The sequence below is a fragment of the Schistocerca americana genome, chromosome X (assembly GCF_021461395.2).
Source record: "Schistocerca americana isolate TAMUIC-IGC-003095 chromosome X, iqSchAmer2.1, whole genome shotgun sequence".
In the NCBI taxonomy this organism is placed as follows: domain Eukaryota; kingdom Metazoa; phylum Arthropoda; class Insecta; order Orthoptera; family Acrididae; genus Schistocerca; species Schistocerca americana.
In genome coordinates this window covers 258,276,017-258,485,274 of record NC_060130.1, presented here as the reverse complement: position 1 = coordinate 258,485,274, position 209,258 = coordinate 258,276,017, and the positions used below count along the sequence as shown (strand labels likewise).

The 209,258-nt window shown below is 41.4% G+C and overlaps 1 protein-coding gene across 1 annotated transcript; it reads right to left on the bottom strand.

Moving 5' to 3' along the window:
* Positions 1-58,591: 58,591 nt before the first annotated feature.
* On the bottom strand, positions 58,592-189,755 carry LOC124555949 (cell division cycle protein 20 homolog). The gene is made up of 8 exons (XM_047129998.1): positions 189,536-189,755; positions 150,402-150,598; positions 149,027-149,181; positions 116,014-116,066; positions 115,696-115,859; positions 112,692-112,902; positions 96,452-96,583; positions 58,592-58,755 (listed from the first exon to the last, which is right to left on the bottom strand). Exons 1-8 carry the CDS (start codon positions 189,753-189,755, stop codon positions 58,592-58,594), a joined length of 1,296 nt encoding a protein of 431 aa, XP_046985954.1.
* Positions 189,756-209,258: the final 19,503 nt, after the last annotated feature.

Here is a 209,258-nt window from a genome sequence, read left to right as displayed (position 1 = left end):
AATTATTTCTTACATGTATGTGCTTAACTTGAAGATGTTCTTGTTTGAGAAAGAAGTCTCCTAAAATAACTAGCTTGTAAATTTTCTTTTATGCTTTATAGGTGGCTGACAGTGAGACTAAGTCACATTTCAATTCTTTCTCACGTATGTCAGTCTTGTTTATGTTTTTTGTTCTGACAATGTGTGGTAGTTTATATTTACCACATAATCAATGTGTTTTTAATATTCACCCTCACTTCTGTGTTTCATGCTTAATTTCTAAATGATTGATAATTACAAGTCACAGACAGTGGCGGCTTTACATATAGTCCCAATAGGCATGGGGCTAGGGGCAGCACCTTATGGGGACGGCACTTTTTGCTCTATACTCATTTTAATCTTTTACGTTTGAAAATAACTGCGCTTACAAACGACAACAATTTTTAATATTGTTAAACAACTAGCCAGTTTATATAAGCCTTGAGAACGAAATTCGACAATACAAGCTTGGAAATATACATAGTTTACTTGGTGACTGAATGGAAATCTGGTACCATCTTCATGATTGTTCAAAATATTTTGAAGTAAGCTGTCAGGACGGCAATCTACAATACAATGTTTGAAACGTTATTATTCAGATAATGTTGTCGGTTTCTACTTAACCCTACCATATTTTCCCCGTGAAAATACCGGGACCCCTGAAAAGCTGTGATAAACTAATCAGCAGAGTCTTAAATACTGTAACATGTGTGGGCTCAGTATGTAAAAGCTGACTGTACTTAAATTTCTTTTAGAAACTGCGGGGCAGTATCAAGTCATCCCTCCGTTACTGTAATTAATGGGAAAGCTCTGTGGTCTTCAATATCTGAGCTTTGATTTAATGACACCCATTTAACAAAACATGTTGATACTAGGAATGTTTTACATTTTTAAACACATTTACACGCAAAGAACATAAGCAGGATATCTAATAATGTATGAAATACACTTCACGACAGTTTAAAAATTTTATTTATTTGTTTACTTTACTAGGCAAAAAAAGAAGAAGAAACCAACTTTCGTTTGTCTCATTTAGTGTGCTGCAGCCTGCACGATACCGAAGTTCCCATTCTGTTTAATCGAATAGTACATGGCATTGCAAATTTTATATTAAACTTCTTATTAAGATTTTTTTCTTTGAGGAAAGGATATTTATATTTTATGTTGGAGCAAAAGGTGCATTTGCGTGTAGACATAACAGCAGTGTTCACACTGCATCAACTGCAACACAACTTCAACTGCCAAGAAGACTACTTAAACTTTGTAGTCTTTCTTCTCTGTCCACAGAAACCGCCAAAATGTTATAAGAATTAATGGAATAAGAGTCGATCCAACACACCTCAATGCAAGAAATTGCAAAAATTATTTGCTTTTTAAATTAGAAAGACAGTGTCAAGAATATTCAGAAAATATTTGCGTCCCAGTTAAATTCCGGCGACGTGAGAAACAGAAGCCAAAAAAGGGACTGCCCCAATTTCTTTACGAGATGAATTCATAGCACAGTTACGTCGAGTGATTCGAGTTGGTCAGTTCATAACTCTGTGTTTAAAGGAAAAATCTTTGAGCTAGTGTGCCATGTTTAAAATAAAAAGCTTTGTGCCCATGTGTGGTGTAGTATGATTGGAACTGGACACGGCCTTTCTTTCTTTCCTTTTACAATTTTTTTTCTTTTGTTTTGGCTGTTGGTTGACAATTTTGTAAGTGCCTTAACATGAATAACGGTGAAAAAAGCAAACGTGCAAAATTAAGCTGGGTGGCATTTCGGAAATTATCGAGAACGAGAAGCCAATGCTCTAAAAAGGCTTGGCAGAGTATGTCAATTTTTTGCAAAAAATGTTGCTGGTTCGACTTCGAGTTCAGGTAGTACGGATGATATTTCTGGCACTACAGCCGTTGTAAAAGAAATAAATCCAGACGAAAACAAGTTAAAAATGAAGAAAAGCAAATTGTTCCTGATTTCGAGTTTCACGAAAAACTAAGTGTCGATTCAGACATTACAAAAAGAAATAACCTCGTTAGTGATGATCCTGCAGAATGGTGTGTCAATGAATCAACAATCGACATTCTCCTACTACGTGGCATTAATCAAAATTACACCGGTGATTTTTCTAATTCAAGAAGATCAATAGGCGATAAAACCAGATATTTGAACAAAAAATGTATTTTAGCGTAAACTTTTAAATGGGGAATCAACTTTGCATTTTTTGTGCACCATGTAAATTGTTCAGAGGTAAGGCCGCGACTGCTCCTAATTGTATTGCAGACCCCGAAAAATATTTCTAATATTTTATCTCATCATGAGAATTCACTTGAACACAAAAATTCTGAGTTGTCACTCGTAACATTTTGAGTCATATGTTGAGGCAGAAAAATTGTACTGGCGCACTGTGTTGAAAAGGGTGTTTGCAGTAGTGAAGAAGCTAACAAGTCGTGGACTTCCCCTACGTGGACACGTTGAAAGATTCCATTCACTACATAATGGTCAATTTATAGGTCTCTTGAACTTATAGCCGAGTTTGATCCTTTTCTCGCAGAGTACATTGAACATCTACATCGACATCTACATCTACATTGATACTCCGCAAGCCACCCAACGGTGTGTGGCGGAGGGCACTTTACGTGCCACTGTCATTACCTCCCTTTCCTGTTCCAGTCGCGTATGGTTCGCGGGAAGAACGACTGTCTGAAAGCCTCCGTGCGCGCTCTAATCTCTCTAATTTTACATTCGTGATCTCCTCGGGAAGTATAAGTAGGGGGAAGCAATATATTCGATACCTCATCCAGAAACGCACCCTCTCGAAACCTGGCGAGCAAGCTACACCGCGATGCAGAGCGCCTCTCTTGCAGAGTCTGCCACTTGAGTTTATTAAACATCTCCGTAACGCTATCACGGTTACCAAATAACCCTGTGACGAAACGCGCCGCTCTTCTTTGGATCTTCTCTATCTCCTCCGTCAACCCGACCTGGTACGGATCCCACACTGATGAGCAATACTCAAGTATAGGTCGAACGAGTGTTTTGTAAGCCACCTCCTTTGTTGATGGACTACATTTTCTAAGCACTCTCCCAATGAATCTCAACCTGGTACCCGCCTTACCAACAATTAGTTTTATATGATCATTCCACTTCAAATCGTTCCGTACGCATACTCCCAGATATTTTACAGAAGTAACTGCTACCAGTGTTTGTTCCGCTATCATATAATCATACAATAAAGGATCCTTCTTTCTATGTATTCGCAATACATTACATTTGTCTATGTTAAGGGTCAGTTGCCACTCCCTGCACCAAGTGCCTATCCGCTGCAGATCTTCCTGTATTTCGCTACAATTTTCTAATGCAGCAACTTCTCTGTATACTACAGCATCATCCGCGAAAAGCCGCATGGAACTTCCGACACTATCTACTAAGTCATTTATATATATTGTGAAAAGCAATGGTCCCATAACACTCCCCTGTGGCACGCCAGAGGTTACTTTAACGTCTGTAGACGTCTCTCCATTGATAACAACATGCTGTGTTCTGTTTGCTAAAAACTCTTCAATCCAGCCACACAGCTGGTCTGATATTCCGTAGGCTCTTACTTTGTCTATCAGGCGACAGTGCGGAACTGTATCGAACGCCTTCCGGAAGTCAAGAAAAATAGCATCTACCTGGGAGCCTGTATCTAATATTTTCTGGGTCTCATGAACAAATAAGGCGAGTTGGGTCTCACACGATCGCTGTTTCCGGAATCCATGTTGATTCCTACATAGTAGATTCTGGGTTTCCAGAAATGACATGATACGCGAGCAAAAAACATGTTCTAAAATTCTACAAGAGATCGACGTAAGAGATATAGGTCTATAGTTTTGTGCATCTGCTCGACGACCCTTCTTGAAGACTGGGACTATCTGTGCTCTTTTCCAATCATTTGGAACCCTCCGTTCCTCTAGAGACTTGCGGTACACGGCTGTTAGAAGGGGGGCAAGTTCTTTCGCGTACTCTGTGTAGAATCGAATTGGTATCCCGTCAGGTCCAGTGGACTTTCTTCTATTGAGTGATTCCAGTTGCTTTTCTATTCCTTGGACACTTATTTCGATGTCAGCCATTTTTTCGTTTGTGCGAGGATTTAGAGAAGGAACTGCAGTGCGGTCTTCCTCTGTGAAACAGCTTTGGAAAAAGGTGTTTAGTATTTCAGCTTTACGCGTGTCATCCTCTGTTTCAATGCCATCATCATCCCGTAGTGTCTGGATATGCTGTTTCGAGCCACTTACTGATTTAACGTAAGACCAGAACTTCCTAGGATTTTCTGTCAAGTCGGTACATAGAATTTTACTTTCGAATTCAATGAACGCTTCACGCATAGCCCTCCTTACGCTAACTTTGACCACGGTGGGTTTTTCCCGTCCCTCACAGTTTTACTCGGCACGTACCTGTCTAAAACGCATTTTACGATTGCCTTGAACTTTTTCCATAAACACTCAACATTGTCAGTGTCGGAACAGAAATTTTCGTTTTGATCTGTTAGGTAGTCTGAAATCTGCCTTCTATTACTCTTGCTAAACAGATAAACCTTCCTCCCTTTTTTTATATTCCTATTAACTTCCATATTCAGGGATGCTGCAACGGCCTTATGATCACTGATTCCCTGTTCTGTACATACAGATTCGAAAAGTTCGGGTCTGTTTGTTATCAGTAGGTCCAAGATGTTATCTCCACGAGTCGGTTCTCTGTTTAATTGCTCGAGGTAATTTTCGGATAGTGCACTCAGTATAATGTCACTCGATGCTCTGTCCCTACCACCCGTCCTAAACATCTGAGTGTCCCAGTCTATATCTGGTAAATTGAAATCTCCACCTAAGACTATAACATGCTGAGAAAATTTATGTGAAATGTATTCCAAATTTTCTCTCAGTTGTTCTGCCACTAATGCTGCTGAGTCGGGAGGTCGGTAAAAGGAGCCAATTATGAACCTAGTTCGGTTGTTTAGTGTAACCTCCACCCATAATAATTCACAGGAACTATCCACTTCTACTTCACTACAGGATAAACTACTACTAACAGCGATGAACACTCCACCACCGGTTGCATGCAATCTATCCTTTCTAAACACCGTGTGTACCTTTGTAAAAATTTCGGCAGAATTTATCTCTGGCTTAAGCCAGCTTTCTGTACCTATAACGATTTCAGCTTCGGTGCTTTCTATCAGCGCTTGAAGTTCCGGTACTTTACCAACGCAGCTTCGACAGTTGACAATTACAATACCGATTGCTGCTTGGTCCCCGCATGTCCTGACTTTGCCCCGCACCCGTTGAGGCTGTTGCCCTTTCTGTACTTGCCCAAGGCCATCTAACCTAAAAAACCGCCCAGCCCACGCCACACAACCCCTGCTACCCGTGTAGCCGCTTGTTGCGTGTAGTGGACTCCTGACCTATCCAGCGGAACCCGAAACCCCACCACCCTATGGCGCAAGTCGAGGAATCTGCAGCCCACACGGTCGCAGAACCGTCTCAGCCTCTGATTCAGACCCTCCACTCGGCTCTGTACCAAAGGTCCGCAGTCAGTCCTGTCGACGATGCTGCAGATGGTGAGCTCTGCTTTCATCCCGCTAGCGAGACTGGCAGTCTTCACCAAATCAGATAGCCGCCGGAAGCCAGAGAGGATTTCCTCCGATCCATAGCGACACACATCATTGGTGCCGACATGAGCGACCACCTGCAGATGGGTGCACCCTGTACCCTTCATGGCATCCGGAAGGACCCTTTCCACATCTGGAATGACTCCCCCCGGTATGCACACGGAGTGCACATTGGTTTTCTTCCCCTCTCTTGCTGCCATTTCCCTAAGGGGCCCCATTACGCGCCTGACGATGGAGCTCCCAACTACCAGTAAGCCCACCCTCTGCGACTGCCCGGATCTTGCAGACTGAGGGGCAACCTCTGGAACAGGACAAGCAGCCATGTCAGGCCGAAGATCAGTATCAGCCTGAGACAGAGCCTGAAACCGGTTCGTCAGACAAACTGGAGAGGCTTTCCGTTCAGCCCTCCGGAATGTCTTTCGCCCCCTGCCACACCTTGAAACGACCTCCCACTCTACCGCAGGTGAGGGATCAGCCTCAATGCGGGCAGTATCCCGGGCAACCACAGTCGTAGTCCGATCAGGGGATGCGTGGGACGAGCTGGCCGTCCCCGACAAACCCCCATCCCGACCCCCACAGTGATGCCCATTGGCAACAGCCTCAAGCTGTGTGACCGAAGCCAACACTGCCTGAAGCTGGGAGCGAAGGGATGCCAACTCAGCCTGCATCCGAACACAGCAGTTGCAGTCCCTATCCATGCTAAAAACGATATGGAAATCCAGGGCGGGGACATAAAAGTTATCTTTCTTCAACAATCTGTGATGAAATAATAGAGCTTCTTTCTGAAGGAATACAGAGGCCAAATATTTCTCTATAATAGTAGATTTTACGGCGGATACTTCACATATTGATCAATTATCTTTCATATTATGATATGTGAACGAGAATGGTGAGCCTGTTGAACGTTTCCTTCTGTTTTTACCAAACCCGGAAACTTAGTTGAGGTCTTGCTAAAAGTCCTGTCTACAAATTCCATTGATATTACTGACAGTAGAGGCCAGTCATATGACAATGCAAGCAATATGTCAGGAACCTACACAGGTTTGCAGGCATACATTAAACAATGAAATCCGAAAGGGCATTATGTGCCTTGTGCAGCACATTCTTTGAATTTAGTCGGGACTAGTGCTGCAAGCTATTGTCAGGAAGCATATTCATATTTCAATGTAGTGCAAAACCTTTACAATTTTTTCTCTGCTTCCACACAGCATTGGAATAAACTTCTTCTTTTATGAAGCCAGGAAGAAAAATGGTAAAATGTTTATCAAAAACATGTTGACCAGCACGAGAGGAAGCGTGTGTAAGTCTATATGAAAACTGGAAGGGCGTTATCAATGCCCTCACACATATTGCCAATAATACGTTTGAAAAACCACTTGTGCGAAATGAGGCTTCAGCTTTTTTGAATCAACTCAGCAGACTATAAACAGTATTCATGATGACAGTTTGGAAGGACATACTCCAGGAATTCAACAGTGTAAATCTGAAATTGCAAAGTGTAAATATTGAAACTAAAATAGCGTATGAATTATATGAATCCCTTGATGAATTTATTGCATCTATTCGCGGCATGTTCGTCTATTATGAAAATAAATCCATGGAGATTGTGACTTATATAGACTCTGAATGTACCTATAAAAGATCACGAAAACGCAATCTTCATGATGACGAAGAAGCGGACTCTGAAGAAGTTTTTCTGACTGGAAGGGAAAAATTTAGATTCGAAACATTTTTTCCAGTATTCGACAACTTGTACGTCGAATTAGTTAGGAGGAAGGAAAGCTGTAGGACACTGCTGGACTCCTTCACAGTTCTCAGTAACCTTAAGAACCGTTCACCTGACGATATTGGTGAACGTGCAGCAAAACTCCTAGCGTCATATGACAGATTTAGAGCCTTCTTTCCCTAATGAAAGTGTACATCTCGCGGAACTTTGGAAATCTTTTGAGACTAGTGTGATACCAGTCGAAATGAGTAAATTTTAACGAAAAGAGTGATTACAGTCCGTGTTTCCGAATGTTGACATTGCTCTTAGAATACGAGTACTTCTATGTATGGCACTTACAACTTGTTCAACAGAACGCTCGTGCCGGCCCTTAAAAGACTGTAATCGTACCTACGTCATACGATGTCTGAGGAGAGATTGAACGCATTGCCCATTCTTCACATCGAAGCCGACCTCCTAACTGATAACCGTCTGAGCTATGAAGATATGATCAACCAGTTTTCTGCCATTCAAAGCCAGACGCAAACTTTGCTGACTGATGAGTTTGTTTATTTATTCATATTAGTTTTAAAAATTTAATCTTATAATGTGATTTTTATTATAACTTACGGAACATTCATTGGATTTACAAGCTATGTATTACCTGTTTGTTTTACAATTGTCGATGGCAGAACGCGGAACTACACCTCGTTTACGTGCAGACGTGGCCGAAGGCGCCCGACAATACTGAACAATACCCAAATGACCCAAGCCGCTCGGCGCTGTACAGTCAACTCATACTGATACTGTAGTGTATTGCAAGTGATGCGTATTGTTGATGTTTGCTGAATGTATAGTTATTGCGGACATATACGTTATCGGAGAGTACGCTCAGACGAAAAATTGTTAGTAAATAACGTCGTTCAGTTCAGTCGATAAATACGCAAAAGCTTTGGTAATACCGTAGGAAAGAGCTATGGTGAGAACAGTAGCTGCAGAGTACAAAAATGTTCAGCCCTTACATGGATTAAAGGTATTGTGTACACTTATTATGCAGCATCTAACTAGACAGACCAAAATGCTTTATACATTAACTATTAGATTATAAAACAAATTTGACTTTTCCACACTAGTCTGCAAAATTATGTAATAGCAAATCCAGTTCTGTGTTTGTTTGTTTGTCTGTGTTTAGTTATTAGTTCGTGCATCGAAATCCCTATTTCATTTTCATTTCTTATGCCTTCCTATAGATTCACTTTTTTTTATCTGCTACACATTCAAGTTATTATATCGTAAAACGATAGTTTTATTTGAATTTTGAACGCATCTCTTTAAAAGTACGCATTAATTTCCAATGTATGAGACGTTCGCTTCAATTTTTAGATCGTAACACAACTTTTTTATTTTCATTTTCAACGGTTTCGTGTAAAACACATATTAGTAGTGAATGTATAACAAAAATCCGCTGTCTCCTAATCGCTCTACTGAATTTTTAGGCCATAAAAGAAAAGTTATTTTTCTTGTGTTCGTTTCTATTGTCTTTCGACAGAAGAATGTGTTAACACAATGCAATTCTAAGTTTGTTTTATTCACTGTCGTACACCAAGTACTGTTCAGGAACCATATTACATTTTGATTAAGAGCGTGACTAGACCGCTGACGCGTCCTTCGGAACAACGAATAGCGGAGTACGGAAACAGCTCACAGCGCTCCCACCCAAAACGGCAATCGTCAAGTGATCATGTAATAGTTATTATTTAAAATATGTTTTTTTTTTGGGGGGGGGGAGGGGCGCATATAATATGGTGTGCCTAGGGGCGCAAAATTTTTAAATCCACCACTGGTCACAGAAGCTGTCAGAAACGTGAAGCTGAATATCAAAATTTTTGCGGATGGCAGGACGTGAACCAAAATTTCCGCACAAGCATCGTAACTGTGTCTACTCACCCGCTACACAACAGTGGTTACTAACAATCAGTGGCTTTGTTTTGTATCATGTGATTACTGAAACTTTCGAATGCTGCTTATGCATTCAGTATCAAAAAATTGCACCTTTTTGAGAGGTCCTCAGTGTGCTAGTATTTTGTAACAGCATTTATTTACTGGAAATAAATTATAAATTGATTGTAATATAAAACACACCAAATATGATTTTTATGAAATCCAATATGGCCTCATCCAGGTGCTACAGCCAAAGTATATCTTTGAAAGGAGCGCAGTCACAGTTCCTCTCGTGATGAATATACAAATAAACGCACGTGTCGACAGCCATTCTAGCAGGTGAAGAGAATCAGCAGCTTCAAAGCAAATTCACACTGTCATCAGCGAGACACTAGATGCACCTCGGTAACCCTTCTCTGTGTCATCATTATGGCATGTGACATGGCAAACGCCAAATACAGGCCTAAATGCACGTCAGTGCGTGGCCCATATTACACAGTAGGTCCTTGACAATAAACTTTGTCAAGCATTTCGTCAAACTTCTTTGACCAAATTACTTCACTGCAGCTATTAACTGGGCCTGCACACGTTCAATATGTATTGACTATACGAGTTTGTCAAATCATCAATATATCGAAGCGGTCTTACTCCACCAATAATACTGACAAAATGTGTCAGCTGGAAACGCGATTTCACGAGGGTTAGATGTCGAATGCTCGTAAGAAAGCGTGTGCTGCAATCATATTATCTATAGTTTACAAGCAACAGAAAGCATCGATAAAGAGAAAATGGGTCAGGGAATGGTTGAAAAAAGGGAGCAACTGGTCACATGTGAATTTACTAAGTGAATTCAGAACCACAGACCTGATAGACATCATGAACTGTTTTCGGATGTGTCCTTTCCCGAGATAAGATAGAGAAGAGAAATACGTTAATGAGGGAGGCAGTTTCAGTCGAAGAGAGACCAGGAGTGACTTTGAGATTCCTAGTGACAGGGAGATCATTTGAGTATTTGAAATTTATTGCTGTAATGTCAGCAAACACAATCAGCAAATTTTTTATGGAACCCTGTGAAGCACTTATATCTGCCCTACAAGAATATATTCAGATAATAAATACTATTTTCTGTTTACATTCTGCGATAATGTGGTGTGAGTGACATGCATTTTACATACCTAGGATGTAGCACACTGGATAAAAGCTGTATAGGCTTGCATATTTCGCACACCTACATACTTAATATACATCAAAATACTCAGTATTTTATGACAATACTAGTTTGTCAAACTTTCAGTGTACTGAAAGCGACCGCATACTTTCAATAACATTGACAAAAATTGTCAGTTGACAAAGAGTTTTTACAAGGTTTAGATGTCGGACACCCAAAGAAAGCGCATGCTGCAATTATATTAGCTGTAGCTAGCAAGCAAAAGAAAACAACGAAAAAGAGAAAAATGGGTCCGAGACTGGTTGAAAAAAGGAGCGACTGGTCACACGTTAATTTAGCGAATTAAATCGGACTCACGAACCTGAAGGATTTCATAAATTATGTTCTGATGAGTTCTGCATCGTATGACAAGCTATTAGTGTTAATACGAGACAAAACAGAGAAGCAAAATATGTTAGTGAGAGAGGTAGTCGCACTCGAAAAGAGATCAGAAGTAACTTCGAGATGAAAGACAGATTATTGTAATGCTTGAAGTTTAGTTTTGTAATATCAGCAAGTACAATTATTAAAATTCTATGGAAACCTGTGAAGCGAAAGACCTTTTATCGTAATTGTTTGGGAGTGGAAGCCGAACAGTAAGTTAGTCACCTGTACAACAGCATATTTTGGTGTGGAGCGCATTGCTTGAAAAGAAAGAAAAAATGTGTGTGAAACCATGGATAGCGAGAACAGAAGCTTGAAGTGTTCATCAGAATTTTCTTCGTGAGCTGCAGTGTAAGGACATTAACGACTACGTAAATTATTTGAGAAAGGAGGGGGGGGGGGAACAAACATTTCAAACTGCCCTATTTATTGCATACACGTTACTTATTTAAGAACTGCCTTTTCTTTATTTCATTCATCATAATCGAAGTTTTGAAAAGCCTGCTACAGTCATTCATGTCTTAAGTAATGGACGCTGCACTAATTACGTATTTTCACATGCTTAAACTGACGCGTTTCGAGAATTTATTCTCCTTATTGAGAGAAAATATTCACATTGGGTACCGCATTTTTGTGGTGTTTGTGTGTTATCCTGCTTCTCTTTCCCTGCAGGTGCTTTTTATGGTTTAATGCACCGGACAATTTCTTTTGCATAATTTTCTGAAACATCGTACACAATACCTGTGTAAATATTTGTAATTGATAATGAGAATAAATTATTGCAAAAAACGAGAAAACCTTGAAAAAATACGTAAGTGGTTCAGTGTTCCATTGTTTTCATCATGAATTCTATTTTTTCTAAGAATCGTATCGTAGTTAAGTCAAGATTTTTAGTAACAGGCGAAAGCTGTTCCAGCTTATAATATAGTACTCGAATCCTGTAGTGTACCATTTTACATATTATTCCAGAACATTTGAACCAATACATAAATCACCTAAGGAGGAAACACAGAGTATATGATATGCCAACCAGTATTGACAGGTATCCACACGCGCTCGCGCCGTGGCTGTCGAAGCGCGCGGACGCTTTGTGCTGACGCTGCCGAGAGTAGCACTTTGCCTGTGATTTCGTTGCGCACACTCGGGTTCACACAGTTGGCTACTCGGCTTGTGTGCCCTCGCTCACCAGCGTTCTCGGTATTGACATCAGCGTGCCAGGGCCGTTAGAGACTCGAGTGGCAAAATCCACGTGGCATGACCCACCTATCAAAGGAAGCAAAATTGTCGTCGCTTTCCAAAAAAGCAAAGTTGTCGTGTTGGGGGCCACATCGTGGAGGAGGAGCCGAAACGAGAAGATCGCTTTGGCGAGACGCAGAGTGTGGCAGATGACCGTCCAAGGGAGGTTTCCTGGACGGTGGCAGCATTTGACCCCCCCACCACCGACGAGAGTGTTGTGCGCTGCCGCCGAATGGACTTGGAAATTTCCGCGAATGTTCGGCGCCACGCTCGCACACCCTCTGGACGGAGACGACGCACAGGGCCGCCAGTGCCCTGACAAAAGGAGGAATTTGCCATCGCCACGGCGAGGCTGACCCCTCAGGAGAGGTGCAACTACATGCAACGTTTGGCCATTGGGTACAGAAGAGGACAGGGAGGAGGTACTCTCGAGACTCTGGTCTTTGGTACCTGTGGCTCGCGACAGCCAAGCGCACGTCGCAGCTGCCACGCTAGCAGTCGCACCTACACCAGTCACGCTGGCAACAGAAGCCGCCACGCCCTCACCAGCGTCCAGTCTGGCAACACCAGATAAGCCTGCAGAGGCCGACCAAAACACGCGGAAGCGGCCAGCTGCGACCGTAGAGGACACTCCCCCCCCCCCCCCCCCCCCCCCCACAGGCGGAAGAAGAGGAAGTTCCGCCGCAGGACGACCGCATCGCCGAGGAAACCCGATGAAGAAGGCTTCATCGCGACCTCCCGGCGTCACACAGCGAGAGCCAGGGCGTTCGAACTGGTGACGCCGGAACAGGTCCAGATCTGCCTGAAGCAGCCGAGACTGACGAGGATGGGACCACACCGACCATGGCGACGAAACCGTCCCACCGCCCTCCGCAAATCAGTATCCATTGGCGCGAGGGCTATGGTGAGCTGTGAGAGAAGCTCTACTCGGCCGTAAAACCATGAAAGATGATCGCGGGAACCGACAACTACAAGGTTAGAGCAGATAGCATTGAGGACCATGCGAAACTCATGCAGCTCAGCGTGTAACGCCGGAAATGCATATCCTCCTATTTCCATCTATTGTACTATAAATTTTTTTCCTTATTTTGTTACCTGAAGATATGTCATTTCTGTGTCTTTATATATTGTAATTGTTTTACTATTTGTATGTATATATATTCATTTATGTCGATGGATTGGGTTGTTTTGTAAATATTATTTGTATTTTTACGCTGGGTCTGGCCTAGAGAAAACTATGCTATCGAACGAATACATCGATAGGTCGTGTGGAGAACCAGAGTGTTTAGGATCTTTGGTATTGTTAACTCTGCCGCGTGGAGCGCGGGCAGAGCAGAGGAAGTCTGGCTGGAGGAGGGTGGTGGAGCAGGTGTGTTGTGTGACGCTCCCGCGAGTTGCCGCGCTTTCGGGGTTTGGCAGCATGTAATTGCGCTCGACTTGCTATGATAGTTTCTGACACGGTGTCGCAGACGGGAAGCGTTAGCTGGCACACATCAAGAGCCCGTTTCGGCTGGAGACCGTGTCGAGAAGAAGGCGCGCCAACGTCCAGCTTCTGCAACAGCGACGGCCGACAATGAGTGACTGTCGCCACCTCCTCGATCGACGACTTCAAACCTTCAATCAACCAACAAGGAAGCACGTAAAGTTTTAGAACTGTATGGCAGACCTCAGCTTTTAAAACTGTTAAAATCACAAAATTACAGCAACGTATCATGAACCTTTGTTGCTCATTGTCCCAATTGCATTACCAAGCAGGGTCCCTTCCTTTTCCAGAATGAACCCGAGTGTCGTTGAAATTCAAACGCCAGCATTAAAGCAATATTATTCTATTTCACTGCTTTAATTTCAAAGTTCAGTTAAAGTATTCATAGCTGGCTACAATAGTTAGATTACACAAGCACAAATTATGAGTGCGAGTTTTGTTACCATATTTTAGCTTACCCGTGACTACAGCTCAGCTTGGTACGTACTAAATTTTACTATTGTTAATTGTTCAGAATCATTTAATTCAAGTTCAAAGTTAAATCTCTTATTTCTAAATTGCGTAGATTCAAGTAACTTTTGAAATGATTGTTGAGATAGTCCAAGACTAACCGTATTTTACTGAATTTCGATGTGCTTCAGAAAGAAAGCTCACTATTAACTTCAGTCACTAAATTAACTTTCGATTTTCCGGTTTTATTAATTCTTTTGCTAAATTAAGTCAGCGTGTAGCGAAATTTATTACTTCTGACAAAATTTCAGTTTTCACACTACACGTGTCAACCTTAAGTTGCCACGCTTCTAGTGCTAATTTATGTGTTATAACCTTTCTTTTTCAGTTACTATAGTAATTGTCCTTAGGACTGGCGACCGTAATTTCCCCCAAATCTCAAACGTCTAATTACCGCTAGTTAATTGTTAATGTAACGGCCGCACATTTACTTTCTTTATTAACTTTACCCCTTTTCAAAATTAATTTCCACCAGTTTCATTTGCATTTTTCGTTTCATTTAGATGTAACCCTTTCTTCCCTCTTTACCGACAAATTAACTTCGGTGACGATTGCTTTTCCCAAATTTCCATTAGGTACACGTGGTTTAATTTTTCACTGTCATTAAGGTCGATAAGTGTTACACGTGGCGACCTGGTGACAGGACAATCTTCGGATTTGAGGTTGCTCTGGACACGAATTTTGCATTGTCCAAATGTTGTAACAAAGTACTGGTTACGAACAGGTCGTTACATCAGCGAGATTAAGTAGTGGGAGGAATCCTAATTAGATTTGAGATTTGTCATTTATATTGAAAATTATTAAAATGATTGAAGGCAACAATTACCAAAATTTGGTAGACTTGAATACGGAACAATCGGTCGAACAGTGGGAAACACGCACCGCAGTACCCATTGTTCAGGGGCAGCCGGCTAGCATGAAAGACGCGACCGCCGAAACGCAACAAAGAGCAGAAATGAATTCCGAACTTTAGAAAATGTTTCGGAATCGGAAGTGAAAATCATATGTGAATTCCTTGATGACGAATACAGGGGGACAATTAAAGAGGAAGCCGCTACGGAAGTAAAACCGGTAGTTTCCGGGAATTTAATTGATTTATTGAATGTTTTGATTAACGAAATCACGAGTCATTCTGAAAATATTGAACGGAAGCTAGACAATCAGAACAAAGCTATTAATGTTGTTAACAACAATGTTGGAGTTGTTAATACAAAAGTTGATAAAATCAAAGAAGATATTGTTGTGATTAATACCGAAATCGGTAATCTTAAACAGGAAATGATAGGCGTTCAGGCGGAAGTTGCGAGCATAAATACTCGTTTTTATTCCGAAATTAGCAGAATCGAGAAAAGTGTAGGAGAAGCAGTTGCTCCGATCATCGAGAATAAGGTGACGGAACAAATTCAATTAGTGAAAAAAGAGGATCAAAAGAAGGTGGAAACTTTAAAGGCTTTAGTATCCGAAGTAGATACCAAAGTGACGAAGCAGGCTAATACCTGCGAAGAAAAAAAAGGAAAGTAGAAACGCTTGCGACAACCACTTGCCAAGTAATTACGAGAGTGTCGGAATTAGAAAAGAAACTTGACGAAAAACAGAGCTATGTGCCAATCTGTGCACATAGTTCGGAATTGTTGACGAAAGAGGAGCGGTTAGACCCCTTGAAAAAAGGCGGTATACACCCGACGGATTTCATTAAAAATTGTGAAAGAGTTTTATCCAGATCATGGACTAAGGAGAGAAAAATTAATGCTGTTACTGATGTGTTGGCTGGTGATGCCAAGTGTTGGGGCTTAAACCTCAACATTACCAACCTGACTTTTGACGAGTTTAAAAATTTGTTTCTGGCTGAATACTGTTCAGAGCAAAAACAGCAAAGTGTCTGGCGCGAATTTGTCGTATCGAGGCCTTTCGATGCGAATTCGCGCGGCTCGATGAAGGAATTTTGCGAGGGCTGGATCTGCAAGTTGGAATATTTGCGTGATCGCCGCATGGAATCCGAAATAGTCTGGGAACTCTACAGGAAGCTTCCAGATGACACAAAACGCTACGTAGGAAGCAATTACAGGGCAATCAATGATTTCCTGGAAAGAGTTGAGGACGAGGACAATTGGCGCAATAATCGCGATAGCGGTAAAGGCCGTGGCAACAACAACGGGTACCACAACAACCACAACAACGATAACCATGGGAATAATGTATACCGCAACCATGGCAGCAATAACAATAATGGTTTTGGACCGTAATAACAATCGGTACAATGCAAATAATAACAGGAATGACGGAAACCAGTATCATACTAACGTGATACGGGCTTCACAGGATAGTAATAACGCCAGAGGGTGCGATAAGCCGCCTCAGCAGCATCTGGGGAGCGTATCTGCTGGGACGAGACAGGGATACCATTAGCTGCGCCGGTGAGGGGTCCACCGGGCGTGGAGAAATTTTGGAGGCCCAATAACAGGAGAAAACCCAGGTGTCGTCGTTATGAAAATTCCGTATAGAATATTCAACGGCGGGAGAGTGTGCCAGTGTTAGGAGAAAGGAGTGCGCCCACAAGTAGTAGATCAGCTGTAGACACGGCGGTAGAAAATACATTCACTGTCAGTGAGAACAATGTAAGTAGTGTTCCGGAAATCGATTATAAAGTGGCAGCTGTAACACCCACAGCGGAACTGAAGATTGAGTTTAAGAATGATTCGCAATTGTTGAGAGAAGATCAGATGTCGGATAACACGTTCGTCATTGAGCGAGGGGATGCAGAGAGGGATGAGGTCTGGTTAAGGCAGTTCGGTCGCTTATACGACGTACTAAGAGATTATAGGGGCCTGTATGGGAGAAGTGTTTATGGGGAGCGCAGGCAGGATTTGCCGCGTCTCGTCCCACAGGAAGATAGTATTTGTGAAGTGATAGAAAGTTCTGGCCCTAACCGGCAGACTTTACTAGAAATAGCAGATGTTAATGGGGAGCACGAGCAAGATTCGTCGTGTTTCGTCCCGCAGGAGTTGGATGTTGAAGTAGTAACGGAAAGTTCTGGCTCTAACCGGCAGACTTTACCGAAAGTTGTAGTGGTAGAAGTAGCCGACCCATCCGACGCAAATTTCCAGTTTAAACTTTGCGAGAGTATTAAGGAGAAAGATTACGAAAATCGTAGTGATAGCCAGACACGACTGGTAGAAAAGCACATAGATTACAGCGTGTATGAGGTTAGAGCTGACATTATACGGTCAGACGATAGCAGTGTGGTTTGCACAGATCTAGAGGAAGTAATTGCAGATACTACTGGGCACATTCCTCCAAGTAGATTGGCAGATGAGATCAATCTGACCAAAGAGGAATCAATGAAGGTGACAATTAATGAATTGATAGCAAAGCAACACTCACTAGTTGACGAGTTACAGGAAAAGTTTTGGTATTGGAGGCGAAGCTACAGACTAAGCCTCAGGACAAACGTGTTGAAATTAAAACTGTATGTGAATAGAGGCTGAAAAGGCCGCCAGATAAGCCGGATTTAGGATCAAAGCCGGATGGTTTTTTTTGGAATGACCTGGATATAGACGAGGATTTACTGTGGGAAAATAAAGAAACAGTCGAGGACAAGTGTAGAGAGATAGTAGTGTCTGTTAATATGCACGACCTACAACTAAACGTGTTGATTGACACCGGTGCAGAATTGAGTGCTGTATCTGGGAAAATATTTGAGTTGCTGAAAGACAGACCTGGCATCGCAGTTATGCCAGTAACAGGAGTGAAAATTATCGGTGCTACTGGGAAGGCCCTAAACCAGTCACAAAACAGATTTTTGTCAACTTCGAGATATGTGGGGCACGATTTGAACAAGAGTTTGTCGTCGTGCCAGACTTAACTACGGAGGTAATTATCGGGTTAGATTGGCTATTAAAGTACATTGCAGTGATTAATTGCGAAACCAAAACTTTGACATGTATGTCACAAGATAAAACAATAGTAGTTAGTTTTTACGAGGCAGGAGACGGTGTGCATAGGCAATACCAGCCTATACACATTGTTAACTGGCAGGATGGTATTGACGTAGGTATGAATTTGAACTACTGTAATGTGAGGAATCTCGGCATTGACAATAGTGTAGAAAGTGAATTGGAAAGTATTGTAGATGGTGTCTCAAACGTAACACACGAACAAAGACGAGGCCTGCATGAAGTAATAATGAGGAATAAGAGTGTGTTTCCAGACAAATCGAGTATTGGTGTGAAAAAAGATCGTTTGCCAGAAATAATGAAGCTAAAAACCGATGGTCGCATACGTCGCCATGACGCTAAAGTGCGTTTTGCTAAGTTTGCAATCGGAGACTTAGTACTTGTAAAAGCTCATGAGAAATCGAGCGAGATAGACAATGAAATCTCTAAATTTAAGTTTGTTTATAATGGACCATATAAAGTCATTGGTATACCTCACACAAATGCTTATTGCTTAGAGTATCCAAGCTCTGGAAAACTATTAGGTATACAGAACATTGTAGACTTGAAATTGTACCAACCTAGGATTGATTAATACCACAGAATGGGTAATTTGTACAGTATGTAAATATAGAGTGTAAGATTTAAGGATTTGATAGATCGCCATGCTTTTGCCTGACCAAGAGGACATTAAAGAATTTGTAATTAATAAGTAATTAATTTTACTAAATGATTTAAGAGAGAGTGATTATTTGTCAGTTGAAAAACCCAAGCTGCTAGTTTAAGTTTTCAGCTGAGTTACAGTAGATGAAGCAATGTAAATACGATTTTGTAACTAGCTGTAAGATTTCATGAATGTGTGTTTCACCAGTCATTGCCGATGTACTTAGACGCTGTTGTAAGTTTCAGGCTAGTACATGCGTGTGATGATGGACAGTGTTGAGTTATCCACTGTGATAGTGTTAATGGACTCCTTGAGATTACTCAGGAGTGAGCTTGTCCGAAAGAATTCAGTGAAACGGACGTTCTGGAAATGCCGTTACACAGGCGAGTGAGATCAAGCGTGCCGCACAGGCAGGCACAACAATACTGGCGAGGCGGAGCCGCTGTCGGCTCTTGTGCCGCTGTCGGCATTCTTTGTACTTGCAGAGTTGTTTTTCTTCCTGGACAGCTGATGTGAAAGAATTCTGCTGTCAATATATGTGTTTTTGTCGATCTGCTGCATATTATTTTCTTGTTTAGCGTTAAGCGGAATCTCAAGACGAGAATATTAATTATGAAAAGGTTATATAAAAAGTGTATTCTATGCAATTAATTATTAATTTGCGTATTTTGATGTACCTGTTTTTTATGACCATGTACTCTGATTAATTTTGTAAATAGTATTCCATTTCTTGATACTGTTAGGAATTTTGATATTTTTGGATAGCTAAACCATTTTCTATGTTTTCTATGAATTTTAATATGTTGTCAACCTGTTTTCTTTTGTGTAAGATGACAGAGTGGAATAAGATTAGGAGTGTCGCCACTCAATTATTATGGTCTAAAAATTGGTTCATGGATAATTAGCGTAATGCTAAATTTTCTTGATGTTTTGAACATATGCATTTCGGCTGTTTTTTTTCCTTTTTAGGACATTTTCTGAGTCTGTTTAGGTTACACGAACATCTTCAGACAATGTGGGGGCACGTGTAGCGCCGGAAATGCATATCCTCCTATGTCCATCTACTGTACTATAAATTTTTTTCCTTATTTTGTTACCTGAAGATATGTCATTTCTGTGTCTTTATATATTGTAATTGTTTTACTATTTGTATGTATATATATGCATTTATGTCGATGGATTGGGTTGTTTTGCAAATATTATTTGTATTTATACGCTGGGTCTGGCCTAGGGAAAACTATGCTATCGAACGAATACATCGATAGGTCGTGTAGAGAACCAGAGTGTTTAGGATCTTTGATAGTGTTAACTCCATGGAGGTTATTCTACCTCCATGGTTAACTCTGTCGTGTGGAGCGCGGGTAGAGCAGAGGAAGTCTGGCTAGAGGAGGGTGGTGGAGCAGGTGTGTTGTGTGACGCTGCCGCGAGTTGCCGCGCTTTCGGGGTTTGGCAGCATGTAATTGCGCTCGACTTGCTATGATAGTTTCTGACACGGTGTCGCGGACGGGAAGCGTTAGCTGGCGCACATCAAGAGCCCGTTTCAGCTGGAGACCGTGTCGAGAAGAAGGCGCGCCAATGTCCAGCTTCTGCAACAGCGACGGCTGACAATGAGTGACAGTCGCCACCTCCTCGATCGACGACTTCAAACCTTCAATCAACCAACAAGGAAGCACGTAAAGTTTTAGAACTGTATGGCAGACCTCAGCTTTTAAAACTGTTAAAATCACAAAATTACAGCAACGTATCATGAACCTTTGTTGCTCATTGTCCCAATTGCATTACCAAGCAGGGTCCCTTTCTTTTCCAGAATGAACCCGAGTGTCGTTGAAATTCAAACGCCAGCATTGAAGCAATATTATTCTATTTCACTGCTTTAATTTCAAAGTTCAGTTAAAGTATTCATAGCTGGCTACAATAGTTAGATTACACAAGCACAAATTATGAGTGCGAGTTTTGTTACCATATTTTAGCTTAACTGTGACTACAGCTCAGCTTGGTACGTACTAAATTTTACTATTGTTAATTGTTCAGAATCATTTAATTCAAGTTCAAAGATAAATCTCTTATTTCTAAACTGCGTAGATTCAAGTAACTTTTGAAATGATTACAGTATATTAATAATTATTAATATACCGTAATATTACACGCAACTGAGGAAGACAGGACTATAAAAATTTGAAATGATTGTTGAGGTAGTCCAAGACTAACTGTATTTTACTGAATTTCGATGTGCTTCAGAAAGAAAACTCACTATTAACTTCAGTCACTAAAGTAACTTTCGATTTTCCGGTTTTATTAATTCTTTTGCTAAATTAAGTCAGCGTGTAGCGAAATTTATTACTTCTGACAAACTTTAAATTTTCACACTACACGTGTCAACCTTCAGTTGCCATGCTTCTAGTGCTAATTATATGTGTAATAACCTTTCTTTTTCAGTTACTATAGTAATTGTCCTTAGGACTGGCGACCGTAATTTCCCCCAAATCTCAAACGTCTAATTACCGCTAGTTAATTGTTAACGTAACGGCCGCACATTTACTTTCTTTATTAACTTTACCCCTTTTCAAAATTAATTTCCACCAGTTTCATTTGCATTTTTCCTTTCATTTAGATGTAACCCTTTCCTCCCTCTTTACCGACAAATTAACTTCGGTGACGATTGCTTTTCCCAAATTACCATTAGGTACACGTGGTTTAATTTTTCACTGTCATTAAGGTCGATAAGTGAGGGGGAGGTTACAAGCGAAACTGAGAAGTGGCATTGCTTCACGCAGAGTACCGAACAGCTGATGCAGCTGAAAGTCGTTTTTCGCCACCTGCCACTGAAGATGGAACCGGCGTTCCTACAGCGACAAGGAGGAGATCGGCTTCCAGACCCACCACATCGGCCTGATGAGGTCACCCATGACCCACAGGGACATGCCCTTGTTCCTAGTGGTATTGGTTGACAACATTGAGAACCGGAAAATTTTTGAGGTTGACAACATTGCCGACTTAGACGTAAAAGTCGAAGCACTCCGAGCGAGAGGCAGTGAACCCAGTGCTTCAACTGCCAGTGCATGGATCATGTGGCTAAATATTGCAGGATTCCTGAGCACTGCTGCAAGTGCGCTGAGGAGCATCAGTCGTGGGACTGCCCGAAGAAGTAGGAAGACCGGCCGAAGTGTAGCAGCTGAAACGGGGACCACGTCGCCTGCTACTGATGATGCGCTGCATTCGTGTGCGGGAAGCGTGTCAGCCTCGTAAACCTGAGTTGCAGCTTTGCGGACGTCGCTATAAGGGGAAGCCGGCTGCCCCATCCTAGAGGCCAGAACCGCTTGCAGGGGAGGCCGCAGCGGCACCACGGCCGTCGCAGTTGCCTTCGCCGGCGGCACTGCCTGCAGTTGAGAGGGCTTGCCGGCGTCCACAACTGCGAGGAGGGTTGTCGCTCACGCAGGGCGTTCCCAGTACACCACTCCGTTGCTGACTATGGGAAACATTGCGATGGAGTCAGACCTTCCCGAAAGAGCGAAGGAAGACACCACAGAGCTGGCTGTGCTTCTGCGGTCGCTCAACCAGCTGATGACTCAGCTACCGGTGCTCGTGGGAGCAGTGAGGGCGGCCCTCCAGGCCACCACTGGGAGTAGCCAGCCTTAAAATGGATAACGACCACATTTATGGGTTAACCATTTGCACGTTCAACGCTGGGGGCCTCCACTCCCAGCAGGGCGAATTTCGCCAGTTCCTACAGAATGAGGCAGTCGACATCTGCCTTGCGTAGGAGACCTTCCTCGAACCCGTGGTCGACGTGCGAGTAGCAAATTTTTGCTGCTACCGAGACGACAGAGCCACCCACAGGGGTGGCACTGCCATCTATGTGAAGAAGTGGGGTCCAACTGCAAGCGCATAATGCGCTGGATGCCACAGGAGTGGCCATCAATACCACTGCCAGAAAAATTATTTTCGTGCCGGTGTACTGGCAGCCCGGTTGACCGCTAGATGAAGTGGACTTCGATGCCGTGCTGTCGTTGGAGGGGCGAGCTTTCATTGCCGGGGATTTCAATACGAAACACACCGAGTGAAACTTGCGAAATGTCAACCGCAGCGGGTGCTGCCTCTCCTGCGCTGTTCACCGTAACGGCGCGATCACTGTGGGGCCGTTTGACCCCACGATCTTTCCTGTACAGAGACAACTGGACATACTCGATATCGCTCTTCTCAAGGGCATCGGGCAATTCGCGACCGCCGAGACGCGAGATGTCCTGTCCTCTGACCACGTTCTGATCATCTTTGGCCTTGACGTGGTCAGAGCTTCTCTCCCAGAGGGCCTTCCGAGCTATTGCAGGCTGGATGCCGAGCACTTTCGGACGAAAGTCCTCGAACTCCTTGAGGACGCGTCAAACCCCACAGAGGCAGGGGCAGACGCCACTCTAGCATTCTTCACCCACAGAATACTCCGAGCAGCAGATGAAATCATGCCGAGACACTGACAAGGGCCACGAGACTTCTCGCGTCAGCAACTGCACCCTATTCTGGACACAATCACCGAGAAGGGCCGACTGTTTCGTGAATGGCAGCTCACTCGTCAACCAGACACAAAGCACCGCTTAAGCCGCATGAGACGGGAAATTAAGGCAGCATCACCGGAACCAGGAATGGGCAGATCTAGTGTCTACGCTTAATCCTGAGGATGATAGTGCGTGTAGGGTGGTAAAGTTTTTCCTACACTGGCGACAGCGAATACCATCCTAACAGGTCAGGAACGACTTCTCCAGCAACCCGGACGCGAAACCTAGTGCTCAGCCTGACACGTTCGCAGTGAACTTCACACTGATGTCTGACATCATCAACGTGGAGCACATACGACATGTCCACGAGCAACTACCAACCTTCTGCACTGCAAGGGAGGAAGGTGACATTATCGAGCCGATAACGGAGGAAGAAGTTGCTGTACAGCTTCACTCGCTGCACCCCAAGAAGGCTGGAGGCAGCGATAGCGTCACAAACCTCCTGCTGAAGAACCTTCCACCGGTGTTACACCGGCAACTTGCTGATGTTTTCAACGAGATCCTCTGATCAGGTGTCTACTCCTCTGCGTGGAAACATGTGGAGGTTGTGACTATCCTGAAATCTGGTAAGGACCCACTCCAGGCGTCCAGCTACCGACCCATCAGCCTGCTCCCGTCCGTCTTGAGGGTTTTCGAGAGGCTGTACACAAGAAGACTGACGTTGCACGTCACCCAGGAGGGCATAATCCCGGACGAGCAGTTCGGGTTTCGAGAAGAACATGCCATTTCCCACCAGCTCCTGCGGGTGGTAGAACCGGCAATGAGAGCACTAGAAACAAGGGGCAGAGTTCCTCGACGTCTCCCGAGCGTTTGACTCGGTGTGGTACGACGGTCTCGAGTTAAAACTCTTTGAACAAGGGATACTAACGTCCCGCATGACCCTACTGCGGTCGTACCTGTCTGAGCAAACCTCCCACGTGAGAGCCGACGATGGTACATCCACAGACTGGCAGATACGTGCAGGGGTGCCGCAGGGGTCGGTACTCGGCCCCTTGCTGTACACTGCCGGCGACCCGAAAGTGGCAGGAGTTGAACTGGCGCTGTACGCGGATGATACAGCCGTGTTCACTTGCAGCATGAACGTTCAAGTGCTGAGAAACCACCTCCAACGCGGGTACGATGCCTTGGGCTCATGGGCAACAAAATGGCGGCTGAAATTCAACGCCACGAAGAGCCAGGCAGTTGTCTTCACCCAAAGACTCCTACCACCAGGGCTTACACCAGTCAAAATCTGGGGAGAACCTATCCCATGGAGTGGGACGGCGAAATACCTAGGGGTCACCCTAGACCGCAGGTTCACCTGGAAGCATCACATTTGTGATGTCAAAGGGAGAGCAATAGGACACGTTCGCATCCTGTATCCACTGCTAAATCCGCAGTAGTCATTGTCACCTCAACACGGCATCACGCTATATGTAAGATTGGTCCGTCCACTGTTAGAGTAAGCAGCCGCAGATGCTCACATTGTAATTCTGCAGTGGATAAAGAATCGGCCCTGAAGACTGCCATGCATCTTCCGAGGTGTTACTCGACGCGCCAACTCCACGAGGACACCAGGATCCTGCTCCTTCGGCATAGGACCCAAGCTGTCGCCAGGAAGTTCTACGAGAAAGTGGGTCACTCCCGCAACCGGCTCATATGAGGACTCGGCCAACAACAGCACCACAGGCCAACCACGCATTGTCCTGACCTCTTGAAGGATTAAGTCTTATTAATTCCCCAGCAGAGTGTGTTTACTTCTTTTTTCAGGTAATCACCAGCAAGGCCGAATCAAGAAGAAAGGTAATATCCATTCTCTACCTCTTAGAAACCGCGGGAATGACAATTTGTGTCTAAACTGCACCACCTTGAGCTAAGGATAGGCTCTTGTTTTTCAGCATCAGTGTCTGACAGGTACCTACATGCCTCCTCTCATCACCACCCTACACAGAAGAAATCCGGCCTGCACACTCACAGGATCAGCGATAAGGAACATCTAAAGGGTGAACTACAAAGCCTGAAGTCCAATTTTGGTGCTGATGGTTATTGGATGAAACTAACAGATAAAACTTTGGCGACAAAGAATGAAGGCAACAGAGGTGAGCAGAAGGCAGCAACCAGCTTCATTCGAAGTGGTTGCACATATAGAAAGAAAGGATATGGAAGGATTTGGAGATGTGTAAAGCCAAGTCTGTTCAGAGTGTACATAAGTGAAATAAATGTATTTATTTGGACTGTAAGTAACCTAACTTAACCTTTTAAAAGAAATTCCTCCTCAAATAAGTTTAAATTCATGGAATACATATCTCCTTGATTTTGAATTTAGCACCGCATTAGAGAATAGTGTCTACTACCTGAAGAGCAAGTTGATTGCACCACTGTGAGGCCTCCCCCCCTCCCTCTCCCAGCCTTACCAATATGGCGGGAGGGGGGGGGCGATTAAAGAACAATAAATAAAAAAGCAATGGTAACTCTCTGGTCTGGGTAATGTTACTCTCACGCCCACATCCTCTCAGGTGGCATCAAAATGATGTATATAAGTCAGTTACGTGCTCGTTTCAACTGCTATCGAGTTTCATGGTCATCTTGAGTAAGTCGTGCGTGCCACAGAACATTTTGAAATGAGTGTGAGCTTAGTGAGAAGTAAGTGTGGCTAGTTGTCTGATGTACTGTTACATTCACACCATAGCGAAGAAATGGGATTGTGTTTATAGGTTACGAACCAGTGAATGAGTCTAATGGTGCCTCATGCTGTTGGATTTTGCCTGTTTCTTGGCACTGTTTTGATTAATCTGTTTATTCCTTCAAGAACCATTCATGTAGCATAATGTGTACTTTACATATACAAAATTAGACGCACTTTGAACGCCTAAATAATAAATGCAGTATTACCTTACCAAATTCCAGAAACCATTACATAGTACCGTAAAAATGAGTGTAAATATTGTCACTGGAAATGAGAAATGGCAATCTGGAGTACAGCACATAGCTCATCTTGGGAAAGAAATACAATTACCTTTTAAGAAGAGAGTCATTGTAAGGCAATTCTTTTTTCTCGTTGGTGAACATATGATTTCAGAGTGGTCGTAATTAAATAACATTGGTTTTCTAAGAGCTAATTGGCTTTCTAAGAGCTGCTACTTGTTTCAGCATTAAGATATGTTTTATATAGTCTGATTAAAAATCAGTTGATAGTTGACAGTTCATGCATTGGAGCTGGTTTCCTCCAATCAGAGCACTCAAGGTCACGCTTGAACCATTCGACATTGCCACACTGCCACAACAATTGGCCAGTTGGGTTCCAGTTTCTTGTCTAATACTCTTCCTTGATGTCTTTGGACACACACACAATGATTATAATGAAATACACCCATTTCATACTGCACTAACAAAACACTACTGGATACTTCTGCACAAGATGTGATTCAACGTCACATATACAGTCATCACAATTACAGAGATTCAAACGACATTATGTGAAGAAGAATTTTTGAACGTTGCAATTCATCGTTGCGACTGACTTACTAGAGTCATAAAAATAGGTGTTGCTCCTTTTGTTGTATTATAGTGTAATGGTTAGTGTATAAACTTTACATATCAAAGATTGTATGTTCAAATTTCATCAAATTAAGCAATTTTTTTAAAAAAATTCTTCATCTAATCAAAAATTGGTTGTTTGTTTTTACTCAGTTAATTGGTTTCATTGTAATTTTTTATTTCTAATTCCTTGACATGTTACTTTCATCATCAGTTGACTTTTTCATTTTGTCTTATTTTTCTTCCTATCAGTCTCTCTTCATCTGGAATCTTCCTGTGTCACCTATAATCTGCAACCAAGTTCCAATAAGAACTGCTCATCAGTTGCTAACGCGGCAGTTCATGAGGCCAATAAGAGCATAGTTTCAAGTAACGAAGGATAGCTAGAAATTACAGTTTGCTTTTAGCGCTCAAACTGAATTTTTTCTGTCTTGAGTTTGCCCCTAGAGGTTAGCTTTAATCGCTGTGAACAAAGCAATTGTGATTTTAGTTCTGCCACAGATTGCTGACCGCTGTTTTCTCGTATAAATTGCACATCACAAGATTGTGGTTAGCTGTGGACATGACTTTAAATTCAGGGCAACAAAACGCGTCTTTTGCCACAGTTCCGTCGTTGATCATTTTTCCGACATACCTCGTGGTGACCATTTCCAACACTGTTCCGTGTTACACATTAACAGCATTTGTGAAGTGACCTGTCATGTTTGTGCACCACCTATAACGGAGCGAGGCTCACGAGAAAGGCAGGCCATGGCAGGTACATCACAGAACATGACACTGCAGGTCTTACAAGTGCCAGCAGCCATCTCTGGCAGGGAGCGAGTAACTATTTCAGACAAGTTTAATAATTATTAAGTGTGCATTTAAATGCATATAAGCTCTAGATGGCACACGACAAAGTTAAAACCTTTTAGCCAACTACAGCGTATCTCCATCTGCTAAAAAAATACAACCCAGTAGTCAGTCAATGACTGAGCTCGAACACCAATCAACTGAAAAATCTAAGTCAATACAAAGAATACTAATAAAAATCAAAGAGTAAAGCAGATTGCCCATACACTCATTGCCACAGAAAAATGCTGTGTTTCACTGTAGATTCACCATCCTTCTAGCGACTCCCACACAGCCCCCCCTCCCCCTTCCGCTCCCCCAGTATAGCGGATCTCCGGGATTGTAGGGGTATTTATATTTCACCCGACGTCCAGCTCTCGTGTGTACTGAAAGTGTTGCTTGAACATCTTCAACCTCCTGTGCCGGCAGTGACAGTACTACTTCCTGTTGTGTGCTGAGAAAGTGTCATCTGTGTCCAGTAGGATGGAAAGTGACACTTGGTGTTCAGCATGTACATCCTTTTCGGTCGGTAACATACGTGCAGGTTTGACCCGTTCCAACGAAATCACTTGGGTCTTCCCATTTTGATCTATACACATGGTTTGTTCATCCTGGGAGAGAACTCTGTAGGGCCCAGAATATGGGGGCTCCATTGGTGACTTGACAGTGTCTGTCTGTAGCATCACATGTGTACATGACCATACATCTTTGGGCACAAATGTAGTTACCGTCCCATGTCTCGAGACAATGGATGGACGAAGTGTGGCCATCTGCTCGCACACTGTTTGTAGTACATAAGGCAATTTGGTCTGTCGTGCCCTGGTTTGATTAGTCAAGAATTCTGCAGGCAGCCTTAAGGGTTCACCATAAACCAGTTCTGCAGTGGATGCTTCTAAATCTGCTTTTAATGCTATACAAAGGCCCAACACAACCAGTGGCAAAGCTGATGACCAAGTTTGATGTGACACATTAACACAGCTTTTAACGTTCTATACAAGCATTCCACCAGCCCATTGCTTGTTGGGTGGTAAGTTGTGGTATGATGATGGTGGAAACCACATAGGTTGGACAGTTGTGAGAACAGCATATATGGTGATGTGGAAAGGGCAGCCGAAACGTGTGATCCATGTTAAAAGAAATACCCGTGCCACCGTTTCCGCAGAAATGTCCAATAATGGAATCACCTCCGCCCATCTGGTGAAGCTGTCCACTGCAGTGAGGAAGTAGAGCTATCCTTCTGAGGCAATAGAGGTTGCACGATATCCAGGTGCACATGTGTGAAACGCTGCATCGTAAGCGGGAAGTCTCCGACTGCTTTGTGCACATGTCATCCAGCCTTGTCCCTCTGACAATCTAAGCACCTTTTTGCCAAACTACGGCAGTCCTCCTTTACAATGGGCCCCACGAATCTGTCCATCATCAGTTTGACGCCGGCATTTATTCCTAGATGAGCCAGCCCACGTATGTATGCTGTCAAATAATTACATCGCAATTTCTCCGGTACAAAAGGTCTCAGTTTCCACTGTGATATGTTGAACCAAACTAGGAAACGTTCACCAGTAGGTTGTATTTGTTGCAGATATAACCCGGATGTACTGTCGCAACGAAATTTGGCGAGTTGTTGGTCTGTCTCTTGCACAGCAGCTAATTCCTTGTAGTCAGTAGCCTGAGAGATTGATTGCAACCGAGACAGGATATCCACCATGGAATTCTCAGCTCCTTTTATATGCTGTTGGTCTGTCATGAATTGGGCAATGAATGCAAGATGTCTAAATTGTCACAGTGAGCAGCCATCATTGTTCGTAGTGCAGGTGAAAGTAATTGGCTTGTGGTCTGTGAAAACTGTGAATAGCTTGACTTCCACTTATGACTGGAAATGTCTGACAGCTTCATAAATTGTCAGCAATTCACTATCATAAGTGCTCCATTTAATGTGTGACAACATAAGCTTACAGGGGAAGAAGCCCAGGGGCTGCCAGTGGCCTTCGACATGCTGGTGTAGAGCTGCGCCAATGGCTTGCTGGCTAGCATGCACAACAATTCCCAGTCGCATCTAAGCAACCGGGTGTGCCAACATGAAGACCTTGGTCTTATCGAATGTCATCAACATCTCTGGTGTCCACTGCAAAGGTCGTTTGCCCATTGCATCATTGCCAGCCAGTGCTGACATCAAAGGTGGCTGGATGGCCGCTGCATTAGACATATGTCTGTAAAAATTAACTGCTCCAAGGAACCGGTGCAGTTTATGATAATCGACAGGGTTGGCCTTCTCTTTGATAATGGGAAGTTTGTTTTGCAGTGGGCTGATACTGGTTGCTGTCACTGGGTATCTGAAGAATGGCATGTGATGTCGTAGAAGTAAACACTTTGGTTCATTGGCCAAAATGCCATATGCATCAATGCATTGGTAAACAGTCTTCAGATGCGGTTTGTGCAATTTCTCAGATGCCAAAAATACCAGGATACCATCAAGGTATACGAAGCAGTACGTTGAACCTCTTAGTACTTCGTCAAGAAACCGTTGCCAAGTTTGTGCCACATTTTTCTAACCAAATGAGATACGGAGGTATTTGAATAAGCCAAATGGCATCGTGACAGCCGTCTTCAGTATATCAGCAGGCACTTCCGGTATCTGGTGATACGCTTTCTGGAAAACAATGACACTAAAACTGCTCACACCTGCCAGTGCGTGTGTAAAATCGCTAATACGTGGCATTGGATAACGATTGGGACTAGTGTGGGTATTGAGTGCCTGGTAGTCTCCACATGGTCTCCAGGTCCCATTTTTCTTCTTTACTAGATGAAGTGGTGGTGGTCATGGGCTGTCGGATCTACAGACGACTCCCGAGCACAATAGTTCTTCGAATTCTACCTTTGCTATGGCAAAACAGTCAGGAGCTAACTGGTGAAGTTGCTGAGATGCTGGTTGACCTGGTGTAGTCCTGATGTGTTGAACCATGTTGTACTTAACTTTCTGCGCATGTGGCATGGATTCACAGTTTTCTTATCTGTCATCGAATGTAGGCAGAGAACCTCACCCTAGGGCGCCTTTAATGCACTGCTTGCCCCTGCAGATGCTCGATGAGCCAATATCTACTTCAACTGCATAACCAAAGAAGAAATCCAATATTGCATGTGATACCGGAAATAACTAAAGTCTATGGTAAACGCTCTTGGAAACTGAGGTCTATGTCTATCTGGCATTCTCTATAAGTCATTACTGAAGTTTGGTTTGCTGCTGTGGGATTTGATTGAGATGGAGGAAGCTTCACATCGCAACTTCTAACAAACAATGCACTGACGTCCGATCCTGAGTCAATTAGGGCGTGGCCGGATTTAATGTCTGTGACAAAAAGTTGGTGGGACAGTGAGGGTGAAGAAGAAAGATTACTCACCAGCAGTTGCCCGTCAATGACCTTACCTCACAGTGGTAGGCGCTCGTGCTCGAACTCGCGACTGGCGGTGCCTATCGCCGGCTGCTGTCACCAGTTGGGTAAGAGAAGGGTGATGTGCATAACGTTGACTTGTTTCCGAAGCAATGGTGGTACCAGCAGATACGTTTCTGAGACATGTTGCCATCATCCTTGTTCTTCTTGTATGTGGCTGCTTTGCCTCCGAGCAATGTCGATATCTGTCGCCACAAGTCGTCAATGTGATTTCCTAGCTCGTCCAGTAGTAGAGTAACATCTGTTGACATTGTTGTATCTATGCAGCATCCTGAAGGTCTGCACTGCTGCATTCGAACGTCACCAATCTAACTGCCTCTGGAAATTGTACGCACCACCCATATTGCAGTGTCATACCTGGAAACTCGGTGTCGTTGACTAAGCTTCGCAGGTGCTGCCAAAATTCCGAAGGCGACTTATCTCCTCTCTTTTCACCATGTAGTGCTTTTTGGATACATTATTCCACTGGCTGACATAGCTGCTCAAGGAGTAACTGTTTTAAATTCATATATTTCTGAGTGGCGGGCGGACGGAGTATTATATCTGCGCTGATCGTTGCTGTTTTATTGTCCAGTGCACTAACAGCTATCATAAATTTGGTACCTTTGTTTACAATGATGTGGTGCTGGTAAGTCAGATCAAGCATTGCAAGCCATAATTCAGGCTTATCAGTAATGAACTGTGTTGGGCGTATCTTCGTCTTGCTACTGTTATCCACTGAACAGCAGTTTCTTCAAGCAATAGGTAAGTTCAACGCAGTATTTTCCCAGTTTTCAATGTCGCGTCACAAATCTTTGAGGTGCTTCAACAAAGCATCATGCAGATCTGTAGTACTCTGTGTGTTGTGTGGACACACCGACTCTGTGGTAGATAATGAACAGTGCTGCATTTACTCGTCTACAACGGAATTCAGTATTCGGGGTCACGAAAAGCCACAATCACTTCAATATAGTTTACTAGATGACCGGTTTCAGCACTCTGAAGGTACCATCATTGGATCTGTTAAGGTATAACATAACTGGTTTGAGGGAGGGCTTGCATGAGTTAACTATATACATTACAATTATTACAGAACCACATACCTGAAATGTGGATTAACATTTATAAAACCATATGGACATCATGGCACATGAGGCAGAGCATCTGATAAAAATCATTGTCACAACCAATAAAAAATAATAAAAAACTGCTCATTGTTGTTCTTTCCATATAATATAAAACTGAAGTCACCAGATGAAACTACCACTGCTCGCCTAACACCGGTCGGCATCATTACTGCCCCCTTCCACACAGGCTTACCTGCTGTGATTCTAGGGGTACACAACCGGCCACCAGATAGTGCTGTCCAAGCAGAGCACACACAGTCCCACGGTACAACCACTCATTACTACCAAAATACAACATTACTATAACTGCTTGTCACATACCCATGCAAAACCCACATTTGTGCATACATTTCCTGAGCATACTATAATCACTATAAAGTACGTCAATTACAAAGTAAAAGCATCTGAGGCACAGACATTATCCATTAGTGCTTTACAAAACTACATATTATAATTTACCTTTATTCATGTAAGGGAGTCAGGAATATGCACACAGAAAGCTGCTCATAACATGACATAGGTACAATGTGACTAGCGATTAAACCTGTATGCTGGGCTTTACCTATCTAGGCACTATGTTCTTAGGTATTGTAAACACTAAAAAAGAATGTATTAACTTGCTATAAAGTCTCTCACCATCTATACATTCGTTATGAGCAAGGTACCAATCAACCACGAAAACTACGCAGGTCAGTGCATTTTAATGAAGTGTGATCAAATATTGAATGCAAATGAAAAGACTTCCATTTACTACATGCATAATGATCAATATGAAGCCAGCAAATGCTTCAAACTATGCTGATTCAGCATGCTTTGATGCCACCTAGTTTTAGACCTCAATTGGTGACATCACAGTCTCCTCAGACTTACAATGTGAAGCCTTGTCCATAAATGGCATTGCGACAACCCACTATCTTTAGTATTAAATTTTTTGGCTTCACCAACTCACAATCAAACTGTTATCTTCCAATCTGACCTATACTTTCTTTTCTTTCATGTTTGTTATCATTGCCAACTAACAAAAAAAACGGTGAAAATTTTTACTGATAGGTGACGTGATTGCAACAGAAAAGCTGCTGACGCCATAAGTGTACATTTAGTCTAGGATTAAGCTGTACAGGTACACTGGAGGCTGGGTTGATGGCTTTTGCAGTTGTGGAGGAGGGGAAGGGTTATTGGTATCCTGGTATCTTTGGCCTAGCTATGCAGGTTAACTGAAGATTGGTATACTGTAACCTTATGGTGTGGTTTTTATGGTTTTGTTGTTTTTTTAGGCAGTTTTAGTGTTTGTAGAGTGTTGTGTCTTGAATGGTGACTTTTTTTTATTCTAGAAGTTTTAGTTTATTGTTGCCCAGAACCCCCTTTTTCCCATAATTGTCCCACTAACTTCTTTGTGTTTAGTCAGTGTATTGGTTCTCATGGTATTTGTATTTTTGCAGGTTTTATTATCGATGTTTTGGTTGCCACATTGGATACACTCAAAAGAGGGGTTTTCAGCATGGTGGTGATGGCATTAGTCAAAGCACATGGGTCGTATCCCATTCTCCAATAATCCCACCTACACTATTTTACAAGCCCAAGTCCATGCTTAACATTGTTACCAAAAATCTCAAAAAGTTCTTGACCAGTTTTCACACAATAATCTAATAAACATTTCGATGTACATAGGCTACATATTTGCTTAATACACACAATGTTCAGGAATTTCTGTCACAAACTTTTAGGACTTGTAGAATGGAGTGAGTAGATAATATTTTGAAATGGAACCTGTGCCCAGAAATGTACCATATCTGCGCTGCAATTGTTTGCAAAGATGTTGGTAATGTAACCACTTTTACAAGTAGTTGATTAGGTGTGACCCACTACATCACTTTTTTTACAATTCCACTCATTACCTGCCAAAGATTTGCTCATGTACTCATTGACGGTTTCTCTTCAACATGATGCAAAACAGCCTTTTCCAATTTCGATGTGCGGCATCTCCTTGGAGCACCAAATTTATGTTTGCCAATGGTGAAGGCACACTTTCTTGAAGCCATTGCATAACTGTTGTGAAAAGGGTGTGAAATGACAACCTAATAAAGATTTTGATGGGCATAGGCTACATATTTTTAATGTATGTGATATATAATATATAATGTAATATATAAAGGGAAAACGTTGTTGCCAAAAATCTTCGTAAGTTCGTAGATTTATTTCAGATATTTCTACACAATATGCTAATGAACATTAAGACATACATAGGTGATGTATTTTTAAATGTATACAGTATATTTTTTATGTATATATAATACATAAACGGGAAATATTGTTACAAAAAGAAGTTCTTGGCCAATTTAATTCAGATTTTGACGATACACCTATAAACATTTAAATGACCATAGGCTACATATTTAGTCAAATGAAACTGTTCAGGTTATCTGATAAACTGACAGACATGGAAAATGCTGTGTGCACTATGAAAATGTAGGGCTTCATTTTCTTCCTTGCAGTCAATTTCAACTATGTTTGGAAGGCATGTAAACCATTAGACAAATTGTTTCTCACATGTATATTCTTTCTAATTACATATAATTTCAAACAAAAATTGTGTTTACAACAATTTATTGCATTGTTTTCTTCCTCACCATCAGTTTTGCAGAAAAAAAAAGAAATGTGTATTTATGGCTTATGATAAGAATACTACAATGGAATTTGAAGTATTCAAAACTTTGTAGCCCTACCAATTCAAATATTAAAACAATGCAAAATACTGTGATTGAAGCTTCACAGATCTAGCAGTTGAAGGTATCTCTTGTACCCATATACCAATGACTGCAGTCAACTTGCCCGTTCATTTTAAGTGACTTGCATTCCCAACCAAGGTTTTATTCACAATAACAGTGAACAAGGCTTAAGGTCATAGTGGGAAGAGGTGATGATGGACAGAGAGGATATGAGGAAATGGACAGAGAGAAGGGGATGAGTTGATGTACAGAGTGAGGAAGGAAGAGGAGGAGGAGATGGCCAAAGATAAGAGGGGTGGAGGAGATTAGGAGGCATATCCAAAATAGTGTCAAGTAATGCTGAATAGTGTAACACCTCTTGTATAATATATAGGTGTCTGTTTTAGCTTTCAGCCACTACAAAAGTTTATAATATTATTTTAGTCCATTAACTAGTATTCTGACTCACACTATAGCTTTCTTTTCCCTGTTGATTTGTAAAAGTTTAAAACTGGTCTCAAGTTCATGTGTATACCTGTTGGTCAGTTACTATCCTCTGATTTTCTTCATATAAAGTACCACATTTACCATCCCTTTAGTAAACACCCACATCTAAGCCTATGCATGTCCTCCACAGTGGAAACAGAAACACATATATTTGTACGTAGTAGTTTATTTGTGTAAGCTGCCTTCTATCACACTACTTTGGACAACTGCTGAAATACTCTTATGAATGGAAAATTTCTTACGACCATGTTAGGGTATCTTTGTGGCTGAATTGGGTTCATCTTTACTTTTAGATATACAGTGTTAGTTCACTACAGCCACATGTCTATAAATGTCAAGAGTGGCTCTGAGCACTAAGGGACTTAACAGCTGTGGTCATCAGTCCCCTAGAACTTAGAACTACTTAAACCTAACTAACCTAAGGACATCACACACATCCATGCCCGAGGCAGGATTCGAACCTGCGACCGTAGCAGTCGCGTGGTTCCGGACTGCGCGCCTAGAACCGCGAGACCACCGCGGCCGGCTGATGTCAAGAGTCATTTTACTTGTATCTTAAAGTGGGGTCAACTGAATGTTGATTCCACCCATCTGCTTTGGCTCATTACTTAACTATGTTGTGTGACGCCATAGTGGCACAGTGTTTTCGAGTTGGGTCATGTTCATAGATGATGTGTAACAGTGTTTAATAGTTTTGATATGCACAAACATCTACTAGCAATGTTGCACAATTTCATAAGTTTTGGGGGTTTGCATGTAGGTGTGGGTCCGTGGTTGGCGAGTATCATGGATACTGGTTTAGCATTGTTGGTTTTGTTAAGTTTTCAATATTAGTTATGTGAGTGAGTTCTGGTTTGTTGTACTGTGGACTTCATTTTAGATAGGGTAAGTGAAGATTTGCAGAATTGATGATGTGTGTGTTGGTTTTTGGTACTAAAGGCTTCATTTTAGTTGAGATGGAGGTTAAGTGAAATTTGCGGTATCGATTTTTGAACTTGTGTGTGGGTACACAGTACAGAGAACTACCTTTGAGCCATACATGCTTGTAATATGTGGGTCTGCCATCACAGTGATGTCACATGTCAAAGGTGGTGAGTGGAATTGCAACTTTTGGTGATTGCTTAGTATTACCCAAAGTGTTATGTGCCCTACCCATTATTGGCTTTGTGGAAGCAAATGTGTTGCAAGCTAGACTACCTGAGCATGGAAAAATTGTTTAGATGGCCTTCTGTGATTAGCGGTGATGCATTTGAGTACGTTTTAGTGACTTTTTGTAGCTCTGTGTTACTGTTTCCATTAATTTTATCAAGAGGTAAGTGTTTGTTCATCTTAAATTGTTCTACCTGGCACATTTACATATGCTGACTTAAAACTCTTTTTTTGCCTAATTTGTATTCACATAATTGGTGAGATCAGGAATTTTTAAATGCTGAGATAGATTTACAGGTTTTTTCTTTCCTTTCTTTTCTTTTTTGCAATGTGGTAATAGTTATACCATCACTGTGAGGAAGCAGGAACATTTAAACTCCATTGAAATGAATCAGCAACATGTATCTTTTATTTTAAGGCAGCTCATGTGACCTCTAAAAAGAAGAGGTTGTATATTATGGACACAAGAAAGGATGGTTGCCCAGCCATATTTTCTGTGGAAAGCGCTTCTGTCAGAGAGAGATCATCTTGAGATTAAAAAGGAGGCGAGTTTATGCTTTCTTAAAAGTAACTGAAGACCATTTTCATTCATCAGTTGCCTGCATTCAATTTATTGAGTGAATTGAAAAACTCTAAATGGATATACTAATTTTTTCTGGCACTGTACATAATTTTAAGTACTCTCCTGACATCATCTTACATGTTCATATGTATACTGTGGACCAAGGTCAAGAAGTAGTTTGGAGAGACTGCTGAGAATCATGGGAACGTGTTCTTTATGCAGTACTGTCTAGTGTAAATAAAATTACCCAAGGATGTGTTGTGGGTTGTTAAGCAATAGTTTTTGTCTTATTTTATTTTTTGCTAAACATGTTTCTTCTACCTTTGTCAGTCTACCTCAGGGAAACCATTTTATTTTCACAGGTAACACAGTTTGACAATTCTAATGCAAAATACAGCCATCTGGTTTGTAGTGCCAGTTTCTTTGGAACACTTCAGAAACTGATAATCCCCTCTCAGGACCAGTCACAAGAAAAGGAAATTTCTGTTGCCCATAATATGGGTATATAAAAACCAAAATTTGTTGTAAGGTACATTTAATCTCCACCAAATTGATTTGTTGCACTGCAGAATGTTTATGTGATTTATAGTGTGTTTTTTTTTAGACTAGCTATGTCAACACAGTGAGTGTGCTCTTGAAAGTTGCCTGTCACTAATTGAAGAAAGCATTTCATTAATGCCTCCAGTTTGTGAATAATAGTGAGTAAATTTTAAACATAGTGAGTATAAAGTTTCTGAATCACTCTTGGAGAACTTTTGACATTGTATTATTTACATGTTACTTAAGTAACTGTTTTTGACTAGCTTAATTGAAACCTTTGTATTTTATTACAGGTACTTTTGGCCTAAAGCAAGATATGGGGTCAGTGAAGAATTCACTTAAAAACTATAGAAGGTGCTAAATCAACTGAAAACATACATAAATCGTTGTGTCCATTATCAAAAATGAACTACAGCCATCAAACTTTTGTAACTTCTTGAGAAACAGATGAAATCAAATCCCCCCTTCCCCACATTTTCCAGCTCAGTGCCACGTTAAATTCTCTTGCAAAATTACATATATATGATGAAGAGGCATCACTACTTGAATGTTTGTTTCTATCCTTTAGAATTTGATGCCACTGCTAATGGAAGGCCACTGTCTTTAGGGTTTGGTAACAAATTCTTCACAAAATTTGTCTTCCACCAATTCACTTCATTATACATACTTCATGAAGTCAAGTATCCTTCTATGCAGGACTGTCCTTGTCATAAGATTTAATGGAAGAATTTAACTTAAGTTGTCTTAGTAGTTTATTAGAAAGGGTTATTGAATATGACCTTCACATGCACTCTTGAGATTTTCAGTCTTACTAGGAAGGAATACAAGTGCCACTCAGTTTCATATACCCTGAGATATCAAGGAGATCAGTAGTCACATCATAATGCAAAGTTAACTTCTCAGTTAGTTTCTTTGCATGAAGAGTTCAGCATTTTGCAGAAAATAAGTGACCAAAGGGCTATTGTTTCTTAGATAATGGTGACTGTACTGAGCTGACAATATTTAGTATCAATAAAATGAAAGTTTTGTTGTAATTTCCAACCCAAAAGTTGCTTTTCACACATTTTAAAATTTGCACAGTATTTTAATTGTAGTAGACAAATGATATTGAGTGCTATATGGAACAGTTCTATACATGTTGACTATCAAGTGAAATGGTACAAAGATATTAAACTAATTGGAAAGATAATATCTACATCATGCTATGCCCTTAAACTTCTAAGAGCAGTAGTGTAATATAAAGTATATGCAATGATTTTACTTTCATTATAGCCAGTAAGATATACACACTTTGCTATTATGAATTCCATGAATCGATAAACCAGTTCCTGTTTAAAGTACATTATGTTTCATATGCCAGGACAGATTACTTTTCTTATGTCCATAGTGAATAGTCATGGCTCAAAATTTTAGGATTGTCATGAATAACCTATCTATCTTTATAAGGCAGAAATGTAATACAGATATTAAAAAGCCAGCAGCAGTGCTCACTGCATTGCTGTGCTTAAAAAGAAAATTTCGACTTCCTTTTGAGTGTAATTTAAAGAAAAATATTCATAACTACATCAAAAATAACACATTGTGTATGTGAGAACAAACTTTACATTTTTTCTGTGAAAGAACCTGGATATTATATTGTTTTACTGCTGTGCTTCATTTTGTACATAGATACCCACTGATATTGGAAAAGTAAGTGGCTGTGAGATAAGACAACATTAGTTAATGTGATTATATACTGTATATATACTATAAATTAACATCAGTTTACATACATAAAAACTGCAAGCAGTTTAAACTGTGTTCAAATCTCACAAAGTACATGCATGGATAAGTATTCTTATACTCTTCTTCAGAATTTGTAATAGTTATTCTAGTTAAAAGTGCGAACTGATGTTTATCATTGTTAGAGCATTATGTTCACTGTAGTTCACAGTTTCTTCTTTTATATGAGCGAAATAAATTTACCCTGCATCATAACACACTTCTTATGAATTTACAATAATAATATAGTTAACAATCAAAAGGAAGTACACCATTTTTGCAGCATTTTCATGGTATAAAAGCAACTATGTTCATTAGCTGTTATACAATTTATCATTTATATAATCATCAACACTAGTAAAGTTTATTTAAAAGAAACATTTTTAGAGCCCATTCGTTTTTTGTGTTTTAATATAATGTTTTAACTTGCAAAGTTTTTCCCCTTTCTAGTAGAGGCCAAGCTTGTCTCAGTTTGGTTTCTGGACATTCACGATGAAGCTTCATTTTCTATTGCATGTTATATTTACAAACTGTTGCATTCCTATACACTAGTTGGTCTTCACAGTCCATTTTTAATGTAATAAAACTAGTAACTTCCACAGTAAGTAAACAAAGTTATTGGTAGAGCTTGCAAGTTCTTCAGTCATGGCTTGTATGAACTAGTAGCAGTTAAATTTCCTGTGGTCCGTAAAATTCGTTTTTGGACAATAAAGCAAGTTCCGCTACCAGTGAGTGGCCCCAGAAATGATACTTTACCTCAACAGCGATTTCACCTGCGCATAGTATACAATTTTTTGTTTGTTGGGACATGCAGGCAGTAAGAATTTTCATACAGTAGCAGATCATACTTCATTTTTTATTGATGATGATCACATGGCTGTCCTTAGGGTCTCTTGAATTCATATTCTGAGAAATTTAATGCTGTTTACAGTTTCTCATCATTATGGCAGGGATTAAATGATTTATCCTTAGTGCAATACGTGAATGTGTAGTTAGTCTTTTCTGCATTAATGATAAGACTGTTTCTGGAGAACTGATCAGTGATGTGTGATACATTCTTTGATTTCATTCTCCAGTTCACCTACAGTCTTCCCTCTTAACAGAACGTTGCTGTAGTTTGCAAATTTTATACATATTTGGTATGGGCATGCTGACTGTAGGTAGTTTATAAGGAGCAGGAACAAGAATGTGTCCCCAAGGGGCCCCATAATATGTCTAACATTGGAGCTCTAAAGTACCAATAATCTCACCCTCTGTGATTGCCTTGATTTTGCAGGCTGAGAGGTTTCCTCTGAAACGTGACAAGTGACTGCATCTGGCTGAGGGACAGTGTCAGTTACAGACAGCATCAGGAAACTATTTGTCAGACTAGCCATGGAGGCCGTATGTTCAGCCCCTTGGGAAGTCTTTCACAGTCTGCCACTCCCTGAGGTGATCTGCCACTCAACGACAGATGAGGGATCAACCTCAGTGTGCCTGGCCACCAGATTGGACCAATTATCAGACTCTTGAGTCACATTGGACATCAGTTTGAGCACTATGGCTGGCCCACAACAGTGATGGCCATCCACTGCAGCCTCAAGCTGTGTAACTGAAGCCAACACAGGGTGGAGCTGAGAGTGAAGTGTCAACAACTCAGCTTGCATCACAGTCCCTATCCACACCAAATACAGTGGGAAACTACACTACACAGACAAACAAAGGACTATTGACATGCGCTATGGAACTCTACTGTAGGACTGACAAAAACACAAGAACTGTCTCTATTAAATATTAAATTAACATGCAGAAATTCAAGAAACTAAACTACCAAAGCACACAGATGAAGCTAAGTAATTTGCTGCTGGTTAGGCACTTGTAAAATGTCACAAAATTGGTTAGTTCCCAGTAGCTGTTTGTGTCTCAGCCAGCTGCTGCTGCCTGACTCAGTGGAATGTGTGGTGTTGTATATGCTTGACTGTGCAGACAATGTACATGAGTAGAATAATGATGATACATGTTTCACAAGTGAAAGTGATACTGAAGCAGGTGTTGAGCCAACAGGGAGTCACAAATCCCATCTCCATACAAAATGACAATCATTGTCCAAGGAGGTAGTACTAAACATAGTTATGTACATGGAAGATCACCCACAGCATAGTAAAAACAATTATTAACAGATTTTGATTATCCACAGCAATATGACCATGTAGTACATAATGTGTTTGAGATAGCAATGGTGCCCACGGTGACATCATCTGCTATGGTCAGGCCTGAAATCGGGGAATGGACCTCTGTCCCAGAGAGCTGCTGCAGGTTGGCCCACACGATGGAAGAGAGACTGGAACAGTTGAAAGAACTAGTAAATGGAATCCAGCTGACTTTTTTGCTATCCCAAAAAATGCAATCACACTGCAAAAAATGCAGTTCACCATTATAGGATGATGGTTAAAAATGTGGAGAGCATCTCTCTGCACATGAATTGTGTCATGGCATGCCTCAGTCCACTAAGAGACTAGGACATGGCACAGTAAAGATGAAGTGTGAGGAATGGAACATTCTGCAGTGGTAACAACAATGTTTGTAAGGTATTGTATCTGGCCATCACTACTGGAGAAATAATGTTTTGTGAATGTCACCAGGGACGAGTAAAGCCTCCAGTCGGCCATAGAAAGCTGCCAGTTGGGTTTACTCGTAGGTGAGGTAGGAGTTGACAAATGGATTGCACATGGGAAATGGGTGCTTGAGAATGTGTCAGAAAGAATGGGACCACTCTAGATGATAGGCAAGCTGGGCAGTGCAAAACGAGAGGTCAGAATGGGTGGTACTCCAGTGTTAAGGCAGATGAGTTCATGCTGGTTGAGGTGGTCAGCCAAAAGGACACTTCTCAGACAAGTTCTGGGAGAGCTCCAGAGGGGATGGCATGAATTAAAGCCACTCAGCAGCAGAAAGGGGTGAGTGAGTTGTCTAATAAGGTGGAGAAAGTCTCCCTGGTGACACTGAATGACACAGGGATGTAGACGTTACAAAGAGAAAAGGTGAAGTGATTAAGGAAAATATGGACAACAGCAGTTTGTAGCCAGGTGTTCAGTGAGACGATTCCCCACAAGGTGGAATGCCATCTTTTGGGGGAAGGTCAAAGCAGACTGGAAAGATATGAAAGAGGGCAAAGGTGTCACAAAGATAAAACTTTGTTTTCTTGAGATAGAAAACATTTGGATGCTGTGATTCCAAGAGCAGCCATAATTCCTCCTTGTTGGGTCTAAGGCTGTGAACATTCCATTGGAGGACAGTCATGATGGGGAAAGGAGGAAGAGGGAAAAAATGAAGGGTTTCACCTTGACAGCTGCCAAGTTCCAGCCTTCGAAGATTCACTGCTAGGAGACACAGAGACTGGAGGATCCTGTTCCATGAGATTGACAGGTCATTGGCATTCTCTCTGGGTTGGTCTGAGGATTCCACAGCAGGAAAATGGTTGGTGGTATTCACCAGTGAAGTGGAAGTTGGCTGGCTGAGGGTATCACATGGTGACACCATTGGAGAAGATCTCCAAGTCGGTGAAGAAGAAGAAGAAGAAGAAGAAGAAGAAGAAGAAGACCATTTGTCTTTGTTTGATTTTTTAGAGTATTTGCGATTGGTAGATGAAGAATCAGGTGTTTGTTGGCTGGAGGAGTATAAGAAGTCTTCTTGGGAGTGTTCCTTTCACTTTTTCTGGCCTGCCAGTAATGAAGCATGGGATTTACCCTCTGGGGGTAAAGATTTGGTGGCTTAGTGTGCAGCTGGAAGAGAAGGAGGGGGGGATGCTACCATGATACTGGGTGATCTGATAACTGCAGTGCTGAATTTGAGATTGCCAGTGTGTGGGGCCATGGCCTTCATGGAACGAGATGTAGCAAGATCGCTTCTGTAAGTGCCAGATGGAAAAATGCAAGGCTATAAACTTGCCAACAACTTGCGAGCAACAGGGTAAGGTTCTTTTTCCTTCAGCCAAATCTCCTGAACAGCCCACTCATCAAGATAAATGGACATTCTCTGGATGAGGCAGTATGGTCTCCATAGCAGCTAATACTGTGGGGAGAAAAAGGATGCAATCAGTCAGTCAGTTACCCTCTTGAGCATCCCTACAGTAACTAACACATATGGCCGTGTTACTGCATGAAATTTGAATGTGGTTGTAACATTGACAATAGTAGCAATGCATCACGTTTGGAATGTATGGTCAGATTGTGATGACTTCATAGCCTACTTTGACCTCTGATGGGAGCACTATCCTATCAAATGTGAGAAAAAGTGTGTTTCTTGACACCGAGGTTGCATCAAACATTTTCATTACACAATGGACCACAGTGACGCCCTGATCAGAGAGGTAAGTTTGGATTTCGTCCTTGGTCAGACCATGAAGCAGCTGAGTCTAAATAACATCATGTGAAGAATTCAGCATTCAATGGTTCTCAACACAAACAGGATAGCCATGGAGGTGAGAAGCTATAAGCAGTTATTGGGCTTGAAAGTCACTATTGATTTCCAAAATCAAAGTCCCATTATGTAGACAAGGGCAAGATTTCATATGGTCAGCAATTTCATCTTCACCTTTCTGAATAATAAACAGATTAACCATACAAAGGACTGACTGACCTACAGTACACGATATCATGAGGAACTAAGGTGTGACTAGGAGAGTCTTTGAATCTTTATCCTCATTTCATTTACAATTAGTAGACAGACTGAGATAAAGATAAGAGGCTCATTGCAAAAATATCCCCATGATTGCAGACATCTCTGATGGTGCACTCCTCCTAATTGAGGGCCCCCTCGGAGGGGGGTTCACCTGCCTTAGGTGATTGTCCACACCTCAAGTCACACCTCTCAAACTTCTGACAAATGGCCAACTGGCTATTTGGGAAGGTCACAGATCAGACAATCACCCCTCCCTGGGCCTGGCCTGTACCAGGGAGTATGTGCAAACCCTACCTGTCAACCCTATGGCTGGCTTTCATGTGTCATCCAGTCACCTGTTACATATTAAATGCATGGGCCAGCCACCAGCAGCACATGAGGAGGAAGTAGAAACAGAGGAACCTCAAACACCAAAGTAGAATAAGGGTATTGAAATGGAAAATGAAGAAAGAAAGAAGAAAACATGAGGGACGGTTCTGATGCTGGGCTGTCGAAATGTCAGAATACTTTCCAAAAATATCCCAGACTTGTTCACTAAGGGAGGGGAAGAAGTATAGCAGAAGAGCAGAGGAAGAGGTGCCGCAAAGGCTGGAGCTCCATGGTAGCCTTGCATGAACTGAGCAAAGAGTGGTGAGCCCTCTGGTGCTGGTGGTGGTGGTGGTGGTGGTGGTGGTGGTGGTGGTGGTGTGGGGGGGGCACTTGATATACAAGCAATGCACAATAAATGAACATTTGTATAGCACATTTCAACAGTAAATGGAAAAGTCAATTAGCTCAAATAATGCAATGAAGAATGACTGAAATAAAACCTACCTTAATTGGTTTTACTGTTGGCTCAGGTCTCGCTGCTGCTATTGTGGTTGTCTACATGGATCAGCAACTGTTCTATTGAAGGGTGACTGGATGTCCCATTTTTAATGGAACTGTCCTTTTTTCTACGTTCTGAATCCGTGTTCTGCAAAATATTTAATGGGATACCAATGTCCCATTTTTTGTAATCAGCAGTAGCATTACCTTTTTTGCTTCAATTTATGTTTTCATTTATTTTTAAATCAATTTAATGTCATAGACATAGTTTAACATTTTCTTGAGTCTTGCTTTGTTTTGAAAGAAAAGAGGGAGTAGAGGAGGATTATTTCTGGTCATGGGATAAGGAGAGGTGTGAACAGAAGATTTTCCATCATTGTGTTTAGTACCAGTGGCTTATGCATGAGCTTCATGATCCACATTGATTATTTGCTACTACAGAAATGATGGATGGATGTAACAAGATTTTGTTAATGAATGTTATAAGGCTATCAACATTCAATCACATTTATAGTTAAGCATTATCTATTCAGTGTTAGATGGCATAAATTTGTAGTAGATGCAACCACCATGATGTCTTCAGACTGTTAGAGACAACAATGAGAAGTAGACAGCAGTTTCACCACTGGGTTCGTCAATCTCGCTTTTATGCACTCCATTGTCTGTTGTTTGCTGCTTGTGAAACTAACCCATGCCCATTGATATGGGGAAAAGAAACAGTTCTTTCTTGAAAACCATGAAAGGAGAGTTACTTTTCTTGAAGGAAACCATGAGGACAAAGGTAGAATGTACATTGTGTCATTCATTTTTTTCCATCGAAGATGAGGCACATGCTGATATGACACAGCACTTTAAGAGAAAGAAGCACCTGTTGGCAGTTTCTCCAGAAGAAGGGCTGTTTGAGTTCCTTACCACAAAACAGTCATTCCTTCTGTTCAGTGGATTGCAGGGCTCTTCTCATCAGCAAAATATTTGAGAAGGGTACAAAAGGGCAGTAACAAACAATGTTTATTAAAAAGTAAACAGTGTTCTCAAAATAAACATTCAAGGAATTGGTTGTGCAGCCTGTGTGCTACACACTGTTAGAGTTCAAACAAGTGCAGACGTTCTTCCCATTGACATAGAAACAACAGTGAATAAAATCTTTCAATATTTTCACACTTACACTGTGCATGTGGGGGAACTGAAATCATTCTGTGTTTTCATTGATACTGAATACAAGCAAGTTCTAGGTAGTATTAAAAACTGGATGGTTGGAGAATACAAGAGTTATTGATATGTAAGAACCTTTGAAATCTTATTTTTTTCTCAGGATAGGTGTCATATCACAGAAAAAGATTTTTGAGAACCAACAGTCACTTATTTGGCTTCATTTCCCACAAAGCCAATTGGAAATGTTTTCAAATTCAGTCCAGAAGTTGGAAAGAACCATGATTTTAGCTACAGAATCAGCTGAGGAGTTAGAGCTGCCTAAACAAAAAAGCCAGTAATAGGAAATTTCGTAAATTTCAAACTTCAGTTATTTCTTCAGTTTTAATTAACTTGGAAAAGGAACATATTTTCACTCAGTCAAAATACAAGATGACTACCTATTTATTTTATGACACTGTTGCGACTTACTTAGAAAAATGGGTTTCTCCATTTAAACCTCTGATGAATGGGAAAAGAGCTACTTTGGAAACAAATAATAGATAATGTGATGTATTCCATACTCTTATATAAGTACAGACATTTCACGTAAAAATTGACAGACACTTGTGTGTTTTGCTCTTGCTGTACATGTACCAGGCACAAATGCTGTTCTGGAAAGGGTATTTTCAATTGTGAATTCCCTTTGTATTGATGAGAAAAACCATTTTACCACAGAAACTGTTGAAGTAAAAGACTCATTATCAAGATATTACCTGGATGAAGTTCTACAGTCTCCTACTAACCTGTTCAAGGCTTTTGAAAGTTATTAGATCTTCTGATAAGTTCAAAATTAATAGCAGTGTTCTTCATACAGTTGTGTAATTGTCTACAGATTTTTGATGTATACATTAGCATTCATCTGTTAGAAATCATTATATCAATTTTTCAATATTTTGAATTATAATTAGTGTAAGGAAGACAATTAATTATCGTATGACATAGCGTCATTAAAAGCATGTTTTAAAGTGTCTTGGAAAATATATGCTTTTTGTGTATATAAACTTTAATTTTAGTAAAGCAATGCAATCATATTTGCAGAATATTTTCTTTTTGCTTAGTATGCACTTGAATATAACTATACAAATGGGAGAGAAACAAAACGTAACAATTTGCAAATCATGTTGTCAAAAATACTAAATATCAGGGTTGTACGTTTGAATGAACATTGGCTTACAAAGGATAGTATCAAAATCTTAAATAACCTTGATAACTTTTATGTTGCCAGCAGCTTTTGTTGGGGTAATTTAATAAGAGGAGTATCGTGCATACTTGTGGAAAGATCAGTGGAATATAGAGCAAGGCACAATTTCAATTCCCTTAATGAAGAATGTATATTTGAAAGCTGCAATGTAGATTTAGGGAAAAATATCGTAATTTTATCTGTGTATAAAATTCCAGGTGCAGAAATATCGAAACATTTTTTATTGAAATTCCAGTGTTTATAGCAAAAACTTCAAAAATACACAAAGAAGAGAGTGGTAATAACTGCTGATTTCAACATAGATCTAGCCAGTGAAGCCAATAACTCAACAAAATTCATTGATACGATTCAGTTATTGGGTTTCAGTGCAAATTTCACTGATTTTACTTGAGCAAACAAAATATCTGCAACATGTATAAACAATATTTTAACGAATTATATATATAATGAGCAAATTAATTTTGTCAGAACTTTTTGGTCATTGTGCTCTGTTTGTGGAGTTACCAGAAACAATAGAACCTTGCTTGGAAAAAACCTACACCAAATGCCAGTTCAGCAAATAAAAAGTGAACTTATTCCATCATAGATTAAATAAGATGGAATGGGCTATAGATCATATTATTTAACACTCTGGAAAGTTTGCTACTTTCTTAGAAGACTTCCTACACCTTTTTAATGAAACTTTCCCCGTTATTTTACATTATTAAAAAAAAAAGGAAATAAAGTGGATTACTGAAGGAATAAAAATCTCTAGTGCAAGAAAAAGATGGCTACACAGGGCAATAAAACATAACAAAAGTCTTGATTTTGTTACCTATGTAAAAATTTAAAAATACTTTTAAAAAATTGTAAAGACAGCCAAAGAACTGGAAAATAATAGATTTATATTAGATAGTGAAAACGAACCAAAGGCATTATCGTCAGTGATCAAAACTGAAACAGGTGCCACAGGTAGAGGCCATGATGTTTCTGAAATCGAGATAGAGGACAATAATTATTGTAAATCCTGCTCAAATTGATGAATTATTTAATGAATTCTATATAAATGTAAACAAATCCTAAATCAATGTAGACGACTGCCCAGAAAAGGTGAATTTCTTCAACAGTGAGCAATTTAAAGGTGAATTTTTCAGTACATTTACCAAAACTACTGTAAAAGATATAGAAAATATGATTCTATCACTAAAAAGTAAAACATCAGCAGGATGGGATGGGATACCAAAAAAAGCATTAAAAACAGTCTCTAACTTAACTGTACAGCCACTGACTACAATAGTTAGCTAGTCCCTTCAAGAAGGTTATTTTCAAGACACACTGAAGTACACAGTAGCCACTATTCAAAAAAGGCACAAAAGAACATGTGAGCAACTATTGCCCAATCTCTCTTCTTCCATTACTATCAAAAATATTTGGAAAGGTAGTCACCATACAAATTCAAAATTTCATAGAAAAATTTAAAATAATCTCAAGAAATCAGTATTGATTTCAAAATCTGCTATAAATAATTTTGTTGATAAAATTAGCTTCTCTCTAGACAACTCACTGCATGTCACAGGAATTTTTTGTGACCTACCAAAGGCCTTTGATAGTGTGAATCTCTCCTTGCTAATCTGTAAACTGGAAAATTACAGCATTAGGGGCATGGTATTAGAATGGTTTAAGTGCTATCTAACCAACTGAAGACAAAAAGTGGTTATATCATCGGAGAGAGGAACTTATACTTCAAGGTGGAAAACCATTTCACATGGTGTACCCCAAAGGTTCTGTCTTAGGTCCCATTCTGTGTTTGTTTTACGTAAGTGATCTGCCACTTAGTATTGAGTGTCATTCACTTTTATTTGCAGATGAGACATCTGTAATCATTGAAAGTAAGAATACTGATTGAATTCCATAAACTGTATTAAATACTTTAGAAAAAGTAGATACCTGGTTTGATTTAAATGGGTTAAAATTAAACATGGAAAATACTCAGTTTAAGCAGTTTAAAACAGAATGAGCAAAATTAAATGATATTCAGGTCAGTTACAGAGACCAGGATTTTCAGGAAGCTAGCTGTGTGAAATTCCCAGGAATGCAACTAGATAAAAATCCATCATAGGGATCACATATATAGTACCTTGCAGATAAATTAAATAGCTTAGCATTTGCAATGAGGATATTGTACAATGCTACTAGTATGGTCATAAGAAAAGTAGTCTATCACAGATACTTTGAGTCAGTAATAAGATATGGAATTGTATTTTGGGGTAACTCAAACCATGTGTGTTGAATACTAAACCTTCAGAAAACCATTGTCAGAAATATGCACAATGTAGAATGAAGAAAACCATGGTGGCCACTCCTAAAAAAATCTAAGTATATTAAGTGTTCCCATACTGTACATATATGAGCTGATTATCTTTCTACACAGTAACCCTGATTTATTTGTAGCAAATCATTTTCAATGTGATTACAACACCAGAAATCAAAATAATTTAATGCTGCCCACCCATCGTTTAAAACTTTATGCTCAAACTCCACATTATATAGGTATGAGAATTTATAACACAGTGAAAGGAAGAGAATTGTTCAGCATAAGTTTAGAAACACTGAAAAAATCCTTACATGAGAAATGAGTGCAGAAATGTTACTATTTGGTAGAAGAATTCATAAGTGACAACCTGAAAATTTGAGCAGGAGAGAACAAGTCTTAAGGACTCTTAATTTTTAAAAGTAGGTCACTTTTGGAGAAAAATTATTAATTGCTTAATTAAGTAATTATTCAGTACTGTATATTATATTACTGATATTATAAGGAAAATTGTAAATCAGTTTTTGAGTTTTGATGAGTCTCCTGTACAACAGCTTGAAATTTTATATTACAAGACAAACTTCTATTCTATATTCTATGTCTCATTCCTTTTATCCCAATTTTTTGCAAATGTTTCGTTTTCTCATGTGGAAAATGATGATGATGACGATGATGGTCATGATGATTGGTTTGTGGGGTACTCAACTGCGTGGTTATCAGTGCCCATACAAATTCCCAATCTTTTCTCAGTCCAACCTTGCCACTTTCATGAATGATGATGAAATTATGAGGACAACACAAACACCCACTCATCTTGAGGCAGGTGAAAATCATCCCTGACCCCAATGGGAACCAAACCTGGGATCCTGTGCTCAGGAAGTGAGAAAGCAACCATGAGACCATGAGCTGCGGACATGGAAAATATGGTTCTATTGCTATGTTAACACAGTGGACACTCTGCGCATAATTGTTTTCAAGTTTGTGCACATGACTCACTTAATTCATCCATACACTTTGGGAAACACTTTCCAGGTTTGAGGGACCCAACTGTAAGGTATCATTTACTTTGAAATTGTTGTTATCCTTTGTTACCTTGTCTACACAAATGCCCAAATAAGTTCAATGGTGTTCAATTCACAGTGCCCTACAGACAACCACAGAAGTTTAATTTCCTTGGCCATTGACTGCAATATACTTTCCAGAAAGTACTCCTGGACCCTGAAGTGTGGTTGCACGTATTCCAGTAGGCCACCTTTAGTAAATTCCTCATATGAAGTTGCATTAGGTGGAAGCTCTACATTATTGCTTTCCACTGGTTCAATAATAGAATCCTTTATCCATTTTGTAGATGGTTTTCATGATATGGAGCCTGATCTAAAGCAGTTGCAGATCTGTTTGGCAATTTTTTGAGACTGCTCCTAAACAAATCTTCACATTCATTTCAGAATTATGACCTGCACCTCCTTTTTGCTCAATAAAACATAAGCCACCATTTTGCACGATCCCACCTTCATTCCCAATGTGGCACATTATAATAATTTTTTCAGAACCAGATAGTATTTAAATCCCTCCTTCCCAGCCATTACACTCTAACACTTCCTGTGTGATAATTGTATACATTTTCTGATGCATAAGGCATTTTTTCTTTTTGCCAACCAAACTTTCTGGAATGATTTGCACCACACCAACTCTCATCAGCGTAATAAATAGTCCATACAGTGTTCCATAAAATTTGGTGTGTGCAGTTGCATAAATTCTTCTACTCATCTCCATCTCCATCTCCATCTCCATCTCCATCTCCATCTCCATCCCCATCTTCTTCTTCTTCAACTGAATACCATCCAGCCATCTTCAGAGTGAGCCAAGATGACTGATGCTCCAGCACTTGCTCTGTCCTTTTAAACCCACGGACTGAACCACTGTGCATGTGGCCACAGATACACAATGTGCCAGAGAAGTTGACTGGCAGTAAAAAAGTATGCCATATGCATGGAATTAGATCTATGGGTGTGCAGGGTTGGGTGTAATGCAGTGCTCTGTGCATGTCTCTTGGACTGTACATTTGTCTCTTCAGTGTATGAACAGCCGCACTCACAGGGGATCCTGTAAATCCCATGCTTCTGAAGCACCAAATCATCTTTAATGGAACATAGTAGTGCTGCTGTCTTTGGTGGTGGGCAAAAAATCAGTTTCAGTTTGGCAAGAAAGCCATGGATTTAAAATTTTCTGTGTCTTCTTCTGCTTTTCTTATACCCACTGTTGGTTTCATTTGTGGTGTCTTATGTATTTGCTGTAGATTGGCTTCAAAAACTCTTCTCAGATGTAGAATTTTGTCCTCCAGACTGCTCTCATAAGCAATAATGTGTGCTCTGTGTACCAAAGTTCTGAGTACAATCATCATCTGCGAAAAAGGGTGGCAGCTATTTGTACATAAATATATGTCCATGTGGGTTGGTTTTTGATACGCTGCATGTCTCAAAGTGCCATCATCTTTGTGCCATAGGAACACATCCCAAAATGGAAGGCATCCAACTTTTACAATTTCCATCATGAACTGAATTTGTCTGTTGATAGAATTCAGATGATTTAAAAATTGTTTTAACTTGTCTTCACCATGGAGCCACACTACAAATGCATCATCAACATACCTCCAAAACACCGTGGGCTTCAAGCTAATAGAGTCCAGCAACTTCTCCTTGAAGTCCTCAATAGAAAGGTTGGCCACCAAGGGTGACAAAGGACTACCCATGGCGACACCATGAGTGTTCATAAAATTCACTATTGAGTAAAAAATATGTTGAGGTTAAAACATGTTCAAATAAATCTGAAATCTTTTTATTGAAATCTTTCCAATGTGAGACAATTACTCCAAAAGAGGAACCTTTGTGAACAATGACACTGCATTGGAATTTACTAACATATCAGAATTGTTCAGTTTGAGTGATTTCAGTTTATCAATGAAGTCCACAGAGTTACATATGTGGTGAGTGCATTTCCCCACCAGAGGCCTTAATAAAGACACTAAGCATTTGGCACACACAGTATCAGACACAAAGGAACACCATTCTCATGGATCTCTGGAAGTTCACCAAGCCTTGGAGGAACCGCACCACTTGGTTTCAATTTTTTCACAAGTTCTGGTTGAATTGGGGAGGTGTTCAGAAGCAAAGCAGCCTTCCTTACCACCTGGTTTGTGTGGTATTTACTGATCTTCTGGTATGTTCTGTCCCTCAGTAAACTGTTCATTTTATCATGACAGTCATCACAAGACATTAAAACTGTGGCATTACCTTTAACAGCTCTAAGAACCACCATCTCAGTATTCTGGCAAAGCTTACATAGTGCAGTCCTCTCTGCCACAGATATCTTCATAACTGCTCAACAAGTTTTGCACCTTATTTCTTCTGCTGATTCCATAGAATGAGGACAAACAGCAGCTTCAATGGCACTCATGAAAGCCAGTATTGGTAAAACCTTTGGCACGGTTGCAAAGTTCAGTCAGTAAGGAAGACTGCTTCACTTCTGAATGCCTCCCCCTTTCCACCAGAAGGTGTGCGAAGGTTGAAACCAAGTGGTGCAGATCCTCCAAGGCTTTATGGACTTACAGAGATCCACAGGAATGGTGTTCTGTGTTCGATGCTGAGTAACATCAGCTATCTAACCTATGATCATGCCAAACACTTAGCATTGTTATTAAGGCCTCTGGTGCAAAAATTGACTCATCATCATATACGTACCTCTGTGGTCTTCATTGCCAAACTGAACAATTCTGATATCCAGAATGAGATTCTCTCTCTGCAGCAGAGTGTGTGCTGAGATGAAACTTCCAGGAGGGCTTCTGTGAGGTTTGGAAGGTAGGAGATGAGGTACTGGTGGAATTGAGACTGTGAGGATGGGTCGTGAGTCGTGCTTGGGTAGCTCAGTTGGTAGAGCACTTGGCTGTGAAAGGCAAAGGTCCCGAGTTCGAGTCTCAGTCCGGCACACAGTTTTCATCCACCAGGAAGTTTCAATTCTGATATGTTAGTTAGCTTTGATGTAGTGTCATTGGAATAATTGTCTCTCATTGGAAAGACTTTCAATAAAGAGATTTCAGATTTATTTGAACATGTTTTGACCTTGACATATTTTTTATAGAATAACGAATTTTATGAACAGACTAATGGTGTTGCCATGGGTAGTCCCTTATTGCCCTTCATGGCCAACTTTTTTATGGAGGATTTTGAGGAGTTTGTAGTGTGGCCCCATTGTGAAAACAGGCTAAAACAATTTTTAAATCATCTGAATTCTATCCACTGACAAATTCAGTTCACAATGGAAACAGAGAGAGTTGGATGCCTTCCATTTTTGGATGTGTTGGTATGGTGCAAAGATGATGGCAATTTGGGATAAACTAGGTTTTGAAAACTGACCCATATGGATTTATATTTATGTGCAAATACACTCCTGGAAATGGAAAAAAGAACACATTGACACCGGTGTATCAGACCCACCATACTTGCTCCGGACACTGCGAGAGGGCTGTACAAGCAATGATCACATGCACGGCACAGCGGACACACCAGGAACCGCGGTGTTGGCCGTCGAATGGCGCTAGCTGCGCAGCATTTGTGCACCGCCGCCATCAGTGTCAGCCAGTTTGCCGTGGCATACGGAGCTCCATCGCAGTCTTTAACACTGGTAGCATGCCACGACAGCGTGGACGTGAACCGTATGTGCAGTTGACGGACTTTGAGCGAGGGCATATAGTGGGCATGCGGGAGGCCGGGTGGACGTACCGCCGAATTGCTCAACACGTGGGGCGTGAGGTCTCCACAGTACATCGATGTTGTCGCCAGTGGTCGGCGGAAGGTGCACGTGCCCGTCGACCTGGGACCGGACCGCAGCGACGCACGGATGCACGCCAAGACCGTAGGATCCTACGCAGTGCCGTAGGGGACCGCACCGCCACTTCCCAGCAAATTAGGGACACTGTTGCTCCTGGGGTATCGGCGAGGACCATTTGCAACCGTCTCCATGAAGCTGGGCTACGGTCCCGCACACCGTTAGGCCGTCTTCCGCTCACGCCCCAACATCGTGCAGCCCGCCTCCAGTGGTGTCGTGACAGGCATGAATGGAGGGACGAATGGAGACGTGTCATCTTCAGCGATGAGAGTCGCTTCTGCCTTGGTGCCAATGATGGTCGTATGCGTGTTTGGCGCCGTGCAGGTGAGCGCCACAATCAGGACTGCATACGACCGAGGCACACAGGGCCAACACCCGGCATCATGGTGTGGGGAGCGATCTCCTACACTGGCCGTACACCACTGGTGATCGTCGAGGGGACACTGAATAGTGCACGGTACATCCAAACCGTCATCGAACCCATCGTTCTACCATTCCTAGACCGGCAAGGGAACTTGCTGTTCCAACAGGACAATGCACGTCCGCATGTATCCCGTGCCACCCAACGTGCTCTAGAAGGTGTAAGTCAACCACCCTGGCCAGCAAGATCTCCGGATCTGTCCCCCATTGAGCATGTTTGGGACTGGATGAAGCGTCGTCTCACGCGGTCTGCACGTCCAGCATGAACGCTGGTCCAACTGAGGCGCCAGGTGGAAATGGCATGGCAAGTCGTTCCACAGGACTACATCCAGCATCTCTACGATCGTCTCCATGGGAGACTAGCAGCCTGCATTGCTGCGAAAGGTGGATATACACTGTACTAGTGCCGACATTGTGCATGCTCTGTTGCCTGTGTCTATGTGCCTGTGGTTCTGTCAGTGTGATCATGTGATGTATCTGACCCCAGGAATGTGTCAATAAAGTTTCCCCTTCCTGGGACAATGAATTCACGGTGTTCTTATTTCAATTTCCAGGAGTGTAGCTGCTACCATCTTTGGCAGACGATGAGTGTACTCAGAACTCTGGTACACAGAGCACACATCATTGCTCATGAAAGCAGTCTGGAGGATAAACTACTACACCTGAGAAGAGTTTTTGAAGCCAATCCATAGCAGATACGTAAGACACTACAAATGAAACCAGCAGTGGGTATAAGAAAAACAGAAGAAGACATGGGAAGTTTTAAATCCATGGCTTTCATGCCACCCCTGGGAAGGCTATCATCAAAAATAGGACAGATCCTCAGTAAACACAAAGTGAAAATGATTTTTCGCCCACCACCAAAGACAGCAGAACTCCTGTGTTTCGTTAAAGATGGTTTGGTGCTTCAGAAGTCTGGGGTTTACAAGATCCCCCGTGAGTGCAGCCATTCATACATCAGACAGACAACATGTACAGTCCAGGAGACACGCACAGAGCACTGCAGGTACACCCAGCTCTTACAACCTAATAAATCTGTGGTGGTGGAGCACTGTATCAACACTGGGCACTCAATGGTTTACGATAAAGTTGAAATTTTAGCCTCTACTTCATCTTTCTGGGACTCAGTAGTGAAGGAAGCAATTGAAATTCAGTTGGCAATGAATTTAATTAATAGAAATAGTGGCTTCAGCTTGGACAAATCATGGAATCTGGCAGTTTCTATAATTAAATCACAAAGACATCGTGATGATGCAGCTCACAGTGATACATCGATATCACTCAATCGAATGCGCATCCATAGGTTTAATTCCATTCACATGTCATATCTCTTTGCCACCACTCAATGTCTCTGGCACATTGTGTATCTGTGGTCACATGCGCAGTGGTTCGGTCCGTGGGTTTAAAAGGAGGGAGCAAGTGCTGGAGCATCTGTCACCTTTGCTCACTCTGAAGATGGCTGGACAGTATTCAGCTGAAAGAAGAAGTCAAATTTATGCAGCTTTCACAAAGTTTTATGGAACAGTTCTTGCACCATGAAAATATGAAGATACAGTCCATAAAGTGTTGTGCAAGGGTCTTTTTCCCCCCACAAGAACTTGTCTCTTTTCCTGCTATTTAGTTATTTCACATCAGCACAGGTTTTTTCTTGAATTTTTTATATCTGAAACCCAATTTTTCGAATAGCACACCAAGGGGTTGTTTCACTTATACCAGGAAAATCTTTCACTTCAGTCTTCAACTTTCCCAACATGGCTGCCACTGTTGGAAAGCACTATTCCACAGAAAACTAGTGGATTTTTCTTCTTATAACTCCCTGTGTAAACTTATCCAATACAAACTTCTGTTGCCTGCCAAAACTCTTTTATGGTGATACAATCATGAAGTTCCTCTACATTCTCTCAAAATTTGCCTCACTGTACTTTCACTAATACCAAGATATTCAGAAGTTCTCTTCACTGGCTGCGATACAGAGCTGCTTGTGCCCTGTTCTTTTTCAGCCTCAAAGTAAGCATGTGCCCTGACCAGTATAGACTTTTCACAACTTCGTAAATACCCTGATCAGCATAGACTTTTCACAACTCCATAAATGCATGATTTCACACAAGTACAAGGCAACTAATTATGTTATGAACACTGTCTCTCTTGACTGCACAACACTGAGAGCATTATTGTTTCCTGTCTGATGGGAGGTGCAGTGTAAATGCTGCAACTATGAACAAAGAAGTGGAAATACTGTTCAGAGGTCCAGCAACATAGAACACACAAGCATGCGGTATACAGAAAGGCAAAAGTAAATAAATTGAAGATGTGATATTAGCTCTTTATGTGGATTTATGTGCACAAAACATAACACCTGTGAAAGGCAACAACAGAGCTTGCATTTACACTTTTTATCTTGTTAGTATGTATCACCATTAGGCAAACTGCAGCTATCTATGCCCGTCATTATTAGGACAAAATGACTTATTAGAAACCAACTACTATTTGTCTGGAAGCTGAGTATGGTTGTAACTTTAAACCGTGCAAAGTAAATTTTCCTTCTAATTGTGGTCTGACTTATATGGCTCCTCAAGTATGACAATCACCAAAAATGGCCAAAAAAAAAAGCATGCTTTCTCTTAAATTTTGCTATGTACACCACCCCCTTTTAAAGGAAAATGTAATATTCATACACCAAATAAAAGTAGACATTTCCACAATTCTGGCAAGATGTAACAAATTGATGATCCTCATATGATGTGACTAGAGCATGAGCTCAAAGTCGGGGGTCAATCATTATGAAATGGTCAATAAGTATTGGTTAAAACAGGGAAGGGACAAGGCTTTTAGGAGTATCCATGGAAGCCTACAGATAGAGGCAGGTGTTTCAAATACTACTCACATTTATAAATCCTGTTTAATAATTCTCAACTGCAGAAAATGTAAAGCAAAGTTTTATTTATAAAATAGGGAAGAAAAAATTTCACCTTCAGACATTTAACCTTAATTTTATTTAAGGAGTACAAAGCATTTTCAGCTATGGTGGCTCATCTGTATGTTCTTAACAACAGGACCACTGACAACTGCTATACACAAAAAATGTTAATTATAATAAGCAGCGAATTACAATTGTCTGGAGCTCAAAACACTCTATGATCCTCAAATAAAAAGTATTATTGGTGACCCACCTGTGTCTTTTCCTCCCATATTTTATGAAAACAGCACTAACAACGCATAAAATGTCAACTGATATTCTGATTTCCTCTCATTTACAAGCCAGGCAAAAATACATTTCAAATACTAAATGAATTATTCAGTTGGCAAACAACATGTGCTGTTTAGTCACTTATTTAAATCTAATGTGTGTTAATGGCTGTATTTGAACTTTGTTTCTTCCATCATATAGCAAAATTTACATTTCACTTCTAAGAGATCTCATTGTGTTTTGACGTATATGAAACTCCAAGTTGTCTGGAATTACTGGCATATTGTGTACAGACTAACTTAAATAAAACCACTCATAGTTTTAAATACATTACACTATAATTTATGTTTGTGGTTTTGTTCATGTTTGGTACTTGGTACCGTATCTTATTTCCATTTTTTTTTTAAAAAATAATATCAAATATCTCTTAAGAATGTTCATATACAACATAAATAATCTCGCAGCCTGGAAACCAGCGGGCAAAAAAATAAGCTTACTAATACGAAATTAAATTCCATAAATTTCAAGATTAAGTAAAAGCAAATAATCAAGTGATTAGAATTGAAACTTACATTTCATTAAATTGATCAGCGAATAATACAGCTAATATAATTAAAAGGTGTAAGACAATAGCTTCTGATATTTAATCTAGGCTTTTTAAATAGTTTCTTATGAGCTGGGAATGGGCATCTCCTTTTTTCCACACCAAGAAAATTCCAGATTCGCAGTGTCTCATCAGAGCTGGCAGTGGCTGTAAAGGAAATTACGTGTAAAGTGTAGGCTATACAGATTGATGTGTAAATGTGGTGCATATCATACTAAAGTGTGATAGAAAATAAAACCAAATTAACAGAAAAACAGCTATAATTTCAACATTAATATCACTAAAGTGGAGTCAAATAAAAAGACTTGCACTAGGTGGCCAAACAACCCAAGATGGGGTCACCTGGTTAGTAATGCTGTGTGATCACTTCATGTGTTTTAATATTTAATGTGACAGGCACCACTAATTTCATCAGACTTCATAGTGTAAGCACACCTGGCTTTCAAAAAGGATAATGTAGAGACTGGTTCCTGCAACAAAATGTTATTTGACTGCTTTTGATAATGTTGCTTGCATTACATAGTTTGAAATCATGAAATTATCAAGAGTGAAAGCAACAGGAAGCACATTTGCTCATCCCTTCAGCTAACCATGCCAAATGTATTCATAACCATGCTGACCCTGTGCTGATGTGGCAGAAAAAAAGGGTTAGTAATCATCTGTCAAAATATGTGAATCAACATAGGTATCTTAGTAATTTAGGTATTTCAATATTTTTTGTAATTACAAGAAGTGTTACATTGCAGGCCCAATTTGGAGAACTGAAAAGTGTGGCAAATCTCCCAGACTAAAGCTAGAAAGACAAAATTCTCAAAGCTGTAGCATGAACACAATAATAGTGAAGATGGGAAAGATAACTACAGCAAAAATTCTAGGCCTTGACTAAAGAGTATAAGTGTATCACTTAAAAAAAAAAGACATGAATCTACAAGCAAAGGATAACTATGATGATTCCAGTTTGCATGATTATTTTAATCTGAATAAGGTTGTCTTAAAAAAACTCTAAAGCAAAACAGCCAGCAAAGTAAAACTACACAAATGATTCAAATAACAAACATAAAGCCATTTGTGATACTTCCAGACAAACTTCACAAAACTGATGTCAAATAGGAAACACCAGAATCTCCCTAATGTAATGGTCAACAAATAAAAGACATTTATTATAAATATAGTAAATATTTTGAAAGTGTAGCTACCAGTCATTTAGTTGGTCACTCACCACCAATAAAGTCTTTCCCTCCAAAATATATAAGATCAGTGAAATCACTTTTTTTTAATGCCTGCATCTTTGCAGGGGGTTATCCTAATTATCAACGATATGAAGAATTTCACCTAATCTGGCCTAAATTGTTTACCTAGCTATGCAATAAAACAGGCTAATAATGAAATACTAAAACCACTGTGAAATAAAAAAAAAACTGTTCCATGAGCACTGGCTTCTTCCCTTAGGCACTCAGACACACTAAGACTGTTCCATTACACAAGGAAGGGGATATGCACGAGATGAACAACTGGCAACCAATCTCCAACCTCCCAACTATACATTAAAAAAAAGAGAGTTGTGTATATTCCAGTAATGTCTTTTCTTAAAAAAGACATTCCCTGCTAATAATGCAGTAAGGCTCACTCCTAGTTGTTCTGTTTATTGAATATCTCCCAGGAAACCTACCATCAACATTACCTGTATTCCATCATTTTTAAGATGGGAATCCAGGATATTGTTAATTCACATTGCAACCTTTCTGTCAATCTCAGCTTGAATCACTTTTAAGTTTTTAAATCACTATGTACTCTGGAGTAAATGCGATGTTTCATACATAACACTGTTGGTAACAAGAGTGTCAGTCATAGATTAAGTTTGATTCACCTAAAAGTAAAACAAAGCAAGGGGCTCAGTGAATCCACAGTTCTTCCAAAGTGTGTTGTTAACAATAATGGGTGGCATAAAGATTTAGAATATTTCCTTTCAGTGCGCAGATGTGAAATGAGGGGCTTTCCATGATTTGTTGAGCTGGTAACTGTCATCTCAGTTGAACAGGTTGCCTGCTAATAACATTTCCACAGCTTCCTTTACTACTCAATACAAGTAGGATGAAGTTATGGCCTGTATCTTACCTTTCCCATAATCCATGGAATGGCCAGTCGAAATACAGTGTACAGCCACAGCTGATTTATGAGGCTGTAGATGGTTGGTGTATCACAGGTGTTTGATGCAATGCTCTTTTACAGTGTTTATTGTTTGTACTATGTACTCTTTACCACACTCTCATGGAATTTCATACATACCCATCATCTATAAACGCATTTCAACCTCCACAGATCTCAGAAGAGCTTCCATCTTGGCCAGAGGAAGGAAGATCTTGTCTACTTTATGCTGCTTCGCTATTATTGCAATGTTTGAAGAAATATTTCCCACATACAGTAGAATCTGATAGAGACACAGTAGAAAGAGGTTTAAAAACTTGCAAGTGACTCACCCTGAGAATGTCTGAAAGGTTGCCATCCAAAATACTGGAACACAAATTAAAAATATCCTGTATGCACGCCCAAACAAAAAGGATAGAATATGTGATCTGCCATGAAAACTTCAAGAAACACATTACCTCTATTATTTGCTGATGATGCAAATCACAATTCTTGTGACTTTTTCCATGTTAGATTATGGCTGACTTAGATGACAGCAGTGAAAGGCTTCTGTACTGGCTCCATGTGGACCATTGCACTTGGAATCTGTGGAACTTACATTAGTATATTTGTTTTTCTTTGTAAATATTTATTGTATATTCTTGTTTTCTGACATGTTCTACATCCTGGAGTATCTCTGCACTATGGATCTATTGGTACAAGAAGTTAATCTAGTGTAATCTAATGTAACCTCTTAATATAAATAAAACTGCTCAAATGATGACTGCCTATCGGAGATCATACAACAGCCCGGGAAGTTCTTACACTGAAGTTATTCTTGGTACCGAGAACTGGCTGAAACCTGAGGTGGAGAGCTCTGAGATATTTAGCGAGTCATAGAAAGTATATGGGAAAGACGGATTAGAGGCCACAGGAATGGGAGTGTACATCGTAGTTAACAAAAGTATTGTTTCTATTGAGGACGAAGTTGAGTTATCTGGTCACTTATAACAGGTGTAGGTGAAACCAAATTAAGTGTTGGATGTTTTTAATGGTCACCTGATTCTGTAGTGACAGTTCTAGAGTCATTCAAAGAAAGTATACAGCCAGTGGCTTGTAAACACTCAGATCGTGCAATACTAGATGAGGCGACTTTAACCTACCAATTATAGACTGGGACGACTATGGATTCATTTCAACAGATAGCTGTGTGAAATACCTTTTCTGAAAACTGTCTTGAGCTGCTAGTTCAACAGCCCATACACAATGGAAATATCTTAGACCTTGTAGCTACAAATAGGTCAGATCTTATCAACAATCTCAGTACAGAAATGGGGATTAGCAATCATGATGTCATTATAGCAACTAAGGTTATGAAAGTTAATAAATCAGTCAAGAAGGCTAGGAGTGTGTTCCTGCTAGATAGAGCAGATAAGTAGTTGTTCACATCTCACTTCGACAATGAACTGACATCACTTAGTTCCAGTAAGATGGATGTAGAGGAATAATGGCAAAGTTTAAGCAGTTTGTAAATTGTGGTCTCAAGAATTATGTGCCTAGTAAGTGGATAAAGAATGGAAAAGTCACTATAGTTTAATAACAAAATTAGGAAGATATTGAGGAAACAGAGGCTGTTGCAATCTCAGTTCAAAAGAGAATGCAAAAATGACAAGCAAAGGTTAGTAGAGATTCACACATCTGTGGACAGATCTATGCATGAAGCAAACAACAACAAGAACAACAACAACAAGAACAACAACAACCACCATCATTGTTGCACCTTAGCAGAAGATCTGGCAGAGAACCCCGTAAAAATTTTGATCCTGCATAAAATCAATAAGTGGGTCTAAAGCTTCCATTCAGTCCCTTGTTTGACCAAGCTGGTGTGGCATCTGAAGATAGCAAAATGAAAGCCATAGTTTCAAATTTCATTTTCAAGAAATCATGCACACAAGATACTATCATTTAACCACTGGACAGCCTCGTGCATGGATGACATAATAACAAGTATCCCTGGCCTAGAGAAACAACTGAAAGGTTTCAAAGCAAATCACCAGGTCTGGATGGAATCCCAATTCAATCTACAAATAGTACTCTAAGGGCATTAGCCCCTTACATAGCCTGCATTTATAATGACTCTCTCGCTCAGCACTAAGTTCCAAGTTACTGGATAAAAGCACGGGTATTTCCAGTGTATAAGAAGGGTAATAGAATGGACCCACAAAATTACAGACCAATATCCCTAAATTCAGTTCACTGCAGAATCCTTGGACATATTCTCAGTATGAATATATTAAACTTTCGTGATGCAGAGAAGCTGATGTCCATGAATCAGCATGGTTTTTGAAAGCATCACTCGTGCAAAACTCAGATTGCCCTTTTTTCACATGATATACTGTAAACTATTGATGAAGGGCAGCAGGCAGATTCAATTTTTCTACATTTCTGGAAAGCATTTGATACTGTGCCCCATTGCAGGCTGTTAATGAAGGTATGAGCACATAGAATACATTCACAGATATGCGAGTGGCTGAAAGACTTCTTAAGTAATAGAACCCACTATCTTGTCCTTGATGCAGTGTGTTTATCAGCAACAAGGGTATCATCAGGAGTGCCCCAAGGAAGTGTGATAGGACCACTGTTGTTCTCTACACAGGGTGATGAAAAATTCATGCATGCTGAATTAACAGCATGGGCTTTGATGATTGGCAATCCATCAACACTAACTGCATGTGTTGTAACTACCCCTGTCAGTGTGTAGTGGGTAGCATTTTGGTTTTGCATGCACGAGCTTGATGGTTCAGTTTTTGATAGAGGCGTATTTGCTTTTATTTGCTAAATGTAGTCTGTTTGGTATGGTATCTGGTGTCTGAACTGTCAGAGTGATAACAGTGGGTCTTTTACAAATCATTTGCACACATGTAGAATGAGCCCAGAAATGTAAGTACAGTTGTTTTCATTGGTCAGCCTTTCAAGAAACCTTTGCACATCATGGAAGTGAATTGTTTCAGACCACTGCATTTACTAGATTCCAAACCTGTCTTTTGTGTATCCTCTCCCAATGGTGTCATTGCTTAGTGCCAACTATTATTCTTGTCACATTCAGGTACATTACATTTCTTTTTCACCTTATGTCACCAGTAGGGCTAGCAATGCGCTTTGCAAATAATTTGCAAAGTTTGTAACCAGTTGTAAGTATCATCATACTGGAACCACTAATTATGCATTTCAACATCGAGTCTGATAAGCGTAGCTGCTTATTAAGTACCTCCATGTATTATTATTATTATTATTATTATTATTATTATTATTATTATTATTATTATTATTATTTCTTTCTTTCTATTCTCAGATGTTATGTTTGGTCAAAAATGGAAAGTGACGCAGACCTTGATCAAGTGTGACTTCCTTTTAACTGTACAGTATATGTTATATTGCATTTAGGAACTTTCGGGTAATTGAACATGTATCAATAATTACAGATTTCTGTAGTTGTATATACAAGTTTGGATGTAGCTGTATTGCATTGACTGGTGGATATTGTGTGGTATGACTCCTGTAGTTGATAGTATAATTGATATAATGTCAACTTTATCCTGATGCCACATGTCCTTGACTTCCTCAGCCAGTTGGATGTATTTTTCAATTTTTTCTCCTGTTTTCTTTTGTATATTTGTTGTATTGGGTATGGATATTTCGATTAGTTGTGTTAATTTCTTCTTTTTATTGGTGAGTATGATGTCAGGTTTGTTATGTGGTGATGTTTTATCTGTTATAATCGTTCTGCTCCAGTATAATTTGTATTCATCATTCTCCAGTACATTTTGTGGTGCATACTTGTATGTGGGAATGTGTTGTTTTATTAGTTTATGTTGTATGGCAAGTTGTTGATGTATTATTTTTGTTACATTGTCATGTCTTCTGGGGTATTCTGTATTTGCTAGAATTGTACATCCGCTTGTGATGTGATCTACTGTTTCTATTTGTTGTTTGCAAAGTCTGCATTTATCTGTTGTGGTATTGGGATCTTTAATAATATGCTTGCTGTAATATCTGGTGTTTATTGTTTGATCCTGTATTGCAATCATGAATCCTTCCGTCTCACTGTATATATTGCCTTTTCTTAGCCATGTGTTGGATGCGTCTTGATCGATGTGTGGCTGTGTTCGATGATACGGGTGCTTGCCATGTAGTGTTTTCTTTTTCCAATTTACTTTCTTCGTATCTGTTGATGTTATGTGATCTAGAGGGTTGTAGAAGTGGTTATGAAATTGCAGTGGTGTAGCCGATGTATTTATACGAGTGATTGCTTTGTGTATTTTGCTAGTTTCTGCTCGTTCTAGAAAGAATTTTCTTAAATTGTCTACCAGTCCATAATGTAGGTTTTTTATGTTGATAAATCCCCTTCCTCCTTCCTTTCTGCTTAATGTGAATCTTTCTGTTGCTGAATGTGTGTGATATATTCTATATTTGTGGCATTGTGACCGTGTAAGTGTATTGAGTGCTTCTAGGTCTGTGTTACTCCATTTCACTACTCCAAATGAGTAGGTCAATATTGGTATAGCATAAGTAGTTATAGCTTTTGTCTTGTTTCTTGCTGTCAATTCTGTTTTCCGTATTTTTGTTAGTCTTTGTCTACATTTTTTTTAGTTCTTCTTTAATATTTGTATTATCTATTCCTATTTTTTGTCTGTATCCTAGATATTTATAGGCATCTGTTTTTTCCATCGCTTCTATGCAGTCGCTGTGGTTATCCAATATGTAATCTTCTTGTTTGGTGTGTTTTCCCTTGACTATGCTATTTTTCTTACATTTGTCTGTTCCAAAAGCCATATTTATATCATTGCTGAATGCTTCTGTTATATTTAGTAATTGGTTGAGTTGTTGATTTGTTGCTGCCAGTAGTTTTAGATAATCCATGTATAGCAAATGTGTGATTTTGTGTTGGTATGTTCCAGTAATATTGTATCCATAATTTAAATTATTTAGCATGTTAGATAGTGGGTTCAGAGCAAGGCAGAACCAGAAAGGACTTAATGAGTCTCCTTGGTATATTCCACACTTAATCTGTATTGGCTGTGTGTGATATTTGAATTTGTTTGGATATTAAGTGCGGTTTTCCAATTTTTCATTACTATGTTTAGGAACTGTATCAATTTAGGATCTACTTTGTATATTTCCATTATTTGTAGTAACCATGAGTGGGGTACACTATCAAAAGCTTTTCAGTAATCAATGTGTGCATAGTGTAGCGACCTTTGTTTAGCTTTAGCTTGATATGTCACTTCTGCATCTATTATCAGTTGCTCTTTACATCCTCATGCTCCTTTGCAACAGTCTTTTTGTTCTTCATTTATAATTTTGTTCTGTGTTGTATGTGTTATTAATTTCTGTGTAATGACTGACGTTAATATTTTGTATATTGTTGGTAGGCATGTTATGGTGCGATATTTAGCTGGGTTTGCTGTGTCTGCTTGATCTTTAGGTTTCAGATAAGTTATTCCATGTGCAAGTGTATCAGGGAATGTGCATGGGTCTGCAATGTAACTGTTAAATAATTTAGTTAGATGTGAATGTGTTGAGCTGAACTTCTTTAGCCAGAAATTTGCTATTTTATCTTTTCCAGGGGCTTTCCAATTGTGAGTAGAATTAATTGCTTTGGTGACTTCATGTTGCAAAATTATCACTTCAGGCATTTGTGGTATCATCTTGTATGTATCTGTTTCTGCTTGTATCCACCGTGCATGCCTGTTATGTTGTACCGGGTTTGACCATATGTTGCTCCACAAGTGTTCCATGTCTGTTATGTTTGGTGGATTGTCTATTTTAATGTGTGTGTTATCTATTGTCTGGTAAAATTTCTTTTGGTTTGTGTTGAATGTTTGGTTTTGTTTCCTTCTATTTTCACTTTTTTTGTATCTTCTAAGTCGTTTGGCCAATGCTTGTAATTTCTGCTTCTTTTCATCTAATTGCTCTATCACTTCTTGTTGTGAGATTTTACCTAACCTTTTTCGTTTTTTTTCTGACATTTCATCTCTTATAAATTGTGTTAGCTGTCCGACGTCTTTTCTCAGTTTTTCTATTCTGATCTGTAGCCTGTGTTGCCATGCTGGGTTTGTGGGTTTCTTCTGTGTGTTGGTTGGTTCTGATCTCTGCCTAGTGTGTATATTTAGTGTAGTGAGTGCTCCTATATAAATCAGTAGTTGTAACTCTTCCATAGTTGTTTTTTCATTTATTTTGTTGTGTATGATTGTGTTGATAGTTTTTATTGTTGTTTCGACTTGTGGGTTATTTGGCAGTCTATGCAAGAATGGTCTAATGTCTGTATTTGTGTCTTTGTATTCTATATGTGTCAGCTGAAATTTTTCTTCTATATCTAACATGTGTTGTTATTATTATTATTATTATTATTATTATTATTATTAACATTAATGGCAATGTGGGAACATTATGTCCATTATGATTAGCAAAACAGTGAAATTTGAAAATGAACATTTTACAATTAGTAGTGTTGGGATTAATCTACATCTACATGGATATTCTGAAAATCACATTTAAGTGCCTGGCAGAGGGTTCATTGAACCACCTTCACAGTTCTCTATTATTCCAATCTCGTATAGCGGGCAGAAAGAATGAACACTTATATCTTTCCGTACGAGCTCTGATTTCCCTTATTTTATCGCGGTGATCATTCTGCCCTATGTAGGTCAGTGCCAACAAAATATTTTTGCATTTGGAGGAGGAAGTTGGTGATTGGAATTTCATAAGTTTACATTGCACTCCAAAACGCCTTTCTTTTAATGATTTCCAGCCCAAATCCTGTATAATTTCTGTGACACTCTCCATATTTCGTGATAATACAAAACGTGCTGCCTTTCTTTGAACTTTTTTGATGTACTCCGTCAGTCGTACCTGGTAAGGATCCCACACCATGCAGCAGTATTCTAAAAGAGAATGGACAAGCATAGTGTAGGCAGTCCCCTTAGTAGGTCTGTCACATTTTCTAAGTGTCCTGCAAATACGAGGGCCGTTCAGAAAGTAACCTCCGGTTGATTTAAAAAAATACCCCAAGTTAAATAAAAATATTTTAATATATACATCTTACAACTACATCTTTGCACTATTTTTCTACATAGTCTCCATAGCGATTGAGGCACTTATCGTATCTCTTCACAAGTTTTGAAATTCCTTCTGCATAAAAATCACCCGCTTGTGCCTAGAGCCAGCCTGTGACCGCATCTTTGAGCTCTTCGTCGTCATCAAACCGCTGTGACCCGAGCCATTTCTTCAAATGCATGAAGAGGTGATAATCACTTGGCGCCAGGTCTGGGCTGTAAGGTGGATGGTTGATAACGTCCCACTTGAAGGACTCAAGAAGGGCCGTTGTTCTGCGAGCAGAGTGAGGACGGGCGTTATCGTGCAAAAAAAACAATACCGGAAGTCAGCATACCACGGCGTTTGTTCTGTATAGCCCGTCGTAACTTTTTTATTGTTTCACAGTACACGTCTTGATTAATGGTCGTACCACGTTCCATGAATTCAACCAACAACACCCCTTTGGCATCCCAAAACACCGTTGCCATCAGTTTTCTGGCAGAAAAATCTTGCGAGGCTTTTCTTGGTTTGGTAGGCGAATTTGAATGTGCCCACATCTTTGATTGTTCTTTTGTCTCAGGGTTCACGTACTTAATCCAGGTTTCGTCACCGGTCACGATTCTGTTTAACAATGGTTCTCCTTCGTCCTCATAACGTGACAAAGTCTAATGCAGAGGCCATTCTTTGAGTTTTGTGGTGGTCGGTAAGAATTTTGGGCACCCATCATGAACAGAACTTACGGTAACCCAATCTTGCTGTCACTATCTCGTACAAGAGAGTCTTAGAAATCTGTGGAAAACCAGTAGACAACTCCGACATTGAGGAACGTTGATTTTCACGAACTTTTGCATCAACTGTCTGAACGAGTTCGTCAGTCACCAATGATGGCCTACCACTCCTCTCTTCATCATGAACGTTTTCTCGTCCACTTTTAAATAAACGTACCCATTCACGGACAACTCCTTCACTCATAACTCTTGGTCCGTACACGGCACAAAGCTCACGATGAATAGCTGCTGCAGAATATCCTTTGGCTGTAAAAAACCTTATGACAGCACGCACTTCACATTTGGCGGGGTTTTCTATTGCAGCACACATTTCAAACTGCCACAAAAACTAAACTAGCACAGGTACGACGTTCACTCGACCACGGCTTGATGCCGACTGACCTGTTGAGTGCGTGAACGCACAGATGGCGTCACCACTCCCCCCACAACCCGCACTGTGACCAATCGGAGGTTACTTTCTGAACCGCCCTCGTAAAATGCTGCCTTTCGTTAACCTTCCCCGCAACATTTTCTGTGTGTTCTTTCCAATTTAAGTTTTTCGTAATTTTAATACCTAGGTATTTAGTTGAATTTACAGCTTTTAGATTAGACTGATTTATCATGTAACTGAAGTTTAACGAGTTCCTTTTAGTAGTCGTGTGGATGACCTCACACTTTTCGTTATTTAGGGTCAACTGCCACTTTTTGCATCATTCAGATATTTTTTCTAAATTGTTTTGATCTTCTGATGAATTTATTAGTTGATAAACGACAGCATCATCAGCAAACAACCGAAGACAGCTGCTCAGAATGTCTCCCAAATCATTTATATAGATGAACAGCAAAGGGCCTATAACACTACCTTGGGGAATGCCACAAATCACTTCTGTTTTACTCAATGATTTTCCATCAGTTACTACGAACTGTGATCCCTCTGGCAGGAAACAACAAATCTAGTCACAAACCTGAGACGATATTCCATAATCACGCAATTTCACTATGAGCCTCTTGTGTGGTACAGTGTCAAAAGCCTTCTGGAAATCCAGGAATACGGAATCGATCTGAAATCCCTTGTCAATAGCACTCAGCACTTCATGTGAACAAAGAGCTAGTTGTGTTTCACAGGAACAATGTTTTCTAAACCCATGCTGACTGTGTGTCAATAGGCCATTTCCTTTGAGGTACCGTAATTCATAATGTTCGAACACAATATATGTTCTAAAACCCTGATGCATATCGACATTAACGATATGGGCCTGTAATTTAGTGGATTACTCCTACTAGCTTTCTTGAATATTGGTGTGACCTGTGCAACTTTCCAGTCTTTGGGTACAGATCTTTCATCAAGAGAACGGTTGTATATGATTGTTAAGTATGGAGCTTATGCATCAGCATACTCCGAAAGGAACCGAATTGGTAAACAGTCTGGATCAGAAGACTTGCTTTTATTGAGTGATTTGAGTTGCTTCACTACTCCGAGGATATTTACTTCTCTGTTACTCATGTTGGCAGCTGTTCTTGACTCGAATTCTGGAATATTTACTTCATCTGATTTTGTGAAGGCATTTTGGAAGACTGTGCTTAGTAAATCTGTTTTGGCAGCACTGTCTTCAACAGTATCTCCATTATTATCATGCAGAGAAGGCATTGATTGTTTCTTGCTGCTAACATACTTCACATATGACCAGAATCTCTCTGGATTTTCTGTCAGGCTTCGAGATAAAGTTTTGTTGTGGAAACTGTTATAGGCATCTCGCATTTAACTCTGCGCTAAGTTTCGAGCTTCTGTAAAGGATCGCTAATCTTGGGGATTTTGCGTCTGTTTAAATTTGGCATGTTTGTTTCATTGTTTCTGCAACAATGTTCTAACCTGTTTTGTGTACCAAGGAGGATCAGCTCCATTGTTTGTTAGTTTATTTGGTATAAACCTCTCAATTGCTGCCGATACTGTTTCTTTGAATTTAAGCCACATCTGGTCTACACTTATATTATTAATTTGGAATGAGCAGAAATTCTCTCTCAGGAAGGTGTCAAGTGAATTTTTATCTGCTTTTTTGAATAGGTATGTTTTTCACTTATTTTTCAAGGATTTGGGATTACAATATTCAATGTAGCTATTACAACCCTGTGTTCACTAATCCCTATATTGGTTTTGATGCTGGTTATTAATTCAGGATTATTAATCATGCAGAACAAACTCTGCAAGAGACGATGCACATTAGGTGGAACAACTTGCTGTGACTAATTATGTGTTTTTACTGTATGTGCTGTTCAACAGATAGGGATTAGTTGCTGGTGAAGTAATGCATCCATGACAGACCCCAAGTTTATTTGTACACATATAATATTTTCTTCTTATGTTATTCTACAACAGTTAGGCAAACATATGCATACACAGAATGAGATTTTCACTCTGCAGCGGAGTGTGCGCTGATATGAAACTTCCTGGCAGATTAAAACTGTGTGCCCGACCGAGACTCGCAGGAGAGCTTCTGTAAAGTTTGGAAGGTAGGAGACGAGGTACTGGCAGAAGTAAAGCTGTGAGTACCGGGCGTGAGTCGTGCTTCAGTAGCTCAGATGGTAGAGCACTTGCCCGCGAAAGGCAAAGGTCCCGAGTTCGAGTCTCAGTCGGGCACACAGTTTTAATCTGCCAGAAAGTTTCATATGCATACACACACAATGAATATGTGGATATGCTTCCAGTCATTGGTGCACATGATAACTGGGCTAGTGTTACCACTCGCGAATATCCTGCTAGATATCCTAGTTGAGGTCATTCAGATGAAAATGTGTTTCGTTGTCTGGAGCTTTGCCTCTGGGAGACAGGTTTTCTCCTCCTGCCGTTGTGTGACAGATGTCACCCACAGACTCACTGCACTCCTGCTACTGAGAAAGCTATTGGCTCTGAGCACTATGGGACTCAACATCTTAGGTCATAAGTCCCCTAGAACTTAGAACTACTTAAACCTAACTAACCTAAGGACATCACACACATCCATGCCCGAGGCAGGATTCGAACCTGCGACCATAGCAGTCCCGCAGTTCCGGACTGCAGTGCCAGAACCGCTAGACCACCGCGGCCGGCACTGAGAAAGCTATTCTGATGGTCAACACCAAGAACCCCAGCAAAGTAGATGTAGTGCAGCAAGACAACTGCGTGTCTCACAATTCATAGTAGTTGACGTGTTGCACAAGCATGAGGTGCACCCATATCATTATTCTTTAACGCAACACCTGCATCCTGCAGAATGCAGTTATGTGAATGGTTTTAACAACAGGAAACCAACGATGACTTCACCAACACTGTAATATGGTTGAATGAAGAAGTGTTCACTCTTTAGTGTGTCTTCAATGTGCAAAATGCCCACCACTGGTGTGATGTTAGCCCGCATCACCCATGACCAAGGATATTAAGTTCATATTGGCACCAACTCCAGGGCAGAAATTCTGGGAGACAGGAGTTTGGGCCCTTACATTATTTCCTGACCAGTTGACTGAATTAAAGTATCATGCATTCCCCTATACTATGTGCCTGTTGCACTGGAAGACATTCCACTTTGTGTTTGGAAGATGTTATAGTGGTGTGCCTCCACATTTTGGAATTAATGTACGAAAGTATTTAGACACAACATTTCCTGGGAAACAGCTCAGATGGGGAGATCCAGTTGTATGGCCTCTGTGTTCACCTAACCGAAATCCTCTGGATTTCCTCCTGTAGTGACACTTGAAGGAGCATGTATATTCTACTCTGCCAACACATGTGAAAGGAGTTATAGCATATGTTCATGCTGCTCTTGTACCTGTGGATGCAGCCATGTTTTGAAGAGTTGTGAGCTGTATAATACAGCAGGTCACACAATATCTGGATGTGCATAGCCTGGGTAACTTTGAGCATCTGCTCTGAGGACAACGTATTCCTTTGTAAACATGTGGTCATTAATACGGAAATTATTATTGTCACTGGTTGCTAATGTGTTACATCTGAATGGACATACTGTATGTAGTATAAATGTTTTATGTTAGGTCATTTGTTTCAACTGTGTATTTATGACTTGTCTGACCCCATTTTTATGTTCACCATTACAAAATGCTGTACTATATAAATGTTAGATATGTCTGGCTTAAAAAATCTAAACCTATGTCTATGTCTACTTTGGTACTCCACAAGCCAGAGACAGAGACAGCAGTACACTACATACTAATGCTGTATTCAGACATCACTGGTTTATTTTTCCTATTCATCTGCATTAACTTACTTTTCCACATTTAGGGCTAACTGCCATTCATCACACCAACTGGAAATTTTGTATAGGTCATCTTGTATCTTCCTAAAAATCACTCAGTTTTGACACCTTACTGTACATGACAGCATCATCAGCAAACAACTACAGATTGCTGCCCACCCTGTCCACCAAATCATTTATGTATATAGAAAAAAAACAGCAATCCTATCACACTTCCCTGGGGCACTCCTGACACACTTGTCTATGATGTACACTTGCCACTGAGGACAACATTCTACGTTCTATAAATTAAGAAGGCTTTGAGCCACACTCATATCTGTGAACTTATTCCACATGCTCATATGTTTGTTAACACCATACAATGGGGCACAGTGTCAAATGCTTTCTGGAAATCTAGAACTATGGAGTCTGCCTGTTGCTCTTCATACATAGTTCATAGTTAATCCTGTGAGAAAATGGCAAGCTGAGTTTCACAAGAGCGATGCCTCCTACAACCATGTTGATTTATGGGCATAATCTTCAGTGTCTCGAGAAAGTTTATTATATGCGAACTGAGACTGTGTTCAACTATTCTGCAGCAAACAGAAGTTAGGAATATTGGCCTGTAATTTTGCAGGTCCATTATTTTGCCCTTCTTGTATACTGGGGTCCATGAGATCACTGAAGTTAAGCGCTGTTGTGCGTGACCGGCACTTGGATGGGTGACTATCCAGCCACCATGCGCTGTTGCCATTTTTCTGGGTGCACTCAGCCTTGTGATGCCAATTGAGGAGCTACTCAACTGAATAGTAGCGGTTTTGGTCAAGAATACCATCATAACGACCGGGAGAGTAGTACGCTGACCCCACGACCCATGGAATTATTGAACAGGTTAATGAGAGAATTTCTTGGGATGTGGATGGATAACACTACAGTGGAATATTCCCAGAGACATTGCTGTGCAAAATGAGTGATCTCTGTTATGCTAATAAAGTGCTCAGTCAAATGTTTGACATGACTGTCATTACAACTATGCACTTTGCTCTGGTTAACTGTATCGTTTGATATGGCATTTCTATCTGGTGAAGGGGTAGTGGGTTGTCAATAAATAAGAAAATATTTGCCAAACAAAAACCAGGTGTGAAGATCATGAAATGACTGCCTCTATGTAAACCTACCAAAAAAATCTTAAACAACTGGCAATCTTACATGACTCTTGCATGTACATATTAGAGTGTTTCATATTTAGGTAAGAATAGCCATCTATTTAAAACAAATAATGATGTGCATGAACACTAAACCCACAATAATGGCAACATCCATTTAAAAAGCCAAATACTGAGTAAACAGCAACACAGTGTGAGGCACTTAGCCAGCACACTTTATAATAAATTATTTTCTTACAAGGGTATGTTACCTATTTGACATCACCAACTTTGTCCAAATTTAAAATATATACAGATTATGGCCAGAAATAAAAGTGACAGAAGTGGGGGAAAAAATGCATGTTGGGCAAGACATGAGCCAATTATGACAGTATTGTTACCAGGCAGCAATTAGCACAGTGGAAATGTACAGAACAGTGGCCTGAGGTTTGAGAGATGAAGTCCCTGTAAGCAAACTTACATTACTTTTAACTGTTGTGCTAATTGCATTGCAATTAAACTGAAATAAGTTCAACATATTGTGTTGGTTGTGATGAAACCATATGTGTGAGAGAACATATGTCTTCTGTTAACTGACTCACAGGGAGGACAAAAATCCACAATTATATGATGAGATTTTTCTAGATTATGAGGGACTGCCATTGTGCATAACTAAAGAGCAATTCCCCCCCCTCCCAAATCCACTTTCTTGCAAGATTCAATTTCATCATCAGCTAAATAATTTGATCAAAAAGCTTCAAAAACAACTCTTACCAGGCGTAGAAATATGAAATTGGGATTTGGCAGCAATAATTACATGTGCATTGTTTGAAACTGATAAACAGTATTTTATTCAAAATAGTCACCATTGGTATTTATATATACCTCTCTGGCATGCTGTGAATGCCATGCCAAAAGAACAGTTCTTTAAAAGTGAACCAGTCAGTGAGGCATTTTTGTACATTTTCATATGAATTGGAGCATTGTTCAGCACGAGTGTGTCCCAGTGATGCAAATAGATGATAATCGGAGGGAGCCAAGTCTAGAGAATAAGCTGCACGCCCTAGTAATTCCCAACTGAATGCCTCAGTCGTTCCCCTGACCCATTTTGGTGTGTGTGATGTGGCATTAACATGGAGCAACATGACTGCGTTGCCTTTTTCCATATTTCGGTCATTTTTCACATAATGCTCAATTTAAATTGATCATTTGCTGTTGGTAGCAATCAGTGTTAATGGTTTCACCAGGTTTTAGCGGCTCATAATAGATGACACCCTTCTGATCGCACCAAAAACAGAGCATTGTCTTCTTTCCAAAGCAATTTGGTCTTGCAGTGTATGTCAACAGTTTGCCTTGATTCACCCATGATTTACAACACTTAGGATTCTCAAAATATATCCTTTTTTATCAGCTGTCACTATTTGATTGAGAAATGACTTTCTTTTGTGTCTGGTGAGCAGTATTTCACAAGTGGTCTTTCGATTTGCTTGCTTCATGTGAGTCCATTTTCCCACTTTCTGCACCTTTCCTCTAGATTTCAACAGAAGAGAAAAGGCTTTCTGTGTCACATTCAGTTGTTCTGTGAGTTCCTGTTGAGTTTGAGTATCACCTTCCTTCAATAAGGCCTACCATTTGTTGCCCTCTAACTTTTTCAGTTGTTTCCCATGCTCATCATTTCTCACATTAAAATCACCACTTTTGAATTTTTTGAACCACTTGAAACAGTGGTTTCACAAGAGCACATTTGCTGAAAGCTTTGACAAGCATTCAACGAATTTCTGCAGCAGTTTGCTTCAATGACAACAGAAAACAAATGCTGTACACAAAACTTGACACGTTTATGGGTTTGAAACATACCAATGTAGGGAACTTGTCAGCCATTACAGGAAGCAGATGGCACTGCAGATGCAGTCTCATGGCCTTACACTGACAGCTAGCACCATCTGTACGGCAATTCTGGTTTCTTACTTCAACACCTGGTATATTATTGAGAGAGAAAAAGAAAAATCACATCCAAGAAGAGACTGCATGAGAATACATTACTTTGTACATCATCAGCTGTCCTCAGGAATATTTGGCAAAATGATGCATAATGCGTGGTTTGCTGAAAACCTTTTTTGTATAGGAATTTTAAAACAACCATGTAATCATAAAAATGTGACTTTCGTAATTTGTGCAAGATGCTGAGGAAATTATTTTCTTCCCTATTTTCATGATGAATCTCACCACACCACATGTTAATGATTAACTTTAAAATGATAAAAAGTATCTCATTTTATATTCTGTACAAAGTTTTCATGTATGCCTCACAATCCCTTCCTGTGACTATTTCCAATCCCTAATTTTCCTTCGCATCTCCTCCTATGAAAATATTAATAAATACAATATACTGAACACTATTTCACCTTATGTACAGTGAATGTAAATTAATAAATCTTTCTGCATAGAGGCTTGAACCCATGACCCTTTGTTTACCTTTCTGTGCTCTTTCGCAGAACTAACTGCGAACTGGAAACTAAACAACATAAATCGCTCATCCTCCACCCAACTACACAAAAAAATTGTGTTTTTTCTAAATGCTTGGCCATCTGGAGTTTCCACTTCAGTTGCTTTCATTTCTTTCCAGTCCCTAGCTACACCATGTGTTTGGACAAAATCAACTACAAGAAGGCACAGTCCCCTTGTTAGTCAAAAATCTAAAAAGCCATTCAGGAAAAAGTCACTAGTGTAACACCTCAGTATTGTTTTTATTGTGTTGTTGAATTTTTGGAGACCAATTTATGCCACGTGTAACTCTAATTATGTGTACAACGCAATAATCTTGAATGTTATGGAGGATAACTTACAATTATTCTTATGTTGACAAATATACTCTATTTTCACTCTATACATACATTTCAAAAATTTTCACAAAAATGTGTATGCTTCTACAATTACTGTAACTTGCATATGAGTGAGATTACAAATTAGCATAAGTATTTACCATCCATAAGCACCCAAAGAAATGGGCATCATTTGATTCCTTTGAGTTAGAAATGTGGAAAATTCACTCAGTGCGGCAAGAAAAAGTAAAAAAAAACACGGTTATAGAAAGTACCCCTACACAAGTGAAACCAGTGTTCATCAAAAATATAGAATGGAATCACACATTTCTGTGTGGCATTTCTTGCACCATAACATACGTGAAATGATTTTGCTAAAATTTTAGTATGTTGCATGTAAGGATAATATGACAGTTAACAAATGAAGATATTAGCATTCTTATTAAAGTATATTGTGACCTCAAAGAGGCAAAACATGTTGTTTCTTCTTTTTTAATATCTGTGCCCTAGGCGTTTCACTTGAATTGATGTCTCTATCCAGCAGGGATAGTACTCAATAAATTGTCAATCTCACTGACAGCTACGTTGATGTCTCACAGTTCAACTCAGATTTTGGTGCAGGTCAGGTCACGCCAGTTTTCTTTCATATTTTGTTGACATAGGAAGAACTGACCATCGAAATAAAATAAGAAAAATCAGAAATCATACAGAAAGATTTAGGTGTTAATTTTTCCATGAGTATTTGAGGGTGAAACAGTTTAGAAATAGAGTGGTTCTATGAACCCTCTGTCAGACACTTAAATGTGAATTACAGAGTAATCTACATCTACATCCATACTCTGCAAGCCACCTGACGGTGTGTGGCAGAGGGTATCTTGAGTGCCTCTATCGGTTCTCCCTTGTATTCCAGTCTCGTATTGTTCGTGGAAAGGAAGATTGTCAGTATGCCTCTGTGTGGGCTCTAATCTCTCTGATTTTATCCACATGGTCTCTTCGTGAGATATATGTAGGAGGGAGCAATATACTGCTTGACTCCTTGGTGAAGGTATGTTCTCGAAATTTCAACAAAAGCCCATACCAAGCTACAGAGCATCTCTCTTGCAGAGTCTTCTACTGGAGTTTATCTATCATCACGAAGCGTGCTGCTCTCCGTTGGATCTTCTCTCTCTCTTCTATCAACCATATCTGGCACGGATCCCACATCAGTGAGCAGTATCCAAGCAGTGGGCAAACAAGTGTACTGTAAACTAGTTCCTTTGTTTTTGGACTGCATTTCCTTAGGATTCTTCCAATGAATCTCAGTCTGGCATCTGCTTTACCAATGATTAATTTTATGTGGTCATTCCAATTTAAATCACTCCTAATGCCTACTCCCAGATAATTTATGGAATTAACTGCTTCCAGTTGCTGACCTGCTATATTGTAGCTAAATGATATGGGATCTTTCTTTCTGTATATTCACAGCACATTACACTTGTCTACATTGAGATTGAATTGCCATTCCCTGCACTATGCGTCAATTCGTTGCAGATCCTCCTGCATTTCAGTACAATTTTCCATTGTTACAACCTCTAGGTATACCACAGCATGATCTGTAAAAAACCTCAGTGAACTTCCAATGTTATACACAAGGTCATTTATATATATTGTGAATAGCAATGGTTCTACAACACTCCCCTGTGGCACACCTGATATCACTCCTACTTTGGAAGACTCCTCTCCATTGAGAATGACATGCTGTGCTCTGTTATCTAGGAACTCTTCAATCCAATCACACAATTGGTCTGATAGTCCATATGCTCTTACTTTGTTCATTAAATGGCTGTGGGGAACTGTATCAAATGCCTTGTGGAAGTAATGAAACACGGCATCTACCTGGGAACACGTGTCTATGGCCCTCCGAGTCTCGTGGACGAATAGCGTGAGCTGGGTTTCACACAATCGTCTTTTCCAAAACCCATACTTGATTCCAACAGGGTAGATTTCTAGTCTCCAGAAAAGTCATTATGCTCGAACATAATACGTGTTCCAAAATTCTACAACTGATCGACATTAGAGACATAGGTCTATAGTTCTGCACATCTGTCCGACGTCTCTTCTTGAAAACGGGGATGGCCTGTGGCCTTTTCCAATCTTTTGGAACACTATGCTCTTCTAGAGGCCTATGGTACACTGTTGCAAGAAGGGGGGCAAGTTCCTTTGCATACTCTGTGTAAAATTGAACTGGTATCCCATCAGGTTCAGCGGCCTTTTCTCTTTTGAGCGATTTTAATTGTTTTTCTGTCCCTCTGTCATCTATTTTGATATTTACCATTTTGTCATCTGTGCGACAATCTAGAGAAGGAGTTACAGTGCAGTCTTCCTCTGTGAAATAGCTTTGGAAAAAGACATTTAGTATTTTGGTCTTTAGTCTGTCATCCTCTGTTTCAGTACCATTTTGGTCACAGAGTGTCTGGACATTTTGTTTTGATCCACCTACTGCTTTGACATAGGACCAAAATTTCTTAGGAATTTCTGCCAAGTCAGTACATAGAACTTTATTTTCAAATTCGTTGAATGCCTCTCACATAGCCGTCCTCACACTACATTTCGCTTCATGTAATTTTTGTTTGTCTGCAAGGCTTTGGATATGTTTATGTTAACTGTGAAGTTCCCTTTGTTTCTGTAGCAGTTTTCTAACTCAGTTGTTGTACCACGGTGGCTCTTTTCCATCTCTTACGATCTTCTTTGGCACGTACTCATCTAATGCATAGTGTACGATGGTTTTGAACTTTGTCCACTGATTCTCAACACTATCTCTACTTGAGATAAAACTTTTGTGTTGAGCTGTCAAGTACTCTGAAATCTTATTTTTGTCACTTTTGCTAAACCAAAAATTCTTCCTACCTTTTTTAATATTTCTATTTATGGCTGAAATCACTGATGCTGTAACCACTTTATGATCACTGATTCCCTGTTCTGCATTAACTGTTGCAAATAGTTCGGGTCTGTTTGTCACCAGGAGATGTAATATGTTATTTTCACGAGTCAGTTTTCTGTTTAACTGCTCAAGGTAGTTTTCAGACAATGCACTTAAAAAAATTTCACTGGATTCTTTGTCCCCTGCCACTCGTTATAGACCAGGAGACTCAAACGTTTATATCTGGTAAATTAAAATCTCCAACCGAAACTGTAACATGGTCAGGAAATCTACTCAAAATATTTTCCAAATTTTCCTTCAGGTGTTCTGCCACAACTGCTGAGCCAGGAGGCCTATGGACATCAAATTACCATGTTTGAGCCTGCTTTAACTGTGACCTTCACCCAAATTATTTCACATTTGGGATCTCCGTTGATTTTGTTCGCTATTACTGCACTTTTTATCACTATAAACACACCTCCCCCTTCACTGTCCAGCCTGTCTCTGCAGTATACATTCCAATCTGAGTTTAGAAATTCATTACTGTTTACATCTGGTTTCAGCCAACTTTCTGTCCCTAGTACTATGTGGGCATTGTGACCGTTTATTAATGAGAGCAGTTCTGGAACCTTTCTATAGCTGCTCCTGCAGTTTACTATTACCACATTAATATTGTCATTCCCTGTTGCATTTTTCCTACTGCTACCTTGTCGCATCTAAGGAGGCATCTTGTCGGGCCTAGGGAGGGAATTCTCTAACCTAAAAAACTCTTATGTGCACTAGCCTTTTAGCTGCTTCCTGCATGTAGTGCACACCTGACCTATTCAGGGGGACCCTCCATTTCTCCACCCAATAGGGGAGGTCAAGAAATTTGCACCCCAGATCTCTGCAGAATCATCTGAGCCTCTGGTTTAAGCCTTCCACTCGGTTCCAAACCAGAAGACTGCAATTGGTTCTGGGAACGACACTACAAATAGTTAGCTCAGATTCCACCCCACGAATGAGGCTTTCCGCCATGTAGATATAGATGATGTAGCTCTCTGTCCCACATTCTTTGACACAAAAAACCTGACAAACAGACCGACCAACCAGTGGCCCAGTGTGAGCAGGTTGCTGGCATAGTGACAAAGTTAACAACTAGTCATCATTGAATTCCAGTAATCCGTACTAGCTGCCAGCACTATAGATTATGGTAATTTAAGAGCAGCCTACTTCTGTAGGAGCTAGTGGCCTAGTGCTGAATAGGTCATGAAGTTTAGATGTAGAATTCAGTCGTTTGAGTTTACTACAGACTAATTTAGTTTGTGCACTATATTTCCTCTGTGTATTAAATTTTTGTGTCTTGCTGAAGTGCTGTTATAATTTATTTTACTTCTGAAAAGCGATTCATACCAGTTCTGTTCCAAAGGATTTTCACAAAAGTGCTCTTCATTGACTGTAGCGTACAATACCTTGTGCTCCTGAGCTCTCCCGAGATGTCCCTTCCAAGTAGTAGATGATGATGATGATGATGATGACCACTTCGATGTTTTCAGATTGCAGTAGCAACCATTATCAGCCCCATTACCAGGAACTGGACAGTGCTTTTGCAAATAGAAAGCACTTTATTGTATTCAAGTGATATTCCTTCAAGATTGACTGTGGTCAAACAAGTGCATATTCAGAGCTAATACAGATGATTGTTTCTCATGTACACTAATGAATTCATCAAGAACTTAAGCTGAGAAGTCATAATCAACTAGTTTTTATCAAAAATGGTGTATTTTTAATCTCCCTATTATGGAAGCGGTTGGTACTTTTTAATGCAAATGGCAGAAAATTTCACCATAGTGACGACCATTATTATGACCTTGTCTACAAGTTTATGTAAAAAATGAAACATCAACTGTGAACTTTCCTGGAATACCATGAATTTTCAAATTTAACCATGAAATAAATTGTGTCTGAGTGCAGTCCTATGTCAGTAGCATTTCAAGACTAAAGTGACAACACTGAAATATGGTGATGAGAGCAGATATATAAAAAGCCTTCTTAACGAATCATCAGATATTTTTGAGTGTTCAATCAAGTTTTATATTTAAGAAAATTAAGTTATATTGTATGATGTGGAAGAGAAAATGTGGACATGCAACTTTTGTAATTCTGGATTTTCAATATTTTTAATGCAAGCTCTATCACAGAGAAATTATACCAGACTGGCTCTTCTTTATTGTCTGACTTGCTCTTGTTTGGCTTTTAACTGACAAATAAAACATGAATGTGTCATTGACATACCTTTGAATCTTCTCAACCTATATAGCGAGATAATTTTGGTTTCCCTAAGTAGGTGCCTGTGACTATCTTGCACAGTTTTGAGTTCGGATTTCTAGTAGACTTGTGAAGCATATTCACAATTCTATGTCACATGAAGTTACTTATTTTGCTAATCCCTACTTTTTGGAGTACCACCTCCCTGCTGTTCATGTCTTATCACAGAGAACACATCCATTAAAAAATCAGTGTTGTTAGTTTCCATATCCACATTTATATTCTGCAAATCACTGAAGTCCATACCACATGGTAGTTCCCAGTGAATCTGTTATTAGGACTGCTTCCCCTTCCATTCATGTATGGAGTGTGAGGAGAGTGAGTGCTAAAAAATCTTTGTGCATGCTACAATTAGTCTAATTTCATCTTTTTGAAGTCCCTACTAGAGCACTGCAGAGGTGCTACAGTATATTTATTAGGTATTCACTTAATCTGGCTCTTTGAAATCTTTAACTAGGTATTTGCAGGATAATCTGCACCTACCTTCTTTCAACGCTTCTGTGACACTCTTCACGAGTCAAATCACCCTGTGACTACTCTTACTGACACTGAAAATGTTCAGCATGCCCTGTTAATCCTATTTGGTATGAGCTCAACACATTTGAGAAATATTCTAAGATGGGACTCTCAAGTGTTATGTAAGTAGTCTCCTTCCTAAGCAGACTGGTAGTATACTAGAAAAAGGCAATCAGCCAAAGTCTGCCACCTGAGCCTATGTGATCATTCCATTTCATATCCCTATAAACTGTTACACCCTGGTGTTTGGACAAGTTGGCCAATTCCAGTTGTGGCGCACTGATACTGAAGTCACAGAATACTATTTTTATTTCATTTGGTGAAGTGATCAGTCAAATTTCAGGACATTTAAGGCAAGTTACCAATCTTTGTGACACCTTGAAAGATTATAAAGAGTTGACTGAAAATCTGAGGACTTTTTTCCGATAGTGCTTCATTGTAAATAAGTGTGTCACCTATGAAGAGCCTGAGGTCACTATTAATACTGTCTGCCAGGTCATTTATATAAAATATTAATTGCAAGGGTCCCAGTACACTTCCCTGGGGCATGCATGTAGCTACTTCTACTTCTGGCAATGGTTATTCACCCAAAATAACATGCCAAATCATTCCTACCAAGAAATCCTGAATCCAGTCAAAAATTTTACTCGATACCTCATACGACTATTTTTGTAAATGAACATTGGTATTGTACCGAGTCAAATGCGTTTTAGAAGTTGGGAGGTTTTGCATTCACTCAGTTGTCTTTAACCATGGCTTTTAGAATGATATGTGAGAAAAGCACAAGTTGGGTTTCACATAACTCATGTTTTCAAAATCATCACTGCCTGACATGGAGAACTTCATTCTGTTAAAATACTTTAATGTGCAAGTTCTGAAAGTGTTCTAGGATGTTACATAGATGGATGTCAATAAGACTGAATTGTTTATCTTTTCTGCTACCTTCTTGTAGATGAGTGAGAGCTGCATTTTTTCCCAACTACTGGGCACAGTTTTTATTTTATTTTATTTTTTGTTGAAGATGATGACTGGTGAAATTCATGAGATAGTCAACATTCAGAGTAATTTGGAATTCATTGAGTATGTTGTTAGTAAAGGGACAAATTGAAATCAGTATCTCTTATTGAGTCTTATTCAACCACAAATGAAACACTACACCTTGATAATTCTCATATGAATGCTCTGATAGCCTAAAATATATTACTATTCAGCAACTGGGATGCAAATTAGGAAAAAATGTGCCAATTGTGCAAACCATGCATTTAGCTCAGCTTGGTGGGTGACAGCTAAAGATAGAATTGGTGACCACTGCATCTAAAAAATAATCCAAGCTAAACATTAATCCTTTGCCCTAATTAAAAAATGGAGAATAAAATACAACAGGATATCATTTTATTATTTTGTTTCCCCACCATCGCAGTAGTCTAGTTCGTGTCATTTGTGAAAGGTGGACACTGGGGTCTGTACACAGCAATCCAACAAGCTTGGCTACATTCAAACAGAGCAGCTTTGGAAATTTCTGGTTTCCAGTCAGTGTAGATGAGACTTAGTAACATTACAGTAAATATTTGGTAAACTCTGTAATTGTTCACCCACTTGCAGGTGTGATGCTGAATTATTTATTCACTTATTACTTATTTATTTACTTATTTATTTAATGGTGCATGCCAATATTAGTGTCTTCAGTGGGCTCCTTCTCATGTCTAACCAGACTTCTTTAGTGAGGATATGCCATTATCAAATGTGAGGGATGACCAACAAATGTCAGCAGTACAGAAGGAATGAAGTGTGCGGAAGTAGCTGACTGGTCAAAGGGAGAAGTAGAAATAACTGGGTAAGATCAGAAATTGTGATGGAAGGAAAGGAGCATAAATAGATATGGATGAAAAAGCAGGGATGGCTTACAATGTAAAGATGGAGTTACTAGCTCACTGTTGGACACTGGGAAAAATGCTGGAACATGCCAAGATGAGAGATATACCAATGATAAAAGATTAGCTTTTCTCTCTTATTGAGAACACGAAGGGCCTACGCCACAGAGTACACTCTATAAAACTGAATTAGCACTCCATATGGACGCATTATGGTATTTATGCATGTACGATCCTCCTATGTGAATGTTTTCTTAAACATGATATTTCAACTTTCATATTTCCTTTTCCTGTCTTCTGTTTCCTCCCCAGATTGGTCAAGATGTGACTTGATCGAAGCCTTAGACCCAATTAGGGATTTTTACATATGACCAGAATTTTCTCAGGTTATCAGCAAGATGTTTCACTATGGTATGTTGTTGGAAGCTGCTGTATGTTTCACACATTCTCATACGAGCAGTCCCCAGTTGGCTGTATGGTACTGTGATCATATGCTACAATGCTACAATGCAGAGTTAATTCACAGATCACTGGAGAAACAGTTTTTCAGCTTTTGCTACTGCATCTGCAGACACTGATTTGCTCTGTGAGTTTGACAGAACTTCTTATAGGAAATGATTTAATATAAATTTCCTCTGTGCACTTTAGCTTAAACACATCGATTTTGTGCACATTTATTTATCTAGCTGACACAGTTCATCTACATCTACATCCATACTCCACAAGGCACCTGACGATGTGTGGCGGAGGGTACTTTGAGTACCTCTATCGGTTCTCCGTCCTATTCCAGTCTCGTATTGTTCGTGGAAAGAAAGATTGTCGGTATGCCTCTCTGTGGGCTTTAATCTCTCTGATTTTATCCTCATGGTCTCTTTGTGAGATATACATAGGAGGGAGCAGATACTGCTTGACTCCTCGGTGAAGGTATGTTCTCAAAACTTCAACAAAAGCCCGTACTGAGCTACTGAGAGTCTCTTCTGCAGAGTCTTCCACTGGAGTTTGTCTATCACCTCAGTAACGCTTTCGTGATTACTAAATGATCCTGTAACGAAGCGCGCTGCTCTCGATTGGATCTTCTTTCTCTCTTCTATCAACCCTATCTGGCACGTATCCCACACCAGTGAGCAATATTCAAGCAGTGGGCGAACAAGTGTACTGTAAGCTACTTCCTTTGTTTACAGATTGCATTCTTGGATTGAAGTTCTGTGATCGTTAACTGTCTAGAGTTCATTTTTGCTAGATTTAGTATACACACAGGATCTGTGATTGCTGTGTTCAGATGTGAGCCAACTTGGTCACTCTTCATTCACAGCTTCAGGCAGTGTGAGCCAAGTTGGTGACCCTGCATTCACAGGTTCAGTCAGTGTTGACTTCAGCAACGCAGCTTGAGGCTGCTGGCAATGGGCATCACTGTGGTGGGTCAGATGTGGAGATGAGGGACACAGAACATCACATGTGTCCCCTGATAAGTTCATTACTGTGGCTGCCCTGCCTACTGCCTGCTCCAAGGCTGACCCCTCACCCATGGTTGAGTGAGAGGTTATTCCAAGGTGTGACAGGCAGTGAATGACTTTCCAATGTCAAGCGCATTTGAGGACCACTTATGGATATGGCTGTTAAGGAGAGGAAGGAATCAAGTGTGCACTCTACGTGCGTACCAAGAGGAATCATTCCAAATGTGGAAAGGGTGCTCCTGAAAGCCATAAAGAGCACAGGGTGCAGCGAACTGCAGGTGGCAGCTCAGGTCATTATCAGTGATACCAATGATGTGTGACATATTGGTTTTGGGCTGTTAGAAGAAGTGTTACTTGCAAGATGAAGGCTGAACTCACTATTTGCAGCATTGTCAACACAACAGAAAGTGCTCCTGTGGAGAGCCTTAATCAGAGGCTCATGTAGTTCTGCAAATGCGTAGGCTGCAGATTTCTTGACTTGCACCATTGGGTGGTAGAATTCTGGGTTCAGATTAATAGTTCAGGATCCACTACACAGAGAAAGTGGCTACACAGGTAGTGGGGGCTATGTGGGTAGGACTGGGCCATTTTTTAGGTTAAAAGGTCATGGAAAACTATAGAAAAGGTGTCAGTCTAAAAGGGTACAGGGCAAGAACACAAAGGTAGACCTAACAACAATTCATATTGTAGTTGTAAATTATTGTAGCTGTGTTGGAAAAGAACCAGAGCTCCAAGAGCTAATAAAAAGTTCTGAAGCTCAAATTGTTACACATAAGGAAAGCTGGTTAAAGCTGGAATTAAGTTCAGCTGAAATTTTTACAGAGGATATAACCATGGTCTGATAGGATAAATGAAATACAGTTGGTGGTGGAGTGTTTATTGCTGTCAGAAGTAGTTTACTTTGTAGTAAAATTGAAGTAGATAATTCCAGTGAGTTAGTATGGATAGAGGTTATACTAGACAACTGGAATAAATTAATAACTGGTTTCTTTTACTGAATCTGACTCAGACAATACAGTTTCTAAACAGTTTACAGAAAACCTCAGTATTGTTTAAAATAGGTACCCTGGTCATACAATTGAAGTTTCTGGTAACTTCAAGCTACCCTCAATACATTGGCAAAAATGCATGTTTAATGCTGGTAGGCATAAAATGAGATCCAAAATTGTGCTGAGTGTTTCTCAGAAAATTATTTTGAACAATTAGTTCAGGAGCTGACTCAAAGTGGAAATGGTTGTGTAAACATACTTGACCTCTTGGCAAGAAATAATCCTGAGCCAATAGGAAGCATCATGATGGATACATGGATTAGTGAGCACAAGGCTGTCCTAGTGAGAATGAATACTGTAACCTCCAAACCCACCAAAAATAAATTCGAAGTGCAGCTGCTTAAAAAACACATAAAATTTGCTTGATGCCCTTCTAAGAGTGTCTTCACTCCTGATCTGACTATGTAAGCATAGACAAGTTGTGGTTTGAATTAAAGAAATAGTATCAACATATGACACACACACACACACACACACACACACACACACACACACACACACACACACACACAAATTAATAAATGGTGGCACTGATCCCACATGGTATGCGAAACAGGTCACAACACTGTTGCAGAAGCAATGAAAAAAGCAAGCCAAATTTAAGTGAATGCAAAATCTCAAAGAATGGTAGAGTTTTACAGAAGCCCAAAATTCAGCATGAACTTCAATGTAAGATGTGCTTAATGGTTTCCCCAACGAAATTTTGTCTCAAAATCTGGAAGAAAACTCAAAGAGATTCTGACCATATGTAAAATATACCAGTTGCAAGATAAAATCAATATGCTATTCAATACCGCTTCAACCGCACACGAGCTATGTGCTGCACATCCATCATGTTGGAAGTACATCGCCATTCTGTCATGCAGTGAAACATCTTGTAGTAACATTGGTAGAACATTACGTAGGAAATCAGCATACGTTGCACCATTTAGATTGCCACAGATAAAATGGGGGCCAATTATCCTTCCTCCCATAATGCCGCACCATACATTAACCCACCAACGTCGCTGATGTTCCACTTGTCACAGCCATCGCGGATTTTCCGTTGCCCAATAGTGCATATTATGCCAGTTTATGTTACTGCTGTTGGTGAATGACGCTTCGTCGCTGAATAGACTGCATACAAAAAATCTCATCATACCGTAATTTCTCTTGTGCCAAGTGGAAGAACTGTACACGATGTTCAAAGTCGTCGCCATTGGTGCATAGAAATATGGTACGGGTGCAATCGATGTTGATGTAGCAGTCTCAACACTGACGTTTTTGAGATTCTCGATTCTCGCGCAATTTGGCTGCTACTGATGTGCGGATTTGCTGCGACACCAGCTAAAACACCTACTTGGGCATCATCATTTGCTACAGGTCATGGTAGACGTTTCACATGTGGCTGAACACTTCCTGTTTCCTTAAATAATGTAACACTTCGGCGAATGGTCCAGACACTTGAATTATGTCGTCCAGGATACCGAGCAGCATACATAGCACATGCTTGTTGGGCATTTTGATCACAATAGCCATACGTAATGTATCACAAAGCAAATACCATCTGCACTGGCAGAATGTTACGTGATATCACGTACTTATACGTTTGTGACTATTACAGCGCCATCTATCACAAAGCAAAAAAAGTGGTCCAACTAAAACATTCATATTTCTTTATGTACTACACGAATATGTAATAAAAAATGGGGGTTCCTATTTTAAAAAAATTCAGTTGATATCCATTTGACCTATGGCAGCGCCATCTAGTGGGCCAACCACAGCGCCATCTGGTTTCCCCCTTCAAGCTAGACAAGTTTTGTGCTTTGTAGTTTTTTTGCTTGATGTTTATTTCGCGAGATATTTGGCCCGGTCACTATCAATGGACCACCCTGTATATGATGTCCGTTCTTCCAGAAATATCAAATTCCTTACAGTGACAGCTAAAGAAGACTATATTCTAAGATATATAAGCACCTGTGCTGTGGGTCTCAAATAGGGAATATATCCAGCCAGTAGGAACATGTATTGTAAGAACAACTATCAATGACAGAACACAGGCCCTTGAATCTGTCAGTTGAATAGAATGTACTCAATGTTATTCTAGGGTGGAATTTCTTGCAGTCGCCACCGGCAGATCAGAGCTCCACATTAATGAAGCTATCCCAACAAGCACACAACAAGGATTGCTCTGGAAAGTTGGTCACAATTTAAAATGTTGACATCTCACTACCAATAATGAAATGAGTTCCAGTCATAGATCTCAATACTTAGTTAAGGTTTAAAGCTTTTGTCCATTCCAAAAAACTACAAGAAAAAGGAGTATATATTCCAGTGTTGACCATAAACATTGCAGGTGATGAAGGAAAACATTAGATTACTAACTGTCACAAGCAGCCACTGCTCATCCCTAGATGTAGAGGTATGTGTAGGAACAGCCAGATGAGTCCATAATAGGCACCTCAGTGCTCTACCACTGCTACAGACACTGCTGTGGGGGAAGCTACCATCAATCTGCCAACAGGATCCCACTTGATTGAGGAACAAAATTGGTGAACATTAGCAATTCTTTCAAATCCAGAATGGAGGAAAGAGACACCAAGGAACCCATGGTAAACCACCAATTAGCCAGCAGTCTAGTGTGGTGTTGCCACCTAAACAATGCACGTATTTGGAAGAAAGTGCTCCAAGATGACATCATTAAACTTTCAGAAAGTCTGGTCCTCTCCCGTGGTTCTTGTGAAGGAGCAGAACAGCACATGGCATTTCTGCATCAATGACCACTGACTGAAAAAAATCTCAAAAAAGATATCTATCCATTGCTGTTCATTGATGATACCCTTGACTGATTGAAAGAGCAAAGTATTTCTCAACTGTGGACACACTGTCAGATTACAGGCAAATCAAGCCTGATGAAGCTATATGGGAAAATACTGCCTTGATAACCTTAGACAGCTTCTATGAGTTCAGCATTATGCCATTTGGACTGTAATGCTCCAGCCAACTTCAAGCACATGATGGACAACCTGCCGCAACAGCTTAAATAGATGGCATACCTTTGCTGTTTAGATGACATTGTCATTTTCTGAAGACGTTTGAAGAACACCTAAGCCACCTGACAACTGAACCGAAGAGTGTTCGTACAGCAGGATGCCTTCTGAATCCAAAAAAGTGCTTATCCACTCACCCAAGGAATAAAAACCTTGCAGCATCTAGTTAATGGAGTTGGAGTCCATCCCAATCCATAGAAAAAAAGAGCAGCACAGATTCCACAGTACATCCATGATGTGAAGTTTCCCAGAATGTGCTCTTACTACTTGTGATTCAGAAAGGAGTTGCATAGCTAGGCACAACCTTTGCAAGAACTACTGCATAGACATGCCAATTTGATCTGGAATGATGTGCAATAAAGATCTTTCTCTGTTTTTAGGAATTTCCAAAACCAAATTTCATGCTGATGCTAGCAGCTATGTGATTAGCGTGGTTCTAGGGCAAATTCTGGAAGATGCTGGAAACATGACAGCTTATGCTTCCACTGCACTCACAAAGTCCAAGAATAAATAATCTGCAACAGTGTGCCTTGCATTTGTTTTGGGCCATCAATTCACAACTGTGATGGACCATCACTCGCTATGCTGGATAACTTGCCTCAAGGATCCATTGAGTCAGCTGGTGAGATGGCCACTGAGTCTTCAAGAGTACATTGTCATAGTTGTATACAAAACTGAATGCCAACACAAGTATGCAAGCTGCCTTTCAAGGAATCTTATTGTGCAACACAGCAGCATTCATGAAATTTCATCACTGCATTAAATGATATTGCTGCTGAACAGGGGGAAGATCCAGTACTGCTGAAAACCATAGAAACATCAAAGAAGGCGGGACCAACCAAAGAAGAATTCCATTTAATAAATGGAACACTGCAGAAGAAGAACTATGACCCAATGGGACAGAAATGGTTGATCATCCCAGCTCATCATCAGCCAGCCATCCTGAAGTATTTACAGGCACATTAAAAGAACAGACTCTGCTGACAATCCACAGTGCTACCAAATAATTTGAAACTCATTACTAGATTAGGACTCACACCAAGACTTCCCACTTATCACAAGTGGTCACTTTAACCACACCTACTATCCATACATGCTCCCTGGACAACCCAAGTCTGTCGCCAAGTCTGTTCTATCAGACATGCATGTAAGTATTACAAGCTCAGGCAGGCCCATGGCAATAGAATTGGTCTTTATACATCGTTTTACCATTCTCCCTGTTGCATGAGTCCAAGTAATGTTGCAAGCAATAGGAAATGAATTCAGTGGACTTCAAAATAAGAATGTAGATAGAGATACACACAAATGTTTGGTTTGGTCTGGGAAGCATGCATGGATAGCAGGAGTGATTAAGGCAACCAGTCATCATGAATGGGAAATCCAGGTCTGAGTTCCAGTCTTGCACAAATTTTCATGTCAGCACTTGGTAGATATCTATACCTAATAGAGTTGATGCCAAGGAATTCATATTTAGTGAATTAATTTCAAATTATCCTGAATTTTTTCTATGAGTCTCCAATAACAGGTCATCTGAGATTTGTGAAGACTCTGGACATAATCAGACACAGGTCTCACTGGCAGATCTCTACCAATCCACTAGACACTACGAGAGCCACTGTAAGGAGTGCCAGTGACACAAGCACATGAAATAATCACCTCTGGGGCATGTGATACTAATTCCACCTGCAGCAGCACCATTTCACTGGACTGGAATCATTATCTTGAGGGAGGTTTCAAAACTTGACAAACAGGAATCAATGGATAGTGGTCTGCAATGACAACCTCACCCACTACACTGTTATCAAACTGCTGAAACTCTGGAAATTGCAAGTTTTATTGTAGATAACCATTTTGAAACATGAGGCACTCCGAGTGATGATCTCCAATTGTGGGAATGTTTTCCAGTCAAATTAGTCTCAGAGGTAATTTCACTTTGCAACACCACCCCCAGGATGACAATTACCTATCACCAACAGAGGTATGATCTCTCAGAACACTTTAATAAAACACTGACAGATATGCTCTTGATATACTTTGATGTTGAACCAAGAGATTGGGATACAATACTGTCTGTTGTGACAGTCACATACAATACAATAAAGCAAGATACTACAGTCCTTTCTGCTCAATGGTCATGAGACCAAAATGACAATGTTCCTGTTTCAACTGGCTGATGCTCAGGATGGATATATGAAACTTCATTATCACGACAAAAGAAGCAAGACAGCTGTGTCCCTTAGACACACAGGGGGAGGTTGGCTGGTTGATTTATTTGGGGGAAGGGACCAACAAGCGAGGTCATTGGTCACATCAGATTAGGGAAGGAAGTCAGCCATGCCCTTTCAAAGGAACCAAACCAGTATTTGCTTGAAGCAATTTAGGGAAATCCTATCTTAGGATGGCTGGATGTGGGTTTGAACAATCATCCTCCCAGGAGGATGAAAGTGCATTGTAACTTGAAGCACTGGCCACTGAGATATAGCTTGGGACACTTGGTATGGGATTTTCAACATGTGCAGAAAGTAAGTATATCAGACTTGTTACTAAAATGCTACTCTGGGCTATATTTTATCCTTAATCACTTGTCAGAAGTCACAGATGAAGTCAACGATTATGACCTTTTTTGAAGAAGGCAAAAGTGCAGAGATGGTATTCGAGTCCTTTGCATGGAGCCCTCCTATGGTCCAAAGGCGCAGTTCAATGGTGGAAGCTTTGATGGGAGGGGCTGCCTTCAATAATAATCATAATGAAAAGGATGTGACAACATGATCAAAATGTGAGGAGCCTCTGGTGTTGTCATATAGAGCACCACAGACAAAATCTTGGATTGTGTAGTCAGTTCCAATGAGAACTTCTGAAACAGTAGGTTGCTGTTACTCAGGAGGGGAAGCACAGCTGATGCAGTATGGCTTAGTAGTTAGCATCACTGGAGGTCAACAGTTCAAATACAATTACCCAAAAATATTTGTTGTTTAGTATTTATTATTTCTAGAAGATTCTCAAAATTATTTATGTCTTATGTTTGCGTATGCTGAAATATTTGATGTTTGTACAAAAAGCAACACACTCCATCCAGGAGGCAGTTCTGTTCGAAATATTGGAACAATAAATGAGGTCAGCCATCTGCATTCCCAAAAACTGATGTGTATTGTAGTCTGTAAGAAAACCATGAATCATATGACAGCTTAATCTAGACATCAGCAGAATCCTAATGCTGTATGACTACGGTTTGTCTCACCTGTGGCACTTCAAGCATACTTTCAGTTCTGTCCTGTTTCTTAATCTTCTGGGGCACAGCAACTAAGCGGATAAGTGTATTTATTCTACAGTAGGGTACAATAAGGATATTGTATGAGGTTGATAATGAATGACTGATTGATTAAATGAGGGGGGTTATGGTACCAAACAGTGAGCTCATCAGTCCTGCGATTCCATAGTTTGTCACAGATGAAAGAGGGTCCACTAGAAGCAGACAGATCCAGTGAGGGGTGTCAAATTATAAAATAATAAACACTAAACACACACAGTAAAATGCATAAATGGTGAGACCAAATCTAAAAACTGGAAGAAAGGTGTGGTCATGGGATCACAGACCGACAAGACTAGGAAAGAGGTCCCAACCACAACCAACCTGGCAGGGAGGGTGGAGGGGACGGAGGAGGGCTACAGTGGGTAACGGGGGGCTACAGGGGGGAGAAGGAGGAAGGGGGGGAGAAGGAGGAAGGGGGGGAGAAGGAGGAAGGGGGGGAGAAGGAGGAAGGGGGGGAGGAGGAGGAAGGGGGGGAGGAGGAGGAAGGGGGGGAGGAGGAGGAAGGGGGGGAGGAGGAGGAAGGGGGGAGAGGTAGGAAGGGGGGAGAGGTAGGAAGGGGGGAGAGGTAGGAAGGGGGGAGAGGTAGGAAGGGGGGAGAGGTAGGAAGGGGGGAGAGGTAGGAAGGGGGGAGAGGTAGGAAGGGGGGAGAGGTAGGAAGGGGGGAGAGGTAGGAAGGGGGGAGAGGTAGGAAGGGGGGAGAGGTAGGAAGGGGGGAGAGGTAGGAAGGGGGGAGAGGTAGGAAGGGGGGAGAGGTAGGAAGGGGGGAGAGGTAGGAAGGGGGGAGAGGTAGGAAGGGGGGAGAGGTAGGAAGGGGGGAGAGGTAGGAAGGGGGGAGAGGTAGGAAGGGGGGAGAGGTAGGAAGGGGGGAGAAGAATCCACACTGTAGATACTAGGGAGAATATTCTTCCCAAAATGGCTCACACTATAAACAGAAAATTTTGAAGTGGAGGTCAAACCTCAAGCAGGGAACGAAACATAAAAAAAGGATGAAAAAATGGGCAAAAGGAACAAAATTACAACCAATACAAGAAACCAGGCAGGATAGATGGAGATCTGTGGCACCTCTGGTGAAAGAGCACAATGCCAGTGGATGCACTTGTGTTTTGTAGTACACCATTCAGTGCACATTGTTAAACAAGAGGCACCACAGCAAATGACCCCTTTGTGTTCACGTGTGGGGCCAAAAACACCATCAGTCTTAATTTTCGTGGGCTCAGGATCATCAAGATTGGACAGTGCATCACTGGAAAAATGTCAGTTCATTGGATGAATCATGTTTTTGGTGCACCAGGATGATGATCATCTCCACAGATGCCATCATCCAGGCAAATGGCTGCTCAAAACGTGCACCACACAACAGACATAGTCTGGTGAGAGCAGTATTACCCTATGATAGACATTTTCCTGTGCTTGCATGGGACCTGTGGTAGTAACTGAAGACACCAGGTCAGCTGCAGACCATCTGCACCCGTTCATGCTTTATGTCTTCCGTGACAGTGTTATCATCTTTCAGCAGTACAACTGTCTATATCTGAAAGCCAGAATGATGCTAGAGTGGTTCAAGGAGCATGATAGTGAAATCACATTTCCATCAAGCACAATCACGGTGTACACAAATTAGCGGCCAGTTATTTATGAGAATTTACATGACTTTGCAGCTTGATATGCTTCGTGCGCCAAGTATCCACCCTGCGACTACCCACTCTGACCTGGGGTTCTCCCCATGGGCACCAAACCAACCACAGCAAGGGCCGTATGGCATGGTGGTGCCACATAGCTCCACAAATCTACCAACAAACTGTAGAAATTACCATAATTTGGGCAGATATGTACCCGTCATAACTTGTTGCCAGTACACCTTGCAGAAGTAGTAAGTGGTTGCTCCTGCCTGTTAATATGTAACTTGACTCATTACATGTCCTGAAGTCTCTCTGATCAAAGGATTTACAGGATGAGTGAGAAGTTTCTCCCTAGTTTCATGATTGTTTATATGTATTATGAACATTGTTGTATCTCATAACATGATACCTAGGAATACCTTTACCATCCATAGCACCTTTTTATGATGAATGATGAAGTGCAGGAAGTTGACTTTACAGGCGTGCACCCAGGTTGCTTTGTGGTTTGAACTGTGGCATTCTGTAATCCTTATTCAGTGATGGTGGTAGGTTGTTCACGGCCCTCATGCCAGACTTGATGCTAAAGCCATTAAGAATTTTCCCACCTAGCTAATGGCAACTGGATCAATTGCAGATAAACCACAAGGTAGTGTGATCTCTAGAAAATGTAGCAGTAGTGAACAGCATCTTCACACAGAGTCCCAGAAAATCAACAAACCAGGCAGCTTTTGAGAGTGGACTCAGCAGGTGCACAGTGCATATTATGTTAAAGAAGGATCTGATCTGGAAACACTGGAGATCCCATTATGTTCAGGGGTTATCATTGTAGGATTGTGACAAGTGGATGGAGTACGAGGAAATTACACTGTCATGGATTAATGATTGGGAGGATTTGTACAAGAACATTTTTGGAGTGAAGAGGTGGTATATCACATTGGGGAATTCATCAATTGACACAATGGTCATCATTATGCAGAAACAAATCCAGAAATGCCAAGTGAAAGCTCACAAGTCAACCAAAATTGGCAGTATGTTGAAGTAGAGCACTACCTCATTTTGCCTGCATCGTTCATAACTGGCTGGATGAACACTTTCCAGGACGTTGGCTGGGATGGCACTCTGGATGAATTAGAGGAGAGGATCCAAGATGTCCTGAGAAATATACCTGTGACTTCCCAGCATAATGTCATTTGGTCAAAGCCACAGGAACATATGTAGGATTGTTGTGTTTTACACAAATTCTCATGGTGCTGAGAACTGACAACTTGGTATGCATGTAAATAGCCATTAGGAAGATTATGGGCATTTAAAACTAGGAGCGACTTCTCATCCATGAGTGACTTCTCCTCAATGAATGAATGAATGAATGAATGAATGAATGAATGAATGAATGAATGAATAAGTTGATATTACCATTTATTATTTGTGACTTAAGAGAGAAATATATTTAAGTATCAACCAATATGAATAGCTAATGTGATCAATATAATAAAATAGATCTCAATTATTGAACTATTTAGCTTCACTGCATGTATGATGTCTTGGTGTCAGGAATGCATGTTTATGGCACATCTTATTAAAATTTGGCAAACAATGTTCAAAACAAAACTTACCAATGTCATGTCCATCAGGACTCCACAAAAGGTATGGACTATGACAGTGAGTACCTTCCATGTCAAGTTTGTCGACAACCTTAGTAAGACTAGCAAGTACCAATATTTCAGTCTTCCAGACAACATCTGCATCTGGAAAGCAGAAATGCACATAAGACAACTGTGTATTATGTTTCACAAAAATTGAATTAAGAATGTGAACAGTTTTATATCAAAGTATGTTACTACACATGACTTCTTTTTACTTTATTTAATATGCCATCAAAATGAAAATTAGTGAGACGGTGGAAACCTGGTTGTCAATCCTAGTCTCTCATCAGCAGCCAATTTAACCAAATTATCAAAGTATGCCTACAGTACTGAGAAACCTTCAATGTTATGTTTTCATCAAGTAACTCCCATGCACTATTAATAAAAGTTCTCCCATTGGGTATGTGGGAATAGCAGCACATGGATAACATGTCTGGTAGAAGGTCTGTGGAATACCAAATACCAGAATCCCAATTTTGCACAAATTTTTACTGCCATGATGTATTCATTACACTGAAGCTTCAGCATCTCTGAATGGTTTTCACTTTTATAATTGCAGTGCATTTTATTCAGCTGATCTTTTCATTTTCTTCAGAAGCATAAAAACACATTTTGAGTACTTATTGCTATTAGAATAGCTAACAGGAGGAATAACATGTAATATTTATTATTCATATAAATATCTAAGCAAATGATTCTGAGATGTTTCAAGAGAAACAGACATGTAAATTCCATATACTACAGATGACAGCCACTTAAATACTTGGTTTGAATCCTAGATTCCTATTAATGTATTAGCTGACATAATTTGAAGTCTGTCACTTCCAGTAACAATAGCCTCAATCAATCACTTTTAAACAAGAGAACTGAGAATATATTGAGTTCAACAATAGGACTTACACAACACAGTTAAATTACTGATACTATTTAAGAAAAATTCTAAAAACTTTGATTAAAATATTAGATTCATTACATTATTACCACCAATAGACAACTGTGGGGTGGTTGATCTTTGCTTACCATCTACACTTGTGTATGATCCACAGTCATTAATGATGCTGACAGAAATGTGTGCACACATGCCTTATAAGCTATTGTACACTAATACAAAAACATAATTGACAGGGACGGGGCCAGCAGAAGGAGGTGCGGGGGATGGGGCCAGTGGGAGGATTGGTCAGTTGGTTGGTTGGTTCGGGTTGAAAGGATTAAACAGCAAGGTCATCAGTCCCTTGTTTCAAATGTGGTCCATTCTGATAGTGTGACATCTCAGGAAAGTCAGAATGATAAAAGTGAAAAGGCTAAAATATGTAAAAGGGCAGTCATGTTGTCAATGATAAAAACAAAATGAGGTAAGTCAGCAAGAGAGCAGACCCAACGCTATGCTAGAGCCAGGAAATATCCCACCTCTGAAGCAGCAGAGGCATGACCACCTGCAACTTAAAAGGTGCAACCACTAGAATGTAGAAGTGTATATGGGAAAAGGAGACTAACCAATCCTAAGAAAATGATAAAAACAGAGTAAAAGGGGAAGAAAAGAGGATCTCTGCCAGGGAGGGGAGTCAGGAATCTCCTAACACGGCTTACAGTGGGAGATACACCAACACTCACCACCCTGCCCCAACACCAGAGAGAGATTAAAACCCTTAAAACTGAGAATAAAAACCACTTTCCTGGAGGAAACCAAGAATCAGGTCAACCATCCGGGGTATCATCAGCCAGTATCAAAGATAAAGTGCGGGGGAGTCTGTACTTAGCAAGCAGAGCCAAAAGATTGGTTTAAAGATTAAAGGGACCAAACTGCAAAGGTCATCAGTTCCCAGAACCAAAAGAAGGGGGCATTCAACCAAAATGTGGGCTACTGACTGGAAGGCTCCACAACCACAAAGTGAGGGTGGCTCATCACACAAAAGAAAACCATGGGTCAGCCTGGTATGGCCAATGTGGAGATGACAATGTGGTCGAGTCCTTTCGGGAGAGGCGAAAGGAAGAACACCACGGGCCTGGTGTCACCTTAATCGCATGAAGTTTATTAGACAGGAAAGTAGCCTCCAAAGAGTTGGCCCATGATTGTGCGAAGTGGGATTTAATGTGAAGCCGTAAATCCGCTGCAGGAGGGGGTTACAGAAAATGGGGGGTAAGTGACTGCTCCCCCAGCCAAACGATCAGCGAGCTCATTACCCAGGATACCCACATGGACAGGGTCCCAAAGGAAGTCAACAGAACAAGCAGCATGGTGAATATCAGCGAGTTGGTCATGTATGGCAGAGACCATGTGATGGCGCGAAAAACACCGGTCAGTAGCCAGAAGGCCACTCATTGAGTCCGTACATAACAAAATGCAGTTGTGTTGGGACTGTTTAAAAAAGGTAAGGGCCTGGGAAATTGCTATCAATTCCACAGTAATCACCCCACATGTAGGTGGCAGCAGATGATTTTCCATTCCAACAGAGGACATGAAGGCATATCCCACATGATCAGCAGATTTAGAGAATCAGTGTAAAAAACAACAGCATCCTGAAACTCCCATAAAATTCAACGGAAAAAGGAATGGAACACCTTCGGAGGGATGCAATCTTTCCGACCTCGGCAGAGATCCATCCGAATTCAAGGCCAAGGAACTAACATAGGGGGTGGTGGAGGGGAGGGAGCGAGTAAGACAGGACAAAGAAGGATGCTGAAAATCATGGCAGAGAGACGCAAGGCGGAGTCCAACCGGTAAACCCGCCCGAGGGCGGGAATCAGGTGGGCGACGTCCATGGTCTTGGAACAGGATAGAATAGGAAGGACGAGTGGGAGAGGAACGGACAGTGAGTACATAAGACACCAGAAGCTGGGATCGCCGAACAGAAGGGGGGGATCCCAGCTTCAACCAGGAGACTATCAACAGGGCTAGTAGGGAAGGCACCGGTGGCCAAACAAATACCACGATGGTGGACTGGATCCAGCACGTGCAGTGTGGAAGGAGCAGCTGAACCATTGGAACCATTGACAACCATAGTCCAAGCGAGACAGAACTAAAGCACGATAAAGACGGAGAAGGAGGGAGTGGTCCACACCCCAAGAGGAATGGGCAAGGAAGCAAAGGACATTGAGTTTACGGAAACATCCTACCTTCAGGAGTCTAATACGGGGCAGCCAAGTGAGCTTGTTGTCGAAAAGAAGACCCAAGAAAAGAAACTGTGGGACCACAGGCAATCGTTGTGCATTGAGATAGAGCTCTGGATGAGGGTGGATTGTAGTATGGCGACTGAAGTGGACCACCCACAATTTTAAAGGAGATAATTGAAAACCGTGTGAGGGGGGTCCATGCAGAGGCACACTGTATAGCTCCTTGGAGCTGCTGCTCTGCAGAGGCCATCGAAGAGGAACTAACCCAAATGCAGAAATCATCCACAACAGGGCAGGGGCGACCAAAGGACCAACAGAGGCCATAAATCCATCGATAGCAATGAGGAAAAGAAGTACACTCAAGACAGAACCCTGTGGGATGCCCATCTCCTGGGTCTGTGGAGAACTAAAAACATTACCAACCCAAACCCTGAATGACCGATGGAACAGGAACTGGCAGATAAAAATCAGGAGTGGGCCCCGAAGACCCCACTGATGAAGTGTAAGTAAGATGTGATGGCACCAGGCTGTGTCATAGGCCTTGCGAAGGTCAAAAAATACTGCAACCAAATGGCAGCGCTAGGAAAAAGCCTGCCGAACTGCGGATTCCAAGCAAAGTAAATGATCGATTGGAGACCTTCCCTCTCAGAAGCCACACTGGTAAGGGGACAATATATCCCGAGATTCGAGGACCCAATTGAGCCGACGGGCTACCATCTGTTCAAGTAACTTGCAAACAACATTGGTCAGACTAATTGGCCGATAGCTGTCAACAAATAGGGGGTTCTTACCAGGCTTAAGGACAGGAACCACGATGCTATCCCTCCACTGCGAAGGGAAGTCACCCTGGAGCCAGATACGGTTATACACCCAGAGAAGATGTTACTGTTGTGGAGCACTGAGATGTTTAAGCAGTTGGTTATGAATGGAGTCCGGGCCAGGGGCTGAGAAGAAGAAAGTGCGGAAAGAAATTCCCATTCAGTGAAAGGTTCGTTGTACAATTCTGACTGAAAAGAGATAAAACATAAGGTGGAATCTTTGGCCCGCTGTTTCTGGTAAAGGAAAGCAGCCGAATAGGAGGCTGATGCTGATGCCATTGCAAAATGTGTCGCAAGATGTTCCGCAAGAATCAATGGGTCCGTACAAAGGCTATCTGGGAGGTGAAGGCCTGGGAGGGTGGACTGCTGATGGCAACCTTGGAGAGAGCGAAGTGTAGCCCATACCCATGACATAGGGACAGTAGAACCAAGGGGAGAAACAAATCGTTCCCAACATATCCGTTTGTTCTGTTTGATTAAATAACGGGCTTTAGCGCGAAGACGTTTAAAGGTAATAAGGCTAGCAATGGATGGGTGCCTCTTAAGGTGTTGCAAAGCTCGACGAGGATCACGGATGGCAATGGCAATGGCTGTACTCCATCACAGGACTTGCAGGCGACGAAATAGTCCAGATGAGCATGGTACAGCAAGGCTAGCAGCACAAACAATCGTGTCAGACACGTCACGTATGATGTCATCAATACAACCCGACAAAGAGGGAGGAAACATGACCTGTGCAGTATATAGAGGCCAATCGGCACATTGGAAAGACCAACGAGGTAACCTGTCCATCGGAGAGTGGGAAGGGAGAGAGAGAATCAACAGGAAATTGTCACTATCACAAAGGTCATCGTGTGGTGACCAGTGTAATGAAGGGAGGAGAGAGGGAGAAGAAAGAGAAAGATCAATGGCAGAAAAGGTACCATGACCAGCACTGAAATGAGTAGGGGAGCCATCATTAAGAAGGCACAAGTCGTGGTCTGTAATAAACTGATCTAAGAGAAGACCTCGTCTAGATGGAAATGCACTGCCCCACAAGGGATGATGAGCATTAAAATCGCCGAGAAGGAGGAAGGGAGGAGGAAGTTGCTGAAGAAGGGCAGTTAAGGCAGCAGGTGTAAGAGTCCTGTCAGGAGGGAGATAAAGATTGCAAACCATGACCTCAGAGTCCAGGTGGACCCTAACAGCAACCGCTTCCAATGTAGTTTGAAGAGGAATCCACGGGCTAGCAATGTCTGTATGGACCAATGTACAAACACCACCAGAAGCCCGCAGGGGTCCAACCCGATTTCGACAGAAACCAGAGAACTCACAGAGAGTCGGTGTGTGATCATCAGTAAAATGAGATTCCTGTAGAACCACACAAGCTGCAGAGTAAGACGAAATAAGGTATTTCAATTCCGGAAGGTGACTGTAGTATCCATTACAATTCCATTGGATAACCACAGAACAATGATTTAAATGGGGGTTAAACAGGCTAAAGCCAGTCATACCGCCAGGTCACCACCTGTCTCTGGCAAGGAGGGGGCAATATCCATGAACGACAGGTCGGAATCTGGTTGTGAAGCCGGGGATGGGACCTCTGGTGACAACAGAGGTTCTTTGTCCCAGGACTTATGTTTTTTCTTCTTTTCTGTTGGAGATCAAGGAGGGCTGTGTGGCATAAAGGAGCCAGCTCCAGTAAGATCGGGAACAGAAAGAGATCGGGCGACCTGGTGGCCGACAGACCGCGATTCTCGCGGTTGTCGCTTGGCAACAGACCTTTGGCCTGGAAGGTGCTGGGAAGTGGGAAGGGTCATCCCGGGAGGGGCGCCCTTGACCGGCAGATGCCGAAGGAGTGGGACACTTCTCCAGCTGGGGAGTGGGAGCAGCACCCAGAGGAGAAGGTGTGGGAGCCACAGGGGAGGGGGGGGAGGAGAGTGGTCCGGGACTGGGGTAAGGAAGAGGGAGGAAGCGGTGAAGATGTAACTAAAGCATAACTAGACGCCATGGACACAGGGTGAAGACGTGTATACTTCTTACGAGCCTCTGTGTAGGTTAAACGATCAAGGGACTTATACTCTTGTATCTTCTTTTCCTTCTTATATACTGGGCAATCTGGTGAATGTGGAGAATGATTGCCATGACAATTAACACACACAGGAGGGGGAACACAGGGACTTCCCTCATGGAGTGGACATCCACAGTCACCACAGAGAGGGGCCTGTTAAGAGCGGGATGATGTGTCCAAAACGCAAGCACTTAAAACACCTCATAGGAGGTGGGATGTATGGCTTCACATCACATCAATAAACCATAATCTTTACTTTCTCAGGGAGGGTATCCTCTTCAAAGGCCAGGATAAAGGCACCAGTATCAATGCGACTGTCCTTAGGACCTTTCTGAACACGCCGAACAAAGTGAACACCCCGCCATCCGAGATTGCCCCAAAGTTCCTCATCAGTTTGAAGGATGAGGTCCCTGTGAAAAATCACACCTTGAACCATATTTAGAGACTGGTGGGGGGTAATGGACACAGGAATTGTGCCAAGATGGGTACAGGCACAAAGGGCCGCAGACTGGGCAGCTGAAGCAGTTTTGATCAGCAACAAACCGGACCGCATCTTGCTCAGGGAGTCCACTTCGCCAAACTTGTCTTCAATGTATTCCACAAAGAATAAAGGTTTGGTATTGGTGAAAGTATCCCCATTAGTCCTGGTGCAAACCAGATAGCGGGGGAAAGGCTTTGCCCCTAGCCTACGGGCCTGACCCTCTTCCCAGGGGGTAGCCCTGGAAGGGAAGGCCGAAGGGGCAGGAGAAGCAGCACTAGAAGAAATCAGTCCCATGCAGAGAGATGGCCGCAGAAGAACGGCCAGAGTTCTGGAGCCATATGTGTTTCATTTGCATGGTGTCCACCCTGATACCACCCACTCAGATCAGCGGCTCTCCTCACGGGCGCCACCCAGCCACAGCAAGAGCCGTCTGGCACAGCGGCCATTGCCGGTAGTTCCGATGCTCCAGGATGATGAGCAACCACTCCAAGGCTTGCATGAGGAGGTCACAGCTCAGGTATCAGAAGTGTGATCCCTGTGTGTTCAGGGGGCTCAACCAAAAGGGTACATAGCGACCCCACCACACGGGCTGGCTACCGTGCTGGCTATGCACCCTAGCATCAGACAACGACGTGAAAGAAAAGGTGGAATGAACTAGCAGGGCACACGTCGGAGACACTAGGTAAGGTGCTCTTCCCCAAATGGCTCACACTATGGAAGAGAAATTTAGTAATGGAGGTCAAACCCCAGAGGGGGACCAGTGAGTGCCAAAAGGAGGTGGTGATTACGCAACAAAGCCAAATTGTAAAACCAACAGAACCAGGAGGATAGTGGGTGCCAACATAAGCAAGAACACCAAGAGAGGGAGAGGAGAGGGTGAGGGGGAAGGAGCAAGGAGAGGGAAGGAGGGGAAGGGGAAGGAAATGCAACCCTGGAAAGAAGGAAGGCTACAATAGCTCGGGGCCCCGTGCTCGCCACGCACGTATCCACAAATGAGTTGTGGACCCCCTGGGGGGCCGGTGGGAGTAGGCGCGGGGGATACGGTTGGTGGGAGGTGGACTGGGGGATCTGGTGGGAGGAGTGGGAGCAGGGGGGGGGGTGAGGATGGAACAGGTCTGGGAGGAGGAGGGTGGTCGGGATGGGGAGTTGGAGGAGGGGTGTACAAGGCGGTGGCTTAATGTAATTTGAGAAAAATTGAACACTTCCTTATGAACTGAAAACAGAAGAAATTATGAAGATGCCCTTTTGATTACTGTGCCTCATGACTACAAAATCTACTTCTGTTCTTGTAGAACCCACTGTCTGATTTGCTGTGTTCAATGATGAACTGTGTCTGGCTGTTTTTGTTTGTCCTTACTGATAGCTCTGTAGTGCTGAAGCTGATAGTAGAACCTTACAGTACTTACATATGAACTAGTATACAATAGTAGCCTCTCAAATAAGGCAAGAAGACCTACATCATAGGGCTGTGGCTTGTTCAGAGACGAGTAAGGAGGACCACAGCCCAGCTTTGTGACTGGAAGGAGGTATGCCATGGCAGCAGATGCAACTGTTACCTGCCACTTATGGATATACGTCTTCCCATTGCTGCATAGCTCTGTACCCCACATTGAGGTGTTAGCATTGCATGGGGATGGCACACTGAATTGACTGAGGATTGTCACACACTTCCTTGTCTGCTGTGTCTGCCCTTCTGCATCCTGCAATACCCAGTAAAAGACACCTCTTTTCTCAGGCTTTGTAGTTGGAGAAGGACCTCCTGGACATTCTGGAGTACCTTATCTTCTGGGTAAAACATTGTAGAGAATAAACGGCACTCAGAGAATCAGAGAGGACAAAGAATTTAGCACTATAAGCACATCTCATCTGCTCCACTGCCCACAATATCACATATAATTCAGGGTAATAGACAGTAAAGTCTTGAAGCAGTCAGATCTTGAAGGGCGTGATCAAGGAAAACAATAAAGGAACCAATGGTATCACCCTGTTTAAATCCATCTGTAAAGACAGCTGCAGAATTGTGGTGTTCAGTTAAACTGTCACATAATACTGTATTTAAAATATATACAAGAGCACAACACCTCCTCTGCTGCAATAAATCTAAAATTAATTTGGGCTTCTGCAATAATCAGGATGGCTGGCAGTTGAAACCCTGGATTTGGGGTTGAACTTGCTCCACACTCAGTGACACCACTACACACTGCATGCAGATCCAAAATAGCCTTACTGCTCATGGAGAATTTGAGAAAACACAACCCAGAGGCAGGCAAGCAACTATTTGGTATGCAGGTGAATTCAGAGCTGCAAGGAATGTACATGTCTGATGCACTATGAGGAACTGCCACTGGATTATGAGTGATGATTCCTCAGCCTCAGCACAGAGACTTGGTAGATGACTGTCCAGTAAGCAAGCGTGGCCAGCCTAAGCTCATTGTTGTGGATAGTGTCAATGATCTTATAATGATATATAATGGATAGTGTCAATGATCAATAAGAAGCCCTTGCTCATCCATACATTCTAAACCCATAGTGTAGCTGTGAATGCACAAAAGGCCTATGAAACTTTACATGCCCTGATGGCTTCTGAAGACCTTGGCTGTGGCACTTTATGATATGCTCTGGGTTCTGGCTTTCACGTCTCTCTGGTGTGCTAGCAGTGACAATTTGGAGTAAAAAAATGAGACCCAGAAGCCTTACAGAGTCTTTAAAATGTAGAGTGGTGTACCTGATATGTAAGTCCCCTAGCCTCTGCACTGCAACTGATGAGTCACTGTTGCAACGCTGAAGGAGGAAAAGAAAACTACAAAATTGTCTACAAAGAAGGAGCACTGTACAGGACCCCTTATCACAGGTGTGATACTGTTTATGGCTATGGCAAAGAGGGTAACACTTAAAACACTGCCCTGAGGGACATCATTCTCCTGCCCAAAATGATCTGACAGCCTGTCACCAATTCGTAACCTACAAAACCACTTACGCAGGAAAGACCGTATGAAGAACAGGTGGTGACCACAAAAGCCCCATTGATAGAGTTGTCTAGAATACTGTCTTCAAGTAGCATTATACACCTTACTGATGTCAAAGACTATGTCAAGAAAGTAATGTTCACATACAAAAGCCTGTTTAACAGCTGCCTCTAGCAAGGTCAGGTTGTCGACAGTGGACCGAAATCTTCAAAATCCACACATACTGACGACTTAGTTGCCTGGTCTCTAACAACCAGACCAAGTGACAGTTAACCATTTGCTCCAGGGTCTTTCCCCCACAGCTCATTAAGGTGACACTCTGATAACTATTGGGACATTTGTGGCCCTTTCCTGGTTTGTGGAGAGGTATCCAAATTGCCTCTCTCCATGAGTTGGGAAAGCAGCCTGTCTGCTGAATCAAGACATGCAAGGAGGGTTTACCGTGTTGCTGTTGGCAAATGTTGAATTGAAACATGAGAAATTGCATAAAGGTTGCATATTAAGCAGGAAGAGGCTGCATAAATTTAAAGAAGAGTTTCTTGAGAGCTTCAAAGAGAGCATTAGGCAACATATATATATTGAGCAACAGAAACTGCAAAAATAACATAGCAAGAATGGCTAAAATATAAATGCAAAGCAGTAGAAGCATGTCAACTATGGAAAATATAGATGCTACCTATAGGAAAATTAGGGAGACCTTTCAAGAAAAGAAGCTTCTTTATAAATACTTTAAGCTCAAGTGACAAATGGTGAACAAAGAAGGGAAGGCTAAAAGGCAGAAGAAATATATAGAAGAGTTATTCAAGGTAAATTAACTTTTGGACAATATTATAGAAAGGGCAGAAAAAATGTAAATGTAGATGAGATGTGTATTGTGAGCAGAATTTGACAGGACACTGTATGATATCACTTGAAACAAGGCACACAGAAGTAGATGGCATTCACAATTATCGAGATCCTTGGGAGAGCCACCAGTAACAAATCTATTCCATCTGAAGAGTTGTCCATGTAACAACTCACAACTGAAAAATACTGAAAAGTTACTTACAGATGAATAAAAAACTGGTGGAGGCCAACCTCAGGGAATATGTGTTTTGGGTTCTGAAGAGAAATAGGAACATGAAGAAATACTGGTCTTATTCACTTATTTCATAAGATAGGCTGAATAAAGGCAAACCTAAACTCACAGCATTTGTAAATGCTTTTGGTAATGTTTCCTGGAACACATGCTTCAAAATTGTGAAGGTAGCAGCAGAAAAATATAGCCTGTAAACCATGACTGTTTATGTTGTAGAGGAAGTCGAGATGAACAGTATGAACAGTATGACACAGGACACTTGGGGTCTACCAAGTCAGGGAATTACTGCAAGCTGGCCTACAAAAAGCACCTAAGCTACAGATCCTGTGTGTTCTGTGAGATTTTCACACAAACTATTAACATGGGGAAAAATAAATAGAACCTTTTTTGTAGGAAATTTGACACAGATTAATTTTATACTGGGATACATTTTCACTAGAGGCTACAGGTTTTTTGAATCATTCAAGAGAGAAGTACAAATGTGACCTTCAAACTCACACCCACCTCCACTTTCAGTCCTCACGTCAGGATCGTAGTACATTGTTCATGGCAATCCCTCCTACTACTGCACAAAGGTTTGTGACTACATAAATTATTGCCTATATTCAACCCTTTCTCTTCATTGACTGAGCTCTTATGCCAATGGCTCAGCCACGTATTTACAGATTGTAAAAAAAATTGACATTGGTGTAAATTTTTCTTTACAATTTTGTGTGTTTCAAAAGCATAAAATTAACAGTTACATCATTTTGTCTTGTCTTTTCACTATGAAACTACTGTGCTTGTAGGCATTAAGTTTAAATAAAATTATAAATGTAACTTGTAGCTTAGGTAGTTTTTGTAGGTCGTAATTAGGCACTTTTCCAGATTGATAAACCATGACTGTTTGGTATCACACTGTTTGTCTCTACTTCCTCTACACCACTATGGTACACTGTGAACAGCTGTTTATACCCTGTATATGGAGCAGAAGTTATGTACAATTTGTATAGAAAACAGACTGTTGTTATAAGTGTCAAAGGACATGACAAGTAAGTAGTAGTTAAGTAGGGAGTAAAACAAGGTTACAGACTGTCCCCAATGTTACTCAGTCTGCACAATGGGCAAGCAGTGAAGCAATGCAAAATGAGATTTGAAAAGGGAATTAAGATTCTGGAAGAAGAAACAAAACAGATTTGCCAATGACACTGTAATTCTGTTAGAGATAACAAACGACTATGAGGAGCAGTTTTAATGAAAGTGTAGTGTCTCAAAAAGAGGTCGTAAAATGAATATTTGGAGAAGTAAAACAAGGCTAATGGAGTGTACTTTAATTAAACCAGTGGATGCTAAGCCAGTTGGATTAGGAAATGAGAAATCAGAAGTACCATAGACGATTTTTGTTATTTGGGTAGCAAAATAACTGGGAATGGTAGGTTGGTTTAAAAGAGGGAGCGGAGAGGGTGGTAAAATGATGACACAAGGGAAAGAAGAATAGAAAGGAGATGCACAGCACAATAACAGGAGAAAGAAAGAAGCAGAAGATAGACAGGAGGACAACCAACACTACAATGGACAAAACAGGAAAAGAAAATCAGAGAGAAGCAAAGAAACAGGTATAAGGGATAAAAACAAGTGAGCATATGACTGTGGCTGGCCAACCACAAGAACAAAAGGAAAAGCCAGCCACTCTGCGATACATTAAAACATCCAGCCTAAAAGCATTATAGCGGAGAACACGAAGGGACAAAGGACATGCGCTAAAACTTATACAGAATGATAAAACTCACCACCATGTATAAAACATAAAACTAAAGTAGCTGATGAGGCATTGTCAGCTAAAATTAGTGGCAAGAAGTCCAGTAACTGAAGAATCCATCTCAGAGCAGCCAAAGGAGGACAGCTCAGCAAGATATGGGTCACTGTCAGCCAGGAACCGCACCGACACTGAGGCAGGTCATCACAGTGCAGGAGGTAGCCTGTGTCACCCAAGTGTGGCCAACGCAGAGCCAACAGAGAACAACAGAGAACAACAGAGTCCCCGCAAGAGGCCCACAAGGAGATCTTCCACACATTCGTAGTCTTCTTAATGACATGCAGTTTGTTGTGTGTACCGAGGTTATGCCATAGCCACAAAACCTTGTTCATAGTACTGAACGCAGGTCAGTTGCAGAGAAACCAATCTCCATAAGTGGTTTCTGCATAGCCTGCTTGTGAGCCTGTCAGCAAGTTTGTTGACTGGTATACAGATGTGACCTGGGGTCCAGACAGACACCACAGAATGACTGGGCCGTTCCAGGACACAGATGGACTCTTGGATGGTCACTACCAAAGGATGATGAGGGTACTACTGGTCAACAGCTTGTATGCTGCTCAAGGACTCAGTACACAGGAGAAATGACTCAGCTGGGAATGAGCAGATGTGCTCAAGAGCACTAAATATGGCTGCCAGATCTGCAGTGAAAGCACTGCAGCCATCGGCAAGGAGTGCTATTCAGTATGTCTTCCATGAACATAGGCAAAGCCAACGTGACCATCAGCCATCGAGCCATCAATGTAAAGCACTTCATGGCCCCGGTACAAGTCGAGAATCGAGAGGAAGTGACAGCGGAGAGTTGCAGGGTTAACTGAGTCCTTAGGGCCATGTGAAAGGTCCAGGCAAAGCTGCAGGCTAGCTGTACACCATGGAGGTTTACTTGAACGGACCTCAAGTATAGGTGGTAAAGGCAAGGACTCCAGTTCGGAAAGAAGGGATAAGACACGAACTGCAATTTGAAGCCCTGACCTGGGCCGCTGATGTGGGAGACGAACAGCCATGGGTGGGAAAAGGAGACGGTGATTCAGATGTGTAGGAGAACTATGAACATGTGCAACATAACTGGCCAGCATTTGTGTACACCTAACCTGCAATGGAGGGACTCTGGCCTCCACCAGCACACTGCTCACTGGACTCGTCCTGAAAGCTCCTGTTGCTAGGCGAATGCCACAGTGGTGCACTGGGTCGAGTAAATGCAATGCTGAGGGTGCTGCCAAACCATAAACCAGACTCCCATAGTCAATGTGGGGTTGAACAAGGGCTCTGCAGACCTGCAGCAGTGTAGAGGCATCTGCACCCCAGTTGGTGTTGATCAGGCAGCGGAGGGCATTGAGGTGCTGCCAGCACTTCCGCTTAAGCTGACGAAGGTGAGGGAGTCAGTATCAGTGAATCAAGCATCGAAAACCAGTCCTAAGCATCAATATGTTTCCACTACAGTGAGTGGATCATCATCAAGGTAAAGTTCTGGTTCTGGATGAACAGTACGATGCCGACAAAAGTGCGTAACACATGACTTTGGGGCCGAAAACTGGAAACTGTGGGCTTGAGCTCATGATTGTGCCTTGTGGATGGCTCCCTGTAGGTGTCCCTCAGCAACACCAGTACTGGTGGAGCAGTACAAAATGCAGAAGGCGTCTGCATACAGAGAGGGTGAGACGGATGGTCCTACAGCTGCTGCTAGATCATTAATGGCCACTAAAAATAGAGAGAGACTCAATACAGAGCCCTGTGGGACCCCATTCTCCTGGATATGGGCGGTGGGGGAGGGAACTATGGGAGGCACGAATTTTGACACGAAGTGACAGGAAATTCTGGATGAAGATCAGGAGCAGGCCTTGGAGACCCCACTCGTATAATGTGGCAAGGTATGATGTCACCAAGTTGTGTCGTGTCATACGCTTTTCGTAAATCAAGAAAGACGGCAACGAGGTGTTGGCATCTGGAAAAGGCTGTTTGGATGGCAGAGTCGAAGGACACAAGATTATTAGTGGTAGAGTGACCCTGGCAAAAGCCACACTGACATGGAGCCAGTAGGCCACATGACTCCAGGACCCAATGGGGTGTTTTAAGATTCATTGTGGCGTGTAGTGGGCGAGAGGACATTCCCTTCCAGACGCCATTTGCGAGTGCGAAAGGCTGGGGTGCAGGAGGGGGGTGGGGGAGGGTTAGTTCTCGGACACAGAGGCTCAAGCATAGTGCTCAGCAATTGCATTTGCGTCAGTAGATAACACGCCATTTATGTTAACACCAGGAACACCTGTTTGGATCTGGTACCCGAAAACTGGTTTGTTCTTTGCCCAGACTTGGGAAAGTGAAGTATGGCACCCAATGGTTGAGATGTATCTCTCCCAACACCTGCTTCCGTCATTTGATCAGTTGGCGAACGCAGGCACGGAGCTGTTTAAAGGCTGTGAGGTGCTCCAGGGATGGGTGCCATTTATGCAAGTGTAGAGCTCGCCAATGCTACTTAATTTCTTCAGCGACTTCCGGTGACCACCAAGGGACTGCCTTTTGTTGGAGGCACACTAAAGAGCGAAGGATCGTGTTTTCTGCCGCAGAAACTATTGTTGTTGTCACCCACTCAACCATCACATCCATGTTACCATGTGGGGGAGATTCAGCGGTGACAGCAGGGGTTTAAGTTTCCCAGTCTGCCGTGTCGAAAGCCCATCTGGGCAGGCATCCATGGGCCTTATGCCGGGGCAGAGACAAGAAGATGGGGAAGTGATCACTACCACACAGAGCGTCATGTGCTCACCAATGGATAGATGGGAAAAGTCCTGGGCTGCAAATTAATAACTCACTGGCCAAGTATTTAAGAGGTTGAACTGAGACAGTAAAGATTTGACATCTCTGCCTCGACCAGCAAGCAGTGCCACCCCATAAGAGGTTATGCACGTGAAAATCTCCCAAAAGTAGAAAAGGTTTAAGTTGATCAGTCAGTGCAGCTAACACATTCAGGTGTACTGCACCATGTGGAGGAAGGTATACATTGCAGACAGTTATTTCCTGCATTGTCCATTTTCTAAGAGCCACAGATTCAAGAGGGGTTTGAACGGGCACAGTTTCACTACAGATTGAGTTTAGGGCATAAACGCAAACTCCACCTGACACACAATTATGGTCACTATGGTTCCTGTAATATCCCTTACAGCTGTGGAGGGCAGGGGTCTGCAGTGCCAGGAACCGGGTTTCCTGGAGGGAAATGCAGAAACAGGTGTAAAGCTAAACAGTTGCCGTAGCCCAGCCAGGCAGTGGAAAAAACTGCCACAATTCCACTGGAGGATGACATCATGAACCTGGGAAGGCATTCAAAGAGGCAGTTTATGTCTCAGGTTCATCTGCTGCCACCGTCTTTTGCCTGAACAGTCTATATCAATTTTGTCTGAGGGTCTGGCGAGATCTAGGTCCTCACCAGGACCTACAATATGCAAAATAGGAACTGCAAGTCGTCTACCATCAGCTAGTTTCTTAATATGAAATAGCAGGTAAGGTAATATTCTGATCTGGACTCAAAAGTAGGAAGTACAGACACTAAAAGCAGAAGAAGGTAGTTGACCTTCTAGGCTACATAAAATGAAATTGAAAACAAAAACAAATGTAACTTTGGAAAGCTAATTCTTGGCTTAAATGGTCACCTTATTAGGAAGTAAAAGATGGAAGGAATGAACTTTTTACAAAGTTGAGTTTTACTGTGCTTCTCTATTCTGTTCTGACTCCAGACTGAGAACCCTATGGCTCTGAAAGCCTGTGACTTTTATGCTTTTTAATGCCAAGGACAGCTCCTGGATACACACCTGTTTGTACAAAATAGGGTTTCCCAGATCAATGTTACAAATTATCAAATCATCAAATCATTCACTAGAGCACTAGAACACTAAAATTTGAAAAAATAAATACCATTGTCTCACCATTTGAATTACGATTTACTTGCATGCTCACTACAAGTTCAGCAGTAACAGGACTCCAAGTTAAGGCTATAACCTTTGATAGACATCCATCTCCAGCTGTGTATTTTGCTACAATACTGACTTTTTCAATGTTCCAAAGATACAAGTCACCTTCACTTGTGATACCTGCTGTTACAATCAGTGATGAATCCCATGGATGCCATGCATATGACTGTACAAAAAAAAAAAAAAAAAAAAAAAAAAAAAAAAAAAAAAAAAAAAAATATTTGGTTATAGCATTTCAAAACTAATTCCTTTACATTAAATTAAACATATCTGAAAGAAAATTTCTCACCAAATTCTAAGATTCTAATTGCTGAGCATTGCATGCCTGAGTAATTATATATTTGTTTCCAGAATCACAATTATGGAAATAATTATAATACTGGAGGTAGAAAGGATTAAGCTTATTTATTTATATGTTCCATAAATTATGTCCCTAGAGATATTGTGGTTGCCACATGAAGTTGTTTTTGCAACCATGGTCACAATCCATACGCTCTTGGGATGTGAGATACATTGTGTGTGATACCATTCTGAAGATTAACTAAAGTTATTGGCAGACCAGGATCAACTCTGTGCTGCTAACATTTTTAAAAAGCAGTCTACATAAGAGATTCCAGCCTTGCTTTAACCCATGAGGCAAATTTAAACATGTCAATAATGAGTACTGTTTTGCAGTCACCTAACTGCATTCAGAAAGATTCCAATAGACAATCAGTGCTCATACCCCCAGTAGGATTGACAGGTGATTCCATTTTGTAAGTTCCTTGCAACTCCACAAAATCATTTTACTTATAGCTAGGCAGCTCTAGTAACAGCGACGAACTCTGCAGTGTAGGTGACCAAATGTATTCCCACAGCACTGCAGGATTCCAATAGCGTACAGCCTGGAACCCTGTACTAATTACCGTTACATCCAAACAAGGATAACAAGAATTTCCAGTGATAGCATCATATCACTGCAGTGGAGGGAACATCTAAATATCAACTTAGATTTGATACCTCACCACAGTAATGGCTTGCAGCAGCTGCAGCACCAGCATCAGTTGCTGAATGTGCAGCAGAAGGCCACAGCTCAGTTGCAGCTCTGGGCATGCTGTTGGCATTTGCTTGTAATGTTCTAGGTCTTGCATGTACATTTCTGAATATGACCTCCATAAAAATACAAACACATAGTGGATGGCAGAAGCTGACACTTGCAGTAGTAAACAGCAGCAATCACCTGGTGATATTGAGCAGCTACACTAGACTTCTTGTGTAATTTATTACAAGATGGTCCATCAGACTTGATAGTTGGACATTCCATAGATTTGCCAGGAAAGTCTGAAGAATCATAAGATTGTTGAGAAATCTTTAATATGTTTGACAAACAATAAAAACTATGTGCTATGCAATCAACTGTCAGTTATCAAATCTTGCAGCATGGCAGGGAAGTGTGAGAATACAATTTCTTCCTGCTTAATTTCAAGTTTAGGTAGAGAGAGAGAGAGAGAGAGAGAGAGAGAGAGAGAGAGAGAGAGAGACCAAAATATACAATTATAAAATGAAAGATGAAATGCTGCATTTCGTCGCGAATTTTGTTTCACATAAGTGAAACAAATGTCACCATCAACAGGCGTACTATTACAAATGTGACTGACACGTATCAGAATTAATTGTGTTTGAAAGACAGTTTATTCCTAAATGCTAACAGTGCCCAAGGTATGTGCATCCACAGAAATTTATCTAGGAACGGACAAGATGCTAAAATCGCCACTTTTGGTATAACTCATTATGTGAGTAATTCTTCAGGCTTTTCTAGTGAGGCATTGTCATGTTGACTAGTTGGGTTTCTGCCAGTTATTTGCATCTTTGCTGCATGATATTTCAACTGCATGAATCACAGTCTTCTTCAGGTGCTGTCTGGTGCAGAAAAGATGCAAATAACTGGCAGAAACCCAACTATTCAATCATGATGTGAATTTTAGAACTTTTAATGAATGTCTCAGAAATAAGAAGTGGCAGGATACAAAGTTTTATTTTATCTTAAATGAATGACAGTTATGAACTATATAGATTTTTTTTGAAACCTAGATTACTTAGTCATCTAAAAGACAGGGTTATTTGTCAGCACATACGAAGTGAACATTTTTATACTATTAATATATGGACACTGGATCAAATCTCATTTATGCAACAAGAAGTGAAATGAAGCTAGAAAATATACAGTAAATATATTTTTACTAGCTGACCCGGTCAACTCTGTTCCGCCTTAAAGCCAATAAATAATCAGATTTCGGATGTTAAGTTCAATTTTTTATTAGGAAATACAAATAAAAAAATTAAGTATTTTAATGATTCTTTATGTTTTTCGGTGCATAGCTTCCATTCTTCAATTAAGTACCTTGTGATACATGACTTTTTTGTTTTATTATCAAGCGCAAGGACAAACAACGCAGATGGTCTTCCGACCCGTGAACATGCCACATATAATTGACCATGTGAAAAACATGGATATTCCAGATTTAAACCACAAAATTTCAAGGATTGGCCTTGTGATTTGTTAATGGTCATGGCAAATGCAAGATGGATCAGAAATTGAACTCTTTTGAACTCAAATGGCATATCGGTTGGGATCATCGGGATCCTCTGAATGAGAACTTCCTCACCTTCAAATTTTCTTTTGAGTATCATCACGTAAATAACACTGTTCATCAATTTACTTACCACCAAATGCATACTGTTGCACAGTTTTGGTTGGTTTATGTTTCGAAGCATGATAATTACGGAGCCAACTTTTAGGCATAAATAATGTGGTGGTAAGCCAGGCACATCCAAGGAGTTTAAAAATTCAATTGGATAGTTGGTGGTTTCCTCTTCATTTGTTACACAGTCAATAGATTTGAATGAATGCATTTTACTAATGACCTCATTCTGAATTATGTAGTTTAGGTCATCTACATCTTTATTCTTAGCTGCTAACAGTCCTTTCATTCGCAATGTTTTTTATCCTCCTTGGATTACGACTTTGTGGCGGAGGTGGTGGCGGCGGCGGAGGTGGCGGAGGCGGCGGCGGAGGCGGCGGTGGCGGAGGCGGCGGTGGCGGCGGTGGTATCCAGTACTTTGACTTACAAGAGACTGAACTGACTAAGAATTTACACGAGGACATTGGCACAAAGTATTGGGATCAGGAACTCTGCATCACCACCTAACCATCCTTGATGACCAAATAATGGTGATGAATATTTTACTGAACCATCTCGATTTGAACCAGCTTCCTCCAAGTCTGCAGCCAGTGTACCTTTTCCTTCATAAGATTTTGTATCCAGTATGTGGAGGAACTGCGTCTTTGGACTAGAATGGAGAATTCCACATACTTCGAGAAAGCCACACACTGCTTTACCAGTACAATTCTGCATTTTTACCTACTACACAAAAGAAATGATTATGAGGTAACATAACAGGTATGTGACTGAATTTAGCACTCCATAGCAAACAGAAACTGGTTCATTATTTTTAGTGAGTGAGCACCGACACATGTGATAATAGCATTTGGCACACTTCAAGTAAATGCAATTTGGACATAACTGTTCATGATCTGTGCCAGTAAGACGATAGATAATATGAAAGCCTTTGAAACTTCACAGATGGCAGCTATATTAGAAGACATTACAAGGTAAGAATAGCTTTATAAGTGCAACGAGGCTTCGAAATGATCAATATCCTGTGTAAAAATTAAGATGATAGTGAACAGAGCAGATATTGTTTGAGTACATGGTCAATCAGGCACAGTCATTTATAGGGGGGTTTCAGCACCTGAAGGATTAAAGGTTGAAATGACACACAAATCTAGGCATGGCAAGGTATACAATGGCAAGGGCTACAGGAAAGGAGTGGTGAATCTGAGTCTTAATCTCATTCTGGGAACCTGTGTTCCAATAGGAGTAAAACAAAATTACATCTTCCATAATCCATCCCACAAATACAATGATGGTTAAATTAGAGAAAAGGTATATGGAGGGGTACTCACTGTCATTCAGTCGGATAAAATAGTTCATGGGTGAGTGACCAGAATTCAATATAAAATATTTTGACAAGTGACCACCTAGCCACAATCAGATGCACTGATGAACTGACCACATGTGGGCACTTTGCTCTCTTCACCCCTTGACTCCTGCCTCCCACTATGAACGCCATCCATACTCAGCATCTCCTCCCACACTCTTCCCAATTGGCCTAGAACTTTGTCTGACAGCTTTATGGTGAATGTGGAAAATAGATTTGACCTGTTGCTTCAGTTAGAAGCTGGTGAGCCTCAAGCAGTTACAGGTGTAGACAGGGCACAACAAACTTTCAGCAGCAAATTGAAAAGTAAGAATGTAGGGAAATCAGTAAAGAGAAAGAAAGTGTTGTTGTTAGGTAGTTCCCATGGAAGAGGTGTTGGCCAACTCTTGCAGGATGAACTAGGATCAGAATACCAGGTCACCAATTTTTTTAAACCTAGTGCTGGTCTGGAGCAGGTGACAGAGGATTTAGGATCACTTTGCAAAGATTTCACTAAGGAAGACACCGTGATTATAGTGGGTGGGGCAGGTAACAGTATTGACAGAGATCCTGGGTACAGCATAGAGTGTGACCTGGCGAAGATTGCATCAGCATCGAGGCATACCAGTGTTGAGTTTGTATCTGTTCTTGGGCGCCATGACCGACCTCATTTGAACTCTTCTGTCAAGAGAGTTAATTTGGAGCTGGAACGGCTGCTCATGTCGGGTGCGGGGTCACACATTGGTGTGGTTCATGTTGATTCTGTCAGTAGGTGGGATTATACTAGGCATGGCCTTCACCTCAACAGGAAGGGGAAGGGTAAATTGGCTGGGGAAATAGCAGGAAAGTTAAAGGGGGGAGGCACTGTCATGAGTGGTAAAATACCAGTGGTTATAGGATTCAGAAAAGACCCTTTTTTAGGGTAGGGAGGACAGAAAGAAAACAAATTTTAAGAGAGGTTAGAACTGAGACAAACCTTCAGTTTGAGAAAGAAATCAAAAAACATAATTCCAGCTTATTACATCAACATAAACAGCCATTGGTTAAGAATTTTCAACTGTCAGCAGATATTTTAACTCCATCCAATTTTAAGTCAGTCAATGTGAAATGTCAGCTATCTTTATTGCATCAAAATATTCGAGGACTGAGAAATAAAATTAATGAATTAACTATCTGCATAGATGAATTAGAGTCTTCAAACCCAGCTGACATAATCTGCCTCTCTGAACATCATGTGACCACTGGTATAGAACTTTTAAGTGTTACAGGGTTTAGGTTAGCATCTCACTATTGTAGATCAGAAATGGAGAAAGGAGGAGTTGCCACATTCATCAGGAACTGTCATAAATTTAAGAACATAGACATTCATAAATTTTGCCTAGAACAGCATATGGAAGCATGTGCAACAGAATTAGATTTTCACAAAAAATCTTTCATAATATTAAGTGTATATCGAGCACCTGCAGGTAACTTTAATCTGTTTGTAAACCACCTTGAAGCTGTACTGGCCCATTTAACAACCAAAAACAAAGAAATAGTGGTTGCTGGTGATTTCAATGTAGATTTCCTTAAAGACTCTCCCAATAAGAACCTATTTGAGTTAGTAACACTATCATTCAACTTAATTCCCACAGTAAAGTTCCCCACTAGGATAACCACTTGCTCACAAACAGCCATTGATAATATCTTTATAGAAAAGTCAAATGAACAAAATTATATTACAAAACCAATAGTCAATGGCCTCTCAGACCATGACATGCAGTTCCTTCTGTTAAATGTTAATACTGAACAGGATATAAAATCTGTTAAATCTGAGCTCAAGAGGGTAATCAGTAAGCCAAAAATTGATTATTTTAGGACACTCCTCAGAGACATTCACTGGACTGATGTTTACAGTGCTCATGGCATGAATGAAAAATATAACATTTTTGCTAACAAAGTGCTTACCTTATTTGAACACTGCTTTCCCCCAAAACTTACCAAGGTTAGAGCAAAGTCTACAAAGAAGCCATGGATTACTCGAGGAATAGGGGTATCTTGTAAAACAAAAAGAAAACTGTATCTGTCAATCCGAAACATTTCCAATGTTGATGCTATAGCACATTATAAGAAATACTGCAAAATATTAAAGACTGTAATACGGATGTCAAAGCAAATATATTACAAGGAAAAGATAGTCATATCAGATAACAAAATAAAGACAATATGGGATATAGTGAAGGAGGAGACCGGTAGAACCAGACATGAAGAGGAACAAATAGCATTAAGAGTAAATGATGCATTGGTGACAGATGTGTATAGTGTTGCAGAACTTTTTAACAAACATTTTATAACTGTTACTGAAAAGATGGGGTTGTCAGGTTCGGTAGATGCTGCTATGGATTACCTTAGACCAGACATTTCAAGTAACTTCCATAATATGAATTTGACCCTCACTACCCCAACAGAAATAATGTCCATCATAAAATCTTTAAAATCAAAAACATCTAGTGGGTATGATGAAATATCAACAAAGTTAATTAAAGAATGTGATTCTGAGCTAAGTAGCATATTAAGCTATCTGTGTAACCAGTCGTTTATCAGTGGAATATTTCCCGAATGGCTGAAATATGCTGAAGTTAAGCCACTGTTTAAGAAGGGAGATAAAGAAATAGCATCAAATTTCCGTCCAATTTCACTGTTGCCAGCATTCTCAAAAATTTTCGAAAAAGTAATGTACAGTCGTCTTTATAACCATCTTATCTCAAATAACATACTGTCAAAGTCACAGTTTGGATTTCTAAAAGGTTCTGATATTGAGAAGGCTATCTACACTTACAGTGAAAATGTACTTAATTCATTAGACAAAAAATTGCAGGCAACTGGTATATTTTGTGATCTGTCAAAGGCATTTGACTGTGTAAATCACAATATCCTTTAAAGTAAACTAGAATATTATAGTGTAACAGGAAATGCTGCAAAATGGTTCAAATCTTATATCTCTGGCAGGAAACAAAGGGTGTTATTAGGAAAGAGACATGTATCAAGCTATCAGGCATCATCCAACTGGGAACTAATTACATGTGGGGTCCCACAAGGTTCCATTTTGGGGCCCTTACTTTTTCTTGTGTATATCAATGACCTTTCATCAGTAACATTACCAGATGCCAAGTTTGTTTTGTTTGCTGATGATACAAACATTGCAATAAATAGCAAATCAAGTGTAGTCTTAGAAAGATCAGCCAATAAAATATTTGTAGACATTAATCACTGGTTCCTAGCCAATTCTTTGTCACTAAACTTTGAAAAAACACACTACATGCAGTTCAGAACTTGTAAGGGGTGTCCCAAGAGTATAAGTCTAACATATGACGACAAGAAGATAGAAGAAGTGGAGAGTGTTAAATTCTTGGGATTACAGCTTGATAATAAATTCAACTGGGAGGAGCACACCACAGAACTGCTGAAGCGTCTTAACAAATCTCTGTTTGCAATGCGAATTTTGTCAGACATAGGGGATATAAAAATGAAAAAGCTGGCATACTATGCTTACTTTCATTCCATAATGTCATATGGGATTATTTTCTGGGGTAATTCATCAAGCCAAGCTAAAGTTTTCCGGGCACAAAAACGTGCAGTAAGAATTATATGTGGTGTGAACTCAAGAACATCCTGCAGAAGCCTGTTTAGGGAACTAGGGATACTAACTACAGCTTCCCAATATATTTATTCCTTAATGAAATTTGTCATTAAAAATATATCACTTTTTCAAACCAACAGCTCAATTCATGGAATCAATACTAGAAATAAGAATAATCTTCACAAGGATTTAAAGTCACTTAGTCTTGTACAAAAAGGTGTGCATTATTCAGGAACACACATTTTCAATAACTTGCCAGCAGCCATAAAAAGCTTAACAACCAATGAAATTCAGTTTAAGAGAAGCCTAAAGGATTTATTGGTGGCCAACTCCTTCTACTCCATTGATGAATTTCTGAGGAAAACCAACTGATTTGTATATAAGTACAACATAACTTCTGCACAATTTCAGTGCAGTAATGTGTTCACTGAAAATTTGTGTGTGTGTGTGTGTGTGTGTGTGTGTGTGTGTGTGTGTGTGTGTGTGTGTGTGTGTGTGTGTAAGTGTGTAAGTATAATCTAACTTCTGCACCATTTCAGTGCAGTAATGTGTTCATTGTAAATAAGTATTACAGTAGTTGTATTACATGTTTCTTACCTTATAAATAAATATAAAACTTTTTTATTTTAAATTCAGTGCAATAGTATTTGTAAAATGACTCTTAGTGTTCATTAAAAAATGACGATCATTCCACTTGGGACCTGTGGAATGGTACATTAGCTTATTTGTTTTAGTTTAAATATTTGTCATGTATTGTTGTTTTTCTGACATGTTCCACATCCTGGAGGACCTCCTCACTACGGATCAATTGGAATGAAAGTAAATCTAATCTAATCTAATCTAATCCAATGACATGCTACTCTGTCCTAGATTCATGCCCAGTTACACATGCTGGCTACACCTAATTTGTGCTTTGCATACATCCAGAGATGGTTTATCATATGGCTTTTCCTTCCTCTCCGTAATGAGAGTAACTGGAGGTTCCCAGGTATTATTAAGGATGTAGCCACTATCACAATCTATCAACAGTTCCCTTACTCAAAACTCAATAGATTATTTAATGACAGTAATCCCAGAACCTTAGTTTGGCTGTAATCCATTATTTTTAATCTAGATAGGCTATGTTCTGCACCTGCTAATCTGATGGTGCCATTTGTGTTCTTGCAACAATCTTCAAGAGTATGCACTATCTGATCTATATATGCTCTGCCACATTGTCAGGTTATCTGATAGACACCACATTTCCATAGTATGAGGTATCTTTTACTTTAACAAGCAGTGTCAGTGTTTTAACTAGTGGGCAGAAGACTGTCTTGGGTTTCCAGAGGCTTCATTCTATCTCCCTGGATAGTGCACCACAAAAAAGAATAAATGCAATGCCTGCAGCCTCCCAAGTTTCCTCTACTGTTTCTGCCAGTTGTGCAGTTGGTGTAGGACATAGGGATCCCCGACTCTGCCACTCCCAGTAGACATTCTTCTGGAACACTGTTTTAAGATGGTCAAGTACTTGGTTAAGACTATAATTTTCAGAAAGGGTGCAAGCCATAGCTGCCAATATTTTGAGTATGCCATCAATACAAAAGGCCTTGCACCCTCTCTGACAATGAAAGTCTCTATCAAGACCATAAACCTCTCAGGATAGCATTTCAAAAGAATGGCTACGAAGAGTGGCAAATTCACAGAGCTCGATGTCCTACACTCACTGTACAACTGGTGGAAATTGAAGAAGAACCTCAGGAGGATGCAACCATTGTATTTATTACTTTTGTGGGGCCTTATACGGAATGATAAGATGAATTCCAGGAAACATCAAGTGAAGACAATCTCTCCGCCACCTAAAACATAGACAGTGTTTTGTAGTGTCAAAGATGACCTCAAAATACAAAAATTTGGGATCTATCAGATACAATGCCAATGTGGTAAGACACATATAGGTCAGATGGTGCCAACTGCCTAAGATCATTGTCATGAACACCAATAGCACCCCAGACTGCAGCAGCCTAACATGTTGGAAGTTGTGAAACATTTCCTATTGGGATTAAATGGAACTGATTACAACCACAAACTGTAAGGGAACAAGGAAGTAGGCAAGCGATCGTTCGCCCTCTAGCATGGAACACACATTTCTGTACCCACTGAGTCCAAACTTCTGGGTCATCGTCTGCACAAGTCACCTATTCACATGGAATAGAACTGAGTCTTTCTACTGGCTGCATGGTTACTGTTGTCATCAGCCACCGGGCATCCATATTGGGCTTCTGTGCTATGTATGAGACAGTTGTCAGAAGTGAAATCCTCTGGAATTCCTTTCCTGGGGAGAGAAGAGAACCCACAATGTTCCAGTAGGGTGCAGTGGTGATTGGCATTATTTGTGAATATTCATATTTCATATTCGCACATGGAACCAGCACAAGAAAGATGAAGACACCATTCTTCTGTCACAGTGCATCTCTTCAGGCAATGCAGTGGAACAAAACACAGCACTGAAGGTAGTACTGCAGCTGATACTGGTTTTTCTTTGTGTACAAGGGAACAGCAATGATGGTAACTTTTTAAAAATAGACTGACTGGGTTCATTAACTACAATAGATGCACAACAAGTTACAGATTTCCAGACTGTTATAGTACAATTACACTCAGAAATTCAGCAATTAAAAACAGATGCAGATCAAGTAAACTGCTGCACTATAAAAACAGCTGATGAAAGCACAACAGATTCAGTAGTAGTTAGGAATTTTTCTTTAATTCATACAGTCCAACTCTTTCATGGGAAATCTGATGAGGATGTTCACATGTTTTTAGTAAACTGGAAAATGCAGCAACTTTAGGATCCTAGAGTGATTGGGATAAATTAACGATGGCAAAATGAATCCAAGATTATGTGCTCCATTTTGTTACTTATGATACCATGTGTAGTCAAGTACCTACCTACAACATTTCTAAATGGACACTGGTGCAATGGCACAAGAGGAAGAACAAGGCAAGATTGTACAGTGAACATCTACACAGTCTGCATATACTGGATGGAGAATCTATTGAACATTTTGTGCTCGCATTAGGAAAGTTAATGCTAACATATATGAGATCAGTGAGAACAATTCATACCATGAAGCAAAATTGTTTGAAGCAGGACGAAGGCCATTAGATACATTTTTGAAGAGGCTACAGTGCAAAATCAATTGTGCAGTCAGATTAACATATTATCAGGCATTTGAAGAAGCCGTGAAAATGACAGTTTGATCTGTGAAAGAGCTACAGAGACCTCAAATGGGCCATAAACCAGATTGTCCTGTGTTCTAAGCTTGCATAGGAACCAGTTACCATGGAAACATGCAACAGGCTACAAATACTCACAAGAAGGAGATTTGATGTTTCATTTTTGGAGGGAGAGGCTACACAGTAAGGAGTTTTAGAGAAAGGAGTGCGAGGGATATGTTAAACGAGAGAGGGAATGGAAGGGCCACCACTGCTGTTGCCCCCAAGAAGAGGTAGGTAGTTACTGTGATCTACACAGAAGATAGTTTGGAAGATCTGCTTGTTAACACAATTTACAGTGGACAAAATGTCCATTTTCTAATTGATATAGGGCCCAAATTTCTCCGATGTGGTGCCATGTAGTTAAGGAAAGAAGCTGTAAGCAGACGGACTGTACCATTAAAAGGTGTTATTTTCTTTAGAGTAGGCAGAGATGAATATGAGGCCAAAATGCAAGTGATAAGGAGCATCGAGGAAAACTACAAAGATAAACTAGGGTTTGATTTCCCATCAGTTAACCATGGCTCAAATGGCTCTGAGCACTATGGGACTGAAAATCTGAGGTCATCAGTCCCCTAGAACTTAGAACTACTTAAACCTAACTATCCTACAATCTCAGTGCCACTGAGGTCATGCGCAGACAGAGTGGTGACCCAAGTATACCATTCCTAGTCAATGTAAATTTGCCAGATGTTGAAAATACCGCTTCAGTTGTAAATTTCTTTTCTTATTACAACTGGTTTCCGGCTCTCATAAGGGTGTGCACTAGGCATGGTATGCTACCTATGAATGCAGAACAGGGAGTCAAATTTGACAAAGTGAGTGCATCCCCCCAGAGACAGGAAAAATTCTGTGTGCTTATACAAAGTAGGCTTTCATGGCCAGTATTGTCTTCTCTTAAAACTCCTGAGCTGCGGTCGATGTATAAAACTTGACCCCGGCATTTCGTATCTGACTGCGGAAGACATACTCTGTCATAGGACCGTTGCTATTCACAATATACATAAATGACCTTGTGGATGACATCGGAAGTTCACTGAGGCTTTTTGCGGATGATGCTGTGGTGTATCGAGAGGTTGTAACAATGGAAAATTGTACTGAAATGCAGGAGGATCTGCAGCGAATTGACGCATGGTGCAGGGAATGGCAATTGAATCTCAATGTAGACAAGTGTAATGTGCTGCGAATACACAGAAAGATAGATCCTTTATCATTTAGCTACAAAATAGCAGGTCAGCAATTGGAAGCAGTTAATACCATAAATTATCTGGGAGTACGCATTAGGAGTGATTTAAAATGGAGTGATTTAAAATGGAGTGATTTAAAATGGAGTGATTTAAAATCGAATGATTTAAAATGGAGTGATTTAAAATCGAGTGATTTAAAATCGAGTGATTTAAAATCGAGTGATTTAAAATCGAGTGATTTAAAATCGAGTGATTTAAAATCGAGTGATTTAAAATCGAGTGATTTAAAATCGAGTGATTTAAAATCGAGTGATTTAAAATCGAGTGATTTAAAATCGAGTGATTTAAAATCGAGTGATTTAAAATCGAGTGATTTAAAATCGAGTGATTTAAAATCGAGCGATTTAAAATCGAGTGATTTAAAATCGAGCGATTTAAAATCGAGCGATTTAAAATCGAGCGATTTAAAATCGAGCGATTTAAAATCGAATGATTTAAAATCGAATGATTTAAAATCGAATGATTTAAAATGGAATGATTTAAAATGGAATGATTTAAAATGGAATGATCATATAATGTTGATCGTCGGTAAAGCAGATGCCAGACTGAGATTCATTGGAAGAATCCTAAGGAAATGCAATCCGAAAACAAAGGAAGTAGGTTACAGTATGCTTGTTTGCCCACTGCTTGAATACTGCTCAGCAGTGTGGGATCCGTACCAGATAGGGTTGATAGAAGATATAGAGAACATCCAACAGAGAGCAGCACGCTTCGTTACAGGATCATTTAGTAATCGCAAAAGCGTTACGGAGATGATAGATAAACTCCAGTGGAAGACTCTGCAGGAGAGACGCTCAGTAGCTCGGTACGGGCTTTTGTCAAAGTTTCGAGAACATACCTTCACCGAAGAGTCAAGCAGTATATTGCTCCCTCCTACGTATATCTCGCGAAGAGACCACGAGGATAAAATCAGAGAGATTAGAGCCCACACAGAGGCATACCGACAATCCTTCTTTCCACGAACAATACAAGACTGGAATAGAAGGGAGAACCGATAGAGGTACTCAAGGTACCCTCCGCCACACACCGTCAGGTGGCTTGCGGAGTATGGATGTAGACGTAGATGTGGATGTAGGTAAAGTGGCAAAATGCCATTCACTGCTTTACCCCAGAGGATGTCTCCCACAGTCAGAGACGAAATGTCAGGGGAGAGTTTTATATATCGACCATGGCCTACCAACCCAGAAGTTTTAAGTGAAGAAAATCCTGTATATCAATGTGAAGATACTGAAGTGCCACGTAAGTATTTTGCCATTAACAGAATGATCAGTAAATGGTGACCAGGGGCATTGCTACATAACAAGAACTGTCAGTGTCATTAAGGACGAATCAAGTGGAAAATTACGTGTTCCAGTAAGCACTGACAACATGAGTAATGCAGAAGCAGAATTACCAAGTGAAACTATTGTGGCTACAGTATCAAACATAGTTTACAAAATGTGATAGAAGTCCCTACCAAGGAGAAATACCTATAGATAGTAAGGTATTGTCCCCCAAATGTCACTATGAAAGAGGCAACTGATGAAGCACATTGATCAATCAAACAAGAGCTAGTTACTGAACCAAACCACTTATTGCCAGAGGATCAGGAAATAATTTCACCATTGCTACTGAGCTACACTGATCTTTTCTTGTAATTGGGATAATCTTGCAGCAATTATATTAGTTCAACATGGGTTACACACAGGAACAGCAGCACCCATCGCTCTTTAGTCAATGATATTATTAAAGACCAACTGGAAGCTGGGGGTCACTGAACCTAGAGAAACATCAGATCCATTCTCATCATCACCCATCATAATTTTGAAGAAGAAATCAGCTATAGGAGAATAGATATACAGATTTTGTGCTGATTACCTGAAGCTGAATGCTGTAATGTTACCAGATTTTTGTCCATTACTGGATCTTGTATACACTATGGATTATCTTTATGAATGCAAAATCTTCTCTGTTTGTGAACTAACCAGCAGGTACAATCAAATTACTGTACATCCATACTATTGGGTGAAATCATCATTTATTATGCTTAGAGTGCATACAAGTGTAACCATCTTCCTTTCAGTCTTTGGGGTGTGCCAGCAACATTCCCTGTGAATTTATACTGATGATATATTCAGGGGTATGCTGATATAGAGACAATACTGAAAAAAAGAGCAGTTTTTAATTGGAATTCCAAATGTTCACAAGAAATGGAGGCTCTGAAAATAGCTTTGACAACAGCTGCCATAGTAGCTTATCCAGATTTCTCAAAACCCTTCATCCTAGCAACTGATGCTAGCCATTTCACTTTCAGCGTGTTTCTTTTACAGGAAGTTAATGGAGAAGAGCATTTAATTTCACTTGCTTTTCATCTCTTGAACAAGGTTAAGTGCAACTATTCAACAACAGAAAAGAAGTTATATGCACTTTTCTATGGCATAAACTAAAAGCAAAGCTTTTTTACAGGGCCAAGAATTCACTGTAGTGATGGATCAATCTGCATTGAATGGCTACTCAACCTGAGAGATCCCAGTAGTAAATTAACTAGAATGTCTTTGTGGTTAAGTGAGTTTCAGTTAAAGGTAGTCCACCAACACAGGAAGTTACACAGCAGTGCATATGGACGTAGTATGAAGGTCAGAATACATTTCACAATCAACTAGGGAGAGGAACTAATAAATGTGCAAGGAGCTGACAAGCAGTGTCAGTCATGGAAAAATGATCCTAAATTCAAAGTAGTTGATGGGATACTGAGCAAGATTTCTGTTAAAGGAAACCACATAGTTGTGCCTGAACTATGATTAGAACAAGTTTTAAAAGAATATCTTGAAAGCCCACTCGTAGGACATACCGGCAAAAAGGCAAGTAACCTATGAATAGCACAGCTCTGTTGGTGCCAAACTGGGAAACCAATGCTTAACGTTAATTTTCACATTGTGACTTGTGCAAAAAATTGAATAATGTGGACAAAATCACCTCCTTTCCCATATCACCCACAGGCTGCTTTTCTTACATCATTCAGTATGTTTACAGGAAGGGAGAAAAATTATTCTGATATCCTCTTTAACCTGTACCACCTTTGTTAAGTCGATGAGAAATATCAAATTAGCTCAATAAACGTCTTCATTAAATCAACTTTCACTCATATAATATGTCAACATGTTTTGCTGCAGTTGTGTCACTGCTACTGTAAAATAATGGTGGATGGTGAAGTAAAGGGGGTGGGAGTTGTGTAGTCTTTAAGACTTCACATGTCCCCTCTCCCCCTCCTATTATCCACTTCCTGGGAATAATAATTGTTTGATAGCATACACTAATGAATGTGACGACATGTATCCTCTTCAAATCATCTGAATGTGCATAACTTTATGTTGATTTGTCACTTGAAATCCTTAAGAAATGAGAAGTAAGAAGCTGGGAACTAATCAGATTCCTTACATAACTTTATGCTGTGTTATAATCAGGAGGCTACAAATGTAGGACCTGCAAGTTTAAGAGACTGAACTTCAGATTTCATGTTTATAGGGTGTTTCAATTCTCATCTTACCAAGTGCCTCTATTCCAGTTTTTGTGCCACTGACAGACTTAACAAATGAAAAGAATTTGTGAGATTTTGAGAAGATCATACAATGTGACAGTACAACATCAGTCAGTATTCCATTTAGAAGTTAAGTAGGTACATAATTTTAATTATTTTTCTAGAGCTCGATCTGTTATGTAAATAAACTTTTGTCACAATATTTTCATTACCTGAGATTATACTGAGCATGCAATAATTTCTGCTTGTTTTGTAATCATTGGAGTTCTGTAGTCATCTTTGTTACATATATACCTTGATCATAAATATGTTTCAAGGTGCGTATCTTTCAAGAGATCAAGTCCATCTTAATTACAAACTATTTTTGCCAGTGATGAGTTTCTGAACAACTTGTATGCTCCACAAAGGAGCGCACTCATAAATTAAGAAATGTAAGAGAGCTATTCGTATTTATATATATATACTAGAACTAATCTTCATAGATTGTGGATAGTAATTAAGTAGTCATGGATGAAGACGTCTCAATTCCTGTACTACCACATAGTTCCTGTCCGTGTATTATCAACATTATCAGGATGAAGTGGGGTGCTACATGTTACTAGGTTGGTTCATCTAATTCAGTTGTTCATCAGTGCATATACATAAATTGCTGTCTGTATTTTCCATCAAAGTTAAGTTAACAATTTATTGCAAAAAATATTTTCAACAGCCATAAGTGGAATAACTACATTCAATAATTACATACAGGCTGTGGGCCTGGCTTTCATCAAAATTAAATTGTTTAGCACTACAAGAGCCGAGAATTTATTGTTGTTACAATTTGTGATGAAACTTATTTAAATATTGCTATTCTACGTAGTAATCTGTAATTTCTGAAGCTGGTGAGGAGATCTAATCAGCAGATCTAAGCACAATAGACGAATACTTCAAAAACTGGAGACTGATACCAAATCGAACAAATATGGAAGTCTGCTGCTTTCACCTTAACAACAGAATGGCTAATGCAAAGTTGAATGTCACTTTTAATCGTCAGGTCCATCACCACCAAGACTCTCCAAAATATCTAGGAGTGACTCTTGATAGAACCCTCTCTTACAGGAAGCACATAGAAACCACCACAGCAAATCTGAGATCACACAATAACACCATACAGAAGCTGAGTGGTACCTCATGGAATGCAAGAGCTATGACATTGTGATGCGCTGCCTTACGGCTGGTCTATTCTGTTACCAAATACTGTGCCACAGTGTGGCTCAATAGCACACATGTGAGAAAAATTGACATGGCGCTAAATGCAGCAATGAGGAAAATAACAGGCTGCATCAAATCTACTCCTCCATACTGGTTACCACCTCTAAGCAACATTGCACCACCAGACCTCCAAAGACAGAATGCCCTCCTCAAGGGATACCAAAAATTACTTAAAATCCCTGAGCTTCCAATGCACTATGATGTTCCTGCACTCTGAATGAACTGATTAAAATCTAGGCAGCCATCTGCCCTGGCAGAATCGCTACAGGCAGCTACTTTCAGTAACAACAAAAAGTGGGCAGAAATGTGGAACACTATTGCCCATGAGGAACATCAGACCCTCCAAAGACCTGACAAGACCAACCAGTATGGAACTAATGTGAAGTGACTGGAAAACAATCAGATCCACACAGGCCACTGCATCTGTGCTCAAAAACTCTACCAATGGGGAAGGGCTTCACCTTCTCAGTGTGGCTGTGGAAATTAACACCAGACGATCCATCACATTGTAACAAGCTGTAACAGAAGAGCCTAACATGGGAACTTTGTAGATTTCTTTGAAGGACAGAGGCAGCCCTTGAATGGATTGACAAATTAGATATTAATTTATAGGCTTATTTTTCAAATTATGAAATTAATATATTTTTGTAAAATTTTGTAAAACTACGTAATCCACAATTGCTAGTTGCTGTTCATGTGTAATGCCATATGCTAAATAAATAAATCTATGTATTTTCAAATTTAAGTATTTTATGTTCTCAAGTATTTTATAATTCTAAAAGAAATTCTTTATGTGAGTAGTGTTTTAAATGTGTCACAGATAGTGGTGTTACAGTTCAACTGCAAAAAATTATATTTAATATTAGACTTTTTTTACATTACCCGACATGTAGATATGTTTGGAATCTCTAGAACATCATTATCATGAGGCCATCTTGAAATTTTTAATCTTCCATTGAAGCTTGAAATAGCAATCCTATTACCATCAGGTGAAAAGTTCATCGTGTTAATACTAGGTAGCATGTGGTTGAGAAATGAGACAGTAATTAAGACCCCTGGTACGGTACATACTTCGATAATTCCTTTTGAGCATCCACTGGAAGAAAGCAGAATTAAGTCAACTTGTATACTATAGCAGTTTACCATCATATACCTTTTAAGACTGATAAAAAGTAATTGTCTTCACAAAGTCTGTTTCTGGAATATACTTGTATGAAATACACTTGAATATGTACTTGGAGTAAGAACATACAGATATTTCTAGAACATTAAACAAACACAACCTTGAAGTTTCCTGCAGAAATTAATCCATAAATGACTATAGTACTGGTAGCCATTTATTTACTGATTCAGTAATGCCTCAAATGTTCATTATATAGTAATTTTCTTTCAACCACAATAATATCACAAATTTTATAGATTCTAGAAAATACATTTTTCATGTAATACTTGACAAGCATGAACTAGATTAAGAATGGAGTTTTATAGCAGTTTAAAATTTGACAATAAGTTCAACTATTTGTTGCATTTAGAGAACAGCTACCTACAACTGAATTTTATGGTTTGTCTAACATACTATTCTGGAATATATGGCAGTTTCTGTACAGTCAAAACATTTTAACAGTGCTAGTCTTGGTCCACCATGAAAATGAATATGGTGCAGACTAAATTCATTTCACAATGTGTAATAAGCCACCATTCACAAGTGAAGACTACATGGAAAGAAAGGGGTCAAGTCCAAATTTGATGAAAATGTATTACTGGCATCATGTAGTTCATCAGACATACTTTCAGTTGTGTCAAGTTAGCTGAATGTAATAGGTTCAGTCTCAGAGTTAGAGCCAGATAAAAATATGGTCTACACTGAGAAAATGGGTCAAGTCCATCCAAAACACGGATGGGGGAGTTAAATCCTGCAAGATATGGATTTCTGATCTGTATTGATTTTTCTGTTTGGTTTTAACAAAGATTCATTGCGACACTGTTAAATGCAATGTCATCATTGATTTTTATTTTGTACTATCAAAGTTTACAATTTCTTCTAACACGGAGCAGACCTGAGGTTAGTTTCTTTATTTTATTTTATTGTGAGTTCCATTGATCCTGATAGCAATGGAGTTGCAAGGATATGGAATGCGTCACTATTTTTACAATGTTAACAATACAGCAGCACACAATATGGTTAATTCATAACAATACTGATAGTAACAACATGGAAAACTAGAAGGGATAAAAATGTATTACACACATCAGAATTAACACTTATGTGTACACGTTCAAATTAACAATAACAAAGTACAATACTGGCCATTAAAATTGCTACACCACGAAGATGACTTACTACAGATGCGAAATTTAATTGACAGGAAGAAGATGCTGTGATATGCAAATAATTAGCTTTTCAGAGCATTCACACAAGGTCGGCACCGGCGACGACACCTACAATGTGCTGACATGAGGAAAGGTTCCAACCAATTTCTCATACACAAACAGCAGTTGACCAGTGTTGCCTGGTGAAACGTCATCGTGATGCCTCGTGTAAGGAGCAGAAATGTGTACCATCATGTTTCCAACTTTGATAAAGGTCGGATTGTAGCCTATCGCGATTGCGGTTTATTGTATCGTGACATTGCTGCTCGCGTTGGTCTAGATCCAATGACTGTTAGAAGAATATGGAATTGGTGGTTCCAGGAGGGTAATACAGAATGCTGTGCTGAATCCCAATGGCCTTGTATCACTAGCAGTCAAGATGACAGGGATCTTATCCGCATGGCTGTAACGGATCGTGCAGCCACGTTTCGATCCCCGAGTCAGCAGATGGGGACGTTTGCAAGAAAACAACTATCTGCACGAACAGTTCGATGATGTTTGCAGCAGCATGGACTATCAGCTTGGAGACCATGGCTGCGGTTACCCTTGACACTGCATCACAGACAGGAGCACCTGCGATGGTGTACTCAACGATGAACCTGGGTGCAGGAACGGCAAAACTTCATTTTTTCAGATGAATCCAGATTCTGTTTACAGCATCATGATGGTCACATCTGTGTTGGGCGACATCGCGGTGAACACACATTGGAAGCATGTATTCGTCATCGCCATACTGGCTATCACTCGGTGTGATGGTATGGGGTGCAATTGGTTACACATCTCCGTCACCTCTTGTTCGCATTGACAGCAATTTGAACAGTAGACATTACATTTCAGATGTGTTATGACTCGTGGCTCTACCCTTCATTCGATCCCTGCGAAACCCTACATTTCAGCAGGATAATGCACGGCCGTATGTTGCAGGTCCTGTATGGGCCCTTCTGGATACAGAAAATATTCGACTGCTGCCCTGGCCAGCACATTCTCAAGATCTCTCACCAATTGAAAACGGCTGGTCAATGGTGACCGAGCAACTGGCTCATCACAATACGTCAGTCACTACTCTTGATGAACTGTGGTATCGTGTTGAAGCTGCACGGGCAGCTGTACCTGTACATTCCATCCAAGCTCTGTTTGACTCGATGCCCAAGCATATCAAGGCCATTATTACGGCCAGAGGTGGTGGTTCTGAGTACTGATTTCTCAGGATCTATGCACCCAAATTGCGTGAAAATGTAATCACGTGTCAGTTCTAGTATAATATATTTGTCCAATGAATACCCATTTATCATCTGCATTTCTTCTTGGTGTAGCAATTTTAATAGCCAGTAGTGTATTTGAGCAACAATATAACACTAGAGCAACAAATAGTTTACATTTATGCTTACATTGAATGGTCAACTCAGTTATATAATAAAAACTTGCTCCTATGCACTAAAAAATTCACTAATTGAATGGAATGACTTTTGTATTAGGCATTCCTTCAGTTTGCTCTAGAACTTTGGTGGTCTTTTTGGTGTGATGGAATTGAATTTTGTGTAACAGCCAGTTGCGGTCTATGTTTTAATTGATAATGGAATATCCAGAAGTAAGCAACAGTGTTATGTCTAGATAAAGACAGGGCTATGATAGACCATCTGAAGTACCTAAAAAACCAACAACTATGTCACAGAAAACAAGAGATCATTGCAACTGCTAGAAGAATTTTACTAATATGCTAATTGATGCAGAAATGTCTAAACTCTTATCTAATTTCAATCTACTCAGGGACTGGGATATGAAAAAGTTTCACCTGACAGTACTAATATCTACTGATAATATTCAGTGCCAAAGGTGTCACAGAGATGAGACAATAGTTACGTTGCACAAGTGTAAAAACTGCATTCAAATAAATTCTATGTTATGTGACAATAAGTTAAATTAATTCTGCTGTAGTTTCTTGTAATACAGATTGTCATGATACAGAAAGTCGTATTTGAAATTAGATGAACCCACTTCAGTGAGGCCCACTCTTAAGTTTGATACATGAAAACTGTTGTGTTTTGTTTAATGATACTTGCTTGACTGATGCTAGAAGCTGACAAAACTAAACAGCTACTGTGTTCAACGAGGACATAAAGGCGTCTTTGGGCTTTTAGTTTCAAAACCATTATCAAATCACTGAGATAAGTTTTTTGCTGTGTAATACTCAAAAACAGTACTTCTTGTTCACTGAAGTGCCAAAGAAACTGGTATGGGTATGCGCATTCAAATACAAAGATATCTAAACAGGCAGAATAAGGCACTGTGGTCAGTAATGTGTATATAAGACAGCAAGTGTCTGGTGCAAGATTTAAGAGAGTTTGAATGTGGCATTATAGTCAGTGTATGAGCAATGGGACACAGCATCTTAGAGGGAGTGATGAAGTGGGGATTTTCAAATACGGTCATTTCATGAGTGTACCGTGAATATCAGAAATGTGGTAAAACTTCAAATCTGACATTGAGGCGGCTGGACAAAGATTCTGCAAGAACACGACCAATGATGGTGACTGACAAGAATCATGAAATGTGACAGAAGTACAACCCTTCCACAAATTGCTGCAGATTTCAATGCTGAGCCATCAACAAGTGTCAGTGTGTGAACCATTCAATGAAACATCAGCGATACTAGATTTCGGAGCTGAAGGTCCACTCGTGTGCCCTTGACTGCACAACACAAAGCTTTATGCCTTGCCTGGGCCTGTCAACACTGACATTGGACTGTTGATTGGAAACATGTTACCTGGACAGACAAATCTTGTTTCAAACTGAATTGAGCAGATGGATGTGCACGGGTATGGAGACAACCTTATGAATCCATGGGCCCTGCTTGTTAGCAGGGGACTTCCAAGTTGGTGGAGACACTGTAATGGTCTGGGGCACTTGCAGTTGGAGTGATATGGGACCTCAAAGTTTAGATATGATTCTGACAGGTGACATGTACGTTAGCATCCTGTCTGATCACCTGAATCCATTTGTGTCCATTGTACATTCCAATGGTGCTGGGCAATTCCAGCTGGGCAATGTGACAAATCATAGGACCAGAATTGCTATAGAGTGCTTCCAGGAAGACTCTTCTGAGTTTAAACATTTCCTCTAGTCAGGAAGCTCCCCAGATATGAATGTTTTTGAGCAATTTGTGATGCCTGCAACATGCTGTTCAGAAGAGATCTCCACCACCTTGTACTCTTACGGATTTCTGGGCAGCCCTACAAGATTCATGGTATCAATTCCCTCCAGCACTACTTCAGACATTAGTTGAGTCCATGTCACATCATTTTGTGGCACTTCTGCATGCTTGCAGGGGCCTTACACAATATTAGACAGGTGTACCAGTTTCCTTGGCTCTTCAGTGTAGTTTAGGGTTATTTTGTTTTTACTTCCCAAAAAATATTAATCTTGTTTCAATTTCAGTGCAAGTAAATGAAATATATTCAGCCATTTTTGAAATTTTTACTTACTTATTTTGCATTTATCACTTCTTTTTACTTTTGCCACATCTTAGAAACTATCATAGAAGTCTTCAGATATCTGTATTTCAATGCTTGATTTAGTAGTCTAACATTCAAAAGTGTTAGATATCTATGTTTAAAAGAGCTTTAGGCCTTCTACTAATTTTCTTGAAGTTATATAATGATAATGATGATAATAATAATAATAATAATAATAATAAATTTTATTTCCATTTTGTCAATAAGCTTACAGTAGTTTTATTTTTTTTGTACCATACCTCACCAAAATGTTCTCCCTTGGATGCCATTCAAGAGCTGCTATTACACAGCCACTACTGGCTGCACATGTACACCACATTTCTTGTACTTTCTTAAGTGATGTTGCATTCCACACCTGAAAATTTTTATATCAATCTACACACATCAGCAAAATGCTCATATACTTACATCCTTGCTATGTTAACAGAAAGTTATAGGACAGCATTTTGGCACGGATATATGTGTTACTAACAGTTTTAAAGTTATTGATTGTTTTGAAGGGATAATCTCTGAGTGTTTTTCATCACTGCGCACTAGTTTCAAACGATTGGCCCACGTGATTCAGTGGAAGGTTCTTTGTCAGTGAAGGATTTGAGTGATCATCATCTTATGATAATCTACTCAGAAGGCCCACATACCTGAACAAGTTCAATGTAGCTTGCATTCTGTCACATGTACACAGTGTAATTTACCAGTTCATAATACCCCTTGAACTCATTGTCTGTAACATGCTTCACACTAGCGAGTGAAGAAAGTACATATGGCTAGTACTCAGTTGGAGAGATTCTGTTGTATCAAAAGTTGTTACAGTGTTGTTAAGGTTAACTGCCCTTGTGTTTACCCTATTGTAGTTGTCAGACAGAATCTTTAAAATGATTGAGGCAGTCTCATGGGGGTTACTACTAAGGAATTGACTCAATCTTTATTAGATCAGGTAGCTCAAATGAGAGCAAATGCAGAACCTAGTCCACTTCTTCAGTGCCTCTGATAGATGCTACTGCTTGCAGCCTACTCAATCATTTTTCAAGCAAGCTAGGAGAGGATGGATTAGCTTTTGTGGATATTCAGTTGACTGCTGCTAAGCTGGGTTGTTGGACAGATAAACAATTGTTGAAAATGGCCAAACTATGGGTGAAAACTTAATGTGTGAAAACATAAGTATTTTACCACTTTTACGTAGGACATGGGGCATTAATAAAACACAAGGTTAAAGTGGTCTTATGGTCTACAGCCAAAATCAGGAGTTCATGGTGGAGCACCAGCAGTATACTGTTCTCCTGCAAGCCAGAAAATCTACTCTTGTTAAACACTGTTTTTATTGGTCACCTGATGAATTACAATGAAAGGAAAAGTGTGTCTCACAATTCAAACTTTCTGTACTCAATCATTTAGGAATCAGTGGAAAAATGACAAAGAACCTTATTTATCAGGATAGTGGTTTCCATTTGAATACTTTTCATTCTATGTGGAGCTGACATCATCCTGGAGTTTTACCAAATAAAGACAATCTGATATCGATAATGTGAGCTTCCAACATGGAGGATGCTCAGACCAACACACAAACTCCAGCAAAAGTGCATGCATTTAAGTAATTCTTCTGCAGAGATACTAGAGTATACCATGAATACACTGATGGTGTCTTAAATAGCAGTGCTCTTTGTCCTTTCACCAGTATACACCTGAAGCTGGTGAGAAGGCTGCATCAAAATATCATGGCAGGAAGTTTTAGACATTTGGCATTCCCACCTAAAATTTTATGGAACATGAACGTGCTTAGTGGTAACTGATAGGATGACCTGATGATGCTGTTTCTCTTTCATGGATGACACTTCTTGTCAAATGTCAAGAGGACCAATTTCAGTAGACAATATTGTTTCTCCAGAGGGGTGGGATATTGACAGGCCGTAGTGATGTGATATGTATTGTTGAGAGCTATGTCTACTATCTTAATATCTGAGATCTGTACCATACAGGTCATGCCTATTCAGTTGTATTGTAGCACAAATATAGTGCAATCTTTATGTTTAGACAGTACTTCATGAAAGACAATGTTTGGACCAATGTAACTCTAGTTATTATGGAGTTGTGCAGTGTTCCAGTGTTTTACCTTCCCAGGAGAGGTTTGAATTCCTTTTTGCCATCCTCGCCTGTAATGAAAAACATCTGTGGGTTTTTTCAGTGCATTTGGTTTCACTCAGTATCTCCCAGTGTGTAAAGAGGGCCTTTAGGGCCGCTGACAGTCGCTCTTCTACTGCCTTAAATTTTTTTCATTGCACAGTGACAACATGATTGTAATCACAAATGAAATTTTGCATCCATTCAGGAAGGGACTGATCATTTATATACATGTTAAACATATACGGCACAAACATGATGTCTTAAGACATGCAACTTTTCTATAACTCTCATCTGCTTCTCAGACTTTGGAATTCCACAAAGAAACAAAAATGAAAAATTTATAAATAGTGTTACAATTATGACTAGGACTTATCACAATAAGAGCCATGAACTAGTGAGAGAGGACTCACATTTTACTTATGGACAACAGGATGTTCCATTCAACGAGTTATTTTATTTGTATTCAGAACCTTCACTGTTACTGACCAGAGTTTCTTGGAATGGACTGTACCCCTTAGGCATATACATATGCTGCCCATACAACTTTCAAGACATGAACTACTACTTTTTCATCTTGAGACATCTATTGTCCATTACTAATGTCATGAGCAAGGATTTTGGAAATTCTAAAGTAGTTGCTTTGATGAAAGTTTTGAAAATTTTGCTCCTGTTTTAAAAAGGCTTCCAGTTAGTTACTTCAACTGTTAAGTGGCTAAAGCAGTATCCATCCCCTTGACCACGTAGAAAAATTTTGGCAGAGTGTTACTCACACTGAACCAGACATGGCTGAAAAAACAGTACTCTATTTCTTTAGGAAAGATGAAATTTAGTTATTTTACCAGAAGACGAAGGGAAAGCCAAAGTTTTCCTTTTGTGTGATGATTATGTATGAAATTCAGTTTTTTATTTAATGACCCAGCTTACCAAAAGTTGTAGAGTTCCCCCACTGATAGGATGTACCAAAAAGCTATTACTTTCTGAAAATGCATTCATTGAGAATATGTTAAAGAAACTTCAGTGTAGTGTCGATGTTCCATTGAGATTACATGGCATTCTTAAAACTTACAAAGAAGCTGTACCATTTCATCCCATTTGCAGCATTATTAGTATACCAAACAACAACTTCATTAAGTGTATAGTGAGTGTTCTTCGACTTTTGTCTCCAAAAGTAAACATCTTATTTGATGGAATTTGTACACCATCTGAAATATACTACCCTCTCTTGAATCTACTTGTCAGTTTTGATATTGTTTTTCTTTTTATCTAGGTTCTACTGCATGTACTATGTGAATGCTTGTATAGGACATAGTGAATGGTTTAGGACAGGTGTGTGGAATCACCACCACACTAGGTTAAACTGGAGAAATCTGTGTCGGTGGAGCATTGTTTGATGGAAAGACACAGTATGAAACACAAGGCAGGTAAGCAGCTGCTGCTGCTTGCCATTATTAGGACTGTGCTATTAGGGAAGCTACTAAAATCAGGTTGCCTAATGGTAAAGATCTTAGTATTATAAAAGAGGACTTTAAGTAAAGAAAATAATAGAGTTGAGGTAAGAATCTCTCAGGAAATTCAAGAAGACTGCAAGGTTAGTAAAGTTTAGTATCTCATTAATACAGATACCACTACAGATGGAGCACAACTTCATGCTAGACAATAATGGGGAAAGAAATTATCTGTGTCTTGTTTATGAAATTATTGTGTTATTTACCAGAAGTGAGCTACAGAGACCATGGGAAACTTGTATCTGGATGATTTGACAGGGGTTTCAACCAAAATAATTCAGAATATAGTGGATCATCTCATAACAGTTATATAGGCCTTTATTTTTAGCCAGAATGCTGGCAGTCAGGATTTAAATATGTCCAAGATTATGGTTCATCCACAAAGTCTCATGAGGTATCTTAATAATGGAAATTACTAGATCGAACAATACATAAAATAAGGGAAAGGCAACCACTCACCTATAGCAGATCACTGCATGGAGGACAGAAACCTGTAACAGAAAACAGCATTCACTCTAGCTTTTGAGCACTAGCACCTCTTCTTGAAATAGTACACACATTCACACACACAACCACAGTGACACCCAAACCCACCCTCCCATGGGCAAAGCAAGACTTGCATGTTTCTCTGCTCCACACATCGACCTGCTGTAAGTGAGTGGTTGCCTTTCCCTTAATTTATGTAATGTGGTATCTTCAGAATACATAATTCTGGCATGGGCACTCCTATCTGTAACTCTGACATTATTGGAAATCTGTCATTGTATGTATCGAAGAGTTCTTATATAATTCAAATGTATTCAGATATATTTAATTTAATTAGGATATGTCAAATTTAAGATTGGAGTGCTAACCCACAAAAATTATATTTTGAAGCAGCATGTTGAATAGCTTTTTTTTATGCTACTGTCTACAGTTATGCACCTCTGATACACATATAGAAATGTGTCAGAGTTCATTCTCACTCTAGAATTTCCAGAAAACAATGCTGTCATTTGTGTATGTGCAATTGCTCTGTTTACTAAAAACAATCCTGTTGCGAGAACATGTGCAACTGAGCATTATAGCAGAGGTTGAAAATACTACTTCAGTTGTAAATTTCTTTATTTTCACATGACCAGTTTCGGACTGCTATAACCCCATCTTCAGGTATCGTAGCTGTGCTGTGATCCCCACCTATGAGCACGGAACAGGCAGCACACAGCATCTGGTACACGTGGCACTCAGGGATCACAGCACAGCTACGATACCTGAAGATGGGCTTATTACAGTCCGAAACTGGTCGTGTGAAAATAAAGAAATGTACAACTGAAGCGGTATTTTCAAACTGTGTTTATTAGGTTTTCTCCATCGAGTGATTCAAATAACATTACTTTTATTTTGCTGAATACTTTTCCTAATGAGTTCTGTGGACAGGCTTTCTTAGTCCTTTTCATTTTCTTTCACTAGCATTTAAATGTTGACCACCTACAATAATCAGCAGTAGTGCAGAAGTCTAAGGGCTCAGGGTGTCAAATTGACATCTTAGACAACTGCTGATCTTCAGAACCACTTGCTGTATTGATTAATAACGTTTTATAGTTCTTATATGTCCAAATTTCCAAAGTTCATTTCAATGTTTCAGTAATTTATTTGTAATTTCGATGTCATACTCACAAAAGTCTATGAGACCTATGCACACCGTTCTTTAAGAATTGCTCCTGCCAGTGCAACATTCTCCTGAATGAACAATGTGGCAAAATTATTCAAACATAAAAAAATAATAGCTGATTTAACAATTTCTCTATAAGTCTGTAGTTTTATCTCAGAAATATCATCTACTTCCCAGACAGTATTTTCCTGAGCACTCTTTCAGTTCTTTAAGTTTGAGCTGCATTTAAGTATTTTGAAAGACTATTGAACTTTTTTTCCTCTTTTCATAACTATGCCAAACAGTTTTTACAACTCTCATTTTAAGTAGTGTGTAAGTCTAGAGACCGATTACCTCTGCAGTTTGGTCCCTTAAGAATTCACACACATTTGAACACTTGAACCCATGAGGAAACTCTTCCATGTCAATTTGAAAGCATGCGGATTTCTGCTAAAATTTTTGAATTCTTGTGGCAGCTTATTGAAAATGGATACAGTAGTATACTGCACACCTTTCTGCACAAGAGTTAAGGAAGTATGATCCAAATGCAAGTTTGAATTCCGACAAGTATTAACTGAATGAAAGCTGCTTATTCTTAGGAGTAAGGTAATATTGTTAACAAGAAATATATTTAGTTTTTTTGAGAGACCACTGTCATAATATCCAGACTTGTGGACAGGGGTCGACAAGAGGTTCATGAACTTACACCACTTATTGTCCAAACTGCCCATTTCTGAGCCAAAAATATCCTTTTAGAATAGGAAGAGTTACCCCAAAACATAATACCACATGACATAAGCGAATGAAAATAAGCAAAGTAGACTAATTTTCATATCTAACAATCTTTCACTTCAGATACCAGTCGAATAGTAAAAATGGCAGCATTGAGTCTTTGAACAAGATCCTGAATGTGGGCTTTGCATGACAGTTTACTATATCTGAACACCTAGAAATTTGAACTGTTCAGTTTCACTAATCGTATGCCCATTCTGTGAAATTAAAAAGTCAGGTTTTGTTGAATTGTGTGTTATAAACTGTCAAACTGAGTCTTATTGTGATTTAGTGTTAGTTTATTTTCTAAAAGCCATGAACTTACATAATGAACTACACTATTTGAAATCGAGCCAATGTTGCACACAATATCCTTTACTACCAAGCTAGAGTCATCAGCAAACAGAAACATTTTAGAGTTACTCATAATGCTAGAGGGCACATCATTTATATAAATAAGGAACACGAGTGGTCCCAACACTGATCCCTGGGGCACTCCCCACTTGACCATATCCCACTCCCCATATTCCGTAATGGTCCAACTTCTGGCGCAACATTTTTTGATCAACGCAATCAAATGCCTAAGTTAAATAAAAAAAATGCGCCTAGTGTTCAAAACCTTTTGTTTAACCCATCCAGTACCTCACAGAGAAAAGAGTTTTTAAACAACATCTAAAGCCAAACTGTAGATTTGATAGCAAATCACATGATATAAAATGATAAATTATCCTTACATACAGAGCCTTTTCAGTAACTTTAGCGAACACTGATGGCATAGAAATAGGTCTAAAATCATCCCTTTCTTCCTTTTTATAAAGTAGCTTTACTACTGAGTACTTTACTCATTAAGGAAACTGACCATTCCTAAAGGAAAAACTACAAATATGGCTAAATACAGGGCTAACATGTGCAGCACAGTACTTTAATATTCTGCTAGGCACTCCATCATATCCATGGGAGTCTTTAGTCTTCAATGATTCAATTATTGAGCCGATCTTCCCCCTTGTCTGTACCACGGAGGAGTATTTCAGACATCAATCTCGGAAAGGCTTTTGCCAAGAGGGTTATATGATTCCTTGTAGAAACTAAATTTTTATTTAATTCCCTAGCAATGCTCAGAAAATAATTGTTAAATAATGTACATATATATGATTTATCAACAACAGAAATATTTTTACTATGAACTGACTTTATACCATCGACCTTGTGCCACTGACCAGACACTTCCTTCACAACTGACAATATGGTTTTAATTTTATCCTGTGAATTAGCTATTCTGTTTTGCATACCACATACTCTTTGCCTTCATAATAACATTTTAAGTACCTTACAGTACTGTAATGGGCTACTGTAGACTGTTTGTGATTACTTCTAACATTTTGATATAATTCCCACTTTGTTCTACATGATATCCTTATCCCATTAGTCAGCCACCCAGGATGTCTTTTACTGCTAATACCCCATTTAGAATGTTCTAATGGAAAGCAACTCTCAAAGAGCATGAGAAATGTATTAAGGAAAGCATTATATTTGTCATCTATGTTTTCGGCACTATAAACATCCTGCCACTCCTGTTCCTTGACGAGGTTTAAAAATCTTGTCTATTGCTGTTGGATTAACTTTCCTACATAGCCTGAAATTGTGTGTGACATTTGTTTGAGTACAAAAGCCTTTTAGTGTTAAAATTTGTGCATCCTGGTCTGAAAGGCCATTCACCCTTTTACTAACAGAATGCCCATCTAGTAATGAAGAATCAATAAAAATATTGTCTATGGCTTTGCTACTGTTCCCCTGCAACCTAGTTGGAAAAAACACTGTCTGGATCAGATAATATGCATTTAGGAGATCTACCAACATCCTTTTTCTTGCACCAACATATACAAAATTTATATTGAAGTCACCACATATAACTAATTTCTGGTACTTCCTACAAAGTGAATCAAGAACCCTCTCTAGCTTGAGCATAAATGCTCTGAAGTTAAGAGTTATGGGACCTATAAATAACAACAATTAGAACTTTAGTTTCACTTAATTCAATAATTTCAGAGTCAACATCTAGAAGCAGTTCACTAACTTTATCTCTAATACCTCTTATATTTTGATGAAAGATGCTAATTCCTTCTCTACTTGGAAACATGATGTCCTCTGAAGGTGAGCCCTTTCTTAGAGGGACTTCCTGTAAGCAGGTATACCTATCAGCTAACTTCAGTCAAAGAAGGTGCAGCTCTAACGCCAACTACGACAGGAATTTTTCCATTTTGCTCAAAGGGATTTTGAGTTACACTATCTGAGAACTACCTATCAACTGTGTTCATACTAGTTTAAATACAAATTTCAATATATTGTCGTTTTGCATTTATTTATATTGAGCCTACTAAAAATATAGTCTCTTACTTCCACAGAGCTGAACTGTTACATTTCAGCTATTTCACTAACCAATATTTTATATTCAATTTTGAGAGGGTCTACTTTATTGATAAGGCATCCGTTTATAAACCCGAGTGGCTTTGTGCGTAAACTGCTTTGGTGTAACACTATGGCTGATATTACTATTAGTGGGCGAAACAGGAAATTTTTCTCATTTTATTTAAGGTATTGATTGGTTGAGGAGAGTAAGGTAACAAAATGAGGTTATAAGGTGGTCCATTCACAGAAAAGGCCCTAAAAGGGTAGTGTTCCACCTAATGGTAAAGACCATCTTCTTGATATTGCCATTGTATGCAGTGATGGCACAAACAAGGTACTTGAGCTATAACAATGCTTGAAGTTTGAGTAGTTCCATGAGATACGAATTGAATATAAAATTAGATATTCTTTAAGTACAGGGAATCAATGGGATCCCTCAGTGTTCATCTACAATGAGAGACACCCCCATGTCTGACTACCAGCTAACTATAAATTGCTGTTTTAAAAAAACCATCCCTCATGACTAATGGAGAGAAAGTTGATTCAAGTAATAGGTAAGGAAACATAAGTATTTACAAGATAAGAATAGTTGACAAGATAAAACTAGATTGATGAAAAATGAACTAGCAGGCAAATGGGGGCAGACACTGTTGACAAGCCCCCAGCACTTGGCATGTAGGATGAAGCTGGAAGCACCCACACCACATGTGCCCCAGGTTGATCAGGTACAGTCAAAACATCACTGTCAAAAATAAAACCCATTCTTTCAGATGAAGCATAAAACATGGCCAACTGCTCCTTCATCATTGCCCAGTATCAAGGATAAGAAACCCTTAAGACACTGCACTTGTTGGACTAATGTACACATTCCATTAGATACTAGCTGCTATCAACAAGGCACCATAGCTACACCAACTGCCGAGGGGTGGGATGGAGGGTGGGTAGGGTATATCTCATCTCACAGGACAGGTCAGAGGAGTGTGTTCAATACAGAGCCAACAAAATCGTTGACTCCCTCTGAGATGTGTGGAAGAATGAATACCACACAGTAGTGATCTCCTTGATAACACTTGCCATTGCTCAGTACCTCACTGCCACAGTCAGTAGTAAAGTCACTTCCCTGGCTAGGTGATCAGCCTTGTCATTCCCAGGGTTCCAAATATGATTCAGAACCAGAGAAAGACAACCAAGTGGACATTGTGGCTGAAATCATACAAAAAAATCATGTATAGTGGATAGTATTGGGTGGTGAGCATGAGGATACCTTCAACTAATAGCCTGCAGAATGACCTAGTCTCTGCATATCAAACTGTTCTATGTAAGATACTATCTGTAGCCCAAACAAAGTGTGTCTTCTAACGAGGCTAAACCAGGCTGTCGTGTCCTCACAGGAGTGTGGAAGGGAGAGAGAAAGAAGGTCTAGTTACTTACTCAGGACAAATTAAAATTAATATTATAAAGTATAATCTTTCACAGTCCATATGCACCTCGAGAGAAGAGGAACACAAAAGGATAAAGTACAAAGAAACAATTAGACTATCACATACAACTTTGTTAGGAGACACATCTGATTTATAAATTATCAGAAGTATTATCTGCATCTGCACAATCTTAGTGTTTGCCTTCTGTTAGTGACAGATAGGAAGGAGGGTGGGAGTTTATGTTATTGGAATTATACATTAATAATACTTGTCCACAGTGGTTTTGGTACAGACAAAGTACATACAAAACTTAATTCTATATTGTAATGTGACATAAAATGTGAAATTAGAAAGTGTCCGTCATGTCAGGATTAAAAGTTATGACCTGCAAGTTATATAACATAGTTGAATTTACTGTATAATTTTAAGTGTTTTGTGTCTGAAAGGAGTGTGATAAAAGTTAGTGCAGTGACCTTTTTTGTTCTTAACTTTACTGTGAGCTACTTTTTAGATGTAATATATAACATTAGTGTATTTTACATTGTGTATTTAAAACATCAAGTCACATACATTTACTTACTCTTCCTTCTATATTAATCTTAAGTCCCTGAATTTCTCTTTTCTTTTTCAGGAACTGATCTGGCTAAGTTCATTCAACAGAAAAGTGTTTTGTAGGTATTGAAAAAACAACATGAAGAAATCAAAACTTGGATGTACAAACCATCCCAATTCATTTTGTTATATATGTGGTGAATTCATGACAAGGAAACAAAGATGACCAATTTCTAAGTTACTGAAGACGATGTATCATATACTTCAAATGCCAACTGGGAGATCAGGATAAAGATTGGGCACCTCACATAACTTGCACTAGGTGCAATTCTAAACTAACACAATGGCTGAAAAGAAAAACAGAGCACTTATTTGCCATACCAATGATCTGGTGAGTGCCTCAAAATCATGTTGATGATTGCTACTTCTGTTTGACTAATGTAACTGGCTTTCCATCAAAGAATAAGAAGAATATTAAGTATCCTAACATGCCCTAAGCAATTATACTTGTTCCCCATGGTGAAGACCTGCCAGTTCCAACTCCTCCACTAGTGTGGGAAGGAGTTCCTAATTCTGATCATGAATCTACGAACACTGAGGAAGCACAATGTCAATCAAGCGAAGAGGGGCACTTTCCAGAACAAAGATTACATTTAAATTATACAAGCAGACTTGAAGACCTAGTTCATGATTTATACCTATCCAAGGAGCATGCAGAAATTTTACCTTCACATCTTAAGGAATGGAACCAACTTCATGAAGAAACAAGAATTACTCACTTTAGGCAATGTAATCAAGATCTGGTGACATATTACGACTATGCTTGTAGTGATGTAGTAGAATTAATGAAACAGTTAAACATACCATACAATGCTGTTGAGTGGCACTTGTTTATTGATATTTCCAAGAAAAGTCTGAAGGTTGTACTACTGCATAATGGTAATACGTTTCCATCTGTACCTGTAGGGTATTCTGTAACTATGAAAGAGAACTACATAAAATTGTCAGAGATATGTGAAGCTATTAACTATAAGGAAGAAAATTGGAAAATACGTGGTGATCTTAAGGTGACTGGTTTACTATCTGGTCTCTAAAGTGGTTTCAAAAAGTATTGCTGTTTCCTGTGTTTTTGGAACAGCTGTGCAACAGATAAACATTAAACAGTTGTCACCATGAGAGAAATTGGCTCCAGGGAGAGAAAATGTGAAATATATAGCTTCAGTAGATTCTCAAAATGTTTTCCTTCAACCACTGCATATTAAGCTTGGTCTTAAGAAGACTTTTGTCAAGGGAATGGACACAAATGCTAATGGTTTCATGTATCTATGTGAAGTGTTCCCTGAATTAAGTGACGCCAAACAGAGAGGGGATTTTTATTGAACCACAAATTAGGACGTTAATGCATGATAAGAACTTCAAAGAAAAATTAAGTCAGTTACAACTTTCAGCATGGCATTCTTTTAAGGATGTCGTTGAAGATGTCCTAGGGAATATGAGAGCAGAAAACAGTGACATTAGTGGGAACTCTTTTAGAGAACTATAAAAATGTTGGATGCAGAATGTAACTAAAAATGCACTTCCTTCGTTCTCATTTAGACTCCTTCCCTACCAATTTGGGAGCAGTTAGTGATGAACATGGAGAAAGGTTCCATCAGGACATTTTGTGAATGGTAAGCTGCTATAAAGGTAGATGGGGCCCATCAATGTTAGGTGACTACAGTTGGTTTTTGAAGCATGAAGGATATACAGGGTGTTACAAAAAGGTACGGCCAAACTTTCAGGAAACATTCCTCACACACAAAGAAAGAAAATATGTTATGTGGACATGTGTCCAGAAATGCTTACTTTCCACGTTAGAGCTCATTTTATTACTTCTCTTCAAATCACATTAATCATGGAATGGAAACACACACCAAAAGAACGTACAAGCGTGACTTCAAACACCTTGTTACAGGAAATGTTCAAAATGTCCTCCGTTAGCGAGGATACATGCATCCACCTTCCGTCGGATGGAATCCCTGATGCGCTGATGCAGCCCTGGAGAATGGCGTATTGTATCAAGCCATCCACAATACGAGCACGAAGAGTCTCTACATTTGGTACCGGGGTTGCGTAGACAAGAGCTTTCAAATGCCCCCATAAATGAAAGTCAAGAGGGTTGAGGTCAGGAGAGCATGAAGGCCATGGAATTGGTCCACCTCTACCAATCCATCGGTCACCGAATCTGTTGTTGAGAAGCGTACGAACACTTCGACTGAAATGTGCAGGAGTTCCATCATGTATGAACCACATGTTGTGTCGTACTTGTAGAGGCACATGTTTTAGCAGCACAGGTAGAGTATCCGTATGAAATCATGATAACATGCTCCATTGAGCGTAGGTGGAAGAATATGGGGCCCAATCAAGACATCACCAACAATGCCTGCCCAAACGTTCACAGAAAATCTGTGTTGACGACGTGATTGCACAATTGCGTGCGAATTCTCATCAGCCCACACATGTTGATTGTGAAAATTTACAATTTGATCACGTTGGAATGAAGCCTCATCCGTAAAGAGAACACCTGCACGAAGAATTGCCTCGTCCATTACAGGTGTCCTCGTCGTTCTAGGTCTTCCCCAGTCGCGAGCCATAGGCTGGAATGTTCCGTGCTCCCTAAGACGCCGACCAATTGCTTCGAACGTCTTCCTGTTGGGACACCTTCGTTCTGGAAATCTGTCTCGATACAAACGTACCGCGCCACGGCTATTGCCCCGTGCTAATCCATACATCAAATGGGCATCTGCCAACTCCGCATTTGTAAACATTGCACTGACTGCAAAACCACGTTCGTGATGAACACTAACCTGTTGATGCTACGTACTGATGTGCTTGATGCACACTGTAGAGCAACGAGTCGCATGTCAACACAACCACCGAAGTCAACATTACCTTCCTTCAATTGGGCCAACTGGCGGTGAATTGAGGAAGTACAGTACATAGTGACGAAACTAAAATGAGCTCTAACATGGAAATTAAGTGTTTCCAGACACATGTTCACATAACATCTTTTCTTTATTTGTGTGTGAGAAATGTTTCCTGAAAGTTTGGCCGTACCTTTTTGTAACACCCTGTATATCTGAAAGAAGGAAGTTGTCATCGAAAAGACTCATCCCTCCACCTCCACCACCACCACCACCACCACCACCACCACCACCACCAAAACGAATGTTGCAATTTTTCTTGTAGAAATGTACATTAGACCCAGAACACTAGAGTAAGATAGTTTTATGGCATTATGTATGTTCTATATTGTCTAAATTTAGTGTAGACCATCCTAGTCTCTGTTGTTAGATATAGGAATTTAAAAATCTCAGTAACAAAAAATTGGAGGGTGATGGCAAAAATGTAACTGCATTTTCAGATTCAGCAAGTCCAAATTAGTTAGGTCCACAATGTTCTTTGCACCTGAAAAAAGTTTTTTTGTTGTATAGTGTAATTAAAACAATGATTCTGATGGATGTTATGATTTATCCCCAATTCAAATTGTTACATAGAGAAAATGGGGGGCAGGAGGGGCTGATGTGTGTATGTATTAGGTTTCCTTGTTCTTGGTGCATGAAATGTGAGTTTCTACTCTTCTCTTCATACATCACAGCTGCTTTCATGGCATATCTTATTTTCTCTCACACAACCAAATTGTAGTAGTTGGTCATTTATTTCAGAAAAAAGGTTTTCCAATTCTATTTGAGATATGTACCCCTCTTCTTTGTATCTTCAGTAGAATCTGTAAGTATACTTTCTTGCTGTGTGTTTGGTGTCTCCTGTGGAGTTCCAAAACAAATTTCTCAACGTCTATATCGACTTGCAACAGAAATTCATTGCTATTGAGACAGGGGTTGTATCTTCAGGTATAATTTTCTCTGTTATCAGTACAGTTGAAGATCATCTCCACATTACATAGTAGACTATTTTTGCTTAGGTAGCAGCAGTAGCAACTTTTAAAGTTTTAACATTAAGCAAATGAACCATAGTGATGGAAAACAGAATTTAAAAAATCTACAGGATCATGTCTATCCTAGGCCCAGAAACTATTTTAATATTTCTCATTTCTTTTTACTGAGATGTAACTTCTAAACAAAATTTTGGATATGGAACACTAGTTCATTCATAGCACACAGAAGGAATGCCATGTTACATTCATGCACTGAAGGAAAATTCATTGCCCAAATATTTAGCAGCTTAAGGGAACTACATAAAATCTAAATTGAATTGGATGACTGGACCTTAATCAGCACTGGCTTTGTTCTTTCAGATGCAGTAGTACATAATTGTTTTCAGCATCTACACTAGACATCTATTGTAATGAACTTAATACTTTCATAAAAATAGAATAAAATTCGACAGATCCAAATGTATGTTAATGCCAAAAACGTTTCTCAGATATCTACATTATGTTAGAAATACCGTTTTACCAATTTAATTTGATTACCTGAATACAGGATCTCTCTATTCCTATTGCGAGATGATTACCGCTCTTATTCCACTTCAGTGCTGTGGCAAACATTTCTCGATTTGTTTCGTCAAAAGCTGTAATTTTCTGAATCTCTTTTGATCCATTCCATATAAAAATGGCATCACCCAGTGATGATGCTAAACCATTTTTTCCCCAGTCTAAAGTATTTAAACCTGTAAATGATGACTATTTACTTACATTTAATTGGTGATTTGACTAGATTACAAATTTTAAAATAAATAAGAACATTGATTCATACACAGTTCACATGCTCCTAATAAGTAGGACTACCAGTTAATAGGTCCTTTTAGACTGAGTATAATGTCACTTAATAATAGAAGTTGCCAAATAGAACAGTAAATTCAGTGAACCATATATATCTGATTTAAAAAAAATCTGAAATGCAAGTTCAAATACAGCCAAGGAATCAAGTTAACTTCAGGATGAACCAGTAATGAATCAATCTCTAGACCATACAGTGTAAACAAAGGCAAATAACGAATTCAGTGGCACAATTTCTGCTATGTTTCACAGTTGGGAACATGTTTCAATGCTGACTGATGCCTGCAGAGGGTAACAGCATATTGTAATGGTCACCAAAGGACTTCCATCTGTTGTCTTAATGTTTCTGAAGTCCAGCAAAGTTTCTTTGAACACACTGTATACAGAGAAATAAGCAATCACCACCTTACATACAGTAGTGTGATGACCAGTGAATAAGCTATAATATGCTGATTTCCAATTAGTATTGTTGAACAATGAAGGTTACATGGGATGTATAATTCTCCTTATGCATCCATCAGTACACACTTTTCTCACGGATCTGAGTATGTAGCTTTATGGAAACACTTTAGAACTTTTAGTTTTAAAGTTAGAACATTAGGAACAAACACACTGAAACTACCTTCTGTATATGGCAAGGAAGTGTCATCTTGACACACTGCAGTGCTGCTTCCTTTCTGTTCATAGATCTGAATTTGAGGTTTTCTCATGCTTTACTGCTGCTTAGTCTGTAGTCAGGTTAGCACTAGACAACTCATCTCTGACGCACTATACACATTGAAACAAAAGCTTAGTGCTGCAAGTAAGAGAATGAAGCAATATAAAGAATCCAGACAAAGGAGCAAATGGAACAAGAACACAAAAGTTGTACGAAGGAATCTGAAAGCAGCAAATAAATCATAGATGCTGCCATTCTAGTGTAATCAGCAGATAGGAACATAACACAGTTGTGGACTAGATGGATTGCAAAAAAATTCTTGATGCTGTTCAACACACATGGCTTCTTAAAGTGCTGCAGATTTTTGATACATGCAGTTCAAAGATCAACACATTGTCATCTGTAATGAAACACTGGGAGACAACAGCTAAAATGCAGCAATAAAAAAACAACAGAGCGGATTCAGATCAAAGGAGGCATATTTCAAGAGATCAGCTTAAACCCCTGAAAGTTATATTCAGAACTCAATTTTCACCAGTTAGATCAGCTGGATTAGGGTGTATTAGGAGAAGCAACAATGGCTTAAGCTATATGTTAATGTTACAGTTTACATGAATGATAAACCATATGCCTTAACATAAAAACAGATTACTCACCTCCTACAAACAATATAAATGTTTTCTTGTAGTATAAGCTTGTCATTTCTCTTGATAAATTCAGGAGATTGAATATAAGAATGGGAAAGGGACAGGCTACCTGAGGCACTAAGAACTGTAGGTACACAAAATATAAGCACTTATGGGAGTATTGTATGCCAAAACATTTTCAGCAGTACTGACAATTGTATGGGAAGGAGAGACTGCTGCTCACCATAAAGAGGTGACACTGAATTGCAGGCAAGCACAACAAACGCACATGCACGCACAGACAGAGAGAGAGAGAGAGAGAGAGAGAGAGAGAGTGTGAGTGTGAGTGAGTGAGTGAGCGCGCGTGCTGAAAATTGAAAATGTTTTACCATACAATACTCTCATAAGTGTTTATATTTTGTGTATCTACAGTTCTTTGCACCTCTGGTATCCTGTATCTTTCACACGCATGCATGGCCACTTCCTAAGTTCAACATCAACAAGCAGTAACCACTCACAGGTGGCAGCACTAACAATGGAGTGTATATAAAGCATGTTGGTGGGACACAGAAAACAATGCAGTCACTGTTGTAATGTGGAAACAGCAATTTATCTTGTGTCCAAAAGGGCATGATCATTGGATTTTGGGCCAAGGGTGGAAGTTTTTCCAAAATGGCTACATTTGTAAGCTGTTTGTGTTCCACCATGGTTAAAGTACCAGGTGATCAAAAAGTAAGTATAAATTTGAAAACTGAATACATCACGGAATAATGTAGATAGAGAGGTACAAATTGACACACATACTTGGAGTGACGTGGGGTTTTATTAGAACCAAAAAAATACAAAAGTTCAAAAATGTCCAACAGATGGTGCTTCATCTGATCAGAATAGCAATAATTAGCATAACAGAGAAAGACAAAGCAAAGATGACGTTATTTATAGGAAATGCTCAATATGTCCACCATCATTCCTCAACAATAGCTGTAGTCGAGGAGTAATGTTGTGAACAGCACTGTAAAACATGTCCAGAGTTATGGTGAGGCATTGGCGTCGGATGTTGTCTTTCAGCATCCCTAGACATCTCGGTTGATCATGATACACTTGCGACTTCAGGTAACCCCAAAGCCAATAATTGCACGGACTGAGGTCTGGGAGGCCAAGCACGACAAAAGTGGCGGCTGAGCACACGATCATCACCAAACGACGCGCGCAAGAGATCTTTCATGTTGCTAGCAATATGGGGTGGAGCGCCATCCTGCATAAACATCGTACGTTCCAGCAGGTGTTTATCAGCCAGGCTGGGGATGATGTGATTCTGTAACATATTGGCGTACCTCTCACCCGTCACGGTAGCAGATACTGACGGTTTGCTGTCCAGCGCCATCTGGCCATCTGTCATTTTGTGAACTTCGTTTTTTTTTTTTTTTTGTCCTAATAAAACCCTATGTCATTCCAAGCATGTGTGTCAATTTTTACCTCTCTATCTACATTATTCCGTGGTTTATTAAGTTTTCAAATTTATACTGACTTTTTTATCTCCCGGTATACCATCAATGGTAACATGGTGCTATCCAAAACCAGTATCAAGGCCACTGTGGTGCACCACCGGCCATAGATGACAGGAGTGACTGATGGCTACAGAGATGTGTAAGGGTGAATAGATGTGCAACTGACCACCCAGTTGAACTAAGGGGCTATCAGAAGTCTCTCCTCAACAACCATTCAGTGAACTTGGCCACATATGGGCTTCAGCAGCAGGAACCTGATTCATGCACCCATCCTGACAGTTGTTCACACCAGTACTGCAACTGGATGTCAACAGAGTGGTGACAGGTGGCCATTTCAGATTAATCACATTTTATGCTGCATTGGATAGAGGGCCGTAGTTGTGTAAGGCGTGAAACACCCTAAAGCAAACACCCTGCAACAATTGTCAGATGGGTCCAGGCTGGAGGAAGGGAGGGATATGGTCTGTGACATTTCCTTGGTGATCATAGTATTCTGGAAGGCATAACAGATCCACAAAAATATGCATCTATACCTGGGTTCCGTGTCCACTCCTACACACAGTTTGTCTTTCCTCAGCGTGATGGCATCTAGTGGCATAGAATGTAATGTGTCACACGACTTGCAGTGTGTGTGCACGGTTTGAAGGGCACCAGGATGAGTTTAATACTCCTGTGGCCACTGAGCTTCCTAGATTTAAACCTAATCAGAAATATGTGGGACCACCTCAGTCAGGCTGTTTGCACCATGGATCTTTAACTGAGAAACAGAGTGCACCTGTCCATGGCACTGCAGTTGGCATGGCTTCACATTCTTTTTGGTACCTTCCAGGAGCTCACCGACACTCACCCTGCATGTCTCACATTTGTTCACGCTGTAAAAGTTGGTGTAAGCTTTTGACAGGTAGTCATATTAATGTGACTCGACCGTGAGTTACAATGTACAGCATCCGTAAACCTAAATCAGTTGGTGAATGGCTGACCACCCAACATGGGATTTTAAAAAGGGGGAGGGGGGTAGTGATTCCTTGGAGCAGATTAAGTCTTCCTCTGAAAATGCACCACCCAAAGTTTTGTTTGAAGTTATATGTTATATCATTACAACACATTGTTCCTGATTTAAGTAGCAATGCCTTTGTGGCAACATCACAATATACAATAGTAAGCTGCTGAGCATTGATGCATTTCTACTATCTGTCAGTGCCACAGATTTTATGGATAGGCCATAGTAAGTTTTTGAAGAAACGTGGCATATCATTGCGCTCTACATCTATGTCTGTGTCCCTTATTTGGACTGTTTTTTCCAAAAATAAGTATATACTAGACCACTTAGTAACTGATTTGGACATGAAGTACTGCTTAGGTAAACGCCACTTGTAAGTTACTTAGCACAGTCATGCAGGTGTTCTGTATGGTTAATATAAACACTATTGCAAAGAAATATTTAAAACAGAACTTTACTTAAATTATTGCTTCATAATGTACATACTTACAGACAAAATTGCATGAATGAGTTCTTCATAGAAAAAAAAGTATACTGAATGCTCTCTTCAGTATTACAAAATCATACTCTTGTGATTTAATATCAAATTTTCATACTTAGATACATGAAAGGTTGGCTATGTATGATCTTTATTGGAAGGATCTAAAACCAATTGTAAATGGTCTAAGACGCAAAAACTTTCATTTAAATGTACACGTATATTACATATCCAGGCAGGAGCTCTCCTTCAGCTACAGTTTTACTTTACATCTCTATTTTCACGTAGCACAAATATTTTTAAAATGCAAAATGCCTAACCTATTGTTTCTTCAATATCGCTACTGGTTTCCTGGAGTTTGTGTGCACGCAGGTCTCTTGACTATTCATATGACTTTGAAACTCAGCCCTGTCGGTTTTTTTAACGTTTTTGAACACATTCTGAGTTGATTTCTGAACGAATCACGAGTTGACTTTTGACTGCGTACATAGTGCATGTGATGTGTCTGCTAGGGGAATCCCCGTTGCATCTAGAAATAAACATACCCGCAGACTAAAGGTGTTGGGGCTGTACGAGCTGAGCCGAATAAACCTGAACGGGTGAATGCCAATAGCTGTTGGCTTATGTGGTTCATTCTGTGTATGATAAGCGTTGTTATAATTGTTAGCGAAATCCATAGATTCATGCTGCCAGAGTGGAAATAGACGGTTACCAGCAATAACAGGCAAGCATGACTACATATTATCTTCTCTGTGTATCCAAGAAAATGAAATGTTGACATAAAATTTTTGCCAACTCGCTACACTACAAAGGGCCAATTGTACTGTCCCAGGTTAGCAGCTGCTTAAGTTCTGTTACCGGAACAGCGTGGAAAACGCGTTGTACGAACACGTAATAACGCCCCCACGCCCGGGTTCGCGGGTTCGATTTCCGACGGGGTCAGGGATTTTCTCTGCCTCGTGATGGCTGGGTGTTGTGTGATGTCCTTAGGTTAGTTAGGTTTAAGTAGTTCTAAGTTCTAGGGACTGATGACCATAGATGTTAAGTCCCATAGTGCTCAGAGCCATTTGAATTTGTAATAACGCCCCTAATCGGAGATTAAACGCGTGATAACTGAACCGGTGATTTCGGCAGAGTTAGTTGAGTTAACCAGAGAATAAGTTTTGGAAATTTCAGGAATAGTTACAGAATTAGTGATGACAAGACTGATTATTAGAACGACGACGGAGAAGAAACGGGGACATCACATAAATTAAATGGAAGAATATGACGGTTCCAAATTTATACAAAAATTTCGACTACCACCACTTTTCGATCTCATGCTTGAGAAACTGGAGCACATGAATGAAATGTGAAGCTATTTTCTAACGTAAAACTTTTTGCTTGTAGTAGGCCTAATAGACATTTGATATTGGTACTCGTGGATTATATTCTGTCGTATTATTTATGTAAATGAGGTGGATAAAAATGACCATTTGTTCCAAAACAGTCTCCCTTATTTGGCGCGTGTTACACTTGCTGCACTATTAGAAAGGCCTATTTCGTTTCAACTAGCAGAGTGTGACAAAATAGACGTAATTAACCAGAGAAACCAAACCAGTCTTGGGTACTACTCGTGCTAACAGCTTTTGCAGTAAAACAACAGCATTTTGGTTTTTCGTGTTGCGAAACGTTTTATGAACTTAAGTGACGTAATATATTCTTTTGCAGAAAAGAAAGCGCGCCATGTAAAGCTGTAGCAAGATAAGAGAAAAAAAAAAAAAAAAAAAGAAATGCTGGGACCTAAGGATTGGAGAAATGTGTACTGTCTTTCTTGTCTTTCCTGGTTTCATGTTTCCTATATTTAATTTTATGGCGCACAAAAGGGAAAGTTATTAGCTAATAGGCAATAAAGAGTGCATATTTTCTGAGGGTTCTTATTCTCGCGGTCACAAGTAATTCCACACAGTATTACTTGTGATTTTTTTTAAAGGGGGGTAGAATGTCAAACCGGCCGACTGTGAGCAGGAGAGGTACCACAGGACATTTTAATCCATTGCCCTGAATATAGGCGTGATTGCTTCCATTACAAGGGAGCAGGAATGGAACCACAGGACATGTAAATTTCCAATGCCCTGAATATACGTTTGATGGCTTCCATTACAAAATATACACGTTTGAATTACACAGAGTAAAAGACAGTGACGTGCGATAGAAGAATACTGTGCGGAGAGGCGTGACACTTCAATTTGGCACACTGAAGATCAAATAACATGACTTACATTTCCTCGAACATGTATGTTTCATATATCAAACTCTTGAAAGATGTGCTGTACAAAATTAACATGTTTTTGAAAATCGATTTAAAAAAAAATTACGTGCTGTCTCAAAACGTGCGAGCGGTGGTCGGGGGTGGGGGACGCCTCTTTGTATTACTGCATAAGGTTCCGTGCATGATGGTATTAGTTTTCCCCATAGGTCAAATGGGCCACATGTGGCCCACAACTTCTTTCAGAGCTGCCCTTAAGCCTAGCAGGACGAAAGGCAATGCTTCCATCCAGTTTTCACTCTGCCCATAAACTCTATCTTCAATGTGTAGTGTAGTCCCGTTACTTGCAGGATGGTACCTGGTGGTGCAAACATCTGAGCAACCACACGCTCAAAGAAACTCCTGAAAAAATGCTTTAAGTTGCCTGCTTCTGTCGGTGGTAATCGTTTGTGGGGATATGAACCGTGAAACCCGTTTACTATCGTTTTTGCCAATGTAACTGCTAGAGTGCTGCAACGCTCAGTGTTTGACCGGTCACGGCTCGCCTGTTGACAGGGGGACCGAGCCGCCCGTGTCAGGCCCCCATACGACTCGGCTCGGCACGTACTCGCCCCGTGTCTGTTGTCCGGATTGCGGACACGCGGATAAACGAGCATAACCGGTCAACGTTGACGTCTCGTCTCGTCTCACCTCACCTCGCCCCGGGTCGCTGCACTGTACTGTACAAATACAACGTCTCTCTCTCTCTCTCTCTCTCTCTCTCTCTTAATACAAAAGTAACGTTTCCAAGACCGCGTACTTGACACAGCTAAATTCATAAAGCACTTGGAAAGTAAAATGACATTTCAATACAACTGCGGATACAAGACGAGTCTCATTTCCAAACAGAAGATATATTTTCCTTTCATTAATGGAAACATTAAATAAGTGCTGTTCCCGTAATCTAGAAGACAACCATCATCATAAAGAAAGCATACAAAGAACATTAAACATTTACAGACTTAACTTTTCATACTTTTCATTTGTTTGTAACAGAAACAAAATTATAGTTATTGTTGATCACCAGTAAATCACTAACGCGTTCCGGATTTAATTGGTGTGGCCATATTTTAGTAACATGCCGACTTTACTAAAGCATCTTTCACTAGGTGCGCTTGTTGCTAGGATACATAAAATACGTCTTGCAACTGCAGCAAGGCCTGGCAGATCTGTTTCATGTCTGCTCCACCACTTTAAGATATCATCATCATCATCATCATCATCATCATCATCATCATCTCCGGGGTGCATTAAAATGCAGAGATCTACTTCATCTGCTGCGGATGATATGTTGTTCCTCCATTCCTTGAAACGATATCTCTTTCTGGCTCGTGATGACAAAGTACTTGAAGGATCTATGATACTTCCGCAGTAACAGAAGGGATTATGCTGTTTCTTACTCCATCAGCTTGTTCTTTGACATGTCTGCTTATAGTAGAGGGATGTGGCATGACATCTGCCACGTTAACTTTTCCATAATGCGCACCTAGATGTATTAATTCTTGGCCTAGTTCTCTGAAACCTTCACCGGAAACAGCATTAAAAGGACAGATATCTTTAGTACATATTGCAAGACACTTTGCTGTAGTACTATTTTTTATTATTGCCGGTATCCCTCAAGGAGCTGTATCTTTGTGAGGTTTCTTGCAACTATGTTTCTCTAGATGAGTGGTTCCCGACTCGAAACACAATAATGTTGAGCAGTTTATGCTTGATACGTACCCAGTAGATGCACTGTTTTCGTCTACAACCAACAGAAATGTACTCCATACTTGACTTTTTAGACCTTCCCGTTTCTTCAATGTGTAAGCATTGGTTTCAATCTTACGTCTTACTGCACTGGCTTCCTCGCGCAGCATGATTACAGAGAGAGACACACCACAAATGAGAAGCTTGTACTGGCTGCAGTCTCACACGGATAAGGACACTATAATGTGTTTGCAGTTACCTGCTACGTATTCGGTCACGGCTTCTATGCTCGGTCACTAGAACTAGTGCGGGCAGCCTATCCAGTTAGGGTGTGCTCGCCCCATCTCTTATTTTGTGCTCCCCTACTCGATCATGCAGGACTCTATAGTCCGTGAGACGAGTGATTGGTACTGACAGTTCCGGCGGGCAGACGGCGCTGTTGCCGAACGTGGCTCACAGCACGCGGCGCCCTGTCTGCTACACGCAATCTCTAGCAGCAGAAATAAAAGCGAGACAAAATACAAGTCGTATTGGTACGCGTGAATTTATTTAAAGTCGATGCTTGAAATATATTAACTCGAATACTGATAAGAGCTATTTAGTACAAGTATCTAAGATGCTGAAACATAATAAAGTTATTTGTTAAACTTCACAACTGAAATGAAAACTATTTTCGCAAGTTGTTGAACATTAGCAGTTTTGGTTTCCATTGTTAAGTATTAGCATTATTAATTTGTTCTACTACAAGCTACAGAATAATTGGTCAGTGTATTAAGAGTTATAATCTGAAGAAAGTACTCACAATATGATGATCTGGTTGTAGATCGATAGCAAACTCCCTCCTTACATTCCTGAATACGTTATAGTTACTGTAATGGAAAAACACCACTCACATCACTGTCAGAATCTGATTTGACATTGTCTTCCTCAGCACTACTCTAACTATCACTGCTCTCTTCCAGATGTATAATTAAATTTTCGATGCATTCTTCCACAACCCCTTCGGTTTTGGCCGCCTCTCTGATGGCACTTGCAGTGCTGTTTACAATTTTAGCCCACGTCTCGCTTGTCACTTAATTGATAGCTGCTGGAAGGAGAGTTTCCACTTCAGAGATCGTGAATTTTTTATTGTTTGCAGCAATGTAATTTTTTATCTGCGCCCACACTCCTTCAATTGCAATGAAGTGACAGTGGTATGGAGGAAGCCGAACGATTTCATGCCCGTGCCTTTTAGCAATCTCGTCAATTACATATGTTGGAAATTGGGGTTTCTTTTGTGCCACAATGTCGAGCAGTTCCGCCTTCCTTAAATCTTCTCTGAAATCTACTTTTCGCCGTTTCAACCACTGAATGATATCGTCTTTTTTTGTTGCCAAGGTTGGTGCCTTATCGTGAACAACGGAATGATATGGCGCATTGTCCGTAACAATCACTGATGGACTTGTCAGATTCGTCATAAGCGATGTCTCGAACCATTCTTGAAATACTACACTGTTCATTTCTTCATGGTAATCTCCCGTCTTTTTTGACCGAAACATTTTCAAGCAGTTTGGCACAAAACCTTTCAATGTTCCTGCATGTAAGACAATAATACGCCCTCCTTTGCCAACAGGCACTGCCATTGTCCCCTCGGGCGTTCCATCATTCCAGCCTCTACGTAAAGAATGGCTGGCATTGACCCAAGTTTCATCTAACCACACTATACTTTCGAATTCCACACCCATGATCCTGCGCAGAAATCTGCACCACCATGCAACTACATCTGTCCTTTCCATTAATATTTTGCGTCCGTTAAACAGTGAATAGCTGAAGCCTATGTCTTTCAACACTGTACGCAATGAAAATTTGCTCCCTTTAAAAAGATCGTCTTTCTGAAGCGACACCAGTAATTTAGATAGAGTGGGATGTTCCCTTCTCTTATAATAGCTGTATATATGACGACGAATAGCGTCTTTCTGAAAATCGTCCAAAGCTGTCACCTGCTTATTTCTCGGTCGCTTCTTTCCTGGTGTGTGCAGCTTTGTTGTGCCACTCTCGTCACAATCTACACTATACTGTTCTTTCCCTATCTTTACAACAGTGTTCTTACTTATTTTCAATGCTGCTGCAGTTCTCTTCACAACCTGAACAACAGGAATTAAGGGCCCACCTTTGTCCTTTTCTTTCTCAAAGTAATCCCTCACAGAGCACACGAATTCACGGGCCTGGGTGTGTAGCACACTTTTCTTCCTCCGTTTCACTTCTTGTGTTGGGCTGGTACTACCCGCCGCACTAGACATTGTTTACAACGAAACATAAACAAAGAAACACTAAAAACAACAAAAACGAAATAAACTGCGAATGCAACTTAGACAAACGACGAACGACCGCACCGCCTGCACGCGAGACACTGGTAAGTTTCATAAGCGCGCGCGACCGGGTTTCAGAGCGGCAACGTGGCCCGTGCTACCCGCTCAAAGTCAGGCCGTCATTGGCTGCGTGCCTGCGGTCGCTAGGCAACGGAAAGACGCTACCGAGCTGTCAATACCAAAGACTCGTCTCCCAGACTATAGTAACTGCAGTAAATTCTGTGTCGGGTTATGCTTTAGGCCATCTTGTGAAGCCATCTATCACTGTGAGCAAGTAACAGTAATTGTCCACAAATGGCAAGGGGCCTACCAAGACTACATTAATGCGTGAATCTCACTGTAGGAATACAGTGCCGACACATGCCTGCCTACTTTATGTTGATGCATCAAATGATGTCGAAAAATCTGACCATACTACGGGATTTGTCACACCATAAAGATATAACACTTCTGGGACATGCACCTGCACTAGTTCTAAGAAACTGCTGTTCTTCCCATAATAAACAGTTATCAGGGTCACGTCCTTGTGCCTTAGCAGTAACATCCCACTGTACAACTTTAATGTTTGTGCAGCATCTGGACATAAAATTCTCCGACACATTTTTGCTTCTTCTAATGTGACGCACGTCACGAACTCTACATGGATCCATTGTCTAAGAGACATGTTTGAGGTACCTTTTTCGAAGGACGCCGCTAGGGGGCGTGGCCAGTTTAGATGTAGAGATGTTTCTCTTCGTCTGTATCTCTAAAATGCCAGATGGCAGCACACATGGTGTACAGCTCTGTCTATGGCACTCCAATTGTTCTGGAAGTCGGTGAGAAATTGAGAAAAAATGCTAATGGTTGCCATGTACCATCTACAAACTGCTAGAGGATTCTGGATAGTGGAAGTACCTGCCGCAGCGAGAAGCGGTGTTCGCTGTACCTCGTTCACGTCCTCCCATTTAACGTTGTCGTTTCTGTGTTGCTCCATTATTTTTTCGTGTTCCACTGTATGATTTTGGAATGCGCCATGTATCTCTATGTGCCACTCAATTGTTGTTGCCTATCTTCAGGTCTGTACTCTACTGCGATGCTCATTTTCGTTTGTCAGCCAACACGCGTGAAACAAAGTTTGGATTGACGAATGTACTGCTATAACTCACGTAAATAATTAAACTCACAAATTTTCGAAACAAATTATCAGATTTTGCAAAATAATGAAACCCAATTTATGTAAATAAATCAGCAAAGGATATTTTCTGTGTAAAAGAAAAAAAAATGGTTCAAATGGCTCTGATCACTATGGGACTTAACATCTGAGGTCATCAGTCCCCAAGAACTTAGAACTACTTAAACCTAGCTAACCTAAGGATATCACATACAGCCATGCCCGAGGCAGGATTCGAACCTGCGACCGTAGCGGTCGCGCGGTTCCAGACTGGAGTGCCTAGAACTGTAAAAGACAGAATTACTGTTTATACTGATAGAAAGCTCTAATCATATGCATATCGAAAACATGGTAGGAACACTTTTCTTAATTTAGTCAAATGCTGGTAATTAACGAAGTTATTCAAACATTGTTCATTATGCTTATTTGATGGAAATCCAAGTAATAACATTGTTTTCTGGCCACATTGTGTGAATCAAAGAAATAAGAGCAATTGTAACATTTCTGTAAATATGTCAAATTAACTTCATGTGATAAGTTTTTAATTGTAATCTCTAAAAATAAGAATACTAACAATCAAGTAACTTTGAAAATGCGTGTCAGTAGGGTAGTTGTGGAGATCACTGTTCGCTGTTAATCTACTTTTTCGGTGGACCATTTTGTCTGCGTAACAAAATGTTATGAAATGTATAAAGACGTATCTTTTACTCAGTTCACTTAGCATGCTGAACGTATTATGCTTCCAAATCCTGTTCTTGTTAAGAGTTCCAGGAAATAAAGGAAGAAAACTTAAGTAGGCCTACTCATATGAAACGTTTATATTTCTCCGATTCTTAACTGCAAGCAAGCTTAAACATACTAATGTTGGCCCGTGCTCTTATGTGGCCGTGGAGTGATGATGTTATTGTGGTCTTCAGTCCTGAGACTGGTTTGATGCAGCTCTCCATGTTACTCTATCCAGTGCAAGCTGCTTCATCTCCCAGTACGTACTGTAACTTACATCCTTCTGAATCTGCTTAGTGTATTCACGTCTTTGTCTCCCTCTACGATTTTTACCCTCCACGCTGCCCTCCAATGCTAAATTTGTGATCCCTTGATGTCTCAGAACATGTCCTACCAACCGGTCCCTTCTTCTTGTCAAGTTGTGCCACAAACGCCTCTTCTCCCCAATTCTATTCAATACCACCTCATTAGTTATGTGATCTACTCATCTAATCTTCAGCATTCTTCGGTAGCACCACATATCGAAAACTTCTATTCTATTCTTGTCCAAACTATTTATCGTCCATGTTTCACTTCCATACATGTCTACACTCCATACAAATACTTTCAGAAACGACTTCCTGACAAACCTATACTCGATGTTAACAAATTTATCTTCTTCAGAAACGCTTTCCTTTGCCACTGCCAGTCTACATTTTATATCCTCTCTACTTCGACCATCATCAGTTACTTTGCTCCCAAAATAGCAAAACTCCTTTACTACTTTAAATGTCTCATTTCCTAATCTAATACCCTCAGCATCACCCGACTTAATTCGACTACATTCCATTATCCTCGTTTTGCTTTCGTTGGTGTTCATCTTATATCCTCTTTTCAAGACACTGTCCATTCCGTTCAGCTGCTCCTCCAGGTCCTTTGCTGTCTCTGACAGAATTACAATGTCATCGGCGAACCTCAAAGCTTTTATTTCTTCTCCATGGATTTTAATACCTACTCCGAACTTTCCTTTTGTTTCCTTTACTGCTTGCTCAATATACAGATTGAACAACATCGGGGAGAGGCTACAACCCTGTCTCACTCCCTTCCCAACCAATGCTTCCCTTTCATGTCCCTCAACTCTTATAACTGCCATCTGGTTTCTGTACAAATTGTAAATAGCCTTTCGCTCCCTGTATTTTACCCCTGCCACCTTCAGAATTTGAAAGACAGTATTCCAATCAACATTGTCAAAATCTTTCTCTAAGTCTATAAATGCTAGAAATGTAGATTTGCCTTTCCTTAATCTTTCTTCTAAGGTAAGTCGTAGGGTCAGTATTGCCTCACGTGTTCCAACGTTTCTACGGAATCGAAACTGATCTTCCCCGAGGTCGGCTTCTACCAGTTTTTCCATTCGTCTGTAAAGAATTGGCGTTAGTATTTTGCAGCTGTGACATATTAAATTGAGAGTTCCATAATTTTCACATCTGTCAACACCTTTCTTTGGGATTAGAATTATTATATTCTTCTTGAAGTCTGAGGGAATTTCGCCTGTCTCATACATCTTGCTCACCAGATGGTAGAGTTTTGTCAGGACTGGCTCTCCCAAGGCTGTCAGTAGTTCTAATGGAATGTTGTCTACTCCCGGGGCCTTGTTTCGACTTAGGTCTTTCAGTGCTCTGTCAAACTCTTCACGCAGTGTCATATCTCCCATTTCATCTTAATCTACATCCTCTTCCATTTCCATAATATTGTCCTCAAGTACATTGCCCTTATATAGACCCTCTATATACACCTTCCACCTTTATGCTTCCCTTCTTTGCTTAGAACTGGGTTTCCATCTGAGCTCTTGAATTCATACAGGTGATTCTCTTTTCTCCAAAGTTCTCTTTAATTTTCCTGTAGGCAGTATCTATCTTACCCCTAGTGAGCTAAGCCTCTACATCCTTGCATTTGTCCTCTAGCCATCCCTGCTTAGCCATTTTGCACTTCCAGTCGATCTCATTTTTGAGACGTTTGTATTCCTTTTTGCCTGCTTCACTTACTGCATTTTTGTACTTTCTCCTTTCATCAATTAAATTCAGTATCTCTTCTGTTACCCAAGGATTTCTAGTAGTCCTCGTCTTTTACCTACTTGATCCTCTGCTGCGTTCACTACATCATCCCTCAGAGCTACCCATTCTTCTTCTACTGTATTTCTTTCCCCCATTCCTGTCAATTGTTCCCTTATGCTCTCCCTGAAACTCTCTACAACCTCTGGTTCTTTCAGTTTATCCAGGTCCCATCTCCTTAAATTCCCACCTTTTTGCAGTTTCTTCAGTTTCAATCTGCAGTTCATAACCAATAGATTGTGGTCAGAATCCACATCTGCCCCTGGAAATGTCTTACAATTTAAAACCTGGTTCCTAAATCTCTGTCTTACCATTATACAGGGTGTTACAAAAAGGTACGGCCAAACTTTAAGGAAACATTCCTCACACACAAAGAAAGAAAATATGTTATGTGGACATGTGTCCGGAAACGCTTACTTTCCATGTTAGAGATCATTTTATTACTTCTCTTCAAATCACATTAAACATGGAATAGAAACACAGCAACAGAACGTACCAGCGTGACTTCAGACACTTTGCTACAGGAAATGTTCAAAGTGTCCTCCGTTAGCGAGATACATGCATCCACCCTCCGTCGTATGGAATCCCTGATGCGCTGATGCAGCCCTGGAGAATGGCGTATTGTATCACAGCCGTCCACAATACGAGCACAAAGAGTCTCTACATTTGGTACCGGGGTTGCGTAGACAAGAGCTTTCAAATACCCCCATAAATGAAAGTCAAGAGGGTTGAGGTCAGGAGAGCGTGGAGGCCATGAAATTGGTCCACCTCTACCAATCCATCGGTCACCGAATCTGTTGTTGAGAAGCGTACGAACACTTCGACTGAAATGTGCAGGAGCTCCATCATGCATGAACCACATGTTGTGTCGTACTTGTAAAGGCACTAGTTCTAGCAGCACAGGTAGAGTATGCCATATGAAATCATGATAATGTGCTCCATTGAGCGTAGGTGGAATAACATGGGGCCCAATCAAGACATCACCAACAATGCCTGCCCAAACGTTCACAGAAAATCTGTTTCGATGACGTGATTGCACAATTGCGTGCGGATTCTCGTCAGCCCACACATGTTGATTGTGAAAATTTACAATTTCATCACGTTGGAATGAAGCCTCATCCGTAAAGAGAACGTTTGCACTGAAATGAGGATTGACACATTGTTGGATGAACCATTCGCAGAAGTGTACCCGTGGAGGCCAATCAGCTGCTGATAGTGCCTGCACACGCTGTACATGGTACGGAAACAACTAGTTCTCCCGTAGCACTCTCCATACAGTGACGTGGTCAACGTTACCTTGTACAGCAGCAACTTCTCTGACGCTGACATTAGGGTTATCGTCAACCGCACGAAGAATTGCCTCGTCCATTGCAGGTGTCCTCGTCGTTATAGGTCTTCCCCAGTCGCGAGTCATAGGCTGGAATGTTCCGTGCTCCCTAAGACGCCGATCAATTGCTTCGAACGTCTTCCTGTCGGGACATCTTCGTTCTGGAAATCTGTCTCGATACAAACGTACCGCGCCACGGCTATTGCCCCGTGCTAATCCATACATCAAATGCGCATCTGCCAACTCCGCATTTGTAAACATTGCACTGACTGCAAAACCACGTTCGTGATGAACACTAACCTATTGATGCTACGTACTGATGTGCTTGATGCTGGTACTGTAGAGCAATGAGTCGCATGTCAACAAGCACCGAAGTCAACATTACCTTCCTTCAATTGGGCCAACTGGCGGAGAATCGAGGAAGTACAGTACATACTGACTAAACTAAAATGAGCTCTAACATGGAAAGTAAGCGTTTCCGGACATGTCCACATAACATGTTTTCTTTATTTGTGTGTGAGGAATGTTTCCTCAAAGTTTGGCCGTACCTTTTTGTAACACCCTGTATAATCTGATACCTTCTAGTATCTCCAGGATTCTTCCATGTATAAAACCTTTTATGATTCTTGAACCAAGTGTTAGCTATGATTAAGTTATGCTCTGTGCAAAATTCTACCAGACGGCTTCCTCTCATTTCTTACCCCCAATCCATATTCACCTACTATGTTTCCATCTCTCCCTTTTCCCTTTTCCTACTATCGAATTCCAGTCACCCATGACTATTAAATTTTCGCCGGCCGCGGTGGTCTAGCGGTTCTAGGCGCTGAGTCGGAACCGCGCGACTGCTACGGTCGCAGGTTCGAATCCTGCCTCGGGCATGGATGTGTGTGATGTCCTTAGGTTAGTTAGGTTTTAGTAGTTCTAAGTTCTAGGGGACTGATGACCACAGACGTTAAGTCCCATAGTGCTCAGAGCCATTTGAACCATTATTAAATTTTCGTTTCCCTTCACTACCTGAATAATTTCTTTTATCTCATCATACATTTCATCAATTTCTTCATCATCTGCAGAGCTAGTTGGCATATAAACTTTTACTACTGTAGTAGGCGTGGGCTTCGTGTCTGTCTTGGCCACAATAATGCGTTCACTATGCTGTTTGTAGCAGCTTACCCGCACTCCTATTTTTTTATTCATTATTAAAGCTACTCCTGCATTACTCCTATTTGATTTTGTATTTATAACCCTGTATTCACCTGACCAGAAGTCTTTGATGGAATTCTACGTTGTTGCTCTGGAAGACAGCTTACACGTTTTAAGCGAATTACGTTTCAAAATCCGTGTGGGATATATATACACTGATGAGCCAAAACATTACGACCACTTGCTTAATAGCGTGTTTGTTCATCTTTGGAACCAAATAAATCACTGATTCTGCGTATCGGCGATCCGACAGTTTGTTTGTAGGCTTGTGGAGGTATGTCCATTAGACATCTAAACACAGATAATGTAATTCGTGTAAATAACGCTCCGCTGATTTGCTTTCGTGGTGATGGCGCCCAATGGCGACCCAGATGGGTAATTAGGATTTAGATCAAGCGAAGTTATACTGCTGAAAGATGACATTGTCGCCGGGTCAGACATCAAGCATGAAGGATGCATGTGGTTCGCAGCTGTCACCATGTCGTCGATTACTACCGCAAATCCCATGCAAGCGCAGCAGGATGTCTCCCACAACATAATACTGCTCCCACCACCCTACGTACATGGTGCGCTGCACTCTTTGAGCCGCCGTTCACCTTGAGACAACCGTCGACCTGGTGTAGCGAAAAATGTGATTCATCCGAAGAGTCGACACGTTTTCATTAATCGACTGTCTAATCTCGATTGTCCCGTGCCCACTGAAATCTTAATTCACGATTTCATTTGGTTGGGTTGTTCGGCGGGAGAGACCAAACAGCGAGGTCATCGGTCTCATCGAATTAGGGAAGGACGGGAAAGGAAGTCGGCCTTGTCCATTCAAAGGAACCATCCCAGCATTTGCCTGGAGCGATTTAGGGAAACCACGGAAACCCTAAATAAGGATGGGCGGACGTGGGATTGAACCGTCGTCGTCCTGAATGCGAGACCAGTGTGCTAACCACTGAGCCACCTCGCTCGATGTTATTTGGTCAACACGTGAACGCACAGAAGTGGACTGCTGCAGAGCAGCATGTTCAACAATGTACAATGAACAGTGTGCTCCGAAACACTTGCGCGTGCACCAGCCCTGTGCTCTTGTAGCACAGATCATCTATCCTACTTTACAGAGCAGACAAGCCTCCAAACACCGCGTTCTGTGAAGATTCGTGGACGTCCAACCATTTCATGCCTAGTGGTATTTTCACTGTCTTTTTCCGTAGATACTCACGCCAGTAGCTCGTGAAAATTTGATCAGATTCGCTGTTTCTACACAGAGTACGCGAAAGAACTTGCCCCCTTCTAACAGCCGTGTACCGCAAGTCTCTAGAGGAACGGAAGGTTCCAAATGATTGGAAAAGAGCACAGGTTGTCCCAGTCTTCAAGAAGGGTCGTCGAGCAGATGCGCAAAACTATAGACCTATATCTCTTACGTCGACCTCTTGTAGAATTTTAGAACATGTTTTTTGCTCGCGTATCATGTCATTTCTGGAAACCCAGAATCTACTATGTAGGAATCAACATGGATTCCGGAAACAGCGATCGTGTGAGACCCAACTAGCTTTATTTGTTCATGAGACCCAGAAAATATTAGATACAGGCTCCCAGGTAGATGCTATTTTTCTTGACTTCCGGAAGGCGTTCGATACAGTTCCGCACTGTCGCCTGATAAAGTAAGAGCCTACGGAATATCAGACCAGCTGTGTGGCTGGATTGAAGAGTTTTTAGCAAACAGAACACAGCATGTTGTTATCAATGGAGAGACGTCTACAGACGTTAAAGTAACCTCTGGCCTGCCACAGGGGAGTGTTATGGGACCATTGCTTTTCACAATGTATATATAAATGACCTAGTAGAGAGTGTCGGAAGTTCCATGCGGCTTTTCGCGGATGATGCTGTAGTATACAGAGAAGTTGCAGCATTAGAAAATTGTAGCGAAATGCAGGAAGATCTGCAGCAGATAGGCACTTGGTGCAGCGAGTGGCAACTGTCCCTTAACGTAGACGAATGTAATGTATTGCGAATACATAGAAAGAAGGATCCTTTATTGTATGATTATATGATAGCGGAACAAACACTGGTAGCAGTTACTTCTGTAAAATATTTGGGAGTATGCGTGCGGAACGATTTGAAGTGGAATGATCATATAAAATTAATTGTTTGTAAGGCGGGTACCAGGTTGAGATTCATTGGGAGAGTGCTTAGAAAATGTAGTCCATCAACAAAAGAGGTGGCTTACAAAACACTCGTTCGACCTATACTTGAGTATTGCTCGTCAGTGTGGGATCCGTACCAGATCGGGTTGACGAAGGAGATAAAGATCCAAAGAAGAGCGGCGCATTTCGTCACAGGGTTACGAGGTGCATTCAAGTTCTAAGGCCTCAGATTTTTTTTCTGATTAACTACTCACCTGAAATCGATGAAACTGGCGTTACTTCTCGACGTAATCGCCCTGAAGACGTACACATTTTTCACAACGCTGACGCCATGATTCCATGGCAGCGGCGAAGGCTTCTTTAGGAGTCTGTTTTGACCACTGTAAAATCACTGAGGCAATAGCAGCATGGCTGGTGAATGTGCGGCCACGGGAGTGTCTTTCATTGTTGGAAAAAGCCAAAAGTCACTAGGAGCCAGGTCAGGTGAGTAGGGAGCATGAGGAATCACTTCAAAGTTGTTATCACGAAGAAACCGTTGCGCAACGTTAGCTTGATGTGCGGGTGCGTTGTCTTGGTGAAACAGCACATGCGCAGCCCTTCCCGGACGTTTTCGCTGCAGTGCAGGAAGGAATTTGTTCTTCAAAACATTTTCGTAGGATGCACCTGTTACCGTAGTGCCCTTTGGAACGCAATGGTTAAGGATTACGCCCTCGCTGTCCCAGAACATGGACACCATCATTTTTTCAGCACTGGCGGTTACCCGAAATTTTTTTGGTGGCAGTGAATCTGTGTGCTTCCATTGAGCTGACTGCTGCTTTGTTTCTGGATTGAAAAATGGCATCCACGTCTCATCCATTGTCACAACCGACGAAAAGGAAGTCCCATTCATGCTGTCGTTGCGTGTCAACATTGCTTGGCAACATGCCACACGGGTAGCCATGTGGTCGTCCGTCAGCATTCGTGGCACCCACCTGGATGACACTTTTCGGATTTTCAGGTCGTCATTCGGGATTGTGTGCACAGAACCCACAGAAATGCCAACACTGGAGGCGATCTGTTCAACAGTCATTCGGCGATCCCCCAAAACAATTCTCTCCACTTTCTCAATCATGTCATCAGACCAGCTTGTGCGAGCCCGAGGTTGTTTCAGTTTGTTGTCACACGATGTTCTGCCTTCATTAAACTGTTGCACCCACGAACGCACTTTCGACACATCCATAACTCCATCACCACATGTCTCCTTCAACTGTCGATGAATTTCAATTGGTTTCACACCACACAAATTCAGAAAACGAATGATTGCACGCTGTTCAAGTAAGGAAAACGTCGCCATTTTAAGTGTTTAAAACAGTTCTCATTCTCGCCGCTTTCGGTAAAATTCCATCTGCCGTACGGTGCTGCCATCTCTGGGATGTATTGACAATGAACGCGGCCTCATTTTAAAACAATGCGCATGTTTCTATCTCTTTCCAGTCCGGAGAAAAAAAATCGGAGGCCTTAGAACTTGGATGCACCTCGTATTTGGTAACCGCGATAGCGTTACGGAGATGTTTAGCAGGCTCGAGTGGCAGACTCTGCAAGAGAGGCGCTCTGCATCGCGGTGTAGCTTGCTCGCCAGGTTTCGAGAGGGTGCGTTTCTGGATGAGGTATCAAATATATTGCTTCCCCCTACTTATACCTCCCAAGGAGATCATGAATGTAAAATTAGAGAGATTCGAGCGCGCACAGAGGCTTTCAGACAGTCGTTCTTCCCGTGAACCATACACGACTAACAGGAAAGGGAGGTAATGACAGTGGCACGTAAAGTGCCCTCCGCCACACACCGTTGGGTGGTTTGCGGAATATAAATGTAGATGTACTCGTTCACAGGCTCCACATAATAATAATTTGCAGTTGTTGAGGGTGTTATGTGACAGGGCGAATCACAATCACCAAAAACGTTGTACATACATGAAACTACAGTATTTTGTTGTAGGTACCGCTTTACTGTGCGAAGTGTTAATATTCAGACATGAATACGTAGCAGAAAAAAAATGCACTGGTCGTGCTTTGCAATGCTTACTGGCGACGATCGAATAGTAAAAGTTTGTCTTTCTTTCTAGCGTACATTATAGGTGAGGCAGTGACCTTAATCATGTTATAGACTTGCAATTACTAAAAAGGAGATGTTTTCTTAACGTCATGTATCTAATTCTACCAAATTACTTACGCTGGATTTTTGGTCTTTTTATGGATGGTCATACTTAACAATGGTGATCCACATTGCCATTTTAGGCACAGCCAACAGTACAGTAGTACAATATCTGGGGTACATACTGTTGCAGAGCAGAATAATAATTAAGTGCAGGAATAAAATTTTGTTAGAACCTTCTGGAGCGACACTAAGTGGTACACGTCCGCCAGGTATATAATGTTTGGCATACCTGAATGATGGTAAAGATGTCAGACTGGTACAAAACCTCACCTTACTTCCACTCACACTCAGTGTTATGCCGTTACATCTCCATCACGGATAGCGTTGGAAGGTCAGATTTACTAGTTTCATGAGGCCCTGGTGAATAAAACGAAATATCTACAGCCACTGCCATCTTTGAGTCTAGTGCTATGAGTCCACAGGTGTGGAGGGAACTTTGAGTTAGAGAGCTGCACTCCTGTCACAGTGGTGCCAGACTGAAGACGAGAGCTGGGCTGATCATCTGTGAATGAAGAACTAATCTGTTCATGTGTGAACTGTTCAACTATGGAGCAGGCCGCCCATGTCTCCCAATCTGCCGTGACGGCTGTATGCTGGGACTGCCTCTCAGGCTGTCTATGTCACTGTTGGGTCTTCTTCCTGCACACCACGTTGTCAACTGACAACAAGGGTACACAGATTTATGAGGCCGAGACTAAGTGTAATTTCACTAACCAAGACCTCTGAGGCTTCGACAGACTTCTAGACCCATACTATCAGTAGCAACGTGTTGGCCACCTGACCTTCCTATTGTGGGGCAGAAACACTGACGTCGAACAACGCCTGAGCCTGCATATTCCTTATCGGGTGGCAACATGCCACCCCGCACCTTTGTGCTAAGTGGCGCACGGCAGCTGCTAGGCAGCGCCGGGAAGAAGACAGTGAATGTAAAACTCTTGCTAATAAATGATTGTTACTTGGATGGTGTCATTAGCGTCCCAGAACTTCGCAAGACTCCACCATCACACCTCTGCTTGTCTTTCCTACACTCACGTAGCAGGCCACATCTGGTGGGCTACAAATCTGGCGTCAGTAAGAGGTCCTCTGATGCCTTGGCGTCTACAATACTTTCTTCTCAAGTTCGACCTGTACCCTTTGAGACTAAACTCTTTTTTTGTTTGCCAAACACAACCTAAAAAACCGTCCAGTAAACACCACACAGACGCCACTACCCATGTAGCCACATCATGTGTGTAATGGACTCCTTAACTATTTGTCAGAACCCAAAGCCCCAACATCCTATGGCGCTAGTCGAGGAATCTGCATCCTACATGGTCACAGAACGATCTCAACCTCCAATTCAGACCATCCACTTGGCTCTGTACGAGAGGTCTGCAATCCTGCAAATGGTGAGCACTGCTTTCATCTTGCAAGCAAGACTGGAGCATTTACCACTTTAGATAACCGTTCAAAACCAGAGATAATCTCTTACACTCCAAAGCAACACACATTTCTAGTACCGTTATGATTCAGCACCTGCAGCTGGTTGCACCATGTGCCCTTCATTGCATCTGGAAGCACCGGTTCCACATTTAGAATGACTCGATATGGTATGCACACAGAGTGCACACTGGCTTTCTTCGCCTCCTTGGCAGCCATGTCACTAAGCGGCCCTGTAACGCACCTAACGTTGTAGCTCTTGACTACCAATAACCCCAGCATCTGTGACTGTCTGGATCTTGCAGGGTGAGAGGTTTCCTCTGAAACAGGACAAGCGACTGCATCTGGCTGAGGGACAGTATCAGCCACAGCCAGTACTTGGAAACTGTTTGTCAGACTACCTGTGGAGGTGTTACGTTCTGTCCGTCTGGGAAGTCTTTCGCAGTCTGCCACTCCCCGAGGCGACCTCCTACCCGACCACAGGTGAGGGGTCAAACTCAACACGAACAGTAATTGGGCTGGCCACCAGTGGGGATCGATCAGCAGACTCTTGAGTCGTGCTGGGCATTTTTTGGATTCCCACGCCTGGTCCACAACAGTGATGCCCATCCACTGCACTCTCAAGCTATGTAACCGAAGCCAACAAAGCTTGGAGCTGAGAGCGAAGTGTCACCAACTCGGCTTGCATCTACGCACAGCAATCACCATCCCTTTCTATTCTAAAGAGGGTGGAAAATTACACTACACAGACAAACAAACGACTATTGACATGCATTGTGAAACTCAGTTGTACACACTGACGAAAAAGGCGAGAGCAGTGGGTAGTAAATTAGATTACCATACAGAGATTCAAAAACTAAGCTACCAAAGCACACAAGTGAGACTAAACAATTGGCTCCTAATTAGGAACTTGCAAAATATCACAAAATCGGTCACTTTCCGACACGAACTAAAGCGCGAGAACTGTGTTTAGTAAACATTAAATTAAAATACAGGCATTCATAAATTAAACTACCAATGCACACAGATGAAACTATATAATTCGCTCATAGTTAAGAACTTGTAAATTGTCACAAAATGCGCTACTTCTCCGTTGCTGATGCTTCTCTGGTTCTGGTAGTCAGGCAGTAGCCGTCACCAATCACTCACTGGCTACTTAGAACTATAGACAAGTAGATAATAGAGAGGTGGAGCGAATTCAGGGAAGTGGATGAGTTGGAGGGAATTCTGGTAACGCTGATGCCAGCAACGTTTTGTCCAGAACTCCCCTTGCACTCATGCTGACTTCAGTACTTGACAAAGAAATACTGAAAGACTGGTAGAATTCTGTGATACCTCTTAGGTAAATCTGATTTCGATATTTCCTGGTATGTCTGCACCGAAACACTGCAATCCTAAAACATTCACTTAAGGAGAATTTCAAATATATCATATGGCAATTTTCCAAGGAAAATCAAAGCGTTATAAATGTAAAGGCAAACAAATAGCTGATTCACATCACTATTTGTCTCTAAAGCGAAATTTTATCCTAACAGGTTCAGGCTAAGAATGAGCCGACATCCGCGAAATGACTCAAAATTTCTTTTATATCTGGCACATTCCTTGTAAATATCTGTAATAAAAATCCTTACAACTGGGGAGGACGCATGGATGCACTGTTCAAAGCTTCCCAAAGCGTTTCCGTGCCTCTGACGAAATGCAGACATGATCGATGAAATGACATATGATAATGCCATAGTACTTACAATAAAAGATCGGCAAAACTGTAAGTCACATACGATCACACAAAGGTGCAATCGTATCACCAAAATCCGGAAAGTGAACATGTCCGAAGGAATGCCATTATGTATCCAAGGTTCTCGGGTGTCCAGCCGGATCCGATCGTCGAAGTTCCACCTGATGATGGCGGAACGGTTATTGGCCGAAATATCGTGGAACTTCGACGATCGGATCCAGCTGGACACCTGAGAACATTGGATACAGCACATTCGCCGGGAGAGCCTCAGATCACGAATGCCATTATGTTCGAAAATAACTGGTAGAAATTAACAAGATTTCAGAACAATCAGTGCATGGGAGTTCTACAGGACATTTAAAGAACGTTTAAAGAGAACTGTTAGATTAGCTTGCAGTCAGTCTGGTTGGGACTGTTTTAAGTTCTAGCAAACGACTTTAAAGTTCTTTGAACTGTGAATTACTCAAAGACCTACTCACTCTCACTAACCAAAGCAAAACAGGATTCAGAACCTCTCATCTTAGAAAAAAATCAGCGAATAAATTATCTAAAAAATAAAGACCTAGGAGGAAGATACGACTGCCGAAATGTGGAAAATACTTGGGAAAAGGCTTGCTCAGAAACTTTACGCAATTCTTACAGCTATCTGCCTCAGTGAAAAAATGCTCTATGACTGGAATAGTGAGTAGGGTTGCCAACTTTTTTGTCAAAATAAGGGACACTTTGACCCAACAAAATGAATAGACCTAATACATTTAAAAAGACGGAAACATGTGCATTACGCTGCGTTAAACATTGCCTCGTATTTACTAAATATCAAAGTAGTCATCGCATCGATATTACTTCGCCATATCAATGTTGTAACGCAACCAAGAAACGAGATTTGAAAAGTATGCGGGAGGCTTAACTATTAATCTGTGTCATTTTCTTAAATACAGAACATACAATTTCTCGGGTAAAATAATAACGGGAGATGGGTTTTTGCTTAAAAATGCAGAGTAATACATAAGTTCTCGCAGCTATAATACGGGAAAGTTGGCAACACTAATTGTGATCTAACCCATCGTTTACCTAAGTATGGGAATAAGACAGACCAATAACTACAGAAGGATTTTCCAGTTGCCAGATACCTACAAAAGTCTGACAAAAGCTTTTAACTGAAGAGACTAAGCACAAACAAACCATCTAATTGGTGAATATCAGCCAGTATTCGGAAAGAGCCTGCGCTCAACCACTTCCCGCTCTCAAAATGTATCGCAAAGACAGTGAAACGTCCCCTTAGAAAAATTATGCATGACTGTGCTTAAACTGACATACAATATTTTTAGCGCAACGCAATCTGACTTAATAATCCCTACAAAAGAATGGCCCTGACTAACATTAACCTATACGTTTCACAGATTACTTACCTCACAAAAATCTTCGTTGCTCGATCTACTGCAATACAGCAAGCACCACTACTGCCAGCTAAATAAAGATTCAAACTACTGAAGGCACTAACTACTGATAGGCGTAGTTAGCAAATGAAAGATTTTAATAGAGAACAAACAATGTATTTACCTTCATAGTGTTGAAAAATCATAATATACATAGCAGTTCATGACATCCAGTCTTACAAATTTCAAAACTCCGCCATTTCTCTCCCCACATCCACCACTGCTGGCGGCTCGCCTCCAACTGCGCAACGCTGCGCGCTGTTAACATCCAGCTGCCCAACACTACAATGGCAGACAACAATGCAAACTAGCCACAGACTGCACACAGCACAGCCAGTGATTTTCATACAGAGCGCTACGTGGCGTTACCAATATAAAAACCTAAACAACCTATTTACAACAGACTATTACCTTTGTAGACTTGAAACCCATTACTATAAACATACACTGTTCAACAGATTAGAAGAATTCAAAGCAGGTAGAAAAACAACATAACCGATAGAAACAAATATTACCACCACTTAAATAATTAAATTCGTAAGCAAAATATGTGAACCTCACGATGCTCAGGGAGTCCAACAAGGAATCGAATTACCCGTAGTGCTGAATCTTGTATTGGAAAACTAATTAGGACCGAGGAGAAAGTAGTAAATGAAATAACTATTGGCAGACTAAGTGAAAATGTAATAGATTTTGAGTGTTTGGTCTTTGTAGGAGGAGGAAAAGGTAAGCGTTTAACGTTCCTTCGACAACGAGGTCATTAGAGACTGAGCACAAACGTTGATTAGTGAAGGATGGTGTAGGAATTAAGTCGCCCCCTTTCAAAGGAACCATTTTGGCATTTTCCTGAAGCAATTTTACAGAAATCCCGGAAAACCTAGATCAGGATGGCCAGACATGGATTGAACCGTCACCCTCCCAGTGTGTTAATTACTGCGCCATCTCGCTCGGTTTGGTCTTTGTAGACGACCAAGAAATTCTCCCCAACAACAGCGAAGAATCGAGTCAGTCACTAGAAAAACTGAATAAAATTGCAGCAAAAGCTGAACTGCAAATTGGATACGTAGAAGCTCAGACAGTGAAGGAACGCCTTGGTATTTACGTTGACGATCATTGGTAACTCACTTACGCAAAATGTCTTGGGTCCCTAAATTCAGATACAATTGAGAAGCGAAAGGAAATAGAAAAAGCACACAATCTCCTGGAACATATGAAAGAATTAATAACCAGAAACGCACAAATAAGACGCTAGAAAACAGTGATCAAGTATTTATGCTCATCAGAAACTTTGATAATTGGAGATAGATCAATAATTTCAATCTAGAAAAGAAAGAAAAACTGTAAGGAAACTTGACTGTGAGTGGAACTTTGATGACTACGAGACCTCAGGAAATATAGCAGCATACTGAGAAAACATTTTTCACTTTAGGGAAGAGACGATTAATATTTTATGATCACAGTCGAAGAATGATTTTGTGACACGCTAACTGGAAGAATTCTCCGACTTGCAATATCAATGAAAGTTAAGAAAAATTCGTTGCTTGAAACGGGAAAAGATATTCGGGGAACTGGCGTCACAGGTGACATGTTAAAGAATAGATCTGAATACGGAACAGAGACAATATTTTGCAGAAAATTCTCGGTTTGGAACCAACAGCACTCAAGAGAGAAGAGCGGGCCTTCAGCAAGAAGATCAGGAAATTTTGGAAGACATAGACAGCACGCTCATCGCCTAATTCAGAGGTGCCTGTTTGTTGGGGATAATGATGAAAAGTATCAGTTTGCAATAAAACGTTCGTAATTCAAATTCTGAAGGTGGCAGGGGTAAAATACAGGGAGCGAAAGGCTATTTACAATTTGTACAGAAACCAGATGGCAGTTATAAGAGTCGAGGGACATGAAAGGGAAGCAGTGGTTGGGAAGGCAGTGAGACAGGGTTGTAGCCTCTCCCTGATGCTATTCAGTCTGTATATTGAGCAAGCAGTAATTTTTTTTTTTGGTTGGGTTTAAGGGCGCTCAACTGCTGAGGTCATTAGCGCCCAGTCACTGTTGTTAGAGCACATGGAATCTGTTAAAACTCAAGGGGATGGGGGACACCAGAAGGACCTGACAAAGATGCAGATAAAATAAGTAAAAAGGTTAAATGTCTTTGGACAAGCCAGTTAAAGTTATAAAACGCAGAATACGAGCAGCTGCTCGAGCGTCATCAGCTAAAACATCCGGTAAAGTAGATGGCAGGGACAGGACAACACGAAATTGACTAAAACGGGGACACGACAATAAAACATGGCGCACTGTTAATTCCTGACCACAAGGGCACTGTGGGGCCGGGTCACCGGAGAGCAGGTAGCGGTGGCTAAATCGGCAATGCCCGATCCGCAGCCTGGTCAGAAGGACCTCCTCGCGCCGAGATGGTCGGGAGGATGTTGTCCAAGCAGTTGGGAGCGGTTTGACTGCCCGGAGCTTGTTTCCTCGGAGGGATGACCAAGCATCCCACCACAGCGACACAAGCCTCTTACATACATCCCCAGAAACGTCAGATGACGGGACACAGTGGGAGGCTGGCCGAGGCAGGAGGACTGCAGCCTTGGCTGCAGAATCCGCAGCCTCATTCCCAGGCACTCCTACATGTCCGGGAACCCACAGAAAGCTGACAGAACCACCATTATCAGCGAAAGAATGGAGGGACTGCCGTATCCGTTGAATCAAGGGATGGACCGGATAGGGAGCTCCAAGGCTCTGAAGAGCACTGAGTGAGTCAGAGCAAAGTACGTACAATGAATGGCGGTGGCGGCGGGCATACTGAACGGCCTGATGGAGAGCAAAAAGCTCGGCCGTAAAGCTCGAACATTGGTCGAGGAGCCGGTATTTAAAGGTGGCGGCCCCGACGACAAAGGCACAGCTGACACCATCGTCAGTTTTGGAGCCATCGGTGTAAATAAAGGTGTGACCGGCAAGGCGAGCACGAAGTTCGACAAACCGTGAGCAATACACTGCAGCCGGAGTACCCTCCTTTGGGAGTGAGCTGAGGTCGAGATAAATACGACCCGGAGCCTGGAGCCAAGGTGGTGTCGGGCTCTAACCCTCTCTGAAGGTGGTAGGGAGGCCAAAATCCAATCGTCGAAGCAGGCGACGGAAGCAGACTCCGGGGGGCAGCAGGGCAGACACATACAACCCGTACTGACGGTCGAGAGAATCGGCGAAGAAGGACTTGTAAGAAGGGTGGTCGGGCATAGACAACAGCCGGCAGGCATACCGACACAGCAGTACGTCGCGCCGGTAGGTCAATGGTAATTCGGCAGCTTCAGCATAAAGACTCTCGACAGGACTAGTGTAGAAGGCTCCGGTCGCAAGACGTAACCCCCGATGGTGGATGGAGTTGAGCCAGCGTAAGAGGGATGGCCGAGCGGACGAGTAGACGAAGCTCCCATAATCCAGCTTCGATCGGACTATGGACCGATACAAGCGAAGCAGGACAGTGCGATCCGCTCCCCAAGATGAACCGCTAAGAACTCTGAGGACATTAAGGGAACGTGTACAACGGGCCGCCAAATAAGAGACATGTGGAGACCAACACAGTTTCCTGTCCAACGTGAGCCCTAGAAACTTAGTTGTGTCCACGAATGGGAGAACAACGGGACCGAGATGTAAGGATGGCGGAAGGAACGCTTTATATCGCCAAAAGTTGATACAAACCGTCTTCTCTGCAGAGAACCGGAAGCCATTTGCCATGCTCCATGAGTAGAGGCTGTCTAGACAACGCTGAAGGCAGCGCTCCAGGAGGCATGTTCTCTGGGCACTGCAGTAGATTGTGAAGTCATCGACAAAGAGAGAGCCTGAGACATTAGGTGAAATACAATCCATAATTGGATTGATCGCGATGGCAAAAAGGGCTACGCTCAAGACGGAGCCCTGAGGCACTCCGTTCTCCTGGAGGAAGACGTCGGACAATACGGAACCCACACGTACCCTAAACTTTCGATCCGTTAAAAAGGAATCAATAAAAAGGGGCAGGCGACCGCGTAGGCCCCACCTGTGCATAGTGCGGAGGATGCCTCCTCTCCAACAGGTATCATAAGCCTTCTCCAAGTCGAAGAACACGGCTACCGTTTGGCGCCTTCGCAAAAAGTTGTTCATGATGAATGTCGACAAGGTCACAAGGTGGTCAACAGCGGAGCGGCGGCGACGAAAGCCGCATTGGACATTAGTAAGTAGTTGTCGAGATTCAAGAATCCAGACTAACCGAGCATTAACCATGCACTCCATCACCTGACAGACACAGCTTGTAAGAGAAATGGGGCAGTAACTAGAAGGAAGGTGTCTATCCTTCCCGGGTTTGGGTATAGGAACAACAACAGCGTCACGCCAACGCCTGGAGACTTGACAGTCGGTCCAGACGCGATTGTAGGTACGAAGAAGGAAGCTTTTGCCCGCCGGAGAAAGGTGTGCCAGCATCTGAACGTGAATGGCATCTGGCCCTGGAGCAGAGGATCGGGACAGTGCAAGCGCACGTTCGAGTTCCCGCATAGTAAAGGGGGCATTATAAGTTTCTAGATTCAGCAAGTGGAAGGAAGGTCGCCGAGCCTCTTCTGCCTCTTTCCTGGGAAGGAAGGCAGGGTGGTAATGGGCGGAGCTTGAAACCTCCGCGAAAAAGCGGCCAAAGGCGTTGGAGACAGCCACAGGATCAACAAGGACCTCATTACCTGAGGTCAGGCCAGGTACCGAGGAGTGGGCCTTAATGCCCGACAGCCGGCGCAGGCTACCCCAAACGACGGAAGAGGGAGTAAAACTGTTAAAGGAGCTGGTGAAAGAGGCCCAACAAGCTTTTTTGCTGTCTTTGATGATTCTACGGCATTGCGCTCGGAGTCGTTTGTGTTCAATACAATTCGCCAATGTAGGATGGCGGCGAAAGGTGCGTAAAGCGCGTCGTCGAGCACGGATAGCGTCCCTACAAGCCTCGTTCCACCAGGGGACGGAAACGCGACGTGAAGAAGAAGTAGTACGAGGAATGGAACGTTCGGCAGCATTGATAATAACAGCCGTGAGGTATTCGACCTGACTGTCACAACTGGGAAAATCGTGGTCCGGAAAGGTCGCCAGGGAGGAGTAAAGTCCCCAGTCAGCTTTCAGTATGTTCCAGCTCGAAGGACATGGGGATGGGGTGTGGTGCAGGAGACGAACGACACAGGGGAAGTGGTCGCTCGAATAGGTGTCAGAAAGGACATACCACTCGAACCGACGGGCAAGAGTGGTTGAACAGATCGAGAGGTCCAAGTGGGAGTAGGTATGAGTAGAGTCCGAGAGGAAAGTCGGGGCGCCGGTATTAAGGCAGACAAGATTGAGATGGTTGAAGACATCCGCCAAGAGTGAGCCTCTTTGACAGGATGCAGGAGAGCCCCAAAGGGGATGATGGGCATTGAAGTCGCCAAACAATAAGAACGGCGGGGGAAGCTGAACGATCAGGTGCATCATGTCAGCCCGACTAACAGCAGATGACGGTGGAGTGTAGATGGTACAAACTGAAAAAGTAAAAGCAGAAAGAGTAATGCGGACAGCTATTGCTTGGAGTGGGGTGGTCAATGGGATGGGATGGTAATAGACATCGTCCCGAACGAGCAACATGACCCCACCATGAGCTGGGATACCGTCCACAGGGGTGAGGTCATACCGCTCCGAGGTATAGTGGGTAAAGGCAATGCGGTCTGTCGGGCGCAACTTGGTTTCCTGGAGACCAAGGACGAGCGGACAGTGCAGGCGGAGGAGCAGTTGTGATTCCTCCCGATTAGATCGAATACCTCTTATGTTCCAATGAAACAACGCCATCGCTAGTAAAAAAGTTGGGGGAACGAGACGGGGGAAGAGCTGGTCACCTCGACGGTCGCGGAGGGCCAGGTTGCGAGGGAACAACGCTACCACCGACGGGAGGCGGATCCGGTTCCATCGACTCGTCGACAGCTGCGGCCGCTGTCCCTGATTGTGTAGAAGGGGACGCATCATTTGCCGACGAAAGGCCGGCGGAGCGCCTGGCAGCAGAGCGTCCCGGCGAAACTGAGGATGGCCGGGAGCAGCGACTCACGGATGAAGCGTCAGACGAAACGCGCCGGGGTGGAGAGGGGGATAGATACTTCTTCTTTGAGGCCTTCTTGGAAGGCCGAGGAGGCACAGGGATGGTGGGCTGGACCCGAAGAAGGTCCTCACGCGCGGGGTCTGTTTTGGAACGCCGGACCTCGGAAGCTGGGGTCCGGAACGTTTCCCCGATGGTTGCCTGAGAAGAGGATCGCTTCTCAGGTGGCGTGGGGGGAGGAGGGGGAGGAGGGGGAGGAGGGGGAGGAGGGGGAGGAGGGGGAGGAGGGGGAGGAGGAGGAGGAGGAGGAGGAAGGGTGGCCCCTGGGGCAGAGGGGGTGGGGGCCACGGGGGAGGAGGATTTGGAAGGGAGGGATTTGGGAGGCGGAGGCAGAGCCCCCTGATGGGCGGAGGAGGCGGAGGGGGGACAGGATAGGGGTGAGGATACCGCGGAAGGAGTGGACACAACTGAGGCAAACGAAGTGGTCAATGGCACGGGATGGAGGCGGTCATACTTCTTCCTGGCCTCAGAATAAGAGAGCCGATCCAAAGTTTTAATTTCTTGTATGTTTTTCTCCTTCTGATAGGCGGGGCAGTCTGAGGATCTAGGCGAGTGGACGCCAGGATAATTAATGCACCGAGGTGGTGGGGTGCAAGTATGTTCCTCACGAAGAGGACGCCCACAATCGCCACAAAGGGGCTCAGCCTCACACCGTGATGACATGTGCCCAAAGCGCAAACACCTAAAACAGCGCATAGGAGGCGGGACGTAAGGTCGCACGTCGCCCCGATAGCACATCACCTTGACCTTCTCCGGGAGAATGTCCCCCTCGAAGGCGAGGATAAAGGCCCCGGTGTCGATGCGACGGTCTTTGGGGCCGCGCTGGACTCGCCGGACGAAATACACGCCGCGGCGCTCCAGGTTGGCCCTGAGCTCCTCATCAGATTGTAGCAGGAGGTCACGATGAAAAATAACCCCCTGCGTCCTATTTAGTGCCAGATGTGGGACAATGGTTACTGGGATGTCCCCTAGGCGGTCGCACGCCTGGAGCGCCGCCGACTGTGTGGCGGAGGTGGTCTTGATAAGAACGGACCCGGATCGCATCTTGCTGAGAGCCTCGATTTCCCCGAAGATGTCCTCAATGTGCTGAACAAAGAACATGGGCTTGGAGGTGGCGAACGTCCCCCCATCGGTTCGAGAACAGACCAAATAGCGGGGGAAGTACTTCGCCCCAAGCCGGCGGGCCTGTCCCTCCTCCCATGGAGTGGCCAAGGGGGAAAGGGCAGGAGAACCAGAACTAGAAACGGTACCTTTTCTTTAGAAAGACTCGGCCGCAGAGCGACCTGATACGTGTTGATGTTTCATCTGCAAAACGTCCGCCCCGATACCACCCACTCCGATCAGGGGCTCTCCCCACGGGCGCCACCCAGCCGCAGCAAGGCCACCTGGCAGGATGACCATTGCCGGGAGTCCTGATGCCCCAAGGAGACGGGCATCTACTCCTTGGCCGACGTGGGGAGGGTGCAGCTCAGGTATCGGCAGTACGATCCCTGTGTTGTCAGGGGGCTACAACCTAGAGGGTACATGACGACCCCACCACAACGGGCTGGCTACCGTGCTGGATTTCTGGTGCCATGGAAAGTCCATCATGATCGCTGGTGCAGATGGAGATTCATTATGGGCGTAACTTGGACAACCCATCAGGCATTTAGGCCCAATTTGAGGAACAGTGGGTATGGTTACAACGCCGATGCAAGGCTGAGTGCCAAGGTCTTAGTGCACTTAGGACCAGTGGTACACCATGTAAGGTGTCCTTCCCCAAAAGGCTCGTACTTCTGTAGACTTTTGAAAAATGGAGGTCAAACCCCAAGGGGGACCATAACATGGAAGGCCGAAACAGTTGAAACTCCTTTTAGTCGCCTCTTACGACAGGCAGGAATACCTCGGGCCTATTCTTACCCCGGACCCGCAGGGGGAGCAAGCAGTAAAGGAAACAAAAGAAAAATTCGGAGTAGGTATTAAAATCCATGGAGAAGAAATAAAAACTTTGAGGTTCGCCGATGACATTTTAATTCTGTTAGAGACAGCAAAGGACTTGGAAGAGCAGTTGAACGGAATGGACAGTGTCTTGACAGGAGGGTATAAGATGAACATCAACAGAAGCAAAACGAGGATAATGCAATGTAGTCGAATTAAGTCGGGTGATGCTGAGGGAATTAGATTAGGAAATGAGACACTTAAAGTAGTAAAGGAGTTTTGCTATTTGGGGAGCAAAGTAACTGATGACGGTAGAAGTAGGGAGGATATAAAATGTAGACTGGCAATGGCAAGTAAAGGATTTCTGATGATAAATTTGTTAACATCGAGTATAGATTTAAGTGTTAGGAAGTCGTTTCTGAAAGCATTTGTATGGAGTGTAGCCACGTATGGATGTGAAACGTGGACAGTAAATAGTTTAGACGAGAAGAGAATAGAAGCTTTCGAAGTGTGGTGCTACAGAAGAATTCTGAAGATTAGATGGGTAGATCATATAACTAATGAGGAGGTATTGAATAGAATTGGGGAGAAGAGAAGTTTGTGGCACAACTTGACAAGAAGAAGGGATCGGTTGGTAGGACATGTTCTGAAGGCATCAAGGGATCACCAATTTAGTACTGGAGGGCAGCGTGGAGGGTAAAAATCGTAGAGGGAGACCAAGAGATGAATACACCAAGCAGTTTCTCAAGGATGTAAGTTGCAGTAAATACTGGGAGATGAAGTAGTTTGCACAGGATAGAGTAGCATGGACAGCTGCATCAAACCAGTCTCAGGACTGAAGACCGCAACAACAACAATTCAAAACTGTACTGGAAGGGATCCACTGTGTTATTGATAATGACTATGATTGTGAAGCAATCACGCTAGCTCTGTAGCAGAACTTATCTAGTAGCATCCGACAGACAAATAGGATCTCCGTGAGGTATGTAGCAGTTGAAAGTTCTGTAGGGCTGGCACAAACGAGCATCGCGATCGTTTACTCTGAGGCCACAAAAGGCTACAGCCTAATATGGTGAGAGACCACCTTTTGCCCAGCGTAGTGCAGCAACTCAACGCGGCATCGACTAAAAAAATCGTCGGGAGTCCCCTGCAGAAATATGCTGCCTACACAAAGTGAAAAGTACTTAAACCGACAAACTCTGGGAGATTGCAGGGGACATCAAAAATATTTTTCCCTAATGTTGTTTTTTCCTGTGAGTAGTATTTAAACCGGTAGAGGAAGATTTATGTGGCGGCAAATTAATTAAACCAACAAACACTTTTCCATTTTTTATGACCAAGAGACAACACATTAACACAACCCAATTTCAATTACATTAGATTTTCAAAAATGCCTCCATTGACACGCAAACAAAGGTTACACCGTCGGATCATGTTCTGTCTGACACGAGCAAAAACCCCCGGAGTATCCTGAATTGCTTCTGCTGCTGCTACTATCCGGCCAACCAGATCCTCTTCTGATGCAACAGGAGTTTCGTAAACATGGTTGCGCATCTCTCCCCACACAAAAAAGTCCAGAGGGGATATATCTGGGGATCGAGCAGGCCATGGTACAGGATCACCTCAGCCAATCGACGTTTCTGGGAACCGTCGGACCAGGAATCGACGCACACGACGACTGAATTGTGCCGGCGCCCCGTCATGTTGGAACCACATGTGTTGTCTTGTAGGGAGCGGGACGTCTTCCAAAATTCTGGCAATGCTCTGGTGAGAAAATTGTAATAGTGCCTGCCATTTAATGGCCTAGGTAGCAGATACGGCCCAATTAAACAGTACCCAACAACACTGACCCACACATTAACGAAGAACCGCACTTGAGCGCTAGTAATTGTGGCATGTGGGTTATCCTCACTCCAAACATGCGAATTGTGCATGTTGAAGACTCCATCACGCCCTAACGTTGCTTTATCGGTAAATAACAATGAGGACGGAAATGTAGGATGCATTTCACACTGTTCCAGGTGACACTGCGAAAACTGTGCTCTGGGTGGATAATCAACTGGTTCCAGATTGTAGACACCCTGTAAGTGAAATGGACGTAACAATTGCTCTCGAAGGACTGTTCTTACATTCGTCTGATTCGTCCCCATGTTACGTGCAATTGCACAAGTGCTGATTGAAGGATCCCGCTCCATATGCTGCAAGACAGCTTCCTTAAATTGCAGCGTTCTTACCGTGCGACGGCGTCCCTGTCCAGGTAATCTGCTAAATGACCCGGTCTCAAGCATACGTTGGTACACAGCAGCAAAGGTCGTATGGTGCGGGATACGGCGATTAGGATATTATTGTTGATAAACCCGCTGTGCAGGTCGTCCGTTGTGGTGCGCTACGTAGTACGCACCAACCATATCAGTGTACTCACTCCAGGTGTATCGATCCATTAGTAAACAGAGACAATGCACTACTACACTGGTAGACAGCAGTTGCCTCCAAGTGAAGAGCGTAATACGCCCTCTAACAACTGAAGAGCGTAATATGGCCTCCACTGGTTTAAATAATCCTCGTAGGAAAAAATAACATTAGGTGACGTATTTCATTTGATGTCCCCTACAACTTCCCAGAGTTTGTAGATTTAAATACTTTTCACCCTGTATAGCTGTTCATAATTGCGAAAGCGTTGCGTTGCAGCATTTTGTGCACTAACTGACCTCTCGATTATGTCCCATCAATGTTCGATGGGATTCATATCAGTAATTCGCTCGAAATGTCCAGAATGTCCGTCAAACCTGTCAGACAATTATGCCCCGGTGACGTGGCGCACTGTCATCCATAAAAAATTCCATCGTTGTCTGGCAACATGAGGTCTGTGAATGGCTGCAGAGGATCGTCCAATAGCCGAACATAATCATTTCCAGTCAATGAGCGGTTCAGTTGGACCAGACGAGCCAGTCCATTCCATGTAAACACTGCCCACACACCATTATGGAGTCACCAACGGCTTGCACAGTGCCTTGTTGACAACTGGTGTCCCTAGCTTCGTGGAGTCTGCGCCACACTCGATCCGTAACGTCAGCTGTGACCAACCGAAATCGGAACTCATCTGACCAGGCCACGCTCTTCCTGTCGTCTAGCCTGTTAAGTGGGTAGTTTGCGCGCGCGCTCTTCCACAGTGGGTAATATACGCCAGCGCGCCCGTTCGCGGTGGTGCTGCACACTGTTCCCACGTTTTCCTTCGGGTTTTCATTGTTGAATTTAAATTGATATTGGGTGGAAATTAAAATATATTGCTGAAGTTAACAAAACTGTACTTTCACACTATTACATATCGTTTTCAGTGTGAAACATTTTAAAACAAGGTGCTGCACACAAGGAAACATCGCATTCTGCGCACCAGTATGAAGTCTCTTTGCGAAGGCCTTTTCTCGTACACACTACACACCTCCTTGTTGGTCTTTTCTTCGTTGTGGGTGGCAGAAGGTCTGGCAAATGCCTGGCTGTAAGGCGTGTTGCTTTTGGTGTTCGAGGTGGGCGTCCTACTGATGTCCCTTGATGTGGTGAAGATATGGTCAACTGTTCATCAAGACTGATCAGCAAGCTCATTCTACTTTGTTCGCCACCATGCTTCTTGTGCAGAATGTATGCATTGTAGCATGCAATGTCCAACAAGTGGTGGAAAAGTTTCTGATAGTATTTTTTCAGCCTGCTTCTGGCCGTCTGGTAGCTTTGTAATTGAGAATCGCACCTATCCACGCCCCCCCCCCCCCCCCCCCCCCCCCATATTCTTGTTGTAGTCAACGACAACTTGTGGCTTTTGAACGATTCCCTTCTTCGAGTTTACATTTACAAATGTATCGTCATGGAAGGTGCTGACCATAACAATGTCTCTTTTGTCTTTCCATTTCATTACCATCTGCTTGCCTTTGTACCCTGTTATGTACTCCCATTTCTTCAGTTTTTTTCCTTTTTTACGAAGTTAGGGAACCCCTTCCTGTCTTGCCCCGTTGTGCCGACAACATCGGTGTTATTGCTGGTTACTTTGTCCACCAAATCTCTACTGGTGTACAAGTTGTGAAGATAAATACAGTGGCCTTTCCCGAGTAGATCGTGTGCAAGCTCCAAAACAATTCGAGAGGTTATTTTTTCGTCTGGATAGTGGCTACCATAATTAGTGTCCTTTCCAGTGTAAAGAATGAAGTCCCATACATACCTGGAACTGCTTTCACAGAGTTCGTACAATTTGATGCCAATACTGCTACGGTTTGATGGAATATATTGCTTCCATCCAAGCCATCCTTTCTAGAGCAACAACGATTCGTCAACGCTGATGTTCCTTTCTGGCATGTACACTGATCTGAATTTACGCCGCAGATGCTCCATAATGGGGTGAATTTTGAATAGTTTTCTGCTGATAGTGCCTAGTGGATCATATGAGGTATTGTCAGCAAAGTGGAGGAACTTCAATAGAAGATGAAACCGCTTTTCACTCATCACTTTCCTGAAGAAAGGTGTGTCAACTGATTCCCTCTGTGAAAAGTACATTTTGTGGTCTGGTTTGTGAAGAATTCCTTGAAGTACAAGCATTCCAATAATTGTTTTTACCTCGTCGCGTGTAGTATTCTGCCAACTGTGAACCCTGGAGCGTGCTGCTAAATTGGGATGAGAAGCTATGAACTGTTCTGCATATAAGTTCGTCTGTTCAGCTATCATTGTGCACAAAGCATCATCCACTAAACACATAAAACAACTCATCACATCGTTTTGTTGTAGAGGCACAACTGTACCACTATTACCACTGAACAAATATTGAATACGAACTGAACTAGCACGCACAAATTCACTAGGTACTGTCTGCTGCAGTAGTGTCTCGTCGTCAAATGTTTCTGGATCGAAGTCACTTTCACTAGCCTCAACTTTTGTATCTTGAAAACTTTCAGAACTGTCACTGAAATTGTCACTTTCTAAAAGCAGCTTCTCAATCTCCGAACCTGATAAACGACTTCTTTTCGCCATTGCAAAAGGTCACTCACTAACGCTGCGGTAAACACAGACGAAAAAGGCGCGCTTTTGCGACTGCTTCACAGGACGCATTTTCTCGACGCGCGCTCGGGTGGACAATGTTATAACTAGCGTAGAACAGGCTGTGTTGCGTGACAAGAGCTGCCATCTAGTGGACGAAGCTCAACTAATACCACAGTGTAAACGGCAGGCCGATAACTCGTCATTCCAACTAGCTACTGGTCACAGAACGCAGCGGACGGATATATCCGTCGAACCCACTGTGCAATAGCAGAGCATGGACGGATATATACGCCACGCCCACTTAAAAGGCTAGGGTCCAACCGACTTGGTCACGAGCCCAGAACAAGAACTGCAGGCGATGTCATGCTGTTACGAAAGGCACTCGCGTCGGTCGTCTGCTGCCATTGCCCATTAACGTCAAATTTTTCCGCACTTTACTAACGGATACGTTCGTCGTACGTCCCACATTGATTTCTGCAGTTATTTCACGCAGTATTGCTTGTCTTCGCGCTGAAACTCTACGCAATCTCCGCTGCTCTCGGCCGTTCAGCGGAGGCCAGCGGCCATTGGGTCGTCCGCGGTGAGTGTCAGTGTTTGAAATCTGATATTCTCGTCACACTCTTGACCCTGCAAAACACTGAATTCCCGAACTATTTCCGAAATTGAATGTCCCACACGTCTGTCTCCAACTAACATTCCGCGTTCAAAGTCTTAATCCCTTTCCTGCGGCCGTAATCACATCGGAAGCCATTTCACATGAATCACCCGAGTCTAAATGACAGCTCCGACGATCCACTGCCCTATTATATCATGCGTATGCGATACTCCCACTATCTGTATAGGTAGGTAGGTTGGTTGGTTGGTTTGTTTGTGGGATTAAAGGGACCAGACTGCTACGGTCATCGGTCCCTTTTTCCAAAGACTAAGAACACCCACAGAGAATAAAAAACCAACAACAGAAAAGACGGCAGACGACACATGCCAAGAAAAACTCAGACAGAGATCAGACAAAACGAATTAAAATCTCACAGAGTGTGACAGTGGTTGGCCGACCATAGAGACAAAAAAGGAAAAGCCAACCACCGAGAAACACATTAAAAAACTCAGTCTAAAATCGTAGGCCAAACGCCAGAATCAACACAAAAAACATAAACAATCAGATTAAATGATAAAAACCCCCTGCCCGAATAAAACGCAAAACTAAGCCTGCCATAGCAGAGCCATCAGTTAAAAGGGCAGGGAGCGTATCAGGCAGCGCAAACGTCTGCCTGAGCACAGTTAAAAGTGGACAGGCCAACAAAATGTGGACCATCGTCAAAGCCGACCCGCAGCGACATCGAGGAGGGTCCTCCCGACGCAGTAAATAACTGTGCGTCATCCGGGTGTGGCCAATGCGGAGCCGACAAAGGACAACTGAGTCTCTGCGATCGGTTCGCATGGATGACCGCCACACAGTTGTCTCCTTGATAGCATGGAGTTTATTGGGTGTGGTCAGATTGCGCCATTCAGCGTCCCATACCGCAAAAACTTTGCGGCGCAAGAAGGCTCGCAAATCAGTCTCCGGGAGGCCAACGTCCAGAGATGGTTTATGGTGGCCTCTTTCGCCAGGCGGTCAACATTTTCATTGCCGGGTATCCCAACATGGCCTGGAGTCCACACAAAGACCCCAGAGCGTCCGCAACGGGCAAGAGCATTGTGGGACTCCTGGACAGCCATCACCAGACGAGAGCGAGGGAAACACTGGTCGATAGCTCGTAAACTGCTCAGGGAGTCGCTACAGATAACGAAGGACTCACCTGAGCAGGAGTGGATATACTCTAGGGCACGAAAGATGGCGACCAGCTCAGCAGCGAAAACGCTGCAGCCAGCCCGCAAGGATCGTTGTTCGTAATGGTCCCCTAGAGTTAGAGCATAACCGACACGGCCAGCAACCATCGAACCGTCAGTGTAAAACACGCCAGAGCCCTGAGACGTGGCTAGGATGGAATAAAAGCGGCGGCGGAAGGCCTCCGGAGGGACTGAGTCCTTCGGGCCCTGTGCCAATTCGAGCCGAAGGCAAGGGCGAGGCACACACCACGGGGGTGTACGCAGAGGGGCCCGGAAAGGAGGTGGAAGAGGGAAAACCCCAAGCCCGGAGAGAAGCTCTCTGACGCGGACGGCGATCGTACAACCCGACCGTGTGTGCATATCGCTTGTCACCTGGGCGTACAATAAACTACAGCAAACAGCTTCGTAAAGATGTAAAGTGTTAAACACTGGAAATAGCTGAATGCCGTGTACTATTATATTTGTGAAAGAGGTATGTAAATGACAATCATCAGTTAAGAGAGAATTATTATGAAGTTAGTAAACAGCGCTGTCTTTTCACAGTGGGATTCGTAGAACGGTTAAATAAGTTATCGTCTACGTACAGCATGATAAATTATTAGATTTTCCTATATTTTTCTTAGTCTTATTGTGTTTTCGACGCGAGGACAGATTCTAATAGGGTTGCCTAACGATATGTAATACTTTCATATTTAAATACCGTTTTACAATAATTACTGATATGAATATTCAAGTCATTCATAAATATGCAGAAATATATTTTGGTAATATTTGTTTCTTCGTTAATTAGATACATCATGTCAAATCAGTATTGAATTTATAAGCAGCACGATCGTGATAGCAGCACGAAAAATTCATTCGTCGGAAAAAATTCCAAGCTGCGACCTATGGTCAGCTACGGTCCTCCTCGTGTCTAACACATTTGGAATGTGTTAGAACTCACCATCACTTCGTATCCAAAGGAATGGTGCGATTCATTTGATTGTAAATATTTCCTACCATTCGCCAGAGGCTTCATACCAAGGAATTTTAGAATCCACACCACGACAAAAAAATGGTTCAAATGGCTCTGAGCACTATGGGACTATTGAGCCATCAGTCCCCTAGAACTCAGCACTAGTTAAAACTAACTAACCTAAGGACATCACACACATCCATGCCCGAGGCAGGATTTGAGCCTGCGACCGTAGCAGTCGCGCGGTTCCAGACTGTAGCGCCTAGAACCGCTCGGCCACTACGGCCGGCCACCACGACGAGCTGCAGCTATTTTGCGTCCCTGAATTGGACTAACACAATATTATGTGGGTTATGGATGTTTGCCTATGTTGCACGTCCATGCAATTTGTAAGCCGGTGGCCTGTACTGCAAGTGTAATTAACTCGAAAGTTATACTCAAACGTTCATACGACGATTAGAAGTTTTACACAGGGAAACTTTTCCATTTATTCTGGTTTACGATCTCATACCAAAATGTCATGAGAGCAAAAAATTTGAGGCGCACTACGAACTGGGTGGAAACGGCTGGGTAATTATATAACGTACTTATTCGTGAAGTATTCATAGAAGTATTTGCCATAAGAATTAGTAAACGCCATATACAACATACAGTTACGAAATCAAATAGGCTACATAGTGAGACACTTAATAGATAAGTATTATAAAGATAGTTCTTGAAGTTTCTTACTCATGTCAGCAGAGAAGAGTGGCATGTCCAGAACCAGCTCTGGTGCAGACAAAAACGGATGTTTTCGAGCCCGGACTGGCCAGTGCGTTTCCTTGAGCTCATATCGTTGTTGTCCACTTGTAATCCTTAAAATGCTTTCATATGGCTCTGGGATATTTAGAATGGTTCTCAGCCGCCTTTTGTACTTGTCCTTTTGCTCTTCTTTCAAGTCCTGTTAATGATAAAGTTTTTCTCAACAGGGTATTAAACGTTCTCAGAAATTGTCTGCAATATAAAATGAAAATTGTAAATGTGTCGAATATGAAATTGGTTTATCAAGGTTTAGTTGCGAATGTTGCGTGTAATACATACGAGAAACAATGGTCGGAAAAAAACAGTAAAATGAACAAAAGCAACTTCCAAATTAGCATTCTAACATCTACAGGTTGCGGACGCTCAATAAAAGAGGAAACATGAAACGGAACATTACTTAAATCAGTTAATTTTCATAGAGGATAGTGTGTGCTGCTTTAAAAACTGGAAAACTACGGCTCTATACTATTACCGTTACCAGTTGGTCGTGAATGCACGATGATGATGTAGGTGGAAACAATCAGTTGTGTGTTATATTTTGCATACTAAAATAATACCTTGTGACGACTATTATTATTATTATTATTATTATTATTTCTTTCTCAGACGTTATGTCTGGTTAAAAATGGAAAGTGACGCGGATCATGATCAAGCGTGACTTCCTTTTAACTGTACGGTACATGTTACATTGCATTTAGGAACTTTCGAATAATTGAACAAGTATCAATAATTACAGATTTCTGTAGTTGTATATATAAGTTTGGATGTAGCTGTATTGCGTTGATGTAATGGTGGATATTGTGTGGTGTGACTCTTGTAGTTGATAGTGTAATTGGTATAATGTCAACTTTATCCTGATGCCACATGTCTTGACTTCCTCAGCCAGTTGGATGTATTTTTCAATTTTTTCTCCTGTTTTCTTTTGTATATTTGTTATATTGGGTATGGATATTTCGATTAGTTGTGTTGATTTCTTCTTTCTATTGGTGAGTATGATGTCAGGTTTGTTATTTGGTGATGTTTTATCTGTTATAATGGTTCTGTTCCAGTATAATTTGTATTCATCATTCTCCAGTACATTTTGTGGTGCATACTTGTATGTGGGAATGTGTTGTTTTATTAGTTTATGTTGTATGGCAAGTTGTTGATGTATTATTTTTGTTACATTGTCATGTCTTCTGGGGTATTCTGTATTTGCTAGTATTGTACATCCGCTTGTGATGTGATCTACTGTTTCTATTTGTTGTTTGCAAAGTCTGCATTTATCTGTTGTGGCATTGGGATCTTTAATAATATGCTTGCTGTAATATCTGGTGTTTATTGTTTGATCCTGTATGGCAATCATGAATCCCTCCGTCTCACTGTATATATTGCCTTTTCTTAGCCATGTGTTGGATGCGTCTTGATCGATGTGTGGCTGTATTAGATGATACAGGTGCTTGCCATGTAGTGTTTTCTTTTTCCAAATTACTTTCTTCGTATCTGTTGATGTTATGTGATCTAAAGGGCTGTAGAAGTGGTTATGAAATTGCAGTGGTGTAGCCGATGCATTTATATGAGTGACTGCTATGTGTATTTTGCTAGTTTCTGCTCGTTCTATAAGGAATTTTCTTAAATTGTCTACCCGTCCATAATGTAGGTTTTTTATGTCGATAAATCCCCTTCCTCCTTCCTTTCTGCTTAATGTGAATCTTTCTGTTGCTGAATGTGTGTGATGTATTCTATATTTGTGGCATTGTGACCGTGTTAGTGTATTGAGTGCTTCTAGGTCCGTGTTACTCCATTTCACTACTCCAAATGAGTAGGTCAATATTGGTATAGCATAAGTATTCATAGCTTTTGTCTTGTTTCTTGCTGTCAATTCTGTTTTCAGTATTTTTGTTAGTCTTTGTCTATATTTTTTTAGTTCTTCGTTAATATTTGTATTATCTATTACTATTTTTATCTGTATCCTAGATATTTATAGGCATCTGTTTTTTCTATCGCTTCTATGCAGTCGCTGTGGTTATCCAATATGTAATCTTCTTGTTTGGTGTGTTTTCCCTTGACTATGCTATTTTTCTTACATTTGTCTGTTCCAAAAGCCATATTTATATCATTGCTGAATGCTTCTGTTATTTTTAGTAATTGGTTGAGTTGTTGATTTGTTGCTGTCAGTAGTTTTAGATAATCCATGTATAGCAAATGTGTGATTTTGTGTGGGTATGTTCCAGTAATATTGTATCCATAATTTGTATTATTTAGCATGTTAGATAGTGGGTTCAGAGCAAGGCAGAACCAGAAAGGATTTAATGAGTCTCCTTGGTATATTCCACACTTAATCTCTATTGGCTGTGTGTGATATTATTTGAATTTGTTTGGATATTAAGTGTGGTTTTCCAATTTTTCATTACTATGTTTAGGAATTGTATCAATTTAGGATTTACTTTGTATATTTCCAATATTTGTAGTAACCATGAGTGGGGTACACTATCAAAAGCTTTTCAGTAATCAATGTATGCGTAGTGTAGCGACCTTTGTTTAGCTTTAGCTTGATATGTCACCTCTGCATCTATTATCAGTTGCTCTTTACATCCTCGTGCTCCTGTGCAACAGCCTTTTTGTTCTTCATTGATAATTTTGTTCTGTGTTGTGTCATTAATTTCTGTTTAAGGACTGAAGTTAATATTTTGTATATTGTTGGTAGGCATGTATGGTGCGATATTTAGCTGGGTTTGCTGTGTCTGCTTGATCTTTAGGTTTCAGATAAGTTATTCCATGTGCAAGTGTATCAGGGAATGTGCATGGGTCTGCAATATAACTGTTAAATAATTTAGTTAGATGTGAATGTGTTGAGGTGAACTTCTTTAGCCAGAAATTTGCTATTTTATCTTTTCCAGGGGCTTTCCAATTGTGAGTAGAATTAATTGCTTTGGTGACTTCATGTTGCAAAATTCACTTCAGGCATTTGTGGTATCATCTTGTATGTATCTGTTTCTGCTTGTATCCACCGTGCATGCCTGTTATGCTGTACCGGGTTTGACCATATGTTGCTCCAGAAGTGTTCCATGTCTGTTATGTTTGGTGGATTGTCTATTTTAATGTGTGTGTGATCTATTGTCTGGTAAAATTTCTTTTGGTTTGTGTTGAATGTTTGGTTTTGCTTCCTTCTATTTTCACTTTTTTTGTATCTTCTAAGTCGTTTGGCCAATGCTTGTAATTTCTGCTTCTTTTCATCTAATTGCTCTATCGCTTCTTGTTGTGAGATTTTCTTAACCTTTTTCGTTTTTTTCTGACATTTCATTTCTTATAAATTATGTTAGCTGTCTGATGTCTTTTCTCAGTTTTTCTATTCTTATCTGTAGCCTGTGTTGCCATGCTGGTTTTGTGGGTTTCTTCTGTGTGTTGGTTGGTTCTGATCTCTGCCTAGTGTGAATATTTAGTGTAGTGAGTGCTCCTATATAAACCAGTAGTTGTAACTCTTCCATAGTTGTGTTTTCATTTATTTTGTTGTGTATGATTGTGTTGATAGTTTTTATTGTTGTTTCGACTTGTGGGTTATTTGGCGGTCTATGCAAGAATGGTCTAATGTCTGTATTTGTGTCTTTGTATTCTATATATGTCAGCTGAAATTTTTCTTCTATATCTAACATGTGTGTCACTTCGTGTTCTATTTGTGCTTGTTCTGGTGGCTGTCTTAAGATTTCGTTTTCCTTATTATTATTATTATCATTATTATTATTATCATTATTATTATTATCATTATTATTATTATCATTATTATCATTATTATTATTATTATTATTATCATTATTATTATTTTGGATGTAAGGTACCCTACCTAATGATCATCAGCACCCTGACGAAAAGTCAACATGCCATTCTAATTGGGATGGTGGCGGTGGGTTCGGGCTGGGGGGGGGGGGGGGGTGGGGGGTGGGGGGCGGCGAAGGCTATCCCCATATACTGAGATGCTGAGTAGTTCAAAAGCCTATAACGCGTGTCTACTTTCCGCAGCACTTTAGGGATGAGGCCTGACGGTTCGCAAAATTTCAGAACCAGTGTATGTTGGTGTAAGTATTGGCGAAAAGGGTGGGGTGTTCTCCAGCCAAACCGAGGATTGACCTGATGTCAGTATACAGGCTGTTACAAGAAAGGTACGGCCAAACTTTCAGGAAACATTCCTCACGCACAAATAAAGAAAAGATGTTATGTGGACATGTGTCCGGAAACGCTTATTTTCCATGTTAGAGCTCATTTTAGTTTCGTCACTATGTACTGTACTTCCTCTATTCACCGCCAGTTGGCCCAATTGAAGGAAGGTAATGTTGACTTCGGTGTTTGTGTTGACATGCGACTCATTGCTCTACAGTACTGGCATCAAGCACATCAGTACGTAGCATCAATAGGGTAGTGTTCGTCACGAACGTGGTTTTGCAGTCAGTGCAATGTTTACGAATGCGGAGTCGGCAGATGCCCATTTGATGTATGGATCAGCACGGGACAATAGCCGTGGCGCGGTACGTTTGTATCGAGACAGATTTCCAGAACGAAGATGTCCCGACAGGAAGACGTTCGAAGCAATTGATCGGCGTCTTAGGGAGCACGGAACATTCCAGCCTATGACTCGCGACTGGGGAAGAACTAGAACGACGAGGACACCTGCAATGGACGAGGCAATTCTTCGTGCAGTTGACGATAACCCTAATGTCAGCGTCAGAGAAGTTGCTGTTGTACAAGGTAACGTTGACCACGTCACTGTATGGAGAGTGCTACGGGAGAACTAGTTTTCGTACCATGTGCAGCGTGTGCAGGCACTATCAGCAGCTGATGGGCCTCCACGGGTACACTTCTGCGAATGGTTCATCCAACAATGTGTCAATCCTCATTTCAGTGCAAATGTTCTCTTTACGGACGAGACTTCATTCCAACGTGATGAAATTGTAAATTTTCACAGTCAACAAGTGTGGGCTGACGAGAATCCGCACGCAATTGTGCAATCACGTCATCAACACAGATTTTCTGTGAACGTTTGGGCAGGCATTGTTGGTGATGTCTTGATTGGGCCCCATATTCTTCCACACACGCTCAATGGAGCACGTTATCATGATTTCATACGGGATACTCTACCTGTGCTGCTAGAACATGTGCCTTTACAAGTACTACACAACATGTGGTTCATACACGATGGAGCTCCTGCACATTTCAGTCGAAGTGTTCGTACGATTCTCATCATCAGATTCGGTGACCGATGGACTGGTAGAGGCGGACCAATTCCATGGCCTCCACGCTCTTCTGATCTCAACCCTCTTGACTTTCATTTATGGGGGGATTTGAAAGCTCTTGTCTACGCAACCCCGGTACCAAATGTAGAGAATCTTCGTGCTCGTATTGTGGACGGCTGTGATACAATACGCCATTCTCCAGGGCTGCATCAGCGCATCAGGGATTCTATGCGACAGAGGGTGGATGCATGTATCCTCGCTAACGGAGAACATTTTGAACATTTCCTGTAACAAAGTGTTTGAAGTCACGCTGGTACGTTCTGTTGCTGTGTGTTTCCATTCCATGATTAATGTGATTTGAAGAGAAGTAATAAAATTATCTCTAACATGGAAAGTATGCGTTTCCGGACACATGTCCACATAACATATTTTCTTTATTTATGTGTGGGGAATGTTTCCTGAAAGTTTGGCCGTAGCTTTTTGTAACACCCTGTGTAAGACACACGTAGTCATAATATGCTGAATCGAAAGTGCGACACCACAAACTTCACACAGTGGTGGTGGATCCTACTGCTGGAGGAGGAAACTGTGTTACAGGGCTATGAGCTAAGTAGAGTCTGGTAAGCAGCACTTCCTTCTATCTGTCAGCTTGGCATGCTGTCTAACCCGCCTGTGTGGTCGATGTCAATGACCGCAGTTTCTTTTCCGCCGCCTCCAACCATTCAGATTCACACTGACACATGATTCATCTATCAAATGAAATGACGAAAAATCGACGTACACCACCATCCAGAGATATTTCTTTGACTGCTTTCTCGGTCATGTCGTTTCCCTGTATCCTGATGTGTCAAGATATCCAGCAGAGGACCTTACCTTGCTACGGTGTGAGAGCTTCTGTAAGGCGTCATGGATGAGCTGAAGTAACTTCTCTTCCGGATACATTCGATGGACCGTTTTTAGCGTACTGAGCGAGTCAGAATCGACGAGAAACACGTGCTGTGACTCCTCTGAGTCCAATCAAGTGCCGTCATAATTCCATATAACTTTGCATCAAAATTTCTGAAGTGTTCCGTCAGGTGTACGTGTGAAGCCTCGTAAGAGAAAGCAGCTGAACAACCGATAGGATTATTTGCTGGAATCTATCAGTATAAACGATAAAACTGTGGTAAATATTTGAAATTGAAGAAAGCAGTAGTAAAAACGTAATCTAGAGTACAAGTTTTCTTGTAATGTGTCAAGCTTAAAATCACTTTGGACCTGTGAAGATGGCAATGTGGCAATTTTCTCTGTCTTGGCCGTGCATGTGGAGGTCTGATATATCCAGATCCTTGAGAGTCAGTAGCATATATCCCGAATTGCTTGACTGCATAGAGACGATTACTGAACAGCTGCACCAAGTTAGGGTGGACTGCCGCACTAAATGCCCATATCGTGGGCTACACTTACATTTTCAGGGTCTGTCGAGCCTGATGGGGGGCACCAACGAATCCAGAGTGGAGGTTTACCGCCCTCTGCACACAGACTCTGAACTGGTCATTTCCGATAGTCTGAAGTCGATGACCGAATACCTTCATGGTGGACAGCATCTAACATCTTTAGGTAGGAAATACAGCCTGATACATAAACAATGCTGCCATAATCTAACCATCGTCTGACAAATGCCGTATAAAACTGCTCCCCACAATTTCCCATCAGTTAGACGTGGCAGCTTCAACTGTAAGTGTTCCAGTATGAACTCGTTAAACACTTTTTGAAGGACCTAATAATACCCTCCTACGCCTTGTGAATATAGAAAGGGGAGACCTTCTAAAGGTTCACACTGTTGAGCAAACTGGTGTCCTGTTATAAATCTGGGGCTACTACTCTGGCACACTGATCAGCAGAGCTCTGTTTGTTGGCTGAGTGTTGGTACTACCTGACGGTACACCCGTTTCTTCCGGAGTAGATGTGACTATGTCGCTCTATAGGAACCCCACGAGCCGCTAAGGAAACAGAAGTCGACCCGGACAGAGCCCTAGAGCCCTGCATGCCTAAGCAAGCCTTATGTAACTGGATGGATGGGGCGGTGGGGGGGGGGGGGGGGGGGGGGGAGTGTCTCAGAGGTTTCCCACTAGAGAGACTTCCACCCCAACAGCTGTTCATCTCATCAGTATGTAGCACACCCTGGAGTTTTTTAAATTTTTTTTATATAGAAGTGCGTATTTTCCTCAGGGTTCAGGCGGAGCTCCTTGAGAAAAAAAGAAAAAACAGCCGTTTTTTCGCCAAGTTTTAGTACACTCTTCATCAGGCCAATCCTCCGAGGCCTGTCTGGCTTAGGTGACCCTGCTAGAAGCTATACTACCGCCAGCATAGCCCTCAGAGTCATTGAGGCACACAAACACACTCGTCCGGCGCTAAAGGTGCCTAAGATATGGCGGTGTCTCCTGAGAGGGTGCCACAATTATGTTCAAGAACAGGAGCCACCCACCACCACCACCACCACCACCACCACCACCACCACCACCACCACCACCACCACCTTTAACGCAAGCAATTATCACATACTCACGACAAAGATATAAGCTTGACACTGCACTGAGGAAATAGCGATTATTTTCTCAATATTTCAACCTCTTTTACTAATAGCCACAAAAAACAGAGGCTCAACTTTCGAATCTTTACGAACGTCTAGGCAGAGTTGTTGACAATTTAGAGGGAAATTAGTTCTACAGACATGCGCCAAATGTTCCAGGTGTATTGTTATAGACATTAGAAGTTAGTACAGAAATATTTAAGGAGAACATAAAGCAAACACTCTGCCAATGAACACTATCAATATTGCTCATCAAAACTCACCTGAAGATGGGTGGCCATGAAGATAATGTATTTACATTTATTGCCTGAAAAAATTCTCAGACTGGAGTCTTTTTCCAATATAAGTTCTCTGTGACAATGTGATGTTATAATACGCTACTCTTTAATATCGAACTGGTGTTTCTGAGGGTTGCTCTGATTGTATTACCTTAGAAAGTCTTTTGCAAGAAACAATTTCGGTATACCCCCATTACACCACTACTTTTTCAAACTAGTGGCCGTAACTGATAATTAGGGAAACCAAACGGCTGTCACCACATTTTACTGCCAAAAACTGGAAGCTGCTGAACTGAAATGACGGAAGTCTGCCTTTGGACACGTAAGGAGGGCAGTTACCATACGTCAAGCCCTGTTGTCGTCGTCGCCGCCGCCAGGATGGAACATTGTTGTTGTTGCAACACAATACAAGTTCCAGGCCGCCGTAGTGGTGACTGATTTTAACATGCCTGGTCCTGGCATTGCATCACTTTCACAGTCTAAGAGATCAAAAGTGAATTTCTGTCACAACAGGGCTGGGTTGATTGTCCATACATACTGCCTCAACCAGCACTGCAATATCCGTCATTGGTCACAGCCTATCCTAATAAGTTCTCCAGGCCAGCCGACATGATGAGGGTCATCCAGTCACAACTTTTACTGGACGCTGCCTCCACTAGGCACAGTTCTAGGGCTGTGCCCAGTCCTGATACTGTTCAGAGCTGTACTGGTTCCTTCCATGTGGGCAGCTTCAACCAACTCCAGGACGCCTCACAGGGGTCCTTGTGTCACTGTCTACAATCCGAGCTGCTAGGATTGCTTCACCTATGAGGCTGATGATGCAAGGGACTGCTAGTGATAGTAAACAGACAGCACACTACTGGAGTTCTGAATATGCCGTCTCAGTTGCCAGAAAACATTGCACAACATTGAGATGCACCCTTCGGCTGCTGTATGAATTCTGTTAAGTTTGTTCTTACTCTCGCTGCCTGTATGGTTCCTCGAAGGCAGAGGATCTGATTCATTGTACCTGCTACCATGTCTTCCATCCTGCAATAACATTGTGACCTGTAATGAGGCGAACGCCAATCATCATCATCATCATCATCATCATCATCATCATCATCATCATCATCATCATCATCATCATCTCAGTGGGTCGAGTGGAGGAAACTATCTCTGCTGATTGTGATTCTATCAAGTGTTGCACAGTTCCAGACATTAGACTGGAGGAGTCATTTGGATGTGAATTTTGTGAATGTCGATAAGGGAGTAAATTTGGATCAATTTAGGGGGCATACAAAGGATCTTTATTCCATTATACTTCTGGTTAGCTTCCCTTTGTCCACACAGTTGATGATTAGGAATTGAATTGTGTTATGGTGGTGCTAGAGGTAAGTATCTTCCACTTGATCCTGTTTTTTTCCTGTTTGTCCCAGTGTGTAAGCTAGATGCTTCATAATGAGTCAAAACCACAGGTAGTTACCACTGTAGATCAGATAGCCTTACTGAAAGCGGCTAATACAGATGCATATAAGCAGTCAGCTGCTGTGTGAGAACAGACCTTTGTTAGGTTCAGCTGTTCAAATTCTACATTTAGCTACCGCTAGACTGGTTGATCCTTTTTGAGACAAGGCAGGTAAAGACGCACCAGCATTTATAGATAATCTGTTGATAGTTGCAAACTTGGGATGTTAGGCGAGCAGTTGTTGCAAACGGCGAAAGAACATTTGACAGGGAAATTTACGTAATTTAACATGAGGACCTGTCAAATGATGAATCGTTTGACGAACTGTGGAGACGGCTAGTACAGAAGATAATAGCTCTAGATAGTATTGCTAGCAGTTATGTGGGGGTATCAAAGAAGCAGAACGAATCTGTCTAGTGTTTTGTAGATAGGACATGGAAAATTAATATTAATACCTTCGAGTTAATGGACAGTGACCACACAAATACAGTCCTCCTGCAGGAAGCAGAGGAGATGGCTTTATATGCATTGTTATGGGGTCTGCCATCCAGTGTGTGGTGAAAGGTGTGTGCAGATTTTCCAAGGGACGTGACTGGAGCTATAGGTGTCGCAACAGCTTGGGAATAAATAGATGTGGTAAACAGAGGCTGTGGTAGGTGGAATGACTTTTTCTGCTGTTAAATTCTCCCATTGTGGTCATTTGGGACACACATGATGAGATTGCCGCCAACTGCATGTTAAGAGACGTGTCACAGTTGGACACAAAGACAGAGATTGTAGATGTAAAGGATGGTGATTTCCAAGAAACAGTGCACATAGAAACCGTGGCCTCACTACGAGCGATATGTTGGTTGGTTGGTTTGTTTAAAAGAGAGTGGGGGGGGGGGGGGGGGACCAAACTGCGAGGTCATCGGTCCCTTGTTCCGGATAAAATAATTAAACAAGGAAAAGAAGAAACCAAAGGAGACGTCCAGCACAATAAAAGGAGAATGGAAGAAACAGAAGAACGACAGATGGACAACCAACACTACCATGGATAAAACAGGAAAAGAAAACCAGAGAGAGAAGCAAGAAACACAAACGGGTAAAAACAGGAGAGCAGATGGCCGTGGCTGGCCGACCACGATAATAAAAAGGTAAATCCAGCCACTCTGCGACACATTAAAACATCCACCCTAAAATCCTTAGAGTGGAGAACACAAATGGACAAAGGACATGTGCTTAGAACTTTTATAGAATGATAAAACCCACTGTCACGTATACAACATAAAACTAAATTATCCGATGAGGAATTGTCAGCTAAAATTAATGGCAACGAGTCCAGTAACTGAAGAATCCGTCGCAGGGCAGCCAAAGGAGGGCAGCTCACCAAGATATGGCCCACTGTCAGCGAGGCGCCGCACCGAGACTGAGGTGGGTCATCAAAGCGTCGCCATTGCCGAGCCGGCAGAGAACCAGAGTCCCTGCGAGAAGCCCGTATGGAGGACTTCCCACATTTTCGTAATCTCCTTAATGACATGCAGTTTGTTGTGCGTCCTGAGGTTATGCCATTTCGTCTCCCGAAGCCGCAAAACCTTGCGGCGGAGTACTGAACACATGTCAGTTGCAGAGAAGCCTGTTTGGCCAACCTGTTGGCAAGTTCGTTGCCTGGGATTCCGCCATGACCTGGGGTCCAGACGAACGCCACTGAACGACTGGACCGTTACAGGGCATAGATGGACTCCTTGATAGTCACTACCAAAGGATGACGGAGGTGCACTGGTCGATAGCTTGTAGGCTGCTCAAGAGCATGAGAGGTAGCCACCAGTTAGGCAGTGGAAACACAGTAGCCATCAGGCATGGAATGCTGTTCAGTATGTCCACCATGAACATAGGCAAAGCCAACATGACCATCAGCCATTGGGCCATCAGTGTAAACCACTTCATGGCCTCGGTACATGTCAAGAATCGAGAGCGAGTGGCAACAGAGAGCTGCGGGGTAAACTGAGTCCTTTGGGCCATGTGACAGGTCCAGGCGAAGCCACGGCCTAGATGTACACCATGGAGGTGTACCTGAATAGGTGGTAAAGGCAAGGACTCCAGTAACAAGGGATCGGGCATGAACTGCGATTGGAAGCCCTGACCTCGGCCGCCGATGCGGGAGATGAACCACCGTGGGTGGGAAAAGGAGACAGTGATTCGGATGTGCAGAACTACGAACGTGTGCAACGTAACTGGCGAGCAGTTGTGCACGCTTAACCTTCAATGGAGGGACTCCAGCCTCCGCTAGGCGAACGCCACAGTGGAGCACTGGGTCGAGTAAACGCAACGCTGAGGGAGCTGCCGAACTGTAAACCGGACTCCCATAGTCAAGGCGAGATTGAACAGGGGTTCTGTAGACCTACAGCAGTGTAGAGTGATCAGCACTCCAGTTGGTGTTTCTCAGGCAGCAGAGGGCATTGAGGTGCTGCCAGAACTTCCGCTTAAGCTGACGGAGGTGAGGAAGCCAAGTCAATTGGGTGTCGAAAACCAGTCCTAAGAATCGATGTCTCCACTACGGTCAGTGGATCGTCATTAAGGTAAAGTGCTGGTTCTGGATGATTGATGCGACGCTGACAGAAATGCGTGACACACGACTTCAGGGCTGGAAACTGGAAGCCATGGATGGCTCCCTACAGGCGCCACTCAGCAACACCAGTACTGGAGCAGCAGTACGAAATGCAGAAGTCGTCTGCCTACAGAGGTGAGACCGACGGCCCTACAGCTGCTGCTAGACCGTTAACAGCCATTAAAAATAGAGACACACTCAATACGGAGCCCTGCGGAATGCCATTCTCCTGAATATGGGAGGCAATGCCTTGGACATGGAAAGTACGGTGCGACAGGAAAGTTTGCATAAAAATTGGGAGCGGGCTCGGTGACCCTACTCATATAATGTGGCAAGGATATGATGTCGCCAGGTCAAGTCATAACCTCTTCGTATATCAAAAAAGAAGGCAACAAGTTGTTGCCATCTGGAAAAGGCTGTTTGGATGGCAGACTCGAGTGACAAGATTATCAGTGGTAGAGCGACCCTGGCAGAAACCGCTCTAGCATGGAGCCAGTAGACCACGTGACTCCGGGACCCAAACCAACTGCCGACACACCAAATGTTCTACCATCTTACAAAGAATGTTGGTGAAGCTGATGGGCCGATAGCTATCCACATCAAGTGGGTTTTTACCGGGTTTGAGCACTGGTATGATGGTGCTAACCCGCCATTGCGATGGAAAGATGCCATCCAGTTGAAGATGACGAGGAGACGTCGCTTGGAGTCGGATGAGAGATGTTTAATCATCCAACTGTGGATCCGATCCGGCCCAGGAGCTGTTTCAGGGCAATGTGCAAGGGCACTGAGGAGCTCCCACTCTGTAAATGAGGCATTATAGGGTTCACCGTGGCGTGCAGTGAACGAGAGAACTTTCCTTTGCGTCTGACGTTTGAGGGTGCAGTAGTTCTGCGACACAGAGGCCCGAGCATGGTGCAAACACCGATTTCTTTACACAGCTTGCCAAACAATCGGCCACTGTAAGGGTCGACTTCTAATAAAATTTAAAGCCTTAATTGCTTCATTAAGAGCCTGAAGTAGGTCACCGGACATTCGCTTGGCTGCCAGTACATGGTGATGTAAGGAACAGTGTACCGGTATCCATTTTGCATTTGGCATTATTTAACTAAACCGCTTTTCTGTCCAGTCAATGCTTGCGCTCCATCACTGAAATTGCAATGAATTTTGTACAATGTATCTCATGTTGGCTTGAAACGTCAAGAAACAAATTAAACAAACACGCGCCAGTTGTGCCATCTGACAATGGCTTGCAGAACAAAACATCTTCCGCTATCGATCCATGTGATTCGAATCCGATGAAACCTAAAAACTGAACAGAATGTGGCATATGAATAGAATCCTCAAGCAGTATAGAAGTAAATTCAATGCATTTTATTTTTGCCTTACTTGTTCCTGACTTACGTGATTTCAGAAATACGCCTAGCTACTGTATCATTAGACAAGGGGATTCAATTTTCCTGCAGCTTCGGCACTGATCTTAGTAGATACGATGCAAATCGCATTGGGTAGGATAAGCTCTTCAGCAGTAGCGTGAGCCTTACCTTTCTTAGCTAGTCATGAAGCAACTTCATGTGATGCATATAAAGCCTTTTCACTTTAATTACTCATGTTTATAATGCACACTTGTTTATTCTGAAGTACAGTGTTCCCACTGGAAAAACTAAATAGGTTTATTTTTTGCAATTGGATGTTTCATTTTCAAATGACCAATCGTCTTAGAAGGCTTCATACTTTCGGCAGATAATCCACAACACACTGGTTTTTACATACTATAAATCCGAGCTTTAAATGGGAATCATATTTTTTATGGTTTTGTTTGCCTCTGTTCTACTTCTTGAAAGAGTATCCGCTGTCGCTGAACAGAATGAGCGCCAGTAGCCGTACCAATTGTCTGATACATGGCAATTTAGTTCAGTTTCTGTTTCTCACGTATTTCCGCGAGGTAGTGAAATGTACTTGAGTATTTTAGTGTGCAGATTAGTGTTTACTAACTCTTTGGTTTTCTTGGGTAAATCTTAGTGTATATCAGTGTGAGGCGATCCGTATAAATCTGGTGTTAGTACACAGCGTATAGTTTAGAGCAGTGCTTTAGAGTTAGCGTATTTAGTTCCTGCAGTAGCTTTAGTGGAAGTATAGTTTCTAGTAAAAGGTAGCAGTTGATACTCCTGTATTCAGTAGAGATTTCTGTTTTAAGAGCTAACGGATCTTTCGATCGTAGGCTGTGGTAAGAACTCTGCACCGCAGATTTTATTTTTTGCTCATTCTCTCGTTTGTATTTTGCCCACGTTCCAATCTCAGTAGCGCCACAGTCGGATAATTTTCTCTTTTGTGAGGATCTGTTTGTACTGCTTCTGTTAGTCCTCACTGCTTTGTTCGCATTTCTGAGATCCTAGTTTTTTTTTTACACTGTACTACATGGATGAGACTGCTTCTTGTGACTAGACACAAGGAGAATTGGCTGCTATCTAAACAGTTGGAGACTGCATTGGCCACATCTGACAGACTTCTGGCTACTGCTCGAGCTAGTGGCGGCGTGAGGACACTGCTGACGAATAGTTCGACAACCTTGGTGTCGTTGAAATACCGTGGTGACCAGCTTTTGTTTCTGAGTCTTCCGACACACGACATCTGACAGGTTCGTCATCGGTCGAGAGTGAATGGTGAGCAGTGTTGGGTTCACATGTCACTGGGCGGAAGGCGAAAGAGGGAATGTGCCACACGGCTGGCTCCTTATACGTTAGCATCAGGTACGGGGTGCTACCCACTGCTGATAATACTTCTGTGCCAGCACAGGCTGCCTCTCCTACTGCCCAATCTGAACAAGTGGTGAGGGCAGGTTTGATAGTTATTGGGAGGTCCAACTTATTGTTTGTTGTTTTGTTTATGGCGCAAAAACAACTATGGTCATACGCGCCCATATCAGAACAGTATAATACCAAGACACACAGAGAAGTTAAAAATGACTACACGTTAATCCCAATCGACGGTAGAGAAGACAGCTATAAACAGGGACGTGGAGAAAGGTCTATAAAATACGCCGTAGAGAAACGGAGGTCTTGAACTAAAGATTGAATGTCCACCATATTGCTACGACGAATAAAAAGTAAAACACGGTCGACAGACCGCGCTTCGTTCGCTGAAACGCCCGATAACTCAGACGGAAAACACAAATGACAACGTAAGTGATTGAAAAAACAGCATTCCGTCAGGAAATGGCGGATCGTCAAAGGTTGAGTGCTATGAGCACAAAGTGATTGGGGAGCACCACTTAAACGGCGATGGATAAAAGGACAGCTCCAACGTTAGGCGGGAAATGGAGCCCCTCAGGATGGGTAACAGCTTGCGGTATGTGGCGTCCATGTCGTGAAGGAGGTCCTACTGGCGGCAATGGTGCGCACTGGCTGCAAATAGTGGCACATATCGGCACGAATGACGGCTGCCACTTGGGTTCTGAGCCCATCTTCAGTTTCTTTCGGCGGATGGCTGACTTGGTGAAGACAACTAGCAATGCATGTGGAATGAAGCCCAAGAGTCTAGCATCGTACCCAAGGTCGATAACGGTCCTCTGGTTTGAAGCAGAGTGGAAGTTTTAAATCAGAAGCTAACACGACTGTAACGGTATCAAATAGGAATTTATCGACCTCCTCTGTTAGCTACTGAATTGTAGGGTTCTCCTAATGTGTCAGGCGTGCCCTACCCGCAGGAAGTGGGCACAAGACTAGTGTAGTAAGTGTGGCGTGCACATGAGACTCTTTAGATCAGATACCCTCCCACCTTGGGATCAAAGACGAATTGCCTGCCAAAATCGAAGTTCCACCAGTCA

Excerpts from the sequence above, each read along its gene's own strand:
- LOC124555949 (XM_047129998.1), bottom strand. The coding sequence starts at position 189,755 with ATGGCGAAAAGAAGTCGTTTATCAGGTTCGGAGATTGAGAAGCTGCTT. Across the intron at positions 116,067-149,026 it reads ATACAGGGTGTTACAAAAAG|TCCAAAGACGCAGTTCCTCC; the intron begins GTACGGCCAAAC and ends TCTCCATTCTAG. Across the intron at positions 96,584-112,691 it reads AGTAAATCGTAATTCAAATG|ATGCAGATGTTGTCTGGAAG; the intron begins GTGAGACAATGG and ends TCTGCTTTCCAG.